The sequence below is a fragment of the Anguilla anguilla genome, chromosome 4, assembly GCF_013347855.1.
Source record: "Anguilla anguilla isolate fAngAng1 chromosome 4, fAngAng1.pri, whole genome shotgun sequence".
Classification (NCBI taxonomy): domain Eukaryota; kingdom Metazoa; phylum Chordata; class Actinopteri; order Anguilliformes; family Anguillidae; genus Anguilla; species Anguilla anguilla.
The window spans coordinates 26,577,147-26,827,123 of record NC_049204.1 but is presented as its reverse complement, the minus strand read 5'-3'; the positions used below and the strand labels follow the sequence as shown (position 1 = coordinate 26,827,123).

Here is a 249,977-nt window from a genome sequence, read left to right as displayed (position 1 = left end):
TAAACATCAACTTATCGCTAATTCCCTAAGTGATTATTTACCTCTTCATTCAAGAATAGCTAAAGGATTTGAATGAACTCCTACCCCTAAATTTTGCCATCCAAATACTAACATGCAGTTTTATTTCTCTGAAGTGTCAATTGAAAAAATATCAAACTCCCAACTGTTCGTGCTGTTTTACTATTAACTGAACATGCACACACTGCTCTCAATAACAGTCAAATTACTGCAGCCATTTTCAATGACAGAAAAACATTTGGCATGGTCAATCATACATTTGTTTTGTAACAATAACAACATTTTGATTCTTCTTGGTGTATTCCCTGAACGCCTTCATGCCTAAGAAATAAAAATCAGTCTGTAAAAACAGGTGCAATTCAATCAAACCCGTCTTCTTGTGCCACTGGAATCCAACTAGGCTCTATGGGATAACTTATCTTTCATTCATATTTAAATGAAAGCTTGCCCAAATCCTCACTGTCTGCATGCTGGTGATGCAGTTATGCACACATCGCACAATAACACCTCATGAAACTCCTAAAAATGTAATAACTCAATGTAGATTTTTTCACTCAACTCATAACCATTTCCATACACCCGAATACCTTATCCTTAAATGTTAATTAACCAATTTTGTAAAATTAAAAATACTTTGGTTTCGCCAAAGACATTTAGCGTTAAATATGAAAAAAAATTAACAAAGCAATTAAACAAAATTGTTTCTTGTATTTTTTCCTCACTCAATAGATATCCTACAGCTATTTATACTGACTTATTCTTTCTCCCCTAGCCTACCTACTCTCCACCAAAATGATCTCCAACAGCAAAAGAAGTATTGGATCCCATTATAAGATCATACGCGTACAAAACACTTTCATCCATATCATCTTGGACACATCATTGTATAGCACTGCCGAACTCGAATGCCCTCAATTTTAAAATGATTGCACCTTACTGGCAATGAAATTACATTATGAAATTCAAAATAATCTTCTCCCAAAAACAATCTGTGCTTTATTACCAACACACCTCGGAGAGAAAACAACGACTCACCAGATCCATAACACGTCAAGACAATCATGTCCCAAGCTTTAAGAACAACTATGGAAGGAAATCATTTTTTAATCAGTATATTTCCTGCCTGAAATTCCACCCCAGTATCTCTGAGAAACTTACCATCCAGTGTAACACCAGCTGAAATACTCACATCTTCTTCCCCAACAATCATACAGCCATTAATATTTCCCTCAAAACTATATTTTTGTTAGATTTTCTTTTTTCTTAACCGCCTTGTCCTTTATTTAAAGATTTAAAAAAAGGATTTATGTTAAGATCTTTCCCTTTCCTTCCCCCTTTCACTTCTTTATTTATTCTAGCTCACATTTCACTTCACTAATTCACACTGAGTCGGGCCCAAGGCTGTGCTTTTGTCCTTTAAAAACGGTTTTATTTGTGTATAAATGAGTCAACAGACAAACAAACAAACAAACAAATATGTACACCACCATAAAATAGGATATTTCTTTCATACTATTTCTAATGACGGAATTTTGCCTCATATCCAATAAAAAGTATTGGGGCCACATATACATATTTATATGTAAGCATTAGGCTCATAATGGTGGGGGTGCACATTTTTTCATGCATGGTGCGTGCGCGCGTGCGTGTGCACGTGCGTCACGAACGGGGAAGGGAGCGCTATCGATTCTGACCCCCAGCTCATTTTTACACGCGCGCGGCGTTGGCGCGTTGTTTGGGCACCTTTTTGATGGCGCCTGACAGCCCCGCTGACGCTGTCGTAGGCAATTTGACAGGCCGGATAGAAACGGCAGGACTCCGCTGCTCAACGCCCGCGACTATCGCCTCGGTCCTGGAATCAATTCCCTCTGTTTACAGACCATTTCACAGCCCTTTACCTGCAACATCACTTGTGTCAGTCCCATAAATACCTCCAGATATATAATGGTTGAATTAGCATAATGGTTAAAGCACCGAGCTTGAAGCACACAGGAAATGTCAACATGTTCTCTTCACTAAAGCAATTAGAAGCCATTACGCTGCCTCACTGGAAATATCATCAAGGTTAAAGACAATCCCAACACCCCTCTAACCTTTTTATTCGCAGCCTAATAGATGAGCCATAGAAATTGAAATGTTAGTAAACAGTAACACTCGCAGGTTCCAAGATCACGTCTAATCAGCCCACTTACTCAGCATTGCAGATACATTGTTTTTTCCACCTTGCTTAACCGGGGGGTGTTTAAAAAGCAGAACGGCGCTCCAACTGCAGCCAACGGGAGGACCCGCGCCTCGCCTTTAACAAAGGCACCAGCACGGAGGAAACCGAAAGCTTCGCCCCCGTCAGCCACAACATGCACAGAGAACCAGGGATATTTACTCAGGCTCATGACCTCATTATATCTGTACAATACTATTAGCCAAACAATGCAAAGCCAACAGTACACTCACTCACAATTTACACCACAGACGGTCGGTTTACCTTTTGTGTTATTGCCTTACAATTCACTTTATGATATCTGACTCATGGGCAAATGTTCTGAATTAATTATTTTACATGTGCTTACAAAAAATAAAAATAAAAATAATTGGCAGTTCAGCGCTTCAATTGAGATCATTACTTCTAATACAATTTACATAAGTGTCAAAATTAGGGTACATTCATGACTGCAATAGCAAATCAAATGCATTTTTTTTGTCACCCCAACATGGAACGAGCAGGCATAACTGCAGGCCCGTATATTTTCTGCAGCATCCTCAGTCTGGGATTGTGCGCACCTGCGAGTGGGTCCATCGAAACGTGTGCATTCAGCTGGCGCTTACTAGCAGCACTGCGCTAACGGAGCCGCGCGGGTGCTAAGCTGGGGGACGGTGCGAACGGCGCGGCTGACGCAGGCAGGCCATAAGCACCCTGCTGAACGCTCAGCTGGGGAAGAGCGTAATGAAAGCCTCTCTGGGGGACCCTACGATCAGTAACGCTTTGCCTACTGAGACTCGGTCGCCACCGACTCGTTCCACAGAGTTTATACAAACTGTGCGTTAGGGCACATCACCGCGTTAAGCACGTGGGCCGGGTGGAGAACTACTCAACACGCCTTAGAAATACATATTTTTGGTCCACACCTGAAAATAGAGGCAATTTAATAAGTAGGAATTATTATTATGGGATAAACTACATAAAGAGAATAAGAGAATGATGTTCTCCACTGAAGGAAATGCAAAGAAATTAATAGCATTTATCACCTTCACCAGTGGCAGTCATCTGTATCATACAAGGTAGCACTTTCTATGATTCTTCAAAAGAGCTATATTACTCTACATGAGCACTACATAAGCATTCATAAATGCTTATGTCTAAGCTGAAAAAGGCAAATAGTGTGTGTCACTTGGTAAGCCATGGATATGTCAATTGCTGCATTAGTGGTGACACAACAGACACCGATTCATAGACAAAAGCATTTATTCATATTTATGTAGTGCTTATAAAAGACCATTAATTATCACCAAGGATTATCTCATATATAAATATACATCTGTGAGTGCACTGTTACAGAGATAATAGAGGGTATATGACATTACCTGTGGAGTGGATATGCATAATACATCCAAGCAACCATAATATTTAGAATATGATTGTGCCTGCATATAAATACCTTTTAGAAATGTAAAAATTGGGATGAAGAGCACTCACAGTTATATAAACAGAGCACATGCAGAATATTATAGTGCTTACATATATTATACATTCCAAAAAATGTGAAGAGGCTCATCCAGTTAAGGCACTGTTCCATGGAGGAGCCCCACAGTCTGGTGCCAGTGTTGACTGTGGCCAGCGGCCACACAGCGGTACAAGGCTTCCAGTTGGCTTGGATGGCCTTGTCTCATCCCACAGCAGCGCCTTCCACTGGTCAGCTGGGGGCATGCGATTGGCCTGCTCAGCTGCATATGAAGAATCTTCCTCCGACTCATGTCTGTGCAAGCCCAACTCGCCGGCCGTGGTCTGAAATGAAGCAGAGGCAGCAAAACTGCATGCTGCAGAGGAGAGCACGTGCTTGTCTGCACTCTCCAGATCCACAATGGAGGAAATCATGACATGCATGACTGCACAACACCATGTTTTACAAGTAATTCCAAAATGTTTTTAAAATGTAACATTTACTCATAACTTAATCTTGTAATTGCAATTTGTTACACAGATGTAAGAAATAATATTGGACAGGCAAAGTCAAAACTGACCAGCAAAAAATCTAGATTTTTAAGCAAAATAAACTGCATGAATTTGGTGATAAAAGCAAGCCAAAACAGGTAAAGAAGCAACACTAACTGGTCAAACGGCACTTGTGACCTTATTTTGTGGTCCAAGCTGAAAATAAATCTTTATGGACATTTTCATAAGAAGAGTATATTGGTAATCCAAAAGGTGAAATTCATGTTGAGACAAATGTCATCCCATCTATAAAATATATATGCAGATCAGTTTTGCTCAGAGGTTTGGTTACATATTCTGGCCCTGTTGTCCTAATCCAAAATTAGGCCAACTGATTCAAAGGTTTCTTCCATCTTGCCAAATGTTGAAGTTTACCTCTAGAAGCTCAAGCTCACTTCAAAAGGGTAATCCTGGGTAATGTCCCCTAAAAGCCCACAAGGAAACGGCTAGACTGTATTAATATTCTGGCCTGACCAACATTCAACATCGAATAGAACATTTGTGGTTCAGAATCAGGAATTCAATTCACAAGTGAGAACCAGAAAAATGAAGGTAGAGAATCTCTGGGAATCTCCTGGGAATGCCATGACAGGCCATATCTTTGCATGCCTCAAAAGGGGACTCACTACATACTGATTTTGAGGTTGCAAACACATTTTACTAGTTTTTTATTTTAATTTTAATACGTGTTCTGCAGTTTTAGTAGCACTAGAATACTGTATGCATGATATCAATTTATTTAATCAAAAATGTATTGCTAAGTTGAATTTCTTGTTAAACCATATTTTGCTACAATTTATCAAGGGTATGAATGCAAACACACACACACACACACTTCATTCATAAGCTTGTCTGAGTTCAATGTTTGTTTCTTAAATGTACATATGTGAATAAAATCAAAATTGTAAGGAAGAATGATAATATTGTGGTCATATAAAATGGAATTACCGCCAGTAAGATGATCAACCTTCATAAATTGACCTCTGTGCTCATCCATTCCTCATTAATATGTGGAAACTCAGTTTCAATTTGCATTTGTGCCATAATACAATACAGGTAGGCACTAGCACTGGATTGACATTGGACAATATGAATGTGTCATTTTATGAAGACCAAGAGCAGAACCAAATGGTACTTCATCATGTCACAAACCTAATTAGGAGATCCCCTAAACAGACTGTGTTTACAGTGCTGACAGGGAGTTGATAAAGAGACAGTGCTATTGCCCCAATACAGACCAGTTGCAATCATTTACAGAGCTGAAAGAGCATTATGTAAACCTTAGGTTTTCCGTATACAGTGTAATGATATTTGGTGTTCCCCATGACATCATTGGTGTCAATGCTGGTGTGGTACAGTGGGCGCTGAATAAAGATGTTGGAACACCAATTCAAAAGTAAACAGTAGGCATTGCAAGTTACCTAGGAGACAGCGGCCAGCTGTGCTACAAAGGTTAACCTGGTTTGATAACACAAGCAGGGATATTGATGTTACTATTGTTTCATTGTGGTTGTGTCTTTCTCTGATGCTTTGGGGTTTTTCTTTGATCCTAGGGTATATAAGGGGAAAAGTGGAACTTTTGTGAGGACTGTAAATTCAAATTGATGTGGGCATCTGACAACAGTATTTAAAAAAAGAATTTAACTGCAATATATTTATTAAGACGCCAAGATTTTTCCTGGTCTTCTTTAAATTGCAACCTTTGTGTTTCCTTTAGTGCTGTAGTCAAGCTAAGCCATGTGAACACTCACAACGTACACACCGCACTGCAATTTAAATGCGCTCCCTCACCTGTCAGAAAGAAGTGCGTGCCACACACAGCACACACAGGCTGTTCTGAGATGATGAGTCACTACGCCGTGTGGTATCGACTGGGGTCCTGGAGGCTCACACAGAGCTGAGGCAAAAACGAACGACTGTGTTTTACACAGGACATTATCACTCCACTCTACTGCTACACACCTTCCTCACAAAAGAAACAAGAGATCGCCACGGCAACAGAGTACAACTTCAGCTACTGAAGCACTGAGTCCAATTATAAAACTACACTGTGAGCGGCTTAATCAAAACCCACAACAAGGGCTCACAATAAACAAGCTGATTATTTGCCGACATCCATTTCACTTTTACTTTGGCTTGTGCTATCGCGAAACATATTTCAATTACTTTCTTTGTAATCACAATAATTTGGTTTTAAAAATGTGCTTTGTGTGTATTGCATATTTGCTGAACAACAAAGACAAATGACTATGTTACTTTTAGATTTATGTTTATCAGAAGAGTGAAATAGCAAAGGATGACTTTGTCAAAGGGATCTGTGTTAAGACTTCACTGCGCGCAATGCACTTAAAATGCCAGATGAATAAATCTGTCCGGCTGGGAATTTAAATAACTTTTACAGTTTCATCTGTGTCTGTTTGTTTCCCAGAAGATTTATACCCCTGCTCCAGATCTGCATGTTTTTATCTGTTCTGTCTTTAGATTAAAACTGGATCAGCCAGGGGAAGAGTCTGCCTGACTGCCATAATCCACAATTGGAGATGATCTTGTCTTTTAAAAAATTGCTACAAGGCGACGCCAGAGTCGAATGAGAACACCTCTCTCTCTCTCTCTCTCTCTGTTATCTTCCACCACAGAGGAGCTCTACATAAGGCTGAACTGGTAATCAGGTATCAAGCGCTGATAGACTCACACACGATCAGCCAGGTGCAATCCGGGCTCGCTTAACAAGGAATTAAACATTTTTTTCCCCGCCGCCGCCGCCGCCGCTGCTGCTGGCACTTTAATTGATTGATGTAAGAAGTTTATAAAATAAAAGCTAACCAGCTATCGCAGAGCTGCGTGCGGTGCCGGGCCTCCCCTCAGAGAGCGGGGCGCGCTATTGAAACTGGCAGCCCGCGCGGAGGGCTCGAGCGGCCTCTGTCACGTCGGCCAGGATGCGCGCGCCTGCCGCTTCACACAAGAGCAGGGGTCTGAAAGACACATGTACTCGGATTCAGGGAATCAATAGAACACTTAATGAACAATTAGGAGAACAGCTGTAGGCCTGTCAGAGGCCCATCTGTACATAGCTCAGAGAGAGAGAAGGAGAGAGAGAGAGAGAAAGAGGGAGAGGGAGAGACAGCGTGGACAGGGAGTCCATTGCTCCAGGACATCACCCCCCCCCCCCCAACAATGGGGTCTATTCATACGGCGTGGCCTCCTCACACTCCCTCATTGCACATTTAGAGAGCTCCCCGAAATCCATGGAGACGGCATTAGCCATCCGTCAGAGCTCGTCACGTCAACCGATCAATAAATTTGACAAATCTTGGCATTTAATTTAACAATCGCAAAGGGCTGTGGTTTATTTTGTGGCTTATTACCAATGCTTCCTGTATTACTGCATTTAAATGAGTAAATGTGAAAATAAATTATTACTAAATCACAATTCATTCAATAGGGGCTGTGGACCATGTACTAAATTCCACATGCTAATACAATTATTATGCAAATATAAAGTATAATGTTCTTCACTACAAGTTTTTGTGAACATTTTTCTCAAAAACATTTTGACCCATTTAATAGATAGACAAAACTATGTTTTACAACAGTGAAAAATGGATTTCACTGAGGAGGAACTGTATTTTCTGCTTATCGCTGACAGCAGTGACCTTAGATGCCAATCAAATGGAAAAATAGTCAACAATTGTAAACATACCAGAGAGTGTTAGATAGATCTAACCTTCGTGTGCCTTTCAAGACATTTACGTATGGATTACCAGGCCCTGACTGCCATAGTATGCTTAGCTAAACCCGCATATTTGTATTTAAATAAAGAGACTATAGGAATTGTCCTTGCACACACCAAAACCACCAGCTAGATGAAGACTCCAGATATACTGGATTAGATATGAATCCATTTTGCCTTGCTAACAAGAAGAGGAATCCAAAACTTGTTTCAAAATATATATTTTTAGTGCTGCATATTAATGGACTCACACAAGGTACTGAATCACCTTAAACGTTCATTTATCGTACATTGGGTATGTATGTATATTAGGTATATATATTTCAGAGGGGCGGGTGCTTTTTGCTGCAGCTGTAAGTCTCGGGCACATGAGCGTTTCCATTTCAGCATGTTGCTATTTTACGAGACCGCACCGTACACAAGCCGCCCGACGTGCGCTCCTGCGTCCTCGCTCTCCTTCGATTCGACGCTCTCTGCACTCGTGTGCGTAAATAAGCGGCGCTGGCGGACGGGCGCCAACTTCCGCCGGTGACATTTCGCCGCCCTCGCACCCGTGGCATTTCCCGCTGACCCCCCAGCGACTGGCGCTTACGTTCCCCTCCTGACCCCCCTCTCACATTTGCACTGGACGACGGTCCGCTCATCGCAAAAGTATTTAAAAAACTAAATGATTATCGGGAATATAATTTTTTATAATTCTAATTTCCTGGGTATTAAAAAGGTTAGATTGTAACATCAGGTTGACTCTTTAATGCAGGTGCTGATTAAGTTGATTCACTGTAGCAATTACTGTCGAATCCCCTTTAATTACTGGGGGTTTTATTGCGGCTTCGTTATAAAGCCGGCAGTAATGGATTGGGGCCCTGAGGAGGAGCGGGCAGCGGGGAGTTTTACACGCGGCGGCGGCGCGGCGGGGGGAAAGGTGTGGCGGAATACTAAGCGGGCAGAGATGTGCCTCCCGCGGGACCGTAAAAACCCCAGGAGCCGCGCGGGGTTCCGAGGGGGCGGAGCGTGTCCCCGTGCTCGGGTGGCGGGCGGGCGCGGCGGCGAAGCCTCCCTGTCCGAGCAGGGGACCGACCCGACGCCGCTGGCGCAGGCGATCGCCCCCCGCTCTCCTCGTCTCCCCGGATACGTGCGGTTAGTAGAAGGTGACAGGGCCGGCCGCGCCTGAGAGGAGAGGAGAACCAGGGAGCCGGGCTCCCGCCGCGCGGCCCAGGAGACGCCCGGCGGTGAAGGGCTGGCAGTGCGGCGGCGTTCCCCGTCACCGGAGAGGGAAATTAAAGGGGCCACACCCTAAAAGTCATGCAAACGCCAACATGGACGCCTTCCGCTCCGTCAGTGACGAGGCACCGTGACCACACGCCGCCGAGCCCGTCCACACCGGTCAGCGCCCAAAACCTCCCTGCAAAAAGTCTAAAGACTAAATCCAGTAACGTTCACTCGGTCGCCACGGTTTGCAGGTGAAGCGTCCGTGCACCCCAGACCCCAGATTATCCAGGGAAATGTGACTGCACTGTGACCCCGGTTACAATCACGTCTGGGGGGGGGGGGAAACGGCGATGTTCCAGCGCGACGCGTCTCCAGCGGGAGCGATGAAGGGCAAGACGAAAGGACGGGAATGCAGACACGCGGGCAGTATTTACGCTCCGCCGTCTCCCAGCGGATATATTTAGCCGTCGACGATCACGCCAAGATGAGATTTCAAGGAGTGGTACCTGTTTGAGGATGCACCGAATACTTGAGAGGGGAATGAATGTAAATCAATTGCTGCAGCACCTGGTGTGAAACCAATCTCCGCTCTCTGAGCAGCGCGCGCCTTTCACGCCACACGCCTCACTTCTGGGGGGCTGCTGCTCCCGAATCACGTCTTCACATCCGAGCACTTGTCACGCATCCAAAAGACAATCCCAGACACCAGAAAAATGCGCGGCAGCCATACTGTAACACCTCAAAAGTGGCACACTGAGCAAGGCCTTGGTCTCAGCATGCGTATCTAATGTACGTCTGCGTCTACATACACACACAGAAACCTAAGCAGTGTGCACGGCGCATGCTGAATGCGTGTCTCGTGCGAAGAACTGGTGTCATCCATCCGCAAAACCGGCAGCCGAAAATACTGTGGTTGAAGATAGATCCAAGATATTTAGTGTGCACTCATTAAACCTGGTCCACATGAATGATACAGCTGGCTTTGCTTATCCGATGCAAAGGTTAAAGTGCAATATGCAATATGTAAAGATGACTAGCACCAGAGCTTTTTTGAATAGATGAATGATGTACAGTCTCTCATAACGCTCCGTGCAGGCTTTAATCACAGATCTGCGCTTTGGGTTAGTGTGCTTAGGCAGTGCAGCAGTTGGAGAGGTGGATATGTGAATGTGACATGTCTCTGGCATGACTCCATTCCTTTTTTTGAATGGAACCGGGTAACAGTATCCTCTGCAGTCGTGTACAGTAAAGATGACACACAAAGGCTTGTGGTGTGAGCACGTGCAGTTCACGCACAGAGCGCGGAGGCTCCGGCTGCTTCGGCTGCTTCGGCTGCTCCGGCTGCTTCGGCTGCGGTCTCAACGCCGTCCCGTCGGTTTGGAACCTGTAAAAGCGAGCCCGCGCCGCGCTTTACATCACAACCTATTTCCTGCGGGACGGGGAAAAAAAACTTTATTGAGCGGCTAACGGGCGCGAGCCGCGGACAGAACGATGCCTCTCACAGATTCCCCTTTTATCCCAGGAATTGGCTCGGCGGCGCAGATGAGATTTTTAGGAATCCGCGATGTCAATGACACTATTGGCAGCTGCGTTAACGGGGACGGGGGCCGGCTTTGTACCGCGCGCGGGTTATTGCATTTCCCCGGAGACCGTGACTCATTAATCAAATATTCATACATGCCTGTAAATACGGGCCCAACACTGCGGCCCTCACAGCCCCCCGCGCCCCCCAGCACAAGCAGCCTTTCATGTGGAGCTGACAGAACCCCCCCCCCCACCCCCAAACACGCCGGCGCGTTGCGCATTCCTAATGTCCCCTGCACCCCGCGCTAGCCCGCGTCCTAAAAACAGACCCGTATGAATTTACTGATCACAGGCGAAGCGCCGAAAAACCCTAAATGATCCCATTATGTCCCCCCGCCGCTCTCTCGCTCGCGATACCAGGGGAAAGGGGGGCGGGGGGTGCGAACAGACGGGCGATTCTTCCCCCCCGCCCGTCCCGTCGGAGGGGTAACTTTTTCCCAAACGGGCGCCTAATTCGAGGCCGCGCTCCTATTAATACAAGAATTTGTATTTGACATGAAAACAAGCCGAGCATTGCTCAAACGGAGAAATTAACCATGGCAACGCCGCATTCTTCACACGGGCATTTTCCTCTCCTCCGTTCCAGACACAATTGCCAGTTGTGTTAAACAGAGTGGCATTTCTCCGTGTCTGCTTAATGGAGTGCAGGAACGGTTAGCACATGCGATTAGTTTTCATTTAGCGTGTTTGAGCCGAGCCGAAAAGGCCCATACAGGCTTTAACATCCGACTGAACCCTGCGTCTCGTGCTGAGGACCAGCCAAATACACTGATTTTTAAGAATCACCTCAAACTCAGAATCAGGCGAGGCAAATAACGTAAAACACAGATATCACATCCAACACCGTAAGTGTCTCACTTTATTGTACCCAAATGCACGGCAGCGCGGCAGTCGATATTCACGTTACAACTGAACAGAAATGATTTTTATGCACAGCTGCGCTGTGCCAGATGAGCATTTGTGGAGGCAAACAGAAAATGTGCGTTATTGTTGAACCTAAGACACACTTCCACAGTGCTGATTTTGAAACCATAAGCATTCTTATATCACATTCCCTCAATGCAGAAGCTTCAGAAGAAACGCTTAATGTTAGTGAATTCATCTGGCATTATTCAACAATCAAAATGGTGTTAGTTAGCTATATATAAAAAATGCTATGCTTAAACCAGTTTACTGGTGTAACTTTAGTTGGAGTGATTCTGATATAGTGTACTGTAGAACAGACGGGGGTTATTAGACATCAACATGTTAGGGGATTAACCTTTTTTTTTTTTTTTTTTTTACCTAAAATGACAAACAGTTTTAACATATATTGAAATGTTTTTCTTTTTTTTTTACATAAAGACCATTTTTCAGTCAAAATGCTCCGAAGAACATTAAGTTGACCGGATAACTAGACCACATAGTGTACTTAATCTCTTTTTGAGTAGAACGAAATGTATTTTTCAAGAATCACTTGGAGATTCTACCTTGAGACGCATCTCAGTTTGCATAAAAACACAGTATGATTTTAACAAATGACACTGCATAAAAAGGGAACACAATAAGACTTTCGCAAGTCTTAAAATGATACTCAAACCACGTTCAGTGCGAATGTGTTTTCCTGTTCAAGGCCATGCACTACAATCACAGTGAATTCCTCTGGTGTTCTAGTGGCTTCCGTCTGCAATAGGGCAGCCTCGTTACAGTCATGAGGGCAGAGGCTTTTGGTTGAGTGCAGCAGTTCCACTGCGCGAAGGCACCTCGTCCTTTCCTCGTACCAACGCAACAGGGCGTTAACACCGTACGACCGCACTTCCTGTCTACTGCCGACCGCCATCGCGGTCTAATTACGGTGCATCTCTCCTCAGACCAAAAACAAAACAAAAACACAGTGAATGAATTACACCTATTTCTCAGTAACGTTCCATCCGGAAAAATACTGCTAGTTTTGAAATGCGTGTTCGACCCGGGCGCCGGTGGAAGCGAGCGCAGGTTTGGAAACGTGTCGGAGGAATCGAGTGTGGCCAGCACTTTTCCCTTCCGCCCGCATCCTGAAATTGCCGTCTGACCTTGGCGTTCTCACAGCAACACGAAGTCTCCCGCCATGGCTCCCGGCCTCCTCGAGGCTCCTGGGAAGGGCCGCTCTTTGCGCTGGAGGGCCGGCGGACCCGAGAGGTCATAATCCTGTCCGTGACCTTTCATAAAGGTGAACGCCGGGTATTTCTCTTTCGCCGATGGCCTCAGGACCTGACACACACAAATAAAACGGGGGAAAAACACTGAGCCGCGTGTTTCTCCCAGAAGTAATTTACTGCAGCGGCACCGTTCCTCAGAAAGTGATCAGACAGCATAAAAAACAGCGCGCAGTCCGTCCGTGGACAACCTTACTCAGCACTGTTTTTATCGCTAATTTTCACTTACGGTTAAAGACTGGTCAACTGCAGTCAATAAAATTATTCCACTGATATTAAGAACAAAACATTTCATGAAACGTTAATGGAAAGATTCCTGAAATAAAATCTGCAAAGCAACTTGCACCAAATCATCACATGCAGGAGGAGAATGGCAAAAAATCTTCAGATTTACAGCTAAATAGTGCCACCTGCTGGTTAAAACATTTATAGGCGTACAATGGTTAATGTTCCGTCTTCAATTGTTCCTGCCTAATCCATTCATTGTTTGAAACTATTTTGCAGCAGACACTACATTGCTTCCCACCGTACCGCCTTTAACCAACCTTTGCCAGTTCTTCACTGATTTTCTCAAAGTCCTGAACGCTTCTGGAGTAAAACCCTATTGTGCAGCTTGGGTCCATTTTACTGAAAGGCATCTTCTTTGGCGATGGGCAATGGAAGGACTGAAAATGAAAGATAGAATATTTTAAGTGTGCTCCTTAATTTTATGCAAATATAATAACAAAGACCAATGGTTGTAAGAAACCATTTCAAGCTGTTTAATTTTGGTTGATGAGTTAGACTCAAAACATTTCTTTAAAACATGTTTGGCAGGTTCACATTTTATCTGCTGAATTAAAATCACTGTGAAGAATGCGCTAAATTATGTCTGCCAAGTAACTGTGAACAGTACGTTTGAACATGTATAGTGCGTGTAAAAATAAGCTTTTGTCCAAAACTGTAACATACTAAAGATAAATATTATTAAAAGCGGTGACTGTTAAAATCACTACCCTAATGTTGCATCAACCTTACCAGTCAACACGGAAAATACTGCCGCAGCCTCTATTCAGTAATTGAGTACAGCCTGATTTAGATTCACACCCGTAAGTACTAACAGAAACTATTAAATTCACATTACTAAAAACACGGTCAGCTCTTTGTAATTTCGCATTACCTCTAGAGGGAAATCGCTTGTGCTGACATCCACAAAAGACTGACAGTAATGAGGATCCATGTAAATCAAGCTGTCATCTGCAAGGACAAAATAAAAGACAAGTTATTCAAAAACATCTGATTATTAGAATGCGTATCCTCCAATTTCTATGCAGAGCAGCTCGGACTCTCCGGCTACTGTGCGCTGCTCTCCACTCAAATGCACTTCTTAAGGATTTTTTTTCTCCTTCTGGGACGGATTAAAGTGTGCATAATCAAATACGGCTGTACAAGCACATTTTTTATACCGCAAAGGGGCTGTCATTTAATTTTTGTGTGGGAAAATTACTTTTACAAACACGCAATTATATTCCCAGATTTGCATATGACAAATGCCTGCTGGTAGACTGGCCTGGCAGTGAGAATGTATTGCTTGTCATTTAGACATCATCTAACGCTGTATTTCAAATTGGTAAAATGTAAATGTGTAAATATTGACTGCCAAGATGTACAACTGAAGGTTCTTCCCAGCTCCTGAAGGTGATGGAGAGTGGCTCACTTTGGCCGAGATGAAATTTATGCATGCGCCTTATGAAAATCAGCGACGTCTACAACTAGGGCGGTTTAGCCGTGATGAATGGGCACGGCTTTGATAGGTCAGAGAAAATAAAATAAGCGCTGTTTCAACCACAGACGCGCCGCTCCACAAATGCGAATGCATTAACTTACTTTGTCTCTTTACGCAAAAAAGGGACATTATGCAAAGCGATATCATTCCCCGCAACACTAACCTTGAAATCCCACAAAGTAGTAGGCTTGCTTGGGCTTCCCCCCAATAATGCCTACACAGTACTCCAGACTTAGAATGCCCTTATGAAAGAGGAGAAAGTCAATCACATGAGCATCACATCACACCATCACATCGCAGGACCTTTCATACCGGCTACAGCCGGTTGTGTTACACTGTACCTTGGCTCTGACCTACTCCATAAATCAACATGAGCTGCCTTGTGGACCAATGAGTCCAGTTTGGATTTATTCACTTACGGTCAAAGCTTCACAAATAAGTGGCGGCATTTAAATACGGTACATAGCAAACGCAGACTTTTAAAAAAAAATCTATTTTTCCAAGTATTCTCCCGCAGGGCTGGGGTACAGTCACGGCATTGCGAAACGGTGCATTTCTGCAGACTTTGTGTGTGCAGGGAGAGATCCAGGGGGCGTTTACCTTGACAAAGTCAAAGTACTCCGGGTTGGTCTTCTCGCCCCCGAGTCTGACGGGGACGAGGATGATGACGGCTCGGCCCCCCGCCCCCGCGCCGCCGTCCGGCCTCTGTTGATCCCGCTGCCCGTGGCTATCGATAACATCGGCACAGTAGACTGGAAATGATCAATAGGAGAGAGGTCGCGCCCGGGTTACCCGTCTGTCCCCGGGGGCGCGGCCGGGCGCGCGGGGGGGGCACGGCGAGGGCTCGCTCGGAGGAACGGGGATTACCCGCTCGCCTCACCCCACGCCCTACCGATGCCCTCAGCGGCCAAAAGACACGAACATGAACCTTACATTTTAGCAAATATTATCTCCGGACAGGATGTTAATATCTCCGTTCAGAAAGAGAAGGAAGATGTATTTAAAATTCCAGTATAGTTACATTTTTCTTTTTACATAATTTCTCATGATTCAGAGGTGCTTTTCCAGGCCACAATCTGTTCTGTACCAAAGACACCTTCGGTGACACACCCTCTCTGGTAATGACAGGCAGTATCTGCATGCTTTGTGTCTCTGACGTAAGAAGGCCGTGTTCACGGCGAGACGAGAGGACAGAGGCTGGCAGAGCTTCAGCAGCCAGTTCAGCTCTTCATTACGAAACTACACTCCGCCGCAGGACTCCGGGTCCCTCGTCCTCGCCGTCGCCAGAGCTGCTCTGACAGCGTCAGGACTTCCGGGCCCCCCGCGCGAAAAACAAGAGCAGCAGCGGGAACGAAAAAAAGACATCTACCTTTCGCCCGATATCGAGGAGAACGACTTTAATCAAAACGCGGGCGCGAGTGGCCGGCACCCCGCCGCGGCCCGGCCACGTCTAACCGCGCCGGGCGCTCCGTTTTCCTCCGCGATTTCCAGCGAGAGGTCAAGCTGGGCTCGGTGCCCAGACTCGCTGCTGGGAAGAGACTCATTTTTCATACCTGTGCAGTCCTGAGCAACGTAAACGGTTATGCCTCGCAATTCAGGGTCTGCTGCCTCCTCCACGGCTTTTCTAAGGGGGAACAGAGAGACCCGCAATCAAACCTGCCCACATCGCTCTCTGGCTTATTAGGAAAGAAAGAAGGAATTGGACTGTGCGCTTTTGGGGTTGTGTTTACATCTTAGAAGCGCACAAGCTTTTATAACTGAACCGTGCAGTTTGAGGACAGCTGGGCAGGACAGGGTAAATGAATGAAAGCTTTAAATATCTCAGACTGCCCTGTTAAATAAGAAACTTCTTAGTCCATTCCTTCACAAATCTGCACATAGGACAAGACACCACATCGTGTCATTCCCTCCAGTCCTTAACTCCAGCTGAACTAGCGACTGAAACAATACATACACTCAATAATAAGACAAATATCCCAGATTAAATATTCTGCAATGCATTCAAGACTTAATATCACACGCATTTAATTTCCAATAAATTTAAGAGGGCGCGTTCAGAAACGCTCCTCTCAGACTCTGACCTCAGAATGTGCGCCACCACAGAGGGCCCGTACCAGTCCCCGGCCTGTTTCCCGGACGACCGGCCGTGCTCCACCAGCCTGTGCATGCCCAGCTGCGCGGCGGGGCTGTCCCCGAACCAGGAGAGCACCGTGCGGTGGTACGCCTCCCCCTGGTGGACGTGGGCCTCCTGTGCTCGGGCCTGCGCCAGGGGGCGGGGGTCCGGGCCGGGGGGCCTCTCTCCCGGCAGCGTCGCCTCCAGGGAAGCCACCAGCTTCCGCGCCACGCTGCTGGTCCACGACTCCGTGTCCAGCGTCGGCAGGTTCAGGGACTCCGACCACGTCCAGTCTAAAAAACCCCAAAGACAAACATTCCATTTCTGAGCAGATATTAATATCGATGGGTGGAGTTTGCAACCGCTACACTAATGATTTGCTTAAAGCAATTAAATGTTTCACCGTGATAGGAATGCCTTTATTTTTAAATCAGTCGATCACTGATGAAACGTGATTCAAATGCAACTGTGCTTTGTGAAGCTTCACTGTGCAATCGATAGTAATTTAATATTTACAGAGGCATAAAAATCCAAAGACTACAGCCATGGGGAATGATGTGGAAAAAAAGACAAAGACCGCCTCATAAAAATTGCCAAGGTGCGATTGCTACAGCACTGATAAAACAAACGACTGAAAGTAGAGACACATTTTGATAACACAGCCCTCCAATGAAATAAATGAATGCAGATTCAATTTCAACACCATGTTTTTTTAAACCACTCAGAATGCCTCGTTAAAGCAGAATCTTCTATATTCCACCAGGAGGACCACCGAAAATGTGTCTTTCAGAAGTCCTGAAATAAGTTGCTTCAAACGGATATTTCATGGAAAGAGGACTTCGACATGAGACTGCAAATTTCCCATAAGCACATATGCTATTAAAAGTTCAATTACAAAGCCCAGAATTTCCAGTATTTCAATTTTACAGCACTTTAGCCTTACAAACAGAGTGGGCACTCAGAAGGGTTGAGGTGGGCGTGCCCAGAGTAGTAAAAGGTGTAGGACGTGGTTGTAAGGTTTAAATATTATGACCTTGCAAAGTGTCAGAAACTAATTGATCAATAAATATCTTTAAGAGGCCATTAGTTATTTTATAGACAAAGATTTCATTAATGGCATATTTCAGATTCAAATGAAGAACAAGTTAATGCTTGAATATTGTTTTCCAAATGACTGCATAAACCCTGATGTAAATCTGATTTCTCTCCTTCTCATCTTATGGTCAGCAAGATGTCCAATGACCTCAGGTTGCCCCAGAAAACTGAAAACGAGCTAACATGATTTAAAAACCAAACTACCAAACTAAACCACCAAACTGTCCTCTGTGAAACAACAAGTAGTACTTAGCCGAGCGTGAGATGAGTTCCAGAGCACTTAAATTCAGTAAAAGTTACAGAATATTTTCTCCCATATCAGTTTTTTGTTTTTTTTCGGAAATCCCCTTTACAGTTGAGGAACTTCAATCTTTTTTTCATTTTTTTTTTCATTTTAGGTTTCTAATAATAATACATTTTAAGTTTCAAATACTACTTTCGATTTCATGGAATTATATTATGGGGCAATAGCATGTTCCCATACATGTAGCCTATCCAGTGTTGCACATCCAGTATTTCCAGGCGCGTGGTGTAACAACTGGTTAAATAAACCGACAAAGGGTGGCAATGAAAAATACGGAGGGAACACAGCCATGATGAAAACTAACGACCAGAGAGAAGAACCAAAGGCCAAACACCTGGGTTATGAAAAATAACAGTTATGAAAATGAGACAACCAGACAGAGTGATCAAATCTGACAGAAGCTGAAACTAACCTCTGCCCAGGAAGTGGAGGAGCAGGGCTTGCGCTAACATCATCTGCCCCGCTCGGAGAGCGCAGCCCCAGCCGCAGTCCGAGGTGAGGGCAGAGCCGCGCAGGGCGGGAAACTCCTCCCTGTAGGTCAGCCAGATGCGGGACGCAAAGTCCCTGCGGAACGCCTCCACATCAGCGGTGACAAGATCCCCATCAATGTAACTGCCGCTGCTCGCCACGGGGCTCTCTGCATCTAAAGGGAGGAAAAATCACCATAACCATCCCTCCATGCAAAAAAAATATGAAACTAGTCCATCTTTTGCTATGTGAGAAGCCGACTCATTGAAAAACACAAGTATCCGTGGAAAATACCAAGCTTATATGTTTACCTTCAGCCTTGAAGTGGTAACATTTTCCCAGTATGAAAACTGGAGAATTTCTGCTAAAGCATGTCTTTGATTTAAGAACCCAACCTAAAAAATATAACATAAGTTGCACATTAGTACACTGGTTGTCCACAACATCACGGTACATAACACCAAGGTAATGTCACCGAGGTAAGATCGCAGTGGTTCCATAAATCAGCCTAAGATAAGAACAAAAAACGTTCACCCCTGCCAAGGTGAACTGCCGGGAGACGTATATCTTACTGTCAGTGTAAAACTATGCACTTTGATTTTTATCAGTTTTCGGGACATTCCTCTACGCCACACAACCTTACGATTGAGAGCCTCTTTTATATCATTGACATCACTGTTGCACAATGCCACTCTAGCGCTTAAGACGATAAACTACTATCGCCTATCGGAAAGAGGAAATAACGTTAACTATCATTAAAAACACACTCTGTGGCCATATCTCAAGTGTTATCAAATGTATCAAGCTATCGATAGCTACTTACTGTATTTCACATTGTGCCAAGCTGACATGAATTTTGTTTTTAATTTCTCAACCTCGTCTGTCTCCTTATTCTCCATTTTGACCACAAAGAAACAGAACCCATCCCAGCTTTCTGTGACTGAAAAACAGTCAACTCTTGCTAAACAACAACGCAGTAGCTAAGTTAGTGTGTTGGTTTTTCTGTTTAATTTCTGTATTGGGTTAGCTAAGTTCTACCAAAACTGATTTGTAATGTTAGCCAGGCAGCTAAGTAACATTTCCAACAAGCTCGCTAGCTAAATATTTAGGTTGCTATCTGCACAGCTACATATGCAAGTTATTCAAAGTCATCAGCGAAGTCAGCAGACACTGATATTTGAAAACAGCTTAGCTAGGTAGCCAATCTAGCGAAGTTAGCTAGCTGGCTAACGTTAGCTAGTTAACGTTTTCTCACCAAAACATACAAAATAAGATTATTTGTGCGTATTATTACGCATTTGGCTACGATTTAATACATGATATTTCAAAACAGCGTCGCGATTTAATATTTAAACCGTGACTAGTATAGGTATAGCTTGCTCTCTAGTTAGCTTGCTATCGTTACGTACTGTCTGTACTACCTTACTGTTTTGGTTTTGAGGAAGAACACCAGTCTCGCGGTAATTGCGTCCAGACGCGGTCACAAATGCTGTCGCTGGAAAATGGCAATACTAGCATCTAACTGGGGACTTCTAAATGCACTCCAAAAACAGGGCCGTCCACAATAAATGAATAAAAAACCTTCTGGTTATCCATTACAAATTATTTTCATGAAAATTACTGTTCGTAATTATTAGAGGGTTTTTGGATATTGGTGCTTAATGCTTGGGCTTGGTGCTCAGTGGTGCAGTTATTCACCTCTCGTAGGCAACCCTTATCAGGAGAGTAGCGAGCAAAGTTTTTATACTTTCGTGGTTTTTTCAAATTAAGTTTTATTTCTGCTTTAGTTTCAATTCCACTTTCCAATTTAGTTTTATTTAGTCATGTTCCTGTTTAACTTTGAGAACACATTTAGTTTTTATTTTAGTTTTATTTATTTTTAAGTCATTATTTCCCTTGCTTTCCATGGTGAATGCCCCACCACTGCCTACAACAACTATGCATTTTGATTTGTCAACCAACCTTAGTATATTAAGTCGCTCATTACCTTTTGATAACAATTGAAGTCTCATCTTGTCAAACTGTACTGGGCTTAACATAAATCTTGAAGCATCACACTTGCATTTTAGTTAATGCATTCATCCTTTGTAATATTGCTGTAGTGTTGTCAACTTTTACAGCTTTGTTAACTTTAAAAGATTACCACCATTGACCTTAACCTCAATAAAATATAAGGAAAATGGAAATTCTACCAAGCCATTTCATCCTGGATGTGGCCAGTTAATGTACAACGACCCTTAACTGTAATAAATAAGTCAAATATTCGTAAATGTTATGAATAGCCAAAGCATCATTCACAATATACATGCATAAATTTCAGTTGCGTAACAAAAGAATAGCTCTGTGTATCACACACACACACACACACACACATATATGTGTGTGTGTATATATATATATATATATATATATATATGTAGGAAATATTCCATTGGAATTTTGGTCCATGCTGACTCGATAGCATCACTGCAGACCTCCTTGTCTAATTCACCAGTTATGGGCCCTAGGAAACTTCAATAGCCTTGATCAGCCTGGCCTAGAAATAAGACACAAAGAGAGAGAGAGAGTTGGGTTGCCATTTGATGTGTAAACGTGTGTGCATGGGTATGGGTGTATATGTGTGAATGGGGTGGCCTAGAAAACCTCATGCTGATATACCTCTTATTAAGATTTCATACCTTAAAATTGGTTAATATACCTATACTGCACTATTTTGGAGATTCTGTGTCAGCCTATACCAGAATAAAACAGGAGTCAGAGTGTGACTACTGGCTTTGTAACTTGGTTTAATTACCTGATCTAGTCTCTCCACATAGATAGACATTTCAATATTAGCAAAGCTGTTACTCACACAAAGATCTCAAAATCCTTTATGTCACCATAATGCTCACTAGGAGAGGGTTAATTTCCCTATTACCTTAAAAAGATGTGTTGTATTGTAGATTGACCTGAAGCAATAATAATATAGAAAAGGGAAGAAATCAGTACTGCCTGGATCCTCCCTTGATCCATAATTAAGCATGGGCCAGCATGTCCCCTTTGAACTCAATAAAATGTAGGCCTTTCTTTTAGTAACTTGGAAGTTGGCATCTGAGCCCTGCATCTAAGTCGAGAATTCTACATTTCATCCCTGGTCTTTTTGGAGTATTCTGCTATCTTCTGGTTTTTGAATTTTTGTCTTGGTACATTCTTGGGATAAACTTCAGAGAAACAGGAAAAACCAACATAGTGTGTCTTAGTAAGGTGCTGGGTCACCACGAGCCACCAGAACAGCTACAATATGCCTTGGCATCGATTCTACAAGTCTCTGGAACTTTCAAGGATCCTTTTTTCTACATCTCTGTTGACCAGTATTTATGGTTTATGCACCACCACTGAACTCTCAAATTTGCATTCACCTTTGTAATGAGGGGTTGATGCTCTGCAAACCTACTATAATATCCATCTCTATGTACTTGTCAATGGACTGCTCTTGCTGACACAGTCTGCTCATGTCCTGCATTGACATTCTCAGTCACCTGAGGAAGAGTTGCTCTTCTGTTTTTCCTTACATATCACACTACACTAAGCACAAGCATCACTGTCATTGGATGTGCGCTTTCAAGCACAATTTCCAACCCTATTTACTGATGTCTTTCCCATAGATGTAAATGCAGATGTCGCTTTAGTCACTGTTCCTATTGCAACAGTAGCCAGTTGAGCAGTATTTGTGACTGAAGCTCCTGTCATTCATACCCCAATAATGAACTCTCTTTCAAAGTCACTATGATCTTCTCCTCTTGCCATCTTGATGCAAAATTTTTAAACATGCCACAGAACATGATAGGATGTTAATTGCTGAGTTGTGCCATGCAGTACACCTGAATGAAGGCATCTGCAATTATTATTTTTCTCCCGTCATTTATTAAGGTTTTTCCTTTAATTTGTCGCCTGTATAACCATGTACAAAGGGCGAGGGCCTCAGGAAATTGTCTGGAGATTGCCAGGGTGAAGTGTGCTTTGATCACTCATTTCAGAATTCATTAGCTGGTTGATTTCCTATTCTACCTGATTATTTCCTACTGCACAGAATATGAATCACATTGCCTATGTCGAGACACATCTCCAATAGACACTATATAGTCTAAAACATTTTAGAAATACTTATCAGGGCCACATTTTTTTGTGGGGACTCACAAAAAAAAAAAAAAAAAACCCCCACCGTGGGATGATGTTTTAATCTCTAGAATTCAGAAACTATATTTCACGTAGGTCCTATAACTGGACAGGCTAGTGGGACCTAGTGAAAAATGTAGTTTGCTGCTCTTTTGATTTATAAAAATGTTCACTAAAATAGAAATAGAATAAGTGTACATTATGGATATTTTGACACTGTCTGTGATGATAGAATATTTAAAGATAAAAAGAAACAAATATTCATTATTCATATTTATTTAGCAATTCCAAGGTCTCCCATATGCGCAAGTTATATGTCGTTTACGGTAATAATTCCAACCTCTTCCCTGGGTTAGCAGCACAGACTCGGAGAGCTTGGGAATTCAAGCAGTCTGCGGCCACAGCCATGGCTGAGCGCCGCGCCTTCGCCCAGAAAATAAGCAGGTAAGGGCGTTTAATCACGTTTTAACACCCATTTAAATAGCTGAATTTGTATTGTACGGGATAATGTCGTTTATCGGTCGACAATACTTGCTTACAGGCTTCAGATTGCGTGCAGTTCATTTCCAAATAAGGCCTAGTTACATCAAAGATACCCCAATGACCCGCCCAGAGTCCCCAATCCTATGATTTTCCCTGTGTTATTTTTCGTCTATGTTGTTTTTGTTAGCAGTGACTGAATATGCATACTATTGTTTGCGAGCGGAAACAATTCTATTCTATCGCGAAATGGTTATTGGATAACCCTGCTGATGAGTTAAGTCTGGTTAAGAAAACAATATGAGAAATTGCGTGTAGCCATCTAGCCAGCCAGCTAGGTAGCAGGGTGACACACTGACACATCCCCCATAGCTAACATTAGCTAGCTAACATTGCTAGCTAGAGCCCCAAGTTAACGCAACCGCATCACTGTGATGCCACAATAAAAGAAATGTAATAGCCTATGTTTTGAAAATAACCATAACACAGTGTTAGATACTGCTAGCTACCTGACTTAGGTAACATCGCCTACTAATTCGGTAATAGTTAATGTGCTAACTTAACCGCTAATTTATCTAGTCTACATATAATTTATGTTAGCTATCACATAAAGTATTACAGTCAGTAACTTTAATTTTGCTAGCTAAAGCGTGCGAATTAAAGCAAAATTCATCCTATTGAGATGCACTGTATTATCACAACTAGTGAAGGAAGGTGAAACCATTACTCAATTACCAAAGACTGCAAGGTCATTTTAATATGAACCCTATGTGTTGGTAAGGTGATGCTGTGTTAGTATAATTGGATTGTTTTTTAAGTGTTTGCCAAAGTGAAGATTATATGATAGTTACGCTATAGTCGACCCTACCTTGAAGTAAGATGGTGTTGTATTAACGGAAGTATAATTTACAATGACACTATATTATTATTACCGAATGTTTTGTATATCACATAGCTTTTAACTTGAGCAAGGAGTTCAGAATATACCCATTCATAAAAAATTAAAATAATGCAGGCACCTTTACTCTTCATACCACTTTAGTTTCGACATTTGGTATTTTTACCCCTCACAGAATTATAATAGGAATATCCAAAGTCTTTTCTAAGTATTTACTGCTAAACTGTTTTTGTTTCATTATTTTGTTTTCCTGTTGACAACTTGTTTCTTGTTAAAAAGCCAACATTATTACTCACCTATTCGTTGTAATTCACTTTCTTGTAGGTTTTCCATTCCTAACAGTCAATGCATCAGGCAGTCAGATAGCTCAGAACCCAGTTCTAGTCTATACAACATTATAGGATCACTACATACAGAATCTGATCACAAGGATTTAAAAATCTTAAAACAGACAAATAGCCTATATTAAATATTTGGCTTTCTTAAGGGAACAAGGAAAAAAACCCATGTTTATTGTTTATGTATTTATTTAGCCTTTTCAGTTGGCCTTTGTTGAGGTATAGAAGAAAACCACCAGCTGGAAATTAGCTCTTAAATCCTTGGTCTGTAGGCTATGCATAAATGAACGGTTAGCAATTTCACAAGTTAATTTTCACCATTTGCTTATAATTGTGCAAGGGACTATGACATTCACAGAGACCATTTTTTGTGATGTGCGTTCATCAGGATCTGTAGTTTTCGTCTGGGCATAGACTAGATCTCCATTGACCAAAAAGACACAACCCCCACACAATTATGAGTATGTCTGGCTTCCTCTCAAAATCAATCTGCTTTGATGGAAGCCAGTGGCTGCGTTCTTTTATTGGTGCCTGTCCCGAATAGCATAATATTCAACCAGTAAGTGCTCTGTGCTGAGAATCTGCCATATAAACCTTTCTTTTTTAAATGGGAGACAGATGTGTGGTTATGTTTCATTTGGTTTTGTTCACTGATGCAATTCCAGGATATTCAGGGAAAAATTACAGGTGATATGCATAATGAGTGTTGAGCAGAGGGCGTAGCTGTTTCCCTAAAATTCCACTCACAAAAAAACTTCACACTTTGAGATGTAGGGGGTATGAACTTTGAGCAGCTTATAAACCCCTTGTCATGTCCTGCAATAGCCTTGTTCAGGTATTCTAAGCCTGGCTTTGTACACTTATCATGTAAGACAAATAGGATTTATATAAGCCCAAGTGTAAAATACGCTGTGGAATCATTAGCCTGTGGGATCCAGAATCACTGGCATTGCTGTAAATGAAGCTGTTGAAATAATTGCACATGGAAAGAAAGCCCATTGGGGTGACACAGACAAGCCGTTTTAGTGCATATACATGTGACTGGAACAGTATAGTCTGTAACCAGATTTTTCCCTGGTCAGTGTGGAGTTGTGTCACCAGAGGAAAATCCAAATCACCGTGAAAATGGCGCCGGTCCTCTTCACCTGAATCGCCGTTCAATTCTAATTTGTTGTTTGTTTGTGTCTCCTCAGTTGCTGCGTTGTTGTTTTTTTCAAGGCAACAGCATAGAGTCGTTTGATGGCCACAGTAATTTAAGAAGGCTCTGTAATTGCCGACCCAAGCGCTTTGCTTTGAGGTTCAGTGGCTTTTATTTGTTCTCTCCTCTCAAGTTTAATATACAGCGATTCCAGGCGGACACACTAAGGCCTGTCCCTTCTGCTCAGGCATAAAAAAACCTCCCAAGGTAACATAGCCCATAACGCAAATGTTTTCGCACAACAAAATGTTTCGCCATACTTCACCTGCAGGAAGACCACTGCCATAAATGCTGTGACCTTCGTTGTGTCTCATAAATTCTGGGAACTCTACCACAGTTCTTTTTCCTTTTTCAAAGGCAAGTGTCTGTGTGAGAGCATCGACTGTAACTACCCTGTAGAGTTATGTTCCCTGTGCCAGTATGAATAGAATTTGATTGACCTGAAAGATTGCTTACCTTTTAGAATGGGACCTTTAACTCGTGCACTTGCACACGTATGTGCAAAGAAAGGACAGCCTGTATAAAACATAGTGAATGTCACAGGAAGAACAAAGTGTGTGATCGAGGTTATATTTCATGAGATGTCTTACAACCTGAAAAAAGAAAACTTTATACTTATTACAAGTAGCTGTTGGTAAATTGTGTTTTGTTCAGCAGTCCTTTCTGGCCTGATTCTTTGGACTTTTGGTGGTTTTCCATAACACTGCTTTGGAGGAATCACTCCAGTTAGTTAGCCAATTATTAAGAGTTGATATTTATGCCTTTTGTGCTTTTTATGTGAAAAAATTCCAATTTTGCATCCAGGCTAATCCTATGCCATTTCATGCTTGTATGGGATAACTAACAGTGTAATGCCTTCTCTGAGTGTGAAGATGAATATTCAGTTCAGCTTTACATAGTCAATCCTTCAACAGTCAAGTTGATAATACTTTCTCTCACAACTAAACAAATCGTCTTATATTTTTTAAATCCTGACTCTCCTCAGAACTGTTGACCTCTGTAATGCATTGAAATACTCTCCTACAATTTGTCTGTCACTTGAAAAAAAGGGAATTGCATAATAGCTTATAATTTGAAGGCTATAACTGGAGGCATCTTTCGTCAGAACACACCACTGCCATTATACCTCCTGAAGTAATAGGGTGTTTACAGGCACACCATATGAGAAAAGCTTGACAAATATTGATTCTCTCAAGAACAGAAATGAACATGTAGCAAGATATATGGATACGGTGTGGTTAAAAAAACTGTTGATGAGACAGAACAAACTACTTCTTTGTGCTAATTAGCATGTTTATGGGCATTGTGGATGTGATCAGGGCTTTTGGTTCTAAGAACCCTTTATTGAATGGCCAGTCACAAAATCTGACGATCTTCTCTGTCATTGTCCATTTGATCAGCAGTGGGATGAAAAGGATATATGTTTTGCATGTGTGTTTTTTATTGTATTGTGTTACGATGTTTAACTTGGCTGCTCAATTAATTTCTCATCAAGGACAATAAAGGTGTATTTATTGATTGATTGATTGGGCAATCATCCCCTCCCATGATAAAGGAATATAGTGGTTTGTAAAAGGCAGGAGTGTAGTGGTTACAGCACATTGAAGCTGCTGAAAGGGAGCGCCGACCTCCCAAAGTCACCCAGCGAATCTGTTTGTGGCAATTGCCTGAGCTGGGGGAAAGAAATGTCCGACATAAATAGCTTGATGTGTTTACAGACAGAATTACCCGAAGATTGACTCTTATACAAAGCAGTGCCAGGATCTTAATCCTTGATTCTTCGGAAATAATTGTACTGTGACATTCTGGCAAAACATTTGTACTGACTGGATAATTTTTATTATGAGTGTACCATTATACTTTATTGCATATTTTACATTTTTAGAAGTAATTGCTTTGTTATTAGCTGAAAACATATTTTTCTTTTTTTAGTGATGTGTAGTAGAGGTAACCTAATTATTTAATGTTTTATAATTTGATTTACATTTTGACTGTGGTTATTTATTAGTAATAATTTATTTATTTCAAATAATATTTGAGTAATATTTGAAGTGGATATTATCCTTTCTATGTATGATATAACCCCTTAGTTATTTCCATGTGTTAGACCTAATTGGAAACCACTTTTTTCCAAGCTCTGTCATACATCCTGTTTTTGTTCTTGCCATGGTGAAGCTAACGTAGGACTGAGGATACCATTGCATTCATGAGAGTGTATCAGAGAGAACAATCACATTTTCTCCACGCTCTTGGTCTCTTACTCTGTGTAATGTGAGGTGACGACTGAAATTACTCTTAATGTTGACAGTTGGGCAGTCGAGTCCTCCTTTTGGTCACGTGTGACACAAATTTTTAATTTAATGTCTTCTAGGACTGTTGCTGCAGAAGTCCGAAAGCAGATTGCTGGCCAGTATGGGGGATCCCCACAGCTCCTCAAAAACCTCAATGTGGGTGCCAATGCTACCAGTAACACAGTGAGTATCCAGCACACTAGGGGCAGCCTGGCACTGGTTACCAAACAATTTGTTTATCTGTGAAATCTATGCTTCGGTCCAGGGCCATCACCCTTGGCCTTTTGACTAGGGGTCACCTTAAGAAAGAGCCAGCTGACTTTACAATGGTCTGATTCCAAATTCTGCTCCAGGTGTCAGAATAGGTCAGTGCCCTGGGAAACTTAGAACAGGCCATATTCTTTCTGTGCTGTGGAGTTCTAGCAACTTGACTTGTTTGAGATTTATACAGATTTATGAAAATCACGTTAAAGTTTTTAAAAGATCCCTAAGCAGCCTGTGTTCAGGAAGTAGGCTTCCTGATGCAGTATTTAGAAGGAAATTTCAGGTCGCTACAACTTGCAATTCCTGTTACGTGAGTACAAGTGTCTCAGGGCTTATGCACAACTTGCATGCTTGCTGGTATCAAAGATTAAGCCGATTGGAATCTGTTTTTTAGTTTTTGAACACAACAAACTGGTCTCAGGTCAGAACTTGTTTGAGTTTGTGGTGTGTGCGGGAGGCTGTGGAGTGGGTGGAAACATCTGTTACTGTGTTTAGTGGAGTCTGTCGGGTGCCCCAGGTCTGCTGTGGGAAATCTCACAGTTCTCCAGATGCCCACATGCTTCATTATTTTAGGTATCCCATTTAATATCTTAGTTTTGGTCTTTGGCTGACGCTCAGTTTTCTTACTGGTTAATTGGAAAAGAAGTACAGAATACAAATGGTAAGTAAGCATGTGCAGTGCAACCCAAAGCATACTATGCAGTGGACGGCAGCTATTTCATATAGGCCTAATTAAAGCATGTATTACATTACATTCATCTAACAGGCATTCATCCAGAGTCCTTACAATACAAAGTGGGCAAGCACATTTTAATGGACTGGAACAGCCCCATTAAAGGCTGTACAGACATACCGAAAGAAACAACTAAAATGGAAGACAATGTAACTGTTGACTAGCATACTGTATGACTGTGCTCTTAAAGCTCTTTTAATGATGACGTGAATAGGGAAGCTATTCCTACATGCTACCCTGGCTATTACTTCCAAGCACTGTTGGTCAGTCTTCAGTTTAATCTCAGTGGCGGTCATTCCAATTGCAGGTCCCGCTCACAGAAGCCGTGGAACCGGTGGACTTTGAAGAGTATCTCATCACGCACCCGCCCATCATCGAATCGGGTCCGCTCAGGGACCTGATCGAGTTCCCTCCCGATGACATCGAGGTGCTGTACACTCCGCGGGAGTGCCGCACGCTGGGTCAGGCCGTGCCGGAGGAGGGGTGAGCACCAGCGAGAGCAGGAGCGAAGGGAGGGAGGGGCGTCTGTAGCTCTCAGCGCTGGGCACAGTCATGCACTTGACCTGCCCTGCTCTGCTATATTTTCCTGTTGAGGCTCTGAGGGGGTTGTATTTCAAGTGTTTACTGAAAGCAGCAATGGCTCACAGGACCTTGAAGGCCACATTACAGACCGTGGTCATATTATGTTGGCCTTGACACAATTATACCGGTGCGGAAGTTTCTCCTCTGCTGATGAGTGTTCTGATTGATCTCCAAATGAATAAAATGGATAAGGTACTTAAACTTCTGGCTGGGAGGCCTTTTCATTTTAAACTAACAAGATAATCCAGCCATTAGCTGTAAACTGGGAAAGGGAAACCGTTGTACAAGATGAATGATAGTACTGTGGGGTTTATCAGTGTTAATTCTGCTTGCCGTGATGAAATGTTTGCCATAAACCTAAATTTGAACTCTTTTTCTCCTCTAGTGATAATGACACTCACGTCCGTGACTGCGTCAGGTCCTACACTGAAGACTGGGCCATTGTTAATAGAAAGTAAGCTGCTTTAATTAATCACAGACCCTTTACTGTTTGCAGTTCATTGATTATTGGAGTTGGTGCAATTAGAGGTTATACTTCCCAGCTGTTTTATGAGGCTTTACATGCCATTTTATTTGATTGCGTTTAGATTTTTCTGCCATTCGTTGTGTCACCTGAGCTAGCATGACATAGTGCATCTCAATCAGGAGGACACTGTGTGCTCTTAATGCTAGGTATAGGCCTGACATACGCAGCAGGATGACATTATTATTAACTCACTGCCTTTGGGCTGGTTGTGATGCTACAGTGTATCTAGCAGACCTGGGGCAAATATGTATTTGTTTTGTATTCAAATACTTGTCTACGCTTTACTGATCTGGTCTGCTGTATTGGAACCAATGAAATACTCTCAAAAAGCGCAAACCCCGCCTTCTGGTCATATTGGCACCCTCAAACAACACCAGACAAGATCAATAGAGCACAGAAAAGTATTAGAATCCAAAACAAATACGTATTTGACCCAGGTCTGGTACCTAGTCTGCCGGTAGAATAGACTTACAGTGTGAAGTGAAGTGATGCAGGTCTTGTATAAGAGACTGTAGCACTTTAGCTCATGAGACCCCTGTCCTTCCTCGTCTGATGGAACAGGCTGCTTGGAGAGCGCACGGCAGTGAAAAGACGGGGTGAAACTCTGGGTCCTCCTGGCTTTGCGCGAGACTCCCCAGCCACTTTCGCTCCCAGTTAACACAGGGCCTGTGTTCTCAACTTGTATCATCCGCATTAAGTCATTTGGGAGTTTGTCATGAGGTTTCCTTTCAGAGCTGCCCGTTGTCTGTAGAGGAAACGCCTCATCATGCCAGTCCGCTTATCACTGTCATCAGCCTTCGGCAACACTGTAGCCAGCAGGAGGAATGTCCCGAATCTGAAAGGCACCCTCTGTCACTAATAGAGTACTTGAGTTAGACGGACACAAAGCTTTCATGCAAAATGTTATGCAAAACAATGTTTTTACTACTGTGGCAATCTTGATTTCTTCTACAGCTGACTGACTGATCTCTAGTCAGATATGTGCGCTGCGGTGCTGTATGCTAAAAGGCTTTTGTGCATTGTAGGATTTGGATTAAGTTGACATGGAAAATCACACGTACATCTGCTTGCTTTCAATAGGTACCATAAGCTGGGTACAGGGTTTAACCCCAACACTCTGGACAAGCAGAAGGAGAGACAGAAGGGCCTGCCCAAGCAGGTGTTTGAGTCAGACGAAATGCCAGATAACAGCAGCTACCAGGACGATCAGGTAAGAGATGCTCAGAGCTAATGGCTCTGCCCAGGCTAATGGCTTTCCCCAAGCTAATGGTTTTGCCCATGCTAATCGCTTTGCTGAGTTAAAATCTCACCCACATGGAGAGGCTTGCAGTGAACATCCCAGCCAGACTGAAAGTTCTGCTCTCTGTTTCCTGGTTCTGTGATTGGGCCCTCTGTTCCAGGACGACCTGAAGCGGAGGTCCATGTCCATTGACGACACCCCTCGGGGCAGCTGGGCCTGCAGCATCTTTGACCTGAAGAACTCGCTGCCCGACGCCCTGCTGCCCCACCTGCTCGACCGTGCTCCCAACGAGGAGATCGACCGCCACAACGAGGAGCACAGGAAGTCCCACCGCCACCGCGAGCTCTTCGCCCTGCACCCTGCGTTGGACGAGGTGCGGTCGCGTGCCATACAGTGGCTTCATCTTTTAGCCGGCTTTGAATGAGCTAGGGACGAGCACTGTGTGCTCCCTGCGCTTTTCTGTCTGTTTACATTTAAAATGCCTGTTAACATCTTTGTCTGGCAAAGCAGTTTATACCCTTACAAGAAAAAAAAAACAGAAAACCAATAGAATATTAATTTTGTGTGTTGTTGTGCATCAAAAATGCAAACATCTTTGTATTGTATCTCTTTGTGTTGCTGTTCTATGACAGGTTTGTTTGCCATAGATGTATGAAAACGGAATTTTTATTTTGTTTCATCCATGCAAACTTGAACTCTTGAGCCCGTCACATGCAATCAGAAGGCACTGCTTTGTACAGCATGATTGGCTTTTCGTGCAGTCAGTCAAATCAGTAAAGTAGCGTTTGATTAGACAGCCTGGATGGAGTCCTGGCTGGGCGAATCCAGACCGCAGTTAGAAGTCAGAGTGGGCAGGGCATGTTTGGTTGTATCATTGCTCGGGGTGGGGGAGTGTATTCCCACCACATTGCGCAACAGCGCCTCCCCTGGCCACCCGTGTGCGTGTCGTCTAACTGCGGTCGTCCTGCAGTAGCTGCGCAGCTCCGCAGTGCGTCATGTGACTGCGGAGTGTGAAGAGAAGGGACACCTGGCTGTGTGCCTTCTGGAGGCTGAGCAGGCTAGTGCACTGAGGACAGTACAGCCAAGGATTACGTGATTTCTGATTACGTGTTCTAAATTGGGAAAGAAAAGAAAAAAGTGTATCTGTGTTTGATATTGTGCCTCAGCTACTATAAGCCTCAGAGCTCTTCCCAGCACAATTCTTATGAGCTACTGACATCATAGTGGATTTAACTGAAGGGGAAAAGCAGTGGGGCTATACTGGTAGGAAAAATAAATCATGCAGAGTGATGGTAATAGAATCGGTGGAAGGTGATCACGTTGTTTGTTTTGGAAATGGAAGGAGGAGCCCATTGAACGTCACTGCGTGCCTGATGTCCCGAAAGAACACTTTGGCCAGAGGCTACTCGTCAAGTGCTTGTCCTTGAAGTAAGTGGCAAACGGCGTAAAAAGCCTTCTGAAAAGCACCGCGTCAACTAGGGCTTTCTGCTGACCCCCGCCTTTTCTCCTGAAGGTTTGAAATCGAAATCGAGCCAATATTCGCGAGTTTGGCCTTATACGATGCCAAGGAAAAGAAAAAGGTAAGCTGTTATCATTTCCTGAATGTCATTGAAGATGCCGGGTCCTGAGCCTCCTTCGGCGCGGAGCACGTGTTTTATGGCGCACATAAAATATATGTGTGCCATAAAGGCCATATATAAAACGGGTTGTTTTCTCCAGATAAATTAAAAACCTGTGGCCTGTGCTACAGCGCTTCCGCTGAATTGCCCTGTTTAGAAAACAATAAAAAAACTCAAGAGTAAGAGTAACCCGTCACTATAAAATGAATTATAAGTAAAGTTAAGTGTTTTGGTCTTCGTATTGTGTTTTATTTAACGTGCTATGATCTTTCTATGCCTGCAGATTTCTGAGAACTTTTTCTTCGACTTGAACTCGGAGCAAACGAAGTCCATGCTTCGCCCTCACATCCAGTCCGCAGCTATCTCCACCTTGGCCCGCTCCGCCATCTTCTCCATCACCTACCCCTCGCAAGATGTCTTCCTGGTCATAAAGGTGAGGGATTTCACATTCTGATTCCCACCCCTGGCTGTCTGTTGTCTAGAGATGGTCCCTCTTCAGATAAAATTATTAACAGTGTATGGGAGTGTAAGGGCTCCAGAGGCTGATTCACCAAGGCAAGGACTGTGGAGATGATTTTATTTATTTATCTCTTACGTTTCCTATCTTGGGTACAGAGGGTAATTATTTTTTCATTTTATTAACTCATTTGTCACAGTCCTTGCCCTTGTTGGCTTTGATTGCGAATCTATTGCAAAAGCGGTCATGCAGTACGGTTTCCATTTTGTTTCGGTTTCGGTTTCTGTGTTAAGAGGTGTATTGTTAACATGGCCTGTGTGTTTCTAGCTGGAGAAGGTGCTGCAGCAGGGAGACATTGGGGAGTGTGCTGAGCCATACATGGTCTTCAAAGAGTCCGATGCAGCCAAAGTGAGATTCTTATTTTTCACCTATTAATGTGCTTGTGTGTGTGACGCCACAGTGAAACCTAGACTGGGTAACTTCTTTTCAAAGGCAGTGCTTCATAAGTCTTTATTTTGAAGATAATTAGTAAAAGGGTCTAATTGACCTCTCCACTGGGTGGGTGTGGTTTTTGGATTCAGCATGTTTTCCAATGCCGTTTGTCTCCTGTCCGTCTGCTCCGCGCTGAAGAACAAGGAGAAGCTGGAGAAGCTGCGGGGCCAGGCGGAGCAGTTCTGCCAGCGGCTGGGCCGCTATCGCATGCCCTTCGCCTGGACCGCCATCCACCTGATGAACATCGTCAACAGCGCCGGCAGCCTGGAGAGGGACACCGAGCCAGAGATGGCACTGCCAGGTGTGCTCTCTATTTTACATTCTCTCACAGGGCACCAGTAGCACGGTCAGGTGTGCTCTCTATTTTACATTCTCTCACAGGGCACCAGTAGCACGGTCAGGTGTGCTCTCTATTTTACATTCTCTCACAGGGCACCAGTAGCACGGTCAGGTGTGGTCACTATTTATTATTTTCACAGTTTCTCCTGCATTTGACTTTGGAGAGAATGGACAGATGTTTGTCCTTGGAGAGAATGGGCAGACCTTTGTCTTTGGAGAGAATGGGCAGACGTTTGTCTTTGGAGAGAATGGGCAGACGTTTGTCTCTGGAGAGAATGGGCAGACGTTTGTATTTGGAGAGAATGGGCAGACGTTTGTATTTGGAGAGAATGGGCAGACCTTTGTCTTTGGAGAGAATGGACAGGTGTTTGTCCTTGGAGAGAATGGGCAGACGTTTGTCTTTGGAGAGAATGGACAGGTGTTTGTCTTTGGAGAGAATGGACAGGTGTTTGTCTTTGGAGAGAATGGGCAGACCTTTGTCTTCGGAGAGAATGGACAGGTGTTTGTCTTTGGGGAGAATGGGCAGACGTTTGTCTTTGGATGTGTTCCGACTCTTGGACTTTGCTGTCCCTCAGAGCGGAAGGGCTCGTGGTCAGAGCGGAGGAACTCGAGCATCGTGGGCCGCCGGTCGCTGGAGAGGACCACCAGCGGAGACGAGTCCTGCAGCCTGACCAGCTTCCGCCCTGCCACCCTCACAGTCACCAACTTCTTCAAACAGGTCAGCAGCGCTCTTGCCTGGGCTGAGGGTCCGCTGGGTGGGGATCATGCTGTGTAAATTGCAGCCCTGTCACCTCTGCAGAAGTACAAGATACTGACGCTTATGTGTTGACTAATATGACGTAAATTTTGAACTTGCTTGACGAAACTGGCCTATAAATGAGTGGAGTATCTTGCTAAAAACAAGATGGCGCACAGTCCGTGCTAGTATAGTGCTCTGTGTTTCCTGGTTTCAGTGGAAAGTTTGTTACCACTCTTGGTGGTAGTTTTGTGTATTATGTGCCAATGTCTCTGTGGCCCTGATACTTAAACTGACTGGAGATGTTTCTGATTGCGTGTGGGGCAGGAGGGAGACCGTCTGAGTGACGAAGATCTGTACAAGTTCCTGGCTGACATGAGGAGGCCCTCCTCCGTCCTGCGCAGACTGAGGCCCATCACAGGTGAGACTGTTAGCTGTGCAGCTGTGTGACGGTTTGCACTGGGTAAAGACCTGGGCATGTGAGGGTTGCAGGTTTGATCCCCAGGTAAGGAACATCTGTTGGACCCTTGAGAAATATATTTAGTCTGAGTTGCAAGTTCCAGAGATACAAATAAGCATATTCATGTAGTATATACAGTAATTGTGAGTATGTATACTAAAATGTAGTATTTAAAATAGGAAAGCAGCCATTTACAAATGTAAACAACCTGGATACAGTCGTCTGCTAAATGTTTCTGTAATGATCTAGAATGTTCTTTGATGCTGTGTAGGGGAGGTTTGGTCTAGACCCAAAAATGCTTCTCAAATGCACCAGAAAGGTACATATATGTATTTTTAGAACTAGTAATTCGCTGTACATCGAAAAGGATGAATTTGTTGGGCACATAATTGACAAAATTAAAAAAAAAAAAAAAAGTCTGTTAATTGTTGTACAGAACTGGTAACTCAAAATGACTTGGAATGAACTGTAAGTAAATGATTTTCTGTGGTGGGTGCTGTACATGTTGATTCTTGTCTCTGATTTTCGTAGCTCAACTGAAGATTGACATCTCTCCGGCCCCGGAAAACCCCCACTACTGCCTGACCCCCGAGCTGCTACAAGTTAAACCGTACCCAGACAGTAGGGTCCGACCCACCAGAGAGATACTGGAGTTCCCAGCCAGGGACGTCTACGTACCCAACACCACCTACAGGTACTTCTTTTCTAACTCCACCTGCAAGTACTGCCTTACCTTTGTATGACATAATTACAGCTTAAATCATCAAGTGTTATGAAGCTTCTAGTGCGATGCTTTCTATTAAGGCTTTTGTATTCAGGAATGAAGGACCAATAAGGTTGCTGTGCTCAGGTAGCACCATTTGCCATACTGTGTTAATATCCCCTGGGACAGTGACCTCACGTTTCAGTCTATGCTGCTAATTTTGGTCACGTATAAACAGTCACAACACAGGAGAACAGAGCCTCTTATCTGACAAATGTGTTGACATAACCCCCTTTGCGCAAGGCATGTTTGACCACGCTCATGAAAGGGGTCCCTTGTTCTCAAAGGTCCATTTTGTGCCGAATGGCTTATAAAGGGACCTGATTGCCATATTCACTTAATTCCATGTTATGTATCAGCAGACAAATGATACATCTTCATATAAAGAAGAAATGCTCAGTTGAAACTAGTCGTAAAGCTGCGAGTACTGTTAGCTTGTAGTGCAAATGATAACGCTGCCTTTTCATCTGCCAACATATTTCACAAATGAAATTGACAGATGTAACTGATTGGTCATGGGTTGTCTTTTTGTAAAAACCAGTGTTAAGATTTTGATTTGTCATATTGCATCTTGTAACATAGTAGGCAATGATTGGGGCGAAATATACTGGGTTCATTTAATATTAAACAGAGTTTTACAACATTCTAGCCAGAAGAGACCAATGCCTAACATATTGTGTGCTTTGGTGGTCTCCGCCCAATTCAAACAGAAAAGGCTCAAATTTTGGGTCATTTGGGGCTTTTGAGCCTCTTAAATGTGCTGGTGTACTTGTTTTTTTTACTGATACGCAGTTATTGATTTTTGTCTGTGAATTCTTAACTTTTAGCAGACTCCTACATTCAGAGCTTGAAAATTGCAGTCAGGCAGGAAATAATGGTTGAATCGTTTATTTCATGGACATGGTGAGCAGTAGCTTGGTTCCCAGTGACATTTGCTGAATTGTGTTGAAAATATGGAGTGAGCAAGAAAAATGACGTCTGGTTGTTAGTTTTTGACAGTCACTAATGATAGCACCACGTTTATTGTTACGTGGAATGCAAATAGTCTGAGAGGAAGCTTATCCATGTAATGGTTTGTATTGCATTTTCCTCAGGGCCTCCCTGGTAAGGAGGAAAGGCTTTTTAACACAACATTGGCACCTTTTGTAACAGAATGTACATACAGTCTTACTGTGCTCAGAAAATCTTCCCTAGGAGTCAATATGACTCAGTAACTTGGCAATACTTGCAAATCATCAAAGTTTCGTACAGTATTGAGTTGACTTAAAAATTGCACATTTCTTGATTGTAAAATATAATGAAAATGGATTAAATGTAGCATAGAATTAAGTTAAAATAACAGCCATACAAAATCTTTCCCTAATTCTTTGTATTGTGATCTTCTTCCAATCTATCTGGGGAAATAAAGTACAGGGGTATCTCGTGCAGGTCAGCGATGTGTACACACATGCACAAATACCAACAGTACATGCAATGGACTATGCCGTCCTGGATTTGAGCAGTTTGGCTATGCCTCTTAAAAAGTGTAATATTTTCTCTGTAGACCCCAACTAGTTATGTCAAGGTAAAAAACAGCAATAAAAGCAATTTCTTATTAACGCAATTGCCCTACCAGCACCATTTGTGTGAATTTCTTATACTGGATAGAAAATTCTCCAACTTATATATTACTCCAATATACATTACTTTTCTACCAAGTAGCCTCATTTTTGATGTGTTGCAATTCATCTGGAATGGCTGCTGGTGGACTGGGCCCAGAGGTGATTGCATCACTTGGGCCACCAGACCACGTCGTGCTGTGGTGGCATGTCTGGATCCCTAAAGCTGCTGGGCTCCTGACGGACTGTGGGCTTTTCCAAAGCTTCTCATGGCTGTGGAGAGTGGTGCTCATTTCTCCAGAAGAACAGAAATGAGGTGTTGTGCCTAGCGGAAGCTGATGGCTTCAGGCGTGTGGCGGATTGAGATCTTGGTGGATTTAAGGTGGTAGGAATGCCCCCTCTCGGGTTTCCAGCAGATCCCCCTCCTCCGAACCATTCGGCCCATCGGCCTCACCCAGATGTAGTTCCCATTCAAATTGGTTTCTCCGCAGGCATTGAACCACCATCCACCTGCAAACCAGAGCCCATATCTGTATCATTGAGCCATTAAGAGTGATAAACATCATGGTGATTGACTCAGATCATGTATCTTTACTTTAACCTTCACTCAACCTTTGTTGTCTTTTTCTCATTGGATTAATCTAAATCAACGATAGCCAGGCCGTTTCTGGACATCGTAGCTAGACCTAGGGGACAAATGCAGGGACTAGACTTTCTGGATATGGCAATATAAATCGATTAATATTTTATTCATCCTCACTAGAAAACCAAAGACCTGGTTTGTATGATTAGCTGTGAAAATGCAATATGACAATACCATAAAAATAGATAATGGGCAACTTTGAAGACGAAGGAATGATACAGTAATGCATGGCCACTTAATAGAATAATTAACAACAGCAACCAAAGACAGAGGGGTTGTACCTGTGTAGCTTTGGGCACAGTTGATGTCCGTGTGGTTGTCATTGTCGCGGTCCTTGGTGGAAAACTTCATGCCAGTGTGGTTGGTCATGGCGTTGGGCAGGTTGCCAGACAGATGCGTCAGGTGAAGTGTGTAGTTGGAGTCTGGGCCCTGCAGGCTGAACTGGTACTCTACAGAGCGCTTCTGCTCTTTCCAGTCTTCCAGCTTGATCTGGAGGATATCCGAGTCATTTTGTCTAGCGATGGAGTAGATCTTCTTTAAGCCCAGCCAGAACTCTTCTGCAAAACACCGCCCACAGCACCACAGACACCTTCTGTTACTGTGAGTCAGGGTCCGCTCTATGGCACTGTTTACCCTCGTATCAGATTTCTGTACATCTGCTATATGTGGTCATTTGTACATTAAAGAAAAAAAAATCTGACCAATTACCTCCCTTATTTGTCATGCCCGATTACCTCTCTAATTTAAAATGTCCAGTTAGCTATTTTTTACAGCCGCGTTCAGATTCGGGAGAGCCGTGGTTCTCTCTGAAAAGCGTGACGTCACAGCTTCATTTCATTCCGCAGCCCACAGGTTAAGCTTGCACAGAACTGAGTAGGAGGAAGACACTTCATGTGCAGCTTTGGCAAGAAGACCCCGGGTGCCCGATCGACCTGCGGGGGGCGCTAGAGAGCAGTGAGACGCGAACCCCTAATTAAATTAACCCTCCAGTGCCCGGGGCGATGCAGTTCTGCATGTCTTCTGCAAGGCTTCCGGCCATAGCTGCCACTAGCACGGTCTGCCTGTGGGGCTTATCTGCACTAGAACAGTGCAGTGATAGGATGAGCCAACCGGCATCCCATTTGTACCATTTTAACGTGCTGCATATCCAATTCTGTGCATTTAGCCCAAGATGCCATTTCATGGAATGTTTTTTATGATGAGCATTTCAATATTGAGCATTTACATTAAGATCCAATACCGCTGGAATTCGACCCAGGTCACCTCCAGGTGAGGTTTCGGTAAAATCCAGTTTGAGTTCTTGTGTTTAGGATATCGGATTTGTCGAGATGGAGAGACAAGTGTCGACTGGCCCTAGGACTTCAACGGTAACATCATTTTATTTTTGTGCCATTGACACGGCTGTGAGTAAAGGCTGAAACTAGTCGGACTAGTATTGACGCACCACATTAATTCATATTGCCTCTGGCAGTGCATTTGTGACATGGTGTGCTTTTGGGAGCAGAGTGAAAACCCTGTGTGACACATGCTTTTAGAATAAGGCTGAGGTGCTGTTTTGGAGGTAGTCTGATCCTGTCTTGGCTGGGTTCCAGCTGGGCTTGTGTAATAGCTGCTGGGGTTCAGTCGAGCCAGACAATGGAGCCAACAAATCTGTCAGCTGTCTCCTGATAGGCGGTGGAGGCTCCTGCCAGCACTTCCAAAAGGAAGTACTTAAGGCTGCTTTTAGCTACGAGCAGGCCCCTGCGAACGGAGAGCAAGATGAAAGGAGGAAAAGCTATTCTGCCAATACACTCACTTTTCTTCCGCAGGGAATATGAGTAGGAACTTAGATCCGGCCGTATTACGTGTAGTAGAGGAGGCAGGAAATTCTTCTCACTTCAAACTTTGAATGTCTACAACTTGTGACTAGTTAGGCTAGTCATATTAATAATAACTTATTGCTAATGAGGGCTTAACGTGGCTGTGACTGTGGACACAAGTTCCATCATATATGTAAAACTGTTTTTGATATAAGCAGTTTTATGCAAAGCCATGCATACTGAAAGTTCATGGCTTACTACAGCCATGTTTTATCTCACATTTCTTTATAAAAGTTTAAAATGGAGATACCAAGCAACAAATAAGAAAGTTTTATGTCATTTCATTAAATGGATTTGGAGAGGATGGGAAATAGTGAATAATCCAGTGTGGTTGACTTTTGGATTGTTGAAGCAAAAATCATTTTTCCATGAGGAAATGGATCTTGTGATATTTGGTTTGCGTTTTTTGATCAAATACATCAAAAGTTTAGATTGTTTTAATCGCAGTGATTGTCAGGTTTGATCGGTAGTCATTTGGAGTGACCCTCTGTCAATGCACAAAGCTTCATAAAACCGACCAGGCGTTTTTTTGAAATCCTGGTGAGCTACTAATAATAAAATACAGTAAGGCACCTATACATTTTCTGTGCCTGGTTCTTAATAATAACGATAATATTATGAATTATTATGAATTAATATGAATTGATAATTAATACTTACTCTCAAGGTCCCCAAATCCTTCTTCATACTTTTCCCAAGTCTGGTCAAAATCCACAGAGCCGTCCTGTCTGCGCTGGATGACTGTAGATGCTCCTTCTGCGGGCAGTAAGGATGAGGTGTTCGCATTGATTTAGGGACCCCCACTAGATTAGACTCTCAGATAATGTCCAAATACTGTGGAGGAGGGCTGTCCCTATCCCTCTTTGCTCTACTCATCTCTGTGTCGGTAAAGTGCAAAAGATTATGAATGAATTATGAAAATGTAGCCTAGCTTGTTAATTGATTTTCTAGCTGTAAAACGTAGCCTACATAATGCATTACTTATACAGAGTAACTGGTCTGACTGATTTATAAAGCAGATCAAATTCCTGGTTAACAGCCTGATTTACAGTGGCTGGCAGTATGTTCTGTTTTCATACTGTGAAATCTTACATGATAGCTTGAGAAATATTGAGTTGAGTGTTTCTAAATGTCCCACCTGCAGTAAATTCACAGTACACGTTAAAAGGCTTGGACTGATTTGGCTTGATGGGGTATATTCCACTGTTTCTCTCTCCTCTGTTGAAAATTTCATTGCAGTCAATAGGAAGACCTGTAAATTCAGTCATATCATCACCATAAATTTAATGTTGGAATGCAGTTAAAACAGTATCTGAGATATCTGTAGTGCTGTTTATGTCATTACCATTTGTAACAATGCTGGCACTTGTTGAATTATTTGTTAGGTATTGAAAAATGTTAGGTGCCTCTAGGTTTGAATCTTCTTTTTGTTCAGCAGTGTCTTGGAATGAAGCAAAGTTCAGCTGAAAATTAAGGGGGAAAAAATCAGTGTCAGTCTGTCGGTTGGAAAACAATATTTAAAATATCTCGCTTTAGCACTCAACGAAGCGGGCACAGTCATATTCCCTGTATAGCTGAGTGAGATTCACAGTAGTTTTCTGGACCATGGCTGCTGTTCAACTTTCCATTGAGAAGTGTGAATAGGAGGTGCTGTACCTTGTCTTCCAAGCTCTTGATCTTGTTCTTATGGTAGTTGAGCTGTTCATGCTGCTCCCTAACCGCCTTCAGCAGATCTGTGATGCTCCTCTCCTGGGCGATGATCACTTCCTGGGGGCCACAGGTGCATTAGATCATCTCCAAACCTGAGGCTCATGACTAACAGCGCTTTTATAGAGGGAAATAATTAATCGCCATTGCTCAGTCAGCCGTGCTTGTTCTACGATGTTGAATACATCTGAATGCTGTCTAATGCGCTGTGGTTACTGACAGGTTTAAAACTGCAAAGGCATTTGATGAGAAAGTGTAAAGTGCTGATGAGCAATGATGGCGCGGAATGAATGTGTGGCTGCCTCACATTCATTTCGCAGCTTTCAGGAAACGGGCTGCTGTAGGGAGCAGCGGTGAGCCTCGATGAGTGGCTCAGCAGTTTCATTTGTAAGTGCGTGATCGGCGCGCCTCACCTTGAGAGTGGAGATCTCGGACAGCTGCTCTTTAGAGAGCAGGCTCTCGGACAGTCCGCTCAGCCTCTCCTCCAGCCCCCACACCTTGCTCTGCAGCTGACTGCGCTCCTGCATGATGCTGTTGATCTTGGTGTTGATCTCTAGCGACAGGTTCTTGATCTCCTCGTTGTTGTTCTTGAGGTAGCTGGTGGTCTTCTTCAGCTCCTCCTCGCTCTCCTTGATCTCGCTGGTGACCACGGACAGCTGGTAGAAGGACCGGTCGAAAATGTTGAGCTTCTGGAATATGTCGTTGATCTGGCCCTTGGTCTTGTGGACGAACTCTCTCAAGCTTTGCCCCAGCTGCAGCAGCCCGTTGGCCAGGAGACGCACGTCGTCCAGCATGGCAAAGCGAGACTTGGTGCTCGTTGGTTCCTCGGCAACGGTCAGCTCTTCCTCCTCGACATTCTTTCCGGGGAAAGCGCAAGTCAAGGCAGTTAGCAGCAGCGTCAGCAGACAGACCAGCCTCATCTTTGGAACTATCCTCACCGCCAGATCTGTGGCACGCCGGAGTCTCGGTGTCTTTCTGTTGACAAAGGCATCGGAGCAGCCAGAGAATCTCCTCTATATACTGCTGTGGGGGGGGGTGGAGGGTGGGGAAGAAGTTTATCATTAAGCTAGTTTTTCTCGAACTGAAGTGCCTTCTGAAATCTCTCGGGAGCTTCCACTAGAGCAAACGGGTCTCAAAACTGTGCAAACGGAATCCTACCCCTCACCCCCCTGCTTTCAACAAGATGGATTTCAATTTTGCTGACTAGTTTGGGATATGTTAGGAGTTTATTGCTGATTGTCTAGGTGATTGATGATAATGTTTATGTGGTAGCCTGAAGTGAAGCTAACCTTTATGCAGCAGCTCAGCTGGCGCACCTGCCAAACCATCTACGTTGTATGCAGGGTCATTTATTTGAATGGCTTAAGTAGACCACATCATGGGTAGTTTACAGTGCATAAAGCATTGCTGATGTTTCCTGCATTATATAAATGAGCTGATGTAAACCTGTCATTTCAGCTCATGCTTTCCTGGTTAGTTGTCAGGGTATTTCTAAAGACCTCTTGGCATAAACAGAGGTTTGTTTTGAATGTGAGTTCAGCTGACTTTTTTTTTTTGTGCACCCTTTAATCTGTATCTCCGACTGTTTGTCTGTGCCATAGAGAGGTCACTGAGAATAAAATAATACAAGACATTAATTCTGTGGTCAAAGAGTCAATTTGCTGTTGGGGTTGTTGTCCTTCTGCACAGTGTTGCTGTGAAACCAGATCTCTTGATCTGTAAATTCTGTTCTGCTTTTAATTTATTTATTTGAAATTAGAGTGCAAGAAAAAGGTCACACGTATGCAGGGAAAATAAGCATGCGATTCGCTGAGTTATGTTAGTTCAGGTGCAGATGTTTACTGTTAAGTATTTGCATGACTAATAAATAAATAAAAACACTCACACCACGACTATGAAACATGCTGGTAAAGAAAACTCTTAAACTCTGTGTCTTATGTTTGCTTTGATGTTGGACTCAGAGACTGACTGTGACCGACACTACACAGATAGCAATGTGCAGCTGTAACGCTGCTGGCCACAGATTTCGTCAAATTCTTCATCAACTGCCCCTGGGTTGACCGCTTCATCTCTCTGGAGTCCATCACACCATCCCTCCTCCCTCAGCTACTTATATTTTTGACTTCCTTCTTGGTTTCACGGTTTAATTTCTGTCCGATATAATCCTTTACTTCACATATTTGCCATGTGCAATGTATGTGTTTCGTCAATTTTTTCACATTCATTTTAAATGAAGAAACCAGAACTTAGACATTGTTTTTCTGTTATTCGTGTGGACAGTCCCTTAGAAACTCCAATCCACAGTGCTTTAAGTTTTGTGAAAACTGGGCTTCCTGTAAATTCATGCTAGTCCATGTGGAAGGAACTATAAATTTTGTTTAGAAAGGTATAGATAAGTTGGTAAAACTGTGACTCAGAAGGGTCGGCGCAGGACAGGCGTAGGCATTTCCTGGCCTTGCACAAACCCATGGGCGTTTGGAGCACAGGGGCACAGCTCTATGTCAAACTCACCAGCACACCAGCCAAGGAAATACTGCATAAAAATAACACTATGAGCATGACGTCTCCACCTTAGACTAGTGTCTCTGGACTGTCAGAATCATCAACTGTCTACATTTCTTTTTGGTGTTTTTAATACACTTTTTTCAATTGACAAATTTGGTTGTAAAATCAATGTAGCTTGTTGAAGTTTCGCCCCATGTCAGGCAAGGCTGGTATGTGATTGACATCACCATGTTAGAAAAAAAGGCCCTAAATACTGCTAGGAAAGTGTCTGTTCTTGTTCCAATTCTGAGCAATAAGTAATTGTAAATGTTCCACAAATGACTTGCTGTATGCCCAGATTCAATAACTTCCATGAGCGCAGTTGAGACCCTGCCATGTGGTCTACTGTTAAATGTCAATATGGAGAAGAATGTGTTTGCTTCAATCCCTGTCTGTGGACACAGTAAATAGAGTCCTCGTCTCAGTTTAAACAGTGGCTTCCACTATCTCTTGTTGGCAGAGGCCGACCTGAAATTTTGAAATGCAGCCCTTAGTACCTCACACCTATTCATTAACTCTACACCAGGGCCACTGCAGCCAATGGGCATTGCCTGTAGAAGTCTGATGAGATTAACAGACCAATTGGAATACAACTGCAATTTACAAAGTGCTGATGTAAGAACGGAGAGTTGTTTCATTGAGACAGCAGTACCCTATGCAGCCAGGGAGTAGGTTCTACATTCCTACAGCACAGGAATATTATGTTATATTTGTATAACATCATTAATGTTACAAACAAGCAAGCAAGCCAGGGAGTGATGCAGCTCTGCGTGGTTCCTGGCTTTACGAGTTTGAGTGCAATCACAACTCTTTCCTGCAGTTGCTGTAGCTGTGGTGGTTCCTCATGGGAGTGGTTTGCGTCTGTGTGCCGTCTCTGGCATCTCCGGCTGGCAGCAGTTTGTACCGCACTGTATCCCAGAAACCTTTCACTCCCCACGTGCTCACGCATGGCCGAGAGCCTTCCCTACAGCCACACGCACTCAATGGGTGTACCTCGCTGGAATAATGCCTTGATTCAGGCCACTTGCTTCTCCATGCTTTGTGCTACAGGATGACGCCTTCATAGTTTACAAGATGACTGACTTTTTTCATGCGTCCGCTTTTCAAAGACTTCACGTTAAGCAATCACATGGTTAATATTTATCGTCAGCCAATCAAAATACAGAAAATGTATTATGTCAGATGTTATTTGTGTAAAATTATGCAAAATAACAACACGCGAAGGTTTGTCTAAACGTGGGAAAGCAGAGGGTTCTTACACAATTTTATTGATGCCTTTGGTAGCAACGTTTGTTAGGATGACAGCTGTAACTTGTTTGGTGATTGGGAGGATGGAAGACTTAAACTGGTAATATGGTGTAACAAATCTATCTAGACAAATACAGATAGATTTGTAGTATGTAGTGGTCTAGGCTTTTCAGTAATTTTCGGTTAAATATACGTTTCCTTCATTATTGTCTGAAAATTATCTGCACTGACTGGCTGGTTTGACTGGAAATTGAGTAAAACAAATTGTGGTCTCTGACTTTTGTGTAGTACTCTATGCTAAAGTACACCTTATTTACTTTGCTGACGATGTCACATTTTAACAGGTGAGATTTTACCTCGTATTATGTTCAATGAGAAAAGCTAGGTTTACTCTAAATAAAGGGAGTTAAACTAACATACAAGTTTACATTCTGTCCAGGACTGAAGTGTGCAACCTTCATATGCAAAGTTCAGAGACCTAGCCATTGCACCACACAGGTAAATATTACATGCTGCCATTGCCTCTTGCACTGATGCGGTCGGCTAATTTTACTGAAAGGATTTTGTCCTGACAGACTTCATCCAAATCTGTCATACCCATATAAGTTCAAATGCAGAACTTGTCAAAAGAATACATTGTGCGTTATCACTGTATCAGATAGTCCTTCTCCGTTCAGAATCAGATCAGAATGCTGCGACTAAACGTTCTGATTTGTTGACGTGGTCCTGGCTGCATTGTAGTCACTCAGGCGTATGCTTATGATAGTGAAACTCGTCCCAGGACACTGGTCGTGTGTAACCCAGAGAGCACTGGGATGACGTACTGCGTGCTTGTTTAAGATTTCAGGCCAACAGTCCATTTTGTTCCGTCTGGGGCAGTGGGGCATTTTATTGACATGACCAGCCCCCTGCGGCTATCTTTTCTGCTCAGTTCATTCACTGTACTAACCCCAGTGGTGCCCCATAGTGCCATAGAACTTTGGTGTAAAATGTATTGCACATCCGTGATTAGTGATCCGTGTATAAAAATTGAGGCGCAAAGTTTTGCTTTCTGAATGACAGACTGGCCAAACTTTTGAAAAGGAATTGCATAGATTTAACCCTTTATTTTGGCTTGGTTGTTAACATCAATTTGTCTTGATTGTGCTTTCAGAAACCTGCTGTATGTGAACCCTCAAAGCCTAAACTTTGCCAACCGGCAAGGTTCAGCCCGCAACATCACCGTAAAAGTACAGTTCATGAACGGGGAAGATCCCAGCAATGCCATGCCGGTAAGCCACAACAGTACACAGAGGCACATGCATGCTTACGCGCACATAACCACTATCCATGCATATACCGTAGCAGCATTATGTATTCAAATACAGTGATTGACAATCTTGAAATGGAACCATATATACCTACACTATATTCACTATCTTTGCTGTTTCTGCTTCTGCTTTTTTTAGATCATATTCAAAGAAAATGCAAACTGTCACTGTTTAACGCACATTGAGGGGGGAGGACCTGTAATGAGGCAGATTCATTTATTGGCAATGAACAATGTGCCATACTTTTTTCTGATTTTGTCTTGTTCAGGTGATCTTTGGCAAATCCAGCTGTGCTGAGTATGCCAAGGAAGCGTACACTGCATTGGTGTATCATAACAGGTGAGATCCTGCCATTCTATGGAAAAGTCACAGGGTCAAACACCATCACTTGCACATTGTTGCCCAAACTGTTTACTGGTGCATTTTGAACCTCTTTGAATATATGTGTTTTTATATTATTTTGTTTATTTTTTTGGTGTACTTTTTGCTTTTGTCAGCAGGTTCTTTTCACTGGGCTAGAGTAATTTTATCATTTTGAATTTAGCAACCTCTGTGACTCTGGTGGTCACTAAAGTTCATTTTCACACCCAGTTATCAAGAGTTCCATTTGAAACAAAGCTATTATTAGAAGCACATCCAGTGCTTTTTTTTTTTTGGAAGATAATCCAGCGGTAGCATATTTTGAGGAAAGAAGATTGGCAACAAAGAAAATCAACAATGTCATCTGACACTGTAACATTGAGCAACATATCAAACCAAATTTGTATTTTAGGCGCTTGTGGTTTAGCATTCAACAATTTCCTGGGCGTGTGTCATCACATTTGGAAACATGGCAGGATTGTCGCACCCAACTCTACTAGTGAAAAATAGCATATAGAGGAGTGTTTACAGAATGCAAACGCATTGAATCGATATTGCTACTAAAACGCAGTCCTGAAAAGGTGTCAAATATGGTATTTTTTAGTGTGAAATATTAAGGAAGGTCATTTTAACATATTTTCAATCCTATGTAGCAAATCTAAATATAAAGTTGTGAACAATCTGGGTGGCCTTTGCAGTCCTATTAAATTTGAAGTTCATGTAAAAAAACAAAAACTAAACAGGAGCAAAAAACAAATAGTGAAACTATCTTTTTCTACTCCTGAAATATTCTGCTTTTTAAGTACCTTTATCCATACAGAAAAGTTGGCCTTGGTCTAGATTTGTGTCTGTGGATCTATTTGCAGGGTTGATGACACTCGTTGTACCGCCCTCCTCATTGCGGGATTTCTGCATGATTGCGTGCGGTCTTTAGCTAAGCAAACCAAAGGCTAATTCCCTTTGGGCAGGTGCAGCTTGAGGCACGCTACTCACCAGATACACACGCTTTGATATTACTCCATCACTGCCCCTGGGTCATAGTCCTGCTCTCCCAGTCAGTGGATAATACATTTATTTTTATCATAGTGCATTATTTTTGATTTGTGGCTGCCATTATTTGTAATTCCAAAAGGGCTCAGGTCACATCCATAAGGTCAGTTCTTCAAGGTCAGCTATGGTTGGCTGTTACAATTAAAGAGCATTTTCTCACGTATCTTATGGTATTGGTTGCACTCTTTGGTTCATTCAAGTGTTGCAAATATCAGTATGGTCTGTTATCATTTCTGAATACAGTCCACAACCTTTATATACACTGCCATTTTATATAATTGCTACCCACTGACTTTAGCCTTGGCAAAGCCCAAATTTCATCAGGCACCAAGGCCAAATGAGAAGGCAGTACAACCAAAATCATCATATGAAGGTCAAATAGCACGTTGTAAAAGTCCTTGTCCCATTCTTACAATCAATCAGTCACAAGAGAAAGGAGCGTACAAATGTAAATCTGTTTAATACAAATCTGTTTATACCATAAGACAAAGATAGGGCAGTTTTTTAAGTTATCAGATTGTATGTGGATGGGTGTATCTGGATCTACAAATTCTTACTAATGTCATATTATACAAATATACTGTATATTTTATTTATGCTATAATATACTATTTATCCTATGAATTTATCTATTTATATTCCTGTTTATATTTCTGTATTGCTGTCCCTGCTATGATATTGTTGCTGTCATTTGTTTAACATTTATTTAAACCAAAATTAAAATATGGCAGTTAAACTATAAGTTCAAAGTGAAACAGTTTAATAATGGTCTGCAGCCCCACAAGTGTAATTTCAAATGTCGCATGGAAGTACATCTTTAAAATGTATATATTTTCATTGACATGGGTAGAAATAATGTTTTGTTTGTCAATAATGGACACCTTTCATGAAATTCGCCCCCTGGTTTTTACCCGAGTCAGCCGGTGGTCTAAGTAAGCCACAAAGTTTTCTAGATTATTATTGATAAACATGAAGTTATTTCTGCCTGAGCCGGTTCCTGGTTAGAGTGAAATCAGATGCACTCATCCATCGTAGGGCAGCTGATTCAGGCAGTCACTGCATGTTCAGAGGGTAGAGCTTATCTCCTGATCACGGGAAAACAACGTTGTTATGTTGGGATCACAAGATAAGCTGTGATCTCGAGGTAACTTGATCAAAAAAATATTGCACAGCCTCTATGGACTTCTGTAAAGGCTGCTGTTGAACAGAAAAAGTATAACATGAAGTGAAACATTCAAGGACTTTATGCTAGAGACAGAAGCTTTTTTAAAAATGTATTTATTTATTTATTTATTTATTTATTTTTTACCTCATCCTGAGGGCATCGCGGCCATACGGATTATATGGAGAGACACAAATGGCTAGCATTGTAATTTGAGCTGTAGACAAGAGGGTGACTGTATTTTTTTTTTCTTCTCTGGGAAATATATATATAAATTTTTTTATAAAAGATTTTTGGCAGTATTGCCAGCATATTGACTTTGAATGCTGTTTAGACAAGTCCTTCAACTCCAATGATGTCATTTTATAAATATCACTCACTGCAGTTTAGAAATATATAAATAGCCCATTGACAGTAACCCATTAATTTCAGGTCACCTGACTTCCACGATGAGGTAAAAATCAAGCTTCCAGCATCGCTGACGGATCACCACCACATCCTCTTCACGTTTTACCACGTCAGCTGCCAACAGAAGCAGAACACGCCCTTGGAGACGCCGGTCGGATACACGGTAACGTCCTTCGATGCCGCCTCTCAATCCGGCTGGCCCAAAGAGGGTGACCCGGGGTTCACAAAAATGCACCTCAGTGTCTCTGATTGTACTTAAATGTCTGGAGGGGGGGGGAGATCTCCTTGCCTTTAGGGTGCTGTGCCCTGCTGGGGAGTCTGTGCCCTGAGTGTGTGTTTCTGACTCCTTCTCGCAGTGGATCCCCATGCTGCAGAACGGCCGCCTGAGGACGGGACACTTCTGCCTGCCCGTGTCTCTGGAGAAACCTCCCCAGTCCTACTCAGTCCTCTCCCCTGACGTAAGGCCTGGTGTTCACACACATGGGTTCAGTGTTAAATCTACTTCCACAGGGTACATTTAAATCTGAGTACATGGTACATGAGTACATGAGAGTACATTTGATCCCTGTGGGGTACACACGAACACTGTTAACACTGCATGCTACTATGTAGCTGAGTTTGGAGGGGAAAAAATGCCTAGCTGAACTTCTCACTGTATCTCAACTTCTCATTTCTGTACCCATGTATCCAGAGCATGCTCGATTGGTCAAACTCATAAGTACTGCATTAGTTGCACAAGTGCTTATGTTCATCTTTTTTCCTTTGTGTTGTAGGTTCCTCTTCCTGGAATGAAGTGGGTGGATAACCATAGAGGGGTATTCAATGTGGAAGTAGTCTCAGTTTCAACACTTCACACACAGGTAGCTAATCACCAGCACTGTTTTGAACCACATGGAGCAAATATAATATACATAGACATGAAACAATAGCTTTTGTGTGTGCAGGAATGATGATGCTCTTTGTCTCTCTTTCTTTGAACATTAAGACACATTGTCTATGCTGGTCAATGGGCGGCAGTGTAATGTAATGGGTAAGGAGTTGGTCCTAGGTCGCAAGTTTCTTTCCCCGGTGTAGGACACTGCCGTTGTACCCTGTACTTAACCTGCATTGCTTCAGTATATATCCAGCTGTATAATTGGATAGAATGTAAATGCTGTGTAAACAGTTGTGCAAGTCGCTCTGGATAAGAGCGTCTGCTAAATGCCTGTAGTGTGAAGCACGTGCATTGCACACAGGGATGGCGGAGTTTAGGACCTGGGGGGAAGGGTTGCCGTTTTGGCGTGTGGCAGGGAGCGTGCTTTTGTTTGCAGGATGAGGTGGCTGACTGAATCAAGGAGCGGGAGGCTGACGGTACCCTGTGAACCACGCCGTGGGGCAGCTCCCGGCTCCGCCGCAGTGAGCCTGCATGTCTGGGCTCAGTGGAAATGGCAGCAGAGGGGAGGCTGATCGAATCTCCCCGCTGGTTGTTGATCAGTTGATCTGTGACTGAAATTAGAACCAGGTTTTAAATGGCTGCCCTGAATTAGGTCTTCTCTATTTGGTGCTTTTTGTCCGTGTTGAGTCTGTCTTCTCATGAGTTGATTAGAAGTGATGCATTTTTAACTTGCTGTCATTTACCCCAACTGAGTTGAGTCTTCCTTTCGTAGTTTCCTTTTGATTCACATGTGTCTGTCCTTTCTTCTCTCTCCTGGGCTGTGTCAGGACCAGTACCTGGATAAGTTCTTTGCCCTGGTCCACGCGCTGGATGAGCACATGTTCCCCGTGCGCATCGGGGACATGCGCATCATGGAGAACAACCTGGAGACGGAGCTCAAGGCCAGCATCGCCGCCCTCAGCTCCTCCCAGCTGGAGCCCATCGTGCGCTTCCTGCACCTGCTGCTGGACAAGCTGGTGCTGCTGGTGGTGCGGCCGCCTGTCATTGCAGGACAGATAGGTACTGCCTCACTTAAGGGCATGTCTCCAGCGGTGTGTGTGTGATGCCCCCTCTCTGATGGTGTGCGCGTGTGTGTGTGTGTGTGCGTGTGTGTGTGTGTGATGTCTCCTCTCCAGCGGTGTGTGTGTGATGCCCCCTCTCTGATGGTGTGTGTGTGTGTGTGTGTGTGTGTGTGTGTGTGTGATTTGCCCTCTCTGGCGGTGTGTGTGTGATGTCCCCTCTTTGGCAGTGTGTGTGTGATGTCCCCTCTCTGGCGGTGTGTGTGTGATGTCCCCTCTTTGGCGGTGTGTGTGTGATGTCCCCTCTTTGGCAGTGTGTGTGTGATGTCCCCTCTTTGGCAGTGTGTGTGATGTCCCCTCTTTGGCGGTGTGTGTGTGTGTGATGTCCCCTCTCTGACAGTGTGTGTGTGATGTCCCCTCTCTGGCAGTGTGTGTGTGATGTCCCCTCTTTGGCGGTGTGTGTGTGTGTGATGTCCCCTCTCTGGCAGTGTGTGTGTGATGTCCCCTCTCTGACAGTGTGTGTGTGATGTCCCCTCTCTGGCAGTGTGTGTGTGATGTCCCCTCTTTGGCAGTGTGTGTGTGATGTCCCCTCTTTGGCGGTGTGTGTGTGATGTCCCCTCTTTGGCGGTGTGTGTGTGATGTCCCCTCTTTGGCGGTGTGTGTGTGTGATGTCCCCTCTTTGGCAGTGTGTGTGTGATGTCCCCTCTTTATCGGTGTGTGATGTCCCCTCTTTGGCAGTGTGTGTGTGATGTCTCCTCTCCAGCGGTGTGTGTGTGATGCCCCCTCTCTGATGGTGTGTGTGTGTGTGTGTGTGTGTGTGTGTGTGTGTGTGATTTGCCCTCTCTGGCGGTGTGTGTGTGATGCCCCCTCTTTGGCGGTGTGTGTGTGTGTGATGTCCCCTCTTTGGCGGTGTGTGTGTGTGTGATGTCCCCTCTTTGGCAGTGTGTGTGATGTCCCCTCTCTGGCAGTGTGTGTGTGATGTCCCCTCTTTGGCAGTGTGTGTGTGATGTCCCCTCTTTGGCAGTGTGTGTGTGATGTCCCCTCTCTGGCAGTGTGTGTGTGATGTCCCCTCTTTGGCAGTGTGTGTGATGTCCCCTCTTTGGCGGTGTGTGTGTGATGTCCCCTCTCTGGCAGTGTGTGTGTGATGTCCCCTCTTTGGCAGTGTGTGTGATGTCCCCTCTCTGGCGGTGTGTGTGTGATGTCCCCTCTCTGGCAGTGTGTGTGTGATGTCCCCTCTTTGGCAGTGTGTGTGTGATGTCCCCTCTTTGGCGGTGTGTGTGTGATGTCCCCTCTTTGGCGGTGTGTGTGTGATGTCCCCTCTTTGGCAGTGTGTGTGTGTGTGTGTGTGATGTCCCCTCTTTGGCGGTGTGTGTGTGATGTCCCCTCTTTGGCAGTGTGTGTGTGATGTCCCCTCTTTGGCAGTGTGTGTGTGATGCCCCATCTCCCTCTCTTTAAACCTTTTATTGTTTCAATTGAAGTGGTTGAGGATCTAGTCTAGTTACTTAGTCTAATCTAATTACCATTTTCAGTCTTTCTGTAAATAATGTGTGACACTCAGCTTGTGGTTTACATGTCTTTTTTCATTCTCTGGTTTTATTTTTTTGTATTTTCTAATGTGTGTGTGTTTGTTTGTGTCTGATTCCAGTGAATCTCGGCCAGGCCTCCTTTGAAGTGATGGCTTCCATTGTGAACCGCCTCCACAAGTATCTTGATAGCAGTCAAGATCAACACGGGCGCAACTGCCTACTGTCTTCCTACATCTATTATGTCTTCCGCTTGCCAAATATGGACCCCAACTCCCCATCACCGGGTGAGCACTGGCTATGCCACTTTTAAATAAGTCATTTAAAGATTGAAAAATGCTCTTAAGTGTTTTTTAATGTTGGCCATTTACTCAGTTTGCATGATACCTGTGCGTAATTCACCAACTTGCAGGCCGGTTTGTTGAGTATTTTCATTGTGTGAGAATTTTACTTGATTTATGCAGTTTTAAAATGCAAATATGATGTTCAAGACAGGAATAAAAATGAGCATACTGTATGGTAGCGCATAAATGTGCTTTACTATTGTATGTATAACATGGAGAATACCATTGCCATATTTCATAATAATACATTTGAAATTTGTGTGGAATAAATTATAGAACTTATAACTCAGAAAGTAAAAATTTGTGCAGAAAAATGGAAAAATAGACATAATCTGATATAATGTTGTCTTCCATATATGTGATGAAAGTGTGTGCAGCTTGCCTGTGAAGAGTAGAGTAGATATTGCGGGTCCAAAGGGAAGAGCGTTCTGGGTGTTGACTCCTCGCTGCCCTGTTGGCTGTGTGTGTGACGCTGTGCATTGAGCCACCCAGGAGTGACGCAGTCATGCTGTGAAATGACCCCCTGCTGTTCTGGTTGTGTGTGCCAGGCCCGGGAGGGCTGGGCGGGTCGGTCCACTACGCCACGATGGCGCGGTCCGCTGTCAGGCCTGCTAGCCTCAACCTCAACCGCTCCCGGAGCCTCAGCAACAGCAACCCGGACATCTCCGGGACGCCCACGTCCCCCGACGACGAGGTCAGGTCCATCATCGGAAGCAAGGTGAGCCGCCCTGGTCTGAACGGCCGCAGCCTTTCCTCAGGAGCGCGCTCAGTGAAGCGCCGGAGGCCTTACCGCTCGGTAGTCAATGTTAGCAAACCGGGTTTTTTATCTGAACATTTTAAACAGCATTTCAAGCTGAAATGAACAGATCCGACAATTCCCTTTACATTAGAAAATGTTGCATTTTTTATTTACGTTCGTTAAAGCTGAATTTCTTCCCAAGAATTGGCAAAAGTGGAGAGTTTTTTGCTCTAAAAAAAAAACCGGCCTTCAGCAAGTCAGATTTCCTGAATTGTTTCATAATGAGAGTAAAAACTGGTATTTGCTGAGAATCACTGCTAAACTGCGTGGCTCCATGCCCTGGACTGAATGTAAAATGACACACAGTGAACTCTTCACCATGTTGTTCTGTCCATCTATGGCTGGCAAACATCAGCTGGAACATCTTATCTATAGAACTCCTGCATCAGTCTATACGAAAATACGCTTTGCTAAAATATGTTGGTATGGAAACAAAATACAAAAAATGCTCATCCGTTTCTGTGAAATATGCAAGCTCACATAAATGTGGTGCATAATCGCTTGCACGATCAGAGAACTGAAAAGGGTGTTTTTTTTTTCTTCTTTTTTCCCTGTCTGGTGGATTGGATCCAGGCCTTCCCAGCCCTAGCCCTCAGGGGGCCTGAGTGTTCAGTGGTTTTTAGTTCCACCCAAGCACCTAACCACCTAACGTAGCTAATGGCTGAAAGCGTGCTCTCGTTTCTGTTTATGTGACTGTAAATGTGAGTGCTAGCGTACTAGCATGCTAGCGTTGCTGGAGTACAGACTGTACAGGGCCCAGGCCCTGCAGCCCTGATCTGACACTCAGAACATTCTACCTCTCTCTAATGCACCAAGCAGCTCTGAGTGAGCGGCGGCCATCGCTGTGGTGGAGTCCCTCTTGCCGCAGTGTACTTTTTCGTCCTTCCTTTAACCATGAGACTGTTTAATTCCTGCTTAAGTACTGTAGAGCTAAAGCTTAACTCTCATCTGACAGAGGGGGGCCTTCTCCCCCCTTACCCCCTGCCAGACTGGCATTCCTGGAAGTTGCTGTTTTGGAATGAGGTTCTTCCTTTGTGGCATTTAAAAAATGATTATATAACCAACTAACATTTGTCCCCTGCTGACTGGTCTTGACCTTTAACCTTTCGCTGTTCCCTTCCTTGTGCTGTGCGCAACCCGCCGGTCCGCCCCCCCCCCTCCCGACAGGGCTTAGACCGCTCCAACTCCTGGGTAAACACGATGGGGTGCAAGAGCGCCCCCTGGGGATCCAGCCCCGGCTCCGCCTCTGACCCCCTGCAGGTGGTGCCCCCTATAAAACCCCTCACCTTCCAACCCCCTCCCCTACCCTCCCCACCCCCACCCCGAGCACTCGAACCTTCCCCGCACCTCTCTTCCCCACACAGGAGCTGAAGTCTCCTTGACCCCTTAACCGCCTTCCTCTGTAGAATTTAGTCTTCCTCCTCAGAGCGTTCCCTCAGCCTCTCGGGGGGGGGGCCAGAGACGGGCACCCCTCCCGCGGCCCTCTCGGCAGCGCGCCGCTCGTCAGTTCCGTGTCTCCGTGGAAACGGCTGCGGCGGGCAGTGGTGACGAGGCGTTTGGAGTGGGAGGGGAGGGGCGGCGGTTTGATGAGCGGGTGTGGCCTTGCATGGCTGTCACACGGCCCCCGAAGAGTCAGCTACATTCCCTCCCCCCCCCCCCACTCATCCCGCTCAGTTTGGGCGGGAGTTTAACTCGCCCCCCCCACCCCCCCCGCCCCGCCCCGTCTGCACGCGTCGCAGCCGGCCTGCAGCCGGGGCGTGGCCTTCAGCCCCCATGTAGGCGGTTCAGAGGTTAATCCATTGTCATCTGTTCTCCTCTGTCCCCATCGTTTCCCCTTGTCCTTTGGTTTATTCCCCGTCACGACCCCCCCTCTCTCCCCCCCTTGCTAAAAGCCCGTCGTCATCGCCATTAAAACCCATGCACGGCTTCCCTCACTAACACCATTCACAGGTATGCTTGTGTGCATGATGGGATGCTGCATGTGTATGTGTGTGCGTGTGCGTGCGTTCCCCTGTCTGGGCATGCTGGAGAAACGGCGCCCTCCTCTGGGCTGTCCCCGGCACTGCCTGGGAGCGAGTGTGGCCTGTCTGTGTCCGTGTCGTGGGGTTGTGGAGTCCTTGCTCTTGTGTGTGCTCGTAGCTGTGCAGTTGTGGTGTGGTTGCGCTTGTGGGCTGTCCTTTAATCATTTTGAGTTTGTGGTTTTGCTGCAGTTCGGTCTTTTGCCTTTGTTTGGTGGGGCTGTGTCTAGATGTTGTCCTTGTGGTCATCGGGGATGAACCTGAAAGAGCAGTAATGTCTACTGTGTTGTTTTCTTTTGTATTTGGCTGGCCCGAAATTACTACATTATGAATTCAGTTCCTGAAGGCTCTCATTTAGATGCAGTAAGGGGGATGGATGTGCTTTGAGAGATGCTTGATTTGTTTAGCACTGTAGGATAATATTTAGGGGCTTTAGTGGTCAGTCTTCACGTTTGTTTTAAGTGGCAAAGACAGGAGGTAAATTGAAAAATCAATAATATTCTTCATTTAATGAATGAAGTAATGCTATAATTTGCTTCAGTTTATGCAGAGGTAAAATCTTTATTTTGACCCATCTTACTGACGATCTGGAAAGAACAAACCTGGTCTTGTTTTTACCAGTTTTCAGCTCATGAGAGAAACCACCAGCAGCACAAGGTTTGTCATTTGTAATTAGTGGGTGGGTTTGTTGGTTTGATTTAATCAGACTAATTAGATAGACCTTAGAGCCTAATGTGTTCCTGTGTGTGTGTGTGTGTTCACGCATAATATGTGGTTGGAAATGGATGTCCGTTTGCTAATCTAATTACATCTGGGTATGTAGGTGTCAGCAGGTAGGTGTTGAGTGTGTATGTTGAAGCGGGTTTGTGTGCCTATGTGTGAGTGAGAGTGTGTGTTAGTGAGAACATGCAGTGTGTGTGAGTGTGTGTGTGTGTGTCTGGCAGAAGGTGCAGCACACGCTCCAGTTTTCTCACTAATCTGTTGTCACCCTTCATTCATCTCCACTCATAGGCCATGGAGCGCAGTGGCAATCGCATGTCATCGCACACTGAGACCGCCAGTTTCTTGCAAACTTTAACAGGACGATTACCAACCAAAAAGGTAGAGCACTGCACAGGGGAGGGGCCAGCCTCCGCACACCACGCTTGTCTGTGTCTGTCTGTCTGTCTGTCTGTATGTCTGTCCGTTTGAGTTTCAGTTACAGAGTAAATGCTGTACTCTTACTTTTTTTGGAATTTGATGTTGCGAATGAATGAAATGAAATTATTATGGTTTTTCAACTCACTTTGCACCTCTGCTTTGCCACCGGATATTCAGATTCAAATTTGAGTTTGGTGAAATAGTGGCTTTTTTCAGTGGTAATCTTGAATTGATTTGTTAATGACACTTCCTTTTACAGTACTTACATCAGTTTTTCAAGACTCCAGCCAGTGGATTATGAGATATACTTTCTATTTGCAAAGCTGACTGATATTTTAATGCGCTAAGTTGTCTGTTGCTTCTGAGTTTTTTGTTGCAGGAGATTCAGGATGGGATCTCATGCTATGTTTGTTTGTCCGTGTGTGTGTGTGTGTGTGTGTGTGTGTGTTTGTGTGTGTGTGTGTCTGCCTGCCTGCGTGTGTCCTCGTGTGTGTGTGTCTCAGCTGTTCCATGAGGAGCTGGCCCTGCAGTGGGTTGTGAGCAGTGGCAGTGTCCGGGAGGGAGCCTTGCAGCAGGCTTGGTTCTTCTTCGAGCTCATGGTGAGATCATCGCAAAAGCACCTTCAGCCCTGTTCCTTTAAGAGTGCCTGCTCCCGCCCCTCTCTGACCTCAGACCACGCCTCCCTCCCTCCCCAGGTCAAGAGCATCATCCACCACCTCTACTTCACTGAGCGCCTGGAGTCTCCCAGGAAGAACCGCTTCCCCGAGCGCTTCATGGATGACATCACCGCCCTGGTCAGCACCATCGCCGGGGACATCGTCTCCAGGTTCCAGAAGGTAAGCGGGAGACTGTGCTGACCCAGACCGATCTGAGCAACGCGCTCTGTGTCTGCGCTTTGACTCCGACCTTTGACCCTTCCTCCCTCCACCTCTCCTCAGGACCTGGAGCTGGTGGAGAGGCTCAACACCAGCCTGGCCTTCTTCCTGAACGACCTGCTGTCCGTCATGGACAGGGGCTTCGTCTTCAGCCTGATCAAGACCTACTGGAAGCAGGTAGGAGGACGTCGCCGGGCTCCGGTGCGTGTGTGGCGTGCTGATGGCGACCGTAGCGGACGACTGCAGCTTTACGTGCCAGTCTTCCCCTCACCCGCAGGTGTCCACCAAGCTGTACGCGCTGCAGAACCCCACCCTGGAGTCTCTGCGGCTGGACTTCCTGCGCATCGTGTGCAGCCACGAGCACTACGTCACCCTCAACCTGCCCTGCAGCCTGCTCACGCCGCCCGCCTCGCCCTCGCCCTCCGTGTCCTCCGCCACCTCGCAGGTGAGCTGGCGCGGCGTCCGGCCGGATAGACCAACACCAGCGTGCCCTTCGCTTAACGCCAGCCTTCGGGCAGCGTAATGGCTTTGACTGAGCTGTTCGTTAATGCGCTATTGCAGATGCCAGCGTCTTACAGGCTTAAAAGACCATATAGGAAAATGGTTCCCCTTATGACACGACCCATCATTATAATACAGTTTCTGCATAGTACATTATGATTATTAAACGTGTTCTGGATAACGACGCTGATAATTCCAGCTCCTTGCTCAAGCTGACCTGCGCGCTCTTCTCAAACGCCTGCAGAGCTCTGGCTTCTCCACGCACGTGCAGGACCAGAAGATCGCCAACATGTTTGAGCTGTCCGTGCCCTTCCGCGAGCAGCACTACCTGGCTGGGCTGGTGCTGACCGAGCTGGCGGTCATCCTGGACCCTGAGGCTGAGGGGTCAGTGCACCTGGGCGCTGGGCCTAGATCGGCTGAATGGTCTGTTTCTCCAAAAGCTTTTAGACCATCTCCTCAGGCTTCCTTATATTCATATTGGACTTTATCCAGTAACAATGAGTTCACCCATACCTTAGACCCACCCAAAACACCTTATTTCTATAATTCATCACCTCATCTCTCCACTGCCCTTAATTACATTTTCACATTGACTCGACAGCATAGTGTTAATGTTTCAGAATGGCCTGAGCACGTTCGAGGCAGATTTTCACAGGCGTCTGTAACCCTGTGCCTGGTTGGTTGTCTTCTCCGTGTAGGATGTTCGGTTTACACAAGAAGGTGATCAGCGTGGTGCACAACCTGCTGTCCAGCCATGACTCGGACCCCCGCTACGCCGACACAGAGGTGAAGGCCCGAGTCGCCATGCTCTACCTGCCCCTCATCGGCATCGTCATGGAGACCTTACCTCAGCTGCACGACTTCACAGGTGAAGCTCGTTTCTGAACTCATTTCTGAGTGTGCCATAGTTTCAGTGACAAACAGGTCAGTAAATAAACCCGTGTGTCCTCTGTAGCTTGATTACTGCAGTCAGTCCTAACTGCTGTCGTCCTCTCCCTAGAATCGCACAATCAGTGGGGTCGTCCGTGCGGGGCGGGGGGTGAAGAGCACGAGGGAGAAGGGAACAGCATCATCAGCCAGACTGTAGCCATGGCCATCGCTGGGACCCCTGTTCCCCAGATGTCCCGGCCCAGCAGCTTCCTGCTCAACCCACAGGTACCGTCCTGAGCTATGAGCCCACACACTGCCACCCTCACACTGTCCTGTTACGGTGCTGTAATGACTAGAAGGCACTAAGCCATGTCCTATCCAGAGGTTTTTATGATTAAAAGGCACTAATTTGTGCACTATTCTCTTGAGTGTTTTGCTCCCTTTTTCTTTGAATTTATCCCATATTTTAGCATTTAGCAGGTGGTCTTATCCAGGGTAACTTACACAACTTGCATGCTTTTACGTACAGTCCCTTTATACAGTTTTTACATACAATCCAGTTTTGTTCACTGACGCAGTTTGAGCCAAACACCTCTCACTAGGGTGCAACAGCAGAGTCAGACCTACAGCTGTGGAGTTCCGAGCCCAGCTAGCTTTCTCCCTGCTGTGTCTCAGGGTGTGTGCTCTCTGCTCCGCTCCTCCCCTCAGTCCACCCGGCAGCACGGCTCCTTCTCGGCCGAGTCCAGCCGCAGCCTGCTCATCTGCCTGCTGTGGGTGCTGAAGAACGCCGACGAGATGGTGCTGCAGAAGTGGTTCACCGACCTGTCCGTCTCGCAGCTCAACCGCCTGCTGGACATGCTCTACCTCTGCGTTTCCTGCTTCGAGTACAAGGTAAGGCCCGCCCACCGCGGCTCTTCAGCTCGGGCGCGGCCCACCACGGGGACCTCCTCACGTGGTCTTTAAAACCTGCTGAAGGAGGATTTCAGCCGTTCTTTTGTGTGGGATTTCTTCTGCTTGAAAGGACCGAGATAATTGATTCTTTGCCTGTGAAGCAAACTGTTCTGTTCACGTTGCAGGGGAAGAAGGCCTTTGAGAGGATGAACAGCCTGACCTTCAAAAAGTCCAAAGACATGAAGGCCAAGCTGGAGGAGGCCATCCTGGGCAGCATCGGGGCGCGGCAGGAGATGGTGCGGCGGAGCCGCGGGCAGCTGGGTGGGTCCTCTCTCTCCGCGCGCGGGCCGCCAGGCCGCCTGGAGCTTCTGCTTCGCTTCATTACGCTCATCAGTCACACTCGTCCCTCTCACTCACCCGTGTAACCCCTTTATCTCAGTCATTGGTCTCGCGCGTGTAAACATAGGAATGCTCGATGAAAACAGCACGCCGTTCAGTCTGTCTGGATTCTGCGTTTACCTACAAGCTAGCGAATCTGCTACACCGTATGGAGCCTGGATTTGGGTTCTTCTGCTATCTGACGCGGCGAGCTGCCTCATCCGTCTGCGCTCACTGGTCTCTCTCTCTCCCTCCCTCTCCCTCTACCAGAGAGGAGCCCGTCAGGCAGTGCCTTCGGGAGCCAGGAGAACCTGCGCTGGAGGAAGGACATGACGCACTGGCGCCAGAACAGCGAAAAGATGGACAAGTATGCTCCTTTTCACACCCACGCACGCACGCACATGTGCATTCTCACACACACGCACCCACAGACATGCACACACACGTATGCACACGTGTGCACACACACACACACACACACACACGCTCCTTTTAGCTATAGGCAGTTTGACAGGTAGCAAATGACTCATGTGCTTAAATTAAAAAATTAGATTAAAAACTCCTTACCTGGACACTTCACAGGGACTGGCCCAAAATAATGAACACTGGAGCTCACGTTGCTCAGTCGTTGTAAGGAGTTTTTACTCTAGTTTGACCATCCTGGCTGTTGAGCACCTATCCAGTCCTCTCTTATTTAGCTGGCTTGAAGCACGTTGGGCATCTTCTTTATCGAACTCCTGTGCTTAGCTCACGAGGCCTGGTATGGTAGCTGAGCATCACGGTTTGTGGCCATGCTATCTGCTACTGTTGCTTACTGCCGCAATACATTTCATCAGAGAGGCTTTTGGGCAAAAACTGTTAGCTTAATAAATGTGGTCTTATAACTGATTTGGAAGATTGGTAGAATATCTAATTTGTTTTGATTCAGGAGACCTGGAAAGCTGATACTATCAGGTGAAGTTGCCTACATCTCCATCTGTTGTCCAGCATTGTGTCCTTGTGCATTGTACTAAAAGTGCAAATAGTTAGAATTAGTCTGAAGGAGGCTGTTTTTTTCAGAATGTCTTTATAAGGTTGGTCAATTGATCTGTCTTTAGTGGAGATATGAGCCTAATGAATTGGCCTCCTCATCTCTTTCATGGTGATTATTGTGCCGGGTCTTCTCTGGCCAGCAGGTGAGGGGCTGCAGTAACACACACAGAGTGTGATATAATGAGAATCAAAAGTATCTACTCCATTAATAGAGCATTAATGTGCCCTGCAGACACCCTGATCCAGGGTAACACACACAGCTTTCCTTCTACATATTCATTTATACAGATGGATGTGTTCAGGTTCAGTTCAGGTCTAGTACATTGCTCAAGGATACAGAAACGGACAAGAACTGCAGAAATTTGAAGCTGCCATTCTTATGTAGGCTCTGGTGTAATCAAGTGAACTCTTAACCGAAGGGTCTGTTTTCAGTCCCACAAGCCTCCTAGAAACGGGCAGGTTCTGTAATTGGCTGTGCTGCATTGCAATGAGCAGATCTGTGCAAGCTGCTGTACGTCTGGTCATGTACAGTGGCTAGTCAGAATGCGACAGTACTGGTTGTCAAGGTGATGACCAGTGAAAGAGGCGTGTCCTCAGGTGCGTTGTTGTCCTTTGCAGAGCGGTGTTAACTCATTCCTCCAATTGTGTTTTCTCATGTGCTGTGTGTTTAGGAGCCAGAAAGCAGTCAGGTATTGTAAATCTGGAGTGTGTTGCTTTGGTCTCCTCCTGCTTCTACCTGAATTACAGATCCACTTCCCCCTTTAATGGTGCTTGGGTTGGTTTTTCTCTTTGGTTTTTCTTTTACAGTGCTGTGCTTTTAACCAGTTTCAAGGATGGCGCCTGCTTTTCGTTTCGTGGTTTCGAGTCTCTTGGGTTGAGCGCTGTCATGTGATTCTGTCCTGACCTGTATATGAAAGTTTCTCCTAAGCAATGAAAACAAACACCATTTAAATCAATGGATTTATGGGTATTAATATTGCCCATTAAAAAAATGAGATGCATATGAGTATCTTTCTAAATCTATCTGTCTGAAAAATCAAGTGCTGGTATAAACCCACTGATCTGTCAATAAAGACAGTATTGATTTATTCCAAAGAAGAATATAAAGAAAAGAAAATCAAACCGAAAACAAAGCCATTCAGTGTGATTAAAGCAAGGGCCCTTTGTTGAGGCGGCCGTGGTCCAGTTCTACAGGAATCACATCTTCCTTCCTGTGAAGGTTTTGTGGAGTAACAGGCTTGCTCTCTTTCTCTCTCTCGCCCCCCTTTAATCCGAGAAGCCCTTCTGCTGGGTGTGTGCATGGCAGGAGTGTCCGGAGCGGGCACGTGCCAGTCACTGTGTACGTGTCCAATCCGCACCCCTCCCTCCTCCCATCCCAGCCTAAGCCCCTCCCCCAGCCTCCCCCTCCCCCCGCCCCCAGTCTGTGCTTCCTAACGAGCCCTCTTGGATACGGGCAACTCCGCTCTACATGTGTAACCACATGCATCTGGTGTGAGTACTGAACGTGTGAGTACTGTGCTGTGCAGGTTTAAAGAGACGCTACTGCGCAGTGGGAGAGCCCAGGACCCTTTATTAGTTAGGTGTGTAGCGCGTTGGCGACCGCGATAATGCCCTGCCATTATCTCCCTCTGTCCCCAAATCTCACGTTCTTTGAACATGAAAGATCTGCTTTTTGTGCTGCCACTGGGAATACAGTCTCTCTGGAGATGCCGCACAGATGGGTGAGCTGACTGTGTTTTCCTGTTCGTCGTGATAGGACCAGAGCAGAGTTGGAGCACGAAGCACTTATTGATGGCAATCTTGCGACAGAGGCGAATTTAATCATTTTGGACACCCTGGAAATTATTGTGCAGGTATTTATTGAAAAAGGCCTGTTTTGATAAGGTGCAATGTTTTTGATAATCACTAATCTGTAGATTACAATTCCATAATGATGTTTGTACTCGCACAAGGCAGTGTATGAACATCATTATGAGATTGTCCTGTTGTTTTGTGCACGCAAATACATGAACGTATCTACTAATGTCTATACCCCAGTCCTGTAATGCCTATACACTAGTACTTAATATCTATGCATCAGTACTGTAATGTCTATACCCCAGTACTGTAATGCCTATACACTAGTACTGTAATATCTATGCATCAGTACTGTAATGTCTATACCCCAGTACTGTAATGCCTGTATAGCAGTGCTGTAATGTCTGTGCCTTAGTATTGTAATGTGCTCTGTGGCTGTGCTGTCTCCACTGCAGTGTGGTGACGTGTGTGTGTCTGCGCAGACGGTGTCGGTGACAGAGTCGAAGGAGAGCATACTGGGCGGAGTGCTGAAAGTGCTTCTGCACAGCATGGCCTGCAACCAGAGCGCCCTCTACCTGCAGCACTGCTTCGCCACGCAGAGGGCGCTGGTCTCCAAGGTGAGCAACACTGGAAGCGGTAGAGCTGGCTGTCTGTCCCAGGATCTCATGTGATGAGCACTGTTCACTAAGACAGACCTTCACTGGAACCCTGTTTATAAACGGAACAGATTATATAAAATGGGTTTAATTGGATCCAGTCCTCAGCCCCATGGGGGGCATGTTGCCATTGTAATGTTTAGGCTCAAACCTGTGGATCAGTGACATGCAGCTGTCGTTGGAGCTGCGTGGTTGCAGATTGATTTTAAGGACTGTGTGTGTGTGTGTTTACGCATGCTTGTGTGTGTGTGTGTGTGTACGCATTCTTGTGTGTGTGTGTGTGTGTGTGTGTGTGTGTGTGTGTGTGTGTGTGTGTGTGTGTGTGTGTGTGTGTGTGTGCCAGTTCCCCGAGCTGCTGTTTGAGGAGGAGACGGAGCAGTGTGCTGACCTGTGCCTGCGCCTCCTGAGGAACTGCAGCAGCAGCATCGGCACCATCCGCTCCCACGCCAGCGCCTCCCTCTACCTGCTCATGAGGCAGAACTTCGAAATCGGCAACGTGAGTCAGTCGCCCAGGAAACGGTTAGATCTTTCCACAATGCGTTATTTTCATCACTGGTCACGGTTATAGGATTATTAAAGTTACTACAGCAACGGTGCCTTGTTAATTTAAAAATTTAGATCAAAAAGATTGGTTTAAAACTGCATGGCTGCAGAGGTTTGTTGCGCGTGCATCCTGTTCATGCTGTTGAATGCCTTCCTGCAGAACTTTGCGCGGGTGAAGATGCAGGTGACCATGTCCCTGTCGTCGCTGGTGGGGACGTCGCAGAACTTCAACGAGGAGTTTCTCCGCCGGTCGCTCAAAACCATCCTCACCTACGCAGAAGAGGACCTGGAGCTGAGGGAAACTACGTTCCCAGATCAGGTGAAACTCCTTTGTGTTCATTTCATCAGTAACACGCATGGAGCAAAGGGGCTGTCCTTATAGTGAGAACTGCACGGGGAGCCATGAGTTTGTGTTTACAGTGAGATGGGCTTCCCAAAAAAGCTTCTAAATGAATTATTAATATTGGAGCAACAGGCTAATCATTGAAGATATTCAGTTCGAAGATATACAGATATTAATTTGAAAAGTTTGGGATTACACACTGTCTGAGATCAGGTGACTTGACAACACACAGGGCGGAGGGCAAATTTCATCAGTTTAATCTTCACACGTATAGGCTGACCAGATAGATGTCTGAGCATGTCTGACACTAAAGCCGTAAATAGCTGTGGGTTAAAAGTCTTGTGACAAACGAGCGCACAGTGAAGGCTCCTGCTGGTCTGACTTTTTCAGGTCCAGGATCTCGTGTTCAATCTTCACATGATCCTGTCTGACACGGTGAAAATGAAGGAGCATCAGGAGGACCCCGAGATGCTTATCGATCTCATGTACAGGTATTGACACTTCGATTTACGGCCGCTGGAGGTATTTATACTTTCATTCGCAGACATTGATTCCCCTCAGCAGTAGTTTGTTCACTTTGAGACTATAAATTGAGGAGAGAAGTAGGCAGGCTGGCAGGCAGCCTGAAATTTACAGTGATGAGAACGTGGCTTTGCCCAGTGACCGGCACCATTCAAAACATGCCTTTGAAATGATGAAATTAATTATGCTGATTGCAGCTGTAAATCAGTCTGGATTTATGACGGTTGTTCAGTGATAGATCAGGTCCAGACTGTGCTGTACGTACGTGGGTGAACATAGCTGGGCTGAACGTGTTGTGTCGTCTGTAGAATCGCCAAAGGGTACCAGACGTCCCCGGACCTGCGCCTGACGTGGCTGCAGAACATGGCGGGGAAGCACTCGGAGAGGAACAACCACGCCGAAGCGGCGCAGTGCCTGGTGCACAGCGCCGCCCTGGTGGCCGAATACCTCAGCATGCTGGAGGACCGCAAGTACCTCCCGGTCGGCTGCGTCACCTTCCAGGTGGGCAATGATTGGATGCCTGTGACTCAGAAAATGAGCTGTTTCATTGCTGTTCTGTGATTAATTAGCCATTGAAAGGAAATTAAGAATAAAACCTGCGCACGTAGTAATGTTTCAGAGATCACGTGATGATCATATTTCACCATGCGATGGTTAGCGTGTGTACCTGTTGGTTTTGAAGACCTGCTGGATCAAATGGTTAACCACCATACGGTGCAAGTTATTACTCTTTAATTTCCAAGTATGGCACTTGGACTCTACAGCTTACCTAAAGCCTTTTGGAATGCACATGTTTATTCACAGAAGATATGACTGTTAATACCCTGGACATCACAGGCACAGCCTATATAAACATGGTGATTATTACATTACATTAATATGCCTCAGGGGCTGCATATAATCAGTGGGAGAGAAAGGTTCTCTTGCAGAAGGAATAAATGCATCAAAAGAAATCTTGTGCAGTCTTTTTGAAATTATGCCTTTAATTCTATTTTCTGCTACCTAGATTTTCTGCTATTTAAGTGGCATAACTGGTATTTTGTATTGTAGGCTACCAAAATTACATCATACTGATATTAGAAGCAGTCTTTGATATTAGAATATTAGATATTCACTGTTGTATTTCTTTAAATTGAAGCACTGTTTGTGAGTTGTGACCAATACCCGTTTATTAATGGCCTTAAATTATGATAAAGAAACTGCTGAAGAGCATTTCCGCGGGGTAGTGCTGAGGGGCCGTGACCTGCAGGCCAGAAGTAGCCCGGTTGAGTCTCGCCTTTTCCCGCAGAACATCTCGTCGAACGTGCTGGAGGAGTCGGCGGTGTCCGACGACGTGGTCTCCCCCGACGAGGAGGGCATCTGCTCTGGGAAGTACTTCACCGAGGCGGGGCTGGTGGGGCTGCTGGAGCAGGCGGCCGCGTCCTTCTCCATGGTGAGCGAGCGAAGCTTCGGGCCTTTCCGGGCGGCGCGGGGTCGCGGTGCGTTGCGGCACCTCACGGCGGCGGCGTTTGACCCGCTCCTCGCTCTGTTTAGGCCGGGATGTACGAGGCGGTGAACGAGGTCTACAAGGTCCTCATCCCCGTCCACGAGGCCAACCGCGACGCCAAGAAGCTGGCCACCATACATGGTAAACTGCAGGAAGCCTTTGGCAAAATCGTCCACCAGGTAAATGCTGCTCTCTTGGCTCTTCGAGAACTCTCCGGCGCTAATAGCATGCGCGCGGCAGTACCCTTGCGCCAGGTTTGCGCGCTAGCCGTTTGTGCGGCGTTCCTGGCAGCGCTTCTGTGCATGTGGAAACAGGACTTTAGCTGCGAGCGGCCCGTGTGCGCCGCGTGCTGCTGTGCTCTCCCGGGCCTGCGGGGGCTCCTGTGCGTTATCTGCCTACATCTCTTTAGCGCGCACACGCTACGGGACCTGAGCTGATCCTGTGCCAGGCTACCTTTGGATTCTTTTTAAACAGGGTTGTACAGTATGGCCTGTTTCTCAATAGTTACACTTCTGTAGTTTCTTTCAATGTCATTGTGGTGAAAATACTAAAGAACAGTTTAACATATTGGTCATAACAACTTAGAAAGTCCTTATGTTGAGATGTAGGCTATTAAACTGTAGAGAGCGTTGCTTATAGCTAATGCTCCGGCTGAGGCCCGTCCTTCCTGCCCGTTCCAGTGGAAGGCTCCAGGGGGGCAGGTGTTAGAGTCAGCTGTAGGGAGGGCCACTCATCCGCCTGATTTTGCTCTTTTCCTTGCTGTAATGTGATTTTGTGTTTATTTGTCCCGTATTTTCTTTGTCACACAGAGCACTGGCTGGGAGGTAGGTCGTGTTCTAGTTCCCGCTTGCCCACATGTGCTAGCTGTGGGCGTTCTGTTGCTCTCTTCTGTGAGAACGATCCATTAACCTCTTTGAGTTTTACTGTCCGTGGGACTGTTGTGATGTACGGGGCTTGCGTCCCCGCCCTCCTCCCCCCTCCCCCCTCTTTTTTAAATAAAACACTGTTAACGTGACAGTTTGGCAGGCAGTGCATGGGATCCAAAGTGTCGCACTAATGAAGAGTCTTGGTGAATGCATCACCCATCATCTCTCTCACCAGCACTGGCATCCGACATTTCTTGTTTCCGTGCATCTCATCTCACCCCCCAGGGTTCGATTTAAGTGCCGTTTAGATTTACTTTCCAGTCCTCCCATCTCCTGTGCATCTAATACACACGAGCAAAGAAGAAAAAACTTACAAACGGCAAAACAACATATAAAATACTGTATTTTCTGTGATATATATTAAAAAATAAAAAAAGTTTCACAGAACGGTTAATACAGGTCCTCAAGGAAACTTGAAAGTACATTTCAGTGTACTTGAATAATTAGTTAATTTTAACTTATTTTAATATTGTTTTTTTTTCTTTGTAGTTAAGGACCTCTCTTTTTTTTTTTTTTACTAAATCGACCCCTGAATTTTCATTTGTATTGATTTAGTGTGTTTACTGGTATTAACCTCTAATTGTTACTCATGGTTTATTGCATGAAAAGGACAGAGCAAACACCCACACCCCTCACACCTGTGTGTGCTGTGTGTGTATGTGTGCGCGCGCGTGCATCCGTGTGTGCGTGTGTGTGCGTTTAGGGCTGGTTGATATACCATAACAATAATGTAATATAATGCTAATTGCTACCATAGTTTTCTTTTCATCTTTTTATAATTATGCCTGATGCAGTAGTAAACATACAGGCTTCAGAGGCCGTGTGAAATGCTTCCGGGAAGAAAAAAAACATTGTCACTGATATCTGTTGTTTTGATGACAGCCAATCGGCAACAAGGTTGTAAAAGTAATCATGTGATGTGTTTTTGTCAGTCACATGGAAAATGCAAGGCCTTGCTTCTGATTAGCTTATCAACACTCAGTAGTGGTCAGTGGTCATGTTTTTTTTTTTCTTTCCCCCAGAAGCATTTCATTTGGTCTATGAAGTTTGGATGTTTAGTACCGCTTTAGTACTGTTTAGTATCAGGTATGATTAAAGAAAAAAAGATGAACGCTTATACATGGATGATATGGTGATTGTTTTTCCGCCTAAAAAACATTTGATAATGTCCATATGGTTCATCGCCCAGCCCTGGTGCATGTGTGTGTACGTGTGTGTGTTCTCTCTGGACTGTCTGTTGGGAGAGATGGGTGCTACTGTCCCCTGTACCCTACTTTCCTTTGCCTGCCCCCTGTCTTTATATCTCTCTCTCTCACTGCATGGGTTGGACCTTCCATATTCCTGGTTATCAGCTTTTTTTTTCCTCCATAAAATGTTTTTTTTCTCACCATAGGTGCTGCTCTTTGTTTGTGTTTGTCCGTTTGTCCGTTTGTTTTTTGTTCTTTTTTGGAAGTTCCTGGCCCTGATTAAAATATTTTCTGTTTTCTCCTTTTGATTTCCCTGGTTGCCGACCCCTCCTTCCCACTTTAATTAATGTGTGTTGTGGTAAGTTCCTAGTATGAGGGTTTTTTTCTGTTTCTTAATGGGGAACCGAATGCAATGAACCAAACAAGGACTGAGCCAGACCAGATTCCGCTCTGAGCAAGAGATGGAGGCTGTTTCCCCCCTTGCTTTAAATCGGATGGTTGAATCAAAATTTGTGATCTGCCCGGACCAAAAAACAAAGAAAAGAAAAAAACCAGGCCACTTCCCGTTGGCCTTGAGTAGACTGCTCTGGCTCAGCCCGGTGTTGTTTGTCCACGCTCATGTCTCCTCACTGCACACACCTGTTTCCATGTGACTGGTGCACTCTGCTCGACCCATGATGCTCTCAGCCGGGCTGTGGTCTTGTTGCCTCTCGCAGCTGTCCTGCCAGTGCCTAATCACGTTACCTGCTTCAGATGGCTCAATCAGGAAGACCCGTGTTTCCTCCCCCTTTTGCGCTTACGTCCTGTGCTTCACTCTCGCATTTCGCAGCCGACTGTGTTTCTTTCTCTTTCCTGTCAGTCTCGTGTCCTGTCTTATTAAGTTGCTTACTCCATTTTCTTTATCCATTACTCAACACCAGGATTACCTTAATAATAATAACTCCGGAGTGAAGCAGGGCCTGTGGACCCTTGGGGACTAATTATACTAGGTCCACGTGTAGATATGGTGTAGATACATCATAAAAGCATAATTCAGAATCCTTGACATCGCATATATATCCAAATGTGATGTTTACACATATCGTAGTGTAACCAGAAGGGCTGTCCACTGTCCTTGTATAAGAGCATTGCTATATATTTTCAGAATTTCAGGAACTTTGACACCTGCTTTTGATAAGTTCTGTGCAAGCAGGACTATGGTTGCGAGCTAACCAGCACCAGAACTCTGGTGATCTCTTGTAGCTTCCTGTAACATATGACTGAGTAACATAGATATTCCTTACTGAAAGACAGGAAGACAGGGATGTTTATGTACAAAATTCTCATCCCGTGTCTGATATGGGCCTCAGTGTGAAGTGTGTCAGTAGCCTCAGACCTATGCCGTAAATAAAATTTTATCAAAACCTAGATGCATTAGTTCCAGAAAGACAGGGGGCCTTGTTTGTAGAATTTCACAAGGCAGAAATAGACTGAGTTCAGATCAGTATATACAGATTGCATGATGTCAGTACAGCGTGTTTAATCTTCACTTTCAATGGTCCGTACATGCTCGTGTTTTTTGAGGTGGTCTCTTGGGCCAAGTGACATTACCCATTTATAACTGAGTGTACACATGTTGTCCATCCTCTGACCAAAAAACCTTTTGAGTCAGTAGTCAATTTATCAATGTAATCATTTACATTTGGTGTTATAACTTAACAGTTTAGTGCTGTGTATTAAACATGACCTTTTCCCTCTGTTTTCAGCTTTTTTCTATGATGTTTCAGCTAATGTGTTTACTCTCAGCTTCTGGTTTCAGTAGTGAAAATGAGTTACATTACAGTTTGTGCTTAGTTCACTTATTTTATTTGGAAAAAAAATGTTTTAACTGTTATATACTATGTTCTGATCAATGTGCCTTGTCCATTTATAGGATGGTAAGAGAATGTTTGGTACCTATTTCCGAGTTGGATTTTATGGATCAAAATTCGGAGACTTGGACGAGCAAGAATTTGTGTACAAAGAGCCAGCTATCACCAAATTAGCGGAAATATCTCACAGGCTTGAGGTAAACTCCTTCCACAGCTGTTAAGAATGACTTGCGTGTCTGTGTCCCCCTTGAAGATTTACTTACGTGGCCTTTTTGTTTACTTTTATCAGGGATTTTATGGGGAAAGGTTTGGAGAAGATCAAGTTGAAGTGATTAAGGACTCCAATCCTGTGGACAAGTGCAAGTTGGACCCAAACAAGGTAAAATCATGTATGACATTCTGGAGCAAACTGGAAAGTGTGATGCATGGTCTTTTCTATATATCATCTCTTAAGAAACTAGTTGGTTTGAATCTGGTACATGTCTGGCTTTAATTCTGAGAAAATTGTAGATCTGGTTGCATTAAGGGTAAGCATTGTCATTTAAGCTAAATTAAAAGATGTTATTAGACTCAATAGTCTACCTTACTTCATGTCAGTATTACACTGTCGAGTAACTGCAGTATGACAATGGTCCACAGGTTTTGGTACCAATCTTTTCACCGCTATTTGTCCACAATGTGTAGGCATTTGTTCAGATAACCTATGTGGAGCCCTACTTTGACACCTATGAGATGAAGGACCGCATCACATACTTTGACAAAAACTACAACCTGCGGCGCTTTGTGTACTGCACACCCTTCACCCTGGACGGCAGGGCGCACGGGGACCTCCACGAGCAGTTCAAGCGCAAGACCATCCTGACCACCTCCCACGCCTTCCCCTACATCAAGACCCGCATCAACATCATTCACAAAGAGGAGGTGAGGGCTGTCGTCTTGTCTCCCCCTCTCTCATTCTCTCTCTCTGTCTCCTCCTCTCATTCTCTCTCTCTCATCCATGCGCACACACAATTCAACCATTCACCTAAATTGCAACATTCTAATCGTGTAAATATGTGACATTTTGTGAAATATTGGGACTAGTTGGTCCTCCAGTGTCTGACAGGTGTAAAAAAAAAACCAAACATGCCCTGTGGGCACCGCTGGCACAGTCAGTTGTGGATTCAAAACCTGACTATGGGCCCCACTTAAGTTAATTCTTAAATGGCTACTGTAGTGCATCATGCTTCCTTACCAAAGAAAATTTAAAAAGGGGCATCCCAGTCCAGTACAGGACTGCACTGCAGACTGTTCCAGACCATACGTCAGAGTGATATAACACACAGTCCAGCCAGTGCTCTCAACTGCATCCAACCGGTCCTGTGTGCAGATCATCTCCATGCCCATTGAGGTGGCCATCGAGGACATGCAGAAGAAGACCCAGGAGCTGGCTTTCGCCACCCACCAGGACCCAGCGGACGCCAAGATGCTGCAGATGGTGCTGCAGGGCTCCGTGGGCACCACTGTCAACCAGGTGAGCCGAACTGCTGGGCCAGCCATGCTCTCACACTGTCCCACTGCAAACTGCTCGCATGCAGGGACCCAGGGCTAGTCTTTGATTGTGTCCAAACTGTTCCAAATAGTGAGAGCTGTGACGTACTTCACTGTGTGTTGCGCTAATACTGTTATTAGGTAGCCTCAAATGCAAGCCAAAATGTGTCAAGTAAGGAAAGTTTTAGTAGATATGGAGTGTTTGCGCTTTCACAGGTGAGTGTATACTGTATTCAGAGGACTGTTTTTTCCCACATAGGGACCTCTGGAAGTTGCTCAGGTCTTCCTCTCTGAAATTCCAAGTGACCCCAAGCTCTACCGACACCACAATAAACTACGCCTGTGCTTCAAAGACTTCACAAAGAGGTACAGATGAGATTGGTCATGGAGCAACTAACACAAACAATATGGCACATTGATTTTATCTGCGTTTTACTATAAGTATTGCAGCCTGAGTTGGGGAGAAACGGAAACACAAGACATGAACGTATTCAGGATGAAAATGGCGCTTAAATCTTGATTCATTTTTTCAGGTGTGAGGACGCCCTCCGCAAAAACAAGAGCCTGATCGGTCCTGACCAAAAGGAGTACCAGCGGGAGCTGGAGAGGAATTACCACCGTCTGAAGGAGGCCCTGCAGCCCCTCATCAACAGGAAAATCCCCCAGCTCTACAAGCCTGTCCTACAGGTCACCTCTCACAGGTCAGAGGGAGTGGGCTGTATTATACCATTGTCCTACAGGTTAAAGGATAACACTGTCCTGTAGGTCAAAGGGTTGAGGGTATACTGCCATCAAATCACTGTCCCACAGGTCTAAGGTAAAAGGATAACATTGTCCTACAGGTTAAAGGGTAGGGCATATGCTCCATTATAGCACTGTGCTACTGGTCAGAATGGGGGATATACTAATATATTACAGCACACTGTACTGCGGTACAGGTATACACATGATCCACCACAGTTTACATGATGCACTGTAATGTAGGAATGTATAAACTGTACACTTAATTCCATGTGTTGATGAACGCATGTTGAGATGCCTGGAGGAGGATGGATGAGTAAAATTCAATTAGAGCAATTTTTTAGACCTTTCTGGATTATTGTAGGATTTTAATAGACCCACTCATTACTACAATCTGTGGTGAAGATCTTTCTACATATGCAGTGCCCTCCAACAAAAGGGCACTGCAAAAAATAACTAATTTTACTCTACCGTTCCCATACGTTTGGAAGGGCACTGTATGCTCACTTATTCCCAAAATGGCTAGTGATTACACCTATACCCCTCAGTTCTACCCCCTTATCTGAATGTATACATTTTCAGTTATGTGTAAACTCTTGTTTATTCAACATGCAGCAAACGGACAGCTTGACAAGGTAGTTTGACAATATAAATATATTATATAAGACTTTAAAAATGTGGTCTTAAATTTCTGATTATATCCTATTGCAGTACTTTGATAATTATCAACCTTTGTTCACAGGGATTCCTTCAGTAGAATGAGTCTTCGCAAGTTGGATATTTGAAGATGAAGAAGAAACAACTTATGCTAATTTATTCATGTGTAAATATTGGTCTCTTCATAAGCCAGTGTTCCGTCAGTAAATGAAAAGCTAGTGTTAAAAGTTTGGTACGTCATTCCATTCTTATTCGTTTACAGACAAACTGTTACACAATCAGTCGATTATAAAGCGTGTCTTATTGCGATGTGTCAAATATGGGTTCGATTACTTGTGTGCACTTTTTTTTTTAAACTGTGTCCGAATGCATTTTACTAGACAAGGTACAACTTGAAAGTTTACTATTTAATCGATAAGAAAAACAAGCAAAAAATGTAACACTATTTATCATGTAATGGTTTATCATTTTTAGTTACTGATTTTGTTAAATTAGGAAAATGTTTTAAACATGTCCTCAAAAACAGTGTACGTAGTTTTTGTTTACTTTAAATATTTTACTAAATAAATATTTTATTGTCCGTATCAGTGCATTTTGATTGGAGGTCCCCAAATATTGCCTGTGTATGCTGGTGTTTAATGAGAGAAGAGAATCACCTACACAAGCAGGGCAGAGCTATATAAGACCAGACGTACAGTAGCCATTTTAATCACATCTGGAAGGCACATGTCCAGTCACCGTGTCCAGAATTCAGGGCTGGTCCAGCGAGTCTTCTGGACTACCCTCAACGGTTAAGTTGATTCTGTGTTATAAACAGTACCTCAGGAGGGATTATTTGTGTATGCTGCAGTTTAAACGACTTGCAGTGCATGGCACAGCAGTGACAGTCATATTTAGATGCAAGGGAAGCATATGCTGCAGCAGTAAGAACTAGCATACTGGAATTTAAAGAATTTAAAAAATGTAATACATTTCACACACTGTTGGATCACAAAATCGGGTAGGTTTTCATGACACCGCATCAAACCAGTAATGCCTCCAAATGAAATTAATTTATCCTTATCTGAAGCAGATGATTGTTCAAGCAGACAAAAATTGCGTTCACCTGAGCTAAGAGGATTAATGTAATCAAGCTTTCCCTGTGTAAAATGGCTACTCTTACTCAGATAATTAAAAGTACAAGTACACAAACTTGCTTCATTCCCCACATTACCTTCACTACACAACACCATCTACCATCTGTTCTGGTTCAGTTATCCCTATACTGAGTATTGAGCTGCACACACTGTAATTGCAGTTGAAAATGAGCAGTTAAAATCTAAAACAAATTTATTCACAGCAGTAGTTATTTATTGTGTCAATGTTGAAAATGCGATCCTGAAATAGTAACTAAAAGGAGCTTAAAATACCAGACTTACAAGAATATATTGCATTTGTAGAAATCTAAACGGGAAAAAGACACATGAGAAAATATATTCGATATAGAATTTCAAGTTCATTTGCCACCTTACAGTATCTTATAAACTGCAAGTGCCAAAGTGCTGTACAAACAAGGGCCCAAATAGATCATAAATGCAACACTACTCAAAATGTGCAAGTGGACAAATCTGCCAACAGGTTTTTCATGCGCTGCAGGGGCTATAAACATCACCATCTCTCACGCTAGAGAAGATCCAAAAGCACTGACAGAACGACGTGCTTTACTCCCGGCAGACCTTCTTGTAGAAGAGCAGGTAGGGGGTGGACGTTGTGCAAGTCTCTGGGGAGCAGGCGTTCAGAAAGTCCCTCTCGTGGAAGAGCCTGACTTCGGAGTCGTCGAAGAGCATCCACTTCCCCTCGTAGTCCAGCAGGCTGCCCGGAGCCAGGTTCGGGGCGGTCTCTCCAGACGCCGCGCGCCCCTCCTCGCCGGCGTCGCCGCCGGGGTTCCCGCTCTTTTGGGCCGCGCCCTGGTCTCCAGCGGCGCTGGCTGCCGGGCCGGCGGCCTTGTCCGGGTTGGCCTGCTTGCTGGTCCCCAGCTCGAAGCTGGAGGAGACGCTCCTCTGGCCTCCCAGCAGGCCCTTCTTGCTGCCCGCTTTGCCTCCGGTGGCGGCGGCTTGCGGTTTGGGGCCCAGGCTGAAGGAGACCTCTCCGTCGTCGTACTCCTGCTGCTGGGGGCCGTGGGGCCGCGCCTCCTCCTTGGCGTCCTCCCCCAGCGGCTGCGCCTCCTTCAGGTCCAGCATCTTGATGAAGGCGGTGTAGTGGCCGCTGCTGATGGTGACCCCGCTGTGCATGACCACGGCGAACAGCTCGTAGCGCTCCTTGGAGGGCCTGATGCCCCACTCCTCCAGGGACAGCGTGAGGGGGGTCTGCAGGGGGGTGTTCACCTTGGACAGGCCGGCGTATGGGTCGATCCTGCCCAGCACAAAAACCAAAGCCAGACGTTAGACTCTCACATACTGCACACTGAATTAGTTTTATTCGTGAGAAGCTTTAAATGTAGAGCTCACTTCACTCAAGCTAAGCACCGGAACACTTACTCTGAGCTGCTTGCTGCAAAGCACTTGAGATGAATGGTCACAACTTCAGGGGTTTTGTCGAACAAGAGGCTTCTCTCTGCCTCAGTGTAGTGGTGGCAGGTCTCACAGAAGTACTTGTCCTGCCCCACTATCCTCTCCACTGATGCAAACTGGGAAATGGCCCACTTCAGGGTCTTCGGCTCCAACTTGGGGTCTGGAGAAACTGAAAATGACGCGAGCAATGTTTGGTACCTGAGAACGCTCCGTTTTAGATCAGAAGTACCAAGTGTGTTTCATTAAAATGCAAGAGCACTGGTTCCTGGAGATCTACAGTCCTGTTGGTTCACCCCAACCATATCAAAGTAAACCTCACTCAACAGCTAGAGATCTTGAGCTGATAATTAGTAGAATCAGGTGTGCCAGATTGGGGTTGATTTATCCTACAGGACAGTAGATCTCCAGGAGCGGGGCTGGGCAGCCCAGGGCGCTCACCCTCGGAGCCGCAGTCGGGGGAGCGGGGCTCGTCCTCCTGCACGGGCACGCTGATGTTCTGGAAGTCCTCCCTCCGCTCGGTGTAGCGCTCGCACTCCAGGCAGCGCGTGCGCAGGACCAGCTGGCCCTGGAACATGCGCTCCATCAGGTCGAAGCCGGCCGCGTCTGCGGAGGAGAGGCGCGGTGATAGGCGGGGCACGCGAGGGGAAAAGGAAACCGAACCCGCAAACGAAGCGACACTCACCTTCCTCCTCGGCCTTTCCCTTCTCCTCCGTTGTGTTTTGGAGCGGCTGGGCCGCGGGCTCCTCGGCCTTGCAGGAGGGGGGCGCTCCGCTCTGGTCTTCGGGGCTGGCCCCGCCTCTGCCCCCCGCGTGGGCGCTGATGCGGCCCATGCTGCGGAACTTGGAGAAGATGCTGGGCTGCTTCCCGGAGGGCTTCAGCCAGCTCAGCCTGGAGCGCCTCTTCTTGTTGGGCCCTTCGGGGGCGCCGTCACCCTTGCCCTCCGGGTCGCCCTTCTCCTCTTCCTCCTGGGCGTCCTCTCCGGGGGGCTCTGCGCTGATGATGTCGCTGGAGGACTTGCGCTTGGACCGGGTTAAATATCCGCCGTCCCGTGCGCCTTTCTTGCTCTTGAGGGTTTTGGTCTTCTTTTTGGCGTTGCCTGCCTCCGTGTCGCTTTTCCTCTTCCCGTTCGCCGGCCCCTCCGGGTTCTCCTCTTGCTCTGGGTCTTTTGGCAGACTCTCCTCGGTGCCGCTGGTGGCCTCGGAAGCGGTCGTCTCTGGCCCCGCGGCTCCCTCTGGCTGATCCGCAGAAACCTGAGGCTGATCCTGAGGCTGCTCTGCAGAATCGGGACTCTTGTGCCCCTCTTTTATGGTCTCACAAGCTTCCTGAATGTATCCCAGAATGCACTGCAGCACCTCTTGGGCATCATGCTGTAAGTATCCCTCATACATGGGGTTCAGCTGCCTGCGTAACAACACAAATACCTTAATCAAACCAGGAAGCAATTCAGTTTCACAACGTGCAGCTGTTTGTAGGCTGTCCGAAGCATCCGCCCCAACCGCTGCTCAGTTCCCGTGTGCAGTCCATCAGCTGAACTACGCAGGGACTGCCGTGCAGCGAAACGGAAGCACCGTTGCCTGAGACGCAACCGCACCTCACCCCACCCACCCCCGGCTGCATCCTCATCAGGGGCGCGTCACATCCCCCAGAACGAGCGGTTATGGGTGCGCCACCCCACCGCGCTCGTAAGCGCTTGCCCGCGGTGCCAGATTAGGACATTACCGGAGTACGCTGAGCAGCCTGCGCGGTGCCAGATTAGGACATTACCGGAGTACGCTGAGCAGCCTGCGCGGTGCCAGATTAGGACATTACCGGAGTACGCTGAGCAGCCTGCGCGGTGCCAGATTAGGACATTACCGGAGTACGCTGAGCAGCCTGCGCGGTGCCAGATTAGGACATTACCGGAGTACGCTGAGCAGCCTGCGCGGTGCCAGATTAGGACATTACCGGAGTACGCTGAGCAGCCTGCGCGGTGCCAGATTAGGACATTACCGGAGTACGCTGAGCAGCCTGCGCGGTGCCAGATTAGGACATTACCGGAGTACGCTGAGCAGCCTGCGCGGTGCCAGATTAGGACATTACCGGAGTACGCTGAGCAGCCTGCGCGGTGCCAGATTAGGACATTACCGGAGTACGCTGAGCAGCCTGCGCGGTGGAGTGGCCAGCTCCCCGTCGTCGTGCTTCTCGGGACTGAGCAGGAAGCTGGACTGAAGCTGCTCCAGGGAAACCATCAGGCTGTGGAAACTCCCCAGCAGCTCCAGGTTCACTGGCAGGTCTGGCTCAGCACCCTCCTGCTGTTTCAACGGCAAACACATTCCATCAAAGTAAGAACTGCGAGAAGAGATAAACAAGATAAAACGAAATATTTTGGAGAAAAAAAACATATCAAACCTCTTCATTTTTTACAGCTTCGTTCTTCAGCTTCTCTTTCATTTTTGACAGCACATTGTACAACTTTTTAATGCCATCTTTGAACCCAGGGCAGTAGTACAGCACCTAATTGGACAGAATTTTTTCTTTTAAGTTAGCCTGACATGATAGCACATTGTTCAAGTCTGCAAGTGATAACATAATCTGAAACAATCCATTTCACAAAGAAACGCACTGCTTACTTACAGTGAAAGGACTGCAACAATCAAACTATACCTGCAGAATGCTGTTCAGATAGCAGGTGTTCCCTAAATTGTTCAACCCAACAAAAGGCACAAGGTTCTCTCTTCTCTCACAAGCAAGAGTGGAGGAGTGATGTGGGACTGGTACTACCTGGTCACAGCTAAAAGAAGAGAAAAACGTTCCACATTATTTGAATCAAACATGCAATTTTATCTGTGTGATTATGAAAATTACAAGATGATCAGGAGCATACTAACTCATTTTTCACAATTGCAGGTCCTTCGGGTTCTGCGACCTTCTCGTCTTCCTCTAGCGTATCAGAGAAATTCAAAGCGCGTTTCGTCTCTTTGTTCTGGAAGAACTTAAGAGACAGCCGGCTCTTCTTTACAGGGCTGACAGTAGCTGCCATGCTACAATCACTCTGGAGCCCAGGCATTTCAGTCAGCGGGTAAAGCGGTCAATTGCTCTCGGCCTTTTACTCAACCTACAAAACAAGCAAGCCCTACACACTTAATCGGCTATTAGAAAAACGATACATTCTGATTAGATCACTCATGACAAACAAGTTAAAATTAAATGAAAATGTGTAACTTTTTATATCTGATATAATAATAAGGTCCTGGACTTATATAAACGTAATGAGACCTGGAGGCCTGTGTTATTACATTAAAGCCAACAAATGGGGTGCAGCAATCATTGAAAGCATATGAATTCAGTACAATAAATATTTAGATAAAACTACAATTATTGCATGACGCTTAAAAATAAATTAAAAACTCAGCATAAAAAACAGATGCAATCGGTTAACTTGTACTGACTGGTTAACGTTCATCAATGCCTGCTCAATGCAATCATACAGCACGTAATTTAAACTTCTTTCCGAAGCGTGATTGAAGCTTGCGCATGCGCTGTATTCGCACTACGGCCGTCGCTTCGCAGCATTTTTTAAACATTATCTCTTGCTTGAGCCATTATCTCACACCAATTTCCTCGAAAAGAACAGACTTCAACTTGTTTAATCTAGGAATAAATATTCGCCTACCAAGTCACTATAGCTATAACTAACTAGCTAACGTTAGCAAATTGCTACCTAGCTAACGCTTGGACAGCAAGACCGAGTGTTATTACAGCTTGCAAAACATGTTGGGTAGCTAAAAGTACCTCACTTAGGCTACCCAAACTATCTTGTGACCTCGAACACGTTACCTATTAAAATGAAAGGTATTTTAATATGTATTATATATTACGATAGCTAATATTCGCTAGTTAGATTGAAATATACTGCCTATAAAACCAAATGAGAAATGCGACCACACCAACTTGCAGCCTAACTCATAACGTTACATATAACTCACTGACTGGATAACACCATAGTAAATAATGAGGGATGCACAAGAGAGAAATATACAATGACTCACCCACTCCAATGCATAGCACATTTTAAATTACATGTTGATGAGGCGTTTAATTCATTTGAAAACAATTTTACAACCCAGGATTCATATAACTTGGCGCTTTTTCTGACAGCAAGACCTCGCGCCCGCAGTCTCCTCCTGCGGTTGGCCATCGATTCTGCCTGCTGAATAAAAGTAAAGATACAAAACATCATTCATGGTGGATTAAATGTAAAAATAAATAAAAAAATATTATAAAATGTAAAAAAATTTAACAAAAGCTAAACTTAAAATCGGGCTACTGTTAGACGTACTTGAAACGCATTTGTGTCACGTGACTAATTGAGACGACTAGAGTCGCCATATTTGTAGTGGGTAATAAACAAAGTTGCCTTTACTAAGATACTCATTAAATACGTTGGAGAATGATGTTCATTATCTAACCACTTTCGTTATAACGTTGACAAACAGTACACGTTACCGGGAATCCCATATATACGCCAACCCCGTTATTTGCCCAATTAATTGACCAAAATACCTAAAAAATTGAACAAAAATTACGCGGACAAGATATAGGCTACAGTACCGATTAGACGGGGTTATTAATATATTTTCGGAATAATGTACTGGACAGTAATTGGAGAAAAATATAACGTTGTGTATTAATCATGATAATTGTAGGTATAGGTTATTCTAGTCCCATTTTTAGGTTACCCGTTTCGGTCATACCTTTCAAACAATGTACAAAAGCGGTACAAAATGCCCAACTCCAATGACATGATTTGGCCAGTAGATGGCAGCCTTGATAAAGGATCCCGCGAATTGACGGACGGACGCTTTGGTAAACTTCATTTTGAATTTAAATTACATTTTAAATTATATATGAGGTTTTCAACAGACGCTCATAATTTAATTGTGGTTAAGGTGTTTAAGTTTTTTTTTTAAATTGCAACTGGCATTCTTTGTTCTGATTTCTTTGTTGTGATTTAATATTCTTGATTGCATTCCATTGCTTGATACATTTTAGTTCCGCGTGAGTTTTAAGGACTTCAGTTACTGGTGGCTGAAAAGATGAATTTGGTGTCCTTGAAATAAAGAATGTGGATTTAGGCTATAGTTTATTAGATTTATCTGTTGGGCTTTGGCTCATGATGGTCAAGATTAATGATGCTGAAAGGGCAATATGACCTAATGACATTAGTGGAAGTACATGCTTCCTACCTCAGATTATTTACACACATAAATAAGCACGCAGACTTACACACACACACACACACACACACACACAACACACACAGGAGATGGAGTCCTGCTTTGCTCTGCTTCTGGAAATCCATTTTTGTGACTCAGTCCCAGATTTGCAGTATTTAAAAGGTAAATGACAATGCTTGCTGTTATATATTTATATATTTCACTGTGTGAAATGAGAGCTTCAGTGATTAGTTTTTTGTACGTGTGGTGCCAGATGCTGGGCCCTGTATACATACTGTAATGTGGCTGGCTTGCTTTCCAGCATGGGACTGCAAACGAGGGAGTTTGTGATGGTGGAACACATTTTTTAGCCCGGTACAGCAAACTTCTCCAAGTTGCTGCTTGGTCAGCAGTGCTGGGGTCTTGTAGGAGAAAGTCTATATTAGAAAAAAAAGAAAGAATGCTGTGCAAGCAAGATACAATTACAACTTGATTCCTCATTGGAGACACCAGTCAGTTAGGGTGTAATGTGAAACCAGATTGTATGAGTTTATATTAATTATCACTGTTTTTCTAGACACACACAGAAAATGTCAGTTTGCCCCAGTCATAGCTGTAGGTTTTATTTATCAATAAGATTCAGTTGGCCTGTATTGTTGCTTGAGGAATTCTCAGTGTGGCAGTGCCTTTTGTTTTAAGTGGTGTTCGTTTCATCTTTCGGTGTCTGAGATATCCCAATTCCCATTCTGTCCGCTCAGCTATGTGTGCATTTGACCTTGTGCGCAGGTATTTTCCCCCCTCCGCTGTGTTCATGAAAAGGGCCCTACACTTTGCTCCAGGCAGCAGTCCCAGGTTTGTCCTTTAAAATGAATAATTATGTGAGGGAGCACAACCCCTTCCCTCCCCCCCAATCCCACAGTTTAGGAGAGTCTGTTACCAGAGGGGGTTAAACATGCAGTGAGACTGTAAAATCCCTATGGAAAGGAACGTTTTGCAGAGGAAACGTGAAGAATGGCAACGGTGCACATCAAGAATGAGAGGCATGTCCTGAGTGAGACTTCTTTTCCTCCCAGCACCATTCTTCTCCTTGTGCTGGGCTGTGTGACTCTGCACAGTCTCTCCATTTACTGTGGATCTATAGCAAATCTCCTACACAAGCGCAAGGCAGTATACAGGACTCTGGGCTATTAAATCCCTCCTTTTGTTTTTCCCTTTAGTCAAATGGGTCTTATTTATGAGGATCTCCAAACAGCAGTACAGTATTACTGGTGAGCCGAGCTGCCTCCCGTGTGCGATCTGACCTCCAGGATCTCATTGGACGAGCGCTGAGGAAGGAGGCGTGTCCATCCCACTAGCGACACAACACTGCTTGTGTTTTAAAGTACTTTGCCATACCCTCCACATTTCTGAGAAACAACTGTATCTCACTTCCAGATGCCATCTCTGAGGGGGGGACGGGACGTGCGAGCGGAGAGGGCTGGGGGTGCCTGAAGGACTGCGCGGCGGACGGGGGGCACAGGAGACCGGGGGGTGTTAGAGGTGAGAGATGGGGCACGCAGGACCTCTCTTCGGTCCTGCTGGGGGGGATTTTGAGGTCCAGTGTGGGGATCACACATGCCCTGGTCCACCCTCACACGTGTTCCTGGGACTGAGCACGCTCTCTTCAGACACAGCCATCTTCTGCAGCCAGAAACTGCAGGTATTTAATCTCATCTGTGCATTTCGCTGTGGCAGGATCTGATTTACCTTCCCGTTCATTTAATGTCTACAACTAGGGCTTTACCGTGAGGTTAGTGAAGGAAGCAGTTATTTGCGGCATTATTGCCTATTACATTAGCCGAACATCTACAAAATGCATGGCTGTTCTTCACATGAGCATTTCTGTGGTCACAGTGCATGTTTTGTGCTTTACTTCAAAGCTACAGAGCGTAAGTGTGCTTTATCCCCTTACTGGTCGTGTACGCTGTCAGTGTTCAGCGGCTGGCATATTGATTGATCTCCAGGGCCTGTCATGCCGCTGTGCGCTGGGAGAGCTGTTACTGTCGAGCTCAGATAAGTCTGTCTGTGGGAGGGGCACGTGGAATTCATACACGCCCCCTGCACAAACAACATCAATTACACTGAATGGCAACAGAGCACGGTGTTTGAATGCGACTGATGTTTTTCATTCCATTGAACAATGTAAAATTGCGGTGGTCAGGGACTGTAATATGGAGCTGTAAAACCGTGGAGGCTATTTGCTGAAACTGTCTGGAAGATGTAACTATGAATAGCACGTAATGCTACTGTGGAGACTTGCCAGGTGTCCTCTCACTTTCAGTGTCAGCCTGTGTGTGTCGTCCGGTGATGTCATAAGTCATCCTCCCCGTGGAACATTTTGGGGGTGGGGGGGGGGCAGGACGGTTTGACTCCCGGCCCACCCAGAAGAACTAAACACTCCACTGAGCCTGATGGGTAATTTACAGCGCTGTTTCGCAAACACAGGGGTCTCTAACAGTTGCTTCAGCCCGGGCATCTGAACATACCAGGCATTTTTCCCTGAGTGAAACAATCCAAAACCCCGCTCCGCTGCACTTAGTGCCATGAGCAGCGCAAAGTAATAACTTATAAAAACAAGGAGTTGAGATATGGTGTGCCTCTGAGTGCCCTATCACAACTGGCGAGGTGCCTGAGTGAGCCAGATGGCTTGAGTTTCCAGGCCTTGGCTCTCGCTGCACACAGGGCTGTAGTAAACCTGACGCTGAGAGAGAGCCAAGAGCTCTTAGGCCGCTGGACTGAACTGGGATTTCTCGTTGTTTCATCTCCAGGGCATGGCATGAACTCATCTTCTCTCATTTCACTTAATAGGTGCAACGCGGATTTTCGGGTTTTTACCTGCTATTTTGGAGATGTGGAGCGATCAAACCCCCGAAACCCCAGGCGTCAGACTGCAGCTCTGGGAAAACAGAGCGGGAGCTCGGCTCTGTAGGAACCCCGTGGTAAAGATGAGAGTCATTCCTCCTCGGTCTCCCCGAGTCTGAGCAAACTCGGGGGATTGTTGATAATCTCATCCAGGCTTTTTTCTCCCTCTCGTGGCACTGTGGGTTGGCTTCTTAGCGTTTGAGGGTGACACATGTACGTGTGTGAACGGCACGCTTCCACCGCTCGCATGTTATCTCCATTCTCCGTCTGAATACCGTACAACGAAATAAAGCCACGGCAGATCTGCTGGAGGTGTATGTATTTGTGTGTGTGTGTGTGTGCGTGCGTGCGTGCGTGCGTGAGTGCGCGTGCGTGCATGCATGCGTGCATGTGTGTGTATATGTGTATGTGTATGTGTGTGTGTGTGTGTGTGTATGTATGTGTGTGTGTGTGTGTGTGCGTGTGAGAGTATGCGTGTGTGCATGCGTGCGTGTGTGCGTGTGGGCGTTTCTGGGCCAGCACGCCGCCCCCAGTGAGCTGCAGAGCCGAAGCAGCGCTAACAGCAGCAGCCGCAGTCTGTGCGGAGCTCTGAGCTCTGATGTGCCGGGGCAGGGAAGTCGTTACGCCAGGCGAGGGGGGACGTGGCGGGGGTGCCAGGGCCCGGAGGGGGCCCGGCGGAGTGTTCCCCTTCTCGGTTTCCTGCGGGAGGATGTTCTTCAAGGAGAGCGAAGCGGGAAACAATAGATGAGATCATCGGTGCGCTTCATAACGCCCTTTAATTAGCTCCTTGTATTAGCATGCAGGAAAAAACAAGGACGTCCATCTCACATACAGAGAGAGAAAGTGAGAGGGAGAGGGAGAGAACTTGGAGTTTCCTCAAAGAAAGATCCCCTGCTGCCCCTAACTGAGGAATACCATTGCTAATAGTTGCAAGGAATGGCTTCTTTCTCAAATCTCTTTAATGTGATTGGATCCACAGTTATACAGCCAGTAAGGGGGCTGTTGTGTTTTGGTAACGGAGCTCTCTGAGGGGGCCTCAGGGTGTGGACTTGTCCCCCTGGGTAGAGAATGCGAAGTGGAGCATGCATGTGTATTCCCTGGAAACCCCTGCTGCTAGTACATCTTGTACTAGTTTCCTACTCTAAAAGAACATCCCTGGTTGATTACTGTAAATGTATTAGACTAGTGTTGGTGTTAGGCAACTATTAGAATCTGTGTTATTCCACCATAAAAAAAAACACTTCTGGTCGCCTGTGTAAGACTGACTGGGAAGCACTGTTTAGCTGTTGGCGAATACAGACTGACAGACTGCTGGTGGAGACCCTGTTAAACTGACAGTTAGAAAAAGGCGGTTAGTCAGTGATTCTGACTAGAAATGATTGCGCCTGACTGATTGTTAACGGAGACTGTTATACTGCTGTTAGAGACTGTTAGACTGGCACAGACTGCTTGTGACTACTGTATGTTGCAGGCTGACAGAATCACATTGTAGGCGTGGCATTCCACTGTGCCTGTCCTCCAACCCTCCTCAGGTTTAGGGGTATGGCCATCTAAAATACCTATTCTCATAGTTACGCATCTAAGGGTGTTACACTGTGATCAGCTTCTATGCTCTTTAGCTACTGAATACATGCATTTTCAAAGCGGACGGTTTACTGTCTAATTAGCGCCCCCTGCATTGGCAAAGCCAGCCTTTTATTGTAGTTTTATTTTGCCTCCATGCTGGATAAAAGTGATGACTGGTTCCTCCTGGAGCCAAGCAGAATGTAGTTTGATGATAGATAGAGCAGAAAGTATGAGGAGCTGTGCTTAACTGTTTGGAGCCGTCCCCTTGTTCATGGTTCCACGTTGAAAATGGATCATATCGTACATAAGAATGCAGATAAGCTTTGCAGTATATCAGCAAGCCAGTACTTCAGTGTATCAGTATATCAGCCTTTCCCCATCTGAGTGTGTGCCAGACATGTTCACTGGAAACCAGCATAATCACAGGCAGAAGTCTGTCAATACGGAGTAGTCAAAGATGGAACAGATTGTCTAAATATTGGGTTGATCCAGAGCATTTTGTAGAGACGCATGTGTTTTATTGCTTAAGTGTAGCTTTTCTCTTCATATTCCAGAGAACACCAGCAGCTATACCAAGCCAGGTGCAGGGTAGAGGGGGGAAATGACAGGACCACTGTGTCTGTGCGGGTGTGTGCGTGTGCTTGCACGTGTGTGCGCACACGGGTGTGTGTGTGTGTTTGTGTGTGTGCATTTGCATGTGTGTGTGTGGTATATCTTTGTGTGAGTGTGTCAGTGTCTGTATGCATGCCTCAGATACTCGCCCATTACTCAAACATTCCAGGGGTCACTGGAGACGTACTGACAGGGGTTTTAATGAGCCCCAAATTCTGACTGAAGCTCACAGCTATGGGCCCTGGAACTGGTCAAAGGACCATGAATTAATATCGTCTATGAATTTACAGTTTTCATCTGTTTTCCACAATGGTTACGCAATGTTTTAGCGCAATATTGTGGCTTCATTCAGACGCCGCAGAAACACACGCGTGGTCTGTTGGTTCGAAGCAAACGTGCAAATGTCCAAGCCTATTGCTCATGAATGTTTTTGGGTCAGTTTGGTTGTTTCATCATTTGTAAACATGCAGGTAGATCCTACGTAAAAGTGAGAGCATTTTGATTGTGGTTTGGATTCAGTTGTGCTCGTCCTGCCTGAGCACCTGGGGAAAGACTCTGTTCTGTGAATGTGAAACAGTTAGGCCGTGTAGAACGCCGCGGAGAGAACAGCGCAGATTGTTTAAAAGAACTTGGGTTCATTCCAGGGCTGTTATCCTCTCCCAATCACGCATTTTCATCAGAAGTCAGTGGACTTGGGAGTGGGGGTGGGTGTAATGGCTGGGTTCCTTCACGCCCCTTTCCTTTGTGATGCAGAGAGAGACATTCCCACTCTCGCTGCGCTGACAGAGCGTATTATGCTGACCGTAGCCCTCTAACAGAAGCGTTTTCATACCGTAAGCGCAACCGAGCGACCCCACCAAAGCTTAGCCCCAAACTCATTACTGATTCCCATCATAATCTGCCCCTGATACGCTTGCTTATCCAAATTGTGGGCTAGGAATTTTTGGTCATCGCTTGTTACGTTCATCCCTGAATTCTGCACATTATATATCAGTGTTATCATAGTTATCATATAACTAGTTAGATACCTGTTGGAACAGTTGTAACTGTAACCCGTCTCCAAAGTGAAAAGCCTGGATAAATGTATAATTGGTGGTCAGACGCCTGCTTTGTGGAGCAATCGTTGCGTCTCCCTTAATCCTCCACCCGGAATCCTCTGCAATGTGTTTTTCCGTGACAGATGTGCTGGGTGTAGGCTGTGAAGCACAGTTTATTTTCAGTGTAGCAGTTTCCCTTTATCCCTCTTTATCAACAAGTTGAAATCCTTGATTAAGAAAGAGCGCTGCCTGCTCTCTCACACTATCCGGAAATGGCCTGTTCTTACTGAAATGCTCAAAGGCAGCACAGATGTAAGTGATCCAGAACAGGGTTGTTTTTCTGTTTAATTAAATAGACCATCCATGGATCCCAAAGCAACCTACAAGTGACCTGCAAGTAATGTAAATAGGAGGTCCGGTGAGATTTGGATGTGGAGGAATGTAGCTGGGGGAGATTGTGTTGCTTGACTTTTGGTCATAATGTGAGGGATGGTGCTGTGTGTTTTATTTGGCTCTGTGAACACATTGTACATGTCTGTGTTTCTGCATGCTGCCTGTACTTGTAATTCTGTGTGTGTGTGTGTGTGTGTGTGTGGGAGTACTTCTTATTGTATGTCGCTTTGGATAAAAGCGTCTGCCAAATAAATGTAATGTAATGTAAAATGTTATGTAATGTATTTCTATGTGTGCATGTAAGTGTGTGTGTATGTGCCTGTGTGTGTGTGTGTGTGTGTGTGTGTGTGTATGCATTTGTGGTGTGTATGGGAGTATTTCATTATGTGTATGTCATTGTTGGTGTGTGTGTATGCATTTGTGGTGTGTATGGGAGTATTTTGTTATGTGTATGTCATTGTTGGTGTGTGTGTGTCTGTGTGTGTGTGTGTGTGTGCATTTGTGGTGTGTGTGGGAGTATTTTGTATCGTATGTCCCTTTGGATAAAAGCGTCTGCCAAATAAATGTAATGTAATGTAAAATGTTATGTAATGTATTTCTATGTGTGCATGTAAGTGTGTGTGTATGTGCCTGTGTGTGTGTGTGTGTGTGTGTGTATGCATTTGTGGTGTGTATGGGAGTACTTCATTATGTGTATGTCATTGTTGGTGTGTGTGTGAGAGTGTGTGTGTGTCTGTGTGTATGTATGCATTTGTGGTGTGCATGGGAGTATTTCATTATGTGTATGTCATTGTTGGTGTGTGTGTGAGACTGTGTGTGTGTATGTGTGCATTTGTGGTGTGCATGGGAGTATTTCATTATGTGTATTTCATTGTTGGTGTGTGTGTGTGAATGTGTGTGTGCGGGAGTGAGTACAGACAAACGTGCTTCATTAATGCCACGAGTAGTCCATGAAAACTGGGTACAACTTATTGTTGTGTCCATTATTTTTCTGTACTGTTTTATGCTATTGAGATTCCACAAACTTAATGGATGATGGCAAATCATTTCATTTCTGAAGTATGTGATGAAATAGCCATGTATTTGGTGGTTTTATTGTTTGTGCTACACTGCTGGAATTGCTTGGAGACTAAGCCCACAGGCTTTAATCCGTATGATTAAATAAGTGTGGCTGTACCTCGTCTTTGACTGTTACTTCATCTCCCAGATGTCAAGATGTTCGCTGCCAGCACTGTCTGAGAGGAAGGCTCATTTTAGCCATTGCTGCTGTAATCATTGATAGCAAAGAGGCATGGGAATTTTGTCCATCCTTTCATCTGCAGGGCTTAAATCAGCCCATGTCCCATATGTCCTCTGCTAATAACCCTCTGATTGTCAGCCGGCAAGCTGAGCCCTTTGTGGTGACTGTGGGTTTGCCTTAAAGTCTGGGAACCGAGCGGAGGGAGAGATAGAGAGAGATGTTCTCAGAAAGGCCCAAAATTACACTGGTCAAACATAACAGTCCTGTGTGGGAAGAAAAGATAATGGTTTTTAAGATTCTGAGTTGTTTTAAAGAGCCCCAATAAGAATTATAATGTCAGTAAAATGTTTGTGTCCTACAGAGACATCACAAAATTCCAGTATTCCTGACGTTATATACCTTCTTAGTATATTGTAGTTTGTGGTTCAGTCTCATAGGCCAACTCAAGTATTCATGTGGGAACGGAAACTAGATCATTCCCCACAGAGTGCCTCGCCGTTGCTGTTTTACCAGCTACAATATAATTACCTTCAAGTATCCTACAAGTAGGAAACTTAAACCTGACATTTACCATTCTTTATCAGAGAATATGTTGGGTTTTTTTTCAGGCCAACTGTTTTTGAGAGGAAGTAACAGCTTGAAACTGTCTGGATGTGAAACTTAATTTGTGGTTCTAGAAAGAATGCAAGGAGAATGTGTTTTTAATAATGCCCACAGATACATGCTTGTTGACAGAGCCAAGTTTTTTTTTTTCCTCAGGGAAGCACTGTGATAAGAATGACATAGGAAATGGCCTTAATCTTATTATGTTAAAGAGAGAAAAGTGTGTTTTATAAAGCAGACACTCTTTTTCCAGGCCTTTGAAGAAGAGAGACCACAGCGGGATGAAAACTCCCAGACTCATCCATTTCCTTTTGGCTGACCTTCCACTGAACTGCTGACCACCAAAATACAGAGAACGCTTTAAGCCTGGACCCTCTAGGAACCCTGAATTTAAACCAGCGCACGCAACAGTCCATTTTAGGTACGCATCAAGGCTCCTAGAGAGATTCTGTTAAATAGATTAATATTTTCCCAAATGTTTTGTCCGCATTCACATATACCCTGATATTTACACATTAATGTAGTGTGCATTCACACATACCTTGATATTTACCCATTCATGTAGTGTGCATTCACAAATATCCTGATATTTACCCATTCATATAGTGTGCATTCACATATACCCTGATATTTACTCATTAATGTTGTGTGCATTCAGAGATACCCTGATATTTGCCCATTCATGTAGTGTGTTTTTACACATAGCCCTTACCTCCATTTGTGCTCAGAAGGAGGAGGAGGTCTACATTCTATGCAGACGATACACTGTAAAATGTTCAGTGCTCCATCAGCTCTTACCGAATACATATGGTCCCTATTGGATTCATACTGTATGTACTCTGTTCGAGTTTAATTAACACTGAAAATTTATTATGTTGCAATATCAAGATTCCTAGCCTCTGGTAAATATACCCAAGAAGATTTGTGATAGCAGCCTGACAAATTCGCCTGATTGAAGTGCATAATATCCCCAATATCACTGTGTCTAAGTTATGATTAAATAATATTCAGGAGAATAGGTAATGGCCAATACTTTTTTAATGCTTTGGATGTTTTACAGTATTTGGTTATTTTAAAAAAACATGGACAAGTTGTTTGTATAGATCATTACAGGTCACTACTTTTGGTGTTATCAGTGCTGCTGCAAGGTGCAATGTGCTTGCCAGGACACCTGAAGCACAGCATTTTTGGGTTTTGGCTTTCACAATTTTCAAGGAAATTTGCTTTCAGAGATTTGCTTACCTGTCAGAAATTAAATTTGTTGTGCTTCACATTGCAATTATATGATTCTGAATACTGTATTTCCTTGTTGTGAATGGTAGTTCAGTATGTCCATATCCCATATTTATATGGTTAGCAAACAGAGAACTTCTAACCACTGTGAAGCCAAACACACCCAGGTAATACATCAGAGAATGCCATAGGCAAGAAATTAAAATCCATCTGTTTAGGAGGTCTGGCCTGATTATCTGTGAACCTGTGCTTGTGTGCCAAAGATCACGTGATCAGAGACTTGTTAATTAGCATTTTGTTAAGACTTTGAAGAGGGCTGTGATGTACATAAAGCTCCCAATTAAGATCCGTGAGTGAAGCAAATGCCAGCCTTCATCAGGACACCCCTGGCATACATATCATGCATCTGTAGAGGCTTCTTGCAAATTAATTGGTTTGCTTGAAGGCATAAATAGCATGTTCCTCCCTGTAGTTCTTCAGCACTAAGTGTCTTGAATACACAAGATTTATTTCTTGTTAAAAGAAATTTGTTTTTATTCATTTTTACTGCCAGCACATTTTCCTGCTACATTGTACCGTAAATATGTTCAGATCTTCTCAAGACACATTTTTACAAATTCCCCCATTATAAAAATGTCGCAAAACATTATTTTGAGAGATGGAATCTTCGTTATGTGTGCAGATACAGGACTGTGACTTTAAATTATGTATTTTCTTGAGGATGTAGAAATGCTCCTATTTAAGGTACAACAAACATATTTTTCATAATTTTGTATGGACAGTTGAATGTCAAAATGTTACTGCCTCAATGAAAACCTTTTTAAAAAGTATAATTACAGATAGTAAGAAGGCCACAGTTTATGGCAAAAAAGTGAATCCCAGATCCTTCATGGACATGCAGAAGTTCACTCATTTGACCCTAAAAAGGGTAGCTAAATCCTTTAACTCCATAGAATTGTTATGACTGTTATGACTCTGTTTGTGTGTGTGTGTGTGTGTGTGTGTGTGTGTGTGTGTGTGTGTGTGTGCGTGCATGCATGTGTGTCTGTGTGTCTGTGTGTGTGTGTGTGCGTGCATGCATGCCCGTGTGTGTGTGTGTGTCTTTGTTTGGGTTGCTATGTGTGTTCACATGTGGTTTTGGAAATAAAAAGAAATGAATTGTGGATGGGAGTAGAGAGGAATGTCCTTCAGTGGATAATGAATAGATTTACCATCAGTGGAAATGGAACACGAGTTTACCCAGGATCCTCTGAGACTGAGAGTGTGTGACCTTGGCAACCCCTGGGCTCTGTGTTATTTCTCTTCAGGAAGGAGCCCGTGCGTGGGCTGATTTGATATCTATTTCCCAGTGCAGAGCATGCCCATTTCAATGCCTGTGTTTGTGTTTCATCCTGAGAATCAATATAAGCAAGGAGAGATTTCACCCAGAAATAAATGCATTTACATTGTGTTCTCCTGTTCCGTTTCCTGTGTGAGGCACGAGCCTCGGTTATTGAATGTGGATTTTAGACTGGATCAGGTGGTGAATGCTGCTCTCATCGCAGGTCCCATCATGCCCTTGTGAATTTCGGTGCACTGTTGCAGTGCAGGCATTGGCGCTGCAAACGGATTTGATATCTTTCTCATCAGAGAAAGTCACAGGTGGTGTTTTCAGTGTGTCTGGCCTCATACTGGAAACAGCCAAAATAAACAGTCTGGGAAAATACGCCTTCTGCAGCTGCAGTCTTGGTGGCTATAATTTTTTTTGGGAGATGTTGTCTTGAAATGTGTTCATGGCAGCTAATTTTAGAAGAAAAAAAAATCCATTATCTGTCAAATTCAAGATCTCACAAACTTGACGGTTTTGTGTCAAAAGTTTATTTGTCCTTGGGAAACTTCTGGATGTTCAAACAAGTGTGGCCACATAGTTTTAAAGTTGATTCCTGTTTAGGAATAACATTTTATGAGAATTACATAAGTAGGGACAGAATCTGCATTGTATCATGAGTCTGATGTATCAACTCTGCATAGAATTTCTGGTGATGTTGCCATGACTTTGAATTTGTGGGCATCTGTGAGAAGGCTGCTGTGTGTCTTCGAACATCCTCGGCTGTTGTGTTTGTTCACTTAATGCATAGCTGACATTGTTTGGGTCAGTGGCTGTTTCTGTGGTGATTCCTGTGGCTGGAACTTTGCTGCCATTCCTAGTGGTGACAAGAGAGTACAGAGAGTGAGCGTGGAAACAACAGGCGCATTTGTATCAGCTACACTTACCTGAGTGTGTATCAGGTCCTGGCCAAACACAGTGAGAGGCTAGGCAGTGCTACATTTATCAGAACTGCAAGGTTACGGCAGGCTTTTTATGGTACGAAAGTACAGAGGAATGCAGAGGTGTTTTCCTTTTATCTCTACTGCGGTACTTCTGGACTGCATTAATCTACAGTTCACATACACTCTACTGATGTTGTACTTACTGTCTGGTGGTCAGTGGTCAGAACACACTGCTTTTGAAACAGAAGAATAACAATGTAGGTAAGATAGGCCTACAGATCTAAAATGTTTTAGAGAGGTTGTTTGCCAAAAAAAAGAAAAAGATTGGATCAGAAGGCAGGACCCAAAATGTTTCCTCACAGTGTCAGAGTTTCTAAACAGGTAACATTTGCTTTAATAATGAGCATTGGATATTATGGCAAACAATGGATTCCACCCAAAAAAGTATGTGTTCAAATAGTAAATTACAACAATCTGTGGGTAATTAATAGGATTATGTTAACGGTTATGTATTTGTGATGTGATATAATATTATAGAGTGATTATTTGCAGATATGTTGATCATATACACATTACCCTAGTGCTATTCTACAGGTACATGAAACCTCCCTCAGTAAGCCCTCTTAGTACAAAAGGTACAGATGAGATGGTTTGCAGGTCAGATGAACTGAATGGTGAGAAGCATGGCTGATTAGATTGAAGGGCCAATTGAAGGGCCCCACTGCTGATGCATGCAAGGAATTCACAAGGGAGAATGTTGTCTTTCCCCACACAGAAAAGGGAGAAATGTGGGATTTCATAGGCGGTCTTCAGATAACATTACATACCAGGAACGGTTTTCTCAACATGGAGAGCATACAGGTGACATAAAAGTGACGTAATCACTTAAGTTATTAAAGTTATTGTTATTATGCATTCAATATGGTGTGATAATTCACATTGGCATTTTAAATCCAGTATACATACAAGAATGAGGCGAATTTGTAGCATTCACCGAATTGCTATTGTGACAGTATGAGCTGCACGATTGCATGACACCCCTGTATGTATTGAGACCAAGAGAATGTCCAATAGGTATGAGGAATGATGGATTGCTCACACTGCTGGGAAGAGGAAAAGTAATTTAGTGGAGGAAAGGGTTGTTTTATTTTTGATTTTTCACCTTACATGAACAGACTGTTATTTTGTGTGAGTGTTATTTTGGGATATTGTGTCAAATGTTTTTATAATATCTGATAAAGCTAATGGGAGACAAAAACAACCAAAGCTTTGACATGTCAGAGGTAGTGTGCACATACCACACACTAAGCTCGAGCAAGGGGGGGGGGGGGGGAGGGCACTTTACAAGTGACACAGTGCTGCCACCTGTTGGCAGTTCTGTTTCACTGAGAGCATTTACTTAATACAGGATCACACTTAAACCTATACCATGATATATGATATTGAATGAGATGCCTTTTGGTGCTGCTTGTTACTAATAGCATCATGGGTCACTCAGTAGATTTTAAGTCCATACTTAAAAGTTACGGGCCATTTTGTGCTTCAGTGAAGATCAAAGTGGCGTGGTTCGGTTGCTGCTCCTTGCAGCCGTTTCCAGCAGTTGCTCCAGGCTCCGCTTCTCTGTCCATGTATTCCCCTCCCAGCATTCTTTTTTGTTTTCAGCTGCTCAAGTGTGGTTTAAACATGACAAGAAGTCCACCGGGACATGTGCTGCGCTTGAACCCTGAATATTACATCAGACTGTACTTTGCTTCACAGCTCATGGCCTAGGGAGGGTTTTGTAATAAAGGTTGTGTGTGTGTTTGTTTAGAGAACGGGGCGGTGCTTAATTGCTGAAGGCCGCTGTTGCCGTATACCTGCAGCTGTATAACTGTCTCCATGAGCTGTCACAGGGTTTGCTGGGTAAGCTAGACTGAGAAAGGGACCATTGCTGAATTAATTACCTGCCACCGTCTCCTGGTTTATTTCAAGGTCACAGTGAAGTATCTACACTGGCATTTCCATTGAGTCACCTCTGTGATTCCAATACACATTGTGAAGAATATTCATTGAGATTAATTTGCTTTTATTTAAAATTTGAACTTTGAGTGTGGTGAGGAATTGTGCAATGTGGCAGGGGGTATTGTTTGATTATGGGAAGCTCCACAAGCAGTTTTGGAGTGACTGCTAAGCCTGCCTGCACAGGGAGGGGTGTGTGTGTGTGTGTGTGTGTGTGTGTGTGGGGGGGGGGGGGGGGGGGGGGGGGGGTCAGCAGATTCATTGGTTTGTTGAGACAGCAGTGCAATGAATCTTCCAAGTGACCATAGTTACTAGCTGAGGAAAGATACCAGACTGATTCTGGTAGATGTATTTTTTTTTGTGTAATTCAAGAACAGTTAGAAAAGACACTGCACTTACGGGACATGGTATTTAAAAAACAAAATAAAATAAAATAAAATCATTTTAATAAATAAATAAAATACATAAAAGTGCCATGGGGGAGTGGATAGCTATGTTCTGTTCAGGCGAAAGCTAGTGTGAAAAGGTGAGTTTTTAAAAGTTCATTAAGTGGAGAGAGTCTCAGCATTACGGATATGGGGAGGGAGTATGTTCCAGAGTTTGGGTGCTGCACAGGAGAAAGCCCGAACACCAAGGGTGGAGTGGCGAGACGTGGGGACATTTAGAAGTCTTACAGAGGAGGAGCAGAGCGAGCGAGTGGGTGTGTGATTCAGGAGAAGATCAGTGAGATAAGCCAGAGCTAAACCATGAAGTGCACTGTAGGTTAGCAGGAGGGTTTTGAATTGTATTCGGAATAAACATAATACAAAAACATAATACAGCAAATCCTAATTGTTCAAAATTATGAGATTAATTTATTGAAGCAGGAGCTTCATAGGAGTCTGAATGGTGAAACGCTGAGTCCCTCCAGCACAGGGCCACCCGTGTTCATTAAGCCCAACTATTAGTCCCGTGTCTAATTAAAGGTTTGGTGGGAGCAAAAACCAGGAACATCTCTGTCACTCCAACACCAGGGTTGCCTTCCCCTGTTTTAACATATAAAAACTGTCATGTTTTTTTTTTTTTTTACTTTAATATGATTAAAATATGAGTAATATTGTAATTTCAAAATGGTTGCAAGTTGTACAGCCTAAAATTCAGTACCTGTCAGTAGCATATCTATCTCAAATATCTTCATTACCCTGTGAGATTTGTGAGCTGTACTGGTGATTTACAGTTGCCCAGTGACATTCTGGGTGATAGATAGATGGACAGATAGAAAAATAGTAGGGAGAAAAAGATGAAGAGGGATAAAATGTTGGGGAGGGCTTCATTACATTGTGGTCAGGGAGAGACAAAACACGCTGTTATTCCCATGTTGAAGAACCAAACAGACAAATGACTTATTTTCTCCTCCCACATAGTTCAGGGCCCTCCAACAACACATGTCTCTCTTGGTCCCTGTGGGGAATGGCTCACATAAACATCCATGGCCATTTTTATCCTCCAAATGTGACAAAACCATTCTTCACACATGTTCGATATCCAGTGCTGGTCTTTGTCTGTGCTCCCTTGCTGTATTTTGCCCATATTTAGTATGCTGTTTTAAAGCAACAGTCCCTTTACAGGCCCCTGAGTGGAAATCAATAGTGTAGAAAGAGGCAGACAGTATATGGCATCCAGAATTCCTCATGATTGACTACAGGAAAGATCTTATCCACAGAACTGCTCAAAGCATTCTTCCAGCGAGAAAACCATTTTATTCTTTTTTCACTCAAAGAGGTAGAACTCAAACGCCACTGCATCATTCTTCATACCATCTCAGATTTGTATGCATTCGCTTTAGTTTAATATAAAACAATATAATCTCAGTTTAATGTTCATTTATGTGTGTAAAGTAAAATTATATTTAAGTACAAAAAAAACATACATAGGATCATGCAGATTAAAATAACAAGATCTTATTAACATTGATTTGGTGGTACAACAATGTCATGTTGTTTTGTATAAGAAAGCCCTACATCCAAAATACTTCAGAAACCATGACACAAGAATGTGTGCTTCCTAAAACCATATGGCTCCATTATGTAATCAAAGTGCTTTATATAGATTGCTCGCTACTGGCAGTGGTATGAGAACAGTCAATAGAGTGTGCGCTAACTTGCACATATTAGCCTAACCATGTTGTTTCTGGCTTGTCTGCTGTTTGCATACTGATGGCTTGAAGTTTCATATGATCGTCGGCCATGTTGCAAACTGTCACACACAGTTAATGAGCCATGAGGGGAATGGTGCACGCCCTCTCAGCGTGTGTGTACAGAGAAGCTGCCTTGCTAACCAACCTGTGTGTACAAACACCGCTGCTCTGTCTGTCACCCATTACTTATCGCTACAAGTGACTGGCTGAGTACTGGGCAATTATTGATAACTGCAGTTTTGTACACAATGGGCTGCCGATGTACCCCAGAGAAAGGGAGAGTTTTCCCACAGCTAGCTTGATGTGTGGATCACCTGGACAGTGTTCCTTTGTGAATAGTGTGGATAATCTGGATTTTGTAACCGTGTAAATTCGATGTGGACTGTGTTTCTGCATGAATTCTGTAAATGACATGAAGTCATTTTAAAAATGCCACAATCGACTTTAACACGAGACACAATTGGGCTGATCGAATCAAAGCTTGATGAAATCATTTCCCAGCACCAATGCATTCCTTTAAATCCAAAGTCTTCTGAAGGTTCTGCTGTGTGACTGATCTGATGTTGTTTACACCAGACCAAATTTCATTCACTATCTGTATGTTCTTTCCAGATGTTTCTAAGCTCTCTTAAATGCTCCAGTATCTCATTCAGTCTCACTTTCCTGGCCAACTTAAGACATTTCCTTTTAACCCTTGCGTTTCCATGATACTGTTATGCAAAGCAGCTGCAGCACTTCAAGGTAAACTATTTTCCCTCTCCCAGCCTTATCAGCGCCCCACACTGTGCTTCTCTCCAGGATGTCTTTCTCTGCCGCTCTTAATCACACTGTGCCCTCCGCCCTCCCTCGTTCCTTAGCTCCGTTAGCTCTCTCCACTTTATCTGTTTTTTTACTCTGATGAGTGAAACACAACAAGAAAGAAAAAACAGTTTAAAGTTAAACCATTAAAAAAACCAGTCTGTTTCAACTGTGGACTCTAGTTGCGGTGTGTCTATGGTTGATAGAGTGGCATGATGTTCTTCTACTTATTACCCTTCCTTTCAAATGAATGAACATGGTCCTAAACTGAGCCAGGGAGAGTAAATCTATGTGCAGTGTATGCTCACCCCTGTGAGAAGTAGTCCATGCCAGTGAAAGCAAGACTATTCTTCATAATGTGGTGTTTACTAATGAGAGGCAGGGAAAGGAAGCATTCTTTCACATTGATGTGAGTTCTTCATTAAAAACCTGCCACAGAATTGGCTGACCATATTTCCATAAGCCTACATCTAAATGGCTATCCAAATCTGTGATTATGCACACACCCTTTTGAACAATGAATTCAGTTTTTATTTTAAAATAACATTGCTATGTTGCTGTGGATTATAGCTTCAAAGCCTTTCCTCACTATGTTTCTCTTCACCATTCATTGCCCTGGCAACCATCAATTCAATCTAAAGTCTCACAGCAATAGTTACATATACCTAATTAATCTGAGCAATAAAATACTTTTGTTTAATCAAAATGGCAAAAAATGTTAGCCTTGAACAGGATTGTACACTCTCACAAAGTTATCCATTCATAGTGCTACCAATGCGTATATCAAGTTGAGTTCTCACTTCACTGATATCTCAGTTCCAATATGAATTAAAACGTATAGTTTATGACTCATAATTAGGGCCACTTTATTTTTTCAAACTAAATGTGTCTCTCCCACTTGAAAGAAAGCTGGTGAAATTGATTTATTAAGTCGCACTTCCTTTATTTCTGCTTGTAGGAGGGTAGCTAGACCCAAATGCTAAGTTCTATATCTCTTGCTCCTCTGTGAAAACGTATATTTTTTGCAAACATTGCAGAAACAGCATGTTCTGTTTATTCTCTTTATCCCTGGGAGATTAGATGCCGAGACTGTGTTTGCATGCTCTAACCAGAACATGTGGTCTTCAAGACCGGCTGCAATCCATCATTTGTGTTTCACAATTTATATTATTAGAACAGCAGAATGTATTTTTGAAGCAGTCAATTCAACAACAGATGATGGATTTCTGAAATATGGCATCTGCCTGTTGAATTGAGAGTTAACCATCTTTAGTTGTGGTCACAAGGTCTTCTTGGCTGCAGAACACTGGTCACTGAGACAACGTGTGGAAATGCCTTGATGTAATTGGTTATGGACACTCTTTACCATGAAAAGAAAAAAGTCCTTGTGACTGCACTTCAGCAATGGTTCATTGGTCATGTTGATTTAAAAATATGTTGGAGTATTCTGGTCACGTTCATATAGTTTCCAGTTTATTGCCACCAGTGCTTTACATGGCCGGCCCAAAGAAGCTGGCATGTGGTAGAGTCAACCGCTGAACCACCTCACAGATGCCTGGCAGCTGCTCCATTAAAATGAATTTGTAAAATGTAGTATGCATGCAAGGCCACCACAGGTCCTGTAGGTGCTCCCTGGTAACTATCTGTGATAGTTATTGCTTTCATATTTGAATGTACAGGGCCAAAAAATGTGGTATATAACATATTGTCACATAATTAGGGCCACCCGTTTGTCTGCACTTTGTGACCTGCAGGGGTTTACTTGTATTTCAATGGTTATCCTGCAGGGGTCTCCATAGGCAATCCTACAGCACAGTCAAGTGACGAATTGTACAATTGCGCTTCTAATTGAGAGTGAACAGACGTCATGGTCAAGGAGTATGTACTTTCAACCACAGTTTCCCCTATTTGGTGTTGCCTTTTCCCCAGGCTTCCAATATTGGGGTATTATTGTCTCAAATTAAACAAATAAATAAATCAATAAATAAATGTAACTGATCCACAAATGAATGCAGTGGATCCACAAATAAATGCAGCTGATCCACAAATAAGTTATTTACATTTATTTGTGGATCCGCTGCATTTATTTGTGGATCATCTACATTTATTTCTAGATCACTAACATTTATTTGTTTATTTTTGATACAATAATACCACCATATTCCAATACCCCCTTGTGAAATATTTTTGTGAAACATTGGCAAGTTCATCTCTGAAGCTGCTACTCTTCATGCCCCAACAACCATCCTTGAGTGATCTCTAGTCAATATACATTGTATCCCCCATTTTTCAAAATGTTTCCTTAATTTTGTCAGTTACCAGTCGGTGACTGTATTTAATGCTGGGCTGAGAAGAAGGACTGTGCACTTAAACTCCCACACTGCACTGCGATTTAACTTCTTTAAATCGGGAACTGCCGTATTTAATCCAAAACTGTCTGTAGACACAGAACATATGCAAGCATCAGCTGAACAAATTGAAATAGAAAAAGACAGAAAAATGGAAATTTCTTATCACTTCCTGTACTCTGTCAGACTTGATAAGATAAAGAAGCCTGGGCTCTGCATTTTATATACATGCTATAGTCTGCCCTCCTCCTCTCTGTGCTGTAGGCTCATCTGGTTTACCCTGATGAAGCTGTGGCCCTGGATGGGAAAGGGTGAAGTCTGTTTTGCTCCTCTGGTGAAAAATGTGCTCTGTAGGATTATGGGCATTGCTTTTCCACTCTAAAAGTCTTTTGAAGCCTTACAGAAGTGGGCTACTGTACTGCACTACGTCTCATGCCGAAATAATTATTGGTTTTACCAGCAGTTTTTGCCTGCCCATCAATCATCTACCCAGTATTATTTTCAATGAGTGCAAACTCTTCCAGAAGAATAGCAATAAACATAATTTTAATTAAATATTTTGAAATGGTAGCAAGATAATTAAGTAATGTAATTATTCTCTAATGTGCTCTGATCCGGGGAATGCTGGTGTGAAGACAGCACTTGTTTAATCTTGCCCGTGTTGACGTTTGATACAATTGTACAGCTTGTGTCTTCTGAATTTGTGATAGGGTCCAAAGAATTCAATTAAGATATATGACGGCCTTTCATGATTATCTCTGCTCACCATGTTCAGTGTATATATGTAGCCTATTTTGAGACAGCAGAGCTGTGATGAATTGCCTGTGTTGCCCCTCTTGTGGAAAAGCCAGTCCCTTGCAGCACAGACCTGCTGTTCTTATGGTCTGTGTGAGTGTGTATTCTGGATGGGATTAGCATGAGTGTTAGCTAGAGGCCTCTGGGCTGGTGCCTTGGGGTTGGGGGCTGGGGGTTCTGAGGGCCTGAGACCTCCGGGCTGGGGCCTCGGGGCTAGGAGTTGGGGGCTCTGAGGGCTCTGGGGGCCTCGGGGCTGGGGGCTGGGGGCTGGGGGCTGGGTGTGGGAGAGAACTACAGACTCACCCTCTGCCAGTCCAGTGGAAAAAATTAAAACAGAAGAAGAGAAACTTTGAGAAAGCTAATGAGAAGCGAGGGTGACGACTGACCCAAAATGCAAAGTGCATGCCTGGGAGTGAACCTCTACAGGGGGCCACAGCAAGGAAAAGGTCAAATCAGCCAATCATTTACAGATTTGGAGACAGGGGGTGGGTTGGTAAAGGGCTGGGGTGATGACGAGTAGAGCTGGAGGTTTTTTTTTGGGGGGGGGGTGCTATCGCGCTGGGGTTAGAACAGTTGGTGGATTTGTGGGAAGTGATGAGGTATTTATTAGAGGGGGGAAATAACTGTAGAAGACTACCAGCAGTGCAACCCTCACCTCTGCCACCATTACACATGTTTTATTTACGGCTGTTTTCCCCATTCCAGGCTCTGCTGGCCTTGACCTCAGAGGTGCGTGTGGTATGAAGTGTGTCACGCCACATTACCACCCTGATTACATCTTCCCTCCTCACATCCCACTATGAAAATTAGGCATGCTTTTATATCCATAGGCATACCTACATTGTTTGTTATATATATCAACATTTGTAATATGTATGTTTGTTATGTATTTCCTGTCTGGCTTACCATAATATAATAAATATATCATAACAAACTTTGATATATATATAAAAAACTTCATGTAGGTGTGCCTATGTATATATAGTACATCGTGTAATTATTTGCAGTTGTAATCATTTGCTTAATGATCATTATTGTTTGTTTTGTGGATATACATATACTTCACATTGGATGTGAGCTGTAGAAGTCCTCAAACAATACTGTATTACTGTCAATGGTGAGAATGAGCTAATGAACTGACCAAAACTGCGCCTGAAGAATTTGTGTTTGGGGGAGATAAGAGTGAGACTGTTAAAAGGACCCATTTAGGTTCTGTTAATAATTGACTCCCTTTTAACAGTAATGATTACACTGCTGAGTGGTGGGAGTTCACGAGCAGTTCAGCCCCTGTTCCAGGGGCTGCAAAAAAGGAAAAAAAAAGAAAAACAAGTGCATAGGGGACTTGAACCGATCCAGCTCACGAGAAGACAATTAGTCTGATTCTCTGATAGTTGAAAGGAGGGGAAAAAAAGGGATTTTGCGTGGAATTCCTGAGCTGAAACGGCATAACTGTTATTGTTAATCCCCATTTTATTTTCCGCGCCACTTCTCTGCTGTAGACAGACAGCAGCACCAGTCACCTGACCAACACACTGAGCGGCTAGAATTTAGTCTCTCCGCAGCCCTATCCACATTTCCCTTGGTATTTTTTTTTTTTTGGTGTTCTGCTCAAGTTGAGGGGAAGAAAGGGGGCAGCGCAGGCAGGCAGCAGAACAGAGGAGCTGCACAGTAGCTGCAAACAGCAGGTGAGAAGAATCCTGTCTCTGTGGAACACTGGAGAAGCAGCGCATGCTAGAGGTTTGTGTCAAGCTCTGGGTCTTCTCTCTCGCATGCGTGTGTGTGTGTGTGTGCGCGTGTCTGTCCCGTGTGTGCACACGGCAGCTTGTGTTACTACGTGCATGTTGGTTCAATTGGATGGTGATAACAGCCTGCTAGCACAGCTGCTGCAATGCAGGAGAAAGTGACAGGCGCTTCGCACACTGAGGGAGGATTATGCAGTGCCTGTGCCTTCGGGGGCTGGAGCCCGGCTCATTTCCCGCTGCGTTTGCCTGTGCGGCGGAGTGACGGCGCCGCCTCCAGCGCCGCGGCGCGCGCGTTCGCTGGGTGAGAGTCCTTTCCCTGAGCGCGCCGTCCGCGCTGTGATGTTTTTCTGCTGCGTGCTGCTGTTTTGCTATCGAGCGCTGCGAGTGCGGGGAGTTGTTGCCATGCAGGCTTTCGCTGCAGCAGGATGTGGGGGTTTCGGCGCGCGAATGGAAATCGGTGCGTGACGAGAGCGGGGCTGTGACTGCCGGTAGGACAGCGCGCGTTGGCTCCAGGCGGGATGGGTAGCAGCGCTGGCGTGAAGTGACAGTGCTGTAATTGATACATGTATGTGCATCGGTCTGCATCTCTGGGATCATAAAGTCCCGTATTCCAGCGCTCCTCCTGTCTCCCGACATCTTCGGTGCAGAGGATATGGCTCACATCATCGCCTGTGACACCAGGTGTGTTGTTTCTCCCTTAAAGAAAATCAATTTGAGTGCGTTATGGATTTCGTGTGTAAGCGGTGCGTGTTCATTAGCTGCAGCGCGGCTGTGCTTCTCCATTAATGCGATTTCCACGAACAGGGAGGAAGGCTCAACCACACCATCACGGAGGAATAGCGCTTGCCAGGGGGCTCAGCTGAATAATTTATATATGAGATGTTCCATTTCACTAATGAAAGCCACTGGACCACTTGCCTAGTGTGCTGCTTGCTTGCTGTGCGATGTGTACCCTATGAGAATGCATTGAAATGATAAGAAGGCTTAAAACAAATCTGTCGTACTGCAGAGAGATGGGGACATTCCTGTTGGGGAACAGACAGGAGCATGTAGAGGGTGATACAGGCTGCGTCTCCTTGATAACACCACAGTGGTCTTCAACTGGCCCTTCTGTGTGCCCCTCAGACCGTGAACTGTGCAGATGTTTAGGGCAGAGCGATTTCTTAGGAAGAACCGACTGTGCAAAGACTCCAAGCCCACTGCCAGTCATCCGTACGGAACACACATTCATTGCTCATTATCTGGTAAGAAGGGCATGAGGAATGATGGTTGGATGGTTGGCCAGTAATAATTTCAAGAAGGTCATGAGAGGCTCAGGTCTACCTTAGTGTCTGACAGTGCATCAGGAAGACGCTGCATCTTTTGTGGTAACAGGCAAGACTGACAGCGGATCGATAGAATGGATGAAATCCTCTGAAATAAGAGTAGCATCAATGACAAGTCACACGACTCAAGGTTTCAGCTTTGAGGCATGAAGGCATCCTATTGGTTGTTTCAGTGGGTGTCAGTTCAGACAGGGGAATGGATGTATGCAATGTGTACTGTTCCAGAGTTTTACTTTCTGTGTTTTTTATTTATCCAATTGGAAGACAGTCGTTTTATCTGTTAATGTATGTGAAGTTGGTGAGAGATAACTAAGAATGCATATCAGTTCAAGGCAAGTGAAAATAATAGGCATTCAGGGGAGAGATTTTAGTCATGTGAAAATGCCTTTCTACAGCTGCCTTTTTTTCAGTGCCCATGTTGTTGCAACTTTTAAATTGCTTAGCCAACCTTAAATTAAATCTCCACTGGAAAAATGTAGAGAATGCTAAATTAAGAATATCTCTAATTTGATTTCTGTTTCATGGTTGCTTACGATTTGATATTTGCATCCTGCAGCCATCATGTATAAACACAATGGAGCGAGGCACTATTGCTAGCTCTCTGGCTCTAAAGTCTCACTCCTTGATTCACTGTTCTGTTTCAAGAGGTGTTGTTTTAAGGGTCATTCATTTGATTTGAAACCAAGGCATTCCATTAAATACAAATATATGAATGCAAATCAAAGACCATAAAACCATGCCACTGCCTAACAATAACTGTCAATGCATGTTCAAAATGGGAGAATTTGGAGCCAGAGAACCAGCAATCCCATAATGCAAATCTCTGTTGTGCTTATAACAGTTTATAAATGTTTTTTTTTTTCCAGTGGAGATTTTGAGGTGAATAATGTTTTGCCTGTATAACAGTAGCATGGCTGTTGAAAAACTATGCAGCTCACTGGTTTTAGCCTCTAAGTTGGACCTGTGGTAGCTGTTTTTCACCCGGCTCATCTTCCCTCTTAGGCACAAAGACAACATGAGCAGATCACATTATTTCTGCTTCACGTCCGCGGTTGATTCAGTTATTGAATGAATGTAATTTGATTTTGTGTGAGAGAGAAACATGATAAGCCCTGACTTTCAATTAAGCCCCCCCCCCCTCCCCCCCCTTGAACTCTTGCGGCACATTTGGTCAAGTGTACAATGTAAAAAAAATGTTTTGAAATGAATGTGTTGAATGGACTAATTTATAGCACTCGGTGGGGGGAAATTAATGGCCGGTTTGGATTTAGAATGCCTGTCCATCGCCACCTCTCAGAAGTGTTAATTAGATTAAAGTGTTGTGGCTGTAGATCACATGGTCCCATGGGACTGCAGAATGTGCACATATAATTTTGTACGTTCCCTTTTATAGCTTTGACTTTGGCACAGTGATAATTTCTACTAGCTTCTCTGTGGTTTTTGACTTTGAGCTGACAAAGACAGCAATAAAACTATTAAAAGATAACACCGTGGAGTGTTTAATCCCCTTATCCTGCTCTGTCTATCCCTCCACGGTCTCCTACCTTCATTAATCCACCTTTCATCTCTTGTGCGTGGATTTGAAGCTCTAAACCTAATGGATTCCACCATCGATTTGCTGAAATCCAGAAGCTGCAGATTTTGCTAGCTAGGTGAGTGCTATTTCAAACACCAATAACATCATCAATTTCCGGGCTTAAAGAAAGTGAAAGAACCTGGTTTTCGACTGACCAGCACATTTGTTGTCAGCTACATGTGCTTGCTGAAAGTGGGAGACCAATGCCAGTCTTTTGAAAATACATATATTAGTTTCAAAGTGTGTCACAAGGATGTTTGTGCTTCTGAAGTGAGAATTGTTTAATCACATAAAAAAAATTCCTACTTCATGGCATTTTCACATTTTGACTTTTAAGAATTTTGGATGAAACTTGGAAGAACCACCTTCTGAGATGGAATTCTTCTGAAGTCAGTGAAATACAGCGTAGATAACTGTTTACAGAAACCTGGATGCACATCAGAGTTAGAGAGGCTTCTTTGTAAGAGTAAGAATTAAGTAAGCAAGAGTAAAGAATAGCCGTGGTCCTGAAGCCAGTGATACTGACACAGGGTGAGTCCGATACAGGGTTATTTAGTATTTTTGGCAAAACTGAAGGGTGTGCTTGCAGAGTCTTGGGCTGACATACTACAAAAACCTTTATTTAATAAGGAGGCATTACCAGGGTGTATGTATCTGCCTGCCTTGTCCCTTCCTGTGTTGCCCCTTATGCTCTGGCTCAGAGGTATTTACAGAGTGGACCTAGATCCTCTGCTTGCACTGGAAAGACCCATGTCAAATGGTCTTCTTACTTTCGTTGACTTCACTCTTGATAAATCTGTTTCCTGCAAAAAGGAAACAAACAGCCTTCATTTCATTATTGGTATGTAGCAGATTTGTTTTCATTCTTGTACCCAGGTGAATGTATACCAAACTTTAAGCAGAGTTTTGCGCTAAGCAGGGTTGGGCTTATATAATATTTGGATTGGAAACCTCCTGGGAAAAGTAAATTGCTAATACATGTTATGTTGGTAGACCAGTATGGGGTACTCCTCCCTCTGGACCAAATAAAATATAACAACCCAGCACTGTGAAGGGGTGGAGGAGGTGCCTTCTGTTGGTCAAGATGTTAAGGTGGTGTCCCTGGTGTCCTGTTAACTTTCCCCCAAACCCCTCTATATATTATTATCCCCAGTATTGGCTACAGTTGCTCACATTCCATACTTGCTGCTTTATTACTTACAACTTCCTTACTTTGTATTGTTCATCACTGCAAATCAGAACTGAGTTCTCTGTTTACCTACCTGGTTAAATGAAGCAAATAGTATTGTAGGTTAATGGCCAGAAGATTGCAGGTTTGAAGACTGGGTCAGGCATTGCTTTGAGGAAGGCACTTAACCCAGATTTGTCCAGTAAACATATCAGGTTCTATAAATGGATAATATATTTTTTAAATGTTTTTTTAAATCTTGATAAAGGCATGTGCGCTATATGCAGCAAACTATATACAACCTTATCATCCCCAGTATCTCTGCCCAGAATCCAGTATAACTGCTATAACTGTCACTTAGTGACATTTTACCTAGAAATTAGCCAAAATAAGTGATTTATGATACAATAAAATGTACACAGACATGGTAGGAAAATACTGAACAGAAAGATACAGTACTTCACTCTCATCACTCAGGTAAGCAAAAACTATTTTCACAGTAGAAATGAATAAGAAAAAAGGAACAGCACAATGGTTTTTTCTCAGACAAATTCCAGATGGTCAAGCTCTCCCTTGCTCCACTGTGCTATTCCTCCTTCCCATTAAAGAAAAAAACCCAATTAAATCAGCTGCCTTCTGTTCCAGTTTGATAATTGACTGTATGTCCATCTATACTACATCAGCTACATTTTAGTGCTGATGAGTAGGTCGGGGACGGCTCAAGAGCAGTGGAGATTTTCTCAAAAAATCATTTCTAGGCTGGAAAGTTCCCAGCCTCCTGCTGTTGTCCTGCTGGCTGAACCAATAAAAGACCACAGCTTCATTTAGGGGGTTGCTCTAGCATGTCAGATGTGAGATGGAACTCTTGGCGGGGACACTCATTCACAGTTTGGACAGAAGAGATGAATGGAGTCCATTTAGATATGGATTGAGATCAGTGTTTTTCACCTGATGCTGATGCCTGACCCTCTTTTGCGGTTCAACTGCTGTGTGTAAATTGCACTGAAGGAGATTTATAACCTGTTATTCTGTGGATTCTGAGTTGCTCTGGAGGGATAAAAATGTTAGGAAACGTTAGCCACTTATCACTACACTGTGCTATGGTTATCTGTGTAGTTCTTATTTGTCTGATTCTTCCAGAACCACAACTCACACGTACCAACTTGTGCATGAAATCCTCAGAACATTCTCGACACATGTGGAGTTGTCCACTCAACAATGTGAGCTTAGGGGGACATAAACCCAGGGCAGGTCACAGTGTTCCATTTGCTTCCCCCTGATGGTATCCTAGACATACTGTACCTGCCACTGAGGTTCCTGTGAGCTTTTAAGAATTGACACATGCTGGGTTTTAACATGCCCTCTGTCTGTGGCCACTCTACAGCATTTATCACCTGGAGCCAGCACTTATTTATTGTGCTCAGGGACAGACAGCTAGCTTGGTGAATGTACCAGTACTGGGACCATAAGTGCCCCCACCTCCGTCCATGTACTTTCATGTATAGAAAGCCCATACACTTCTCTGATGGACTTGACATGTCTTTGGTTGCTAAGCCCTTAGGTCTCAGAATGCTAATGTTAGATCAAGACTTCAAAGTGATGCATTAGCGCTATGGCACTGAATGTCTCTCTGGCCAAGTCCTCCCCATAACTAATGACACCTGCTGCAAGCTGTGAGACAGTCTGGCATTCTACTCTCTTCTCTGCATTCTGCTGCAATCAGACTACAAATCTGCCTGGTACTACAGACTGAGTTACAGGACAATATTTTATGAAAGCCTGTATGTTGCTTTAGAAAGTTTTCAGGAAAATCTCCATGTTCCTCAACAAAACTGTGCAAGACCTCATCACAATTACTTTTAACTTTCGCTTTGGCTTTGCATTATCATAGTGTAAATGGTCAAGCACCTTACCTTGTTTACTAGTCCACATGGTGTTGCACGTCGGGTCTGTGTTCTGAATACTTACACTTAAAGACAGGACCTTTCCTGATCAAATATCTTTACTGTCGGATCATGAGCTTGATACAGGTCTTACTGTATTACCTCTACAATTAATGACTGAAGAATTCTTACCTTAATGAAGAAAAACCCCCAAATACCTGTCCAACAGAAATCCCTCTGAACTTATTGGACGGCACTTCCTCCTACAGCAAGAAACGTATCCCAAACATACTGCCAAAGCATCAAAGGAGTTTTTCAAAGCTAAAAACTGGAAAGCTTGACTGGCCAAAAACTTGCCATTATCTGAATCCAATCAAACGTACGTTTCATATGCTTAGGAGAAAACATAAGGCAACTCACTACCAAAACAGGCAAAAGCTAAAGATGGCTGCAGTACAGGTTTGACAGAGGATCACCATAAAAGATATTCAGCACCTGCTAATCTCTATGCCTCACAGACTTCAGGCAATCTTTACATGCAAAGGATATGCGACAAAGTACTAAACTTGGCTACTTTCCTTTACTAAATGTTATTATGTCCCAAAGATTATGTTGCCCTGAAATGGAGGGGGGTATGTATGAAAAGTGCTGTAATTTCTACATCGTGAAACCAACGTGTATAAAAATAACCTAAAATAGAGGCTGAGAATCTCTATTTTAACCAAATGTGAAGTGTATGATTACAAATCTAAAATTTTTGAGTGCAGAGCCAAATGAACCAAAATATTGCCTTTGTCCCAAACATTATGGAGTTCAGTGTATATCATGTCAGCAATGTACAGAACTGTTTGAAACAGTCCTAAAAGGTTTAAGTGGAAAAAGAGTGGATATGTGTATTTAAGTGTGGTGATGGTAGGTTTACAGGGAAATGAGCCTCTTTGACAGTTCTTGCAATTAATCAAACTGCAATTAAAATGCAGACTATTGCTCCAGGCCTTAAATTACAGAGTCCCCTGCAGTGGCTGTTAGGCTGTTACTACACTTTTCTACAGTCTAAAATGACTTTTTCCCACTCATCTTGCCCAGTGTGGACCAATGTGAACTGAAGGCCTCAGTTACTTAACATCTCCACCTGGGCAAAATGAAATAAAATTGCTCCTGTGGAACATTTTTTCTACTGTGATGTTACTCTAGTGCATTTGTGATTGTGACAGTTTAAGACCATTTGTGACTGCCACTGCTTTCTGGGAAAAGTATTTTCATTTTTATTTTTCAGAGATAGGGTAGGTTTGTAGTGCTTAAATATGAAGCAGTGTAATGGAGTGCAAACATGGTGAAACTGGGATTAAACATCAAAGCCAGAGACTTCAGGGAGGTATTTCAGCTGCTTACCCATCTCCTATAATAACTATAATTATAACTACCACACATTCATGGAAAGAGGTATTCACTAGGGTACTGCATATTTATAAGATTTTCCCATTTGTATGCAATACACGTATACATTAAAATGCAGAACTAACAACTTTAAAAAGCACAAGTTAAATCCATAATAAACATTATTTGTAATTCATATCTAAATGTTTATTTTTTTCAGGTTGCATATACTGACCACATGAGATTAAATCCATGACACTGGACAACTCAAATGATGGACAAGAAAAATGGTAAGAATTTTCTATTCATTTTGAATTGATCTGCAGCCGGTTTAACTGGTCAATATGATTGATCTAATACAGCTAACCTCTAATAGAGCACAACTGCATGTTCCTGTGCTTACATTTTATTTAGGCTTTTAAATGATAAATTGAATGAAGGTCCATGGCTAACTACACAAGCAATACTTTATACTGTACTTTTTACATAGATGTGTGAGTTTATATTTATGTTTATGATATCATTACATATTAACACATCTTTTGACTTTGACGTTTCAGCAAATGGCTTTTCCTCAAAAGCCCCTGAAAGAGGAAGTCAGCGGAAGCAGCTGCCATACTCTGTGGAAACCCCATATGGATTCCACCTGGACCTGGACTTCCTCAAATACGTAGATGACATTGAGAAGGGCAATACCATCAAGAAAGTTCACATCCAGCGTAGAAACAAGGGCCCCAAATTCAGCACATTGCCTCGTAACTTCAGCCTTCCTGGCCATGCCTCCAGGGCAGCCCCCAAGGATAGCTGGGCATCCACATCCACCCTAGGCCCCAAGCCTAAGTCACGGGTGATGGAAGTCCAGCAAATCTTTGAGTTTCGTGCCTGTGAGGGTGGGTCTCCAGGCCAGCCTAAGTCACCTGGAGTCATCCACAGATCTACCAGGGAGGATGGTAGCATCAGGGAATTTGATGAACAGCCCCTGGGCATTCATGTCAGGCCACATCTACTTAGAGCATCGAGCATGCCAGTCACAGTCCTGCAGGGAAAGAACTCAGAGTCTGTGGAGGACAAAGGAGCTCAAGCTGCTGGGGGCTCTTGCAAAGAGAATGGTTCTTCTGGAAATGTTTTTATTTCCTCAGATGTGGTGGACAGGAGGTGTGGTACACCTCAAGACCAGACAGCCCTCCACCAGCAGTTTGCCACAGCTCTACAGAGGATCAGGGAGCTGGAGGAGCAGGTCAGGACTATCCCGGAGCTGCAGGCCGAGATCTGCACACTGCGGGAGGAGAAAGAGCACCTCCTTTTGAAGCTTAACTCCCAACCTCTGCTCCTTACAGTGGACAGCATGCAGAATGCAGGCAATGATGGTACAGATGATCAAGTGCAAATTCAAGTGAATCCAGAGGAGTCCGTAGTTACAGAAACAGCTCCAAGTTTGGATCAGCAAGTGGTGCCTTCACCTGTTCAGGAGCCTGACCAAGAGAGTGTCACAGAGCAGCAGGAATCAGAGGTGCAAGAAGATGCTGAAAGACCCTTAGAAACCCAATCAGTGAATCAGGAAGAAGTGTCAGAGAGTCCCTCAACACAGGAACCAGCAGAACAAGAACCAGCAGATAGTTCTACAACACAGGAATTTGTGATGCAAGAAGAAGTACCAGGTACTGTACAGGAACCAGCAGAAGAAGAACCAGCACAGAGTCCTTCAACACAGGAATTGGTAAAGGATGGAATAGCTGAGAGTTCTTCAGTACAGGAATCAAAAGAACAAGACCTGGCAGAACGTTTGATAACACAGGAATTGGTGAAAATCGGAATAGCTGAGCATTCATCAGTTCAGGAACCAGCAGAACAAGAATTGGCAGAAAGATCAAAAACACCGGAATTGGTAATGCAAGACAAAATATCAGAGAGTTCTTTACAGGAATCTACAGAAGAAGAACCAGCACAGAGTTCTTCAGTGGAGGAACTGGTGATGCAAGATGTAATAGTAGAGAGATGTAAAACACCAGAACCAGCAGAACAAGAACTGGCAGACAGTCCTTCAATGCTAGAATCAGTCAAGCTAGATGAAGAAGCAGAGAGTTCTTCAACAATGGAATTTGAAGAACAAGAAACTACAGAGCCATCTACTATACAGGAATCTGAAAGGAAAGAAGCAGCAGAACCTCCTACAGTACAGAATTCAGTGGATCAGAATGAACTATCAGAGAATTCTTCAGCACAGGAACCAGTAGAACAAGAGACACTCGAGAGCCCCACAGCACAGGAAACACTGAAACAAGATGAAGTATCAGTGAGTTCTACTGCACAAGAATTTGTAGAACAAGAAACAGCAGAGCCACCTACTGCTCAGGATTCAGGTCAAGAAGAAGGAACAGAAAGTCCTGTGGTACAGGAAGCAGTGAAGCAAGGTGAAGTAGAGGATGACTCACGAACGCCTGAAGCAGCAGACCAAGAAACAACAGTGGACCCTGTAGCACAGAAACCAATGGTACAAGATGAAGTATTGGAGAGTTCTTCAGCACCAGAGACAGTGTTACAAGAACAGACAGAACAGACCCCTATAGTAGAGGAAGCAACCAAAGGATTAGTCATAATGGAGGGACATTCAGGGCAGGAGAAAGTTGTGACAGAGGGAGATCAGTTGAGCAGCGTGTCAGAAAATCTTACAATCAAAGAGCTACAGGAGAAGCTGATGGCCCTTGAAGAGAAATTCAGTGATGCCAACAAGGAGCTGGAAAAGACCAATGCTTTACTGAGGGAGCAAGTAGAGGAGAACAAGTTGAAAGAGGAGAGGATAAAACTGCTAACAGAAGAAACAAAGGCTGAGAAAGCGCAAGTTGAGCAGGAAATTGGTGATTTAGGAGACACAATGCTATCTTCTGATCCTGCACTAACCTGTGATGCCTCTGTGTGCACTGATTCAGCACCAAAGCTGGTCTCCAAAGAAGTTTCCACTGAACCACTGTTTTCTGACACTATACCCATCACAGGAGAACACCAGAAAAATCTGATAAGTACAAGCACTCAGACTGATTTCACAGAAGCTCAGGTCTCAGCTGGACCTTTCACAGTTGAGAAACTTGATGAAGTGGAACTCACTGTGCATGTCGAAGTTCTGGAGAGTGCTTCTCAGGAAGAACCTTGCAGCGCCATTCAAATGGAGCCTGAAAAAGCAGCGGAGGCAGAAAGCTTTGAGGAACCAGTTGGGCCTGAGAGCTCAGAGCATGCTGCCTCAGACAGTGCTGAAGAAGCAAGCACCTCACTTAAAATTAGCCCACCCTGCCAAAGCAGCCAAGAGCAAGAGCCCAGTCCACAGGGGCCAAGCGAGCCCACAGCCTCAAATGCAGTCATCGGCCAGTACGTGAACAGGATCCAGGGGCTCCTGAATGAGCAGTGGGCGTGCTTGGGCAGTGGGCAGCCAGAGGTTACCACCACCATTAAGCAGCCAGCCTCCAAGTTCAGCTCCATTCAGACTCAACTGGTCAGCTCACTCAACGCTCTGTCTGCCTTCTACTCATCACCAGGGCAGAAAGGAGGGGCCACTCGACAAGCAGGTACTGCAGACCACATAATGACCCGTTTCATCTCCTAGAGACAGCAAAGGAAGGGCCTTTGTATGGCCCATATAGAAGTTATTTCGTTATAGTGCAGAGTTTAATACAGCCTTTTTACTCATTGACGCATACTGTACTGTAACAGACCACACATGCACTGTGCTGACCTCCAATGAGTTTTAAAAGTCTGGTGTCCCTGTATTCACTAAAAGATCCATGGATTATGATCATCAGAGGATTTGTAACATCTGTTAGAGAGAGGAATAATGGAATTACAGGATCCCTCCCATTTATAGATCAAAATATTCCCAGCCCTATTTTTTTGTCTCACTAGAACCTTATGTCTGCAAAATGTTTTAGTTTCAGTGTGATATAATGCAGCAGTTGAAGTATGTGATATCAAAATTCAGCTCTGTTGCATTTTTGCATTGTTTTGTAAGTTAAAGAAGAGTAGAGTTAAAGAACATTTGGTTTAAATTACAATGCAGAAATTACAGAAATACTCAGAGAAATGTTTAAGTGGAGACAGATTCCATTTCCATGGGTGGAACCCATGGCTCTCTGCAACATCAATATTAATAGTTGCCTCAGATATTGTTTAGTCTGTTTAGTTTTGTAAAACACAGTTGGAATAATCTAATTATAATATGAACAACAGCTTTCTATATCCCATGTAAACAGAATTCCTTATTCATTCTGGAATGTGTAGTCAACCACAAGAGAGCCAGTAGAGAGATTTATTTGCGACAATTTGATTAATGTAGTTCTTCCTTAACTACAACCATAGACTCCAAAATCTCCAGCAGCCTGCCCTGCAATAATCATCAGACTTGTTTGTCTGAACAAGACGAGGCTGTTATTACTGGGATAAATTATACTAGACAAACCAAACAAAAACAAAATAGTGGTGAACATTGTCATGGCTGGTGCTTCTTAAAAAGGTTATTAAAAGATTCAATAAAATATATGGCGGTCCATTGCAAGTATCTCTGCTAAATACAGAGCTTTTCACAATGGATTTATTCAGTTGATTGTTTCAACAGTCACATTCATTTTTAATTATAATTCAGTAAAATTATAATTGTCTCTTTATGCTTTCTGTTGAGAGCAAACAGGGTACAGTTTGTACATTAACGGGTGGAACACATGCATACATTTTCTATCACCTCTGACCTTTCAGCACTCAAATCCATAATGAAGAAGAATGACCCTGCCGACAAGCCAGGAAACGGGGGAGCCAAGAAGAACCTCAAGTTCGTTGGCGTGAATGGAGGGTACAATTTTATTAGATTTTGTTTATCCACCTGGAGTTAGTGTCTGTCCTCAGACAGAGATACTGGACTGAATACCCGGCTTGTTTGTCAGAGGGTGAAGGTCATTAAGTCTGTGTGTTTTAATATCCTCCATCTTTCACCAGGGGTCTGAAGTAAACAAAAGCTCTGCCGTGGTGCCTTCCCAACGCGTGTGCAGCCAGACGTTTATGTGCTGAACACAGAAACGGTTCGGGACAAAGGGCTGCATCTTGTTAGATTATTATTAGCTCAACCTGTCGGCTGCATCTGCATACTCCTCACAATAATGACCCAACAGAAGGAGCTTGCCAGCAGTACCTGCTCCCTTATCAAAGAAAAACATCATTAGTGTGTTGATAATATCAGAGGAACCTGAGTACAGTTGTCAGAGTTACTGTTGTCAGACGACTCCTTTCTCTGAAGAACTGATGAAAATACCTACTAAAGGCCGGGGGGTGTGCTAGACATAGGGCCTGCGGCTGGGCTTCTGTTGTTGGAAGATGGTGGGTTGGATAGTGTGCAATGTTCTGGCTTTGGAAGTGTGCTTAATGTGTGGCTCAGAGACCTACACATTGTACACCTCCAGGAAATCACACACACCACACATGCACACAAGAACATAACTGGCCAATCATGCTTCGGCTTTTAGAGCAGGTTTATTACTATTTATAAAGGGAAAGCACATTCCTTGCATTGACTTTCAGGGTTTTTAACTTTAAACTCCCAAAGAAAAACAGTGATACTCCGAGTCATGACTGGTGCACTGTATTCATTTGAGCTGTGCCTCAGAGCTCATGAAAAGTAGGCCTTTCAGTATAGTCATTAATATATGGTGAAACAGTGGTTTTATTCATGTTGGGTTACCTGATTGCTAAGACTTCACCAAGGTGCCCTTATATTTTAGTCACAAAACCGGATTATGTGCAGAGTCGTCCTCTATTTCGGAGCCAAAACAGTTTTTTCTTGCTCCTTTCTGAAAATCTCTTCAGCTGCCTTTCTTGTCCTTTACCACAAGTGGTGCAACACACTCTCAAGTGTGTGTCTCCCTCCCGGAAGCTTCCGTTAGATGGCCGTTTTCCATGCTGCTTCTGTTCACCTGTGTCCCTGTGGGAATCGTGGGGTTGAGCTGGTTCTGTGGTGCAAACATTTATAAACATCCATGAAGAGCGGCATTCTGCGGCCTAGCTCAGCGTGAGAGGCATCTCACACTGCGCCTTCCACTTCTCATCCACAGCACATCAGCAGAAAAAGCCCATAAGGCTTTCCTTTCATCATTTATTTATTATTTTCTTGTGCATCCAGCTATGAGACGACGTCCAGCGAGGATTCCAGCGAGGAGGACAATGCTGAGGACAGCTCGGAGCCCGAGGAGAAGGAGGAGGACATGGGCGTGGCCGAGGTGGTGACCTCAGAGGAGCCCGCGTGCGAGGGGGCCTGCGCAGCGGAGCCTGACTGTGACGCCGCGGCCCCGGAGATCAGCGGCGACCTGCAGGAGGAGCAGCCAGGCGGGTGAGGCGAGGAGGAGGCAGGGGAATTTAGGAGCGCATTGTTTATCTGCCGTTAGTCCGGCACAGCCAAGTGTGAAGAGCGTGTTTGATCTTGGCACACTCCAAGAGCAGACTGAGAATGCCTCAGAGGCCCTCCCCTGCCAGGAGCCAGTGATACGAGATGGACGCAGTTCTGCTCTTTGTTCAAAGCGTTTCTCAGCCTGAAAGCCAGTATCAACAGGCGTCTGCTAACGTTTTAGTATATGAGGAGACGAGACCCTGAATGTGTGAGCCAAAGGGATGTCTGATCTGTAGAATCTCTGGGGATGTGTAATGTTATCCCATTGCTGTAGACAGTGAAAATGCAACCCTGCCACAACATTTCAGAAGCACTACAAAAACAGTGTGCCTTAGCTTGGATATTGTATGGCAATGTTTAAATAGATGCACCATGATTACAGACTGCTCACATTATTGTCAGTTCAGGAAACTCTAAGCTGCAATTTTCTTTGTATTTTTAAAATGGTTTGCATGGTGCAGAATTTTTGCAATATAACAGACAAATGTGTGTTTATAATGCTTAAAAGTGTAAGATTATTGTGTTTTTATATTCTATATTTATATGGTGTATTGTGTTCTCAGGGAAACAGTAGACCAAGGCTTCATGTCGGCATGCCATTTCATTAAAGATCGCCAGGCTGAGATTGCAGCTCCTGACAAAGAGATGGTAAGTTTTCCGCCTCATAAATGAACAACAACAAGATTAGTAAAATAAATGGAAAACTGTATGATGATACTCTGGGTAGAGAACATATACAAACAAATACTGTACTTGAAAATCAAATGGAACTATATAATACTAAGCATCAATCTGTAAGTACAGATTCACTTTGAGAGGTGGAGTGTATGAATTGCTCAGGTACAGGCTCATCTAAGTTGGTCACGGACTAGTAAAGATGTACTCTCAGTGCAGTAGGGAACCAATCATTGTCCGTTGATATCTTTGTGGGCATGTTTAGTGACCGCTCGCCTGCCTCTCCCCACAGAGGGAGGCTCTGACGATGCTCTACCAGGAGTGGTTCCGCATTTCCAGCCAGAAGGACTCGCTGGTGGACACGGTGACGCTGTACCTGAAGGAGGTGGGGGCCGCCACGCCCACGCTCCTCCGCTTCCTGGTCAACCTGGCCGACGGCAACGGCAACACCGCGCTGCACTACAGCGTGTCCCACTCCAACTTCTCCATCGTCAAACTGCTCCTGGACACTGGTACGGCACAGCTCGTCCTTACTTCACTTCCTGTGAGGTCATGTTTATTATAATAATAGAAATTTACATTAAATGTTTTTTTTCCCCCACGGCTCCATTAATGACACTGGGAAACATATGCTGGCGTTTACTCATTAATGTCATACCTTAGGGCATGCGCTCTCATAACAGTCTATGCCGAGTGCTGATGGATGGTTTCAATAATGAAAGCTTGATGATGGGCTGTGTTTGCTATCCTAGGCCTGTGTGAAGTGGACATCCAGAACAAGGCTGGCTACACAGCCATCATGCTGGCCTCTCTGACCACAGCTGAAGGCCCAGAGGACCTGGAGGTGGCACTGCAGCTGCTGAGGCAGGGGAATGTGAATGCCCGGGCTAGTCAGGTACAAACCACTCTCACCCTGCCAGTCAGGTACAGACCACTCTCTCACACTGCCAGTCAGGTACAGACCACTCTCTCACACTGCCAGTCAGGTACAGGCCACTCTCTCACACTGCTAGTCAGGTACAGACCTCTCTCACACTGCTAGTCAGGTACAGACCACTCTCTCACCCTGCCAGTCAGGTACAGACCACTCTCTCACACTGCTAGTCAGGTACAGACCTCTCTCACACTGCTAGTCAGGTACAGACCACTCTCTCACCCTGCCAGTCAGGTACAGACCACTCTCTCACACTGCTAGTCAGGTACAGACCTCTCTCACACTGCTAGTCAGGTACAGACCACTCTCTCATTGCCAGTCAGGTACAGACCACTCTCTCACTGCCAGTCAGGTACTGACAACTCTCATACTGGCAGTCAAGTACAGACCACTCTCACCCTGCCAGTCAGGTACAGACCACTCTCTCACACTGCTAGTCAGATACAGACCTCTCTCACACTGCTAGTCAGGTACAGACCACTCTCTCATTGCCAGTCAGGTACAGACTACTCTCTCACTGCCAGTCAGGTACTGACAACTCTCATACTGGCAGTCAAGTACAGACCACTTTCACACTGCTAGCGATGTTGCCACATGTTGCAGAGTCTACCTTCTTTTTTAACAGCAGATATTTCAAGCTGTAGTATTGGCTAATATTGTGTGCGTTGTACTTACATTTGTAGATAGTATACAGTATATACACTTGAATAGAGACATTTGTGCTTGATCTGAAAAAGCTGACATAAATGCAGTGAAATGAGGCTACAGCGGTATATGTAGTGGCAAGACTGACCTTATATACGGAATGCGAAGCAAATGCTGTCAGAGAGAGAGGATTTCATCACGCCTGTGCTGACGGGTGTGCCCATGCATGGAGGAGAACCCCCCGCTGTGGTGGTGTCCATGAAAGATTAAGTTATGAATTTCCCCATGACCACTCCCCCCTCCCCTGCACTCTCATTCTTCTCTCCACCTCTTTCATAATCTTTTCTTTGCTGTCACATCCTTCTCTATTCTTCTCTGCCCAGCACTCCTCTCTTATTCTCTTCTATACATTTCTAGCCTTTCTTCTTCCTCCCCCCTGTACTCCTGTCATTTTCTACTTCAGTTACAGTTTGATGTGAATGATCTCCTCCCGTGCTCTCCTGCTTTCTCACCTCCTCCCTGCCCTCCCTCTCTCTGCACGGCAGGCTGGACAGACGGCTCTCATGCTGGCGGTGAGTCACGGGCGCGTGGCGATGGTGCGCCTCCTGCTGGCGTGTGGAGCCGAGGTGAACACGCAGGACCACGACGGCTCCACCGCGCTGATGTGCGCCTGCGAGCACGGCCACGCTGAGATCGCCCGCCTGCTCCTGGAGCGGCCCGACTGCGTCCTCAGCCTGACGGACAGGGTGAGCAGCGCACGCGCACAACACACGCTCTCACACAAATGTGCACAACACGCGCTCTCACACACGCGCACAACACACGCTCTCACACAAATGTGCACAACACACACTCTCACACGTATGAGCACAACACGCGCTCTCACACAAATGTGCACAACACACGCTCTCACACATATGTACACAACACACGCTCTCACACATATGAGCACAACACGCGTTCTCACAGACATGTGCACAACACACGCTCTCACACATATGTGCACAACACGCGTTCTCATACATATGTGCACAACACGCGTTCTCACAGACATGTGTACAACACGCGCTCTCACATATATGTGCACACGCTCATGGGCACACTGCAATACTCGCTCACACAAACATATGAGATCAATCCCTATGTTAGGAGTGGCCCATATTCCACTGATACCCACTCAGAACCAGCGGTCAGATTAGCTTGATAAACAGGATTGCACTTTCTCACATTGCGCTTGTTTATTCATGGTTAAATTATGTCGTGGATAAGTTGTGGATGCTAATAACATACTCAAATACCATGTAATGCGAGGCCATCGACCAATTTTAATTAATTACTTGACACTGCCATCTGCTGTATGTCCTAAGTAATTACAGCAAAAGGGGATTTGAAATGTGCATATTCACAAGAAGCCAATTCCCCAACATTTACGGATCAAAATGCTTTCACAAAGTCAAATCAGTATGACAGTGAGGTCGTGTAGGAATTATTATTCGTTAATAACTTCCATTCTGTGGGTCAGATTTACTAATTCCTCTTAGAAGGTATTATATCTGTTATGGGGGTGGAGTGCTTGGATCAGGTCTTTGCCTTGCTCTCTGTCTCTCTCTCTCGGAGTCACATGTAATCCGCAGACAAATATTAGCCTGCTCGCCCGCTCCCCTCCCCCCCCCTCCCCTGTGACAGTGCGCTGACTCTGCGCTGCGTTCTCTGTCTCTCACAGGAAGGCCACAGTGCTCTGGAGGTGGCTATGCAGGCCTCCCACTCGGAGCTAGCAGACCTCCTGAAGGCCCGTGCTAGCGAGGGGGCCTCCGACACCCCCAGGCCCCTCTGAGCCAACAGCCCCTCTCTGTTCCCCCGGACAACAAAGGCTCCATTGACCAGATCACAACTTTCGGCTGGGATCCGACGCAGCCGTTGCAATCTTGAAGAAAAAAAAATGGGGGGGGGGGAAATATTTCAAATATCAGCGGACATTCTGTATGCATATTTTGCATGCGGACGATGCTCAATAAGAAGAGTACTCTCGTCTACCAATCAAAATACAGGAGGAGGAACATGGTGGGTGATCGTCCCACATTAAGCGAATCTAGGCACGCTGACATGGTCCCTGCTTTCCATGTTCAGTGTGAAATATTCCCACGCACATCTTCAGTACCTCCTACACTCTATCACACATAATCATAATCAGTTTGCTTTTCTTTTTTTACCACTCTCTTCATCAAGTTTATAGGTTCACCGTTATTTTATGCGTACCATCTGGATTTTTCTGAGTTGCACATTAGACACTGTATTTGTTTGGTTTCTTTTAGTACTGCACTTTGTTTTATTCAGTTTCTCTTTGCCTGTATCCTTCCCTTGCGTATCCTCCATGTCTGTGACCTGAGAGTGGACACTCATGACCCCGTGGTTCTCCAATATGAAGGTTGTACAGCAGATAGCTGAGGAGGCTTGAAGGCATGTAAGGCATAAATAAGTTAATATACCAGTATTCTACTGACAGAGTGTATATCTCTTCAGACACATTCAGTCTTGCTGTTCCAAAACTGACTCTTCTGGTCCAGCAGAATTAACTCAACAGTATTTTTGCTAGAAAATCTGTCCATGTTGGATAGAATGGATTCCTGACCATTGAGGAGGAGGAAAGGAGATGTTTACAGTTACTCTACTCTGCTGCCTGTTAACTGTTGCCTTGACTGCATTTCAAGTGATACAGTATATGCACATAGCTTACTGCCTCTCTCCTCTCTGATATATTATCTGTGTCTGTGTGCTTGTGGTTCCTCGCCATATTATGCAACACATTGTTAGGAATGCACAAAGAATGTTAGCTAGATGCTAATTGACATTCCATTACAGGCGTCCTTATTCCTTCTCTTCAGTGATGCGGGCGATTGGAAGAATAGGAATGTGTTTGTGGACATGAGCCTCCCGCATTGAGCACTGTGGAGGAGTCATTGGTCTTGGATGAGTGGTGTGAGAGGAAGTGAAGAGCAGGTAAACAGGGGAGGGAATGAAAAGGGTCACCGTTGTTATGGCTATCTGAGCCCACACTAAGCGAACAGTGCAGCTGTGACAGGACTTTGCCAACCTGACACTCGGCCTGTCCAGCTGTGGACAGATCTGTAATGAGCAAAATAACGTTTGAGGAGCAGAGGAAAGGGACACTCATTTCCCCCCCTAACATAGCGCTTCCAGAGAAAATCCACCAGGTGGCAGACAATAATACAGCACGTTTACCCTGACATGGGACTTTATTCCAAGAAACAATCAGCGTTGTGCTGGAACATGCAACCATGGCAACTCCATACAGAGCCCATTAGTCAGGTCTGTGTCAGTTTGAGATGAGATCAGGTTTGTTGCCATTTCTGCCTGTATGCAACTGGACCTGGGGGGAAGAACCATGCACCAATTGTGCATATTGAAAAATGTTTTACAATCATATATAATTAGCTTTTGACTCATTTTAAAAATATATTTATTTAATATTATATATTTTTTCAATATAACATAAATATATTTAAAGACTTATGCTGTAGGTCAATATATCAACTATTTGTTGGAATTATACATGTTTAGAGAATGGTTCTTTGCAGCAAGTTTGAGTTTAACCAGCGTGCTTGGAAGAGAGGTATTGCATTTGTTTAAGTAGCTTTTTTTTATACAGATAACCATATCTAGCCTGGAATGGATGTTTGTGCAAAAACATTGCAAACCACTCTCAAGATTACACAAAACGAATGAATCCTGGTAATTTTTTAGATGTTTTGTCTTCCTTGTAGATGATACTCTCCTCTTCTGAGGCCCTGAGAGGACTGAATTGCAAAGGATATGTAAGAGTACAATATCATCAGTTTCTACCTGAACTGAGCAGTTCAAACATGAACTCTGTCCTAAATGATGTACTTGTCTGCTAAATATTACATTTATATTATCAAATGGAGTTATGAAATTTTAATTGTTTGAAAAAATAAACAGTTAACTTTGCATCTGTTTGAGACTTGGTAGTGAGGAATTTCATTTCAATGCTTTAAAGGCATGCAGTGATTTGTTTTTATTTTTTATTATTATTAAAAATAGTGTCCTAAGTATTTGTATTGTTATTATGTGCTGTTATCTCAATACTTGTGCTATATTCTGAAATGCCTTATATTTCACAGGACATAACACTAACAGTAAAACAATGAACACCATCTCTGCAGTCTTACTTATGAAATGAATGCCCCATTCCTTATGTTTTGGAGGAAAATTGTAATATTCTGCAGGGCTGCACTAAGTAAGTTTAAAAAATCTAATTTTCCCCTTACCACATACAGTGCAGTGCACACGTTTACAGGCATGCTCAGGGCATACAGTAGGGAATATTACATGAATATGAGAATTGCTGTATAAGCATTAGCAATTGAAAAAGCTTTGCTACACATTGCATTGTCCATAGTCGTGTAATTCATTACGTGTGATTCTCAGCAAATTTTGACAAGGGTCGTCTTATGGGACATTAGTCACATCCTGGGATCCTTTCTGCGTTCTTCATATCATCATTGCTCTATTATGTAGCAGTCAAACGCATCCTGTGGAGTGTTCTGCCCCCTTGCGGTCATGTCAACCCCCTTCAATTCTTTGGAATCGCCTCTTCCCAGAACTTACTGGTGCAACTCCAACATCCAAGAACCAAACTCATCTACCTTCCTCAGCAAATTCATTTTCAACATCTATTTAAATTCAGGATAACAATCAATTTTGGATTACTGGGATTATTTGGGTTCAGGCAATCGGAAATCATTGATCTTTTAATACACCAGAAGTGATACTGACCCATAGACCGTATAAAATTACTGACCCTAATACCCAGAAAACGGTCATCATTATACACATATGTGGGCTGCCGCTGGCTGCATTTGTATAAAGTTTATGAGAAGTAATGTGTATTATTGATGGTACAGGCATATGAAGCAGTACATATTGAATATTCAGGGTTGAGCTTCCAGCTACACATACAGTGTTCAATGCTCATTGCCTTCGCAAGAAAAACAAAAACAAAAAAACAAACATGTTTACCTGTAATCGGTCTGAAGTATAGTGTAGGAAAAACTGGCTTCCTGTTATGATGCTGATGTTTGTTATATTCAACAATTAAAATACTAAAGCAATATAATATGTTTAATTATATAATATTAAAGAATGTCATAATACACTGTATATAACTTCTTAACAATATAAAACATGATAAATAATTTTAAAAATGGTATTATTATCATTCATAATTGTAATAATCTGATAATTTGCTGTACTTGAAAATAAATGATTTAAGATGTTAAATATGAGGAAATTATTTGTTTCCTCCAATACAAAGCCATGATCAAAGGTATGTAAACTGCAGAATGTTGCTATGTGCACCCTGCATGTTCTGCACCCTGAAGATCGTACTGAAGGGCCATGTTTCTGGGTGAGGTTGCTCATTTTTAGTGGCATATTTTCTGCTCCACCGTTATATAATGTTCCATTTGAAATAAAGCCATCTAGCATTGCTTTTTCTGCTAAGGCCATTTACAGTATGTATTGATACTTTAAATTCAACATGGAGATGAGTTTGTAGGATTGCAAATTAGCCATTGCATTAGGATTGGAAACTGAAATGCATAACAAGCATTTCTTTTATTGTTGCTTTTTAGTACGCATTTAACTAATGATCTAAAAACCTCTGTGTGTCCTCGACTACCCGTATTAATTTAACTGCTATTCTACAGTATTTTATGCACTTAAAAATATACCCTGCAGATGGCACTGTTACTCCGGACAAGTCTTCATGGCATAGTCTGCATGGCACCTAAATCAGTGTGCTATATGCAAGGATTTACCGTGTGCCTTTCCCCCTGGGTACTGCTGGTTCTATTAATTCCATTATAGGTAATAAAGCTAGTCCCAGCAGTTATGTGAATAAGAACACATGAATATTAACGAAATTCATTAAAATGCATTTTGTTTTCCTGTTTCAAATTCTAAAACCGCTGTTTCTAGACTAAATTAAGAGATCTTCATTAATTTCATAATCCAAAGAGTGCACCCAGTTCTGCGTTGCCTGCTCTTAAGCTCAGCGGATGATGCTGCTGCCGGTGATGTGTGTTTTCTGAATACTAATACCGGCCTGCTTTCATTCCGGTACAATGCCCAGCTCTACAAACAGCACAGCCTTTCACATTAAACCTCAGAACGAGTGCCTGCTAAAGGCTCCCTGGGGATGTCTCATGCTTACAAACCTTACAGCAGATGCACATCCATGCCGAGGGACAGAGGCTGCTCAAAGACCCTCGTCTCTCTTAAAGCCCCCTGCTACAGGAGAACAGCCACAGCCAACCGCGCTTCGCGACTGCAACTTAAAGAAGGGATTTAAAAGCAAGCCGTGGGCCTGGAGAGAATCACCGGCAGCCCTAATGTGTTGTACCCCAATTAGAGAAGAAATGGCACCCATCGGAAGCGCTAGCGCGAATGTGCAGGGGCTCCCATACGCGCTCAGTCTCCGCAGACGAAAGCCTGCAGACGAGCGTGCAGTCGTCGGGCGACTAATCCCCTGCCTCATTTGAATTGCAGATACCTTCTCTGCCCTGTCTGCGCCTCGTCTGCCGACGGAAAAAAACGCTCTGCTCATTATATGGGGAATTTTAAGACTAATGAACTCATAATGGCTTTTAGCTGATCGTCTCCTCGCTCCCTCTCTTCCCGATTAAAGTGTTCGCGGCGGCAGCGGGAAGTCCGCTTTAATGACTGGGAACACGCACTTCCACGTAGAGAGAGAAGATTATGTCATCCCTCATAACACAGACCCAGCTGTTACGCCAAAACCGCCTCTCACCCCAGCGCTCGCGTGGATGGCAACTTAAAAAAACAAAAACAAATGAGAAATTAATCCTTCATGGACAAGGGTGCCAACAAGATTAATATGCAGTTTGAGCACCGCTCTATTTAGTTCCCGCGGCTGTAATGGGTTTAGGGAACTGTGCCCCACCCGCAGTGCGCAGTGCCGTGGTGTTGGACGTGTCTGACAGGTGGAGGACGTCTCCTGCAGACCCTGTGAAATTTTGAACTTGTTCGGCTTCTCCTCAACACAGTGGCTGCCTCCCTCAAAACACTAGAAAACACTTGAAACAGTTGCGTTGAAATAATTATCACAGTAACAGGAGCTATCTCTTATTCATTACTCCTTCCAGACAGACATGCTTTTCAAAGCTTCAAAGACTATGATTAAAATGGAGGACAAAGTGGTCCAGAGCACTCTCTCTTATCTAGGCAATTACACAAACAGTGAGGGCGTGGGCCCGCATGTTAAACACAGGCAGCGGAACAATGGCGGCACATGCTGTGGGGGAGGCATCACAGCTTTTTGGCGGGAACGGCACCTGTACGGGGCGGTACCTCTCCCTGTCTTCATCCGATCCACGCATTCAGCATTGCCAGCATTGGGCAAATCCACTAGAAAGCACATTAAACAACAGGTACAGAGATAGGAAAATTCAGGATATTCGCGGAAATATTTCTTTCCTTGAAGAAAAACGAGGAAATTATGTGATTTTTACAAATTTAATATATCAATATATAGAGATATTTATGAACAGCTTGATTTGATAGAAACGTGAGTGTGACCATTTTGGCATACAGTACAGATATTCAATGTAAGTACAGAAGTTGCTAAGTATAATTCCCCTCCCTTTTCCCAACCCACCTACAGACACATACACCAAAAAACAAATACAGGAAAATGTACATTAACACAAGCAAGGCACCAATAAATTAAATGATAACCCCTCTTTAAAAACAACCAAATCTATTAAACAATAAAATACATTATGACAACCCTACCTTCTGCAACATTTGACTGTTAAAAAGCAAAACAAAATTATACCTTACAGAAAAAAGAATAAAAACACTTTGGCAGATTATTAATTTTAGTTACAATCAAGTAGTAAAGAAATCCAGTGCTTTTGTGTACAAATAAATTCATATATGGTCTACACTCTTTTCTGGAGACTTATATACACATCGTTTTTACAGAAATGTTTAAAACATTATCAAAAGTTTTCCAGTATGAAAACATATTTACAAATCATGATTCAAAACCAAACTATTTGACTGCAACAATCACCCTCTCCCCCTTCCAAGTTCTCATTTACACAGTGCAGAAGGCATTTTGAAAAGTTTGTGCAACAAACGGCATACAAAATGTTTTCAGTATGGCTGTGGAATGAACGTAATCCAAAATACTTGATCCTTCCTTGTGAAAATGATCAAACCCCAACCCCTTTAGTAGTTGACCCACCCTAGTAACCCCTCCCTAAATCCCATTTACATTGACAGGTACAAAAGAGGAGCCTGATCCTTGTTTTCAAGTAATACACATCAATTAATATGAACTAGATATGGAGGAGGGTGACAGTCACAAAACCAGGACAACCAGCTAGAAAATCACTGGACAAAAACAGATACAGTCATGTATAATCACAAGGGTCCTTTCACAGTAAAACACTGGGTCTTTCGCAGCTGGAGAAGAGACAACCACAACTCTGCAGGGGAAAAAAGGTCACGCAGGTTTCTTTTTGTCCTCCTGTTGTTTGAGTGTTAGCCGTTTGAAAAGATAGCCCTTTCAAAACAAAAGTGTGAACAGCGATGGGAATTAAAGCATGGTGAAGCACGAAGATCTACAGTTAGTCGCAATGGAGGATGATGGAGCAGCACTGATGAATTCCTATTCAATTTGAGCAAGAATCACCATTTATAATGCATAGAATAAGAGATCGAAAGGATGGTTAGTGGCTAGATGTCTATGGTAGGTTGGCGTAGCAGTGGCCATGGACTGAGAAACATGCCCAAAGCCTTCTGTGACTGAAGAACCATTCAAGGCTCCTTCTGTTTATGATGTCACTATAATGATGTACCCAGTAAAAAAAAAAAAACACATTAAGTGTTTCATTATAAACTGCTCTTCAAATCAGTCAAGCGCGTCCACTATGGCCTTGGGCGTTCTCATGGCATGCCACTGTTACCAAGCCACTACATTTATCCGCCCCCTACCACACAAATAAAGGAGCATACGCAGGTCTACAGACTCCTGTCCAGGAGAACTAGCCGGTAATGAGCTGATCGTTTCATGCGCACAACAAGTCGAAGAGCGGACGCGTAAAAACCAAGCACAGATTTGAACAGTTGTGTTACTAAAGCACTATTGTATGGTGACTTGTGGGACTCACGATACCCTGTGTGAGGAATACTGGCCAAAAAGACAAATTCAGATTTTTTTTTTTTTTCTGGACTGAAGAAGTCTGACCCTGTGGTTTGTGGAGTGCTGTCTCCCTGTTGAACCAAGACCAGGAAAAGAAAGGACCTCCACTGCAGGTCATCAGCTGCCTCAGAGAATTTGTATCAGGCCAGAAATTAAGGCCTAATTAAGTGCGGCCCACAGTCATGCATCAACAACAGAAAAATGAAGTGCCCCATTCCCCTAACCCCAATCAGCCACTGCAGTGAAAAACAAATGGAACATCTGACACTGGGGTTATGTTTGTAGTCTCAGAAGAGGAGCCACCTGTGTACGTCACTGCACACAGTGCGTCACAGAGCCTAAGGCTGGGGAAGGTGTGCCAGACAGAAGATCCCCCCACAAACAGAGCACTCTGACAGGTTAAGCAGGGCAGGCAATCACATGTCCAGATGTTACCCTCTCGCTAGCAGGCTTAATCACTACTGCTTACAGCTGAAAGCCAGCAGGACCTCCAGGCCACCACACGCGGTGGTGCGCCAGCACTGCAGCCAAAGGGGGGTCCCGAGGAGGGTCTGGACAGACGGCAGGCGCAGGAGTGAATGGAAGGCCAGCTCAACTGCACACACACTAAGCAGATCAAATTAAGGGGGAAAGTCTGTAAGCTCTGAGAAAATTAACCACTTTCCATGTGAGGGCTGTGTGCTGTGATTGGATCTGCCCATACAAATCCAGACTTACCAAAGCAGACCCCCCCCCCATATGACAAGCCCTGGCATCACCAGCAAGCAGACACTTCCAACCGAGAGAGGAAAGCCTTAATCAATGGTAGCAATGCATCAACTAATCAGCTGCTGGGCAATTCAGCACCACGTACCATATACTGTACCGTAACAACAGTATTTCTGCGTGTGTGTATGTATGTGTGCGTTTTCTGTAAATATATATATTTATATACACACATTCCTCTGAGAATAAGTAGGTTAAGAATAAGTAGATTCATTAAGTATAAGCAAAAAACAACAACAAAAACTGAAAGATCAATCTACTCAACATTTAGCTGCAGGCCACAGTAACAGAAGGATGATAAAACAGAGCTGTGCTTCCTCTGCCGCTCACATCAGAATTTACCCATGAGCCTTTCTGAGCTGCGGGCTCCGGGGGCTGAAGGACTGTGACTGCTAGGGTTCAAGTACAAAAACCAGGAAACTATCGTTTTCTATCTCTGCCACCTTCAGTAGACAAGAAAAAGTACATTTGCTACAACATGTAGAAATATATATGCACTGTACTTACAAATACAAAGATGAAATTGTACAACCATAAAAATAAATATTCTTCTTTCCTCATGTAACAAAACTGCTCAAACGAGAAAGCGCTGTATTGTGGATTCTCATCCGGCCTGTGACTGATTTGTGGAGAGCACAGGAACAGAGACTCGAAATGCATGGAAGACTCTTTGTTCTCTTAAGAAGTATTCAAGAACCATGCTGGTTGAAAAGCAGCTCTCTGTGTAAAAATGAATGTTACCCACTACTCTAATATGGGCACCTTCCCTCAGTCAAAACAACACAACCATAATAAAATGTTTTCTATTCTAAGCTTCACCCGATTCCTGTCAAGATGGAAGACATCTAGACAACAGGGTTAGCTGGAAAACGTGGATCAAGAATTGCTTATTGAATAAGAACCAAAATAGCTGGAAGCATGTTGCACTCGCACACCCAATAGTTGATGATTTTGACTGCTCTCCGTTCAGTTTATTCTCAAATTACATTAGATCTCCATCTTGCACAGGTAGGTTTACTCACGTTAGAACTTCAAGAGCGAGATGTGGACAAAAAAGCCAGTTTGCTGTCTTGACAGCATTCAATTTCTCTTACGGTCCCTTACCAAGCAATATATGACACCAAGTCTCTTTGCTATCTGCTATCCTCAGTCTTGTGTGTGGGGTGGACATTGTGCTGCAATTTAAGTAATCAGGCAGACCAGGCTGTGGGATTCAGTACACTACAAAAGAGGCTTCAGGTCTTCCTGGATAAAAAAACATACCCTCATCATTAACTATTGTATTCCTCTGATGCCAGTAGAGCAGATTTCCCATAATGCTGTCCCTAGAGTTCGGCCCTGCTGCTCCCCTGTAGCGCTGCCCTCTGGCACTACCCACCCTCACCCCACCTTCCAGTGCCCATAAAGGTGCCACGTGCACATCGGTGGCATGGCCCGGATCGTTCACAATAAATAAGCAAAAACAAATAACAAACACAGCCGATATCCCTCGCAAGGTACTTGAGGAATTCAGGCTCTATGTACATGTGCACTGATGAGCAATGAGGTTAGTCACCATTAAGCAGCTTTCTCGGCTACTGCTAGCGGGGAGTAGGAGCGGGAGTAGTAGTCGTGTTGGTAGTACAGTAGTAGAGGCGGTGGTAGTACGGTAAGTAAAAACAGCTTGTTTATAAAGGAGGTGGTGGACCGCTGTTTAACCTAAGCAGGGTGGAGCACACCTCCCCCGCCCCCCCCCCCACCTCATGGGGTCTCTACGAGTGAGCATGCATCCCCCAGCTCTCTCAGCCGGTCTCCCCTGACAGCAGGAAGGAGGGGTCGGGACCACAACGCGCTCCTCAGGGGAATCCGTCGTCCTCCATACTGAGCGCCACGCGCTGCGGAGAGCAGATAAAACCACGTTAACAAGGAGCGCCGGGGAAACAAAGAGAAAGAGAGGGAGGGGGAGAAAGAGAGAGAAAGAGCGAGAGGGGGGGGAGGAGGACGGGGAGGAGAAAGACAGACAGAGCGAGAGAAAGAGCGAGAGAAAGGGCAGGAGAGAGAGGAGAGAGGGGGGCGGAGCCCAATTATCTAGATGGGACTGATCCCGCTTGTCATTTTAAGCACTGATAGCGCGGCGCTGAATCGTGTTACCGGAGTGAATGCAGGCCGCCTCGGGGCGTCAGCGCGTCCGAGACGCGGTGCGGATAACGCGAGGAGCAGGGACGCGAGCGCGGCGCAGCTCGGCGAAGGGGAATGTGCACTCTCCCGCGCTCTCCCTGCCCGCGCGCACCTGCCTCTCTGACCTTCACTTTCGCGCCGGGGTCCCTAAAGAGGCTGTGACATCACAGCACCCTGCACTGCTCCATCCCACGCGCAGTGGGCGACACCATGCTAGCAGGTTCCCTTCCCCACTCAATTCCCTTTGTATCGCCTCGGAAACAACGCTTTACAAAAACATGTAAACACACAGATTTCACCATGCTGAAATAAATATACAAACATATAATGAATGAATATCCAAAATCCGTACAGATTGTCCCACTATCTAAGGTGCTGATCATGTTATGTTCATCATTTGAGAAGTGGCCCTAATTAAAACGTGTAAGTAAAAATATCTCAAGGCCATAGAAGTCCCTTATGATTTCAAAGCCAAAATAACACAGCACAGGTGAATACCACTGTGACTTCCTTCACATTGCACAACCAGTACTGTGTCCTTCAAAAAAGAAGATTTAAAAAAAATCAATCCAGGTGAGCTGTTAGAAATATAACTGGACAGACCGTGATGTGTTCACCTTGTGGAGGGGCGGAGCCTGACGGCGAGTTCGGCGTGTGAATGCGCCTGAGTGGCTGACCCTGTACCCCGCAGGCCCCAGGAGCCAATAGGACCCACACACCAGCTGCACCCCCCTCCCTCCCTCCCCCCGATGGCCCCGCCTCACTTAGTGCTGGGGAGCATGGGCTGGGTGGAGTACCAGTGAGACCCCGGATCGGAGATCCCGCCCCCGAGGGGCAGGGCGATGAAGGGCTGGCCACTCACTGCAGGGTACACGTGGCCGATGTGCTCCGCCCGCCCGATGTGGATCTCGTCGTCCTCCTCCTCGGTGGTCTTGCGGTACACGGGGTTGTCGAAGTTCATGCTCTTGGTGTTCTTCCGCCGCCAGTTGCGCCAGACCAGGTAGCCGCCGGTGCAGAGCAGGCCGATGAGCACTGTAGCAATGATAGGAACTGCATGCGTTTAACATACAGCCACAGACACGGCGCCGCGTTAACCATGGAACAGCCACAGAGGAGTCAGAGCGGGGCGGGCGTGCACGCGGCTGGGGCTCGCTCGCCCAAACCCAGCGCCTCCATGCACGCGGCTGGGGCGCGCTCGCCCAAACCCAGCGCCTCCATGCACACGGCTGGGGCTCGCTCGCCCAAACCCAGCGCCTCCATGCACACGGCTGGGGCTCGCTCGCCCAAACCCAGCGCCTCCATGCACGCGGCTGGGGCTCGCTCGCCCAAGCCCAGCGCCTCCATGCACACGGCTGGGGCTCGCTCGCCCAAGCCCAGCGCCTCCATGCACGCGGCTGGGGCTCGCTCGCCCAAGCCCAGCGCCTCCATGCAAATCAGGCCAGGGGGGAGGAGGAAGGGCGGCCGCAGGCGCGCTCATAATCAAGGGAGCAGATAACTGCGCTCGGCTTCACAGAGCGGGCCGATAAACCCAGGCTTCATTTTAAATGCCTACCCAGCGCTGGAAATACTCCAAAACGGCCCTCTGTTACTCTTTTGTTGGAGCGGTGGAGGGACAAAGCCACATTTTGTGTTGGTCACATGCTTTCATTCTCCCACTGCAAACGTTACAATTTTACACTGACCTACACTACAATTTCTTCTCCCTGTAAATGGATAAAAAATTTAAGCAATGAAGATGCCTTAGATATTGAAAGCAAAGTGTGGGAATGGGACTGATTAAATTGCAAGGTGAAATGGTCTAAAATGCCTTTCTGACTGCACATTCTACTTGGGAGACCTTGATTATGCGCAACTGCTAACATAAAGGAAGTCTATTCATGAAAATATTTCCGGACACCTAATACATCTCCACTGATCCCACACATGTTAGCGTGAATCAAGTTAGTCACCTCAGATTATTTGATTTTTTTCATGCCAAGGAAATATTTCCATTACGATTTGGCAGGGGGTGGGTGGGGAGGCAGGAGGGGCAAAGCAACCAAAGCAGCAACAGACAAGCTTTCTGACCCAATTATTCCAGGTGCATTGGGAGGAAAGAGCACTGAAAACGAGGAACAGAGACAGAGAAACGGGGGGGCATAACTGTATGTACCTATGGGGATGACGATTCCCAGTACTGCTACCGTTATGTGGTTCCCCAGAAGGTAGCGTTCGCTTCCAGCTGTAAGACAGACAGACAGACAGACAGACAAAAAGAGAAAGAAAGAGAGATGCTGAAGGATGAGGAGGAGTGTGCCATTTGTCACCATCACCAGCCAAGAGCTGAATCCCCCCCCACCCCCCCGATGTTGGCCAGCCCCTTGGCACTCCCCCGAGCCACAGCAATCTGTATTTAAATCCGCAGCACGTGGCAGCAGTCTCACCTCCTCCATCTTTTATTTTTACACATCATTGACTCTGAGGAGACCGTTCTGTCCCAGGCGAAGGGTTTAGTGCTTTTCATCCGTCTACAACCATAGCATCACCCTGGGGTCTACAGAGCAAAGCATTCCGCTGGCAAAAATCATAGCTTACACTTACAATCACAGGGGGCCTGGCCAGTAGTAATACTGCAATTAGAACTGGAGAACTGAGCCTTGGTGGAAGATCGACATGAGTGGATTGGACTACAGTGACACAGGTAAAGCAGAATCTGAGGTAAATATTACTGCTAACCAGTTTACCTCAGCCAACACTCAACAACCTCGGAATTGAAAGGTCATTTTTAAATTATGACTTTAGTTTGCAGACGATTGCAGCCAATGAAATAAAGAAATCCTATTAAAATGCAAAGATAGTATCAGTGCATTTCTCCATTATAGTTTTGTAGTGAGAACATGCAGCAATGGCCAATAATGTAATCTTCTGTTGATTTTAATTTTTGGGAAAGTGCTATTGTGAAAAGGAACCTGTATTTGATGCCTACAGTTTTAAAGATTTGCATAATACTGGAAACATTAATGGCTCAACTTCTTACAGGAGGGATTGTGTGAATCTTCCACTAGTCCCATACAAAAAAGGAATATATGCACATATATGCCTCTATACCAGGGAAGGCTGTCCTATATATTACATAAATAGTCATATATAGACCAAACATATGTGCCCCCTCTGGATATATGGAGATTTACGTGAACCCCATGTATGTTCAACATATATGTATTTCACATGTATGTGGTATAAATTAGTAACATATGACAAATATAGATATACAATGTAAGATTCTTAGATGGCTTGCATATATATGTGCAATATTTGTCAGACATATGGCCATATATGAAAATGTACCAATATTTACTAGTTTTCATATATGTGGATTTAATAAGGACATATATGGCATTCCCTCATGTTCATATATGTCATACATGAAAAATCCCCATACATTAGATTTCCGTATGGGGCATGATTTGTTTTCTGCTCTGATCCTCATGGTAATTAGGGCTGTCTATTGTCCTGAAAAATGTCTTTGAAATATCATTTATATACAAATGTTGGAGCTGGAGGCCAAGCGTAGCCGTTCAGACGCAGGAGCCGTGAACTCCATTATCTCAGTGAACTCTGCTCGATACAGTCTGAAACTGGACCCTCAGGTTGCCAGTTGTGGTGTTGTGTCCTCAGATTGCCAGTTGTGGTGTTATATCTAAGCTCTATTTAGCAAGCTACATTTAAATTCCACAAACAACCTTCTGTTGAATCTCATAAACCACACAGAACCCAAACACTTTCCAAACATTACTTCCTAGACGCTCAGGAGAGATTAAACTCCTCATTGACGGTCTTTCAGAGGTTTCGCCCATTACACTGCAGCTTAAGCGTTTGGTCCATTTGTAAACAGAGCTGCAATATAAACAGGGCGAGGGACGTGTTCAGCAGGTGAAAAAGTTTCAAAGTGAGCAAATTAGAACATACTGCTGTTTGTTTACACATTTGAATGCTAATTTTCCCTTTCCAATGAAAGCGGCTTTCTTTACGCAACTCCATTTTCCTTCTAAACACATCAAGTCCAGAACTGTTAACATTGATTCTCATCTGTTCTCATAAAGCCGAGATTGCCCCTCTCTCACACCCTGTGGACCTTTTAAAGGCCTGTAGAGTAATTGTAGAGCATCCTGACTCCTGCGACTTTCCAGCCACATAACACACCATTCATCACTGAGCACGCTTTCTAATGGGCACTGCCTGCCTTCTGCGGTCCTATTGTTTAATGACGCTGACACCATGAACGTTTTAAAATCCACCCCTTTGTATGATTCCTGCCCTGCATGCTTGGCATGCGGTTCTCCCAGCTCAGCTCGTTCTCCAGCAGGGCCCAGACAGTGCGGTCCAAACGCTGCCAGGGCCTGGCTGCTGCCGCTCTCCAGCGGGCGTCGTTCCGAGGCTGGCAGGGGCGGTAATTCCATCCCGCGCTGTGAGTAACGGCCCCTCAGTCAGCGCTATGCCAGCGAACACTGCGGTGTGCGTATGGGGGTCACAGTGCAGCATGCAGGGCCCTTACAGAGACCCTCAGAGACAGGGGTATGTCCTCCCTCTATATGGCCCTCTATACTACAGCCGCACCCTGCCCCAGCTGTCCGTCACAGGCTGTCAGTCACAAACGGCAGCCTCGCAGGAGCCGGGCCAGTAAAACTGTCCCGACAGCTCTTCGGTCATCACCTGAACCTCTGCAGGTGTGGAAGAGTCACCCCAATGAAGAAGGCCGCAGTAGAAAAGAGGGTTTGCAGAAGGAGGCGAACGCTTTGGAACAGAGCCACCGGGGCTGCGCGACTCTTCACGGTGCAGCTTTTAGGCTAAGGCTAGGCTAACGCTAGGCTACGTGCGGAACCCTCAGGTGATTTATGGGGTGCTGAAGCCTCGCTCGCTGACAGTGACAGGTGCATGTACACGGGCCCGCCCACTCTAATTACAGGAGAAGAGATGCAAGAAAAACAAAGGCGAGGAGAGGAACTGGCATAGGGAAGTGTTCACCGGATAAGCCCGGCTGCCTTTCCGTGCCACCTATTACCACTAATTCACCAATCTGAGCCTCTGATTACACCACTGAGAGGTGCCATTTATCATCCCAACTGATTTACACGTCTGTCTGCTCAGCGACTCAGCGAATTCTTACAGCTGTGCGATCATACGTCTTTTCCCACTCACCTTTTACACCCGGGTGACAGATTTGGGAGATGCTTCATCTTTTAATCCCTTGAAAAGTAGGTCTTCTAGAATGTTTTTTTCCGTCAGTGTTCTAGAACATTGCTTTCTATTACCAGTAGCGACTGTTACATCAGTGTTAGAATGTTCAGTTAAGAATATTCTAATAACATATTGATTATCTTATACCTTACAGGGTTAAAGCATAAAGTACAACTTCATAAAATGTAAAGCACAAGCTTTTTGAGAACCTATCCCGCTGTTCTAGGAAAGCACTTTCACTGCAGGACTGCAGTGGGAGTCTGTTATGTTGCTGCATTCTGACTTTGGCACATTTTACATCTGACTGTATCCTCAGGGCATAAGTATAAGACAGCAGACATTACTCAAAAACACACACACACACACAAACACAGACGACCAACACACACACACACTCACACTCTAAACACAGACACACACACACACACACACAGACATGCGTGTGCCCACACACACACGTACACATGTGCACACACACAGAAACACAGGCGCACACACAGACACGCACACACACACACACTCTAAACACAGACACAGACACACTCATAGGGGCACTTACAGCGATGGGACAGGTTGCTGTTCTCCCTCACAATGCTGTTAGTCTGGATGGTGGGGAGAGGCCCCTGCACGGGGGGCAGGGTCGTTGAAGGTGGCGTCTGTCTGGATGCAGTGCTGGGGGGAGCAGGGGGGGTGGACCTTGTTGACATAGTTGTAGATTGTGTGGTGGTGGTGGCAGTGATAGTGGCTGGTGGGGTGGTAGTGATAGTAGTTGTAGTGGTAGGACTAGTGGAGGTAGTAGTAGTTGTTGTTGTCGTTGTGGTTGTTGTAGTCGTTGTTGTTGAAGGAGTGGTGGTGGTAGTTGTGGGCTGTGCTGTCGTCATTTTAGGTTTAACAGGTGGCGGAGCTGGAAGAGGAAGAAACAGGCTGAATGAGGATATCATGATGTACAGCCCAGAATCTTATAGAGGAGTGATAACATCCCTCAATTTCTTTAACTGACTGTTAGCGCAGGGCAAACCTTCATCATTTTACAGTTACAGGTGAAAATATGCACATGGTTTCAGTTACTAAAACTGAAAGATGGGAGCCACACACAGCGAAACCACTTCCGTACAATGCACAATGGTGTACAGGGAATGACGATCACAGGTACACATTTTGGCAGCATCTCGGCATGTAATGCATGGACCCAAGAGGCTTCTGCTAAGTACAGCTCAGCGTAGGAAATATTGCACACAGTTCTTGAATATGGAAAATGTGCACGAATATGGAGACAAGCAGCAGAGGCTTAAGAGTGCTTGACAGAGCCTGGCTGCTGTCTCTGTACAGCACGTTTTCCCTTCAGACGTGGCTCTATCTATGTGTATGCCGTGCATGTGTGCGTTCATGTGTATTTGTCCATGTTCGTATGTGTACAGTATCTGTAAGTAAGTGTGTGTATTTGTCTATGTGTGTATGTGTACAGTATCTGTATGTAACTCTGTGTGTGTGTGTATTTGTCCATATGCGTATGTGTACAGTATCTGTATGTAAGTATGTGTGTTTTTGTCCATATGCGTATGTGTACAGTATCTGTATGTAAGTATGTGTGTTTTTGTCCATATGCGTATGTGTACAGTATCTGTATGTAAGTATGTGTGTATTTGTCCATATGCGTATGTGTACAGTGTCTGTATGTAAGTGTGTGTGCTGGTACACTGCCTGGCACAGGGCTGAACTGCAGCCAGACCTGTCACTCATCTGTTTTAAAAGCATTACACCAGACATTACTGCATGGAGCGCACTTCTCCTTTCTGCTTCCCCAGCGCCAACAAGCAGCTTTAAAGGTCACCCCGCCCTCTCCTGCGCGACCCCGCTTGCTGAGCACAGAGGCTTCTCACTGGGGGAGGGGCCCCCACCCCGCAGAAGCCCCCGCCGCCCTGCGGCCCGTGCCGGAGCGTGGCTGATCGGCGTGTCGGCTCGGGAGATTAAAGTTTGGCGCGGCGGCGCTCCTGTTAGCGCGGGATTGGCGGGTGCTGCTCGCAGGTGCGCACGGCTGGGTTCCTCATCCCATTTCTTCATGTGCAGGCGCCTCTGACTCCGGGACGCGGGAGAGGGATGTAATCTCCCGGGCTCTTCGCCGCGGCGCTTTCCAGCGCAATGCGCCACAGTCTCGTCTGACAGCCCGCTGCTATTCTCAGAGCCGCGAGGGACGGGGCAGGGGGGCGGGGGACGGGGCAAGGGCGGGGGGTGAGGGGGTGGGGGGACGGGACAAGGGGGCGGGGGGTGGGGGGAGGGGCGAGGGGACGGGACGAGGGGGTGGGGGACGGGAGGCGAAGGGTGGGGGACGGGGCGGGAGGCAGGGGGCGAGGGGGCGGGCCTTTGAGGGCAGGCCGTACTCACCTGTCACGCAGCGGCGCATGTCGGGGCCCAGCTCCATGCCGTCGGGGCAGGCGCAGGTGTACTTGGGCGAGTGCTCGGTGATCTGCGGCGCTTTCAGGCACAGGTACTCGCAGCCCCCGTTCGGCACGTTCCCCACGTTACAGCTGTTCGGAGCTGCCCGAGAAACACAGCAGAGCAGAAGAGAACGCGTGAGTCAACAGAACAAAAGCCGCCCGCTCACACCGCCACGATCACACGCTACCCCGGGTCTGCGCCACTTCCAGAAAATGCCCTGGAAGCCCTTTGTTCTCTTAACGGGGCTGCCGAGGAGCACGATTACTTTACAGCGTGTTCCGCAGAGCCGGGGCAGCGGGGCCAGATTAATCAAACTGTCTACACAGTCACTGCCGAAGATGCCTCAGATTCCCGAGGAGCTGCGGGCTTTCTTCCCAGCTCTGGCACGGCCAGTTTGCGTCTTAAAGTTCAGCACACGCACAAGAAAACAACAATAAAAATCCTCCCTGAAAATGCCTTGGGGAGAGAAGCAAAACAGAAATAAAAAGGTAAAAAATGATAAGAAATTTCAGCTTCCAACAAAAGACGGGAACATTTTGAAATGAAGTCTCCCCAGTGCTCGATATAGCTCCGGTGCTGGTTTAATCACCCGTGTTCGGTTCTTTAAAGGACACTGTTGTATAATACGGAATGATTCATTTCAGCAGCACATAAATCAGAGGCTGAGGTACTCAGGTGATGGAGTTCACATTGAAATATTTTTGGCAAAACACTCCCAGCCCACGCTAAAGGTCATGCAAATAATATCGCATTTTTCATTGCTTTCAGCGTTCTCCAGCATGATTGCCTTAAATCTTCGCTTTATCTCGTAACACTACCCTTTCATTATTAATGCATGGGAGGGCAATTAGCAATACCACCGCCAGAGACACAAGAAGAGAGAAAACAAAGGATCAAAACACATAATCCACACACACTCACATGGCGCACACACACCCACATACACTTTCACCGTCTCCCTCAAACAAAAACCCATTTGATGTCTGCCACACTGATGTTTTTTTTTTTTACCCTTTCATGAAAGCCTCAGTGAAAAGCGAGATCATTTTACAAAGACGCACGCGGCCTGCAGACATGTAAATCAGCTCCAGCCGGGGGGGGGGGGGGGGGGGGGGGGAGAGAAGTGGCGTGGGGAGAGATCACAGAGACCGCCGCACTCTCTGCGCCCCTGCGGGCGCGCCCTCTCTGACCTTTGGGCTGCCGGAGCTCGTGGAACACCACCACGTCCAGCGGGTTGTTCAGGTCCTCGGCCAGGGTGGCCACGTCGTGCCCCGTCAGACGGTTGGCGCTGTAGATGGCCTCGTTCTCCAGGTCGGTCCAGTAAACCCGGTCCTGCGGGCAGACAGGGAGGCAAGTCAGGCCATCTGCAGTTTACCTCCCGGATGTCAAGTGACAGAGCTGTAGTGATATCAGCCCTTCTGGATCACAGGCCCTTCTTCACAACCAGCAGAGTCTAATCACGCCCAAGTCACAAATCCAAGTCTTCTTCCAGTATCAGAGTGGCCCACGGACTCTGGAGGCAAGCCTAGTTTTTCTGTGTGAAAAGCAACACCTCGATTGTCAGGACAAGTTTTCCGTGCCTCTTTATCAGACTCTCAAGCGATAGCATAACAGCACGAGGGATGGAAGAGGATGGTTCTCCTGTTGCCTTGGCAACTTGAGATTTATTGGCAGCAGAAAGAGACGAAATACAGAAAGAAAAGCTAACTCATCATGGCACCTCCTCAGACCCCATCTCTTCAAAAGAAGGCAGACAGGTTCATGTTTACAAAGTTGTTACTTTTCTGAAGGCTGTCTATTTTACTATTTGAAATACAAATTGTATTTGGGGAGTTTTTTCTTGCCAATGTTTCAATGTTTTTCCTCCCACTGGGTGTTTTTTTACCTTGCTTGCTTTTTGGAGGTTCAGTCCTGTGGCCTCATTTATAAAACATTTGTATGCATGAATTTGATCCTAAATTCAATAAATTTGATCTTAGGTGAACATCGATGCACAAACCGATTTATAAAACTTGATTTAGAAGAATGTATTTATGAAACTCGAAAGTGGAGTGAAAAAATTCTTATGCGTGTACGAACTTCAGAGGATGTGTACAAGCTTCACCTTGTGTCTATGCGGCTGTACTGTAATGAGAATACTGTGCCAGCCCCCTCACATACGAGGACATGCAGGCCATTAGACCATGCATGTGTCAGATTCATTTCTGTAGCACTGTGAGACACAATGTTTCGGGCCATAAACTGGGATACTGCAGCCATGCCATAGGTCTGGGGGCAAGCCATAAGACAGGGAGTCGTGTCACCCCCAATATGATTTTGTCCATAGACCAGCTAGTATAAGACTTCAGCGAGACTAGGTAGTTCAGCAGTGTCTCTCCCTTAAAGCTGAAAACCTATACCTATGATTGCAGTACTTGTTGTACCCTATTATAATAATAATAATAATAATAATAATAATAATAATAGTTGATACCTTTATGGTTTGAAAACCAATTTGAATATACATCACATCATAGTGATTAATATACACTATAGAGTTACTGTATATGTTGAAAGCGAGGAAACATAAGGCTTGTATTGCAAGCCTTGTATTGTATTAATCTATGCACTGAAATGTATAACATTAACATTGATGTAGATTATCAAACATAAAAAATACATTTAATATTACATGACATTCATTTCACAGGCAGCTTATAGCAGAAAAACTGACCATGTAAGGATATTTGAATTGAACTGAACCATCAACTACAACCACTAGGACACAAGAAGAACAAAAGGCAGACAGCATGCAACTTCAGCAACTTATCAGCACTGCAGTATCTCCACAATCCCTGTTATTTTCTATGGTGCCTCAGCATCTACAGATCCCGTGTGTCACTGCTGTACTGAGTAAACACACGGCTCAAGCAAATCCAATACCACAAGGAGGTTAACCTTTGAGGCAGCGTATTCCAGCAAATCCCAGCATCCGGCTATGACTCACGCATTTGTGACATCTTTCCCGACAAAATGTTAATCAGCTTCACACGCGACACATTTCCCAAGCCTCACAGAACCATGTGACAGAACAGAGCCTTATCACTCCTAAGGCAGCGAGCTGAGGCGTGAGTGAAAAATATACTGTATGCTAATTTGCTCAACGGCTGGAAAAGCAGCGGGCGCACGGGCTGTCTCTGGCCGAACGTGAGCCATTGCTCACGAGCGGCGCACACGCCGAGCCAGTGATTACGCTGACAGTCGCAGGAAAGACACATTATTCCCGCCCGCGGGGGTAAGCCCCCTGTAACAGGCCTCCACTCAGCAATGGGGCTTAATTGTGCGAGGCCGAATCGCTTTCCGCACGTATCGACTACGGCGAATTTCTGCCTATGTCAGACGAGGAACGAAACCCCCGGCGCAAGTCAAGCAAAGCGGAGCGACACCATTACTACCCGCCCCGAATCGTTCGCGGCAGCGACACAGAAAAAAACAAGGATTACATGCGCCCTGGCTTCCGTCTCTCCGTGCGCGATATGACAGGGTGATTAGAACACATGAAACCCACAAGGCTCGGAGGGCCCGGCACCGCGCTGCTCCGGCGCTTGAAGTGGTTTCACGGCAGCGAGAGTGCGACTGGGGAGACTCAAAGAAGGTCAGGGATCGCTCTCTGCACCTCAGTAGCAAAAACGCACGCGCTCCATTTCCTGGGCTGCAGACGGAGCCGAAACGAAGACAGGAAATATTATTCCTTCTTCCCGGCAGCTGCCACAGGCCCGGAGGGGCGAACGAGCGGATCATAAACCCTGTCAGAGAGCCGCGGCTGTGATATACAGGCGCGGGGCTGTGGCCTGGCTGTGCAGGGGGGTGCTGCTCTTGTTGCCCGACTCTAAAGGCTTTTTGATTTGGTTTCTGTCTTGCCTGCCGCGGTCTCCAAGGGGCCATTAATCAAGTGGCCGGTATTACGGGCCATGCGGTGTGACCTGACTCCCCGTGCTTAATGCATCCCTTCCGACCCGCCCTCCGACTGCCGGAAGGTTCCACCCCTTACCTCGAACACCGTCAGGGCGAAGGGGTGCCCCAGCTGGTCGGACGAGGAGAGGAGCACCTTCCTGTTGGCCCCGTTGAGGTCCACGCTGGATATAAGGTGCAGCTTGGAGTCCACCCAGTAGAGCCGTCTGTTGGATAAGTCTGTGACGCACAGGCAGAGGTGTTTTAGTATGATGCGGGGCTATTTCACCATTCTGACCCTGAAATTCCCCCATCACTGAAGGCCAGCGCCGTACTACCGGGCAAGAAATGAAAGGCAGTATGAAATAAACATTCTATCGGCGCACCAGCGGAGCAGGCATTCTGTTTTTGGAGCGACGTTTCAGCTCTACGTTTGTGTTTTCCCCACCAGCCATGACCGCTGTTCAAATTGACTTATGCTCCGGGGGAGGGAAATTATGAGAATATTGACACAGCGGCTCGTGTGATTCCATTCAGTTTTCCTAACGGCTGGCTGATTTATGCGCGGGGCCCTGTGAATGATTTACAGCACTGTCGAGAAGCGGGCCGCCCCTTCATTAACCCCCTCTCCTCCCACGGAGGCCCTCACCCAGGCTAATCCCGTTGGGCCACTCGATGCTCTCCGACACCAGAACCTGCCGGTCCACGCCGTTCATGCCCGCCTTCTCGATCTTGGCGCGGGTTCCCCAGTCGGACCAGTACATAAACCTGAGGACACGAGAACAAGCCGCACAGCGGTCAGACAATTTAACAGCGGACTAGGGAGAGAAGCTACTGTACACACGTCCCCCCACTCCCTACTCACATTTCCACTGAGTGTCAAAGCACCTGTTCAGTCTACGTGCACTCATGGGTAGACAATTCAGAATGTGCAGTACTCTATAGTTTAGACCTATTTACCAAGACTATGGGACTTATGTTGTGTATCATTGGTACATTTGCTGAATCTTGAAAATAACTATAATTTATGTCAAGATTTATTAGCAATTGCCATTTAATAATGCTCTTGATTAAGCACATTATACCAACCGCATATTGCTGCAATTCTTTTTAAACATGAAATTGTTTGTAACTGTCTAATGTCTTAAATATATTTCATATGATGACTGAATGCAGACATGAGCTTCTGAAATGAGAAATATTTCTGAAGAGCCTACTGGCATTCAAGACAATGTGCAGACCATAGGATACACAAGTTCACTTTGTACAGCAAGAGCTTCTGTACAGGTGGACATTTTACATGCATTATGTAAAATGTTCACATTTTAATATGTACATGTATTACCTGTACTCTACCTGTGGCTATCTGAGTGGAAAGTAACCTGAGGGAACAGAACCATCAGGGCGAACCAAATAGATGAAACATGAAACCAGCAGAATACTATCCAGGTTACGGTGAACATTACAAACAGTCTACCAGGTCACAGTCACTTACATTTACAGCTGTAAGACTTACTGCCTCCCTCAGTTTCTGCCTTGCTTAGCAATAACGAGAGGTTAATTCTGTCTTTTCCAGCTCCTCATCCTGACTTCCTGTCAGCCTTACCTGACGCCGAGCGTGACGCTCTACTATCTACCGCTCGCCCTTCACTCGCCCTCTCACTTAGCCGCCGCCCTCTCACCCTTGCTTGGGGTCAACGGCGATGGCCCGAGGCTCGTTCAGATTGGTGTCGATCAGGACCCTCCTCTTCTTTCCGTCTCCGGTGGCAACAGAAATGGTCTTATCTCCGGAGTCGGTCCAGTACAGGTTCTTATGGACCCAGTCCATGGCCAGGCCCTCAGGGGACTGCAGGGCGGAGTCTATCAGGGTGACCTGCTGTGAGGAGTCACTGGCTTTGTTGATGTACGCGCTGGGAAAAAAGGAGTATACATGCACACACACACACACACACACACACACACACACACACACACACCCGCGCACAGAGCAGAGTCTATTACAGAACCATCATTATTCTTTGTACATCACTGATATTTCACATCTGTCTGACATACATTGAAAATATATACGGATTAAATTAAACATAATCTGACAAACTGCATTAATATAGCATATAATTTATACATAATCCACAGTGCGGACCTGATTATTTTTGAAATGACACTTGAAAAGCGAACTGTGAACACAAAGCATGCCAGAGCGCTATCCAATGATTGGCAAACAAAAACCACCACTTCCATGGGGCTTGTCAGCGTAACTATATGATTAGGAAACATCTTTTCACAGTGGCTTTCAAAAAGCCAGTTTTAGAAAGCCCCCTCTTTTCTTTCGGAAGAATGTCTTTTAATTCCCAGAAAGAGCCAGCCCTGTACCTACAACATGACAAGTCTTACATTTTGAGGATCCACTGAGATCTCTATTATTAGGAAGATGCTGCCCCAAATTTAATCTAGCGCATAAGAAACAAAACATAACAGTAAGATATAAGAGGTGAGAAACTGGAGCGGGGAACTTGAGCTGTATAAATCAGGGCTCTCTGGGTGTCTCAGGAAGAGAAGGGAAGTTGACCAGGATTAGACGCAGATGAATTGGATAAACATGGGAAACAGATTGCAGCCCTAATTGCCTGTGTTATTGTTTGTCTCAACATCTTAATTACTGCTGGAACTTAAGATCACATCGACCTAAACAATGCTAATCAGAATTAATTAGTCCAAAAACACCAAACAACAACAAAAACAGCAATGGTAGCATATAAATCACCGGGTGCACTAGAGACGGCCTTCTCTGGGAAAATCAGAGGAGCCCTACCGAGTCAATATCAAAGCACCGCGCGTCAGAAGTCATCGTGCCACGGTCTGGCTCACGAGCGGACTGCGAGGCGTGTCGGGATGGGCCGCGCTCGCGTTAGCGGCCGCCGCTGATGAAGAGGGACCGCGGCGGAGCGGCGGATTAAAATAGCACCGCTGATGGAATCTGAAATGAGACGGTGGCCTTTCCCCGCTCCCCTGGGCCGCAGAAGCGCGCCCGTGACACCGCCGCCGCCGCAGAGTAGCGCGGGGCTTTCTGCAAGCGCTCCCAGGGCCCCGCGAGAGCTCACCAACCCTGCGCTTCACTTTCCCTCACAAAGACCTCCGGATATAAGAATGAATAATGAAGACAATTATTCCAGGAGGTAAATTACCGGCAACATATGGCTCGGCAAAAAATGATTTAGCGCCGCTCCTGGAGTCAGGACTGAGGGCGACTCCGTGAGAGACGGAGCGCGGGGCTAATGAAAACTGAGCAGGGCGAGAAACTGTGAAGGACGCACGGGGCAAAAGACCGCTTCGCTACTCCCGAGCCCCTCCTCTGTGAAAGAGGGAGACATGCGCACACACGTAGGCACACGTGCACCCACGCGTTCGCGCCCAAAGTGTGTCTTCTGTGTCAAAGCTGGAGAAGCCGCTAGCACGTCTGTCTCCTGCGTTAGGCAATGTCATTGCACCGCACTCGAGGAAGAGATGAGAAGAGATCACTGGGGCTAAACAGCAAGCTGAGGTGCATATCATTTAGGAGATCACCGCTAATTAGCGCAGCAGGCTAGAGGAGTGGAGGTGAAAGTGATCGAGCCCTCCTTCTCTAAAGGTACAGCCAGCCAATTACCAGGCAGGACACCCTGGCAAGGCCAAGGCTTATACGTGAGTGACATGGTTAAAAAATGCAGCATCGTGGCAAAGCTTCTCTAAAGGCAGTAATATTCAAACCTGTGAATGAGCCACCTCCATAGCATGCGTTTAAAGGCATACTTTGCACTTAAAAGTGCAGAAACATCTTCAGGATGTGGAATTGGTAATATTCAGGCTGTTTAGGATTAGCACTAATCTTCTAATTATCATATTTACGTTAATATGAGTCAGTGGTAATGTCTCTGATCCTGAGACCCAAACTGAACCGAGTGAGAGACTGAGGACTGCTCTGTAGTGGTGTTGTTTACAAATATTACACAGGTCAGGAGTTGTCTTAATTGCGGGTTGTCTCTTTTCCATAATGGCATCAGAGAGGCACAGCTTTCAGAGGGGGAAGCTCGAGAAGGAGAGAATAGAGAGAGAGAGAGAGAGAGAGAGAGAGAGAGAGAGAGAGAGAGAGAGAGAGAAGGATCAGTAGGTACCTGTAGATTTTACGATGGTAGAGGTCACACCAGTACATCTTGTTGGTGGTGACGTCCACATCCAGAGCCACAGCGTTCTTTAGGGTGGGCACCACCTGGGTGTAGTCCCTCTTGAGCAGGTCGATGCGCCGGATCTCGTGGCGGTTGGTGAACATAAGGTAGGGGCTCTTCCCTGTTAGAGGGCACAGTGGAAGGTGACAGGTCAGCACAGAAAGGGTTACCACTGGTCAATTCCACAGCTGAACAAATTCAAGAACAGCTATGGTAAGAAGGAAGGCAGCAGCCAAATGCTAAACATGAATGCATTTATTAATACATTTTATGGTCATAATCACTGAAACATTGACATGGGAAATGAGTAACAACATTTAATTGCTTTGTGCAACTTCCAGCTAGTAATCTGGTTTCTTTATCAATTATACATGCTTAACTATAAGATCTATAAAAAAATGCTTTGATGGAAGATGCTACAGAATAAAAAAAATACTTCCTCCTTCCTGGAAATGATCCATTACCAAATGTCAATAGTAGTGTATTCACTTCTGATGAGCTACTATGACACAGCTTTCTTCCCCCCAGCCACTTGGTTTACCTTGTACTTGCTCCTGAAAAAATTTGCCGAAGGCTATATGTACATACAAAACATTGAAAATCAATTTACCTGTGGTGGTTTCCTCATTGATGTCAGTGAGTCATTTGTATTTGCATGCCCTCTACTTTTACTATCCACTGAACCCTCTGGGCAATTACAGTAGCAGCCCTCTTCCTTCAGAAGTTTTCACAATAAAAGCTTGAAAGAAAACCTATTCTCAAAACTTTTATTCCCTCCATTTCCCTTCCCAGTGACCTTGATTAATATTCAATTTAGATGTATATTGCTAATAGACAGGCCACAATTTGACACCTGGAATTGTGCTTTGTGACTAAGGCCACTGCAAAAAAGTCTTCAGCTGAAAAGAGTTTACAGATTTTTTTAACTCTTCAAAATGACAAAATGGCAAACAGCTTTAGGGCAATAATGGCAATGCAGCAAAGAGTATTGGGAAAGTCATTTCCAGCCCTCTAAGGTGCAGCCGTGTCTGCGTGCTTTGCTAAATCTCCCGAGGGCAACAGAGACAGGCAGGATGAGCAGTATTGACAGCGAGGGCAGCCTCATATCACTCCCACATACGGACCCTGGATGCAATCACAACCAACGCGTATTGGCAAGACTTCAGCGCTCCACTTCAATCATGATACTCACTGGCAGCCACCGGCCTAGGCTGGATATTCTCCACTCCGTAACTGTGAGACAGCTGAGGGAGAAGCTGAAATTTTCATTTTTGGCACAGGTTAGGATTCAATCATTTTCCTTGGGTGGCCGACCAGTATCTATCAATTCTAGGCTAGCTGTGATTTATGTAGGGGGGGGTGGGGGGGACACTCTCCTCTCCTCTGCTTTCAGGTCAAACCACATTGTGTTAATAATTACTCCCACAGAGGACCAGCTCAGCACTTTCCCAGGGCAGACACAGACACAACCATTAAAAACAAGAGTCACAAGGAGTGTCTCTCCAGCGTTAGATGGCTCTATACCCATAATTATATAAATTAGTCTAATCCTTGCTTTCCAGAGCAACTGTTTCCAAAACTCTACTCATAGTAAAATATGGGCGGCAGTGTAATATAATGGGTAAGGAACCGGTCTTGTAACCTAAAGGTCGCAGGGTAGGACACTGCCGTTGTACCCTTGAGCACAGTACCTAACCTGCACTGCTATGTAAATGCTATGTAAAAATGTTGGGTAAGTCGCTCTGGATAAAAGCGTCTGCTAAGTGCCTGTAATGTAATGTAATGATTAAATGGCTCCATATCTGACAGGAAACCCCCAACATTCTCCATCTCACTCATATCAGATCAATGCGTGTCTGCTCTTACAAATGCCTGAGGTACACACGGAACAGAGAAATGACATTCTTTGCATGGATGTGCACCTGCTCTAATATTTATTCGAGTCTTTCCCTCAATATTGACTCAACAGGATATAGAGCAGCAGGGTATAGAGATTAATCATAAACCATGACAGAGCTGGCTGCTAGAGCAGATGCTATGAAGGAGCAGAATGGCATATAATTATAATATATATTTATAGTGAGACACAGAGGGTGGGAGGATGAGGGGGAGCGAGGGACAGGCATATGGAGGGGTCAGATGTAAAGTCACTCACTGTGTCTCTGACTACCTACAACTTGACCAGCTGTTCCCCTGGCCCTTCGGCCAGAGTAACAGAAAACTGCCGATCCTGAGCGTTCAGTAAGCTTAGGAGTAGTACATATTCACCTGAAGCCATTTACTGTGGGTTGCAGGTTTTGGTGTGAATTTGAATTTGCTGGCTAAAGAAGCAGTTCTACAAATTACTTAAGGAGATATCCAGGTATCTCTCTCTCTCTCTCTCTCTCTCACTCTCACTCTCACTCGCACATCTATACACACACACACACAAACTCACACTCATATACACACACGCACACACACACACAAGCGCAAAGAGAAACTGAAAGATTTGGAGAAGCATCCTGTGAATGTGAGCATTCACATCCACGGCTAAAAATATCTATTTCTCTTTTTTATTTTTTTTGCTTCTGAACACGAGCAGCATGCTTCCACACACCGTGCCAGGCTCTACGAGGCAGTAGAGTCTCAGCTCCCCTAATGACATAGTGCAAAAAACTGGAACTTTCTATTGAATTCACAAATGATTATCTCAGGGAAAGTTTGCAGCCAGAGATCACTCTGCATTTTCAGCTTCAGCTCCACTAACGGTCCACCTCTAACACCCCAGCATCTAAAAAAGAATTATCTGACTAAAACAGCCCTGCCTCCCTGCTTACTACAGGCTCATGATGAAATGGGAGGGGAATCAAATTCTGAAAACATGGGATACTTTGCGGCGCACAAAGTCTCACCCATTATCTGTACGGACGCTAACGCAGTGCGCGTGCTTGCGATGTGGAGAGGGAGAGAGAGGGAGAGAGAGAGAGAGACGCCCGGCCAGACAATCTGCTTCACATGTTGAAAGGCACCATGCCCAGCGAGGGGAGGAAAATAAACAGAAATGAGTTTAACGAGCCTTCAGCAGCATGGGAAGCGTGTGGGAGGAGTGCTGAAACACACCACTGTGCAGAATGAAAAGGCTCATTTGCAACTCACGGCCTAATGCAATGCAGCTACCTGGAATGTGCTGCTAATCACCGGGGCTCTTAGATCAACTCTAAAGGCACGGGAAGACATCCTATTTACCACATATATCCACAGGATACAAAACAGCCCAAGGGTAATTAGTAATGGCGGACAACAAATGTCTCCCCTATAAATGGCAAACGTAGCACTCTCAAAGAGGGAGCCATGAGAGCTATTCCAGTTCCGGTCGGTTTACTTTCTCTGTTCAAACAGCAGACTGATAATACATGTAAGCAATGCCAGTATCAGAATCAAAAGCCAGGTAATGGGATTTTAATGGAATATCCAGAACATGGATGAGAGTTCTAGAACCTTCAGCCTATGGGAATCTCAAAGCCCATTTCATTATTCATAGCAGCAGCTTTGAGGATTGTTTCTTTAAATTAACATGTTAGCATGTGAATTGGGCCCTCCGAGTTTCTGCGCATCATAGTGCTGCTGTTTCCCCATTCACAATTCTTCACTAAAGCACAAGCATGTCTGTTTTACAGTTAAAATCATGGGCGTTTTCGGGTTTGTTGGTCTAAGCATGGACTCTGTGATGTTTTTGCACTGAATTCCTATGGCAACCAACAGTGCACCCTTTGTGCAGTCACACTTTCCGGCATGAAACTAAACACAGAGCGAACATGGAGATATTGCATTTACATTCATCAACAGAAATTTCCCCTGAAATTACACAAAAACAGCACTACACAAGCTGCACTAACTGCATGCGGGATTAAACAGTGCACAGTGAATCACGTTTACTGCAGACAACCTTTCTCTTAAGCAGAGGACTCGAATACGCTTCCGGTCCAGCGTGGCTTGATAACATCATCAATTCAGCTGTCACTTCTTACTGCGAGGAGGAAATGCCTCGGTATCGGCGGTCTCGGAGCAATGGGGTAAGCCAAAGAGAGCTTCATTAAACCCGTATTACATCGACGTCACAAAGCAAACCGCAGGATATTTATGGAGGCACCGTCTCTTCAAAGCAAATAAGTGGCTGCATAAATAATAACTTCCATCTAGCTGCATGTAGTGCGCAATCACATTATGGGTGCTCTGAATGTCACTCCTCATCAAACCACGAGGAGAGGGAGCTTATTACATGCTGTTCAAATACACGGTTTCGATTTCCCCATAAGTAATAAGAACTCAGGGGGAGGCAATCAATGGGGCTTTCATGCCAATTAATTCAAATCGTAACCAAATCTCGCTTAGGCCCTTTTGATGATGTCTGCACCTGAGAAATAACGTTCCAAATTGCATGGTTGTCTCTGACCTAGGCTGCGTGTAGTCTAAGGGTTAAATTAAAACAGAAACACTACCATCACGCTTACCACCCCCCCCAACCAGCCTTAACTGTCTGCCCACTGTCTGCCTGACCTTGTGGGAATAAGACACAATACCTTGTGACTCACAAGGACCTGACAAGGAAAGCTTCCCCCTCACGAAGACGGTAAATATTTGGCGGGACACTGAACGCTGTGTAAACGCAGCACACAAAGCCGCTCCTTTCACCGCAGCCTGCGAGGGGCCGAGGAGCCGGGGCTTCAGAGGATGCCTCACCCACTGCTTTGCAGGTCCTGGTAACTGGGTCCATCTCGTAGCCCTCGAAACACTCGCACTTGTAGTCGCCTTTGTAGTTGATGCAGATTTGACTGCAGGCATCCGGGTTCTCACATTCGTCTATGTCTGCGGAGGGACATTGGAAACGCATCAATAACGGCGCGGCGATCCCGACAGGGAGGGGCGGCGGGGTGGGGGGGGCGCGAAGCGGAGACGCCGCGCGACCCGGGCCGCCGCTTTTTTGTCTGAGCGGCTCGGAGAGCGGGGGAAAGGGCGAGCGCGGGCGGAATGGCAATTACCTCCGCACGTCTTCCTGTCCAGCAGCCTGTACCCGGAGGGGCACTCGCATTCATAGCCAATCCGCTTGTCAACGCATACGTGGGAGCAGCCGCCATTGTTGTCTGCGCATTCGTTCAGGCCTGGACAAGAGGGGGGGGGGGGTAAAGGTCAAAGGTCAGAGCTCATGCCCGAGGACTGGGCGAAGTGATAAATGCCTCAGCCACCTCACGGCGACTGATGGCGGGGAGGGGGGGGGGAATCTTTTCAATTCGCTGCAGTGCTGTGCCAACAGATTATGTGAAAGTGATGAGGTCTGTACAATCCGCTGTTCCCCCGAAGGGAGACCCGCACACACCTGCCACTGCGTCCCGGAGGGACAGGAACGCTGTGCTGTGAGCAGCACCTACGGGACTCTCGTAGAAGTACGCATTTTTAAACGTATTTCTTTATTTATTTCTGAATTTCAGGATTTTGCCTGAGCAGTAAAGTGCAACATGGAAGCTAACTCAAAATGTGTGTTTTCCTGATTTATCTACAGTGCATAATATCCATTCAAATACTGAACAGTAATTTACAGAAAGCATCCCCCTGCAGCTGGCTGGAGGAAAAACAAACATGCAGTGTTCTCTGGATAATATTCAAATGGGACAGATAGGCACGTCGTGCGTACTTTTTTGTTCAGAGTTGATAAGTTCAGAGTGAAATCTCATTTCTGTTGTTTATCCTCCGTGCATTTCACTTTTGCTTGGCTGCATAAAGTTGTGATTAAATCGGGTTCGTTTAGGATTGAACAGGTTGCAGGGAGCAGCAGACAAAAACAGGAAGTCTCAGTCTGTGGTTTAATGAGATGCAAGCAAGGCTGATGGGAAGAGTGCCTGCCAAAGCTGTAGTAACAAGCCCCGAGAGGCTCCTGCACACAGGAGACAGGCGGATCTCTCTCTCTCCTTCTCTCTCTCTCTCCCCCTTTCTCTCTTTCTCTCTCTCTCCCTCCCTCCCGCTCTCTCTCACTCTCTCTCTCAATTCAATTCGAAATGCTTTATTGGCATGACATACCTCAGTATTCAGTATTACAATGTACATAACATACATAACACGCTCTCTCTCCATATATATATATATATATATATATATATATATATATATGTATGTATATATATATATTTCTTTTCTCTATATATCTCTCTCTCTTTCACACACAAACACACACACACTCCCTCTTTCTTTTCTCTCTCTTTTCCTTATCTCTCCCTTCTTCTCTCTCTTCCACAGCACACTGTGGCTGCTCTGTAGCCTAATGCCCAGGGTCTGGGCATTCTGTTTATGGAACTTCATGCTATCACACACCTGGCCATGCCCCGGATAACACAAAGCCCTGCAGGCCCAACTCTGTCTGCACTTATTCCTTCAATGAAGGGTCCGCTTCCCATGAGCACCTCTGGGAAATTAACAATTGGAGAACTGGCAAGTCATTATGTATTTTACATTAAGTGAGGGCTCCATTCAGCCAGAGATGGAGAGAGAGAGAGCGAAGGGGGAGATTGATGATAGAAATGACCTGACACGACTCAGTGCATTGCAATGACATCTACAAATTATATACCTCATGACACATACACACACAGTGCAATTTTAAAAAGGGATTTGTCAATATTTCAAGAAGTACACCAAGATAACTATCTTGAAGGTTACAATAATTATTGTAAAATGGTGGGCCATAGTCACGTTTTACTGCATAGACATAACAGGGGTTACCTGGGGGCCTGTCTTTGGGCATAGTGAGAAAGCTGAAATTTGATCATTTCATTTATTTCCTGTTTTCACACAATTTGGATCCTACTAGCCTGACAATGTCCACCAATATTTGAATGCAACGCAAAATAGGAGAGCCAGAGCTCATCAGCGGCAACATTACTCAGTTACAATGCTGATCTGTAACAGCATTACTCAGTTACAATGCTGATCTGTAACAGCATTACTCAGTTACAATGCTGATCTGTAACAGCATTACTCAGTTACAATGCTGATCTGTAACAGCATTACTCAGTTACAATGCTGATCTGTAACAGCATTACTCAGTAACAGTGCCAGTCAATAACGGCATTACGCAATTATATCTATAACAGTATTACTCAGGTAGAGTTCTGATCAGTGACTGATCAGATTACATTACTATCTAAGCATAGTTACATGCTTAAATTGTCATGCTGTTCAGTGGAAAAGCTACACAATAACAGTGCAGATCATAAAACTTTACTCAGGTGAACAGCGACAGTAACAGAAGGTCAGAGTTGTTCAGTGAGAAAGTTCACCAGTGACAGAATTGTTCAGAAGAGACTTGCTCTGTGTGAGAGTTGTTCAATGGCCAGTGAGCCATTTGTTGGGTGACAGGGTGGATCAGTGACTGGGTGATAGGTGATCAGTGACAGAGTTGATCTTACTGCACTCCTTCATGGGCTCGTCGGACCAGTCCTTGCAGTCTTTGTGGGAGTCACAGACCCTGCTGCTGTCGATGCACTCGCCGTTTTTACACATGAACTTCAGTGGGCCTTCGCACTTGGTGGCTGTCGTAAGGATTAAAAAGGAAGGCGGTTGGTGGGGCCGTAAAATGCATTTTATTACAATTTTATTACGACATGAAAACTGTGCGGCTCAGCACCAGTTCGAGCACACTTCAAGAGAAATGCTAAGTTTGTGAAATAAACAAGATGAGAATATTAATGCATTATGATGGACAGCCTCCCAGCCATGGATGTACTGCATCCTTCCTGAGAGACGTTCTACATTGGCTGGTATGTGGATTCACTAGAGCAAGGAAAGACAATGAGTTTCAAGCCATAAAATATTGAAAAATGTCAACATGTTAACCCTCAGGACAGAAATTCTGCTTCAGTGTTTTGATGACTTCAAGACTTCATTTAAGAACCTTTAAAAAGACTCTGAGAATCGAAAACTGAGTATTTAAATGACAAAAAATGTCTCATTAAACATGTTTTAACATTTACCCCTGTTGATTATAGAAAGATACAGGGGTTAGAAGGGCGCGGAGAGCGTAATGGAAGGGAGATATGATCCTGACGGTATAAACACAGGAGCCACATCCGTACGGCAGACACCCACCATTAACACACCCAGCCTCGTCGCTGTAGTCCGGGCAGTCGTGCACCTTGTTGCACTGCTTGGTGCCATGGATACAGGAGCCATCGCCGCACTGGAACTCATCCGGACGGCAGGTGACCTGGGCTGCAACGCACATGGCAAAACCCAGCTTTCTACCACAGGACAGCTCAGACCAGAGTGAAATGCGTGTGTGTTTATTTCTTTTTTACGCGGATCAACAGGCATCGCATTTTAATTACACAATAAAAATATCCAATGTTTCCCACAACTGTAAAAAAAAAACACTAAAAAGAGAGGTAAAATATAATGAGGTATTTACTCATTCTGTGAGACAGCCCTGAGGTATCACGTCTAAACGGCTTAGCTTGTCATTCATACTTATACCCAGGGGGGAGGGTTTATCTCTCTCATTTATCTTTTTACAGTGCCTTTTAATTATTGATGTTCTGTACTTTTAAATGGCTGAACCCAGGAATGGAGTAGAAATTATCCATTTCAACACCTCTGAAACTACCACTAAGCCATTAATCTGCGGAATGTTTTCCAGGCCATACGCACAATCACTCAGTCACACACACACACACACACACACACACACACACACACACACACACACACACAAACAAACACAAACAAGAATAACCTTAATGAAAAAATTGACTAAGTGCTTATTACTATTTAAAATGAAGGATGGTAAAAATAATAATAGTCATAATGATAAATCTCTGGAATCAAAGCAGCACCGGTGTGCATGGCTGACAGTGAGGTGAGAGAACATACAGTAACGATTAATTATGTTCTCATCTCATCTCATTTATTAGCGAGTCCAAAGGAGCCATCTATCTGCAGACCTATCCACCTCCAGACTATATTCATTATACTCATTAAAACTGCTTTTAATAATTATCTCTGAGCTTGTTTCATCTTCTCAATTCCAGGTTTAATACAACATGTGCCACTAAAAACTAACATGCAATTAACAAATAATTAAGTATTCAAATTCTATAGGTGGCACTTTTTTCAATGACCAAGTTTCAAATCTCTAGTGTACTTTATTCATGGTCAACAATGCCCACTGCCAACGTGATTACCGACATTAGAAGACTCACTTTCTGGAAAATCACATTCAACTCAGCAAGAAATGGTGCATGCAGCTCACTGAGAACAGATGGTAATGGTCACAAAATGGTCATCACATGGTCACGGTGGTACACAAACTAATCCAGAGCATCTGTTAGGTCTTCTTTTGGGCTCATATTACTGTAGGTGAATGCAGTGGCCAGTCCACCACATGCACATTGTTCAATCTCAGGTAAATGTGAGGCGTTACTTTGTGTTGCACACACTAAGTAAGGTTGAAAGTGGGGGATTAGACCATCGTCTCTTCATCACCATCAGCTCTGCAGAGACGCCCAGTCAAAAATTCATATCGCAGCTCATGACTTCACACCTCCAACTGACTGAGCAGTGCAATCCAACGTTGGCTCACCTCTGCTGTACCCTCATTGCCTGCCATCATGCTGAAACAGACTGAACGGTGACTCGTCATTAAGCATGATATTACACCAATCTGCGTTCGGCCCAAACGTCTGTGCGCCAGGGCAAAACATGTTTCCCAGTTAGCCAGTTGGTGGGCCCTGATGTCTGAATTTGAGAGCTGATCTAACCCCTTGCGGTAGTTTAGGATGTCGGTTAATGTTGAAACCGAAGATTGGCCTAAATTGCAAATAGTGATCTCACACAACAGTGGGCAAGCATGTAGGGAGAATAGATGCAGTAGTAATTTCACGTTGATACACAGTAAAATCTTCAGTGTAAATTGAACTCTAACCGAGTACACATGAGACCAATACGGCCTACTCAATAAGAGCTGATTTAACACTGAACATTTTACTGTGTAGAAACAGGCAGCACATTTTAATAAAATGTGCTCCATGGATCTGTGATCAAATCTCTGTGATAAGATTATATGTACACCTATTATTTCCTGTACCAGAACAAAGACACCTCTGCAGAGACAGAACAGAAAATCTGACACTTCCTACCTTACTGATACAATTCTTCTCCTTAGCATTAATAACATTGAAAAGCACTGATAATTCAGAGCGCCAGCTCAGAGAACCCTGCTGAACCTTGGCAACCCTTTTATTCAAGGGCTCTTCATCTTTCCGGGACATTAAAGTGGTTGCTAAGCAACCCCACGGACACTCATGAGCCTCACTCATCCAACGCTCCTCTAACATCATCCTGATCTGTTAATGACATCACAAGCAAGCCTCTTCTACAGCACATAGTCTCTCTGTCTCTCTCTTTGTCTCTCCCTCTCTCATACACACACACACACACACACACGCACTCTCACTCACTCTTTCTCTCACACACACATACACACGTACTGCAGGTTCATTTGGTATTTGTAGTCAGTGGATACTACTTCATGAGCATTACCACAAAAATAATCTCATCAACATGCTTGCATCCTCTAAAACCTTTGACCTCCAAAACTGTGCTAGTTAATCACCACTTCTGTAGGCTGATGGGTTGGGACTATATTTGTAGATCTATGGTGCCCAAAATGTTAATAAATTCACTCTGAAATATATCAATTTCAGATCAAAACTTTCTTTTTTTCAATTTTCTGCCTTTACCCACACTATACCACATGCTACATCAGTCAGTCAGTCAGAATCATTTAATAAGAGACTCATTTAATTTTAAATTCTAGTGTACATTTCAATGAACCTGAGAAATATTTCTCCTACTTCCTTGTTTCTGAAGCCAAAGAACCGATGCATTCGTAACGTATGAAATGAAGAAATGGCAGCGAATCAACTCATAATCACAAGACCCAACGCAGACAGCTCAGCGCGACTGACCAGGCCCGGCGCGGCGCGGGTAGCAGCGGGGACTTACGGCAGCCGGCCTCGTCGGACTTGTCCTTGCAGTCGGCGTCCCCGTCGCACCTCCAGTTGAGGTGGACGCACTCCCCGCTGCCGCACTGGAACTCGGCGCCGGGGCAGGCGGGCTTCTGCGGCTCGGTGCGCCGGCCGCAGCGCTCCACGGTCTCGTCCGAGCGGTCGGCGCAGTCGGCGTCGCCGTCGCAGCTCCACGGGCGGGGGATGCACTCCGAGTTGTTGCAGCGGAACTCGTGCTGCCCGCAGGCGGGCGCCGGGCACTTCTCCTCGTCGCTGCCGTCGCCGCAGTCGTCGTCGCCGTCGCACAGGAAGACGGGGGCGATGCACTTGCGGTTGCGGCACTGGAACTCGCCGCCCGAGCAGGCCTTGCCGTCTGGAGCGGGAGACACAATCAGGCTGAGAAGACAGACGCGCCCGGGTGACTCCAGGGGCTCCGTCTCGGCGACGTTATTGCGTTTGTATATTATCCTCCAGGCTGGCCCGGCTTTTTAATGGCGACAAGCAATAAAAGTTTTAGTGCGCAGACATAGCCTCCTGGCCCTGCTATAATAGCATCAAAACAAATGAACGGGATTACTGAGATATGAATGCACTAAATTTCACATTCTGAGCTCTTCCTCTGTCAAGCTCTGGTCTCTTCACTGCACATCAATCTATATGTTCATCACTATAAATAAGGGAGTAATAATGTAGCTCACTATGCTATGCTACATGAAATACTGTTGTTAATTGAGAAATACACAAATTCACTATACTTGTACATTAGCATACTGAACTTGTTCAAGACATTTATCAGTACAATTCAATTTAATCCTAAAGGTCAAGCTGGTTTGTCACAGCACTTTGTTATATTCTGTAATATAATTGCTCTTCCTACACTCTTTATCTACGCTAACAGTAATGAAATGAGAATCAAAATGAGAACAGATACCCAGATAACCAAATAACATTTAAAAAACTGTAGGAAATAACTTTAATAACTAAGTTTAGCAAATCTTGTGATTATGATCATGCAACAAATATTTTACCGTAAAAAAAAAAAATGTGTGACCTTATACATACAGTATATACCATGGTTTTACAGCATAAAGTACCAAGAAAGTGGTGGTTTGGGGAAGATAAATAAAAAAATATTGCTATGCATAATATTGATATTCACCACAAACTACAGCATAACAACTTGACTGCACAAACTTTGTAAAAATAAATAAATAAATAAATAAATAAGCATGACGATTTGCATAGTCCATTTAATAGTAAATAAATAGTCAACAAACAGCACAGGAAAGATTAATTGAAATACCTAATCTTTATATAAAGGAGCAGTCATTTAATCAGGAGGGCAAACATCATCCTTGTTGTTCATAAGGCAAACAATATAGTCTTAATGTTCATTTTGATGCAAAACACGCACAGATACAGATGCAGCTATCTTCTCTGCTGCCTTGCAACCAAATGAGGGAAGCGCCAAAGCTTCAAGGTCATGTTCGCACCAAAAAAGAACACACTGGTGGGGGTGAGCCCACTTTCCAAGGGAGAGCTTTGGGCTGTGCTTCACGGAGAAACACAGACACTGCTGAGCTCATGTGAGGCTAGCCTGAGTTATGCCTGCAGAATCGAATACTGGAATTCAGATATCCTTCTCAGATATCTTGCTGGCATGGATGGCTTGGAAATCATATGAAAGCACACAATGTTCCCCTTCAGTAAGTTTTCATGAAGATGGAAGACTACCTTCTCAGTTCTACAATTCAATGTGACATCCTTTTCCTTCCACCCTGGTCTGAGGAAGGTTTACAATAAGTAAATGAGGGATTCATAGCCTTGGATAGGTGTGTAACTTTAGTGAAGCTCTGTCTTTTTATATAAGCACTGTGGTTTGTACCGTACAGAAACCTAACAGCTGTAAGAAAACTGCAGTTAACATTTAAACATCAAGGCTCTGTAACCTGTTTGGTGTGGGTGGAGAAGGCCCTGAGAGCCAGGCCAACAGAAGCCGGTTCTTCAGATACGCGGCTCTGCGAACTGCGGTGTCAGGAGCTCGCTGAGCGCGATGAGCCGTGAAGCCTGACACGCGACGCAGCCTCAAATAGAGCGTGATGGAGACCCAGTCGGCCCTCAAATCTCACAGCGCCGAAGAGGAGCGGGGAAAACGCAAAACAAAGCAAACGCCACAGATGGGCGAGCAAGCCAGGAACGCTGCTCTCCACCCGGCTCGCTCACCATCCGGGGACTCCCCAACACAATTTAGTTCCACTCTTCCACTCCACATTCTGAGCACATCCATTCGCTGCAGATCAGGGACAAATTACAGGAAGGTGTCCTGCAGAGACGCACTGAAACAAGCAGAGTGTAGTAGAGAGGGCACAAGGATGGTGGAATATATCATTATATCCTCATACATTATTTGAGGAAAGGGTCTCCTCCTGCCCACACATGGCCTGTCCAGACAATAGACACTGCTGAAGATACATGGCAATGGCCCTGGGAGACATGGGCCACAGGAAAAAAAAACAGATCAATCTTTGGAATATAAAAGGTATGCACAATTTCTGAAGCACAACCAATGCACTTCACATTTCTGAGAGGGTCCACTTTTCAGAGCGTGTTATTCAATAAAGTAACCTCGTTTAGCAAATCAGCTCTTGGTCCACTGGCACACAATGTTCCAGATACAGTTTGCATCAGGTGTGGATTTGGTAGATGACTGAGGCTATGTCTGGCAAGGGCAGAGCAAAATAAGTCTGTTAGCAACGTATTACAAAGTCTATCTGAGTTCTGATTGAATCAGACACCCCAAGCTACAATGGCTCAGCATGCTCCTCTCATTCTGCCACAAGCAGTGAAAGACACTGACAGTGAAAAAGTTAACTTTCTCACTTTCTCAGTATCTAGCTTGTGTGCCACTGAGCACACAAAAACCAAAACAGTAAACAGAGCTAAGCGGTTTCAGTCAGTGCAGTTTAACAACAGGCAATCTGCTTTTTAAAGCTGTGTTTAACAAATGCTCTGTATGTTATATTGCCATAACAGGCTTTTATAACACTGACGTAAACAGTCAAATCAAGTTTCAAACATAGGCAAATGTTTTTATAAATCAAAACATAGTTACTCATTCTTAGTCAGAACTGCAGAGTACAAAATGCATTAACTCAACCACCACCCTTATTTAAGAGACACTGAAGTCAATTAGAAACTGAAAAAACTATTTTATAGTGTAACTGTCCAATCTGCCTGTATTTCTTGATCGAGTCAATTTTTTTTCGAATTTGAAAAACGTAGTTAGTTTAAGCGCAAATATTTAGTAAAGTCGTGGATATAGCATTTGGCATCGCTCTGGGCAGTCTAGTGTTGAGAGAAACTCTGGCTCGCTATCTCTCTGCAGGTCTGTATGCGTGTGCCTAATTGAAAAACGTGGTGCTGACTTCTGAGGAAATTGCTTCAAAGAGATAGGAAATAAGATCTGAATCCAAATAATACTGGGCAAATTCGGGAGGAGAAAATTTGGGGAGAAAACTTTATTTAAATATTTGAATATATTTCTAATATGGTATTTGCACTCGGGACCATCCCTACTGCATACTAATGAAATATTAAAACTTGAGATAAATCTGGCAGGTGCTGAATTTCTGTACATATTTCAACAAATGGTGAAAGTGTTGTCTATTCCGGCATCAAAAAGCTATTTCTAGATTTGCCCCCCTCTGCACTGTTATCTGGAAACAGAGTTAATGTAGCATTCAATACATAGCATCATTACACTTAATACCATTAAAGCAATGAGCATCAGAGATTCACCCCAGAGGGGGGGGGGCATGTACTGGTGACAAAGAAATCTATGATGAATGGCTTCAAGAATTGAAGATGACAGTGAGTCACTAAGTCAGTATACGACTAGGGATATCTGGGGAGCTTTTCTACCACAACACGTTTGCATATGACACAAGAGCCGCCGGGGTCGTAAAGACTCAGGGAGGAAAATGAAGAGGCGTGCAGACAGAGTGCCACGCACGGCTCTCAGAGGTGTGGTTGCGGTTACTGATGGAGACTGAATTAGGGCATTTAAGGCAGAGTCGCCGCTAAAGTGCAGTGATCAACACCAACAGCCAAATGAGCTCCATCGCCCTGAGCGAAAAATGAAATGCCCAGGAATTTCAGGGCCAAGCCTCCAGGAAATGGCCAGCAGAGCAGCAATGACATTCATGGGACTGGGGCGGAGAGGAGTGGGATGGGTGCAAATGGTTCTGCAAGCCCAGTGAGGTAAAAGACTTTCTTAGGTACCAGTTTGCCCCGCTATCCTCGTCAGCCTGTTTATTAGAGGCAACAAGAGCCCTGTTGACGGGTCCTCCGCCCACCGCGATGTGCGACATCACAGAAAAGCTCGCAGGCCTTTGTCACCACCCCCCACCACCTGCCAAGAATGAGCCAAGCCGATGGTTGGCTGACCTGCGGATCTTGCCGGAGCTGGAACGGCTAATTCATGAATCCGCCGGCGCTGTCACTGTGCTTCTCCGCTCCTGACAGCCCCGCTAAATAGCGTGCTCCACTTTTCTCTCACCCTCCCTCTCTTCTCTCTCCTACTCTTTCACTCTAACACTGCTCTGTATTAATATTCACTGCAGGCCTGCAGACAGGAGCAGCACAAACAGGACTGTGAACTGGGGGTGTGTATCCAGTGCCCCCCCTCCCCACATAAAGCGCTGATGCGCTCCCATTTACAAAACCAGCTAAATAAAAAAATGCTGCTTTTAGTACCCAGAAATTCCTTGCTGCTCTGCCCTCGCGTGAAATGAGGTGAAATGTTGATTTCTTAACAATCTTGAGATGTTGCTTTTTGATATATCACCTCTCTTAGAAGTCACTAATGGAGCTACACTGACCACAGTCTTCACAGCTTTCAGAATAAATGTACAGACATCTGCTGTGTGATGGGAGATAAGAGAAAGGCTGTTTGTTTAGTGGTGTGGGAAATACCCCAAACCCCCCAAAATGATCTGGAAATGATTTTATTTAGAGACGCAGACTGAAACTGTTCCAATCTGCCAGCTTGGACATGGAACTGCTTTTTATGAGCATAATGATCTAAAAGCTTTGGGCTGTTTGCATGCAAGTCCAATTGAAATAATTTCATTGGTGCACAAACAACTAGGATGCAAGATTCTTCTGAAATAGAAATAAAATGCATTTCATGTTCTAAGCTGCAGGATGCCTCTTCAATATTCCAGCAGGCAATTCAGGAAACTAATCACGTGGCATTTAAATGGCGCCCCATTAATCGATTAATACATTGTCTACAACTACATTTATTGTCTCTGACTACATTTATTCATAAAACCTTAAACTTTTTACATCACCTAATGTACATTAGGGCTATACACCACATACGTAGCACTGGTTAGTCTTTACAAGGCCCAGGGATCCATTGACCAATATAGCTCTTTCCACAACTGTCTGACACTGTTTCTGCAGAAGCAACAAATGACAAAGGAGACAAGAGCCGGAAAACTACTGAAAAAGCCAAAAAGTTTTTAACAACAGCAGCCTGGAGAAAGAGGGCCCCGTCCCTAAACCAATTACACTTCCACAGCCCCAATGTGACAGGTTTACAAATGAGCCATTCTGAGGCAGCCTCTCTTCCTAAGCACAGTAAAGCCCCTGCCCTCCATTGGAAGTTGTGCACAACCGCACTGCATTTCCTGTTTATTTCAGGGTGGATGCTTCCCGCCACCCTTGACCTACTGTCGAATAATAAGACGTGGGGCCTTGAGTTGCAAGCTTGAATGCAGTGGGTTCACAGGGTTACAGGATCTGCGTACGGCCTCACGTCTGTGTGCGCTCCAGAGCTAGACAGACGGGTCTTAACGGCTGAAGACTAACACGCATCACAAAAGGACCTGACTGCTAGTTCTACACATTCTTCCCCACAACTGTTTTCTGAATCCTCCCTTACAGTGCCTGAGACTCCAGGTACCTGACATATATAGATCTACAACACATAAGCGATAATCTAACTTCAAGAGACACTTTCTTTAGGGTAACGTAAAGTCTGTGTTAGAGGTATATTAGTGGACTGGTTTGTCAGCTCCTATTTGGCTAAGCCCTTCTATCTAATTGACTGAATTAGGTTATACCAAGAAGATAATCTGGAGCGGTTACTTCCAGTTGAAGGTACAGCGGATGTCTATACTCAGAGACACAGTTCCACTGGCCAGCCATCGCTGTATACCCGAGGTAAACTGGAGGAATTTTGACATCAAATCGCCTATGTATGACAGCAGTTTTACCCTAAGGCCAAGCAAATAAGCTTTTATGCTCATCCGGTGTACCATACATTTTCATAGACACACTCAACTTGCATACAATCTTACCTAAAGCACCACTTGGAATGTCAAGTGAAACCCCCGCAATATGAGAGCATGAAAAATAACAGGAAGGTTTGCTTTCACAATGAGTGACAAAATTATATTTTTTATTTTTTATTGTCCTCTATTTAGTTCTGCAATGTGAAAAGCAAGTGTGTTGGGATGTGCCACCCTCAGCAAGTGGTTAAGCTGTTTAGTTTAAATAAAATCTAAAAGAATATGCATGACTTATATTCTGACATCAATAAACATAATTGCTTCAATCAGAAGTCAATCTTCTCTTTCCTAGCACATATTGCAATTCATGATCCCAATTCAACAAAAGCAGAAGTAGCAATTACAATCATAACCAATCATATATGCCATAGTTCATATCACGTCTGGATATGAATCACAGTGAAATTTGAATGAACAGCATAAAACAACAACAGTTCAGTTTCAGTTTCATTTCCAAGCCTGATAATTGATGCAATTATTGTAATGAGTATTCAGTCAAGCAACTGTTGGAAAACATGCAGCTATGTATGCAATATAAATAATAACTAAGGGAACATGATCATGCTTAAAATACATATTTAACTGCAATGCTTTATGCTGGATTGGCATGATATATTACTATGGTCACTAGAGGAACAAGAAAAATAACAAGCAACCGTGTTTTATCCTGCATTATACTTATACAACACATGCTTAAATCACTCATTTACAGTATTTACAAAACACAGGTGAGTGTAGGCAGTATCAAACAAGGGATGAGCCCAGAAGATATTCCAGAGTCAGCAGAACTTGAGAGTGAGGTTCAATGATATGAAAGGCAAAACTCTGTGTTGGGCTTCATTATAATCTAACGCAGACAGCAAAGACAGGTCACCAGTGTAGTGTGTCATCTGACTAACCCGAGACAAGGCCTTGCTCTGACCTCCCTCTAACCAGAACACATCCACCTCATTCAAAACCTGCACCACACAGAGACTGCATTGCAAGATAATTGTGTCTGACTGCACCACTGAGGCAGTTTTTAAGCTCATCACAGCTGCTCATCCCAACCATTTCAGTTAGTCGCCTTCTGGTAAGAACAGTTGCGCGATGCTCATCTTTCCCTTTGAGGATACCCACTGAATAAACAGACACAGAAGGCAATCAGAACGGATTAAACGCTGGTCCATCTCACCTGATCTACAGTATGTGTCTTATATGAGATATATCACAATTAAAGGCTTGTTTAAGTATTTTTTTTTGGTGATATGCTTTAAAAATACAACAAGCTAAATTGTCCCTGTACGCATGAAAGGCATGTTCTTGACAGGAGCTACGTCTTTCCTTTCAGGCAGTGAGTTAAATGCACCATTGGGAAAAGCAAAAAATGCTATCTGTAAACTCGCCTTCGTCTACACATAGAGGACGAGAGAACTGTGCAGACTCCAATTACCCGAAAATAAAGAATGCTGATTTACAAAGCTCGTAAGAAATAAAGGGAAAACGCTAAATTGTAAACACCACATAGTTCTACTGAGGAAACAAGTAATGGAGACGGGGACTCAAGGTATTACACCCATAAGTCCCTCATGGGTCTATTTGCATTCAATGTATTTTTTACAGTGAAACTTTCAATAAATCTGGTCACACAATATACCATTTGAAAGTATTAAAACTCACAGTTATACCTCTATAAACCATTTACAATGACAATGTTTTAGGAACAATGGTTCCTTATTTTGCAAGGGGGAAAAACAGGCTTGGGGGGTCCTCAACTTCTACATGTTTTGGAAATCGACAGATGACACAAATCACAGAAAAGTTGGTATTCTTAACACAGCAAGGGTCGAGTGGACAAAATATATAGCCTCAAAAACAAGTTAACCAGGAGAAACCCCAAAAGAATGTCCAGTGTTTACTTCCAGAGTAAATTTTCTGGAGGAATTATCATTGTTGTCCGTTTTGCTGTTGACTAAACACAGACAGTACAGTTTGGATGTGAACCAGGATTTGTCCAACACTGTGGCTGTGGCTCCATTGTGTTTCGAAGCTGTGCAGGTACAGCCACAAGCATCTGTATCCACTCAACAAACAATTATCTTTTAGGCGATAAAAAAACTTCCACTTTGTTTGAGATTCTTTTATTTTGTTGCAGTAAGGTAACATTTTTTCTGACTCTTGGAAAACCAACTCCCAACAGTTACCTTTCGGAAGGAAGCAGGATTATGTTTCTAGTCAAAAGGGTTCAAAAGGGTTCATTTTTGGTATGTCAATTTCAGGCTTGTGTTAAAAAAAGGGGCACTACAGAAGGGGGCACTTGAAGTCCCAGAGGGTGGTCCATAGTTAGCCACTGGGTGGTCCCTTACTCAGGGAGATACATAGAGCATTAATTCAACTCATCATGAATGAAAATGTACCAGAGTAAAATGCACTCTATCAGAGTCTTTTAAAATACAATTTTACTGCGTGGTATTTCAGTCAGCAGAGTACTCTCCACTTCACTGTGCAACAGCAGCTCTGCCTGGAACCTGCCTGCCCTGTCTCTGGCGGCCCTCAGCCATAATGGCTGTGCAGCTCAGCTTTTGGACCACAGAGTGAAAAGAGGCAGAGGCTAGCTTCAGCATGCTCATGCTAGTCTACCCTCTCTTAGGCTGACAAGCTGAGGATGCTTTAGCAATGAGACAGCCCGCAAATAATATTGGGCATTTCAGATTTATAGGAAAATAAATGGATGGATTAAAAAACAGATAAATCGCAAAGATCCTCCCAGAATTCCACCAGCGGTGTCTGTTTTTGGAATTTGTTCTCTTGATGAATGTGAAGAGCTTAACCCCTGGCAAGAGGGGTAGTGTGTGGTAGCATTAGTTGGCACCCTCTTACCAAACCTTTGGCAGGAACACAGTGTCCCTGGCCAAGTGAGCCAGATAGGGCAGTAACAGTTAATTCTAGCCTTTCCTTCAAAGAAAAAGGCAAGAACTTCAATAATAATAAGCTTAACATTTTAGTGGCAGAGCTTGGTCCTTGTTTATTACTTTCTAAATTAAGAATTACACCAAATTTGATTAGATTTCATTGTCTACTTTTAAGACTACTGGTTTTAGATTGAATGAACAAATACTTTGAAACATGGGCATTATAGTATAGAAAGGGTTATCTATTTTCAGGGACCAAAAACTTGGTTGATCCCAAAAATCTGTTTCCATTTCTGTCAGGCATGAGAAGACAATCTCCCCACATTTTTTTTCTGGCAATCAGCAACTGCTAGCAACAAAACTGTTAGTAACCAAAAAGTGAGCTCCATAATGTTTCAACCAAAGACATATTTTTCTTGATTTGGCTCTGTACTCCACAATTTTAGATTTTTAATCAAACAATTCACATTGTGCAGATTCTCAGCTTTTATTTAAGGGTATATTTATACACTTTGGTTTCTCCATGTAACAATGCACTTTTTATACATAGCTCCCTGTTTCAGGGCATTATAATATTTGGGACATGTTAATGTTATGTAAATGAATGTTGTCAAGTTTAGTACTTTGTCACATATCCTTTACAATGACTGCTTGAAGTCATAGACATCTCTGACCCATAGACATCACCAGGTGCTGAGTACCTTCTCTGCTCCTGCTTGTTTTAGGACTAGCTACGTTATGTTCTCTGCAGCATGCATGTTCTGTTGGATTCAGAAAGTGTGAATGACTTGGCCAGACAAGGATTTTCCAGTTTTTCCAGCTTTGAAAAATGTCTTTGTTGCTTTTGTAGTATGTTAAGGATCAGTGTCTTGCTGTAGGATGAAGCGCCATCCAATGAATTTGGAGGTATTTGCTAAAACTCGAGCAGATATAATGCTTCTATACACTTCAGAATTCCTTCTGGTACTACAAAGTGATCCAGTACCTGTGGTAACCATTCATGCCCAAACCACAACACCCCCACCACGTTTCACAGATGAGGGGGGTGTTTTGGATCTGGGGCAGTTCCTTTCGGCCTCCACATGTTGCTCTTGCCATTACTCTGATTCTTGGTCTCATCTGTCCACAAGACCTTCTTTCTGTAACCTGGTCATCCTATTTTTGCGACAAACTAGTGGTTTGTATCTTACAGTATAGCCTTTGTAGTTCTGTTAATGAAGTCTTCTACATACAGTAGTCACTGACATATCCACGCCAGCCTCCTGAAGAGTGTTTTTGTCATGATCAGTCAGACTGTAGAGGTCTTTCTTGGCCTACCACATCCTTTGCAATTACTGAGTTCAGCAGCACTCTTTTTTTATTTCTCAGCCTCATAAAGGCTTCTTTGATTTTCATTGGCACAACTCTGGTCCTCATGCTGACAAACATCAATAACAGACTTCAAAGGCTATCAAAAGCCTAGATTCAAGACTAGACACTGAAAGCCCTCTTAAAGCTCTCCTGCACGAAGGAAGCAATTGAACACACCTGACTAATCAGAAGCACTTGTGAAACCATTTGTCCCAAACACTATGGTGCCCTGAAAAGGGGGCTATGTATAAAAACTGCTGTAATTTTGACATAGTGAAACCAAAGTGTATAAAAAATGCAATTAAATAAAAGCTGAGAATATACACTTTAAGTATATGTAGCCTAATTTTTCCATTAGAAATATAAAATCGGAGCCAACTCAAGAAAATAATTTTTTGTTCCAAACATTATAGAGCTCAATGCACATATGGACATACACATAGTTCACAGATACAGTGTGAATTTCACACAAAAGCTAGTGGATGAATTCAGCAACAGTGCCAAAGGTCCTTTCAACAATGGCAAGACATGTACTGCAATAGAGAAGAAATCAATCCCCAAAAATTCCTAGTAGAGTTAATAGGTACCAGCTTTCTTTTAATACAGCAGAGAGTAACTATTCAAATAAAAAAAGACAAAGGTCATCATTCTTAGCAAAGGTATTGCATTAGATTAGGGGCCTGCGAAAGGACACTAAGATTAGCTCCTTGCAATTAGTTATGGGCCTTAATACTATGTCTCTTGCTCAGAAATGTAACATCACTCTGTCTCCCAATGCATCTTAGGTCATTTAGAAATAGATGGCAGCATGGTCTTTAATAAAGTCCTGCCAGTCCATTGCCACTTCATTCTACAAAAAGGATATGCACATAAATCCACTTTAAAAAAATCCAGACAATCAGCACATGACAAATTGCTCCCAAAATTGGTTGCAATTGTCCTTCAAACCAATAAATGAACCTTTTCTTTAAGTTGACAAGTGACTTTCTGGTAGTTGGCTATATGAACTACATCACAGGGAGAACATCACATTTCATGGTGTTTCTTTAGCTCAGCTGTGAGAAAAGAAACATACCTGATGCTAAAGCCAACGTATCCACCTTCGGAAATAACTCATCCAGAAATAGCCTCTTTGTGAGGGTAAATGGTCCACCAGTAAAACAGCAGCACTTTGTGCAAATGATACTTGAGTTATTTCAGCCAAACCATATTCCACATCATACTTTATCATCTGCCTCTGCATCTCTCTCTCTCTCTCTCTCTCTCTCTCTCTCTCTCTTTCTCTCAGAATGTACAGCTACATTCCTCCTCATAATCTCACGTGGTAGCTCCCTGGTGCCCAAATGTAAGTGATAGCACATTATTATAGATTAAGGTTGTAAACTTTCAGAGGGCTTTTTAATGTAAATCTGAATCTCTGCAGGTGGATTTTGCATGTTTAATTCCGCATATGGATATATCTATTAGCAAATGTGATTAAAGTTAAATTCAGCCGGCATTCAATTCTGAGCAGCCTGGGGGGGGGGGGGGGGGGCGATCTGGAAGACAGACAAGAGGTGCACGGGGAGTTTTTTGGTGGCTGCCTGAACAGGAAGAGAGCTGAGGGAACATTCCTTGGAGGAGTACAGACTCCAGCAAAGAAATGTATTATTCACATCCCTCCCCTTCCCTAGCCGGGCTTAGTGGAGGCCATTTGATGTTTAATATGCAGGGTGGCAGTTGGGGAGGGGGGGGGGCGGGGGGGGGGGAGGTCCTTAGGAAGGAAATTATCTGTGTTCCCCTGAATATATTTAAATTACCCCCACCCGATGGTAATTTGTGCCTTGTAGCAAAGGCACGGGCCAGAGCGGGGACAAGCTCTGCCACGTCGAGTGTCTGTGCGTGTGTGTGTGAGGACAGACCAAGAGCACCTGCTTGAGCCCACTCCTCATCCCAGCATGAGGCTGTGTGTGTGCGGAGTCACGCCTCCTCTCTCTAAGAGCACATGCACTCACTCCTGCATGAATGCAAGGGGAGGAACTAGTGTTTTTATGTGACTGTGAAACACATGCATAATATACATGAGTTTTGTTTTCTTTTAGAATCCACTGGTTTCCCTTTGGTTACTGGCTCACAGAGCACATTTAGAGAGGGATAATATTTGTACTATTATGTTGATGTAGATTTTTCATCTAATTTTACTGCACACTTTATTTTAAAAATACATATTAACTGTAATTGCTTACGTATTCGCTAATGTATACTAACATTAATATTAACATAGTCTTAAGGCATTCTCATTCAAATGAAAGATGGAGTGAGCCTGGAGTATTTTAAATATGTATTCAATAGAAATATGGAGAAGGAGAAACCTAATATGCAATTCTAAATCTAATTTCTCAGATGAAAAATTTGAGGCTGTGTCCTGTTCATGTGAATAGTCAGAACTGTGTAGCAGATAATTGAATACCGCTCTAAATACAAGAAGGAAATGAATAATCGTCAGAGCTCAGTGTAATATTGCTGTAATATATACAGTTCTTGTTTCCTAGTTCAGCTCAGCGACATGATGGTTTGCAAGTGCAAGGCACCTCCCCACTGACCTAAACCAGTTCTAGAAATGCAATGTTTTAAATGTTAACTGTTTTAATAAAATAAAAACAGCCAAATGTGGTTTTAGTATTTTTTTCAAAAGGCAGAAAAAGGTTTCTCATCACATAGACTTAATTTGATTGAGCAAATGAGACCAAGCAAATCTATGGATATAAGTGAATACAAAAAGTGTGCTTATTAATATTATTTTTACAAATTAACATAGTTAATTTGCCTGTATTATGCTTCTGTCCACAAATATCAGACACACGCCTACAAGCATCTGGACCATAAAGCTTATCTGAGCGCCTGTGCATTTCTGGACCCTACAGAAACTCACTGATTGAAGAATCAGCAGGCCGCATTGACTGTAATGCGTTATATTTTTTCGGAGCTGCTGAAGGGTTAAAGGGAGGTAACGCAGGCTAACAGGGACAGTGTGAGGGCACAGCAACATGCCTTCCGGCAGGTTCCACATATACTGAGCTGATGAATTTTCAGTCAAAGAAATTAAAAAAGAAATCACAAAAGGGAACAGGAAATAATATCCCTGTGAGGGGGAGAGTAAAAAATACAACCTTCAGCAAAACCGTTTGAGACATTCATAATTGAAGTGACATTACAAATGAATATCGGCTACTGCACAGCAGTGTGGGCTTTGGGAGGGGGGTTGTGGGTGTTGAGAGGGGCTGGGGATGCAGCAAAGATGTACTTCCACAAAGGCGAGATAAATTAAAATTAAAGAGGAGAAATTTAAGATTTCATATAATTTTAGCATGTGCAGTGAGGCCTCTACAGCACCTATCACACAGAGACGAACCTTTCCCTTTTATCACAGATACTGGCTCCAGAACAGTCACACAGTTCTGAAATAAACAGAACGGCCATGTACTGCTCAATGTATTTGAGGTCAAAGACACTGAAACCTACACTGCTAGCTGAAATTGGCTAAATGCAATAATACAATTAATTAATTGTAATAAAACAGAGTAAAAGTAATATAATACAATAGTAAATAAAGTAAAAGGAACTTGTATCTTTCTCCAAGGCACTGTGGATCACAGTGATGTTTATTATTAATATGCAGTCACAGTGATCCTGTGAAAGGGCAAATGTATGATGCATAATATCTGCTTATCAGGGGAACGGGCGAAAATCAATAGCAGTTTGGGTCTCAGAAAGAGGAAATCAATAATGTTTTTATGATTCTGATACTGAATGTGGGAATATGCTCTAGACTGCCATCCTGAGTGTTCTCCTGGCCTATCACTCTGATGAAAGAACACGTCGTCTCACAGACGTCGGAGATGAAATTATTACTACAAACAGACACATGTTTCCCGGGCTTTCAAAGTGTCAGTGCTGCCCTACCTTTATGAGACTGGAAAGCCTTTTCCCCCCTGTCTCAGTGCCTGGAAAATTGATCAAGGCGATGTCACCACAGGAGACGGTGCCTTTGAAGATTCGACACAAGATACGCCCACAAAGACAAAGACAGGTCCATCTGCCAGGTGGTACGCCACAAAAAATACCCCACCTTCTGCTTTGCACCATGTCTCGGTGCATACGTGAGCAGCCCATCCACAAAGCAGATGGAGGCAGACAGGGCTCCCCTCTCTCTGCGGCACAGCCGGGGCCTCGGCGGTCACACCTACCTGCCGCACACTGCTCCTCGTCCGCGCCGTTCTCGCAGTCCCTCTCGCCGTCGCATCGCCATGACAACGAGACACACTTACTGGCGTGGCCCCCGCAGTCAAACTTCTCGGGCGGGCACGTCTGCCGACCTGGAGCAGAGGGGAGGGCACACTTAACCAGCATCCTGTGGACACCATACAGCACAAACAAAACCTTTTCCAGGCGACTCCAACCTGACACATGGACGCTGGACATTTTCGATGCGGAGAAACTTTTATCAGCTCAAGCTACTGTTCTTATTTCCATGCCTACAGGTTTCTTCAATGGAACAGGTGCATAATACATCAAATGCAGGCTCACACCCACACCCCCCCTCACAATCCATTCAAGTTTGAGATGTGGGAATAGATCCTAGATTACAATGCATTTACAATGCATTTGATGTGAAATGCAGCCCATCAATTATACATCTCTGCTTTCCACAGCCTGCCAATGAGTCTAAAAATCAATACTGCTGGTATGATCTTTTGATATTTACAGCATCATAACCCAATGAAAACCTGCTCATTTCACCAATCCCGAGCTGCCCAAATCACCATGAAGGGGCTGCCCCTTGAGTCACGGCAGCTGAAGCATGGCCTTCTCCGCCGGGCTCTTTCAGCACAAATATTTCAGAGAATCATTTCAGCGCAGACGTGACCTCTTACCTGAAGCGGAACATGAAATATTTCTGGTCGGACATAAAAATAAAATAAATCCTCAGTCCTATTTCTGCTATGGCTTCCTCATCCATACCATTGAATAGCCGTCTACTATTTCTCAGCTCTGCGTTCAATCTGCAAGCTGACAATGGGGTGGAGGGAGTGCTGTGTGTAGGGCGGGGTGTGAGCTGTCCTGACTGCTGCCACATGTACTGGTGAAGCTTCATCTCCTCCAGCTCGTCCTCTGCATTTCATATCCCACTCTGAGGAAGGTGCCCCCACAACAATGGCTACAGTCTGTGTCCCGCCTCTCTCCCCTGAGAAAGGCTGCAGTCTTTTCTTTATTTAGCATCCTCCTGCCCACACAGAATGACCTGCATGACCTCATCACCCCTAGAGACTCAGGAGACCAGTATCTGGAGACTCGCAGAAACACTAAATGAATGTAATTTGTAAATAAATTTAATATGGATATAATTTGTTCCTTTCTGTACTGGAACATGATGAAGGCTTGTGGTGAGCTGCTCTAGAGCTACTGTAGGAATGACCCAGAACGAGAAGGGAGGGCTGCTATATAGAGTGTGAGAGAGTACACACTCCATCACAAACTGCCATTCATTGTTCAAAACAACAGAGATGAAGCAGAACAGTGCAAAACACAGACGGTACCAAAGTTCAGGTGTATTTTTGCATTGGTTATTAAGCAATCAACCAATAATCAATGAATATTATCAGGGAATGGGTGGGCTTTGTGACCGGCCCATCTGCCCTGCTTTTATTGAGTGTTACGGGATGCCCCCCTGGTCTCTGCGGTTCTCTGTGCCATCTCTCATTAAGCACCCATCTGCTGCACTGTTTGTAAGGTGAACTTTTTAAAAAGCCGTGCTGACCGAACAAAAGCTACCAGTCTGTCACGGATTCTTTGCAGAATAGGTACTGGAGACAGATCAGCACGCGCTGGTGCTGAAGGGATGACATTTCCCAGCGAGAAAAAAGGATAATGAAAGGTGCTGAAAAGGTTGCCTCATAGAAGTCCATTGAAGCCTCCCCGCCTGAGCATGAATTCTGTCTCAGTTTCTTGTTGCAATTTTCCCTACCAGAGTACCGCCAAAAAGCTGCCAATAAACCTGTCAATATGTCTAGCTTTGATGTCCTTCCAGTGTCTGACGACTTTCACTTATCTATTCTCGCTCGGAATCCGATTGCATCATCCATGCCCCACACGCGGTTGACCTTGCCAGGGACTAATAAGTGAACAGAACTCAAGAGTGGGTCTGCAATGTTAGACGTATATACAGTACATATGTACACAGACAGTTAAAAAGTACCTGATAGGTACTGTAGCTGGACAGTGAAAGAAAGTGTGCTCACTAAACCAAGAGGGAGCACTGAGTGTGAAATGTCAACCTCAGAATCCGTCCCACACGGGCTTGGAGGACCCGACATCTTCTGGTTCAGTATTTTGACTAGAGCAGTAGAGATATGCAGTTCCCCTGATAGAGCACATGTCGCTAGAAGCAGCATGTCACTGGGTAGCTGGCCAGTTAAGATAAAGGATATTAAAGAAATTCTACACGATTCCGTGATTAGCACTATTTTGTCCCCACAACCGGACTCCGAACCAGTATCTTTCTGATTGACAGGCAGACAGTGTGAGTGTCGTAGCCGGTGTTCATGCAGTACAAGTGGCTGGGTCAGTGAGAACGGATGGCATCCTGCCTAGCTCTGGCTCGGTTCCCGTGGAGCTTCCACCTTACTGCACATGACCTACATGAGAGTTGCAGGATCCAGGCCAGCTGTGCCCATGTACCTCTCACAGTCTGTCCCATGCAGACTGCAGACACACTGATAAACACACACACGAACACACACACTGGCACACACAGGCACACAGAGACACACACACTAAAAATCTCTCTCTCTCACACACACACACACACACAGGCACACACAGACACACACACACACACACACTAAAAATCTCACACACACACACAGACACACACAGCCACAGAAACAGACACATACACACACACACACACACACACGCACACAGGCACGCACACACATTTATTGAGCTGGAACCTGAAGTGTATTCCTTTTCCATCGTGATATTATACAGGACATGATACAGCAATTCAAATAGTAGCTTTTATTTAGAATGGTTTGAGCAGAATTCTGAGTGCACTACATAGGTAGCTCCCTGGGCTTGATCCTCCAATAGTAGATTCAAATTATGTGATGCCTTTACCTCAGGGGATGGAGTCAGGGGCATTTGCATTGCTGTGAGGGGAGCTTATTTCAACGTTCGGAGCCAGATTGATGACAGTACAGGTTAGGCGGCGGCTTGGTTGAGAGCTGGTGGAGAGCTCAGGAACGTGATGTCATCAGCTGGGCAAGCACGCTTTGCTATTCTCTCCTCGTCCACAGAGAGGGTGGCCTTGATGAGCCGGGAAAGGCCATCCTTATGCTAACACGTTTTAGATTAACTGCCCTCCTAATTACATCTCACAGACAGAGCAAGAGTCACACTTCACAGGCAGGCCTCTGTGGTTCTTCATAAAAGAACCGAGGAATGATTGATTCTCTAATCCCATAACTCTGATCTGGAAAGTAAAGCTGGTCAATTTGCTGCACAGCTCATGTATGAGGGGCCTCCATCTGATTGTAATTCTTGCACTATGTACCATTGGAGTAAAAGCCCTAATGTTTCCTTAAGCTTGCACAAGGCAGAATATGTTAGGATACTGTAGGGGCTAGCCCATTTCCTATGAAGGGACAGCGAGGAAAAAAAACAGCTACTTGCTAGACTATGCAATCTTCAACTGACCTTCATAGAAATATATACAAACGCATCAATGCACATAATCATTAAAAAAAAATGAGCACCGTAAAAAATAAACTCTTATTAAAGGATAGGGATTGGGATTGGGAGAAGGGATTGTTCAATTTCGGTTCTTTTAGATTTCTGTGCCACATTCAACATGGTAGACCATGATATCGTTTTAAATTGCCTTAGTGCAGGAGTTTTCGATACTACATTGAGTTTGACTCCAGTCTATCTGGTCTCACATTCTGTGCGTCTCCTACTCAGTGTATGTCCTCAACAGCAGTTCCCCACGGGTCCACATTAGAACCCATCTTAATGTCCTAATGCTGGACCATGTTATTTAAAAACACCATTTCCCTTTTCAGCTCTATATAGATAATACACAATTTTTCATACACCAGGATTTACCTGATGACTCAATTAAACTTTTATTAACTGCTTGAGTGTCTAACTAATACTACTAATACTGTAGTTAGGTGTTCCAAAACTTTCCACAACTTAACTTTTGAAAGACTAAGTCTTTGTTCTCACAGTAAGCTGTTCTGTAACCAAGTAATCTAGTCCCAAATATCAAAAACATTTAAGAACTTTGGTGTTACTTAGAACTTTGGTGTTACTTTTGACCCAGATTTTGGATTTGAGAAACTTTTTTTCTTTTTTTACCAAGGCATACTGCTTTCAGCTCAAAAACTGTCCAAATCAAGCAGTTTTGATCTTTCGGTGATAGAGAGAAAGCTATGTTGTTGATAGACAGAACACCATATTTGCCTGTTCTTGTACCTTGCAAGGCTCTGAATTTAGATCTAAATCAACTGGTCTTACAGCACGAAGCTCAGTAGTTGGGCTTTTAAACAAAACTAAAAAGACATCCCATATGACTCCACTTTCCCTTCCCACACTGGCTTCCAGGTATACCAATGCATAGGCTCCTTAACTAAGCAATGCTTTACCTGAGCTAGAATCTCTATAGCACTGTATATTTTACATATATAAGTATATTATATATTCATGTTTAATATGTCATGTTTTAATTTTTATACACTACACTGCCTTTTTAACCATTTCTGTATTTCTTAGAAAATACACTGGGTACACTGTATAAAATGAATGAATTAATAATAGATATTATCATCAGAAATAGATCAATCATAAAAGAAGTGACTAAGACAACATGGCAGCTGGCTTCAAAAGCAGTATGCTTAAACAAGCCAAAACATCCATTGATGCCATGTAGGTCACATAAATCCCCATCAAGCCCAGATATATTAAATTAATCATATGTCAACCCACTGTACCCGAAATATTAGCCAAGAGATGTAGACAATAAACATAATTCAGGGTCCAGAAGTGGTGGAATTTACATTTTGGCTCACCATAAGTCAGTTAATCCCCAAATGAAGAAATAAACTGTGCTGCTGTTTTCAAAGCAACGACACCAATCAATTAAAATGCAGAGTAATGTGCTAATAATACATAGACGATGGCTCTGCATTAACATAATTGAATTTAGGCTGTAACCTGGGGAATATGATGAATATAACAGTGGAGACCTGTCTACAAGAATTACTAACTTTTATCACACTCCGAATGACATGCAGCAAAATGAGGGGCAGCACAGTAAGTCACACCAAGGAAACACAAGACTTTTGCTCCTCTCCAGAAGCTTTCCCCACCGCTGAGTCTTTCAGCGCACTAAGCTGTCTCTCAGAGCAATTTCCTTGACAAAGGGGGCTGGGATCAGAGCTGGCCAGGCACAAGAGGCGCGAGAGAGGGTGTCAGGGGCCGGTAATAAGTGTGCCTTCCCCACCCAGCCGGAATTGCACAAACTCTCAAATAATGCAAGGCAGAATAAGATTTACTGCTTCATTAGGCTACGCTAACATAAACACACCCACCACGCTGAATAATAAATCAGCTCAAAGACGGGATGGAGGATTCCCGCTCGTGATCCCCTGCCTGGGAGAAGAAACAGGGGTCAAATCCAGGTCACAGACGCTGGAATATCAATGAGACGACCCAGGGCTTAAGACGGAGTACCGGGGGCAGCTGGTCAACCCGAGGGCCGTCACACTCGAACCTGCAAATGATCCCCAAATCCCGACATGGTCTGTCTATCCCACACTCCCGCACGCAGACAGCAATCAAACACATAAACATCACAGCCGCACACATGGCTGGATTCCCCGTGCCAAAAGTCGATAAACTCACACAAGCTTTAATTACCTGTTCCTCTGAGCTTACAGCAAATCTCCCAAGATTCGAAGTCAGTCTTTCGTAGAATGTTCAATTCAAAAACATGCCGAGGTAGACATAAAATCCTCATTGTAAAGAGAAACAGACAAATGTGCCTGCAGAATGCTTTTCAAAACTCCTTCAGAATCTCATTGCTGCAACTCTTTGAGGATATTTTCCACGTAAAACATTTTGATCATATAATAAATCCTTTTTTAATGAAAGGATTAGTGGTTAAAGGAATTATATATCTGCCAGTGCACTCAGCAGCAGTAGGAGAAAGGGCAACATTGCACACTATGTACCGGTAGTTTTGAGATTTCAATTTTTTCAGCCGACACTACTAGCTTGAAAGATAAGAAAAACAGACAGCTCGTCGAAACATGGAGCAAAAAAATATTATAACTGTTAAGATCAATGGCCCACTGCCTTTTAATTTAATGGTATCTACAGTATGTTTTTCATAATTCCTTTTATGTGCTATGCTGTATCTTGTGGTGAGCTTTACGTGCAGTATGTGGATCAAATACATGAAATCATTTCAGTGTACTGTAACTGTCCCCATTTCCTGCTTCCTGTGACACAGTATTATGAATAAGGGTTAAATCGAGTTTTTCATGCCAATGGCCATCTAACCAGCTATTCATCTTCCTCTCTGATGCCATGGGTCAGCTTTATTTGAAATCCACCAAAATGAGAAATATTCTACACGCCATGTAATTTGTAGTGGAACATCATTAATATATTTATTACACATATTCATTGTGTGAATCTCTGCATTAACCTCCAACGGAAAGTGGAGCGTGACATTAAGGAACGACGATACGTAAAACGCAGCAAATGCTATTCTGCCCTACAGAATGCTTTGGATTAACTGAGTTTAGTGCATTACATGAACAACTTTTAATTATGAGGAAAGAGCACTACTCTCCCGGGTTTAAGAAGCATTTCCTAGTGCCACCGTGCTATGGGATGCACACTCTTTGAAGGCTGCATGAGTCATCCTGGCCTAGTATCCCATTTACTGTAATTATGCATCTCCTCACAGATTAAATCACCGCGTAGACAAACGTATTCAGATGTTGCTTTGTTATTTACTAATTTGTTGCATTATGCAGTCTTTGTGGTAACTGAAATAACAGCACTTTATAGAGAAAATTCTGCCGCCATCTCTTCTTTTAAATCAATTGATGAAAGCTCACCACATGACAAATTAAGACATCAAATAGGGGGCAAGCCTCAATTTGTGCCTTAATTTGGTACAGGAGATGTGACAGGGCGGTGTTTCCTTAATACCAATTTAATTATATTTTTAATCAAGGTTCCTTATGATAATCACATTCCAATGACTTGCCTGGTGTTTATTAATATGTAGCTGTCACTGTATAGAGGGTGGGTAGTGACCAATGACAGAGAAATAGCAACACTGCAAGGTCTTCCTTCCCGTTTCCGAGGGAAAAATAAATGGCTCAGTCTGTAGCCATAAGGAATGTTAGGGCAGAGGATGCTTTGTATGGGCAGGGAGAGTTCTGCCTCTCTCGTGTCACTGAGGGAGGGTGGAAAAGTGCTAAATCGCTGGCACAGTGGACCATTAATTTAGCAGGGATTCAGAGAATCTGTCATATAGCCAGGCGAGAGGCACCGTGTCCCACCACCAGTCACTGATTTCAGGAAATTGCCACTTTGTCAGAATCCTCCTTTTTAGGATTGTTTTTAGAGTGACGATGGATGTGCTGAGCATAAAAAAGAGACTTGTACCTGGTTAACATTTCCGTGTCATCATTAAACATTGCTGGTGTCAGAGGTCTCATATGAGTAATACACAGCACACTGAACCAATAAGGAAAGCTTAGAGAACACTGAGAAGGCAGTTTTGATGAACAGCAATTTTTGGTATACATGATACACCTACATGCTCATACATGTCACATAATTCCTCATTTGCATACTGACACCATGACTCACATCACAGATGTCACATCTTATAGCGCATGCCATTTAACACATCTAACAGACATAACACCATGACTAATGAAACATAAAGCAGAAATATCGCTTGTCTGCCATAGTTATCCAGACTTAAGTGTCGAGCCCTGTGGGAGTGAGCAGGCTCAGACTTGACAGGGTAGGGAAGGCCAACTCCCTCTCACTATGGATGAAGATTGGGAAAATACCCTCACACTGTGCCCATTGGAGTATAGCGCACTGATGGCACATGCTTAGTGCACGACTCACACCAGGGGGCACTGGGTGTGTTCATGTTTTAAAATAACTCATGAAATATATTAAAATGGTACTCTGCGCAACACAATATGAAAAATTCTGCTTTAGTTTATAAACTGATACCAAGCACTTAAAAGGCGGATTGCCTGTTATTAAAAGGATATTACACTTTAGAACAACATTTTGTAAGGCCTACTCCATTGTATTTCCATTGTGTGAATACTAGTAACATCAGCTGCCCCTGCTGACCGTTGACAGAATTGCCATTCATCCCAGTTGTCAGGCTCCCAATTCATGTCCATGCATTTTTGGAACCTCGTCAAAATTTACCTTAGTTAAAATAACAAAACATTTAGCTGGATCTTCTTTTTCATTTGCAAGGCATTAAAGTATTGAAAACACATCATATATCAAAATAAACAGATACCTTTTGACCTTAGTATGCTCTTTTATCTATTATTTTAACTAAGTGATGTATCCATGGACACAATAACAAATTCTATTGGTCAAAATCACATGCGTGTGCGTAACTAGTAAACAAACAGTTTGACCTTTTGACGGTTTGCTGGCTAAAAGCTACAATAACAAATGGACATGGAAGAGTTGATTTTAGGACCGGATGATGAAGAATGTCTTACTTATAGAGTCGGGGGCTATCAATGTGAACCCGAATGGTTAGAGGAGGAGCTTAGAGAAGGAGAGGCACAAGCCGTAACTGCTCCACCTCAGCGTTCAGACTCCCCTGATCGCCCCACTGTCCCTCGTAACACGGGGCTCTGCAACATCCACCTGACTTCCGAAGGCTTTCCAATCCAAAAACTTCTTAAAGTTTGGCTTCGTTCTGTTGGCTTCCTCACAAAACTTCTGGAGGTGACATTAATCACTAGCCGGGTTACGTGTTAAATAATTTATAAGTTGCGTGCGTGCAGAATCGATGTGGTGCCCCAGAACAAGGCTGCCTTCTCAGTGGGCTTCTGACCAGGCCCAGCGCTGCCAGGACAGGCAGAACGGGCGCAGCGGATTCTCGGCCAGCATCCATTATCTCTCGCTCCGGGGAAGGGAGCTGTGTGACACCACCCCACCGTGGCCAGTAAAAGCCATCTATTGTGCTGTCAATGTCAGTAATAATTAGAGTAATTAAATCTTAAAAGAGGCAAAATAGTGATTAATGACGGGGATTCCATGTCAAGTGCTGTATATGCAGAAGCCTGTGAAAATGATGCTATATTGGGTAATTATGCATGATTGTCCATGATTTCTTTAGAAAAAAGAAAAAAGAAAAAGAAAAAAACATTGCAGCAATCTTAAGACATTATTTTCCAGGTCACAGTTTCAGGGACTGTTCAATTTTTCAGAGATCAATACTGTCAGCAAAATGACACGTGATACCAAATATGGAGCAGTAATTGTAACACAAAAATGTCAGCGTTAGTAGGGCCCAGTCAGTTACACAGAATATCCAAACAGTACCAAGTCCAATATCCAAGTCCAATATTGTGTTTCTGTGATTTCTTTTCACATTTCATTTTTCCCGTTGAATAAATCATCCTAATTATTCATCCAGTACTTCTACCGCAATTAATTGTGTACATGTTCACAGGCCTTTTGTCTTTGTAAACCAAAAGATGTATCAATGTATTGATATGGAGTCCACAGATACATATATGAAGCGTTTAGCATCATAATCTATACAACCTGTGGCCTACAGTCGGCTACATCTCAAGATACACATTTTTTACCCAAATTAAATGTCAGTTGTTAGGTTCATCTCCACGCTGCTAACGAAAGATAGAAAGAGCACAAAACCAAATGCGTGGGTGCTCCATGCTGTTCTTTAACAAATATGAGTACTGTATCATCAACTATTTATGAGAACTATAGAACTGAACACCAGAGATATATAGAGAAGCTGACAAGCAGAATAAATGTTAGTACTGTCTGTGGAGAGGTAGTGGCACCACAGGGCACAAAATAAAATATTTAAACTTTCAGGTACAGCCAATTACAGAAAATTGAGAAGTTATTTCCATAGCAACCAAGCAAGACTGTACACGCGTGACCCTTAACAGCAGAAGTGTAAATAGTTATTCTCGGAGAGGCCAATGCTTTTAGGCCCATATCAGCAGGGAATTTTCTTTTGATTTACCTGGAGATTAAGCAGCTCAAATGTGTGCTCACAGTTTTCTAGAGCTGTAAAAATAGTAATTTGTTAAAAGCTGGTAATTACTTGCAATAGGCATCAGTAATAATCCAACCCATGTCTAGCAGTCACTATTGCTGTTTGAAGTGCATCCACTTGCCCTTGCCACGATTTAGTCAATTCTGTCAATCTGTCCGAATAATTCTGTGTGAAGGTTTGTTCATTTTATTGCATTTGCTCCATAATTGAGCAGGTACCTTGGCATTAAAAATGCAATCAGTGAACACTGATGGACACTATCTGAGGCATTACTCACACTATAAAAATAAAAAACCACACACGAAGTTGTTTACTCAACATCGAAAACTTCAATATTTCACTCAGTCCCAAAAGGTTTCCTCACAGTCTGACTGTCATATTTCTTTTAATTAAACCTGGATATATTCTGTAATTCAGACAAGCCTGAATTAGATTGAGTCTCTCCAGGCATGTTCGGAAGAGGAAAAAAAAGAATTTTTGCTAGAACTCACACGGGGGCTGTGTGAGCTGCTGAACTCCTCTTGCAGAATCAGCTCCTGAATGGTGTGAAGGAAACCAGCCTTGATAGAAAATAAATTAAAATTCTGGTGCTAATGGCTTGGCTGAGCTGTAATCGGGCAACACTGACACTCGAGGTGTATTCAGGAGTCTCGAGCAGGTGTCTGGGGGCAGGTCTGGGGGTGGAACCTCGATGTGCAGTTCAGCAGTTTGCCCACATGGGAAATTACTCCAGTAACCTCAGCTTCAAGCATGAAATTGAACCCGTTCTGCACATCTGACTGAAACCTTCCGTCATAATCTAAATAATTAACTAGCAAAACTACTGCGGTCTGTAATAATAGCTGATTTTCATTTCGCGTTTTAAGTTTGCACAACTGCAAAAAAACAAACACTGGACCTGAAGAATTGAAAGATGAACTGAATCAGACTCACTGAAAACCGAGGTGATGTTCTTGAGTTAGGACCAGTGTTCAGTAAATATGAGATATACATCTGACTGAGAGAATGGGAATTCCTGGGAAATGTAACATTACATAGTTTAAACGAGTTCACGCTGCAGAAGATTGCACATCATGCACAAGTACAACCCATCAAAACAAGCTTGACAGCATAACATGGCTCAGAGTACAAAGGAGATAAAGTGGAGGATGGGCGGTAAAAATAAAATTCCATGGCAACGAGTGTTTGGAACATACTGTCCTTGTGTGTTGAGGACACGTCCTGGAGAAGGAGATCCTTCAATCATTGAATGGCGCTGACTAATGGGCGGGGTGAGAAGAATTCTTTATTATTTTTGTCGAGGTGCCCTGAGGCTCTGATTGTCCAGTAGAGAAGCCCTTATCGCTCAGGGTACCGGGTAGTGGGTACTGTTCCAGGGTCGGTGAATGTCTCAACGGAACTGTTGGGCCCCCCCTGCCCCAGAGGAGTTCTCAACTGTCAATCTGAATCAGTGTCCTGACTGCCACTGCCTCCAGCCCAGCCCAGCCCAGCTCCCCGCCCCCAGTCACACGTAGCCTCTCGCGTCTCCGTCACACCCGCCCAGCAAGTCTGGCGCCAGGGCGAGTTCAATCAGGACAGCCCCTGCTAAAGCCATTTCAGCTGAGGCACACACATAAACACGGCCTGAAATCCACACGTAAGCATGTGAAAACATTTCTCATTTCACACTGAAATGTATAGCCCTAATTATCAAAACTCCTGACCCACTGGAAACTCTGAAGTCTAGACTTAATCTGATTTTTAGAGTCTTTCAGGGTCAAACATTGATTCCTTTGGAGGGTAATTGATCTCTTCAGAGGCATCGTTTAGCTGACTGTGCTACTGTGGGAAGAGGGGGTAAAATGTCCCGTTTAAAGGTATTGGAGGGGAAACATGGAGAGTTAATTGCAGACTAATCAAGATAGAGAAAGCCATGGCATCTGTCTGGACAAAGACTGAGTAGAAAAACCAGCCCATACATAAGTCTGACACTAAGGTCAGAGTACATAGGATCAATGTCCAGCAGAATTTTCTTAGGAGGCAGGAACTTTCAAACAGGAGATATGTAACAGTAAGTTTTTATATCTGGTCAGATATAAAGCTAATCATAAAGCCCACTGAACAGCAAATGACCCAAGCAAGTGGTGCAATGGGAGCATTTGCATTTAAGGCAAACACATTAAATGCCAGCTACTACCCTAGAGCAGACCACCCACTTTAAACAACACAGCTGAGACACACCAGGGTTAACTAGAACCTGGGAGAAGCAGCACTAAATACTGCCCTGACGAGGGGACGGCTGGCACAATGACAGTCCTTTGACAGCTTTCCTTTAAGCCGACGCATAATTTAAATTTGAGCGTGACTCTTCGAGTTGATGTAATGACGCGCCGCTCTCTGCCAGGCAGAGCCCTGCAGGATGGCTCCGGCGTCGACGCTAATTTGATAAGTGCGGCGCGGTCGATGCTCCGCTTCGATTGCTGCGTGTCGTTCCCCCGCACCTGCGGACCGGCGAGCGCCGCACACACCGGGCTCTACGCTCGGCGCTCCAGCGGTGATGACTCGTCTCTCGAGCCGCTCAGGCCGGGTCCTACGGTACAGCTCTCCTCTTAACGAGAGAATCCGGTTTAATCGCAGTCCAGGCCGACACTGATCCAATAAACCCAAAGCATTTGTTGTCAATATGGGAAACACGTCAGCTTGCATCTGTTACCCAAAAAAACTGCCGCTACCCAAACTGAATACACACTTTCTTCTATTAAACAGAGCTGGGGTCAGCAGCTCCAGGTAAGGGGAAACAGACAAAACTTTTACTGCATGAATTAATTGTAGTGCAACAGCAATGATACCACACACTATTTTTTATAATTACATGACAAGACAAAAGACAAGCACAAAATTCATGTTCATAAGGCTGTGTTTATTACTTTTTAATGCACTCATAATGACCTCTGAAGCAAAGCAACAGAAGACATGGATGGTATTACGAGTCTACTCAGAGAGCCATTCCTCTCCATTAGGCAGCTTTCTTTACCGAACAGCAGTTTTGTTCAGCTACCATACTTCAGTACACCGAGAACTTAACTCTTAATTCACGGTTTTAGCGACATGTCATGAGCAAATGGCTGAATATTATTCCCATAAATCACTTCACTTGTCCTCCATAAAAGGACCACAACAAGGTGAAACCTTGCTTCGGTGGACCACCGTGTTCCCCACGGCCTTGTTCACATACCGTACGAAGCATTTCTGAGGGAGCCGGCAACGACAGAATGCAATTTTTAAAGCAATCTACAAAAAAAACAGAGCTTGAAATGGAGAAATCTGTCCGACTGCGACAAGTTCAATAATTCTGACCTCCGGGTCCTCTGGAGAAATTCGTGTTTGCGCCTGGGAGCCCATTAAGTTCGCCAGCACACGTTTGGTCAGAAGCTGGCGTTGAGTGCAGACACAGGCCATTAGCAATGACTGTGGCCAGAATGGTATGAAACTTCATGTTCACAGGTAACCAGTCACCAGAAACCGGGGTGGACCCCTGAATAGCTGTCTGCCTTGATGACAGAGCCCCAGAAACGCAAGGCGTACCCTGACGGCCTGTCTGTAGCATCTCTAGAACTGGCGCAGTTTAACAACTCTCAGATCCAGCTCTTCCCTGCGTGAGCATATACTGAAATTATTGTGTCAATCTGATTATCCCCACCAGGAAACAGATTCAGTTTTAGAAACACATAAATTCATAGACATGGTGCTGAATCAGTCAATCCCAATGAGGTCTTGCTCACCACTCTGGAGTAAATAATCAAATCAAATATGAATTTGAATGATTTATTTTTCTGATGCACTTTCCTAGCCACTGTGCAAAAAGCTGCTGGGTTGCTTTAGTTTTAAAAAAGGAGCTCCCTGCTCTGCACGCTTGTCTATCCCATGGCATGCCATGGTTCAATAGAAGTGGTGACCACACAGAAAAAGGCACTTCAAGGTCAGAGCCATATTCGCCTTCGATTTATTTGAGCTTTCATAACATAACCAGTGAGGAAATTCCACTTTCAGCAGTAACAATGCAAGTACCACAAACGCAAATGCACAGTTCCACACCCCACAAACATGCAAACACACATAAGATGCATAAAAATGCACACGCAAAAATAATTATACATGACCCAAACAAGTACATAAAAACAAGGAAAAAACTGTAGACAGACATGAACGAACAAACAGAACTGTGCTTAAATATTGCCCAGGCCACTGCACAGATGGGACGCAGTGCGGTCACTTACTGCAGGTGGAGTCCGCTTCATCTGAGCCGTCAGGACACTCCGGCTCCCCGTCACACCGCCACCGAGCCGGCACACACTGCCCGTTCTTACAGGCAAAGTCCGTCGTGGCACACGTCTTCTTTGCTGCTCAGAGAGAGAAATGACAGAGGACAGAGAGAAGACAAAGAGAAGAGAAAGAAAAAGAGAGGGGGGATGAGTTGAGGGTGTGTTACAGAACTTGGTCCCAGTCTGTGTATCATCAGTAGCCCTCGTAGTGATTGGCTGCAGTTGAAACTGCTGTGGTTCACACAATGAGGGGCTCTGCATTAGCCAGATGGCTGTTTCCAGCCTGTCATCATGTGACAGTGAACATACAGTATGGTGTATGGACATATCAAGGTTTAAATCATCCTGCATTTTGAGCTTAATGAAGGCACACTACATGCATTAGTATCAAGTATTCTAGTATTCGTACTAATACTAGAATTAGTATTCTGCCTCTCAGGTCTCAGGAGGATTTGAAACGTATGCATGTAGTGTGCCTTCATCCATTAAATAAATCATATTTTTGAAAAACATGCATGTGTTGTCAAAACATTTTTTATAAAAAATTTTAATGTCCATTATAGTGAATGTTTTGGTATAGCAGACTATACGGTTAATGAGATTAAGCCCAGAGACTCATGTCCCTCCTGGGGACAAAAGTGAATTGTTGGGTTTTGGGAGGATATGACCTGGTAAGGATGCAGGGTCAGAGAATAGGTACGAATCAACCTATAACATGAAACTCAACTTTTCACAGCATTTGCACTCAACAACTTGCTTTTCAAATGCATTTATAAATATGTGTAAAAGGTTTTGTACGATATTCTGCTAGAGTGTGTACTATAATTCTCACTGTTTCTACAGTCCAGGCCCAAGGTCACTATCACGAAAAAAGCTTTTTCTTTTCCTTTACATGTACTGGATGTAACCGAATTAAGAAAATCTTGGAAACAGTTGCATATTAAATTCTTGATCCAATTACATAATAGGAGCTGGAAAATGGCAAGACTTTTTTTCATTTCATGTATAGCCTAATTTGTGCACCGTCCTGCAGTAGGAAACAATGTTATCAGAAAGCTATTTAGAATCACGGTTGCCGAAAATAAGCTTTATCACAAACCCTCTCTCCACCAGAATCCCCCCCCCCCCCCCCCACCAAAAAAAACAAGTTAACATGTTTTTTATGCGTTATACCGTGGGATGCTTTCAAGGCTTAAGGAAGAAGGATAAAATAATGGCTGTTCAAGGAGGCATTAGTGCCCTGTCCGTGAAAAAGCGGGAGTTATAAACACTGACAGGCTCTCAAATCACCGACAGAATGTGTCAGTGTGAGTCAGGTACTTCCAAGCCGGTGGAGCCAAACCGTCAGACGGCAATTAACTTTTTACCTTCTTATCTGACCCCCCCCAACCCAACATCACCACCTCACTTTAACAGTCTGGCCTGTATCTGGTAGTGTCTCTGAGGTAACTGTCTGCATGTAAGAAAAAGGCAGAAAAGGCAATAACGTGCCCCAGACATCAGCTAAATGCCACAGTGGTTATTGCTTTAATAAAACATCACCTCACAGAGGTTGAAAGAATAAAACGCAAGTTGGATTTACTCCTATAATATGCTCCCAATATTTACAATAGGCAATTCACAGGGAAGATGTAGTCTCCGGCCTTGTATTTTGTAAGTTAATGGTTAAAGAGCAGCGATATTAAAGCACATAAAACACCGCAAATAATCCCAATGGGACTAAACATTACAGTTGTTTACTGCTCACTGCTCAGCTCATCCCATTGTTAACACAAAATATTTCAGTTAATATTTGTGTGATCCTCAATCACCCATTCATACTCACAGATATTATATTGGTAAGAATGTGAGAAAAGCAGGTATGATTTATTAATTGGGGTATTAGATAAGGATACATATGGTAAATGGCCAAAAAAAAAAAAACAGTGCGAGAGATTAAAGGATAAGTGTACACAGAAATTCCCCATAGTGGAATTGCATCTCCCATGAGACTGGGCAAGCCTGTGCCCTGATCACGATAGTGGGATTTCATCTAGCTCTCCTACATCGTCTGGGCCAAACAGCCACATAATAAGGCCCCAGTCTTTCTGCATAAACCCAGGAGGACAGCCATCACAGGGGGCAGACCTCCACAGAGGGGATGCTCACAGGGCTGGGCCTTTTCTCCAAAGAGGAGTGCTTACCCACTGAAGACCTGGCCTGTTTGCCCTGATCTCCTCCTAATAACCCACGGCGCCTGTGTTTGCTCTCCATCTCAAGGACAAACAGCAAACACAGCATACTGCCTTGCAACCGGCAAAACGGTTTACCAAGAGCAAGTTTTAGTATTGCAATGTATGATAATATGTTTATAATTATCTGGAGAAAAACTCTGCTGGAAGGTTTGCCAGATGCTGTTGGTTTGTGTATGTTTAAAGTCTCCAGTGGCTTCGCTGGCATTCTCCTTTTGCGGGGCTTCTTAAAACTCAACGCAATGATTTGCCAGCTCCTCTCTCGATGCCAGATAAATCTGGACCCTCCTCTTCAGCTCCCTGAAGGATATGGAGATAATGACTTATGCATTACCCAACACAATGCACACACAGGCTGTCTGAGATTCTCCCATAGGCCAAAAGAACCGCCACATTTCCAGACAGGCCAAGAGAGCTCAGAGAATCACGTCCACTCCCATTGGAACCATGAAGTCATTTGGTATTGGCTTGACTGGTGCAAAAAAACAGGTTTTTTTCTCATTCTAGCAGCAAGACAAATTAATTGGCAAAGGTCCATCCATGGTTTACCTGAGTGAAAATAACATTCAGAGCTAAGAGGCACTGACATTTTCCAGATTACATGGTCTAAGGATCACAGTGATTACTGATAGGCTCTTTCTGACCCGTCATGTTTACAGAATGCAGGGTGTTCATTTAAGATGCTCAAAGTGTGGCAACAACTGAACTGCAGTGGGAACATGACGAAGGACGAATGAAGAGGTGAAGGTCAAAGCCATTCAATTTCCTCACTTCATTTCCTCCACAAAGCCTGACAGTGGTACCAAAGGATCAAACATACTGCAACAGAAGATCAGTAGACAGTGTCTATGGCAGGTGTGTGGCTAAGCCCAGGGACTAACCCCTATTTATTGCACTGATCTATCATAAGTCACGGTCACCTTGTCAAACACTTGGACCGTGAAAAACGCTGTAAATATGGGCAGACTGCACACTGCTACATTTATTGCTTGCTTATATTGAAATAATTAAAAAGGTTGATTTCAAAGCCTTCTGTAGATGAGGGAATGCACCCAATGCACCAACGCAAACTCGCCCTGCACTCATTTCTATGTGACCCTGTTTGGAGGAGCAGGTGCACGTGTGCAGTGACTGTTATGCAGGGCAGCGGCAGTGCCTCGGTGGGGGGTGGGGGGGGTGGGGGCGATGGGGGGAGAGCGGTTGCAGGTGAGGGTGGGAGAGGATCTCCACTCTCTGACTGGCCTGATCAGAGCCAGGGAACAGAGCGTGTCATCACAAGGACCGTGTCATCACAAAGATCGAGCAGCAGGATTCAATAGAGGCCACGGCAGGGGGACTCCAGGGAGGAAACGCCTTTTTTCTGATTCTCGCGGCGGACGGGAAGGAGGGGGGAGCCAGGAGGGGGCGACAGGGGGGAAAGTTGAAAGGTTCTTCAGAACATTAAAGGGCTTCCAGGAGTAAACTGGAGACTGCAGCCTCTGGGAGGAGAGGTGGAGGAGAATAAGAAATATCTTGGGAAACTGCAGTCGGGAGCAGTGGTCATGAGCACAACAGAGGCGAGAGATATGAGGCCCCCTGTGAAGACAGACGTCCCAGAGGAGAGGGCTGGATCAACAGGCGAGCCACTACCAGAGGCATCTCTGAGCTCCTTCCACAGTCACACGGTCTGCCTTTCAAAAAGAAAACATCCCAATCTGCTGGGAGTCCACTGGGCCAAACAGCCAGATACACAGTGCAGAGACCCTTCCCTACCAAATGAAGCACAAATTTACTAAGAGCGCTACAACATCTTGCGCAGGTTTAATCCCTGAGCTTCAAAACCAAACAAATACGTGGTGACAGCTAGATTTTTCTCAGAACCGAGGTGGATTTCAAAGGATTCTAAAGCACAAGTGAATATAAAGGTAAGCCGTTTTCAAACACACAGGCAAAGGCAGAGAATCACAAAGGTTAATCTCCCATCAACTCCCCTGCCTCCAAATGCTTTCCCTTTCTGCACGCTGTTTTGTTCGTGACTTCAATGACTCAGCAGTGCCCATGTGAGGAGATGGGGAGAGCTGTAGCACAAGGGACTCTTCAGGTTCACAGCAATGCTCTGTTTGGCCCTGCCAGTCGTGGGAGAGGGAAGCGGTAGCTGAGCCACTGTTTTTCCATTTGAAAAATAGACTGTAGCTTTTCTCCACTGCCTACTTGTTTTAGCTATTTGTCCCCCAACGTGCTATAACTGTGACCATTACACTGTGGCCATGTGCATCCACCATAGACCATTACATAGCTATTAGGATGTGGTTTAATTCTGAGATCCAACATGGGATCAGGATAAAGAAGTGAACCAATTACTTGTTCCATCTGAATGCACTGGATGTGCGAGCAGCGTTATCAAAGTAATCACACTGTGGCCGTTAGCACGTGTCTAATATTCAGGCTGTAATCATCTCTGATCATGTCATGGTCCGTATGACAGATCAGCAACTTTTCCATATCCTTGACAGCAATTTTAAATATACTTCAAAAGAATATTGCATTCCCTCTCATTTAAATCAATATAAATCGATTCAGTAAAACATCTGAGCCATATTTTTTTTCTCTTCCTGACAGTGTTTGCCTGAAGGTTTTGCATACCCCGCAAATAATTTGATTGTTGCCATTCAGCAGAATACATAATCAAATAGTTTGCATGCGGATTTTTCAGAGCATAGCTGTATACGCACTGGAAAGCTCTCTAATTACAATAAAAACAAAAGAGCTTTTGTTCAATGTTGACGGAATATAGCGGGAGTGAGAGGGAAGGCAGATGGCTGATTACCATGCATGGAGATGAAGTTAAGATCAAAATCAATCATATATATAAGATCAGCTTCAGTTAAGGCCAAGTCCCCTTCCCCCTCTCTTGGTCCTGAAGGGACATCAGCTCTCATAATTACTCTCAGGTGCACACAGGTTACCTGAGAAATTTAGAGATAGGGGAGTGGGAGAATACTAACATGTTATGAGAGAGTGGGAGTATTCTGACAGGTGTGAGAGAGTGGGAGTATTCTGACAGGTGTGAGAGAGTGGGAGTATTCTGACAGGTGTGAGACAGTGGGAGTATTCTGCCAGGTGTGAGAGAGTGGGAGTATTCTGGCAGTGGGAGTATTCTGACAGGTTTGAGAGAGTGGGAGTATTCTGACAGTGGGAGTATTCTGACAGGTGTGAGAGAGTGGGAGTATTCTGTCAGGTGTGAGCGAGTGGGAGTATTCTGACAGGTGTGAGAGAGTGGGAGTATTCTGACAGGTGTGAGTGAGTGGGAGTATTCTGACAGGTGTGAGAGAGTGGGAGTATTCTGAGAGATTGTGTGAGAGAGCAGGAGTATTCTGACAGTGGGAGTATTCTGACAGGTGTGAGAGAGCAAGAGTATTCTGACAGGTGTGAGAGAGTGGGAGTATTCTGACAGGTGTGAGAGAGCAAGAGTATTCTGACAGGTGTGAGAGAGTGAGAGTATTCTGACAGGTGTGAGAGAGTGGGAGTATTCTGACAGGTGTGAGAGAGTGGGAGTATTCTGACAGGTGTGAGAGAGTGGGAGTATTCTGACAGGTGTGAGAGAGTGGGAGTATTCTGACAGGTGTGAGAGAGTGGGAGTATTCTGACAGGTGTGAGAGAGTGGGAGTATTCTGACAGGTGTCAGGAGACAGCATCAGGTGTTCCTGGGGGCCCGGTCGGGGCTCCTCCAGCTGGCCTGCCGCTCCTCGTTGCTGGAGGCGCATGCCCTGCAACCACCTGGCGGCTGTCCCTCCCACTGACAGACCTGCTGTGCGACATCTGTCTGTGAGCGCTGACCTCCATCGATTTATTACACATTCAGACAGCAACCCCCCCCCCCCCCCCTACACCCATCACCGCCAACCCCTCCCTTACAGCCCATCTGCCCCACAGAATCTCCTTGATGGGTCAGCATTTTAATCACACCTCACAATCCCTCTTCTCCCTCCACCTCCTGCTTGGCGTCAGACCGTGATGTAACCGATATGCCTGCTGTTACTGCCAGCCCATTTAGCTTCCCTGGGTCAACTTCATCACCGCCGCAGGCAAAGGCAGCGCTACAAGGCCTTGCCCCAAATGTGAGAATGCCATTTGAAACACTCCCCGCCAACCCCTGTGTGCCCTATGCCCAAGAACGGAGCTTACAAAGGATCGATCTTAGTGGCTGCAGAGCACCAGAGGGCCAGAGCTCCCCAGTGGCTGAGTGTGCAACCTTCTCATGCTGTGGAGCCATTTGCTGGGTTTTCAAAGTGCACCTCTACACATCACCCTTATCCATTCAAAAAAAAAAAAGCAACACAAGAGTTGTGTTAAGTGGTAATGAGCCACGTGGTGTTCACATGACCATATTAAAACTGAACAATCCGCCAGTTTTACACGGTTCAAATAACAACTGAAATCATGTGACCCCTAAGCAACTATTAAATGGCAAGAGCAGTGTATTTTCTCCTTTCCTTTCCTTGGCTTAATAAGGGGGATGTGATTGTACGTGTTTTAACCTTGATGGATAATGATTGTGTGTGCTCATTAATCAATGTGCCGCTATCTGCATGTATTTTTTTAGTGCTACCTGCCCAGGGAATACAGATGAAATTCAGCTTGACAGATAATTCTATGGCTGCAAAGTGGCTGTGGCACTGTCCTTGTTAAACCAATAAATAAATAAATAAATAAACAAATAAATAAAATAATAGTGCTTTTTTATGACATGAAAAATGAATCAGACTAAGATGACAAAAATGTTCTTCATTGACATTTATGAGGGAGCTTTGATTTAAAGTGTTAACCAAAAGACAATAGAACTTACATTATGCTATTTTACCTTCATGAAGACAAAAGGCATCAAGATATGAAAGGAATAACAAGTACCAAAGAATCCTAAATTACACGAAACTCCATTTCACATAAAGCTGATCCCGAGTAATGAAAAATGACTTTTTCTAATGGAATAGGCAGGTATTGATTCTGCAATACCAGTACATGCAAAACAATTTTGCTTTTAGTAAAAAAAAAAATGTAAAAAACAATGCACTGCAATCATCGTTTCTAATCATCACAGTGTGCGCTGTAAAACAAGACAAATTGCTGGCAGCTTTATTTATTGAAAGGCATAATAATAAAATCAGCACACAGACGGCGACGCTGGCAACAAAGCCAAAGCCTGGAGACAAAGGCGCGCTCAGATTTTCCCTACAGACAAAAAGGAATTAATTTCAACTTACAATTACCTGCCACAGGAAAGCGGTACAGCACACAAAGCATTATCAGTCTCAAAGGGAGGCCAGTAAATCTAACGGGGAAAAAAAAACACAACCTGCTGCCTCGACTTGCCAGGATTTCAGCGACAGCAAGATGTAATTATTTTCTGTGAGGGAGAACGGCGTCTCTCCAATCGAGAAAGGGCTGCTCCGCGATGCTGGCGATCTAAATCTCACTCTTTTAATTTTTTTGCCTGTCCCTCTGCCACGCCCGGCTTTACCCTGTTCTGTGCCTGCTCTCCTCTCTCTCTCTCTCTCCTTTGTCTGCGCAGGTGTATTTTTACACCCGATTCTGCAGCGGCGGCGCTCCACCTGGCCGCGAGTCATCGCTCACTGCCAGGGCCGCGCCCGCCCCTGCTCCCGGCCGCGCGGGAGCCGCTGACGCGCCGGGGAGCGCCGCGCTCTCAGCCCTGATCTATTAGCCGCGCATGAGACCTGGCACTTTTCACCGGCGGTTTGGTCTCCGCCGCTGTGTTTGCTGTTGCCATCAATACAAGCGGGGGCAAAAATAAAATAAATTATTGCCCAGACTTTACGGAGCCCTGCTTTTTCACCAACCGAAGACCCCGATCTTAAACCGGAACGCTCATCATCGGCAGTAAGCGCGGACAAAGCAAGGCTTGTGCCTTATTGTTAATAAGCCGCCATTTACAGCTGGCTGAGCTGTGCGGCTGAAAAAAGTCACAAACGCAATTCAGCTGTTCTCTGTCCTAAGAGCTTAAGTCAGAGCAGACATGTCTCTCTGCTAATCCCTCACACGGTTTCATGTTGCTCATTATTGACTGAGGATGAATTTACACAATAGTTAAGCTTTTTAATAGTGCTACAAAGCCTAATGATTTTGGGTTTCGGGGGAGATATTTGGAGAGGCATTTCCTGCGTATAGCTTATGGCCATGCAGACTGAATTTATTTGCTTTTCAAAGAAGAAAAATGAACATATCCCAGTCGATGAGCGAGATCTACACTTTTCGGCAATACGCTTGCAGGTGACCAATGCAAATGCGGTACATTTACAATTTTGAGATTTTCATATTGTTTCCTGTGAGACATAGAGCACTGTGAGGTCTTTGTGTCTTTGTTGATATTTACAAGTGATCTATGATGGAAGAGGATAAATCCTGAGAAAAGTTAAACACACCAACAGAGCCAGTTAGAACATAAAGGAGCAGCCATGAATGGTGAAAAAGATTTTCCTCGGGGATCTGACTGCTGTTGACTGGGAGATTGTCAGGATTCAGTCTGAAAAGGCAGAGGAAAGTAAATGAAGCCCTGAGGGAAAAAAAAAAAGCAGAAACGCCATGTTTTCTTTCAGGTGGAGATTTAAAGGGATGATGTATAGTTATGTACCATTGTTGGCTGATTTTAATCAGCGTGGGTATCAGAGCACGCCGGCAGAATAACAGTTCACTAACTTCCTCTCCTCGAATGTTTTCCAGTCACCTAGGCGTATCCAAGACAACTCTAGCCATCTGAATACAAATGAATCCCCCCCATGTCACAATGTCACACGCCGCCCGCGCTCTCTGACTTCTCATTCCCCCACAGCTGATGTGAGTATGCTCCCAGACTACAACAGCTCAGGTCCTGTTCCAGATTCAAAATGTCTGCCGCAATATGAGGTCACAAAAGACCCATTCGCCTCCTCTCTGCAGTGTATATGAAAGCCAACCCAATGGGTGCCTCTTCTGACATGACAGGATTGGACAAGAGGCGCAGGGTTCACCCTCTTTGTCCGGTAGACTGCCAGTAGGACGAGTTTGCCTTGTGTCCCCCTGAATTGGGACCGTGAACAAAGGCCACCTCATTGACGTCCGAGATGCAAATCGTTCATCAAAGTTCATCACAGTCCGACTCCAGTTAACAAAATTCAGAGAAAACTCCCTTTATCCTCGCTCCCTTTCTTTCCCGGCCTGCGTTTTCATTCTGTGTTCGGCAGGGGGCCTGGCAGGAGTCCCCGCCAAATTGGGCTCGGCGGCCATCAAAAGCGCCCGTAGCGGGTGGGGGCTGCTAAGATCAATGCCTCTGTCCCTAGCAGGTGAGCCGTTTTAATATTTCCACTGACTGGCTTCCCCAGCTAAGGGGGCTTAGAGGGGGTTGAACTCTGGCTTTTGGAGATAACCACTTTAAATACAAAATAAAATGAAAGGAAAATAACTCTTTAAAGGGCAACTAGCTTTATTCTCTGAAGAAAATACGTTTTCAAAAAAAGAAAAAAGAAAACGCAGGATAAAGGTTTATCAGAGGCACTAAGAATGCTTCAATCACCCTTCTCAGAACCATCTCTGGTTTAGGAGATTAGTACACACATACAGGCAAGCATTTAACCCAGGCTTAATTTCCAAATATTAGACTGTTTAAGGAAGACGTAAGAACACACATAAAACTTTAATTAGATACAAGGATCAAATAATGTGCCATAGTGTATGTCAAGCCCTGACCACTGCTCTAAAGCAATCCTTGATATCTTCTGTTGTACTTGACAGATCACAGATTAGAGGCATATTACAATCTTGCATACAATTTGCTGGGATCTATACACAAATCCTCTGTCCACAGAGGAAATGTAACCTGTATTGTCAGTAAGCAGCCTGTCCCGTTTGCTCATTCGCTCATCATAGTTATCTCGCTTAGAATTCAGACAGTTCCTTTTCAAGCTACATCAGGGAATCTCCATTGATTTCTGTCTTCAAATCCCTTCTTAAACCTTCTTTGATTTGGCATTAGATGTTTGATACAAGACTAGAAATGCCCTTGGAGTATCACATATTTCTTAGGAGAAGGTGCTCTGTGTTCTCGGGGCTGTACCGCATCAGGGAAAGGGCCCATCGGTGTGACTCTGGGACGTCCAGCACACCCCAGATCCCTGAAGCCTGACCCTGGAGAGGGAGAGGGGGGGGGGGCACACTGGCCCAGTCTCTGGGTTTACTCTGGAGCAGAGCGGCAGGAGCGGGAGAGGGACGGCGGGACCGCCGCTCGGAGCAGGAAACACTGCGCCTCTGTCCTGCGCTGCGACATGCCGGGAATGAGAAAGAGGGCCGCCTGGACGCAGCCCCGCGCGGCGCATTGGTAACGGTGCGGCGCTCCATTGTCCGCGGCGGTGCTTTTGGCGAACGCCCCCCCCCCCCTCGCCCCTGATGAATACGGACATCCGTACGAGAGGGCCGCCACGGCATCCCGAAGCGTCGGGAGCGAGGGGAGCCCTGCGCCGTGGGAATAATTTACGGCGCTGTCAGAGCCGACGCTATTCACCGCATCGGAAGGCGCTCCGCGAGCACTCTCCCACGCTGCAGGGACAGCCGCAGCGCCGCGCACTCAGATAAATTATTGAGCATTTTTGGAAAGAAAAAAAATGAGGTATTACTGGGGAAGTGGGGAGAAAATTGTGCAGGACAAAGGAAATCTATCAGCACTGGGATTGGTGTTGATCTTGCCTGAGTGAGTGAGTGAGTGAGTGCAGCTCATTGTCTTTTCGGTGTTTGTTTTCCCGCACTGAAGGTAAAGAGTAAACCCCAATCTGTGGCTTTAACGTCCCTGCTTTAACACCCAGCCTCTCCCTGGGCCACTCTGCCCCATGAAAGGAGGAATATGGCATTGCTGTCAATGCTTGGTTTCAACGGCAGATTTGTATCTTGCATAATAACTCTAACCTCAGTGCTACAGAAGCTTAACTGTATCAGCTGAAATTGGTTCTGTGAAGCCAATCGTTCTTGATAGCAATGGATTGCTTGGAAGCACACAGACTATAAAAGCAAAGATTTTCTGCCAGAAGTTGCTATAAATAAACTGCATTCAGAATCTTGAATGTTATTAGACTGCGTAAACAGACAGCATTTGGTTGTAATGCACGTACATTGTAACTAAAGTACGCTTTAAGGTTTAAGCCACTTTGCACAGCTTTGCAACCATATCATGCCATTTGGAGAAACATATTTTTCTCAACAAGATACAACAGGCTGCAAGTGTTTACACTGTACTCTACTCGGCTGTATTGTTGCTGTAATTGGCCTTACCTTCGTATGCTAAGCTGTGGAGTGTTTTTTGCAGTCTGTATTTACAGTCTTCCATACTATAAGAGGTTTTTACCATTCAAAGTATGTCTGAACAATAAATGGAAAGTGTGCTCCTTCAAAGTGGTCATGAGTAAAGTCAATAACAAACCACTAAACCAATGAAAACAAACATGAATTCTATCTTCAAAAATACTACTACGCAATTGTATGCACTCCCTATGTACTGTACTGCCATATTCAATTTTTCACCCGAGTGAGACTTGAAATGGAAAGAAAAAGTTCTGCCTTTATTTTTCACTTCAGTTACAATATGAAAAGTTTCAGCTCATTAAAATTCATGGACTTTTTCTCAGTGGAAATTATCCAACCGAAGGAGCTGCAGCCAGAGAGTGTTTCTGATGACCTCAAAATGAGGTATAATGTGGAGAAAGTACTGTCACATACTGTACCCTTCCCACACAACTGAGAACTCTCCGTAACCAATTTACACCTACATCTTCTTTAATCCACCTTCAATTAGTGAACAACCGCGCTGTGCAACCCTGGCTTAAACCGATCTTTTTCTGAACCAGACCTTGAGAAGTACACCTGCAAACTCTCTTCATCAGCTGTGGTGTTTAATATACAGCAAAATCAAACATCTACTCCATTTTTAGCTTTTAAGGGTGAGTTCATTTTTTCCCCCAAGTGCTCTGACAGTGCTGGGACGTTAAGCACCTGGGACTCGTTTGGACTGAGATGCGAGGCGACGCTGCATGCTGCCATTCCCCTCTGTACACTGCACACTGCCATTCCCCCCTGTACACTGCATGCTGCCATTCCCCTCTGTACACTGCACACTGCCATTCCCCCCTGTACACTGCATGCTGCCATTCCCCTCTGTACACTGCACACTGCCATTCCCCTCTGTACACTGCACACCGCCATTCCCCTCTGTACACTGCCATTCCCCTCTGTACACTGCACTCTGCCATTCCCCTCTGTACACTGCCATTCCCCTCTGTACACTGCACGCTGCCATTCCCCTCTGTACACTGCACGCCGCCATTCCCCTCTGTACACTGCACACTGCCATTCCCCTCTGTACACTGCACGCCGCCATTCCCCTCCGTACACTGCACGCTGCCATTCCCCTCTTTCCCCAAGCCTCACTCAAGCAAAAAACCTTCTCCAACCTCGCCCAGGCACGGCACACGCGTTCCATTTAACTCCTTTATGTCAAAGGAAGCTTATAGATCTTAATTACATTACCGCAAGCCGTACAGAAAGCGCTCAAAATTGGGGAAATGTGAAATTGAAATGGAATGGCATTATATTAATTAAAGGTGAATGTAATCCTAGAACTTCTGAGTTAATTTGTTTTACGAAAGCACATTATGCACTCATGTAGTTGGAGGATAATGTGTGTATACAGAGAGGGGGAAAGGGGCAGTCCTGCAGGAAAAGGAGAGGAGATGATGTGAAAATGGAGCAAAGAAGAGGGGAAGAACAATGAAGAGGGCAGATAAAACTGAAATAACTGTGTATCGCTCTGATTCAGAGAAACGCATACGTGCACAATGGGCCCTGATTAATACCACACCATTCAGAGTAATTTCATAAAATGGCCACGGAGCTTTAAGTAGGCAAGAGACACTGTCTCACTGTAAATTAGAGATTTAATACATTGTTGTGGTGAATCATAAGGAGTTATTGAATAAATTCAATAAAAACATTCCCTATAAGAGTTACTGTATGCCTATGTCTCAAACTACGAAGCAGTCAAGCGAAAATGATTCAAACATAATTTTCTCATCCCTCTTTCAAATGTTCAAATCATTAATTCAACATTCAAGAAGAGAAAACCCTTGCAAGCAGTTTGCTATAAATTAGTCGTGATCCTGTTGGCAAGCTGAAATCCAATATACTTCCTTCAATTACGCATTGCTGAGGATATACTGCATTTACTGCTGTGTGCTTCCTCTTTGCATGAATCATTCGCACATGTGGCCCATTTCCATTCTTTATAAAATGTGAAATGAAAAGTCCACCTTAAGAGAGATGTGCTTTTTAGTTTGTGATATGCAGTGCTTCCTCAAGCGCTGTTCCATTAAGGCGAACACTGCTTTAGCAGTAGTTTGTCTAATTTGGACTGTGTCTTTAATCCACCTGACCCTCTTTGCAAATGTTGCACATTTAAACAATGACCCTCACAGTACACTACAGTGTAGTACACACACAGTTAAATCGACGCTTACACAGTACAGTACATATGGCCCTGATTGTCCAGAGAGCAGGACCATGTGTACTCAGTTAGAGATGAATGAGCACTAGACACTTTACTGTGTACTGTACAGCATCTGTCCCATTGCTATTCAGGGAGTGTACTTTTATGTGGTAGATTGTAAAACGTTCAATCGGATATTGTTGTGACCCAAAAAGATTTATTGATAGAACGTTGCTCAACCACCTCCTCCCCACAATCCCCCAAATTCCCAAAAACAAATTATTTTAACCAAATTTCAACAATAAACATGATAAATAAAATAATTTATCTGAAAGCAATAAAAGTTTCTTCCAAAACAGTGCTCACTCTAGAATTATAAAAATTTTAATTACAAATAAAATTGCAATCATTCACAAAAATGCAAGAAAAGGAAACAAAACACAGATCTGTGCAGCATGTGAACTCCGTCACCCTGCTGTGAACATGCTGACACTGTTTCGTGGCCATTGTGTGTAATCCCTGAGCCCCATGCCAAGCAGCGTGACACAGTTAGAACCTTCAACCCCAAGATTAATGCAGCCCCCAAAAAAGGAGCCCAGGACTCCAGAAAGCCCTCCCCCTTCAGCCAGGGCCTCACGCCCCCTTCCAGTACGCCTCTGCTCTAGTACCGTGTATGATTAGGCAGTACCGAAGGTAACACCGCTAACCCTATATGGGTAACTGCGCTGGTCATGTCTACAACCGAAAGAACTCGGCATTTCAAAATGCAATGAGAAACTTCAAAATAGAACCACGTAGTTTCATGTGACGTGGTTAATTAATCTGTGCATATTGATTGATATTCAGTTACACAAAACAGGAAGTACAAATTAATTAACTGTAACACATGCAGTCTACTTCTGTGTACATAACACAGACCCGAGTCAGAGAAAATAACCTGCTCATCACTGCCGCAATTATCATAGTATGTTCTGAAAAAATGTGAATGCAAAAATGCGTTGGGAAATTACTGATATGGAGCATCTCGCTTCTAAAAAATTCTGCCTGCAAGACGAGGAAATAATAAATTAATCAACTGCTTTTTAATAATAGCATAGTTCTGCTTTGTTGCCTAAAGTGTATCTGCGGAAATGAAATAACTGATGTCTTATTTATATGCATTGTGTGTCCAAGACGCCATGACTTATCCATATCTCCACTTGATCTGGGAGTTTTTAAGATTTCTCAGTTTGCAAATGTGCCTCTTACTCCCCAAAAACAAAAAAAATTTCAAGTACAAGCTGTTATGAATGCAGTAAGGGAACTTTTTGGTTCTGAAAGGTATTAATGACAATGAATTCTATTGCTGGCGATAAGCAGCTTAATGGGGTAACCGTGTGATAAGCACATTCTCTTCAGCACTACAAGACAAATGGTGTCATTATTCTTGTCTGAAATGAGGAAGTGTAGTTTATACAGGACATTGTGCATCTTGTTTTGCAAATAAGATGGTAATGGACTTTCATTTCAAAATGATGAATATGTCAGCGAATTCAAGGCTAGCTTAGTGCACTAGGCATACATATTTGTGGGTTCACCCAAAATGGTGGAGAGATGTACACTGCCTGTCAAAAGTGGCAAAATAGGGACAACCCACAGAGAAATGAGATTAGGAACACATGGCCTGAAAATAAAATGTAAAAATCCGAAGGAACATGCTTTAAAATATTTATATAAGTGATAATGAATGCAGATCTTGAATGTTTACCATTGAGACAATGCAAATAAACAAGAACACACAGTTTACAGTGAAACTTCATCATCGATTAATATATGTACATATATAAACAGCAAAAGTTTTCGAGGGAAGTACAATAGGAAAGGGTATGGGTTGGTTGGACAGGATATGTTTACCAAACTCTAAGTATAGACACAGTCCCATACCAATTAAAGCATGTTATCTCACAACTGTTATGACTAGTGAAAACCTGTTGATGCTTTGTTAAAGCTAGGGAATTAAATACACATTACATCTCCACTCTGACAGCACCCACCAATGACACAGCTTGTGCTTACTGAACCAAATAGCTTATGACACAGACGGGTTTAGACAACCTGGAGTCAGTATTTGGAAGGGGGTGGGGGGGGGGGGACCACCATTGTAGTATACAGATCTCTCAAAGCCAGATGCAGATATTTGTTTCCAGTGGCCTTTACAGAGCAATGCTAGTTCAGTTTTCAGATTATCCTTGCCAGAGCAAACAGAAAAGCACAAATCCTTTGGAGCAAATCTCAAAGCAAATGGAGCAGGAGTGATTTTCAAAGTGAGGTGATGACACGGGCAGCCAGCTCTCAGACTCATATTTCCAGGGCCCCTTGGCTAATTTCAGTGTGCGATGCAAAAGACAGAAACCCCTCCACGTTTTCACATGGAGCTGAAAAACAATGGTGACTTTGGCAGGCTGTTCAGCTGGCAAAATGCAATTAGGAATCCTGAAAGCTTGAAGGGACCCAGTGTCTTATCTTGGCCCTGGATCGCTCACAGACCTCAGAGACACAGAACTGTGAGAAAAGATGAGGCCGGCTTTGACAACAACTCAGATAAAACCAGGGGTCTCATTTACAAAAGATTCATACGCACGGATTTGATCCTAAATGAACGTGAACATCAATGCACAAATTGATACTTATAAACGTGATGTGAAAATGTTCTTATGCGTACAGTACGCAAACTCCAGAGTATGTGTACAAACCTTTCCTTGCGGGTATGCAGCTGTACAGCACACTCAACACATTTATTTTCAGACAAAAATAATATTTTTCCGAGCCCTTCGCAGATTTAGATGCATCTTAGACCATGCACACGATCAGATTTAGATTCATTTTTGTGATAAGCACTGTGGGATGCAATGTTGTGGGCCATTAACTAAGCTATAAGACAGTTAACATGATCAAGTGTGCATGCATTTATGAAATATAGAACGGCCTGATGATAATGATAATTGTTTGATATACAGAAACACTATATAGTTGAGAGCAATATTGAGAGTGAGCAACAGAAGGCTTGTATTGATGACCGTCAGGACAACTCACGTATTTAGATTAAATATTTTAATTAATATGTAAGTCCATTTATTGGTTTGGTGCTGAATGGATCTGCTTCAGGTACTACAGTGCACACACGAGTGAGCACTACCCTGTCAAATAGGGAGCACGATACATCTCCCCTGCTAAGCAGGAAGAATACCAGGAACCCACCCCCACCCCCACCCGGTACCTAGAAGCAGATCCAAACAACAGGTGGTGCAGGGGTGATAGATGGTGAGCGCAATTCTGCACAGTAGCAAGTGAAGCATCCAAAAGCAGCGCAGGCAATCAGAAGCACTGGAGAGGTTTGACTGCTGGTTTAAAAAGGTACTCCATTGGTGACGTGAGCATGTGATTGGAAGGGTATAAGAAAATGTGTTGTGTGTATGTGATTGGTTGATTATGGAAATGTGCGAGAATGTGATTGCTAAGGCCGACTGTTTTTCAGCTGCAGCAAGAGTTTCAGCCCAAACTTGCTTTGCGCATTCCACGTGCATCACTCATCAGTTCTAGCATTAATCTATGCAATACTTAAATGAATAACATTAACACTGCTGCAAACTATCAACAAAATAAAGATGCAAAATGGCTATATGTCAATTTTGTATCACATGACAATGGATTCACAGGGAGTATATGGCAGAAACCCCAGCCATTCAAAGATATTGAGGGTGTCCAGTGGGTGGAGTTCATAATCTCATTCACATGCAAACAATTTTAGGAGATTTCTGATTTATAAACGGATCATGTGTAGGAAGGATTCAGGAATATTTTTTTGTGTGTAAGGACATTTTACAAATCATTCATTTTCATAATAGCTCATAATCATTCACTGTAGGAAATGATTTGCAGGCTCACATTCACGATTAATTCCAAGACAATTCCAAGGTTTTTATAAATTAGGCCTCTATTATAATCTTTATTATAATGACAGAAACACTGTTTTCACTTTCCTTGCGCCTGTGCTTGCTTGTCTGCCCCCTGGTCTTTTTTTTTTTCCCCAGAGGGCAGCAGTAGGGATGAGCACACAGTGAGGCTGCTGCATTGAATTCTGGGACATTTTATTCCCATGAGAGCATAAGCGTTTACAAAGAAGGGCAAGCAGTGCCAACATGAACATTTTTGTCCACAATCAAACCCCAACCTTTCCCCGTTGCGCAGCAGCAAAGTGGTCCTTCTGCCTCTGAATATCCTAAAGTCACTGCTCTGTGTTCTTCACTCCCTTCAGTCCTGCTCCAAATGATACCTAGTAAACCAAATGACTTCTGTTTTCCATTTACGAGACAAAAACTACTGATGCTGGTTCAAGTAAAAGATTACTGGGCACAGCTTAACTGAATTGGCCATACCAACAATCAAATACAATTTCAGAATCCAATATAAGGAAAACAGAAAACAAATTTAAGAACATAATTATATCCCTGGACTCAATGAAGGAAAACAATACAAACTATTTGTATAGCTGTAATGATATAGTATATCCTGCACTAATATGTTAGAAATTGTAGGTACTGGTCTCTGAACTAAGAGTGCTGTAGAGCCACTTGCTGTTCAGGCATTATCTTAAAAGTAGCTTTATTTAATGTTCTCTTTTACTGCCAGGGGTTTTTCAAATTTCGACAAGTAACTTCCCATTAATTAACTGATAATTATGTACCTTGCATTTAAATAATGTGTACAATGACTTGTTAACCCAAAACAAATACTATGACAATTCCTGCAGGGCAAATGGAAGCACGGTTTCAAGCAGTTTCAAGCACACAGTCCAACCCATTATACTTCTCTGTTTCAAAGTAAATATTTTATCAAAACAAAAACCCAAGAGGGATGTTCTTTGAACATTTTATTTTGAAAATAAAATCAATGGCATTTCATCTGTTTTATTCATTTGTCAAGCCAGGTTTTTTCAATAACGTTCTTCAGTTAGTTTACAGCTTTTTTCAACATAAAATATGGTGGATGATATAATTATTTGAAATGCAGTGCCTTGAAAGGGCATTCAAATTCAGATTTCATTCTGTGTAATACTTTATTTAAAAACCGTGAAACTAAAATTAAATATTTTAAGGTGACACTGGTTTTAAGTCAGAAAATATTTTTCTGAAAAATAAAGAACTGAACTATGCCGTTTGCGTAAGTATTCAACTTCTGTTCTCTGGAGGGTCCATGTTTACAAAGATCAAAATAATTGCCCTAAGACACAATTGCATTACCATTGGCTTCTTCCTGTGAACCATGAGGCATTAAAGTAACTCATATTTTCTGGATAAAAACCCTGGTCTGTTTAAGGATTATTGTTCAAGCTGTGAACCTATAAGAAAGGTGTGAAAACGAAGACAAAAGTGCACTTATACGGAAGTTAGAAACAAAGTAATACAAAAGCATAAATTAGGAAAAGAGTACAAAATAATATACAAGTGTTTGGCTATCCCAGTGAGTACTGCTGGATCAACAGTAGGAAGTGGAAGATGCACAGGTACTGCCTAGAACAGGTCATCCTTCAAAACTCAGCATCCAAGCAAGGAGACCTGTGGCAGAAGACATTGAGAGAACAGCTATCACTTAGTTCAGGGGCTGAAAGTGGAAGAGGTGCCCTAGTCAACAATATCAAGGGCCCTGAAAAAACTAGCCTGTTGAAGGGTGGCAAGAAAGAAGCCAAGACTCTAAATGAGCCAATCTGAAAGTATGTGTGGAGTTTGCCAGAAAGCATGAGAGTGGCCCAGCTAAGATGTGGGAAAAGGTTTTGTTGCCAGATGAGACCACGATAGTTTTTTCATCAAACTTTAAGTGCTATGCAAGGTGAAAACCTAACACTGCCCCAGGCCTCAAGAAACACCAACCCAACAGTGAAAGTGTGTTGCCCAGCAACATTGTGTCATCAGCAGAGACAGGGCATCATGTTAAAACTTTAAAAAGAATGGATGGAGCAAAATACAGGGAAATACTGCAAGAGAACCAGCTTCAGGCTGCTAAAAATTTGGCAGAAAGTTTACCCTTCAGCAGGACAATGGTCCCAAGCACAAGGCCAAAGCAACACTGCTCAAGAAAAAAGGGTGAAGGTCATACACTGGCCCAATCCATGTCCTGAGCCCAGTCCCGTTGGAGATCTGTGGCGCTACTTGAAAATTGTGTTCCACAAGCATCATCCAACCAACCTGAACAACCAGGGGAAAATATTCCAAGAAGAACAGGCAAAAGTCTCCAAACAAAGATGGTAGATATTTACTCCAAAATATTTCATGTTGTTATTGCAGATGAAGTTGTTCAACCAAATATTAACATGTGGGGTTTGATAACTTGGGAAGCAGCATATTTCAGTTTCTCATTTTCTGTAAAATATCTGCTGACAATTAATTTTGGCTCGGAAAATGTACTGTAAGAGCATACAAGTTTATAAGAAAAACACTAATGGGAAAAATATACGCATCATTAGTAATCCCAAAAAATTTGATAACTTGCAATACTTTTCACTGTACATGGTACCAGAAGTGGAGGACTATACAACTAAGATTTTTTTTTTCATGTTGTTATTAGGATCTGCAAAAGGGATAGCCATGACCACCATAGCGTAGTCATAGGATGCTTCATGACAAGTTCATTTTCTCTGATTTAAGTAGAATTTGGAGCACTATGAAAAAAATATTACTTCCTGAAAAGATGCCTGTTTTTTCAGTGAAGACATGCAGTCTTTATTTTTCGCTTTCAGTTTTGCGGCCAAAATAACAACTGAAGCTCCAAGTCTATGTGGATCCTGCCAGCTCCAAGCAAAAGCTCCCAAATATGCTTTTTGAAAAGCTGAATCCTTAATACTCCACATTTGCTCTGAGACTAATATAGAGATTAGGATTCAATCTGACCGGAAAGATACAACAAAATCAAAACTTCATAGCCATCAAGTCACATGCAATCATGAGTTCAGCATCAAAACAGAAGAAGCAAAATACATATGATATCTTTACTGGAAAATCAAGCATCACAACAAAATCTCAACATGAACTGTTTTCAAAGCAAGAAATTTTTTTTTTTTTTTTTTACTACGTTTTGATGAATAATGGAATTTAAGTTGACAGAAATGATTCACAGAAATAGATTTGGTGGTACTAAGCTGCTGCACCTCTCTTCATCATGGCTCCTACATCTAACAAAGTATCCACAGCCACTGTCAATCTTGCATAGATCATTTTCATCCGTTAATATTTGCCCTACTTATACTCCTTTCTTAGCTACACTTCAGTCAATGATGGCATAATTTGGCCATATTACGTAGCAGGTGGGTCCCCATTACCTCACAGTTGCATCTCAGGAAAACCTATAGATTTATGTCAGATGCGACAGCAAATCTGAATTTTTATTTCAGATTCAGAAATAAGGCTAATTTATACTTTGCTGCACAACAGTGTCTTGCAATGAAGTACAAATTAGGCTTAACCCTTTAAATATGAATAGACCATATCTATTCCATTTCTATGAATCGTCATATCGATTCATGGGTGCGTGAAAGTTATCATCCTCAGGCTGTCATCCCAGAACACTGCGGGTCACAAAGTTGATCTGACAGAGCTGGCAGCAGTGTTCCCGAACTAAAAAAGCGTCACAAATCCACGGGCTCACTGGCTCTCTGCAGCAGAGCAGCATCGACCTCTAAAGCAGCGGGACGAGGACACGCTGCGCTGAGGACCTCGCCTAAAGCAGGAGCCTTACTGGCATCCGGCGCACACAGATGCCCGCGGCAGTACCTGGGGAGTGCAGTCACATCACAGAGTCAATAAACAGCATACGCACAGTCAGGGGTAAACACCGTCATGGGTACACACACACAGTCAGGACATAACATACAGTCCACCGCATGTGGTCAGTACACAACAGACACGCACACAGAAGACACAGAAACACGCACGCGCATATACACATGCACACACACACATACAGACACAGTAATGGTTCAGCACAGCATATACACATATCCAAGTATGAGAAAATGCATAAGTAAATCCAACAGAATACACCAGGGTTCTCCCAGAATTTTAGCTAGAATACCATAAACTTTTCTAACTGTACAATTTTCCAGGACTTGCATCATGAGTTGCAGTGATCCATCACATCTGTTAGATTTTATGAACACCGACATCATGACATCCTGTCCATAAAAAATATAATGTCTGGCTCTCAGGACAGTAAAACCTTAGTAATGTGTGCCTGGGTGCGAATGCAAATTAGCCAATAAAAACAGGGCAAATAGCGTGAAATAGGTAAGAAAATATCGAACAATTTCAATTTTTAGGCAATTTGAAATCTGCCAAAATGCCTCCATTTCTATTATTCTTCTCGAAGCACCTTTGAACAGAGTTTGGAAGGCATTCAAATCACAGCCTTCATCAGAGCACTTCAAGGCCGACAGTTCGGGCTTTGATGTCCAACCATACCCTCTGGCAAATCAGGGCAGCAGAGGACAGAGTATTAAATAATACAGAATCTATTTTTTAGTATTGCTTCCTTTTATCTTCCAAAAAGCGGTCTGTAAAAGAGCTTTTCAAAGAGCTCTTTCATAATTCTCTGATCTGATTGTCAAATAATTGATTGTATTTTTATTTATTTTTTTACTTCAAGGATTTTTATCCTGAAACTTACTGAATAACAATGTTTTGGTATTCCTAGTACACTCCTCCCATTAAAAAAACATTTAAAGCAGACTTCACCTGTCGTTAAACCTGATGAACTCATTCTTTGATCTTGACAAATCAGACTAAATCCATTTTTTTATACATTTAACATCCGTAATGTTTTCATATGTTGGTTTATTAGAGACATACAGTATGAAGTGGTTTAGGAGCTGCCAATTCTGGCAGATTTGGTGTGACATAGGGAAGGTAATGAACTAAGAGGTAATACAACATCATGAAAGTAATTAACTAATAGAGGATTTACACCTCTATTGTTTGCAAATATACTGTATGCATTGGCTTCAGGTACTGCATATGCATTGGTTTCCTGACAGATATATGGGTTTCACCAATATAAGCATTGTCTGAGCAGAAATGTGTCTGTATCATGCTTTAAAGCAGACTTTTATTAGCTTAAGATTTCAGTTCAATTATAGTTCAGAACCCGATATAAGGACTAAGCAAATTTATTAGAAAACTAAAGAGGGCTAGAAAGCTATTCTGCGAAATGTATTTTTAGTTAAAAGCTTCAGGTCAGTATGGCTGCCAGGTTATCAAAACTGACGCATGACCATGTTGATATAGCATACACACACTGGCCACTTTATTAGGTACAGCTGCTCATTAATGCAAATAGCCTGCACCTCCAAACAACAAATCATGTGGTCGCAACTCAATATATAAAGGATGCAGTCAGGGTGAAGAGGTTTGTTTGTTGTTCGGTCAGACATTAGAATGGGCATGATGTGATCAAAGTGGCTTTGACCACGGTAAGACTGTTGGTGCCAGATGTGATGGTTCCAGCATCTAAGAAACAGCTGCCCTCCTGGGATTTTCATGCACTAGAGTCTCAGGAGTCAACAGAGAATGTTGCAATGCACCATATCACAAAGCACCCATCATCTCAAGCTGCTTCTACAAATATACTGTAACAGTGACTCTATTTTTCTCAAATGGCCTGTATAGTCCTTGGATCTCAATCCAATAGAGCACCTTCAAGCATCATCAGGCCAGGCGACATTTTTTTCAATCTTCACTCATCTAGTTTTGGAGATCACATGCCCACTGTAGCCTCACCTTCCTGTTCTTAGCTGACAGGAGTAGAACCTGGCATGGTCTTCAGATGCAGCATTACCCAGCACTTGAGAGTTAGACTTGGGAGTTAGACAAGGTTCTTTAAAAAGGAGAGGATCCTCAATGAGACAGTGACAGTTTCGAAAGTTCATTTCACGATTCACTGCCATGTTTGCAAATCCAACGCACTGATGTGTTTCTCTGAGATCATTGAGGCAATAACAGACTGTCCAGGTGGACATCAAAGATAAGAGATAACAAACGAGAGCTGGAAAGGCAAAGGTTACAGACGAGGAGTCCTTCCTGCCAGTCCTGCTCATTTGGTTGCTAATGGCTTATTGATCTGAACACCGTCCAAACGTATCCAAGGAGAGGACTGCAGTGAGATCAGCTTCACCAGCAAGAATAGGCAGAGCTATTCCTTCCTCTCCATTTTACTGGAGGTCAGTCAATGACTTTCTTTCCACAACTTCACACAGTAGAGGTATCTCATGTTTATGAGGGTCATGCCTAACATAAATGTGCACTGCTTTTTTTCTCTGACACTGAGATTTGTCTCAGATTTATAGGTTACATAAGCATTTCTCTTCTACATAATCCCCCTCAACCTCTAAGAAAGGTCATTGTTTTTTGCCCCTCAAATTTTACTCATATCGATATTTATTCATCGCAAAAGATTTTTATTAAATATGACACACTGAATTCCTGTCTAAAGATGTTATGTGATATTTTATGTAAAGGTTTCATACAGGAGTCAAAGCTGAGAGGCGACAGGCAGGGAAACCCAGGGGAGACCTCGTCACTAAATGCAGTTCTCACAAAACTCCTGCTTTGGTGTGCACCTGAGAGGCCCCTTGCTCAGAATTTATAGTGTTTCAACACTTGATCAGACGTTCCACAAAAACAAATTTACAGTCTTTCTACTACACAGCAAAATGTCCCGTGTTAATTCAAGTCTAACGGAGTGCATATGAATCCAATAGGGATCATGTGTACTCTGTAAAATTGATTTAACACCAAACCTTTTACTGTGTATATGCCCTGGAGAGACCAGGAACTCAAACACCCTGCCGAAAAATGGCTGGAGCGTGCTCCAACCACGCTGGCCCGACATTACTAACCAATGTATGACTGCAGAAAAATACCACAAGAATAGGTGATGGAATGAATGTAAAGATTATATTGTCAAGAGACCACTCACCGTGGAGCTGAGATTTAGAAAGTACTTTGGCATCATCTTTTCTTTTTATCACTGCTCGTTTCCTATTTACGGCCATGCATCAACCTCCTTTACTGCGCCTTTGTCAACGCTGGTGGTGTATTCCAATCTGTATGATATGTGTGCGCTCAGCCAGTGCCACCTTTACACGTCCGTTCCACTGAAAAGCACAACAATACAGCTAAACAATGCATTCAAGCTATGCCGCATGCATATGGAAATAGGGCACAATGGGACAGATATTGAATGCTCCACAACAAACTTAATAGACACATTTTTACATTGCCCACGGAAGGAGCAGAAATTTCATTTATATAATCTTTAGAAAGTTTCTACCTCAAGACGCATACAATTTGATGCAACTGCGCTTTTCTGAGTATAATCCAATGGCCATTTCTGCTATGCCCACATTCCTGTGGAGGATGTAAATCTTAAAACATACACTTCATTAATCAGGCCAAAGCCTCTGAGAGCAAGGACAGACAGCACAGGTCCTGACTCCAACAGAAATGGCTTGAATCGACTCCAAGGGCTGTGGACACTCTCACCCTCTCTGCAGGCCCCAGCGTCCCTGTCCCGTCGAGCAGAAACTCACTGCAGCGACAGCTAAAGCATACAGAAAGAACTCAGGGGTTTCCATTCCATTTGAACGTCGTGTGATTCTTGAGTAAGAGCTGCAGCAGCCATCTTCAGTAATCCCACCGCCCCCAACCACCCCACCTCCATCCATTCTGCCGCACATTGCAGCCAAGCCAAACCCTGCCAGACCCCCACAGGAGCAGAACAGAGAAGCAGGCCGGATCCAGACTGTTCAGGATTTGACAGCCCTAGATGGCACGGGGGCTGCTGGGTAGGAGCCCTCTCATCAGGAAGCATGTGAGGAGAGGCAGGTTAGACAGCAGGTGAATGCTGGGAGAAGAGGCCGGATGCTTGTGTTTGTGTGTGTGTGTGTGTGTGTGTGCACACTTGTCTGCTATTCTGTTCTCACCAAATTATTCCAGAACAGCAGCCAAGTATGCGCACAAACACACATGCAAACACACACACACACACAGACACGCGCTTGTGTGTATGTGCGCCTGCTGTTCGGTTCTCACCAATTCATTCCAGAAACCACAGAAGGAAATGCGTAGCTCATGATGCTTTGGTTGCCTTAGTAATAAAAACAAGCCGATAACACTTGAGGTTCAGCTATCTGCAGTCTGATAAATGGTGAGAAAAAAAGAAGTGATAAACCAAGCTATTCTTTTCACAGGTGGAAATGAAAAAGACAACATTATCTGCCAAGAATCCATAAGAGCTGTCAAAGATTTTTATTACAGTTCGCGGAGATGAGCAACGGCGGCAATATGTGCTCGCCGTTCATTGTGGTCCCATCGGGGCGGACGGAAGCGTCGCTGCTGAAGGGACGAGTTTATTTTCCATTGCTATGAGCCTCAGACGAGGGGAGCTCCCCCTGAATCCGCCTGCATCACGCTGATGCTCTTTGACTAATCTTTTGCTCGAGTGGATCTCTAAATCCATTGTCATTCTTATTTGTATGGACAAGAACGCACACTGGTTCTCAGAGCATCTGACAAGAGTAATTTTAAATGCAGGTCCGTGGGGCTTAAACGTGATAATCTGACGGAAGCGATGGCTTCAGTAATGTCATGCAGAGTATGCCACCGTCTGCTCAATGAAAAGCATACACAAAAAATTCAATAATCCAGCACAAACACCTGAAGCCCCAAAAAGCCAAGGCAGAGAATTGTGGTATAGCAGACGGAGACTGAATTTCCATCAGACTGGAGATGCCAATCTAAATCAAGAGAACAGAATTTCAGCTAGAAAAGGCATGCAGTATGAAAGAAATCCTGGACTAAATATTTATGTTTGGTTATCTGGTAACCAGGTAACCAAACAATTAAAAAAAAAAACAATTGTTGTTCATGCAGAGTAAATGTGGAGACATTTATTTATTTATTTTTGTTGTTTTTCCTTGTTCATATAAAAGACTAATTTCCAATGGATGAGATGCAAATCATATTGCATAATATCTAATGGGATTCAGGCTAAAATAGCTTCCATGACAAATTAAAGAAAATACCAAAATGCTCACAGTGTTTTGTGCATTATATTTCTGGTTAAAACCAATCATTGGGACGACTCTTTCCACCTAGGTCTCTCGCTTCCACGATGATCCAGAAGCAGCAACTTCCTGTTTCATCTGCGCACTTGAAGAAATGGCGCAAATTTTAGCGGCAGCGACGCATTACAGGGGATGGTCGGGAAACGGCTGCGCTGTGACAGCCGAACGCTAGAACAGACCCGTTCCCCCCGCACAGCAGTCCCCGCGCACAGCTTGTCTGATGCTCTAAATAATTCAGCCGCATTAGCGACAGACTCCTAATCCCTCTTTTATTAAAAGGAAATATAAAAAAGAAACCACTTTAAACGCATCTAAGCCGGACCAACGGGAGAAAATTTCATTACGCGGCATCGCGCGGGCGCACGCGCTAACTCCCCAGAAACGCGCGCGCGGGGCTGTCGGCGGCAAGGCCCCGGGACGCTGCATGTGGCAATCAGACACCTTCAGCGCCAAATGGCGCGCGCACCGCGCTCAGCGCTCCTCAGAGCCGTCCCACAGCCCTCGGAGGCTACCTGCCAATCCAGCGCCACCGGGGAACGGCTGTCATGTCGGGGTAATGCTCGCAATCCCTCCATTTTGCAACCGCTTTTAAAAAGTCAAGCCGAACGCCGGCGTTTTCCGGCCTCTGAGCGTCGTACAAAATGTAACAAATACTTTTACATGCGGTGTGCCATTTCCCTCAGTCTAGGACGGCTTTATTTATAGGCCACGCACAGGCCTGTACTACATCACGAAGATAAAAGCGGCACTCGGGGGACTGTGGGCTTTAAATCTGCAGGTAAACACAGCGAATGGAAATATCTCTCGGTTTTCACAGCTCTACTTGAAACGACTCTCACAATAAAGAGAAAAAAAACTGAAAATACACAACCAGAAACGTTAGGGGGAAAAGACTATTTGGACGTCCTCGGGTGTTCAGGAAGACTGAAAAAAAAAACCTGTTCCTAACTGCCACTATTTACTGACAAGCAGGTGAGAATGACAGCTGTGGACTGGAAACCATAACCTAAAACGAAACTCAAAAAGCACAAAAGCACAAAAGCAAGCAAGAGGACAAACAGGTGTTCAGAAAGGTGCGTATCTGTATACAATTAAAGTAATGTTGAATACAGGAGACCCGTTCTTTTGCCCACTCATCTACCAAGTGTCTACCCCTACAGTGAGACCTGTAGAAAAGCTATGCTCTCTTGAGAGAACAATACATCTACAATGGCAAGTCCTGTGGAAATATTAATCGATGAATTCACAGAAATGGAGAGGCAACACCATCAGATTCTTGTGTAACAAACTATAATAGATTTGTCACTGCTATAAAGACCTACCTTACATGTGAATCTTGTGGAATGATATCACATTCGTTCTATATACTTAGGATAATATGATGTAGGCCTACAGATAGATAACAGAAAATGTAAACACAACAGCATTCCAGCAGTGAAGTGTTTGGGGCATAGTTTCCTGGCATGGCTTTGGAGCACTCATACCCTTAGAAGGCAAGGTCCATGCCAATCAGAGTACTTATCTGCACCTCATGTCAAAGCATTCCTTCCCTGCAGAGATGGGCGTTTTTCATTATGACAACGCCCCTATCCACAGAGTGTGGGCAGCAGTGTGGTATAGGCCTAATGGGTAAGGAACTGGTCTTGCAACCTGAAGGTTACAGGTTCAATTTCCGGGTAGGGCACTGCCGTTGTATTGCTTCAGTATATATCCAGCTGTATAAAAGGATGCAATGTAAACGCTATGTAAAAAAGATTAAAAAGTTGTGTAAGTCGCTCTGCTATATGCTTGCAGCTAGCTGTAATGTGTGCAGAGTTACTCAGTGGTTTGAGTATTGCGTTTACCCGTCATGACTGAATAACAGATCAAATAAAAGACTGACTCCAATAAAAGATTCCGGAAATGTAAGCAGCAAGTGCTGATTACAATGTTTTACAGTAAATATCACAGCAAATCCCTGGCTTGACATAACTCTTGAGCACAAGTTCAAGAAAATGTAATGCTCCTTTCAATAAGACTACACTCAAAATGTCCCAAACAACCCCAGTCATTGCCATCGTAATTAATTTCAAGGGACCTATTCATAGGAGCTAAAACTGATAAAGTGAATTGAACAAATAAATGGTTTTGGTGTTTAAGAGTGAAGGAAAATATGAATTGCACATGTTAAAACAATGGCTAAAGCGACCAAATGTCTGAAATTAGTATATCACAATATGCACAACACCAGTATCCATTGCAATATGCAATACTGTATATAATTTATTTCAAACCATAAAATCAGAATGGTGTAAAGGGTATATAAGTAAAGGATACATCACTCATCCCTACTACATAAGAAATCAGCTAGATTAAAAAAAGCATGGCACAGGCTGAGCCAATACAGGATGTCTCACCTGCCATGATAAACGGCTATCATTCGAGCCACAGAGGTGAGAAAGGAAACATTTGCCTGAGGCTACCAGTCGGCTCTCATAAACAGCCTAATGAAAATATTACCTCCTGAGATCTGAGAAGTGCTGTACAGGATGGAGGGATAATGAAGGCCTGTCTCCTGGCTCCAGCGGGTCAATAGGTAAGCCGTAGCTCAGGGCAGCTGTGGAAACAGCTCGCGCTCGCGGCTTTGTTCATCCAAACGCGAAATGGCCTTGCAGAGGAGAATCGGCTCTCAGAAGCAGAGAGGCTCAGAGAGAAAGAATGGCCTTCCGCAGGGTTACACAAGCCTTTAAAGCTCACCCCTCCTTCCAAAGCACTGATTCAGCCCAGTTTGGAGGTCAAGGTTAAGCAGTCTTAACTGATAAAAGGATGCATAAGCATAACCATGCAGATGGTCAGGCAACAGTCCACCCATAGGGGTCACCAATATAACCCTCCATTCATCGTGCCAGACTGAGAGAGGCTTTCTATGAATTCAGTTTTTCTGAAGCGCTGAACTAAGTTGCCAACAGTTACGTATTTAAAAAGCAGAAGCCAAGCAAAAAAATCAACCAAGACCCCACAAATGCAGTCACAGCCATTGGCGTAGGAACCGGGGGGGGCGGGTGGGACGTGTCCCCCCCAATGTTTGTAAAGAATCGAACTGTCCCCCCCAACCATGACTGATCCCTCTCCCATGTAAAGCTTTCATACAATAAAGGCTTCAACAGCAATAAACAATGACTACAAAATTATGCGGAAAGGTCTGTAACGTCTGTAAACACAATGTGAATTACTGACTCCCCTCTTCACACAGTAGCAATGGTTTACCCCTATGGTCACGAAAGGTTTGAGCTTACGAAAGCACAAATGGGATATGTAGTCAACAGTTAGAGGTGATAGCTCAAGCCGATAATACTATGGACTTCACTTCCCATAACCCTAATAGAAATAAAAATGCTAAGAAGAAATTTTAGGATAGCGCTTCCGATTTTGCTTGTGTCGAAAGTTCTGCGACGGAAACAGCGATAGATTTACCCACTAGCATCTATCCAAAATGTAAACAAGCCAGGCAGTTTTCACCGTAGACATATATACATGTCTACGGTTTTCGCGGTCGGGAAAACTTTTATGACAACGTCAGCTAAAATCAGTTACTCACAGCGGTTGGAAAGAACGGTAACGGTAATCTTATATTTGTAACGTTACCTATCAATATGCCAGCTAACGTCAATGTTAGTTGGCTAGTTGTCAATGAATAGACTATGATATCTGATAGTATGATACGTAGCTAGCTAGTTAATAGCTGTTGGTACACTGTCTGAATGTGATGTTCACAGAACTTAGAAAACCACCTTGGGGATAGCTGCACTTGGTTGCTAAGCAGAGAATTAACGTGACTCCCCATGTTGCAGTGTTAGTATTTTAGCCAATGTTTTGTGTAACCTTATGGACACGACTTCTAAAATTACAAGTTTGTTTTAGCTATCGATATCTCTTTTTAACGTTAACTCCCCCTCAATATTTAGAACATGTGCATTTGACCCCCTGAAATTTGTGTTTTCCTTTACATTTCCACCATAAATTGATGCAGAAAAGGCACAAATTGGTGCATAAAAATTCACCAGAATGCAGGACATGAAGTGTTTGACACTCAAAATATCCTGGGGGAGGGCCCCCAGACCCCCCAGTTACTGTCTCCCCAGCAATGCAATGCAATAAAACAAAAGTGTTGCACAATATAAGGTAATCATTTATCATTAAACTGGCTCGTAAGAGGTTTTCCACCCAATACTGAGATTGTTATTTAGCTGTCACTTAGCTGCAGTCAGAACAGACCTTTTTGTGACTTCTCCCATGAAAATCAGACCAAAGAACAGGGGGCACCACGACATGTTGTTCAGAAGCTGGCTCAGGATGGATATCATCAGAGATCGCAGATCAAAGGGATCACAGAGCCTTATAATTTGGTTAGGCACCACTGACAGAGTAATTCATGCCCTGTCATAGCTTAGCCTGTGCACATCCATATCTTATGTGTTTAGGAGCAGATGGTTCTATCCTGTTCTTTTTATATAAAATGATATTTAATATAAATAAATTTAGAAAAACAATCTAACCTTATGTCTGTCTCTACTAGGGCAGAAGGTGGCTGATATGATGGCTTGGGCAGACATAGATCCTTTCGTTACAATTTTATAAGTTGTAGAAATGGTCTGTTGTCCACCCGTGCCAAATGCTGAATCTGATTCTTTGTGAGTTTGTGTTTAATGACTGGTGGAGGGCAGTGCGGGGAGCAGTAACGAAGTATGCTCCATGATGACCTGGTGCTACTGGTATTAATGCCACCATCCTCCAGCTAAAGGATCTGCACGGAACTCAACGACAACCTCCTGAGCTTAGCCACTTCCCTTTAAACTAGAAGCATGAGTAAACCATGAGAACAGGAAACGGTATATGTGTCGATAAAACTCTTGAGAATGCAATGCCCTAGGCTTGTGAAGAAACAAGCATGAGCCTGGGTCGGCGAGGATTGATCTAAGAGAAGAGTTTAAGCAGAACATTCATTCTCATCACAGAGTAGACCCCCCCACTCCCCGCCCCTCATACCCCCAGGGCCTGTTCTCATTTAAGCAATTAACAACTACCCCTCCTCTACTGCTTAGTTAAATAAAAAGCCCAAAGTCTCCAGGCACTCTTCAGTCCCTCGCAGCCCACATTTCCACCCAACAGCCTTATAATATTCCAATCCACGTGGTGAACTAAGCATTCGCGTACCCCGGGTACTGAAGTACGGGAGGCCAGGCCAGTGGTTTAGCATGTGCAGGGATCTCTCTCAATTGCGCAGCGGAACAGCAGCTAAAGAGATCACCAGGATCAACAGGGATTGGGAGGCTGAGAGGAAAGGCTGTAAGCAATGAGATCTAATCTGTGAAAGTAGCCTTACTGGGTCTGGATTGGAGAATCTTACGCAACATCTGTGGCCCTGTGCCGTACCTCACCTATATTTACCAGCAACAAAGATGAGAGCACTTCCTCCTCCTTGATAATACGTGCATCATATCCTTGTGTTACTCCTTTCTCTGTCCAGCCATAATTCAAACCCTACATGCCAGCCAGATCCCTCCGTTCTGCTACCTCAGGACGCCTAGCACCTCCCCCTCTTCGCACCTGCACTTCCAGAACACGTCTCCTCTCTGTTCTGGCCCCACGATGGTGGAATGACCTCCCTGTGGAGGTCAGAACAGCTGAGACTGTGACCCATTTCAAACGACGACTGAAGACCCACCTCTTCAGGCTGCACCTCTCCCCATCCCTTCCCCCCCTGTAAATGACTAAACTTAGGGTTGTAACTAGGCAGCTGTTTAATAGGTGACTTAGTTGATGCGCCAGTCTTAACGACTACTTGTATTTTTATTTATTTTTATTTTTCCATAGATTGCGTTGTTGCCGTTCTCGTTGTTAGTGTTAATCAGTTTAACCACCAGGGTCCAGGTTGAACTATGCGGTTGTTCCCTGTACTTGGACCGGTACTTCTCTCTAGGGGTTTCGTCATACTTGTTCCTGGTTATGGTTATACACTTTGTTGTACGTCGCTCTGGATAAGAGCGTCTGCCAAATGCCTGTAATGTAATGTAATGTAATTCATTATGTCAGCATGCACCAGAGCCAGGTCAGAGAAGGCTTCGCTTCTCCATTTGACCAGCATCTTAATGTCAAGCCTTTGCCAGAATCTGTTTTTTGTGTTCGCTGCTGTGTCCTGGAGGCGACAAAGCCTAAGCCAGGAGGGTCCCCAACAGTTAACAGAGTTTCTGGGCGATAAATGAATTTCTTCCCTCTGGGATCACCTGCACAGAACACTGTCAGACTGCTCTATCCAGCCAACATGACACCAGCACAGAACACGGGCACACCCAGCAATCCCCTGCCTGCACAGCTGGGCCGGGGGCTCTGGGCCGAAGTCTGCTGAGCCTGCGGGCTGGGGAGGCATGTTGTTCTTGCCATTAATACGGGGCATTACTGCATTAGAAACCAGATGGCTACACTCATTCAGGGCATCTCCCTCTATATAATCCAATCCATTAGGCATATTAAACAGCGAAGCGAAAAAATAAACAGAGTTGTCTCCTGTGAATAAAGCTGTCCCTCCAGGAAAGAACAATAAAAAGAGCACACAAACATCCAAAGCACATTCTTCTCACAATGGATCTTTGAAGAGGCTCCAAATTACAGACAGGTGCTTGGCAGCAGGGGCCTGGTGACAATTGGTGGAAGCCAACATGTTCACACGTCAAAACGAAAAAATGGCATGTCACTTCCTGTAATAACAGCAGGGCCTTATGACAGTCGGTTGAAGCCCATGTGTTTGCACATCAGAACGAAAAAAATGCCATGTCACTTCCTGTAATACAAGCAGGGCCTTATGACAGTTGGTTGAAGCCCATGTGTTTGCAAGTCAAAATGAAAAAATGCCATGTCACTTCCTGTAATACAACCAGGGCCTTACGTCAGTTGGTAGAGGCCCATGTGTTTGCATGTAAAAAGGAAAAAATGCCATGTCACTTCCTGTAATACTAGCTCATGAATGAGTGACTTCGGGCCAAATAATTTGTCAGGACTTCCTGTTCCTACAACCAGTTATGAAAATAAACCAGTGTCAGGCTGATATGTGCTTCCGTATGGCTGGCTGAAGAACAGGATAGTAAAATTTAGGGCATCTCTGTGAATGCAGTCATGTGTGCGTGTGTGTCTGTGTGTATGTGTGTGTGTGTGTGTGTGAGAGAGATGTGATTCTAGTACCATAATTAAATGATATAGAATTACGGATGAGAGTGCAGAGTAAAGGCATTCAGAGGATAATGAATAGGTCAGTGTAAATGGACTTTACCCAGGCTCCTCTGAGGCAGAGTGTTTGAGTGTTCTGCTGTTTATTTTTAAAGTGAACATCCCCGGCTTCCCCAGGGTGATGTCACACAGACACAGGCAAGGGCGGTGGATGGGCGGTGGAATAGGCCCTGCCAGCTGGGCTGCACCCTCACCAACGCTGCTGGCCCTTACAGGCTTCTGTGAACCTCAACAGGAGAGGAGTCACATAGCCACACCAGACACACCACGTACCAGTTGGCCCACCTAAGGAGAGGTCAGGACCAAATCTGACGTTTGTATTATTCATATAAAATTATGAAATTCACACTATGCATTAAAACATTTAATCATCTCAACCACCTTTTAACATACTTAACCAACAAACAGAATATATATTACAACTTCTGTTATCAGAACCAGCTCTTTTTTCTATTTTATCATATGTAATATTGCTGAAGCTTTTGTTGTTCTTAGAGATTGACTTGAGTAAATTGATGGCAACATTCTGATTCATCTCAAACCTTCATTATCCTTGATGCAAAAATTATAATGAAATGGCAGTCTAGACTGTCCAGCATTTTGGCATTTCTCCGTAGAATGTCATTCACTGAACATAGCTGAAGCCAAATAAAAACAAGACAATAAGCAACTCAAAAACCCCTCGTCTCATTCTGCTATAAAGCATCTACAAGTCGCATGTTCCCAGACATGAAATAAGAACAAGGCTCCCACACATGAATCAAGAGTGACTGGAAAGCTCCATCAATGAGTGGATCGCAGTTCATTAAAAGCATCTCCCTGCTATCTACGGTACCCAGCATGACCCTGGTTGTCACGCTGACATTTACACCGATCCGCACTTACTCCCAAGCACCAGAGCTTGTGCTTAATAATCCTTTCCCTGCGTTTTGAGCCCATTCATCACAGATTAAAATAATTGGTTACCCGGTAGCCGCATCTAATAAGATCGAATTAGAGCCTTAGAATTTAACAACTACGTAGGAGGGGGTGAGCTCACAATGACTTTGTACACTCACCTCCTGTGGAAAAATGACTTCTACAAAAGTCTGCTGCTTGGCCCCTGAGAAGAGTCAGAAGGCAGCTCGGACCCACAGAAGTTGAGCATTTACAGAAGAATTTGTTTTTAAAGGAAATGAAGAATGTTGAAAAATGCTGTATAATGTTACAAGTCAACGGATAACTCGGATGAACTCATTAGTTTCAGACCTGACTGCACATAAAAGGAACAACCTCCTTTCTGTGCAGGGGATGATGATCTCTCCGATTCTCAGATTCACATTCAGACTTCCATCCTCTTACGCCCAGTTCTATGGTTTCTATTCTGCTGCTTGGTTTTTGATTATGCTACTTAAAAGAAATCATATACTCACTCACACATACATTCAGAAACACATGTACTGGCATCTAATTACTAAACAGCAACAGTCAAGTGCTTACAGGGGAACTGGACCAACACTGTGTGACCTTTTCACAAGCACCAGAAGCAAATCAAATGTCTGTAACGAGAATCACGCGCATTAATCATGAGCTTCACTGTAGCGGTAACTGGAATGGATCTGGGCAGAAAAGAGAGCGAGGGGCTCTCCCACTAGAGCACACTATCTAAGGACACACCGGGAGCAGGTCTGCTTTCCCGTGGCCTGCCAGCTTTCTGTGGGCAGGATTTCTGCGTATAATCGCACTCCCATACAGGGGGCAGTGGAACTTTAAACACCAGCCCTAATCCTCCGGAGCTGCTGCAACACTTCATCTCATTATGGATTACATATCCCTTTAATGAAAAGATCCCTGTTTTGTAATAGCTTACCCTCAGCTGACATTCCAGTGAGTTCAGAGGTGACATAAGCGAGGAGGGCTGCTTAGTCATCGTGACTGCAGCTCCTTCCCCGCCTTCCCCTGCGCCCCACCCCTCCTCTCAAACAGGAAGCTGAAAGCACAGGAGGAAGCTCAAACCAAGGGACGGGAGCTCTTAGAGCCCAACCTGTACACCCCCACTGCCACCCAGACTGCCTTGATTCACTCCATCAAGGTAAACAAATTGCTGCTCTTCAAGACTACCTGCTAGAGTACATGTTTCAAACTGAGTAATAAAAAACACATAAAAATAAAAGTTTTACAACCTAAGCATTTTCTGGGTCATAATTAAACACCGCAAGGAGAGCGACAGAGTGAAAAATACATGGCAAGAGGGAACAGTGTTAAAAGCAGCCGTTCCCCATGGAAGGCAAACAGAACCCGGCCAATGTTCAGAGAAAAGCCTGTTTTCCGCATAAATGCAAACTGATGTAGAGAGACAATGGGGAGGTCAATCTTTTAACCCCAGTGGTGGCAAATTACTCTCAAATGCAAAATCCTGATCTCTCTAGCAGAAAGCCTTAATTTGCATGCCTTTTGTAGATACAGTGCACTCTTATGCAATTCTACATTTGAATATTTACTCAGGTAAATAAGGTAGAGAAACTTGCTCAAGGACACAACAGCAGTGCTCCCCCCAGGACTGGAAGTTTTAAGTCTGATTTAAAGTGCAGCTCCAAAAAAACTGAATCACGCTGACACAAGATCCCTACAGCATGTCACATCTCTGGCTAGATACCAAGGGTGAGACTCTGAGACATGATCACAAGGAGACTGTCTCCGCACCAGTCTGAAACATCCCAAGGGGCTGGCTGTCACAGAGCCCTACACTGCTCTGAGACCCCCAAGATAACAAAGGGAGAATTGTCTAGCACAATTTCTGAGACAAAAAAATATACACCTACACTGCCATCACTGGCAGAGAAAACTGCATTTAGAGAATGTCCCCAGCAAGCCACGGTCATTAAACAGTTCACTCTGGCAGTTTAGAAGAGCGCAGAGAAAACATCATGATGGGGGACTTGCACTCTGTCAACAGAAATCTCTAATTGTGAGAACCTAGACATTAGTCATCACAAGAATATCAGGCACAAAGAGGGAGTCAGAGGTCCACAGGTTGATAGTTATTTGTGAACACAGACACACAGAGCTAGCAGTTCAATAATTTCAGTTCAGTGGATTCAATAAGTGAAATAAATTAGCATGCACAGAGGGAACACCTTCATTAAGCAGGGATTCATTGAGCAGATAAGATGGATCTGTGATTCCATAAAAGGGCTGTGCACATTTCATCGATCGCGCACAATGAGGCGGAGTCGATTCAAAAACACTTTGGAAAGATTAAGACTTAACAAATAAAAGATCGGATCAAAAAAAATAAATAAGGGAAAATAATGAAACCAGTGCAAGGTCATTGGCATACTGGCTGAAAAGACTGGAGATAGGCAGGGAGCCTGATTCGGGCAGGGTCAATATATGACATTCCTCCTCTAATGAGCCACTCTGATGACTAAGCTCACGCCCGCTCCACAGAGGCGCAGCACCTGCTCCACTGTTCACAATACAAACGCGACACAACAAAAACAAAATGACAGAAGTGAAACATGAAAAGTTCTCACTCACGTGGTATCAGTGTGTATGAGCTATAAAAGAGCTCTGATAATCAACGCTTTGATATGTGAGTTTCCAAAGCAATATCAGGCAACTAACAGCATTTCAAAGAGGCCAGGAACAGAGGACAAGCAGAGGGTCAGAATTAGCTTATGAATATTGATGTTGAAAAACATTATTACACATGATAGAACATCACAGCTGAATGGGTGACCAAATTTGATCATTTTTCTGCGAAACCGCCAGAGCCACATTAGTAGGAAGAATAAACAACACCCCTTTCATGTTTGGCCCAAATTCTCATTTTCTTGCTTTAGCCGAACTCTGAGGTCATTTGCGCTCCAATATCTCCAAGCTCTCATGTAGAGAGAATAAGGGAGAGGGGCGACGGGGGGCGGCACAGCCATCACTCAGGCACGCATAGGCCAGGAGCCCCAGAGGGGGCGGGGCAAAGCGGCTGGCGCGCTGGAGGGGAGCCCGCTCATTAACATTCTGCTCAATTATTAATAATAAAACCCCCGACGCTGATGCTGAATCACGTCTCTGCTCACCACAGCAGCAGCCAAAACCACATTCTAGCATTTGCTTCAGTCCAGAAAAGACAGAGCAAGAAAAAATAATTGAGTTCATCGAATTTTAATTGCCACAAAAATCCGCCATTATGCACTGGGAGCCGGCAGTGAATGTTTTTGATTTCTATGTGTGAGTTTGCCTGTGCGTGCGCTTGGACCATTACAGCTTGTGAAGCCAGAACGCTCCATGTGCTCTTTGATCCAAGATCTGGTGATTACTGCAGAAAACGTACAGAACTGTAACTATGGTTATGACGTGATTAAAGTCAAGGACATACTTGATACAATCAGTGCAATCTAATTCAATTTCACACCAGTCACCACGATTTGATCAGGACTGGTTCAAAACTGCGGCGCTTTTTCAGTGGATATGAATCGCATTCTGGGGGCAGTCTGGGTTTTCTGATGGAGTGCAATCCTTAATTGATGCAAATGGAAGCCACTTCAAATGTATGCAAACGAGATGGAGAGTTTCTCCCACACGCTCGCTGCCGCAGAGGTGTTCGGGCACAGCTGTCGGCTCCCGCCAGCGCGCGTTCGCTCCCGGCCCGCGCTCCTCTCCCCCGCCGCTGACGAACGGACGGGCGGGGACCTCGCACCTGACTGCAGCCCCGCCGCGCGCTCCCTCGCACCCTCCTCCCCGCCCCGAGGTGAGAGGAGCGGAGGCGTGAGGCTCCGCGTGCGGGCTCCGTGTGCGGCGCGGGGAGGGGGAGCCGCCGATTAAACCCGCCGCGGCGCTGCCGCTACCGCTACCGCTCTGGCCTCCTCCGCACGACAGATGGGATTCCTGACGCAGCGGGTCACAAGACGGCCAAGTCGTTTTTGGCCGCGCCTTCTCGAGCAGATCGGGAGAGGAGAGGGCCGGGGACGAGACAATGGGCAGGATGTAAAGAGCAGAGCCAGCGCGCCCTGGCCGGGCCTCTGCCGCACAGAGCCGCTAAGACACAACACAGACAGCGCGGCCACGCGGGACACAGAAACACATGGACGGTAAGGAGCAGGCTAAGCAGACATCGCCCCACAGGCTAACTTCCTGTCAAATAATGGCACCATTCTAACCAAAAGTATTCAAATGCCTCATTCAAACTGCCATCGTTGCATAACGGGCCGTATTTAAAAACACTCCACACTCTCAAACGGTTGAGACTCCAGAGAAGGTTGCTAATGAAGAGAAGGATGAAAAAGGCCATGAAACTGGGTCACTAAAGGCCATGCATTCCAAGTCCCCGGTGAACAAAAAGGAGGGAAATTGATCCTCAAGCACTCTTTCACCATCAATACATGAGCCTGGTGGAACCAAGAGGCATTCTGTCTTGCCCTTTCATGCTCATCACGGGACACAGTCAGGGCCAACCTCTGGCCCGGAGGTGGCCGTCCAGCTCAGAAGATCCGGGGGAGGGGTTGTGGCAAATCGCCAGAAGGATTAAGGCGACTGACGCAAGCAGACCACCCTGTGGCTGGAATGTCACATGAAAGACAGAATTGGGCTCCCTTCACTGAAGAAGGCTGCCAGAGCCTGCAGTGCATTCTGTTAGCCTTGTTCTCTACAGCAGGGACGGGTCCTCCAGATGGAAGCACTGAAAACAGAACATTAGAGACGCAGTTTGGTCCCAGGAAGAGAGACATGGCGAGCAAGAGAGAGGGCGAGAAAGAGAGAGAGATGTACTGAATGCCAATAAATCACATGAACAAAATTTGAAAATATCTTACCGTATTATGTTATATCATCACATGGTCAGAACTCAATATTTGATTCCAGCTCACAGTCTTTGCTGAAACTGCTAACTCTGTCCATTAAACCCAGTGAGTTTCCCTGCAGTGCTTACAGGACAGTGTAAGGTATTGTGTTTCCATGGGAAATACTGCTCTCAAGAAAACATTACAATCCAGCCAATTACTGGGTTATTTGTTTTTTTATCCCATTATGTTGCAATTTCCCCGTTTCAGCACCAAACAGTGCAGAACTGAGACTCAAGCATTTCTTTGTGACTGTGGCCATTGTTCCCACTCTGCGAGGCCAGAGTAGACCAGGAGGATCTGTCACTTTTACAGGCCCATAAGTTACTGACCATTAAAATAAGCTACCGCTCTGTGAACCTCCTGACGTGTGACAGTCGTCAGCCCCTTGCTGCACCCCAGAAATCAATACAATACAGTAATCTCTGCTCCAGATAGGCAGCTATCTCCCTATTGTCTGCACTGACAGCCCGCACTTTCCCGCTTCCATACAAAGAAGCACACGCACACACGCACACATACACACACAGACACACGCACACACGCACACATACACACACAGACACACGCACACACACACACTTCAAGGTTTGCATATTTGGAACAAAGACTCATGTGGAGGTTAGACAACAGACAGAAGGTCTGCTTGATGCCATAACTGATGCCTGAGGTTAAAGTACAATGCACCCATGCAGTATGCCTGTGGTGCCATTGTTAACAGGCTGAGCAATAAATGTCTCTCTTATTATTATCAATGTTGGCAATAATAATAATAATAATAATAATAATAATAATAATAATAATAATAATAATAAATAATTAAATAAAAACAGAAACGACATGTGCGTGAACCACACTCAGGTTCAGACCATGAGGTCATCCCTTCATCTTCATTCCAAAGGATGCAATTAAAGCATGTTTCCCGGTGAATAAAGCCGCATTCAGACTCAGACCCTGACTGTCTAATATTCTGTGACAAACTATTCATTGGCGCAGGCGAAGGCTCTTTTCGAGTCTCTGCCATTTTAAGAACACATCAGCTTGCTTTGGATTTCAGACAGGCCCCATACACGCTTTGAGGAGGGGAGGAGTATGCAGACTGACAGCTGATCTCCCGACCAGACACCAGTAACACTGTCCCCGCTGCCACTGTCTGAGAACTCTCCAGAGCTCCCTTCTACTCAACATCTGGCCAGGGACAAGCTCTCACATCAACCTGTCAAAAAGCTGATCAATATTGTCAATCATTCTGCTGCGCAGCCAATCAGGGGCAAGGCTGCAAATGGTCTTGGCCACATCCCCTTGAGGTTTGAAACAGCTGAAAACAAAACAAGCTAGGCAATCTAAAAAATGACCATCTGGAGAGCCATGGAGTGCCATCACACAACATATCAACCAGCTGACATAGGCAGCGGCAAACATGTCAGCGTTATGAGAGACTCCAAGACCTGCTTGAGGGCCAACTAACACTCACACTCTCTGTATACAGCATTATTTGTACCAACACTGATAGATATCCACAAAAGCATTTCCAAAGCATTCCAGATATATTTTATTGATCTTAGATTGACATCACAGTTTCAGGGATTTATATGCATTGATGCAAGGAAAACACAAGCACAGATGACAGATTGAAAAAAAGCCCTTTCAAACCCTCTAAACAGATCCCATGCACACCCCCCATTGTTCACCATCTGAGAGACATGAAAATGAAGCAGCCATCTCATTAGCGAAGCTCTGTATGTACAGACTGCAGAGACAACATGCATCAGCTTCCCCCGCAATAACCACTCCGCGTAATTTAATAAGTGCTTTACAAGCCAAAGCATTAATTCAATTCAATTAGCTGTGTTACCTCCTGATATCCAGCAGTTTCCATGGACAGGTGCCCATAAAAGAAGACAAAACGATATGAATTTTCATTCTCACCAAAATAAAACAGTCTTTGAAAATGAGAGGCAAGCGTACGCAGACTTTCTATGATATTATGTAACATTTGACAGAAATACATTCAGCTGTATTCAAGTATTCTCCCTTTGACTTGTCTTGGTATCATGCTGTTGAAAACTGCCTGATTTTTGATTCCTAAAACTGAATTTAAGAAATATTTAAGCTTGTAAAGACTATAAAATCACTTCCTAAAATGTTCCAACAAATAATTTATACAATGTCAATAAACACAAAATAACACAAATTTCCTGTTCCTACCAATTAGCCTAAACGTTTATAAATCGGAACTCATCCTAAACTCCACCCAGGGAACACCCACAAATATCGTTATGCAATCAATTATTTTGCTATTTTTCCTCTGAAACCATTGACACATGATATAAAATTGATATACAGCCATTTTACCCCCTTTTCTTTAAGTATTGACAGCTTACAGCAATTTTAATGTTATGCATTTTCGCATTGCACATCTTTAATTTTGTTACCAATATTCTATTTCAATGGAGTTGTCATTGATCGCTGTCAATACAAGCCAACAAGTGCTCAAGTTTTTTTTTTAATTGATAATTATGACATGATGTATATTTTAAATTTGCATTTAAGTTTTAAAAACATAAAGTTATAGATAATTACTATTATTACTGTTGTTGTTGTTCTTATTCTTATTATTATTATTATTCATTAGGCCGGTTATATTTTTCATAGAGGTTTGCACACTTGATAATGTTAACAGAAAGTGTTCATAAGTGTAAGTTTCGTTTCAACTTTGGGGAGAGACACCCTGCTGAACAAGTGATTCTTTCTTAGTGAAGCCTAAAGTCTTAGGAGCATGCTAGCTAGTCGCCTTGTCTCCTCCCAAACCTATACATAATAGCCTAGTTAATGGCCTACAATATTGCAGCGCACGGTGCTTTTCACAAAAATAAATCTGATGCGTGTGTGTGGCCTAATAGCCTATATATCTCCATATGTAAAGGCATTAGCAAAATATTCATAATACAGTACATCTGCACAGCCACAAGGAAAAGTTTGTACGCATCCTCTGGAGCTTGCAGATGCATAAAAACATTTTCACATAAATCTAAAATTTCGGTGTAGATTTTCACGTGAAGATTAAATCTATTGAATTTAGGATCAAATCTGTGTGAAAGTTTTATAAATGAGGCCCCTGAACTACCCTCTGACAACACACAAGCCTGGAGTGCTTTTTATCCTTGTTTTCACCCGCTCAGTGCTGTCAGTCACTTCTCTGTTCCTTCAGGAGGAATAATAACACCCTGAAAACTATAAGAAAATCAATCTGCTCAATAATCCCACATTTATCGTCCTCTGTACTGAACAAGAACCCCATTTCAAAATGGGTCATTAGCTCGTTTTCTTAAATTAATGATGTCTTCAACAGCTAAACCTCAGATCCATATTCTCAACAGGATGAGGGACTTGAGACTTTGTGAGCATATCAATTTCACTTCTGTATTCTTTGAGGGGCTTTCTTGTATATTCACTGTTACAGGATATGAAACATTAGCTTCATTTTTGTATTTCAGCAGGTATGAAAGTCATTTTGTAAAAAAAAAACACAAGCACAAAACAAACTGAACTGACAATTGTTCCATTATACATAAATTTACATAAAATATTAAAAATCTGGAGAGGAAAACAAATGGTAGCACATCTACTGACTGAAAAATAACATTCTAAGTAGTCTGACTCTTGTTAAAATTCATAACCGGAAAGCAGCCATGATGCCTGACAAAGCAGCTAATCGGAAATTAGACTTCAGCACCTTTGACAGAATGATAACTTGAAACATTTAATATTTATAAGCTCCAGAAGATAATGAAACTAAAATAATTAATCACAGTAATTGCTAGAGCTTTTAATTACAGGGGATCTTTCTCCCATTACTAAAACCCACATCCAGAAATGGGAAAAAAAACTGACAATGGCCAATGAAATGATTTCCATATATTGATCAAAGCAAGCATTTGTCTGGAATGTGTCAGAACCCACTTCAAAACCTATTCTTGGAACATGTTTCATGTTTGATGCATTCATTGAATAATGGGGAGAAAGTAGGGATGATAACAAATATTCACGGATGCATCAGCAGCTGCATAGGACCAAAGCTAATGGTTAATGAACCACCTACATTTTCTGAAAACACAAATATATTTCAGTGTAATTTTTCCCAGTTGTCGCATACCATACTTCACCATTGGGTGGTCAGGGGTTTATTTTCAAACAAGGAGAGGGAGCATGCACAATACAGGTATACAGAGAATGCAGTTCTAGAAAATATCATGCAGTACCTTGATTAGATCACCACATGTGCTAGTTCTATTCGAAATTAAAGTAAATTTGAGTAAAAACAGTTCATAATAAAGAAAAATATGGAAAAATGTGAACTAATCAGCTAGTCTGTACCTCAGTAAACTGGATATAAGCCCTGGGTCTCTGTAAATTGAACCTGCAGTGCATGCTGTTAAAGTAAACTATTTGCATATTTGCAAATTCAAGTTGCTCATTGACACCAAGTCACTCATCGCTGTCTTTGCTACCAGACTACATTAGAAAAGTCTGTGTAATTACATTTTAAGCAAATGTTTTTAAGCAAAAGCATGCTACTCAAAATTTTGTTTAAAGTAGTGATTTTACCTCTTGCTCTTAAAATGATAATATGTACACTATTTAATAGATAATACTTCCAAATATGATGCCAATAGGCACTGGCATGCTGGTTTCAGAAGAACAGTGAATTCAGGTCTGAAAAAGCGGCAAAAAATTCACCAACCAGCAATGAATCGATACACCGACCAGCAGGTTTTTCCCCAAGGGAATGACAGTTATTTACTGGGAAGTCAGTCCAAAGTTTGTGATGTGGTATATTTAGCCTCTGCTGGTCAGAGTCATGATGCGTACTGCAGAAGTTCCTCAGATAAGAGAAAGATCCCTGGCTTGGCTCCAGGCTGGTTTTAGTCAACCTCTGCTGTGCAGCGGGCAGCAGCCTGCCCAGTGTTTCCCATATCATTAAACAACAGCAGTGTACTGCTGCTCAAGGAACCAGGAGCACTGCTACACCATGCCCTTGACCCTGCCATTATGCCTGTTTAATTCCGGATCTCTCATTTGATATAATTGGCACAGCACACTTTAAGCTTCATAGCCAAGCACTCGCCGTTGCATTCTTAAGACCAAGCTTTTCAGCGTGAATTGAATCTTGAGCGAACGCTCTGTCAAGACACTGGCAGACAGTGCATTATTGACAACTGATGAGAAGGGACACCTGGTGCAACATTCTCTGCGAGAATATTTTCCTTGTTTTGATTAATGTTTTGCCTTATGTATGGAATAGCCATAACTTCAGTGTAATCATTAGCTAATTAGCTAACATTACAAGTATGACGTTAGCTGGTTAAGGGCTATCATCCATAAAATTCCTAAATTTATCGTTAGCAAGCAATGTAACATTGGCCAGCTTGCTAACTTAAGCAAACTAACATTAGCTAACTAGCTAGGAAGATTAGTTTATTTAAATGTGAATTTGATATCGGTTGTAATTAGCTTGAATAAAGTTATTCATTGAAAACAACACATAACTAACAATATTCCCAGACAAATATAATTCACTGTTAAGACTTCTTGATAGTGATAGCATTCATTTTTTCCAAATGTCAATCAAATTCTTTTCACAGTAATTTGAGAGATGTAGAGCCCCCAGACCACCTGCTGCCCCAGACAAAAAGATCTTGGGGAAACGCTGCAGTCATTTCTGGCAGAAAGGAGTGGTGGTGATGTCTTAGTAGTTCGATACAAGGTATACAAGGTAACATGATTGAGCTTATATACACACATGCCATCAAAGCATTTTTATCTGCTGCTACTTGCTAAGACAACCTTTGAGCATTGGTTTCTCCTGCTAGCTGTAAGTGAACGTGGACACTTCTAGTAACCTTCCTGATGAGAATTCCTTTAATTACCACATCATAAGAGTCAGAATAAACACACTGAGGAATGTGAGGGAGAGAAAAACATTTTCCTTTAAACTGCAGGTCACTCACATACATATTTCCATTTCACTCAAGGGGAAAAAAAACATTAAAGAAGGAAATGTGCATTTGAACTATGACTGTACAAGCTGATTATAAATTATGCCTTTATGTTGAGACCTGCCCTCCTGCAAAGAAGACAGCATCTGAAAGCCCCATCTACTCCTGGTGCCACAGATTCATTTAAGGAAATTAGAGGATTTAAACAGTCGCTAATGACAACATTAGCCAGGTGAATACAGTCAGGGTTGGGGGGAGGACAATGCACATGATGGAAAATGTCTCCACTAAATCACAACATCAATGGCGCCAGATAGGCATTGCTTTACACTGTACAGAAACTCTTGATTTCCACAGAGCCAGTGTGCAACTGTGCATGTGCACTATTCAGACAGATCCCTAATATTAAGCAACGGGTGATATCGAGTAGATGACATTGTTTCAAACAATCTTCCGCTATAACTACTTCCAACACAGCCTCAATAATATTTCATGCAATCTGGATAAATCTTCCTCCAATGAGACTTGACAATTCGAGCCCAGTGCTGATTTCATACATACACCCACTACCAAAGCAGAAGAGCTTGGAGAGACGGAGAGGGGGGGGGGAGAAAAAGAGAGAGCACAAGAGAAAAAGAGGGGGGAGAGGGAGAGGGTGTGTGAGAGGGCGCTGAATCATGCAGGGCTAGGAGATATTCCCATCTCACTGGCAGAAGTCCCAAAATCTGCTTCATTCCATGAGAAAGGGAGGGGGGGTCAAGCACCTCAGGCTCACATCAATAGTGAAACGGAAGCTTGGTGGGGCTCAGTGCAGTATTTCTACTGTGTGGGTTTCTAGGCCCACAATTCTTCCACTGGACCAGTTCATCTGCTGTAGCGTCTTTGTCATCGGCGAAAACTTGGCGTGGGAGGCTCCCAAGTAAAGCAAAACCAATGTGAAACATCAGAAAAAGAGGAAGGTGTTATTGCAGTTCATCACTTCCAGACACTCTATCATAGCAGCAGATCTGATTTTATACCTTTGTTAACCACTGCACGCATTCTGATGCCTTTATGTGCTTCATCTGCCTAACCAGACTTCAGAATCACTCCAAAAAGGGTGAGAGGGTTATAAAAAGGGTAATAAAATAAATGCTTAGCACCAGGAGTGCATTAGCAGACTGAGACGCAGAAACATCAGGGATAAAACATGACGGCTGTCAGACACACAAACGCTTGTGCCGTACACTGATGAGCACACACACTTATTCAAATACTAATTTAAAGAAATAAATACAAAATTGAAATATCAATTTGTTATGTGTAATTACTACAGATACTTGAGAAATAATATTTCAAATGAAATTTTTAATATATTTCATGAAATAAGAGAGCATCTCCAAACAAGCCATTAACTCCCCCCCCCCATCCTGCATGTATTGATCATCTGACTCCAACCCCACTCTTGAGAATCTGCAACTTTGTGGGTTGCACTCTCTGACAGTGGAGGGAATAACATGCCTGGTAATTGAGCACATCTGAGATTAAACATGGACCACAATGCGTTAAACTACTGGAATTCAACTGCTTAAAATATTTTAAATGACCTCATAAAACGAAATAACAAATATTTAAGATATCCTGTTTCACATTTGATATGTGAATGTTTTTAAATAACTCAAATAATCTGCAATAAAGTATTTAGCAATAAACAATATTTGCACATGTATTTTAACATAAATAATGGAAATAAATGTATTTGAATGGATATGAAATATTAAAAAATAATTGTTTGACTCAGGTCTCTATCACAAACACACACACACACACACACACACACACACAACCTGAATCCCTTTAAATCTCTTTGAAGCCAGCTTCCAGGAATGTGGGCCTTTAACTAATCAGGCGGTAGAGAGGACCATTGAGAAAGTGTCAGTGTTTGTAGACAAGAGAGGTGCTCACACAGACATGAAAATAAAGGAGCTCTTATATGTGGAGCAGCCCCCCATGCCAGTGGAAGGAAGCAAACAATGTGCCTTCATGGTGCATACGAAAAACAGCCCTAGAGAACAGCGTGTTAGGAGAGAGAGAGAGAAACCCTACAGATTTGGTGATCCTGGAACAGGGCACAAAAACAGACTTGTGGAGGAGGGTGTCTAAGACAATCATCCTCCTGTCATCCACAAGGACATCCTTGCATATTAAAACAAATGTGTCCTTGCGCCTAGGCTGCATAAGTGCTCAAATTTCCCCCCAAAAAAACTGTATTATGCCATGAAATGATCACATTTAGGTATCCATACATTCAGATCAAAGTGCAGTGAATAACAGATAAAGAGGATGAAATTGAAGGTAAAATGAGAGTTGCATGTTTATCTCCTCGTATCCGGTCAGTTTCCATACATTTCTGATACCCGCAACTGCATGCAGCACATCAAAGAGAATGGGCTGCTCAACACTCTCAGAACGTATGATAAAATGGAAATCCCTTTACAAATAGCCCCACTTAAGGCAAGCATATGTGAACATTAAAGACTTTCTGTCATCAGCACTCACAAATGAAGACTCCCTCCAACAGCCAAGACAGAAATCACACAAAGCAAGACTTGTGTAATTCTGTTTTTTCTGTTTTCTCTGGCGGAGAAGGGCTCCACATGCTTAACGGTAATGCTGTGGGAAGCTTTTGTAACTTCGGTTTTTTTAAAGGTCATGTGGAATTTTTAAACTCCACTGATATTACATCCTTTAACACAGTCTCATTTCCTTCGGCAAGTGAAACACTTGGAACATCTATTCTCACCTTAAATAACAGTGAGAGAGCGGGAGACTTGGATTGGTATCACCTCTAATACCAATCAGACACTTGCCAAAATAATTTCCAGTTATCCTTGGTTTAGGAGGTTTTCTTTGGTTTTACAGAAGAACAGCCCTGAAATTATGTGTCCAAACGATCCCATCATTAAAATGCCTATATAGACTACCAAGAAATAATGATAACCCGTCCTAATTACAGCTGCTAACAATAGGAATAACACTATTCTTAAAACTTCATATTATAGAAAGGGAACCACTCTTGCAGATCAGATAGGTATTAAATATGTATTTTACTCATAAATATTCTTGCCAAAACATTGTATGTGTCCCACTTATGAATTTAGAGTGACAGCAAGAAAAAAAGGCTTACAAGAATGTAAATAAACTTGAGTTATATTAATATCTGTTCTAATGGGTGAACTCTGTGAGGCATAGTATAGACCAAATGGTAAAACTGAAATAAAAATCCCCCATTGGTTCCACTACTGTAAGCCATGCTATTTCAAAAGCTTGGACTTTTCTGACATGGATATTTACAGAGAGGCTTACAGTACCTCATTACTGACAGCTAAAAGCACTGGGAGAACTGCTCGTCTCCAGGTTGCCTGCAAATGAATCAATAGCCTGTGGCTGATTCCGATACATATTTGCAGCCGTTAACTGAGGAAATCAGAAAAAAAAGACCCACAACAGCTCAACAGCCACTGACATCATTATGTAACGCTTGAGGCCCTTTTGGTCTTTGTTCATCTTTCCTGTGCCAGTCTCTGAAAGACCAAGGTTTTCATTGCAGGAAACATTCTTACTATCACACAGACACACCATAAAAAGCACAGAAAAATCCCAGCCCATAAATCCACAATGCAATACATCACTATAATAGCTGAAATGCAAATCAATAGCTGGTTGGAGGGCTACTCAGTCATGTGATCTTCAGGCGGCAGGGTTAGTATCAGGCACCAGAGCAAGAGAAGCAGAAACCATCCAGTTGATGAATGTGCCTGCGATTGGTGTATGCCGCCCTAAGAACAGCTGCAGCTTTCAGAGAGAAATATACAGCACGTTCACAGATTAATAGTTGGAATCCTGGGAAATTTATAACTTCTGGAGCTTTGCTGGGAAAGCCTATTGGTTTTGTACAAACTGTCAGGATGTCAATATGTATCCATGGGGCATTTTGCTAACTGGTTCTAATGTTTCAACAATTGATACGCATTTTTTAAAATGAAAAGCCTATTTTTTCCATTTTCATTTTCCAGGTTCTATACACTAAACCCCAAATTACCAGCAGGGACTTCCTAAGGGTCTGCATGAGGGAGGGAGTGTTTTCTTTCCCGGTACAAAATCGACAGGGGGGGGAGTAACGTAATAGGTTTCAGATGATGTTAAGTGGAACTCGTTATCACCAACAGATTGCCAACGTTTCATAAATTCTCCGTTCTCGCTGCTATTTCTTGCTAGCTAGCATGCGATGTTCTAGGCCAAATCTATGCAACACAGTGTGAAATTATGCACATGTGCCAATCAGTAGGTCTGCTACCCATTTCCCCAGAGAGACAGTATTTAGAGCATTTACATCAAATTACCATCTCTGCTCTGATTTGGAAAACTGGTCCAGACAGCCGTGATTTGGATGAATCATTTTAGGAGCCAAGAGCAGTGCTACTTGCGGGTATAGGGAATATGCAGTGTGTGAAGAGGAAAGTCAGTTTTTTCAGTGCTAAAAAAATAAGCGTTCTCAAAGCTAGAAGTGAAACTAGTTATTTTTGCAACAGGTGGGTCACAGTTTGGGCCAGAGTGACACGAGTGACAGTCAAGAAATGGAAAACACTATCTTTTAATATAATAATATTTACCTCCCTATTACACACAACAAAACAGCCAATTCTTCAACTGTGCATAACACGATTATTATGTAAACAGAGACAGAAGTCAGCAAAACCCTTTTTTATGTACAGTAAAACATTACAAAAAAATAACAAAATATCCTCCCAGCTACAGCTTAAATACCGAGCTGTAATAGGCAATACCAGCACACCCCTCCCCCAATGCCAATCCCTTCCAGCTTCGCAAGGTAGTCAAGTCAAAAATCCAATAATGTTTCCGTATACAACATGCTACTTCTTTAAATAGCTTCTTAAACTCACTGAACAGGAATCTATTTTTCATGCCTTCTGATGCACAGGATACATTTACTGTGATTATAAACCCTATCGGCTGTCTCTTTCTTGTACACAGACTAAAGGGATAGTTCACTTGGAGTTTTTACCATAAAATTTTGGTTTTAGTGCATGTTTTTTCATTGACTGAGAGACTTTCGTGCGTGACAAGGAATATTTTAAATACAGAAGTTTCCGACTACCTACTGGCTTTACAATGAATAGTGTAACAGCATCAATGGGTTTGTGATTTACAGCAAGAACATACACTTCAACTAACTCCAAACAGCTGGTACAATGACATTATGTCTCCAGAGGCTGTACATATGACCATATCAACTTAATAGAATTTATTCACAATTATAAGCATAAAAATATGTATTTATTTTTTTAATTTTGGTGCAAGCCCTTCGCCCCCAAGGTTCAGGGAACCTTAACCAAAGAAATGTGGTTTACATGCAGCTGTCCTGGCCAAAGGGTCTACTACGTAACTGAAATTGAAGACTATTATGTCTGACTACGAAACGGAAAAGTGTTTAAGCTACATTGCTAAAGGTTATTTATTGGAAGCTGAATTTATGGATGAGGAGTTGCAACAGATAAAGGCTGAGTGGGGGAAGAGGGAGGGAGAACTGGCCTGCTGATATCCCGTTAGAGGACAACTAGCCTTATTTAGATCCCAGCTGTCTAAAGGTAGTTGGCGAACGTGACATGATGAGAGGTTTTGTTCATTCCTTCCCCACAAGTTGTAATTGGACAAGCAGGAACCATTTCAGTCCCTTCGATTTGTTGCTGCTTTGAGGCACTTCTCGCCATGCCTGGTAGGTAGTACTGTTGATACAGGAAGCAATGAGTGCATCCGTGAGTGCAGCAGTATCAGGCTGCATGCATGACTGGAAATTGTTCCAACAGAAGAGGAAATTAAATGCAACTTTAAAATGGTAATAATCAGGTAATATACACATACAACTTCTGGAAGCATAATGTTGCAGTACAAGCTGCTTTGGAGTTACTTGAAGTGTAGCTAGTTTCTTGCTGTAAACCACTAACCTCGCCCCAATGCCTGCCATTATGAAGCCAGCAGGTTACAAGAAACTTCTGTACTAAAATACCCTTCATAGCACACAAGAATTATCACATCAAAATCATACACTGAAACAAAGCTGAAACAAAATATTTTAATAAAACTCCAGACAGTGAACTGCTCCTCTAAGCTCACCTTCACCCTCGGGCCGGCATAAGGACACAAACGTCCCACGGCAGGACGAGCAGGACTACTGTCACAAGCAAACAGACGCACTGGTGCACAGAGGCACCATGTGAGAGATGCTAACATTAGGACCTCTGACAGCCTCAAATGTCTGCCAGTCTACCATTTCCCCACACTTAGAGTAAATAAAAAAGAAGCTTGTAAACAGTGGGTCATCCTTTGCTCCACCCTATTATTTTCTACTATCTCTGACTAATTGTGTCAGTTGCCTCTGACTGATACTGTGGAGAGCTGGGTTCTGTAAAGTGAGGTCTTTCAGTTTCAGTTTGCGTTTCCACACTTCCTTATCAAAACTGAAAATTTGAACTGCTCAATAGCCACAGCTATAGTGTGCACATCAAAAGAGTCTCAAGAAAAGTGAAAAACGCCAAACTTTAAAAGTTAAAGCTAACACTGGGCTTGTATCCATATTTGGAAAAACACTGGGAGTTGCCCTGTTCCCTGTCTCACACTGTGAGTGACAACTTATCGAGCAGCAGCTACTCCCAGTGAGAGGCATGGTTCACACTGTGTTGCCGCATGTACTTTACAGCACGTGCTTTGGTTTAGGGGGGCTTGCCTACATCACACACACAGCCTTGGGACAAATACCTTTCTTCAAAAATTTGGCTCCCAATCACCTTCATTAGAACACCAAAAGCAGATTTGCTGTGCATTACTATGTTGCTGTAAAAGATGCAGAGGGCAATACTGCATTTCTTGTGCAGGACCAAGAGGGGAACAGTAGAGGAACATGCGTAATGGAACAGCAGCATCAGCTGTTCTCTTGGCCTCTTGTTGTGCTTCTCTTTCATGGGCGCCAGCCCAGAACCAGAGGCCTGTATTGGGGGGGGGGGGGGGGGGCAGCACCAAGCAGAGCCAGAAACTGATAATGTCATGACTGTGGATAATATGTATAAAGAAAAAATAACTATGACGCAAACGTTCTGACCGGCAAAACAGAATGGAGTCATTGGTAGAATTTGATAAATCCTAAGTGTCTCCTTTGCTATGTTTACACTGCTCATTTCAAGTGACCACAAGTAAATATGATACGCAAAGGAGTAATGCCACAAAACATGAATAATTTCATCATCAGGGGATACTTCCATACCAAATTGAAAGTAAGTTACCAAAACAAAGTAATTGAGGATATTTCCACTGGCATGAAGTAGCACAGCTACCAGAGGTCTTCACTTCAGGACTATCTGCTTATTGGTCAATAGTACGGATCTGTGTGATATCAGGCCATTTGCGCATGTGTGTCAGGTCAGAATCAAATACCTTCAGTAAACACACAAAACTGATAAGGGTTACATATGAAAACGAGTGTGAACAGCAAATTTTAAAGTATATTAAAAAACAGTGTGTAAATGCAGTACTTCTGAATTACAGAGCATGTCCCAGAATGCCCTTCAGGCTACAGAACTACAGTGGGCTGCTCACCCTGTACTGCCCCGACCCCAGCCATCAGGGGCAAGAAATCTACTATTGCTGGAAGCTTGAATATTGCTACCCCCTTTGATGTACGTGTATGTACAGAACGTGTGTGTGTGTGTGTGTGTGTGCGTGTGTGTGCTTGTGTAGAGGTCTGAGCCTTTAGATTCCTCAAGTTGCCCCACAGTGCTTTGTTGTGCAGACATCCCAGTCAATGGATTCTGAGACATACAGACGCGTGAAATCTGTTGTGATGCCTCCTCTCTAAAGGGCCTCATCTGCGACTACAACAGACTCTGGCACTCAGACACAGACGGCTTCACAGCTTATTGTGCCATTCAAACTCTCAATAAAGACTGCAGCAGGAACTACAAAACAATTAGGAAGAACACATTTTAAACTACCAGCAAAATAAAGAACAAAACACAAAATGTCTGAACATTCACAAACATTACCGACAACAAAGAAACAAAATACTGATAGGCTTTTCATGAATAGACAACCTAGTTTCTACCATTACACGAGCATGTTTTCTGCCTCCCCGGGGTTTACAAAAAGATCTGATTACACGGTTGTTTCAGGTTCCAGCATTGAAATCTAGTACACCAACACAATATAAATGAGTGAACAAGGGTACGATGCCACGACACCTGAAATATTTAGAAGCATTCTGAATGACCTGTTTTCGATCAGAAGCTTTGAAGCGTGTTCTGCAGGTTTCAGTAAGAATAAGATAGCTGACTTTCTGCAACTGTCCTCTGAATAGCTGCTGCTAAAAGGCTTTTCTGTCCAGCTCTCAACAAAAGCCCCTACTTCATCTCCAAACACAATCTCTGTGCAATATCTTTCTGTGTGTGTGCGTCTGAGTGTGCGCGCGCGAGAGTAGAGGGACGTGGGGGTGATGTTAGCATAGTGGTCTCTATGGGCAACCAGCGAAGAATCCCCTGCTGCTCTGGTGAATGTCGCTGGGAGGGGAGGACAAAAGACAATCTTCTAGGAATTATTCTAATTCATTTTGTGGATGAGGTTTGGGTAATCTCCTCGGAGAGGCCCCAGCACAGCGGCAGTGTGTGACAAGACTCCCAACTGTGGGACAGCAACATGGGCTTCCTACAAACTAGAGACATGCCTGGCTAATTTTTCCACATGCCTCCCTTTTTCATGAGGAGACAAACTCGAGACTAAAGCACAAACATACTCATTAAACTTAAATTAACATGCACAGGGTGGCACAATGCCAGTACACAATACCTTGGCCTCCAATCACAGTATCTTGTTTGCTGCATGCCAGATGATGCCCGTTATGAGAAAGCGTGGTACTTACACTGCACAGAGGCAGAATGTGCTGAAAGGCGTCAGTTCAAAATATACAAACCAAATCACTAAACTGAAACCACTAGAGGGAGACCAGTACAGGCACCTGTGTAACATTGTGTACTCCTCCTAAAGAGGACAATAGCTCCTCTTTACCATTGCATAGTGCACATTATATGTGCAGTTGTTGTGAGTGGTTCGGATGGCCAACAGGCATTAGGCATACTTCAAAGCATGCAAAAGGTAGCCTAGAATAGCCTACGGTAACCTCATTTTCAGGAGGACAAACATTACATATCATGGATTTGTTGCCACAAGATGTCATTCTTCTGACTTCAAGACTTTTCACCACCAATGACAACAACATCAAAATACCATAATGTTTCTAAGATTTTATCATGAGGAAACTCAAACAGTTCAGTTATGGCTGTGTCTGTATACTGTGTACATTAACAGAGTGGGCAAATTCTGTCAACTGAATATGGACATTGTTCCTATAGGTCTACATATGAATCACTGTGTTATCATTTGATTATGTTTGATATTATCCTTTCATGCCCTGCGATTAATTTCCCCGATAAGACTCATAAGAAACTTTTTCTCTCAGACAGTTCCTGTAATGTGAATCATAGTATTATTTTCTTTCCAAGATTTTGAAAACCCAAGGTATTATCCAGTCTGTGCCACATCAAGTCTTACAAATCTACATCCTGGGAGTGTTTCTGCCTCAGAAGTTAGTCAACTGAAAACCATAAAAACTTCTGCCATTTTATTATGTGATAAATACTCAAATGGCTCTTGGTTGACACTCCTCCAACTCAATCACAATCTCATGTCCCACAATCTCAATCTGAACACAGTTCTGTGAAGTGACTCCTGAAATTGCTTATCATTTTACATAAACCGCTGCAGCATAACCAATGCACAACACTCACTCCTGCCTGTTCAGTTTAATTTAAATTGATTTAAGCATTAAAACATAGTTTAAATATTTAAATTTTTTGACTAAATACAAGCGTCTCAGACGACAAAAACATGTTGCAATGGGAAAAAAATATTTTATTTAATTTTTATTGAATGACCCTTGTAGAGTATGTTTCAGTATACAGGATGTATGATTCTTGAGATTAAACGGGACAAAAATGAATCGCAGGGACTTCTGAGGATATAGTGTGTGTGCGTGTGCGCGCGTGCCTATCTTGCGTTTACGTGTCCGATTTGTATTTGCCAAAAGGTTAGTGGCTAGTAGCCTACTGTGTGTACGTCACTTTTCATTTTCGGAGTTTCGGGCGGCCAGACCTGTCTGGCAAGTTAACTGTCTACAATGCTATAATGTTTCGGCTAGAACTAACTCCGCATCCTGCTGGTTTGACAATTCGGCAAATGTAGTTATTTTAAATTGTCATAAATAAAAATGCATTAAACATCAGCATCGACCGTACTTCAAGGAAGAGTATCATTTTCGCCACATTCCTCACACGTGAATTTAACAGTCCTTACAACCACGCTGCGTTAATAAACTCCGTCCCTGTCGCTTTGAAAACTTTCTTTAAGGTTAGCTACGAGTCGCTGTTTGCTTAATGTTATTCGACATTTGTAAATGACGGTTTTCCACCTTTTAATATGCTGTCGGATTTTCAGATGAATACAGATATGTTTTGAGTTATTTGACTTACGACAGTTTTCTTCGTCACTGTTGTCAGAGCAGTCATCATCATCGTCACACCTCCAGATGGACGGTATACATCGTCCGTTTTTGCATTGAAACTGACCATTCTCACAATCCGTTTGTGTCCCTGCATTGGTAGAGAAGACGCCAAATTTACATTCGAGTGGCATCAAATTGCCCAACAAAGTCACACAGAGGCAAATATTTCCTCGAGATACTACTTGTACGACCATATAGCCTACTAATGTTAATCAAACTGAATCCGTAGGCATCCCAATTGGTGGGTCTTTAGGGCATTACCTCATGGCTATCTCGTTATTAGTAGGCTACAACTGACTCAGTTCATAAACTGTATGTCGTATTGAGACAAAGCGATGCAATTTCATTTCAAATTGGGGTTGAACTTGCTTTTGATATCTAATATAGGATCATTCCCGTGTTGCCGTTCATTGCACAATGAAATACCGTATCTGTGGAACAGTGAACATATTTCCAAATTCATTTCCTCGTCGCTCTGGTATATAGCCTGGTTATAAACAATATATCGTAACAAAATGAAATACGTCGGCGGTCTATACACACATAAGGGAAATAGCCTACTTAATTCTTCATATACCTGTCATAGTCTACATCCACATGTACTCAGACACAGTAACATTTCTATCCGCCACTTGTAATTAAATTACACAAGTAAAAGAAAATTATACAGATGGACAACAAAAGAACACAATACGCAAGCAAAAAATTCAATTTGTAGTTTTTAAACGGGTAGCTTGCACCCGCGGCAGGCGCTGCTAAACTGAAAGCATGCATCTGCGCTCCGTCTTGTAGTGACCCATTCATACAGATGCATGACAAAATTGTCAAGTTCAAAATAAATCGCAACCCACCTTTTGAAGAATGTAGCTCCATTAGTAACAAATGTAACAGCATTATCTTCCCTATTTCTGCCCACATCTCTTATAGAAGTGAATTGTGTTCATGTAAAAAAAACAAACAAAGCCACCCTTCACTCCCCTTCCACGAGCAGTGCTACTGTTGTACCTCTCTCACTGTACCCTCTCCTGCTTCACGAGCAATTTGAATCGGTGACGATGACGTTTATGGGCGGGATTATGCCTGCAGTAAAATAAGAAAAAATCATACATCGCCACATGCGACCGGCGTAGTGACCTGCACTCCTCCATTAGACTGGGGATGTTCTTATTTTTATAATACCCAAAACACATTATATGGGCATAAAAATTCGCAGCTGCAAGTGGAAACAGTTGTTTTCAAACTCGGTCCTGGGGTACCACAATGTATTCTGGTTTTCGTTCCGGTCACAATTACAATCCCAGAATTTTAACAAATTGTTAATTCTTCTTAATTCGGTGCTTTTCATGTTTAAAGGGATTCCTTACCCCTTAAGCCACATTATGTCAGAAATAGCCATATTTTCCATGAATAATAAAAGTCCCTTGTTCATAATTGTGCCTATTGCGCTATATTGCAATAGCACTGCAATTCCATTAATATGAGTAAGTAAAAATTTTGACTGACAAAATTGAAGACTGAGGCGAGTCAATACACTCTCAGAAATAAAGGTATAGTGGAGGTACATTTTAGTTCATTCAGGAACGAATTTCCCAAATATGCCATGAAAGGTACAATATTGATCTTAGAGTAATATTAAGTACCTTTTACAAACAAAAAAGGCACAAATTATTTATTAATTATTAAACCCATGGCTAGGAGTATAATTTTATGTATCAATAGGGTACCACTCTAGTGGAAAGCGTTTTTATGCTTTTTCTTCCCCAAACTATTTCTCTTAGTATGGCTTCTATTTATGTTAAGGAATATATGTGTTATTTCACATTGATTTCCTTATACCTATTAACACAACGCAGGTTTGGCTATTTATCATTTGCTTTGTCTGTTCTTTAATATTTACTAATTAGTTTAAGTGGCCATGTATTCATACTTTCACCAATTAGGAGACTACTGATTCACCCTATCTTTATGTAATAATATTTTATGCAATTGAATAATTAATATTACACATTGTGGGACTTTTATTCTTCATGGCATGCACGCTACTTCTGACATAATGTGGCTTAAGAGGGTAAATAATCCCTCTAAAAACAAAAAGCCTAATTAAGAAAAAATAAGAGCTTATTATAATTCTGGGACTGCAATTGTGGTTTCAATGAAAACCAGTGTACACAGTGGTACCCCAGGACCAAGATTTAAAACCACAGGAATACATTGTTCATAAATCAAAATTGTAAAATATCTATAGGCTACATGAACACACATTTAATCCATACTGTATATATGAAACACAGAGGGGTAAAACATTCTATGAAAAGTTCTGTTGCTTATTTGGATGGAGGATATAGATTTTAAAAGCGTGTAATCACACTTGGTTTTTACACTTCACAAATGTATGTGAAGGCTAATCAGTCTGAAAGGCCTGCATAAGATTGAATCAGCTTGTGGTCTCAAATGGATTGGAGCAGAACGGGTGTTCTTGAAGTACACCACCCCCAATGGAAAATCTCTGTTGATGCATAGTGACTGGAAAATTCCAAAGTCAAACCAAATACGTTGTTGCATTTACAGAGAAGTCAAGTCAATCCATCCATTATCTATAGCCGCTTATCCTGGTCAGGGTCGCAGGGGGTGCTGGAGCCTACCCCGGCGTGCATTGGGCGAGAGGCAGGAATACACCCTGGACAGGCCACCAATTTATCGCAGGCACACACACCATTCACCCACCATTCACTCACACACTCATATCTATGAGTCTCCAATTAGCATACCTGCATGTCTTTGGACTACCTGGAGGAAACCCACGTGGACCCGAGGAGAAGATGTATACTCAACACAGAAGGGTCCCTGGATTTGAAACCAGGCCCTTCTTGCTGTGAGGCAACAGTGCTACCCACTGCAGCACCATGCCACACTTTATTTATTTATCTACAGTATACATTGGCATGCTTTTTAGAGAGATTTATTTGAAAGTGCTGTCAAAAAAGGTCCTGCCACCAAGATGATGTCCGGTTAATGCACAGCTAACAGCCCATTGAACAGATTTGTGTGAGATTAAAATATCTTTTAAAAAAAGAAGGGTGTCACCATCCACTGTGTAACAAATGGGGACTTAAATAAACAAAGTGCAGATACAAAGCCAGAAACTGAAAAAATGACCAGTGCAAATTACAAAATAAAATGGACATAATCTGACCAAGGTTACAAACACAAACTTGTTCTATTTTAAAGATTATCTGAAATAACAATGGTTGTACACTTACTAGATTTATAGAAATTAAATTAAATGATTTTCTACTGATAAAGCGCATGATAGAGGGATATTTAATACCATGGATGTAATGGGTTTTTTATCAATCTAGGTCAGAACTGGAATGTGTAAGCGTTTCCATTTGCCTATGTTGCAGACTGGCTCTGTGGCACATTCAAGTGATTTCTGCCTGTCACTCATCCATCAAAATGATTGTCATATTTCAGCTACAGCACATTGACTGTTGAGTAAGTTATTGAGAGAAATTCTATATTGCCTGTTAAGAATGCATACATCGAAAAACATTTGATTTGAAATGAAACAATGAATATGAGGTTAAAGTGCAGGCTATCAGCTTTAATTTACGGATTTTCCATCCACGTCAGGTGAACCTATTAGGAATTGCAGCCCTTTTTATACATAGCCCTCCCGCTATGGGGGACCAAATGTAATTGGATATTTAGCTGCTCAGCAGTTTCTTGGCCACCTGTGTGTTGTTGCATCATTAGTTTATGGATGAGAGCTCCAACAAAATCTACAGTTCTGGAACAAACTCTTACAGGCAGAAGAGATGAGTATTAACATGTACCAAAGAAAGAAAGGAACTCCACATGATCCAAACCCCCCCTCTCCCCCTTCTTTGAAACATGGTGGAGGTAGGTAGTGTCATGGCTTGGGCATGTATTGCTGCCACAGGAACTGGCTCACTTGTCTTTATTGATGATGTGACTACTGACGGCAGCAGCAGGATGAATTCTGCAGTGTACAGAAGCATCTCATCTGCTCAACCAAATGCCTCAAAACCAGGGGTGGACAGTAACGAAGTACATTTACTTGAGTACAGTACTTAAGTACATTTTTTGAGTATCTGTACTTTACTTGAGTATCTATTTTTTTGGGAACTTATGACTTTTACTCCACTACATTTGTAAGATAAATATTGTACTTTTGACTCCACTACATTTCTATGAAGGTTACTCGTTACTTTGAAGCATAGCTTTGAAATCAGCAGTTGAATCTTTTTTTTTTTCTTTTCTAAAATGCGATTGGCCACACGTTGTGTTCCTCACAGGAGAAAAATCACAGTAGCCTACTCCTACTACGCTGTCGGTCAAGATCAAAGTGCTTGCTTGTTGCACCAGTGATTGAACAGTTCAATTTGAACTTGGCGGCGGTAATGATGGCGATGGCAGAAGATGGACGCTTCTTCGCCACCTTGGCCATTCCTCAAGTCCATGTTTGACATTTGTGAAATTCAAAAAGATTCATATTGTTTTAAATGTTTGCTCTGCTTACCGCGCACGAACTACATCGTTGAATTCAAAAACTCGCCGTCCAACCTGAAAAAGCATGTCGAGGTATGTAAACGTTAGCTAATGGTAGCCCGTTTGCTAATTATGAAGTTGTCTGAGCTTGCAGTGGTTGCAGTTTTTATGCTAGGATTGGTCAGATGAAATTTTATGGAATTTGAGCGATGGGTCATCCAACTGTTTCACATTTCAGGCAATGCTATCTATCATCAGGGGTTAAATTGGGGGTGGACGCGGGCAGCACCCACCTTTGGTAAATAAATAAATAATGTTGACAGGCAGTTTTACAAATAACTATGACAATCCAGTCCATTTAGTCGCCAGTCCATGTGTTCCCTCTAGCAAGTTACTCGCTCAACCAATCAAAAATCCAAAGAAAAAAAAAACTCAGGAGGAACAGTCGTTTATATAGACAGCACAGA

At 43.9% G+C, this 249,977-nt stretch overlaps 6 protein-coding genes across 50 annotated transcripts; 2 read left to right on the top strand and 4 right to left on the bottom strand.

Annotated features, from left to right (window-relative positions):
- Positions 1–11,579: 11,579 nt before the first annotated feature.
- Positions 11,580–20,121, bottom strand: atg4c (autophagy related 4C, cysteine peptidase). Its single transcript, XM_035415756.1, has 10 exons — positions 19,491–20,121; positions 18,979–19,062; positions 18,612–18,842; positions 16,769–17,093; positions 16,241–16,311; positions 15,288–15,439; positions 14,851–14,929; positions 14,082–14,158; positions 13,468–13,587; positions 11,580–12,977 (listed from the first exon to the last, which is right to left on the bottom strand). The coding sequence occupies exons 1-10, from the start codon at positions 19,564–19,566 to the stop codon at positions 12,810–12,812; spliced, it is 1,383 nt and encodes a 460-aa protein (XP_035271647.1). The 5' UTR covers positions 19,567–20,121; the 3' UTR covers positions 11,580–12,809.
- Positions 20,122–23,170: 3,049 nt separating this feature from the next.
- dock7 (dedicator of cytokinesis 7) lies at positions 23,171–75,252 on the top strand. 30 transcript variants are annotated; one of them, XM_035414244.1, is made up of 54 exons: positions 23,171–23,266; positions 28,108–28,210; positions 29,332–29,507; positions 29,992–30,060; positions 31,213–31,342; positions 31,533–31,745; positions 32,715–32,800; positions 32,886–32,952; positions 33,275–33,424; positions 33,776–33,856; positions 34,079–34,241; positions 34,855–34,997; positions 35,343–35,436; positions 36,007–36,169; positions 46,991–47,108; positions 47,416–47,486; positions 50,152–50,290; positions 50,484–50,585; positions 50,901–50,987; positions 51,829–52,060; positions 53,705–53,869; positions 54,475–54,644; positions 55,893–55,985; positions 57,365–57,400; positions 57,755–57,844; positions 58,387–58,482; positions 58,579–58,719; positions 58,822–58,935; positions 59,018–59,203; positions 59,504–59,682; positions 59,958–60,127; positions 60,260–60,414; positions 60,838–61,020; positions 61,206–61,341; positions 61,669–61,765; positions 63,102–63,119; positions 63,957–64,010; positions 64,187–64,283; positions 64,683–64,844; positions 65,227–65,379; positions 65,587–65,745; positions 66,160–66,260; positions 66,600–66,792; positions 67,580–67,723; positions 67,825–67,956; positions 68,587–68,601; positions 71,812–71,937; positions 72,030–72,119; positions 72,425–72,661; positions 73,110–73,253; positions 73,530–73,636; positions 73,804–73,971; positions 74,627–74,646; positions 74,754–75,252. In XM_035414244.1, exons 1-53 carry the CDS (start codon positions 23,229–23,231, stop codon positions 74,640–74,642), a joined length of 6,552 nt encoding a protein of 2,183 aa, XP_035270135.1. In that variant the 5' UTR covers positions 23,171–23,228; the 3' UTR covers positions 74,643–74,646; positions 74,754–75,252. The 30 variants fall into 30 exon arrangements, with proteins under 30 accessions (XP_035270135.1, XP_035270141.1, XP_035270133.1 ...); XM_035414250.1 differs by lacking the exon at positions 74,627–74,646 and having other exon boundaries at positions 59,036–59,203; positions 59,504–59,643; XM_035414242.1 differs by lacking the exon at positions 74,627–74,646 and having other exon boundaries at positions 59,036–59,203.
- On the bottom strand, positions 37,111–43,056 carry angptl3 (angiopoietin-like 3). Its single transcript, XM_035414284.1, has 7 exons — positions 42,459–43,056; positions 41,995–42,105; positions 41,684–41,801; positions 41,477–41,590; positions 40,999–41,094; positions 38,761–39,036; positions 37,111–38,346 (listed from the first exon to the last, which is right to left on the bottom strand). Exons 1-7 carry the CDS (start codon positions 42,963–42,965, stop codon positions 38,162–38,164), a joined length of 1,407 nt encoding a protein of 468 aa, XP_035270175.1. The 5' UTR covers positions 42,966–43,056; the 3' UTR covers positions 37,111–38,161.
- usp1 (ubiquitin specific peptidase 1) lies at positions 75,022–81,397 on the bottom strand. 4 transcript variants are annotated; one of them, XM_035414280.1, is made up of 9 exons: positions 81,246–81,397; positions 80,085–80,311; positions 79,861–79,987; positions 79,606–79,710; positions 79,342–79,508; positions 77,900–78,618; positions 77,656–77,820; positions 77,185–77,386; positions 75,022–77,059 (listed from the first exon to the last, which is right to left on the bottom strand). In XM_035414280.1, the coding sequence occupies exons 2-9, from the start codon at positions 80,261–80,263 to the stop codon at positions 76,369–76,371; spliced, it is 2,355 nt and encodes a 784-aa protein (XP_035270171.1). In that variant the 5' UTR covers positions 80,264–80,311; positions 81,246–81,397; the 3' UTR covers positions 75,022–76,368. The 4 variants fall into 4 exon arrangements, with proteins under 4 accessions (XP_035270171.1, XP_035270174.1, XP_035270172.1 ...); XM_035414283.1 differs by having other exon boundaries at positions 79,342–79,505; XM_035414281.1 differs by lacking the exon at positions 81,246–81,397 and adding an exon at positions 80,646–80,767.
- A 2,404-nt stretch (positions 81,398–83,801) lies between these two features.
- Positions 83,802–124,190, top strand: kank4 (KN motif and ankyrin repeat domains 4). Of its 10 annotated transcripts, XR_004764855.1 has the most exons (12): positions 103,976–104,099; positions 111,654–111,723; positions 111,994–114,990; positions 116,171–116,264; positions 117,585–117,791; positions 118,412–118,496; positions 118,816–119,035; positions 119,276–119,418; positions 120,648–120,848; positions 121,826–122,563; positions 122,985–123,099; positions 123,885–124,190. XR_004764855.1 is itself a non-coding variant. In XM_035414273.1 (11 exons), the coding sequence occupies exons 3-11, from the start codon at positions 111,705–111,707 to the stop codon at positions 121,934–121,936; spliced, it is 4,077 nt and encodes a 1,358-aa protein (XP_035270164.1). In that variant the 5' UTR covers positions 83,802–83,951; positions 91,018–91,185; positions 111,654–111,704; the 3' UTR covers positions 121,937–124,190. The 10 variants fall into 10 exon arrangements, 6 of the variants coding, with proteins under 6 accessions (XP_035270164.1, XP_035270166.1, XP_035270163.1 ...); XM_035414273.1 differs by lacking the exon at positions 103,976–104,099 and adding exons at positions 83,802–83,951; positions 91,018–91,185 and having other exon boundaries at positions 121,826–124,190; XR_004764854.1 differs by having other exon boundaries at positions 122,985–124,190.
- A 7,398-nt stretch (positions 124,191–131,588) lies between these two features.
- On the bottom strand, positions 131,589–246,041 carry lrp8 (low density lipoprotein receptor-related protein 8, apolipoprotein e receptor). Of its 4 annotated transcripts, none has more exons than XM_035413702.1 (19): positions 245,850–246,041; positions 244,967–245,086; positions 188,341–188,463; positions 173,940–174,068; positions 159,112–159,486; positions 156,199–156,321; positions 155,520–155,642; positions 153,102–153,221; positions 152,803–152,928; positions 148,030–148,201; positions 145,561–145,788; positions 144,528–144,646; positions 143,979–144,118; positions 141,139–141,280; positions 139,895–140,047; positions 138,072–138,416; positions 134,448–134,516; positions 133,158–133,345; positions 131,589–132,012 (listed from the first exon to the last, which is right to left on the bottom strand). In XM_035413702.1, exons 1-19 carry the CDS (start codon positions 245,914–245,916, stop codon positions 131,974–131,976), a joined length of 2,901 nt encoding a protein of 966 aa, XP_035269593.1. In that variant the 5' UTR covers positions 245,917–246,041; the 3' UTR covers positions 131,589–131,973. The 4 variants fall into 4 exon arrangements, with proteins under 4 accessions (XP_035269593.1, XP_035269594.1, XP_035269590.1 ...); XM_035413703.1 differs by having other exon boundaries at positions 133,158–133,327; XM_035413699.1 differs by lacking the exon at positions 131,589–132,012 and having other exon boundaries at positions 132,854–133,345.
- Between the last annotated feature and the right edge of the window lie 3,936 nt (positions 246,042–249,977).

Bases quoted from the DNA above. Each gene is read 5' to 3' on its own strand.
- lrp8 (XM_035413699.1), bottom strand. From the start codon at position 245,916: ATGTGGGCAGAAATAGGGAAGATAATGCTGTTACATTTGTTACTAATG. The intron at 245,087-245,849 runs GTGGGTTGCGAT...CTACCAATGCAG, and splicing joins GGAGCTACATTCTTCAAAAG to GGACACAAACGGATTGTGAG. The intron at 133,346-134,447 runs GTACATACAGTT...AAACGCATGCAG, and splicing joins GGGAATCGTCATCCCCATAG to TTCCTATCATTGCTACAGTG.
- dock7 (XM_035414239.1), top strand. From the start codon at position 23,229: ATGGCTGAGCGCCGCGCCTTCGCCCAGAAAATAAGCAG. The intron at 23,267-28,107 runs GTAAGGGCGTTT...AATGTCTTCTAG, and splicing joins TTCGCCCAGAAAATAAGCAG to GACTGTTGCTGCAGAAGTCC. The intron at 59,204-59,503 runs GTGAGCTGGCGC...AAACGCCTGCAG, and splicing joins TGTCCTCCGCCACCTCGCAG to AGCTCTGGCTTCTCCACGCA.
- usp1 (XM_035414280.1), bottom strand. From the start codon at position 80,263: ATGCCTGGGCTCCAGAGTGATTGTAGCATGGCAGCTACTGTCAGCCCT. The intron at 79,711-79,860 runs GTATAGTTTGAT...CTGTCCAATTAG, and splicing joins ATCTGAACAGCATTCTGCAG to GTGCTGTACTACTGCCCTGG. The intron at 77,060-77,184 runs GTAAGTGTTCCG...TGTGCTGGGCAG, and splicing joins TTTGCAGCAAGCAGCTCAGA to GATCGACCCATACGCCGGCC.
- kank4 (XM_035414273.1), top strand. The intron at 117,792-118,411 runs GTGAGGCGAGGA...TTGTGTTCTCAG, and splicing joins CAGGAGGAGCAGCCAGGCGG to GGAAACAGTAGACCAAGGCT. The intron at 119,036-119,275 runs GTACGGCACAGC...TTGCTATCCTAG, and splicing joins CAAACTGCTCCTGGACACTG to GCCTGTGTGAAGTGGACATC.
- atg4c (XM_035415756.1), bottom strand. From the start codon at position 19,566: ATGGAGAATAAGGAGACAGACGAGGTTGAGAAATTAAAAACAAAATTC. The intron at 17,094-18,611 runs GTTAGTTTCAGC...GGGGTTTTTTAG, and splicing joins CCTCCACTTCCTGGGCAGAG to ACTGGACGTGGTCGGAGTCC. The intron at 12,978-13,467 runs GTTGGTTAAAGG...TGTGTGTGTCAG, and splicing joins TCAGTGAAGAACTGGCAAAG to GTCCTGAGGCCATCGGCGAA.
- angptl3 (XM_035414284.1), bottom strand. From the start codon at position 42,965: ATGAGGCTGGTCTGTCTGCTGACGCTGCTGCTAACTGCCTTGACTTGC. The intron at 41,095-41,476 runs GTGGGACATTTA...TACTGCCCGCAG, and splicing joins GTACTGTGAATTTACTGCAG to AAGGAGCATCTACAGTCATC. The intron at 38,347-38,760 runs GTACAACCCCTC...TCTGGTTTGCAG, and splicing joins CTGTGCCCAAAGCTACACAG to GTGGATGGTGGTTCAATGCC.